The sequence below is a fragment of the Cheilinus undulatus genome, linkage group 9, assembly GCF_018320785.1.
Source record: "Cheilinus undulatus linkage group 9, ASM1832078v1, whole genome shotgun sequence".
In the NCBI taxonomy this organism is placed as follows: domain Eukaryota; kingdom Metazoa; phylum Chordata; class Actinopteri; order Labriformes; family Labridae; genus Cheilinus; species Cheilinus undulatus.
This window is the reverse complement of record NC_054873.1, coordinates 17,611,378-17,864,785: the sequence shown is the minus strand read 5'-3', so window position 1 is coordinate 17,864,785 and position 253,408 is coordinate 17,611,378. Positions and strand designations below refer to the sequence as shown.

Below are 253,408 nucleotides of genomic sequence, written 5' to 3'. Positions count from 1 at the left end.
TGTAATTCCTCTGTTCTCCTGTTGTTCCTGTGTAAAGACTGTTTGACTGTGTATGTAATTAAAACCCATCACAGAACCTGGCTGCTTCTTGCTTCCTAATTATGTGAAGATTAAGTGATTGTGATCTGAGGAAAGCTGCTGTGGATCATCTCAGGCAGAGGGGATGTGAGGATAATAAGTCTGTAATTTGTACTCACAACTGCTTCATTATTCCAACATCGATCTGGACTGATATGCACGCTCATTTCTGGGTTCAATTTCCAAGGTGCATGGATTTGATTAGCAGCAGACTCCGATTAATAAAATTATCTACCCCTGCCAGTAGATGTTTTTCTTTTAACTTGAGTATATCTCAGTTTGGTCTGTAAATATATGGGCTGGGAGAAGCTAATTTGAAGGCTCTTTTTCTGTGCTGCCTTTCATAAATGAGAAAGAGGTGAGGTGAGATGACTGTGCAAGGCTGTGCTCAGACACCTGGGTAACAGCCCTGTCCGCTGATGGATCGCATTTCCCTGCAGCATAAACATGGTGCACTGACACAGCTCTCCACCGGCTGCTTACACGCATGAAGACACAGAGCTGGTCACAGACGGGAGAGGACACAACAAACAGCATCAAGTGTGAAAGGAGGGGGAGGAGGCAAAAAAAGGAGGCCATTTTAGCTTCACAGAAGGAGGTATAAACTGAATATAGATTATTTTAGAGCATGGTCAACACCCCCTTCTGCTGTGTGTTTACCAAGAATGCACTGAGAAGATGCCCATCCCCGATTTGTGAAGGAAAAATTGTACTTAGTGTCTTGCGAAATCGCATAACAAAACATGACATTTATGAACAGAAAGATGGAATTTCTCCACCATCAGTCACTCACCAGTGTGGCAGCTTAATGCATCTAATCAGTGGACTGAAAACCAAATGAGAAATCCTTCATTTCTCTTTATTTTGTACTCAACCAGGCTTGGATTAGCATAATTAAGATGACATCATGTCTTCAGTATGATTCAGTAATTATCAACATTACTTTATCTTGTGAGTCCTTGCTTCAAAACAAACAATGGAGCTTATCAGGGAGTGCGAACAACATGAAACGCTGCTTTTCAGGCTAATGTTTCAACTACAGGGCTTATAGGTATTCTTATGCAGCAATGAAGGTGGTTAAACCCTGAAACCATCAAAGTCATTGACATCCATCAGTCTGGAAAAGGTTACAAAGCCATTTCTAAGGCTTTGGGACTCCAGAGAACCACAGTCAGAGCCATTATCCTCAAATGGAGAAAACTGGGAACAGTAGTGAACCTTCCCAGGAGTTGCCGGCCAACCGTGCAACAACGACTCATCCAGGAGGTCACAAAAGAACCTAGAATGACATCCAAAGACCTGTAGGCCTCACTGGCTTCACTTAAGGCATCCATGGGAGAGTTCCAAGGCCTAAACCACTGCTGACAAAAAAGAAACACAAAGGCTTGTCTCATATTTGCTAAGATATATCTTGATGATCCCCAAGACTTTTGGAGAAATTTTCTGTGGACTTATAAGACCGGATTGAACTTTTTGGATGGTGTGCGGCCCGTTACATCTGGCATTAAAATGAAACAGCATTTCATCAAAAGAACATCATACTTACAGTCAAACATGGTGGTGGTCTGGGACTGCTTTACTGCTTTTAGGCCTGGACGACTTGCTGTAATTGATGGAACAATGAATTCTGCTCGCTACCAGAAAATCCTGAGGGAGAATGTCCAGCTATCAGTTGGTGACCTCAAGCTCAAGCAAACTTGTAGGTGCAGGAGTGTCACAGAATTCACACTGAATCAACAGATTGACCATGGAGGAGAGGAGAGCAGATTTGAAAAAAAGGCAGTAGCAGGATGATTGGTTTGAAGCAACGTGGCAGAGTTACATTGCTTTAGATCTAAAGTGAGTAAACGCCCATAATCAGCGAGTTACCAGAGCGGTCAGAGAGAGGGAGCGGCATGAATAAGTGATGGTTAATGAATGAATTGATGAATAAAAATTGTGGTCTTCCTGCGTTAAGCTTCATAGGATACATGAATAAATAAAAGGTAGGTCAGGTTTGGGACCATATGCTGGTTTGGCACTTTGCAGTGTCAACCCTGGTCCTGTACTGTTCTGACCTCTTCATGGTCAGCATCCAGTCCTGCTTTAGGCCCATGCCCCATCTCTCTAGACATCCTCCCAGTTGGCCCTGAACCAGGACATCAGGTCCTGGGTACCAAGTTCTCGGTGAGCTGGATGGAGCCAGGGAAAGCGTGCCAGTTGCCCATAGAAGCCCAGCTACCATTCCCATATCCCTCAGCTGAGCCTTCCCATTCCCGCTCTCCTGAGCATGTCAGAATTAGACACACAGTCTTACCAACGATACCCAAAATGTGCTGAAGAGAAGTTGTTACAAAGGAGTCCAGCTGGCTTCCCTGGCCACCAGTCAGCTTCCAGGTCTCAAAAGAGTATAGTGAGATCAGGAGGACCAAGCATTGAAAGACTGACTTTTGTCCACATGCTCAAATACCAGGAGTGCTACACCACCTTGCCCAGCAAATCTAGGATCAATGGATTACGCTGCCAAGGTAGGTGAACCACTCTACAACATCCACGCTCTTAACATCCAAGGCGTCCCCAAATGCCTGGATCTTTGTTTTGTCTTCAGAGATGTGCATCCCCAGCATTTCAGCCTCCCCACTCAGCAAGTTAAGTGCCTTTACAAAGACATCTACAGTCCCCACAAGGATCACAGCATCATCAACAAAGTCCTGATCGGTGATAAGGACATTCCCAACAGTTCGCTGCCCCATTACCTGCCCCATTATCTGGTCCGTACAGGTACTTGTAAGGGCTTTACTTGTGCCCAGTTGGCTCTCTACCGTCTCACACATGCCCAGAAGTGAAACGTCAAATATTAGACAAAAAAAAACATGCACAACATCGACAGCCTGATGTGGCTACCTTCATGAATTTGAAAATCCCCTTAATATCCTCCAGTGAAATCAGATGCTGTCCAGAGAGATCTAGATTGACATGAAATTTTGTGAGGTCTCTAAAATCCTTTTTTTTTTTTGATGGATGCTGATAAGGACTTAGTTGGTATATAAAGATGCTTACGATGCTAATATTTGCCAGCTTAATTGTAATGAGGTGTTAACTGTCCTCAGTTGAATGTGATAAATCTCAGTGCTGGGCGGCCTGGCATATTTTTATCTTAAGTGTGATTATTATAAGCAGTATTATTTTACACAGTGGAATGTTTTAAAACAATTCAAGGACATACAGTCTTACAAGAGGTTGTAGGATTTCCCCAACTAAATTAACGCCATACAAAAGCACAAAAGGCTTTGTTAGCCCAGTCTTATAAAAACCAAGATATCTGCTAAAAAATCCACAGTGAAATGAATCAAATACATCTGTGAATGTTTAATGTATGTTCTAGTAGCAAAACTCTCAGGTCATATTTATTACTAAAAGAGGAGGCTTTCAAGGGATTCTGGTACACAGCTAGGATTGCTGCATCTGTGATCATGTGAAGTTTGATATCTGTGCATTCCAAGTCAACATGCTTGTGGCAGATCTGGCCTGACACCAAACTTAGAAATGAGTGAAGCAAAAAAACATATCTGAATACACAGTCGTGCATGAGTGTGGAGCATAGCATGCAGTGGACGGCCCAATGCGTCAAAACTCATGCCAGAGTCAGGCTCAACATGTTATTTGGCAGCCAAGGTCAAGCTCAACGGCATCTCCTTTGTTGAGGCCTTTTCAACCCTGGTAATGCACATGGACACTGCAGATGGTTGAGACATCCACAGCACAACCAAGGGCTCGAGGCAGCCCTGCTACCAACCCGAACAGTACCCAAGGCCGTGCTTACTCATCACATCCCAACAGATCGTGCCCCAAGTAATATGTAAGGACATCCAGAGCACGACCAGGGTTTGTCAAGTTTTCCTTGCTGCATGATGGTGCCCTCAGGAGTCTAACTGGCCACATCTATGCCTTACCTCAGCTTCAATTTTTGGCCTAAACGTGCCTTAAAGTATTAATATAGATATATCTGTTGATAAAAATGCCAAATAAAGGGGTTTTGTTGGCCTGGTTGTTGTGTCCATGCAACCTATGTCCAGGGGCTGTTATCTTAAGCATGTACATTTCCCAGTGAAAGCCAGGTGCTCCATGTCTGCTGTCTGTACTGTATTCAGTGGATTCATGTCATGATTTTGCTCCCTGTGTGTTAACAGGGTCAGGCAGCCAGTGAGGGCGGCTCCCACTCAATATAGAAAAGTCATAATGTAATTACACAGCTGCACACAGAGAGGAAATGCATCCTCCCTTGATGTAAACACATCTGACTCATGAACTCGTCCCCCAGCAGTAATCACATCACTAACGTGATTTGCTTTGCACCTACGGGCCAAACCTCCAGGCTCTGAATATAAACACATCTCTCCATCCGGTCCATGGCGGGAATAGGAGCTTTGTTTGTTTGTTTTACGGGTTCAGTGCTCCCTCATCTTTTGGGCTGTTCTTTCTCCATTGGGTGGCTGCTACTCAATTACACCTCATATTTATCTGCAGCAGATAAACCCAACTCATTAGCACTTAATTAGTTTCAGAGAGAGCTGCAGATATTGAGATAGGATAAGAGGAGTTTAATTTTAAAATATCACTACCACAGACGAGAACAAACAAGTGATGATAGAAATGGTTCCTTACAGTCATTGGCAAAGACATGAGGTTTAAAAACAGACACAGAAATTCAAAGCAACTATTTTCATTATCTTTAAAGCTCATGTGAGAAAATTCCAGTTTTGGTGCCCCCTGTGGACAAAGCAGTCTCTACTGCACTTGTTCTCTCTTTCTTTATCCGTAAAAAATAAAACCAGAGCTGGGCATCCATCTGTTGATCAGTTCATTGTAACTCTATATAAGTTTATACCAACAACATCAATTTAGATTAAAAAAAGAACATGATGATGCTTATGACCAAGTTTAAATAAAACTCTAGAAAATGTCTGGCCACCATGGGGCGCCAGTGCACCCCTGGAACTGGTTCAACAATGAACTCATGCTGGGGTTTACCACAGGGAAAGTGGTGCAAGGCAAGAACCAACTCAGCGTCTGCTCTCCATCTTATTTGTGTTTCTTGTTCTCAATAGTGCGTTAGTGTGCTTACTGTCTTACAACTTGTCTTCTCAATCATTACATAGTAACTTATTCACTGATGTGTTGTTTTCTATTCCATGATCTATACCGCTGCTCCCATTTTGGGCTGGGAGGACTGGAGCTGATCCCGGTTGACATTGGCAGGGTACATCCTGGACTGGTTACCAGTCAAACACAGGACGGTCATGTAGCGTTAAACACCCAAATATAATCACACCTATGGGGAATTCAGGGATGCCAGTTAACCCAACAAGCATTTCTTTCGATCAGTGGTTCTCAACTGGTGGGTTGGGACCCAAAAGTGGGTCGCAGAGCTGTTTCCACTGGGTCTCAAAAGTGTGCCTGGGAAAAGTCTGTGATGTATGGAAGCCCTAAGTGTGCATACATCCACACATTAGATTTTCTTATAACAAGCACATTTTGGTTATTTTCTCAAGATTCCAATATATTTCTCCCCTTTTCTCAGGATAACAAAGCTTGCCTTCCCAAAATAACGAGACAGTTCCTTGAGAAATTACCAGAATATCCATGCTCTATTAGGAAAATGGAGTAAAATAAAAGGTATGCATGTATGTCCTTACAGGGCTTTTGGCATGTGTAATTTTTAGACACATTTTTGGCCTTTCTCCCTGTTTAATCAGATGTTTTCGCCCATCGTATTTCCAACCACCCAAATGTATTTCATCGAAAACATTTTGGTGGTCGAAAGTTGTTGTTGTTGTTTTTTATTATTATTTGGGTTGCAATTTCTCATAATGGTGGGTCCTGATGCCTGACCAGTTGAGAATTACTACTTAAGACTGTTGGAGGACACCAGAGCACCAGGAGACAACCCATAACCTATAACCATTGCACCACCATGCAGCTGCACACTGGTCCAAAGTAATGTATTTTTGTTCTATTATATGAATGTTACATTGATATAGATGGAGGGATCCAAACCCTGCTCTTACAAGGACAAATGGATGGAGGCCAACGTAAAGAGGAGCATATCGCCTCTTTTACTTTAAAGAGCTGATTGAACAATGACCCAAAATGCCTGTCTCTGCCTCAGGCACCTTTATTGTGAAATGCTGCTTGACCTACATGAAGTTACATACTCTAGAGCACAGCTGGAGTGAAGATAGAAGTGATATTAAAAAAAGTTTCTTATGTTGGTAACACTTTGTAATAACATCACACTTCTGCAATAAGATAACATACGTAAAGTATTAGTAAACACTTACACTATCATCTACAGTCCATTATTAATTTATACAGTACTTAACCAATTTATTAGACCACTGTTATATTTGCCTCACAGACCATCCAGCATCATGAAGTGCTTTAATGCTTTAATTCAGTGAGCCCTCCACGTTTTACCATTTTGAACAGGAATGAGGAATTTCAAACTGAATTCACTTTTTTATACCCGAATTTGAGCCGGCTCACTGGGCTTCTCTGAGAAGTCAGAAATTAATCAAGCATAACATTCAACCACTAAAACTCATTCTTCTGTTCAGGAATGCAAGTACATAACTATAATTTGACATATTAATTGAGAAATAATGTGCTTTACTATTTTTTTCAGGTTTTTTGTAAATCAGTAAATTTTAAAATTCATGGATAACAATAATAATTCTATTTTAGCATTAAAATATCATTTGGGTTAAAGAGCTTCTACATATTGGTGTATTAACCATTGCAGAAACATAAAAAATGATTTTGGTAATTACCAATGCTGTTCATTTAGGGCAGCTGTGGCATAAATCTTACTTTGGTTAGGGTTAGGGTAGTCTAATAAATTTGTTAAGCACTGTATATAGATATATTTCACATTTATCTGGGAAACCTTCCATAGAAAGCATTTGGGAAGGGCAGGACTTTTCCTCTGAAGGTGATTGGACCAATGTTCTGTCTGCCACATTCATGATGGGCCAATCAGAACAACAAGACAAAATGAGGAAGCAAGCATGCGCAGCTCTGAGTGAAGCCTGAGCTCGGTAGAGTGGAGCTTGTTGGTGGATAAAACTTAAGCAGTAGCCAGTGAAGAGAAGTGCAGTAACATGTTTCCACCTGGAGAAGCTTTCAGTGTGCCTATTTGCTGTTGTTTTATAACACAACAGATAAAACTGACACTCTGCTATGAGCTAAATCGGTGGTGGCCGTTGTTCATACCGGCTTACAGAATAACTTAACCCCTCTCATAACAATCACAAACACATACTGAAGCAGATCAGGAAAAGAGCAACACAATATGCATTGCATTTCCTGTTGCTTCAGTTAGATAGTCTGTTTTCAATTGCAAAGTCAATAATGTTTATAATGTCGATGAATCCACTCAACCAAACATTTGGCTGGTAATGTCAGACTTCATAGCCATGCCATGACCTGCACAATAGTCAGGATGCCATGAAAGAAAGGGGCAGAAAATGTTAGCCAGGGACATGCAGTCATGTAACTTTTCTAACACATGTGTATCCTGTTTGATTTTGTCCAGTTACATAACCAGCAAAAACTCCTAATGGGAGCTTTAAAAGAAAACATCTGAATCTCCTGCTCATCCATAACATTGAAAATAGCATGTCAGGGATGCCATACTGCTGTGTTTTGATGGAAGCTCTGACTATGAGCCTGCTGATCTGTGTTAGTTAATCATCACCTCTGCTGGGAGTGGGGTCATTTCATGCTTGGCTTGCTTGCTGTTACATCTGTTATTATTCTGTTCCTGGTATTCACCAAATAACGCTGAATCAAGACGAAGAAAACAGGCCAAGTGATGAGTCTGTCTCTGCTGAGCAGTCGCCACGCCATGTGTGAAGTTTTACATCCCAGTGAGCCGAGGACTTCAAGGATGCTCTGCAGTAACGGGCGTAATAATTGGAGTTACCGGCAACAGGGGAAAAAAGACGTCTCCTCTGCTGGTTTTCTTTCCCACCTTTCAACACAAAGATTCGCTTTGCAACTTTGCAAGTGCTTCACTTTGTCTCCACAGCACTGTATCCTTGAACTTCTGGAAATCCCTCCGAGTATTTAAACCGATAGTATGCATGGGGGAAATTAAGAGAACATTTTAATGAGATTCAAGAGGTAGGCAGACATATCTGGAGGCGGTTTGAAATGAAAGGCGAGGACAATTACAATACTTCCCAGTGTGCTGCTATTGGCAGATGAGGTTAAGAATCCCCCAGACCCTTTCTGTCAATGATGAGGGGAAACTGGTGCTTTTGACACAAGAGGATTACCGCCAACAAATGACCTTGGCTGCATGTCAACTGTCATGATATTCCATCATGGTGAGCAGAGAAATCCCAGATTTTTTTCACAAACAACTCAAGAAGATTTAAAATGAAAAGTGGAGAAAAGTGAAGGAAGGGGATTGTGGATTTACCCTTCAAAAAGGTGATTTCTCTAGGTTTCTTATGCAGAACAGCACTATGGCTTATTCCCAGAAAAATATTAATCCAAAAAGCCATTTTTTCATCTTGCTTCAAATCTGTGTCACAGCCTAATTTCAGCTAATCTCAGCCAACCAGCCCGCGGATGGCAACTCAAACCAGAAACCTTGTCTTTTTGCCAAACCAGGCTTATCCGAGTAATAACTGCATCACTTGCTCTCAGTGTTTGATTCTATGACTGCAGATGGCTACCACCGCTAAGCCTGAGATAATGCACGAGTGTAACATGCAAAGACAGAGCCGAGCATGGCAGGCAGCAGATTGTAGTGAGGGGAAATGTCGCTTTTAAAGTCACATGGCCTCCATCCAGCAGAGTTTTGCTTGATCCCGCAGGCTACTGTATGATTATTAGTGCAATCCTGCTCTCAGGGCAGAGAGCTGTTAAAGGCATGCAAATGGCTCTGATATCTGGAATAAAGTTCACTGTTTCAAAGGTGATTAATATCCTATTAGAGTTGTCCTGATTTCATTTGTTTTTTATTTAACTTTTGGTTTGTGTCAATGTTGGAGCCCCCTCTGGACCATGGGGGAGTTAATGTTTCTTTTTGCATTTGTTTACAGTGCTTATAAAAAGTCTTCACGTGCCTTTTACTGATTTTATAAATCAGTTATGGTTAATATAATTTAGCTTTTTTTTTTTTACAAAAAATTACAAAAAATCTTTGATGTCAAAGTGAAAACAGAGTTCTACAAAGTATTGTCAATCAAATAAAAACATGTCAGATAGAAGCAGTAATTCAACAGAGGTCCAGTCAATTGGCGCTAGTAGTCTCACAATTTGTGAAATGGTGATCACATGAGAGCAGTGAATGTGTCTCAAGTGATTGTAGTTTAAAAACACCTGTGTCACTGGTTAATCAGTATCCATGGCTACCATTACACCATGAAGCCAAAAGGACGCTCCAAGCAACTTAGAGAAAAGGTTATTGAATACTATAATTCAGGAAATTAATTTTTAAAAAATCCAAGGCACTTAAAATCCTCCAGATTTCAGTTAAATCCAGCATAAAGAAATGGGCGGCATATGGCTCATGTGTAAATCTGCCTAGATCAGGTCGTCCTCACAAACTCAGTAACTGTGCAATGAGACCGGCAAGAGACGCCACCAAGTCACCTATGACTACTCTGAAGGAGTTACAAGCTTCAGCAGGTGAGATGGGAGAGACTCTGAATACAACAACTGTTGCCTGGGTTCTTCATCAGTCAAATCTTTATGGGAGAATGGCAGAGGAAGCCACTGTTGAAGAAAACTCATTAAATCTCGCCTCAAGTTTGCCAAAAGGTATGAGGGAGACTCCTTGTCAAAGACAACAAGATGACTGTTTTGGAGTGGCCAAGTCAAAGCCCAGACCCCAGTCCAACAGAGAATTTGAGGCTGGACTTGTAAAGGGCTGTTCATGCCCAATCCCTTTGCAACATGACCGACTTTGAGCCGTTTTGCGAAGAAGAGTGGAGTAAAATTGGAGTGTCCAGATTTGCTAGCCTGATTGAGCACTATCCACAAAGACTCAGTGCTATGATTGCAGCCAAAGGTGTGTCTACTAAATATTGACTTGAAGGGGGAGAATATTTCTGCAGTCACTTATATTACTTTACAGATGTTTATTTAATTTACATTATTTTGCAGAAATCTGTTTTCACTTCGACAAATACTTGTTTTTTTTTGTTTGTTTTTTTCTCAAAATCGATTTATGAATTCACTAAAAGGGTAAAACATCCAAGGGGGTGAAGACTGTGGACAATGTAAAAAGCTACTGTGACAGTCAATCAAAAAGATACTTTGAAACCTAACCCCTGGAAAACTGTTGCAGGCAGTAGCATACATAACAGTCAGTCCTTTAACTAAAGCTCTTGTTTCCCAGATAGAACCAGATAGAAACTCACCACAGGAGCTTTAATTATTATTTGGTTAAATTTGTTAGATCCTTGTATTTTTCAGGCCTGATAAGTGGCAACATATAGGATTATTAAACCTCTATGATTTACTGCTGATGTTATCTGTATACTTAGGTGATGTTTTGAGACAAAAATACCTTATCTTGCTTCTTTCAGAGTCGGAAATTTCTCTTATTTTGATTCTTGCTGTGCAAAATATAAAGATGTTTGGCTGTTTGTTATTGTACTCTAAATCGTTTTGTCTGATGCCTACCATTTACCAGCAGTTTCGTGCTGTGTGTGATGGCGCCTGGAGAAGTGGATATACTTTATTCCCCCCTTTTTTTAAGCAGCAAAGGATTACCACCCTGTGATATAAACAAAGACATGTGAGACATTTCTGCTTATTCAGTTCCCCTAAAACGGGGCTTTTAGTATTTGCACATGGCCACTTAGCTCCTCTGCTTCAGGGTGTAAAGATCATTATGAAATTAGCAGCCAAAGAAGAGCAGATTTTACAAGCACCACTAGCCCACTATCAATCGGCTGAAACTACTAAATCTGCACTTTGAGTAAAATATTCTATAATTCCCACTGCTGGGAATTATGGACATTGTGCAACATACTAGTGCACTCAGATTGTTGCCTTTGCCATCCTAAAAGAGAGGATTTGGAAGCTGGTATGCTCTATGGAGACTGAAAAATAAGTGGATATACTCTGTGTACCTCTGTGTATACCCTGCACTATACTACTGGTTTCATCCACTGAAAAGAACCACTTAATTTAATTTATTTTGCATCGATTATCAAGAAAGGTCCTAAACTGTACTGTACATGTTTTTGTCTGACACCTGCCTTGGCAATCTTGTCACTGTGGGTGTTGTTTCTTTGAAATATTATTTTGCACCTTTTGAAAAGCAGATGGCTTAGAGGTTAGATTGCATCCTATATACATGGGCAGCCCAGGTTCAAGTCCAGCCTGTTGCTCCTTTCCCCCATGTCTCTCCCTATTTCCAACTCTATCATTAAAGGCATGAAAGGCCTAAAATGTATCTTCAAAAAGAAAGTGGTGATGAAATTACTCAAGAATTCATCAAAATTTCACCAAAAACATTTTCATGATGACGACACTTAAAGCTCCTGTGTGAAACTTTTAATTTTTGTCAATCTTTGTGCCTTTGAATCTTTAGCAATCATTGACCCTGCTTATGTGGTCTTCCATTTTGTGTTTTGGTTGCTGTTGTTCCTAAACACCTCCACTTTCTCATAATATCACTGTAGAACATTCGGCAAGGATTTTATTTTACAAACCATCTTATTGGGAAGGTGATGTCCATCACAGTACCACTCTTGAAGTCACTGAGCTATTCAGAAGGACCCATTTTTGTATAATAAATGTTTGCAGATGGAGACTACATGGCTAAGTGCTTGATTTTATACACCTATGACAACAGGTCTGATTGAAACATCTGAATTCAACTATTTAAAGGTGTGGCCGGATACTTCTGTCCATATTGTATAGTTTAGGTTGCTTTGGTTGCTTATGAATAGGCATCAGTATTAATTTCAATCCATATCACAACCACATACACAGGCCTACAGGAGTTTTAAGTTTAGTTGGGCTTATCTATTTGCAAGCCTTATTAATGCTAATGCAGGGTTATCAAACGTTTTTGAATGAAATTATTATAGAATGAAAAAATCATATCCCGTAGAAGCCTTTTTATGCTGATTAAATGTAACAATAATAAAATAAAAAAGCCACTCCCTGCTGATAGAGGCAGAAAAGAAGCATTGCTGCGCATTAAAAGACAACTTTTTCTTTTTTTTATCCCAGAATCGCCCAGCTGTTATCCATCTGTGGTTTTGAGCCTTTAGAGGGCTAAAGCACTATTACCGTCTCTATTTGGATAACAATTTGCTGAAACGGTTCAGTGCCTCTAGGCCACCATACATCGGCAGCGGCGCTGCAGCTCGCGCAGTGGGCGTGCGCACGCCCCGGAGTGATGCTGCGCGCCCCCGCTTGCGTGTGTGTGTGTGTTTGTGAGTGTGTTTGGTTGAACTGGTGGGAGAGGAGAGAGGAGCAGTGACTGTAGCTGAGGAGACAAGTGCAGGGAGACTCAGCGCTGATGAAGAGGGAGTCCACGTAAATAAAGCTCGGTGTCGCTCCGTCGCATGGGACTGAAGATACAGAGGAGGCTTCGTGTTTTCGTTCCGCCGAGGGAGGAGATAAGGTGAGCGGAATGATACCGAGCCCCAGAAAACACGTGTGGTGAAGCTTTGCAGTTTCTGTGACAGGAGTTTGTAGAGAGAGAGAGTGATAATGTACGGCTGACAGCGACAGAAATGTTGTGTTTACAGCTTTTTACGTGACGACATGGCGTTGTTTTTCATTCATACCTGAGGAAATGCAGCTTTAGCTTGTAGCTTTTGAAAACTGGCAGGTGTAGGTGACTGTCAAATCAAGGACTACAGTGCTTTCCTCTAAGGATGCTGGGAGAAATCAGTGTCACTCCAATCTGAACCTTTGATACATCTTCCTGTGCTCACATCCCCGCTGGAGGCGAAGTAATACAGAAAGATAAAATAGACATAGGCTAGATTTGGCAGTTGTTTTTACCACTGTTGATGAAATTGCGTCCCTCTTCCACAAAATCCCTCATGTCCTAAGCTGATTTCCTCCCCACATGTTTAATTCCCTCCATATTTGCATGACAACTCTGTCTCGTTTTGTCTGACCACTATTTGTTTAGTCTCATCATCCTCATACAATCTGATTGTGATAGCCCCTCTGAGAGTCACCACTTACATCCCATGCCATTTATTATACAAGCCAAACAACTGCTTCAGTGCAAAAAAAAAGAGGAGAGAAAACCCCACATTCCCACCCAAATCCTCTGCTTATACCCCCCCCCCCCTTCCTCCTCCTCCCTCCTCCCTCTGTCTCCCCTTGGTCAAAGCTTCGGTCAAGGGGGGGACTCGCCATCATGCAACAACACAACCCCCTCCCCTCCAGACACTCTCACTCATACAAACATGCTGGGGCTGCACACTTTCTCTGCTTGCTCAGATAGCCAAATTAATACAATGCTAATGACCCTATGCTTTTATTGTCTGCTCTTAGTGCTCAATGAAAGGACTGACACACTTTCTAGTAATGTTTATTCACTCCAGGCAGACTATTGTTAATCTGTTTAAGAAGATAACAATATCCCCACTATCCCTGCCTTATGGCTAGTTTGCATTAATGTAGAAATAGGCGGCAAATGTGTCATACCTCCTCACCTGCCTGTGCCCTCTGCTGTTTTTGTGCCCTTTTTCTTGTCTTGCTCAGTCAGGAAGTAGCCCAAGCCTGGAGATCTCTGCTGCCAGGACATTTCAGGCTCATTTGACCAACGTGGAGAAATCAGGGACAAGATAGTGACCTACATTGTGCTGCCATCTTTACTTTCACCCTCAGCACAAACGGTATTAGGCAATGGGGAGATTTGCATAACTAAGGGATTATCATGACACACGTTGGCCGGAGTTATTGTGAGAGCACCAGTCAGTCACACACACACACACGCACCTCTGACCTAAAACCAAGCAGTGGCGGGCAGCACCCTGGCCGTCCTGAGGGGGCTATGGGAAAAGCTTGGGTGTTAGAGGGAAAATGCCACTTATTTCACCCCGTGGGCCGCAGAAACACGCAGACTATTCTGCGGAGAAGGGATCAACGCTCCCTCTGTGAGCTGCTGTCTGTGGCTTTGTGAACTCTGCCAACCGCAGGACGGGACAAAGTGTCTCATGGATAGACGGGGTTGTTGTGTGTCACTTGTGTTTATGTCGGTGACATCATTTGTCAAAGGGACCGATCCGAACCTGAGAGGCTGAGTTTCAGCAAAGAAAGGCTCAACTTGTGGCAGAAATGCTGGGGCGATGTAGTCAGAGATAAGAATATTGGAGTAAACCTGAAAAAGTCCGACCAAAAGTCAGAGCAGGAAACTTTTGAAGTCAACAGAATGGGATAGAAGGATCCACCTTTGAAGAGTTACTTTGGCAATGAACTAAAGACTTATTCTTAAGTGAAATGAGCCATTAGATTACTCTAGACATCTAAAAGAAAGATGGTTGTAAAAATGTGTTTTATCACTACACAGTGATTTCTGGGATAACAGATAAATTGTGAGACAATTCATAGTTATACCTCCACAGAAACTCATCAGTGAAAAAATAAAACCTGGTGGGATCAAGTAGCAGATTAATGCTGTTAGATTCTCTGCTATCACTGTAGGTTACAGTACACAAAAATGGCAAACAAACTTTCCCCAGTTAAAATCTGATTTACTTTAACCAGCATTTTAACCAGAACACTGATAGACAGCTGACACTAGGCCTTTGTGATTTAGCCTAAGTATCATATAACAGTATTTTCTTGCCCAATTCAGTAACTGTATTAAATTGCTGTATTACAAATTAAGGAGATAATGCATTTAAATGCCTATTCAACATATTCTGAAATCCCCTTCTCCCCTTATACAAGCCTGTGACATCATACTGAACTCATATCTGAGTTTAAGATTACTGGAAAAATGGTCTGGATGATCGATGACTTTACACAGCTAGAGTTTACTGCTGCTTCTCTGACCTCATTCAATGCCACAACCTGCTGTCTTGAATCATTATGGACCTAAAACAAGAGAATCTGGAGTTGAAACACACATTTAAACATTCCAGCTTACAGTGTGTGTTAAAGCCCCATAGAGGCCGACAGAGCACACTGAGTACACTCACTGCATGTTGCTGTTATTACAGACAATAAACTTAGAGAGCAAAAGCATAAGTTTTATCTGAATCCTGTGCTTAATTAAAAGGACATGGGTAGGGGATGTTTAGTTAACTACCTGGCTGCTGGTAATGCTAGAGCTAAATATGCTAATGACTGAGTCAAACTGAGCTATGCCAACAGTGGCAGCAGTTATGCCTCGTGTTGCAAAAATCTATTCAAAGGCAGAAATTTTTTTAGTACTACTGCTCATGTGCTGACAGTAATCCTCATACTATTGCTAAATAATGTGAACAAGCTAACGAGCACTGACCTGTGCTTTGAGGATTAAGAATTTCTTGCCCTTCACTTCTCATTGAGTAAACACATAGAACTGTCCATGTCTTATTTTTAGTGGTTTAAAGCATCCCAGTTGCTGTATGAGGGTCCATTATGACAAAACTTATAGTTGAAATTGCTGATGTTCCTAGGTGTATAATTTCCCATCCAATTAAATGCAAGTTATAATGACTAACTATAGTCTAAAGTCAAACAGATGCATTTCCCACTGTAATGGTAAAACAACTGAAGAATTTGGCTGACCACCACTTTTGGAACCACTGATCTAAACAGCTTCTTCAAAGAATAAACGAGTTAGCATTCCCATATTGTTGTGAAAGAAAACTGTGTGTACAGTTTTAGCAGTAGGTCAAGGTTGAGCAACAATACCTGCCTGTTATATCACTATGGTTCCTATTTGGGTTTATTTTTCTGTTGCTATTAAGTTTTGAGCTTGTTTACAGTGATAGTCTTTCTCTCCTGTCCAATTTTAGGTCCATGATGTTAACCTGTTCTAAACCTCTGCAATTAAACCAAGTTTTTACTACTTAGTGTTTCACAAGCAAACTGAAAGTACCAAAAAGTATACTGAAATGATCCTGTTAAAAAGCTCTGCCTTCGTTATATTTCAGTAGAGAGTGGCACAGGCACTACTAGGATTGTCATGATAGAAGAGTTTAAACATTGTTCCTGTGAGTATTAAAATTCAGATGCTATTAATAGCTGTTGTGATCCAACAGGAACAAAACCAGAAACGCTTGGTAGATGAATATTTGATAATTTATTATTTTTCAAGATTTTCACGTAAACTCCATTATCCTTTCTGTATAGTAGAAACCCAAAAATTCGAAGTTTATTTGTGTAATTAATACCATGTTCAATTTTTCTGTAAGGCAGCTTTGGGTTAAAAATATCACTGAAGATCTCTAAAGCCTTGGTATTTTTCTATTCTGTGGATCCATAGGATAATAAAGGCTGAATGGTTTAAAATCACATGGCATGAAAAAGTATAAAGTCTTGATCATTTTGACAACCTAAGTCACCATCACAGGCCTCTTCAGCTGAACATCTGAAGGATGAAGCGTGCTCTGCAGACACGTGTGCTCATCCTGAGTCGAGATGACTGTGAATAGGAGTGCTTTGCCGCTCAGCTGTGATGAGGCTGAATCTCCAGGGACCAATAGAGACCCGTTCATGCCTATTCATTAATGTCACCGCTGTGTGGGTGTCTTCTCCCAGTGGGCCAGTCACACACAGCAGCACAGCACACCGACACAGCCCGGACCTTCTTGTCAGAGGCATGTTCATCTCATTTTAGGACTGATGAGGCCCTCATTAGACCACCTCAGAGGGAACGGCACCCCCCCCTTCCCCCTTTTTCTGCATCACATCTGCTTTAACACGTACCTTTGTTGTAATTTTGCATGCAGGGGCAGATGAGTACATGCAGAGAAGGACATACATGTTCATTACCCATGCTCAGACACAGGTTTCACTTTCTCTCTCTGCAAGTGGGCTCTGGGTGGTTGCAAGCTGGTGGGTGCAATTAGAGTTTCACACTCAGTTAGGCAGCAGCTCTAATGGGGATCGACACGTTCCTGCAAATCCTCTCCACACAGCCACAACTGTTTCTGTTTTCATAGCAAATGTGTATCATATTTTCAGGAGCGGATGGTGACAGGTGAGGTAGAAAAATGAGATGATTTATGTGATGCTCAAAGCTAGTAACAATTCGGTCGCCCAAATAATTAGAAACAGAGACCTGGAGTTGCTTTGTTTTATTTCTGTTTTGTCTCCTGAAACAACAGAGCTTCTGTGATTTATCCTGAGTTGTAGCTTCAGGGTTGAGTTGATAAATTGAAAGTTAAACATCAGAAAATTAACAGTTGATTATCAAACAGTTGTACAAGTGATTTATCAACCAGACATTCTCTGGTTTACGCGACTCAGATAAGCTGTTATTTTATATCTTTGTAAATTGATTGCCTTGCTGTTTTGGACTGCTGCTTGATCAAATTATCAATCTGGTGATGACACCTTGTTTTTATGAAAGATTACATTACACTGGAGGGTTGTCATGATATTATATGTAAAACTAATATGATTCTATTAAAAATCAAACTGCATATTTGACACATTTGAAATTTTACAATAAAGTTTGCCTGCATTTTTTGATTGCTTCAGTCCTCTCTTGAACCCAGTTCAGATTAAAGATTCAGCAAGACTGACTAAAACAATGCCTGCCATTTTTCTACTGCTACCAAAGCATGGAAAACTTTGTGGAAGGATTTCCAAGTAAAGTTAAAACTAACAATGAGTCTGCACCAGATGCCACATCTATTAACACAAAGACAGAAAAATGATGAGTCATATCTCTCCCTAGGCTTAAGGGTGAGTATTAAGGAGAGTCATACACATTGTACCTGAGAAGGACAGGGGCTGAGGGAGGATGATGGATCTTGACAGTATTGTCATCTCCCAGAAGGAGAGGGACTGTACATTTCTGACCGCCACTCTCTCAGACAGCTCATCTGAGACACTGTATATCCCAGAAAGGAAGTGCCACAATTTGCTGGTTAAACTTATTTCCAGTTGTAGATTTCTTTTTCATAAACATAGTCTGGCAGTTACATTTATGAATAAAATATAGAAAAAGGTCAGAGGTCTGCTCTGGGATTGTTATGTATAGACCCGTTTCTTATTTATAAACCCAACAGCTCAGGAACAAATGACCTCAGGTATCTGTTAGAGTTGTTTCTGCTGGCATAAGTAAACCTCCTCTCTGATGGCAGATGTCTAAACTCTGCACTCAGAGGGTGCTGACGGTCTCAGAGGATGGCCTTTGCCTTCTGTGTGGCCCTCAAATGAAAAACAGCCAAGAGCTTTCAAGGCAATGCCAACAACCTCTCCGCAAAGTTTGACAATATTTCCCAGCCTGTTTTTGGCAACCACGTCGAGGTTATGAAACCAACAGATCTAGGGATGGGCCTGATAATGTTTTGTTTAGTTCTTCTTATCCATTCGATTCTTTATCGATTTCCCTATCGTTTTTTTTCACTCTAAACATGACAAGATGTATGCTACCTTCAGTGAGAGTCAGTGACAGGCAGGGGTGGGAAGTAACTATTACATTTACTCAAATTACTGTAATTGAGTAACTTTTGTGTACTTGTACTTTTTTTGAGTAGTTTTTAAAATCACTACTTTTACTTTTAGTTAGGTGTATTTTGAGTGAAGTATTGTACTTAATTACATTCTAAAAAGCATCAAGTACTGAATAAAAAAGATAAACTCTAAAAGCCACAACAAGGAGGTCCAAGCTTTGTGCCAACAACTTGAAAACGACTTGTCATTTAGCTTTCACAACACATGAAGCAAGGGAATGATACCATATTTCTTCCTAAAACAGCTGCTTCATGTACTTTAGATTAGGTTAAACCTTTTAATAAATAACCTGGTTGGAGGTGTGAAAGCCGCTTGGGTATCAAAAGTGGCTACACAGTACTTTAAATACATTTTAGAAGACTTTTTAATTTTACTTGAGTAGATTTATAGACCAGTACCTTTAATTCTACTAATGTAGGGCACTTTTATTTCTGGCTATAATGAACAGTTTTAATAACTAAAAACATTTGATGTCAAGTCTTTGTGGGGAGAAATTCTTTTTTGATTGAAATGTCTCAGTTAAAACAAACTACTCTCTGGATCTTCAATTTCTGAACTTGAATTAGAATACAATACAACTGCTCATTTTCTAGATACAACCTTGTAATATAAAACTAGTCTCTGCATCCTAGATCTCTGGAAGTAACAATGAATTGAATTCTTGTACAAAATTAATGGTTCTTGTGCAAAAAGATGCATGCCTTGCATGAAATCACTGTCTGACAGACATTGCATGTCGCACTGTATGGGTTATTTTTTGGAGAAATTAAGCCACACTTTAGACTGTTTTACTGCTTTAGCCTGTTTTTGTAACTATCCGCCATGTTTATCTACTTGACTTCTTTGTTCTTGCTCGCCTCGCTGACTGAGATTTATCAACATTAAATCCTCTTAACTTTCTCAAGAAGAACAGTCTTTAATTGGCCTCCTTGCAAATGGCATCAATGTTTGTGTCAAAGGTCAGTTTTATGATCTGGGGTGGTGTGTGTCTATTTATACTGACTCATTGTCTCCACAGTGATGGTGCAGTAACAGGCCGGTTTGAACGGAAATCAAACAGCATCTCTTTTGTCACACTGAGTTGCAAGTAGGAGTCATTGAAACTGTCCAGAACTGGACCGTGGCTCACCTCATGGTCCTGGAGGAGGCTGACTATCACTGTATTTTCAGCAAAGTAAATGATGAACCTCAACTCAAAGCTACTTTTACAGTCACAGTGTAGAGTACAAACAACAAAAGTGACAAAACACAGCCCTGAGGTGAGCCTGTGGAGCTTTACGTTGTTAAGAAGTCAATGCCAAAGTCAAAATCAGATATTGGCACACTGTTGGTAAGTTGACTTCAGCCTGGATCATCACATTAATCATAATTAAAAAGCATGCAATCTCAGCCCACTCGATCTAATTGCAGACATTGCATAAAATTGGGTGCTGTAATTTCCCCCCAGGTTGTGTTATTTTGGGCAGCAGCAGGTAGAGCAGACAGATGGTGTTTGAGTAGCGGTCAGTGCTGATGTCCCTTGACGACCCGCTGTGACCAAATCATCTCAGCAGTGCTTCACACCACGACAGTCATCAAGCTCAATCACTCACTGTTGCCAAGGGAACGCCACTATTACCGCCCATGTCAGGCTATTACAGCCCTTAGTGAGAACAAAGCATTTAGAGATGCTCTTTTCTGTCCAAAGCAACTAGCAGGGAGTGACAGTAAAGCGACCCCCTTTTGAAGTGGGAGGTTGGATATAATGGAACGTAATGTTGTGGGTTTAATGTTCCCTCTCTACCCCCATGGCAGGTTAACTTGCTCCATGTACCGCCACATCAGGCTCCTAGTCAACCTCGATTTCAGGGACTTGGTTCGAATAAATGAAGATGAACCTTGAGATGTGCGCTCCGAGTGAATCCTGTAAAGATGATCTGAAGTGGAGGGAGGGAAGGGGAAAGTGGGAGTGTTTGGAGGCTTTCAGGGTTGCAGGAGGGAGGAGGGGTGGATCGTGTACCTCGGTCGACGCTGAGAAGGGGGCAGGGGGGAACAAAGGGGGTCTGTTTTCTCTGTCTGTACTGGCGGGGCGGCTGTTCTCGTCTCCTTTTTTTGCCGTACGGGGGGGCGATGCAGGGTTATGCCTGAGGAGATCCACAATAGATGCTCGGGTGTTTGAGTTTCTGTTTGAACACACAGTTGTTCCTGCTGAAGAGGCCTGGGGAGGCAGTTCTTGCTAGCACACAAGTGCCTCGGGCCTGTTGAAGCTCCGGCCAACTCTGAATGGGCAGCAGATGTTGAAGGGGTGGTTGGTGGCCCAGTGGCAGCACATTACAAGGACCACTGCTTCCCCATCCTGTCCTGAAAACAACAGGAGGTGGGCACTGCTCCACCGGCGGGGAGTAGGCTCGCCAAAATTAAAGAGAATTCAGGAAGAGTGTGCACTTGAATGCTTTTTATTCTGTTTCAAGCCTCTATCTTCCTCTTATTTGCATAGAGCTTAAATAAAAACTCAGCTTCACATCCCACTTTTTGTTGGCACAGCGATTCAGCCCACTTGTGATGTCTAATAGCTCAACAAATACGTCTCCACAGCGCTCATTCTGCTCAGAACATCCAAGATTTAAAGACCAGGCCTTGCCAAGAATTCCACCACAAGCCTCCGCGCTTTCACCAGCCTGTTGTTGAACGCTGCATCCTATAAAGTTAAAGAAGTGGGGGACTGCAGAGATAAGCGGGACGAAGGCGTGGATTATCTTTGCCGCCATAGCACATGATGCAACAGTGATTGAATCAACAGGAAAGATGGGGGACACTTCGCTGTCAGCTCATGAATAAAGTTGACATGGAAACACAAAGTGGCTTTGCTATGGTTCAGGAGGCTCTCTGACCTCAAGGTCTTATTTAGGCCATTCCTTCTAATGCCCTTACGCCCCTCTACACCCTCCAACTCCCCCTCACTCATCCAAACTGAGGGTAAGACACCATGTTAGCAGCTCAGCAGCCACCACTGAAGGGCCCTTAATCCAAGTGGGATGACAGCTTGGCTCTAGATGCTGTTTCTGCGGTGCTGAGACCAATGGGCTTTTCTTTCCCTCTTTTTTCATCCCTTAAACCCCCCAAACGCAGCCACAGGAATCCTGGGAAAAAATTCTCTCGGGGCAGACAAAAGAAATGGGATGGTAAACAAATCCAAGTGTAGATCTGAGATTCCTCCATTCATTAGAAGATAAATGTGCATGTCCTTTGAGAAATCAAAAGCGCAGAATACAATACGACCTCGGCTGCTTTTGTCTGTTTTTTTGTCCCAGTGCCACGTGTTGTGCTAAAAACATAATCTATACCCAGATCATCTTTGTCCAGGCTTCAAAATGATTAGGGAAGATTGAGGTCAGGAAACCATTAGAATCATAAAATATTCTGTCAAACCAAATCCCTTTTCCTCCCTCTCCACCAATCAGCAGAGCCACTCAGAGATCACATGTGGGAGGACGATCAAACAGCCCAGTAGCTCCCATTAATATAACAATGAGCATCAGACATGTTTACTGGTACAATGAGTTACTCTGCCAGGCAGCTACAGCAGATTCTGTTTTTCCAGAAAGAGCAGAGTGCCACACTGATGTGTAGTAAACAGTCAGAACAATGAAGAACCAACATAATGTTATTTTTCCTGCATACATTGTATTCAGAAATCTCTTACACTGTTACACTAAGGTGTATTCATAAATTGAGATGATGACAATGTCAGACATTTGTTATTGATGTAGAGATGCACTCATTGTGAAAATAAGAGCCAAAGCTGACACAGATGTTTAACAACCTTTTAGTCAACTGCTGATCTGCTGTTTTTTTCATCACTTCTTGTCTGTTTTCTATATTGAGCTTTGCAATGTTAAGTATTGAAGTTGTTTTTTCATCATTTCATAAACTGCATGCCACTGGTATTTCTCAGAGACTTTTTATACCAGTTTTACGCAGGAAAACTAAAGATGCAGCAACTGAAAATTAGAGACAATACTGATGATTTGTTTACTAGGGATTAGGCATCGACCGATGTTTTTCAGGGCCAACACGATACTGATTGTTAGCAGCTCATGAGGCTGATAACCAATACTTACAAACTGATATGCATTTATTATGATGTACAGAATGTGCCTGTTGTGGCTGAAGTAAAATTGCATGATCAAAAAGTGAAGGAACAAACAATTTCTCCCTAGCTCTATCAGCATGAGAAAGACACAGATACACAGTAAAAACAGGAAGTGATGTCATATGCTCACTGTGTCAGTACTACCCAGGCTTAAGTATTGATTGGCTAATACTTCGTGACATCTAGCCAATTAGACTGTCTAATACAGGACATTTGTTAAGACTGTGGAGAGTTAAACAAAGCCAGAGGGGAAGACACACTGCAGTGGAACCAAAGTAGCACACTTTGTCATCAATTCACTTTATCGATTATCTGTAAAATAAAAAAATGCCGATACAGATAATCAGCCAAATAACGGCCTCAATAATTGGTCAGGCCAATGAGCGGTCTACACCTGTGCATTAGTTCAACATCTGTACTGTCAGATATCATCTCTGCTGACAAACATCAACCACTGGCAAATAATGTGGGCATGAACAGATGCAAGTTACAGATGCTCTGTTGTGTCCAAACAGTTTAATGCTGACATGTAATGACATCTAATGGCTGATTTAGAGATGTATTATTGAGATGATGTGATTTGTTGGACAAACTCAGATCTGTGTCTCTGGTCAAACACATGACAAACTGATGGCATTGTGGGAGTTTTACATATAAATAAGTGATGAAAAAACTTTGGCAGTGGCTTTAGCCATCAGCTAAATTATTTAAGACACAGGTATTGGCTCTGATTTCACAGTCGGTGCATCTCTTATGGAGACCATTGTTTTTTCCATGACTTTGGTGTAAGATTCCAATTGTGCTAACATTTTGTCTTGTGTTAGACCATAAAAACAGCTCAGTTTGTGCACAAAGTTTATATAAATAATATAAATAATATATATCTGACAAAACCCCTCGTTTCTGAATAAGGATTAAGCTGAAACTAACTCATCTGCATTAAACTGATGCAACACAACAGATACACGACTACTGACATCGATGACTGCCACATTTTCTGATGGGCTAATGTTTGTCAACATGACTGATGTTGGCCACTGCTGATACTCGTCTGATTCATTGGAGCATCCCTAATTTGCTGTTTTTTTGATGTTCTTGTTGTTTTTTGTTGGGATGCACAAAACTATTGGCCTGATATCAGTATTGGCAGATATTAAAGTTTCTGTCAATATTAAAAACTCACATTTTGGCTGTGAATATCAGAACATATTGTTTGTAAATTGGTAAAGTTTTAGGCTGGACAAACAGACCTACGCCAGTTGTGGTCTTTTTTTTTTCTGAAGTTTTTCTTTGTTCATCTTTATACATTAAAATGTGTTGAAAGGACTGAAATTTTAGGTCTGAGATACATTTTTTAATATCAGTATGGATATTGGTATTGGCTAAAATGAATCTGGAAATATTGGCAAAAAATCCAATATCATGCATCCCTAGTTTTTCGTTGCTGTGAATTTAATCTATTTGACTGTTCAACTTTTAGTTAGACCTATATTTTTCCCCCTGGAGCCCCTCCTACTTGTAGAAATACTGAGCCCCATCCAAGACCCACACAAAAAGTAATACATTGCTGTCAAAACCCAACATCAGTTTTAATTGTTGCGTCCGTACAACCCTAAGAAACGTTAAGGATGTTTGGTTTTTCTTACCAAAAAGGCCTTTGTGTTAGTATTTGCTGAGTGTACATATTTATTTTAGTCAATATGTGCAAACCCAGTTTTGCAAACCTCAAAGCAGACAAAATCTTGTGCTCCCCTGAGATCTTTGGTGTCCCACCTGGGGGGCCCTCTACCCCAGGTTGGGAACCAATGAGTTATACCAGTGTTATCAAGGCTCTTGGACTTTTTACTATTTATCATTGTCAAATCAAAGCTTTTACAATAACCATACCAGTATTGGTGTTGGTGTATGACATTGCCCAAAATGTGACATCTGGTTGTAACAACAATGCATAAAAATGGAGCAACACAATACCATTACCAATCAGTAATTAACTGGTGTTAGATACATTATTATTAGACACTGTTAATTGCAGTGAGTTTTATGTTTGTTAAATGGTGGCCTTGTAAAGCAAGATTAATCAACTATTAATTAATGTTAAAGCAATTTCTTTAAGTAGCCTAATCTGGCCTAACAGGTTTTCACAGACCAGGAGATAAGACCTCATTTCTGTTGGGTCTAAACGGGGAAAACAAAGAAAAAGTAAAAAATACCCTAGAGGAGATTCACACTGTATATAATATTGGATTTGCCTTTTTGCCCTCCACAACAAAGAATACCTAACATATTGCAGCATTTTTAGGATTCCCTTTAATACCAGGGACATAATCTTTCTACCGCTATGAGAAGAAAATTGCCTTCAAATTGGATTTATTATTAAAAACTCAAGGACATCCACCATGGGGTTGACTGTGCTAAGACCCTGTGCCACAGCAATTTAGACTTAAATTCAAGCAGCAGAATAGCAATCAGTGTAATCTCCTTGTGGTCAGTCCTTTGCTGGTTTCTGAGAGCCGGACGTCTTTAGGAGCTGGGGAGAGTAATTGTCGCTAAGATAATTCCTTGCTATGGGCTAGCTGTGTCCAGCTGTGAGCGCAGGGGAGGATGGACAAATGGCAACTTCATTTATCAGGATCTCCTCCGGGGCCGGCTGGCCTGATAACCCAATCAAAGTCTAGTGTGGCTGAGAGCCGTCTGGGCCAGTGTGGGGCTTTTTCCAGCTCTGTTTGTCTCTCATTCTCTGTGCAAATATCAATGAGTCTTTGTCAGTGCATGCCATAGTTTACAGTCAAAGCTCTGTGGTGTTAAAAGCACAGAGCATAGTCTCTCAAAGTTAAAGATGGCACTATGATCTTTAAGTTTGACGACTTTTTCTGCAGCAGATATAGTCTTTGCAATGTTACACACAAGTGCACCATTGTATATTTGGATCTTGGCGATGAATGGCATTCCTTATGTTAGTTTTCGTTGGTATTGTCCTGGCAGAGGTTGAAAAGACTCTAGTCTGAAGGAGACCTAATGCTTGGGTCTTCAAGGTTGGCTGATTTTGGGCCTCTCAGGGCTCAAGGCACAATGACCACATCTCTGTATGAGCGGAGCCATGGTGGATGTGTTACTCAAAGGGGTTTCTGCGTGACAGAGAGCACGCCTCTGCAGATCCTGTGGGAGAAAAATAGGACACTTTAACTCGATGGTCATTTGTGAAGTGTCACTGAGGTGGAATTCATACAGCTGCTAGCTCTGAAGTCTGTGTCTTGATTGTTGGTAACAGTTCGGGGTATGCAGAAGGCCAAGTTTTGAGTCAAGGGGCACTCTTTAGATGTTCACTGCTGCTAAATGCGATCAGTGTGGGGTAATAGATGAAATTGTTAATATACTGGCTCCTGTGTTATATTCATGCTCTTAGCTATTTGAGCTTAACTAAATCGCACATCCAAGGCTTTTTACATAATTGTTAAAAGTGCTATCTCAGTCAAAATCTCCATTCGCCTTGATTGGATGATAACGATTAAAAATGTATTTTCATTTCCAAAGCCAGCCTTTGAATCATGATATGCAGAGCGCATATAGTATTTTTTAAACCTGTTTTATAATCTCAGCTCATAGCCATGTGATTTAAATAAAGGAGCAGCCGCTGCTCTCAGAGCAGATTATACACTGATCTCTGCAACAGTCTGTCCCCATTTCTCTCTATTTCTTACTTCCTTTATGCTTCTTTGCCGCAGATATTCCGTATCTGCATTTTCACATGGGCACTTCTCTATTATAGGTGCATGAAAAGAGCCTTAAAATGTCTTAGCTTTGATGTTTACATCATGTAAACGCTGAGCTAGTTCAGCATCAACAGCTGAAGCATGTCTGCCTTACAGTTTTAAGGGCGCCAGCAGCATAAATTAATACATATAACTTCCAATTCCTTATGTAGATGAAAACATGATATTGTTTTAATTATTTATGGATACATGGAGTAGTATGTGTTCATGCCAAGCATTCACGTACTTCCAAAGGAATGGGAAATTAAGTTGTGATATAGCTAACATTTTTAGTTTTTTATACACGTTACCATGTAATTTTAAACTTTCTGGATATTATATATTGAAATAGCATTTTTTAAAAATAAAATTCTTGAACAGATATGTTGGCAGTTGAGTTTTGAATCAGAAATTTCTCCCTTTATAGGATATTACTATTGCAAGCTAACAGTAGTTTTGTTATTTAGCATGTATAACACTATAGGACAGAGGCCATCAGCTACATTTGCATAAGAGCCAGCTTTTTCCTTAATGGACATTTTGGGGCTGGACTTTCAATAAACTAAACAAGACATTTTTTTGAATTAACTTATTTAATTTTCTTTTAAATGTATGCTATTTTTACCCTCTAAAAGATTGATCAGTCCCTATATTGTAGCCAGCCACAAGGGAGGGATTAAGATATTTTGGCTGAATATTTCTGGGGCTTTTATGTTCTCAGTCACTGATTTTGATGCTAATATTCGGTGTCCTGATTGGCGTGAAAAAACCTGTACAAAAAACAAGTCTTAAGTTTTGATTCTCAGGCAGAAAAAACACCTGAAATAAAACAAAACAAACAAAAACAACAAGTTTTCAAGAATTAATTTATAAGTATGTGTTTATCATGTTTGCTAATGAGGGCTGACAGGTAGATTTCTGTAAAATAGAGCAAACATTAAACCAATCCGGACAGTTTTCTTGTAATCTCAGTTGTTTTTGATCGGGGGGACCAGAAGGGAAGAGTCGGGGGCCTGATGTGGTCCTTGGGCCACCAGTTCATGATCACTGCCATATGATGAGGGGAGGGATATAAGGCAGACCCTTGGTTTAAATTTTTATTTAGACATAAATAGTCACATTTAAACATCATCTTGACAGTGTCAAGTCTGTGGCTGTGTCCCAAACCACTCACTCATTCCTTATCCACTAGAGAGTGAGCTGCATAGTGGACTTATTTGCAAAATACAAAGATGGTTTGGGACCCTACTCCAGCTGCAAGAATGATTTAATCAACGTCTAAAATTAAAACATTTTGCAACAATGGCTCTTAAAAATCTATGGCAGTAGCTGAGGAAAATAATGGTTAAATTCACTCAAAACTGATTCTAAACCAAAATCTTTTTTTTTTTGCAAAAATTAAAAGTTTTAATAGTTAAAAACTTTTTTTTTTTTTTTTGCAAAATAATAATCATACATATTTTCATGCAGTATCATTTGTTTGTGCAAATAGATGATGGTCTCACGTCTGTAATCGTCATGGGGGAAATAGTTACTTTGTTTTCAATTCTTAGCAATTTAACAAATATACATTTTGGTTAAAAACAAACAAAAAAGCCTCAATAACAAACTTTTCTGTGTTTCTGGGCTCCTCTCACCCATCTGTCATGTATGAGAGCACTATTTTTTCTTGTTAAGTCTTTGAACCGCAATGCATGATGGTAAATGTTGCTGGGCTAGTGACCTGTATTTTTCACAATGCATTATGGGATAGAATGAGTGCACTATCTAGTGTATAACAATGCTCACTCAGAATTTGGACACCACTACAAAACAGCATATTCATTAAATAGTGAATAGGAAGAGATTTCAGACGCAGCCGATGGATGACATTCCTGTTTTTATTCGCTATTTTCAAGCTAAAGTTAGCTTTAGAATCATGCAGTGCATGAGACCACGGCAAATCCTTGTTTCAGATTTAAAGTTACACCTACAGAATGCTCATATTAAAAAACAAGTGAGATCATGCAAACATGATCAAATGCTAGGTTAAATTATCACCTGTTTTGTTATCAATATCTAAATGGGTTCTGGTCAGCTACTAGCTTTGTCAGCTTGCTACAGAAACACTGGCATTTACAGGGTTTATGAAGGGAGACACAGGACAAACAAACTCTGGTTTTGTATATTCAGATGTAAATTCATATTAAGACAGCATTTTCAGAAGTGTCAGATACGCTTTTCAGTTTGATAATGTCTCTGAAGGGGTTATGTAATGGCAAACTAATGTCAGCTACAGCTACTCTTTGCAATAGCAGAGTAGAATTATATTTTTAAGATTGTTTTTTATTTTTATTTAGATAGGATAGCTGAAGAGAGAGGGAAACATGGGGAGAGAGTGATGAGAAGACATGCACCAGACAGCACTGAGACTGGGTATTGATCCCATGACCAGTGCATTAAAGACTATAACCACTGCAAATGGACGCCTGCTATAACACTGAGCTAAACTGGCTCCAAATATATTTTTATACTCACTAATTCACTTTGATGGTAAAGGTAGTAGCCTACACCTTACAAGTTATGAATAGTCTGTGTTTTTCCTTAAGGTTAACCTCCCTAACTATAACATGATGTTTATTCCTAAAAGGTTCTTGTTACATACCACAGGCGTATCAGGACTGTGTTAGGTAATTATAATTTGTGAGCATACATTTCTGTGCGTTTTTATCCAGGGGTAAAGCCTGAGGCAAACTGGTTCCATTAATTGTATCCATGCATATTTAATGATCTTATAGATCTATGTTTTTCAGCATTGCTTTTAAATGTAGACGTTGTACACCAGTGGAGTTAGACCCAGACCAATGTGAGAACTACAAGGAGGTCGCACTGATTGGATTCTCCACGGTCATCGGCGGTGAAAAAAATCTAATTAAGCCTTCAGCGTCCCAAGTCAAACTCCCTGGGATTACCCTGGCCCTGCACCCAAAACCAGACCCTGGGAGAGAGTGATAACTAGACTCTCATAATCTGTAGCTGGGGCTGACTGGAGTAACAGGGGTTGATGATGAAACCACTGCAAAACCAAATGTACCAAACCAAACTGCAGGCTAGCTAACGTCAGCACTGGTCGTGGAGTATTTCGGTCACGTCATCCTGGTAAAGTAAGTTAAAATCAAACCTCATAGTTTGAGATTTACCAAAGGGAGGCTGTGTTATTGGTTCAACACCACAGCAGGGAATAGTGCATATGGCATCAGTGTGTTTTGGAGAGATAAAGATAGAAAAAACTGATTTCATGCAGAGTTTCATCCGTATTCCTCACAATCCCCCTACACTTTGAAGTCAAATTAGAAGTGTGTCTGTATGGGAGGAAAAGACAGACAGATTAGAGAACAGAAAACATGCTTTGAGAGCGCATTTAACCCCCGCCTCCTCCTCCTTCAAATCTGCCTTTGAGACAAAATAAAAAAAAAAACCTAAAGTACCCTCCTTTTTGTCCAAACTTTTAGGATGTGGGTTGGATGTACGCTCTGAGTTTTAGGGTTTTATTTTTTACTCTGTTTTTGAGTCTGTTGAGTGAAAGTACATCTTTACTGGTGCCACTGCTTTTTAACAGACCTTGAAAGAGTCCATTTGTGAGAAGAATCACTCACAACAGGAGACCGCTATTGATCAGGTGATTGCTTTAAGGAAGTAGGGGTAAAAGAAGGCTGGGGTGGGGGGGGGTGAGGGGTCAGAATAGGGTGAGAGAGAGGGAAGAGACAGCAACCAGGACATGCTCTCTGCCTCACCAGGATGCAGCCAAGTCTGAAATATGGCTCTCTTTCTTTTGATTGTGGAAACAATGTACCTGCCTGAGGATATGTCCTCTCCCCATGCCCCCTTTCCCATGTCTCCTAGGTATCACAGACATATACCCATGTGGATCAGGGCTTTAATATTAGCATTGTCTGACTGACTTTACATGGACAATAGCCTCTTTTCTGTAACACCACAAAAGTTTAAAAGTTGCTTGTCATCGCTTTGTGCCTTCTCACGGGATTCGTTTGTTTGTGAGATGTTTTTCTTCATCAAAGTGCTGCCAGACTGAAAGCAGAATCTGCTCTTTTGGCTTCAAACAAAAGCCCCCCGAAATTGTTTCACCCGCTCTGTTTATCTAAGCTGTGATTCAGGCGAATTGGGACTCTGGATATGAATTTCGAGTGGAAGGAGAGCCTTGGCATAAGAGCAGAGGCAGGGTCCTCGTCCTTGACAGCCCTGTTGAATTTTTCCCCCTTCTGAGTGGCTGGTGTAGAAAATGAAAAGAGGTGTCTTGAATAAAACCTCTGAGCGATCTTATGCACTGCTATGATGGAGGTCCATTTTTACCCATATTGTCTGGTGAAACCATCCTATTTTATCCCTGTGACTCGTATTGTGTGGAATTGAAGCATAATGGAGTAGTTGGCCACAGTGAAAGCACCAGGGACAGCCCGTCATAGCACTTCAGTTTGATTGACATAGCTCTTCTTCTTTCACATCAGACATGGTGAAATGGTATAAAAGTGGCTCTTTAACATAACATTGGACAATTGCATGCCTAACCTCTTTTATTCTGCGCTGGGCCTCCTTGAATTCAATCAGGAGCAAGCTCAACATATCTGTGTTTTGTGATGCTAAAATTAGCAGAATCTGAGGCATGTGCTTGATATGGTAATAAGGCAGGAAAATTGTGTTTGAGTTTCAGCTTTCCAATTTAACATGCCAGAATTGGCTCTCTAAATTTGACTCATTGATTTGCAACAGTTCCCACATTTCATCCATTAGATTCAGAGATATTTAAATCGGCTGCATGGTTGGAACGGTGCAGAAGGATCTGTGACCTCTGACAATTTTTTGTAGCATGTTATGGTTAAAGATGCCAAGGTTGGTATCTAAATTGAAGTACTGACTGATTACAACTTCCCCTCTGATACTAGTGCATGCATATTTTAGATTTTTTAGTGTAACTGTTAAATAGGACACATCTGAAAAGAGGCAGAAACACTGGAAAAGAGTGCAAGGGATGACATGGAGCAAGGGGCCAAGGCCAGAGCTCCAACCTGCAGCAAGGGTTTTGCTTTATGTATGAGGTATGCACTTTAACTACGAAGCTAAATGGTCACCCTGCATTATTACTGATTTTTAAAGCTGTATACCACTAAGTAAGGCTCATTACATGAACTAATTCCTTGAAAAAAGCAAAAAATCTTTAGTAATTGCTTCACTAGCAGGCCCTTATGACGTCTTCTATGCCTTTACTTGAATACTGCTTTAATTTGTTGTTTTTTTTTGGTTAGCACTGCTACTGTCAGAGCAGATTTTTACACCAAAACAAATGCTCTATTTGGACGCACCTTCTTCACCCCTCCTGCCTCCATCAGGCTCCTCCTCTGCTGTTCCTCCTGTTGCTGTTGATATATCCTGATGTCAAATATGCATCTCAAAATTGATTTGGTTGTGATATGTTTTTTTTTTGTTTTTTTTTTTTTTTTTTAACCTATATTGATTTGGAAAATCTGTTGGCTCACCTTCAGCAGTACTTTTGCAACAATACTCCATCATTTATGCCCCATCCTTGTGTGGATGGGTCCATCTTTTTTAGGGCTTTCTCATTATGTTGAGCGACTTGGATCGACTCGGCACAGCAGCCCAGCTTAAGGTAGATTTGGTTTACTGCCATAACTGAGCTACCTTGGGTGCGTCTAGAGCTGAAGACGTGGTGTTTTTAGTGGACAACAGGCCAGCTGGTTTCCTGTGCCCAGGATGAGCTGGCCAAAGAGGCCCTGCTGATGTTGTTAAGGTGCGGAGCACCAATTGTGGCCCCTGAGCCAGGGCCTGGGACAACTGACTCGATTGCTCCCTTCCTGTTGGCAAGTTTGCTTTGGATTTGATTTCCTTTCTAAAACAGAACTTGATCACTGTAGCCATATTATAATTTATATTATTGCTATGTAGGCAACTGTTTTGTAGATTTTGTTTTCTTCCGGTTAATGAATATACTATCTATATCCTGGCCTTTGTGGCATTTTGGCTTCACTGGAGTAATTAAAAGATTTAAAATAGGACACTCTAAATAATGCAGCCATATGAAAGACATCCTCATAAATGAAAGACTGTTTTTAGTCTAACTGTTCTGAAGTGTGAGGATTAATTTTAAGACATGATAACATCTTATTAATCACTGTTGGCTAATTTAAAAAGTTTTTGTTATGGTTTCCAGTTTTCCTCATCTCAAAGGAAGAATATGAGATGCAGCCAAACATCTCACATAAAAGTGCACTGTGCAGTATGAGCTACGATAGTGTTGGTAAATGTGGCATAAATGAGCACTTCTATGACAATAAGACGTTTTTCTCACACAGTAGCGGCTCTCAGCTGTGCAGAGTGCTGCTCTAAATGTTTAATGGAGAGTCGAGGGATGAGGGGCATCCTCTGTCTCCGTCTGCAGAGTGTCTCATTCCCACCTGGCTGAGCTCCAGCGCTCACTGCAGCACTCTGACCCACTACGCTGCTGCATTGAGACCGGATACAAAGCCTCATAGGAGACTTTTTAGCTCCACTGAAATTATGCTGTGTATTGACTGGCTTTTGCAGCACCAGCTTCTGTTCCCAAACTTGGACAGACTTTAAAGTCCCTCAGTTATTTCTCGACTGTTTTGCACTTCTGTTTCATTTTCTTGCTTGTCCATCTCCTCTACAACCTCAGTGTCAGGAGTTTGTAGCATGCAGGTCAGTCGCCTACCTCCCACCAGCCTGTGTCACGGTCAAAGTCTAAGCATTGGGGGGCAAGCCATGGCTGTCCTTCAATGGCTCTTTCACTGCTGCTTTGTGACAATGCATTTTTTTCCATGCCATAAAGCAGATGCTGTATTATAGCAGCACAATACCCAAACTGTTTACCATGTGAAAGGCACACCGGGATCAGGATGCCTACCACTGAGTGGGGCTTTTTGACTTGCCACTCTATAAATGAGTACGCACTGGAAGGAAAAGAAACGGGCAGCTTTAACTGGCATTGTGATCACTGCATAGAGAGAGAGGAAACGCAGCATAAAGTGCTGAACCAGGCTTTTCTTCTGAGGCCAGGAGTTTTCATACTTACTAGAATACAGAGATTACTGTGACTCCAATGAGCTTGTCAGCAGCTACAACAAAATCAGATAAAAAGACAGGAAACTTGCCATCTAAGCTGAAAAAGATTATCCCTTGAGTGATTTAGCGCTGTAAAAATATTTACAGTGATTTTCTCATGCCAGGGATCCATGAGCTGAGTCCTTTTTCAGCTCGATGCAGCTGTAGCAGGTGTCCTCTGGGTGAGGACCCTTTTCTATTTAAACCTCTTTATCTTAAAGTCAACAAGGGGTTACTAAAAGTGAAGTGAAAACAGATTGACTACAAAGGCTTAGAAAGGCCCTGCAGTTGAATAATTAGCTTCTTTTGTGTGCCCAGTACCTGTCTTTTCATGTCTCAGTGTTTGTTGTCGGTGAGTTGAAGAGGCTCCCGCTGCTTTGAGTTGTCTGCCCTCTGGGTTTCTTGTCTGCCTTTGTAGAAAAAAACAGCTAAAACAGAGTTTAAACGGCACTAGAGTTGGACTTAGTGGCTGTCTGTCCTCACTGCTCTTTGTCACTAATTGAGCTCTCAGGCAGAGGTGGACCTTGGGGGATCAGACAGCTTGGTTGGTCAGTCACCCCCTCTCAGACAGACCGTTCCCCAGCCCAGACTTGATTTCAGACCTTTGAAGGACCTCCTGGAGACAGGCAGCACTCAGAAGCTAAGGTCCTCTTGGCCTCCCAGAATCACTCAGGGGGGCTTGTCCTCCCTTAACAAGACCTCTCCAAGGTCTCCGGTTCTCAACTGGTCATCAGTCAAGTCAAGGACACACATCCATCAAGTCAAGAGCCTGGAGAAATAATGGCAGCAGTGCACACATAAAAGCCCAGACAGGGACATGTTTAATAGAGTAAACCAACCCTAGTCCCACCACAGAAGAAGGATGGCACTATGGGAAATAAGGAAGTTACCGGTGGTATATAAACTAATTGTGTAATTAGATTTCTGCCTGTGTTGCTGCAGTGCTGTTGGATGAATGTGAAGCTAGACTCAAAAAGAAAACAGTGCTTCTGGCTATTTACAAAGCAGAGCTTTGCTTAGTTTTTTCAGTAAACCGTTTTCAATTCACTTTAAAAAACAATAATATAGTCATGGATGCCATTGTCAGCTGAATTGAAAACCATTGGAGTAATTGCCAAAGGGCTTTGTAAAAGTATTTATGGTCCCCTGAGGATGAGGATGCAAAACTGTGATGAACCCTTGACTTTTTCTTCTTGCTTTGTAATAGAGTTCAAATTTGTTTTGCATAAAATTCAATGTTTCAGTTTCATTATGTGATTATTTTTGCAAAGAGAAACATATTAAATTCAAAGATCTAGACAGGAGGGGAAAGTGGGGATAAATCCCAACTAACAGCTTCACTGGTTCTGAGAGGCAGTACACAGAAACAAAGCAGAGCGGATTTTTAAAAATCATTATCACCTTAATGCCAACAAGGCTGTTTACAATTTGCATTAACATGCATCCTGAGTGATATGACAAAGAAAGACAGCCCTAAAGTAGAGGCCTTTACCCACTCCAATTACAATGCAACTCCACTGAGTATTCAACAACTGTGATTTTATGCTTCTGAGTCCAATCCACACAATAGCATAATGCTGCAGCAAATGCTAAGTGCCAATGCATGTAGACATGTACCTCCTTAAGACTCTAAGTATTCACTGAAACAGTGCAGATGAAAAGCCCTGTGATTGGTCCACTGGGTAGCATGGAGTGACTGCTGGTCTCTGAGTCATGTCCACAGGCATATTGTGTGTACTCTAGAGCCTCTGTTCCCAATTAGTGGGTGGGGAAGCCATTTTCAGTAAGTTGCAGATGTGTGCCTGGACAAAAAGACAATAACAAGCTTTTATTTGCAAGGATATGTCTCCATCTCTTTGATCCATCACATCTTTTGTTCCATATCATGTCCAAACTGCCCTATTTTTTATTAAAACTTTCTGTAAGAATTTTTGGAGGCAATTCATCATTAAAGAGTCGATGGGGGGTTGAGAACCACTGCTCTACAGTGACATGAAAGGCTGCAGATGACTATACTATAACAAACATACATTTCAACAGCCATGTCTCTCTTGATGGCCAAATAAGTGCATAAAAATCCTTGCCTCAGCCGATCATTTTAATTTCCTCTGGTGTCTCTTCTCTTGTCCTCTTTACACTACTGCATTTTAATCAGCTGCTGCTCAACATTTATCAACACCAACTCCAACATAACATATTCTGTTTAAATTACCATGGTATTCTGTACACAAACAAGCAGGAAATGTGCCGGCTGGACTGGGAACTTTCATAAAAATGGCACTGCCTAGAATTGTTGGGGCAGATTATTGCAGAGTGACGGGGACTCATCAACACCCAAGCAGTGTTAATTTCATCGACTAAAACTATGACTAAAAATGTTTACCCACAGCCTTTTTTTCCATGACAAAATCTAGACTAACCCACCATTTCCACATAGGACGACTGCGCTGTGCACTGGTTTGGTCCGACTGAAGGTGAGCGACCTCACCCACTGGAAGTGAGTCTAGAGTGCGGCGCTGAGGCGCGAGCCCTGATCAGCAGGAAGAGATCACGGAAGAACTGCAAGTTCACGCAGGAATAGTATGTCAGCAGTGGACTATTTTACCTTTTGGGGTTAATTTATCATCCTTTCCGGTATAAGTCCATGATATTATTGCTTCCGCCATCGAGTGTAGGCCTACATTAGGAAGTTAAAAGGTTAATGTTTGCTAAAGGATCATTTTTATGAATTTTATGTAAAATTCTTCGGCTAAATATCCTTAAAAGTTAACTTTTCTGCATCAATGGCACTGTTCTGTGACCCACTGACCTCTCAGTGACCCTTTGCTCTCGCTGCAGGATGAGATGTAATGTTGATATAGTGATGATTTACAATTGGAAGTCCATGCATTGTGTTTTATTTTGAAAGTACCGGATGTTCTACACTTGTGACTTCCATGGTTGGTGCTTTCTGAACGACAGTGAATTTATGAGGTTTGGCAGCGGCCGGCGCTGAAAGTAGACTTGCAGCGTATCTGAAACAAAGCAGGGCAGAGTGGCACTCCAGGCACATGCCGCTGCCGGTCTGGAGCGCCGGCTATGGAAATGCTCAGATAGACTAGGGAGGGAGCGATGTGCTCTGTAATACGAGTCACTGGCGTTTCATGGCGCGCACACTGTGTATGGAAATTGGAGGTAAGACCAACAAAAATAGATCTGTGATGACTAAAACTGACAAAAAGTAAGTTTAGTTTTCGTCAAGATGACTAAAACTAGACTAAAATGTAATATAATATTTCTCAACTGTGGGTAAATCTGTCAAAAAAAAAAAATTGCAGCTATTCTGCCTCAGGGACCCCAGGTTTGGCAGGGTGCATAGAACACACTACCATGATTTGCTACCAGATTTAGGAAAGAAAATAAATGCTTGGACTAAAAGCAAAGACTAAAATGCCAGGACATTTATTGACTAAATGTTTTTGAGTTTTTGATGACTAAAACTAGACTAAAACTAAAAGGATAGAAATAACTAAAATGTGACTAAAACTAAAATGAATTTCATTTAAAGACAAACTGAGACTAAAATTAGAACTAGCTGCCAAAATTAACACTGCACCCAAGAATATGGTGCTCACAAGGCTTCCTGGCGTTTTAAAAGACTAAATGCTTAATCATTTACATCCTTAGGCAGCACTGTTGTTCAAGTTGAGGGTCGATCCCTGATGTTGCTCAAGACACTTGACTATTAACACTACCAAACCAGTGTGCTAGACCATCTCCATATGTGGTCTGAGCTGTCAGATGTTAAGATCCATCCATCCATCCTTTTTAATAATTTTCTGATTCTTTCTGCCACTTGCTTTGCATGCTAACTGCCAGACCGGCTGTGACAACCAATGGCAGGCTGTTTCGTTACTCGTTACTATCTTTTTTATGTTACATTCACTTAATAGTCATTTTACTGAGCTGATGTTGGAGACATCATAACATGGCCATCTGTCAGCACATTAGGTGAGCTAATTAACTTTTCTGCTGCTGATTTCAACACAGATTTCACCATTGGATTAATAGCTTTAACTTGTGTGCTACAAGCTTGGGAGCACTTTTCATCGCCGACCTCAGTATATGAAGGGGATAACTCTTCTAAAGCCAATGTTATGAGCTCATGCTACTCCTGGCGTAGCCATTGTGTTTACTACATGTTTTTTCCTCAAGTTTGCAGTCAAGGGTAAAACATTTTGGTAAAATTCAACAAGCTTATGAACCCCCTTGTATGTTTTTGCACTACAGATGTGATAAAAGACATTAGGCTTCAGAACCATTGACACTCAATAGCAGTATCGGCGAGCTGAAAAGTTATTATTATTCTTGAGGTTTTGGAAAATGCAGAGCCGAATCCTTACAGAACCAGATTTCATTCTCCAACATCATCTTTAATGAGGCATTAACATTGTAGCTGTCTGTCGAGAGGCTGATGGTCCGTCTCATTTTCATCTCCTTTCATTTTACCAGGTTGACAAACATGACGAATCTAATATGGTAACCATCACTAATGGGCTTCAAAAGTCGGGTGTGATGTCATTGAGACATTGTCCATGTTAATACAGTTTGTGGTATAAACACTCTTGTGCTATGTTTCACAGGATTGTCCACTAATTTGTACATTATTTTTAGTTGACTGTCTGAGAGAAGATGTGGAAGAGAATGATTAGTGACAAACTGTCTTGGATTGCTTAAATCAGTGTTTCAATCATTTTCAGCGCTAAAGGAAGCCAATTTATTTCAAGCACTCTGTGGCACTCCATCCCATTAGAAACTGTGTTCTATTCAGCATCTTTCCTGCATACAAATGTTCTATTTTTCAGTGTAATTTCTCCATAAAAAGACATCTTGGCAGAAAAGCAAGATGTAAAACACATTTAAGGATGCCGTCAATACATTCAGCTCACAAAGAATCCCTCTAAGCCAATTTTTTACATAAAAGAAATGATCTATTCACCTCCAAAAACATCAAATCACTTTTTATCATGCCACTGTTTCTACTAGCTTATTCCAGTACTGAGCATCTGTCCTATTCTGTTCAGTCATTTCCCTGAAGAGTACAAGGTGTCTCGTGACAAATACAGCAATGTTAGTTTTGCTTATCAAGAATGAGGCAGAGGGAACATGGACCACAGAGACTTATACACAATCATTCGAGGCTCCATGAAATCCCTCTAGGTTGGGAATAACTGAGCATGTAGCACAGATACAAGAAAAATCATATCAGGGAGAAAAACTCAGACATGAATGCCTGTAAACTGACAAAAATGTTGTCTCCAGCAAATCAAGACAAGGGGCTTTTTTCTTGCAGCTTTTTCTTATCATTGGAACCAGTTTTTTTCTGACACGGTGCATTCAGGCACAGCTTCTGTCTGTCAGCTTCATTTTTGTTGCTAATTTATTCATTTAAGCAGCGGCAGCCACATTCAAAGACAATGGCGCACAAGCTCTGTTGAATTAACCTCAATAATTATGCAGATTCAGGGAGAGAAAAGCTCAATTGTTAGGCAGTTCTCAAAATTCCTGCCCCCTCCTGTGCTTGACATCCAAGTGAATAAATTAGCAGACTCAAGAAGATGTTCAACTTTCCCTCCTCAGTATGAACTACAGTATTTATGAAAGAGTATTTAGGTTGCACCCTCCAGGGTCAGCTGTTCTTGTTTATGTTTGCAGTACTGATCATTTTCACGACAGTCCTCAGCCTAATGGATGCATGCGTCTCCTGTGAGTGCATTATCCTGATGCCAGCAGAGCAGGGGGCCCATTTTCTCCTAACATTTTAAAGGAATCGACTTTAAGTGTTTCCAATAAAGACCTGGTTCAAAGTGCTAGCTAATGGTCTGTTTGATCAATACACAAGCTTTTCCACTGTTAACACCAAAGTTCTTCTAATACATTGAAAGCAGAGCATTAGAATCCATTAAGTGTTCACTGGAAATCAGAGGCCATCTAGGTGGGTGTTCATTTATACTTTGAGCTTGTATCCTAACACTGTGATTAATTACCAACATGGACTCTCATTCAGTTGGAATCCACACGTCGTACTAACAATTAGCTTTGCTCTGCTGAACACATGACCTTAAACTTTGCCTTATATAAAGCGTAGAAAGTACAACATGTTTTCCAATTACAGTGTCTTTGAGGCTGTGCTGATTTTGGTGGCTGATCTATCCTGTCACGGCATGGAGGCCATCAATATGACAAATTACTCAGTCCTGCAGACCTCCTTGTGTAGTCCAACCAGATGAGGGGAAACAAGACTGAGCTAAGAGGCTACCTGGGCTCCTTTAACGTCTAAAAAAATCCTAATTTTGTCACAAACATGCCTTTAATTAAAACAGCGATGTGCTAGCAACTGAATGAACCTTGTGTGGTAAGAGACCAAGTGATGATGTGACATCCCTGAGCGAACTTGTGCTAAGAAACAGCTCTTTTAATGTTAGCCACTGTAGTTACCTCCTGTTTGAGTGTCAGTTTCCTTTCTTCCATCCATTGCTGGGATTTAAGCCACATTTGAAAAGCCAAGGTGCTACCAAATGAAGAGCTGTTTGGGAGCCAAACAACCAGCTCTAATGAGCTGAGAGACGGGCTTCCCGTCGCAGTGAGTAAGACTGGACTGACATCAGCTCAGGAAACACAAGTAAGATCAGAGTTTAATGTGCAAAAACATGGCAAAACTATATTGAACCAAACTGGACTGCTTTATGGAAATGGACCATCACAAGCATTGTGTGACACTCTTGTCTAGGCTTTAGATGAAGGTTTGTAAAATTCCTGCCTTCTTCTGTTCCTCTGTGAGTTTTTAAAACCTTTTTTTTTTTTTTTTCTTTTTTGTCAGAATGTAACTCAAGTGTCGGGACACCTGTCGGGACACAAAAGTAGCTTAAGAATTAAAAAAAAAAAAAATCACGCTTTGAATGCTTGGCATATTCATAAGCAGCTCACAACATGGCCTTTTGGGTAGTGATTCTCCATGCAGAAATCACCTCTTGCCCTCCAAAGGGGGTGTTTTCTGCTGCCTCGTGGCATATAGGTACCTGTGCTACCTACTGAGCTAAACTGGTGCCAGGATAAAATCACTCCAAAAGGGATTTTTTAGTATTGTTGAAGATGAGTCATATGAGATACATAGAAGTAGCAGAAGTATTAGCCTCCAGTGATTCCAGTGAGCATTGCTCCTTTAAGAAGGGCTTGCTGGTTGTACCGGCCAGGAAGTTAGTATATACAGCGTAACAGATGGGTACAGTGTCTGCCTGGAATTTGGTGGGTTTTTTAGTCAAAATGAGCCACAAAACAATATTGGCTCAAACGTACACACTATCAGAATTCTTTAAAAACATTTATTTTATACCCAGAAGGCCTCTTTTTTTTTGTCATTATTCTGCAATGCAGGAGCACGTAACCAGTAGCCAAAGCCTGCATTGCAAAATAGTGACAAAATGCAGAGGCATTCTGGGGAGAAAATAAAATGCCTTAAAAGTTTTCAATTGGGCATATGTTTGAGCCAACATTGTTTCGTGGTTCATTTTTACCCAAAACTCCCTACATTTTTTTTTTTTAAGATTTATTTTTGGGCTTTTTTATGCCTTTATCAGAGAGGACAGTGGATAGAGTCGGAAACAGGGAAGAGCCATGCAGGAAATAAAGCTACGGGCCGGATTTGAACCCAGGTCGCCTACGTACATGGCACACGCCTTGACCACTCGACTACTGGCGCACCCCCAAAACTCACTAAATTTTGCGTAGAAACTGTACCCATCTGTTATGTTGTATGTCCTAGCTTCCTGGCCGGCACAACCAGCGATTTCTTTTTAAAGGAGCTCACTGAAATCACTTGTACTGCTAGGTACCTCATTTGACTCAACCTCAAAAAATACAGAAATATCCCATTAACATACCTCATGTGATAGAAAACCTGGCAATTGGAGCTATCAAATAATTGGGCTTTTGCTGACATTTGTCAAAATGGGTAATCTCATCCAAAATGAGCCTGATTACCTTGTAGTGTGTCCCCCACACTCTTACTCTGCTAACTTTTAAATGTCTGCAGCTCATGAACCTTGGGCAAGAAAATCATATAAAAACAAAAAACAGGCTTATTTGGCAGTGTGCTCTTAATCCTCTTATCCGATACATACCCTGCAGCAGGGGCTACTGTCTTAATTCTTATGATCTTGTTTGTTTTTGAAGCTCAGAGGCATCAGTATTAAAAATTAATACATTTAATAATGAGCTAAAACCCCTGACAGGAGCTTTAAATAGATGTACCTAATGGAAAATCACTTTTATGTTTTAGAATTTGTATCTAATAAAATGTAAACGTAAGAAAATGTACAGAAATTTTACATTATTCTTTTTAAAGACATTTCCTCAACACAAAGACTTTTACATACTGACTTAAGCTCCAGCGAGGAGCTTTCACTAAGTACTGATGGTCTAAGCTCTACCTCTTATCTTTTTTTCTAATCTGCTCCTGTGCATGTGTAAACAGTGTTTTCTTACAGTGCTGTCAGATTGATCATCTTTACTGTGAAAAAGGTTGTGTCTGCGTGCTTTAACAGGCTTTGTTTGACACCTACTCTATGGCAGCTGTTAGAGATAAATAGTCTTATTGCTGGCTGTTTTTGTTTGGTTTTGAAGCTCTTATAGAGGCAGGAGTACGAGTTTCAGTCTGATTTATAACCAACTGAAATCTCCTCATAGGAGCTTTAAATGTGTCCTTAAAAGAAGATGACCTACTTGTTAAGACAGCTGTTCTGACGTATGTCTGAAACATATGAGGTTAAATAATGAATAGAATAATTGTTATTTTTCTCCATACTCCAAAAGAAGTGATGACTGCTCCTAAATCCATGACAGCTGTTTTAATAATGACACCTGGTTGCTTCTGATCTCACGGTTGAGATTCAATAAGGTATTGGCTGAATTTGAAAGAACAACAAGTTAAACCAACAATAACAGAAGCGCATTTGCATACTGTTCTCAGCTGCTAAAACAATGGCAGATGTAATTCTGCCTAATGTACAACACAGAGGAGGAGATGAAAGCTTTCTCCAGCAGTGTTTCTGGTACTCAGCCCATCTCAGATGAAGTGGTGTGATGGATCCTGAGAATCGAAAGCCCAGGGATGTTTTTATTTTTTATTCAGGTGTTTCTAAAAATAGGACAGCTCGATTCCAAAAAGTGTAGTGGGTTTACACAGTTCATAATAATGGTGGTAATTTGCTGTAATGATGCTGGATCAGTGAATGGGACAATAGTCAACAGATTTTCTCTGCTCCTGCAGTTTGTGACCACAGCCGCCTTAAAATGCTATCAGTTACTTGAACACAATTGTGTTTTTTGTTCGTGTTTGGGGGATATATGTGTGACTGAATTATTGATGCAGTGTAAATCCAATCTGCCTCGTGGCAGGTGCGCTGTGTGCTGTTTGCTATGTGTGTGTGTTTTTGTATTGTGTACCAGACATTGTCAGAGAGGAGGAAGGAGCAGTGCTGTAATTAAAAGGCAGCAGTCTGCAGTCCTGCCCACACAAATACAACCATAGGCATACAGGGTTAAGGCGCAGTGTGCTTTACATATAAACATGACCACCAGCACATGTACACAAACACTGAGAACTGTCTTTCCTCCTCCTTCCTCCTTCCTTAAGTCCCAGTTGAGCAGCACAGTTTGTTCTTTTTCTCTCCCTCCTTCACTCACCCTCTATCTCTCTATTCTCTTTGCTCTCTCTCTCTCTCCCTCACAAACTTCTCAATATGCCACAGTCGAGCTGCAGCAGTCTGCCTGTTATTGTGTAGCATGCAGACAAGCTGCTCTGAGCAGACCGGTGATATCATCCCATTGTCCCTGTGCTGTCACCTGCACCACAGAGCAGCGCGTCTGGGAAGATAGCTGTGAGGGAGAGGAAAGGGGAGAGAAGAGAGAGGGAGAAAGAAGCAGAGGGTAAGGTTGGGTGAGAGAGTCTTACTTGGGTCACCTAACAGCAATCAGCATCTTTAATGACACAAGGAAATCTGAATTACAGTGTTGTCAAGGCTCTATTTACCTTTATTTTTAACTGGGTTCAAGTTAAAGACAGGCCAACAACTCAGATTACCTAAATAGAACTCCTACATTTTTGGAAGACTTTTCTGTTATGCTGACAAATTCAGTAAAATACACATTTTCTGTTAGAGCAGACACTTTTGGTTGAGTCATCCTTGCCACTGTGCCCACCTGAGCTTTCTGTTATTTGGAAAGTAACATGAGTCAGCAGTCAATCCCCCTCACTTCTGCTTTGCTTCTGTTTGATCCATCTGAAGAAGCTTTTATAGAGCCAAAACTTTGCACACGTCTTTTACAAAAAGCCCTTTAATGACAGCAATCACTCCCAACTTCATTTAAATATTCAATATTTAGAGAAAATGCTTGTGTTTCTTTGACAATAGCATTAATATTATTTTATGTTTAAGGAAAGTTTATTTCTTTACTTTCCTGCTGAGAGTTTGACGAGAAGCCTGGTGACTGGTACAAGCTAACAGTGCTAGCATAGCTCGGCTCAAAGACTGGAAACAGAAACAACTAGCCTGACTCTGAGTCAGTATTTGCTGTATACATTTAACAACGCTCATTACTGAGCTAAAGAGGAACAGATTGAGGGTTTTGCTAATTTTAGAGAAAGCTAGGTACTGGTTTTTGTCTTGTTTAGGCCTTAAATAAGATAAGTCAGGAATTTAGGTTAGCTTGCTAGTAGTTGCTCTTCATGACAGGCATGAGAGTGTAGCTGGTTGCCTGTTACCAAAATGTCTGTTTAACACTGGAGTTTGTGTACAAATTAAACAAATAAGGACAACCTTAACCTTAAGTTCCTAAAGTTATCAGTAACTTAAGTGTTTTTGAACTGTGGAGGGAGCGCTGCTAGCTGCTTCCTGTTTTTTGCCCTTGTGCACCATCTATAACTTCCTTATTATCATAGGGGTTCTTGGCTATATTAAGACAGAAAAGTGGAACAGACTTAACTTGTTTGAATCTTTTTCAAACAGACGCTAAACTAGTCTTTAGTTCTGGTTTAGTGTCAGTTTTACTCTGTGATCAGAGTCTACTTCAGTGCATAAAAAGAAGTTTCAGGGCTCTTACTGAGAGGATTATGTCACGTCATTCCTGCCTGCATCTGCACAGCCTGCTGGCAGAAACCACTGAGCTATCCAGCCACATTCTTAAGAGGAAAAAAATCCTTAGAAAACAGTTAAATTTCTCACAGGGTCATTGTGTCCACGGGTGTGATGTTAGCCTGATATACGCTCTACAGTGTGGCTAACATTAAAAGCTAGCGCCGCCAGCCTTTGTTCCTCTTTGCAGATTAATATCATGCTTTGATATGTAGTCTCTTTTCATTTCTTTTGAGTAGTTCAACCACTTTATTTTCATTTACTACTTAAAAAACTGTCATACCTTGCTGTTCCTACTACACGGTGACTATTAAGCTACCGCTGAGCTTCTCATATTTACGTCCAGTGGAGTGCTGTGGGAAAGCTCAGACAGGCAACGGCCATTAACTGAAGCTACAGCGGCATCTAGTGGCAGAGGGTTCATTACAGTTTAAAACAGCATTACAGACCGGGATTTCAAGCCCGTGTTTATAACATGGCGTGCTCTTAACAGCCCGTAACAGTATGTGTTTTGCTTTGACATGTGGACAAAGCTGTTTTTGAGGACATAGGTGGATGGGATAACTTTTTGAATAAACACAAGAGGATAACCTCTGTTTAAATGACCTGCCCCTGTGTGGACTAGGCCTCAGAAGTAGAAGTCAATGTGTTTAGCCATGCTAGTTGCCACCAGTCATTATAGTCCACTAGGCTAACCATTAGCTGAGGGCAACTACCTTTTTTTGTTGCTTTATGGAAAATACAACACTATTTCAAAAATGTAAATCTAATAAGTTGTACGTAGTATAAAATGTTGCAGAAATTGTGTGGGCATCTTACTAATAATGATTTCTTGTCTGAGTTGATCTATGAGGAATGGACCAGAATGAATATTTTAGAGAATATATTATATTTATTGTCTGAATTATTTTGAAGTCAGTCTGTCCCCTCCCTTCAGTGTTGTTTAATCCAAGCTTTACTTGTTTGTCCCTGCTGTTCACTTGGCTGTTATTTGAGAAACAGAATCACAACACTCACAAATTCACTCTCACTCATGCACACAGGGGGTTTTTGTTTCAGCATTATACCAAAAGGATACAGGACCTTAAACTTGCAGACATACAAACACCAACATTTGCAGGATGATTTTGTAGGACGTCTTCACACAAACATGAACTAAGTAGCTTCCCTCACTTCTGCTCGTCTCATTCGTCCCTGCCTTTGGCATGACTTCACCCTCTCCTATATTTCACATCTCTCCTTCTACCTCCCTCTGCATTTTTATCTCAGCACCTGCAGCAACAGGATGTGTGTGTGAGCGTGTTTGTGTGCATCAGTGTAGACGGGCTGATGAAACCCCTCAGCACTGCCTTCTTCTCCTCCCTCTCCACTGACCCAGCACACCCCGACATAAAGCCACGTCACTGACACTCCCACGCCGCCAGCTGTCTGAAGATTGTTTCTCTTCGATTAAAGTTGCTCTTTCTCAAAGAAAGATCTGCCATTAGAGTCTGTATAGGAAGAGGAGAGAAGCTTTTCTTTTACCCTGCCTTTGGTCTGTTTTATTTTCATGTCGTCAGCCCAGTATGGATTTTACATCATAGCAGGAGGGGAAAGATCCGCATGTTTTTCTGTTTTTGGACTCAGCATAAAAGCCCAAAATATAGCCAGAATAGTGGTGAACATCAAGCAGCTGCTCTGATACAGGTGTTGCTACCTCACCTGTTTTATCTCTGTAGTTGTGGGTTTGAGGTGAAGCTTTTATTCAGCCTGTTCAAAGCAAAGTCTCTATTATCTAGTCTCTGCCATTCAGTGCACCGCAGGCCGGGATACTGAGGCAATCCCAAGGCCAAAGGCATTTTCTTTCTTTTCTCTATCTATTGATAGTCGTGCTTTGGCTGCCTTGTTTATGAGTACTGTCTGCTGGTTTACTGCTTTGATCTGGACTGACATATCCCTAAAACTCTTTGATGGATTGTCATGAAATATCTTGCAGACATTCATGTTTGTCTGAAGATAATCCTGTGCATTTTGTTGTCAGTTGGAGATTTTTGTTCTCGATTGGGGGTGAGTCTTATGCAGCTCCTCCTATAACTTTTCCATCTGTGTAGTGGCTTTAATATGTCTGCATGCTGTTTAACACTGCTATATTGAAACACCTTAACCAGGCATCTACGATGCTCTGCTTTACTCTGAAGAGGGATTTGACAAGACCCTGAAATCCACAAAGAAGAAGAAAGCAGAGACAACCATGGCAGCCACTCGAATTGACATTTGTTTATACTCTGTGCGGACAGTGGGGTACATCCTGCAAGCTAATAGAGATGTTTTTAGTATCTTTTTCTTTAGATGTTTTTTAATCTTTTTTTAAATAATTGAAATATTATTAACTTTTATGATAGGAGACAAGTATAAAACAAACAGAAAAACAAATCTATAAATAAGAAAAATACAGGAAGGAAATCAATGTTTACAACAAATTTGATGCAATTACATAACATCACAAAAGCATGATCTTTATAATTACCTGTCCTTATACAGTCCATCAACATCCAGACAAGATCATGCTCTTTTTTCCAAAAACTGACTGTAGAAACCATCCCATTGCTCCTTAGAAAAATCATTTTCCTGGTTTAGTTTTCCAAGCGTCTTTGCACATGCAGCTATTGTCATCATATCTCCTTTTCACATTTTCAGTGTCTGTTTTTATGATCCCAGGACATCAACAATAACCCCTTTCCTACTTCCACATCTACCATGCTGCTTGGAGGATAAAATAAGCCTATGCTGCATTGGTGTGATGGTTCTAGAAGCGACAGGAGATGCTTATCATTGACTTCACAACTCTCCTTGCTGAGTGTTTTCCCAGCATTCGGGCCTTGGTGGCATTCTCTTGCATACTGTGCCAGAGCCCACGTGGATCATGCCAACCACCTTTTGAAGTGGACTCGAGCACAGCCTCCAAGTACTGTACGCTTGTGTTCACACTTGAATAGAACTGGACTGAAGGGTCAAGTGTACTTGGGTCTTGGCCTAGGTCCCTTATGCAAAACTAACCTGGATTTGAATATGTATTATTTATTATGACATGTGCTGCTGACCTCTTGGCCAGGTCACCCTTGTAAAAGAGATCTCGGTCTCAATGGGTTTTTTCTGGTTAAATAAATAAAATCAATACAAATATGGAAAATGAAATGTATATTGCAAAGGGCAGTATGTCCTTTTGGCCTCTGTCTTTTATCAGTAAAATAGCATATACAATCACATAATTAAAGAGTGTGATTCATATTTATATTAAGGGGGAAAATTTAAAGGGATATTTGCATAATTGTGTTAATTTAATCCTAAATATAAACCCAATATTGTTGTTTGTATTGAACCTTGAGAGTCTTTGTTTCTCACCTTAAGCCTGGCACACTCTACAGGATTTTTAAAGTCTTAACTGATTTTTTATGATGAGGAAACATGACAACAATTAATGACAGATTCAGCTGTTTTGTTCTTATAGTGTGTGTTGTGCAATGAGATTACCAAAACATCAAACAACACTGAGACTGTTCAATGACAAACAAAGTCACCACTGTTAGCTACCTGCTGTCTCCATTTTTAGCAGTTTCAGTCCAGCTCCCTCCTTTGTCAACAAGTTGTTTGTCTGTGTCTGATCTCCATCTAAATTTATGCTCCATGCGTAACATTGCCATGGCTGTGTTTGTTGTGCTTCCTGCTTGGGTCAGCTTGCTTTCTGATTGGCTATTCTGCTCATGCCTGCTTTGCTGTTCACCCCACACAACAGGGCTTCTGATTTGTCTTTACTGAACATGTCTAATAATAATGATCTTGAGTCGGAGCAGCTTGAATCGATTGTCAGTAGATAGAGAGGGAAAGATCACTCTTAAAACGCCACATACCACTGGAAAATCTGTTGAGAGAATCTTCAGAACCACACAATAATTGGACCTTTGCTAACTTTGGTTGTTTGGCAGGAATCAGGCCAAAAATCTTTGCATATTGTGAAAGCAACTAATAGCATGCTGAACACTAGGCTTAGATGAAAAACATTGTACCTGCTACACATTTACATGCTAGCATCATGATTGCATAGATGCAAGCATGCTGACTCTTGCTTTAACACCTTTGTATCAAGTGTCTGCAGAGCTGCTAGTACAGCTGTTTACTCTGTGTTGCTTCATTCTGAGAATCTGTCAAGTCTGCTATCACACCTCGGTTTGTGTGTATACCGTACATGTTTGGATTGTCTTGGGAGGCTCAGGTTGTGCTGGGGAGACAGGTGGTGTGAGAGCTGGACACCCAGCGTGGGTGAGGATGAAGGAGAGAGGAAGAAGGAGGGAAGAAGAGGAATCTCATTCCCCTCCTGCTGCCACAAACGTGCTCTTCAAAGATGGCTCATGGAGACTCCCAGCTTCCTCAGCTGTTGTTCTGGTTTACTGATGAAAACTCATTAAATGTACATAAGATGTGCCATTCAAGCAGAAAACTCAAGTGTGCTTTCTGTTGCTGGTCTTTAAGTAAGGGGCTGATCATTAAGTGCCTTCATCGTCCCTTCATCCTGTCATGGCTGGTGTTTAATGCATCAGAGAGGCAGGTTGTTTTTGCTTATGGTCACAGCGTTGCCAACTGTAATGAACAGCCGGGATGATGCGCCCCGTGCAGCATCGATCCCTCTCTCTCACACAGACGGCGGATGGAAATTGGTCCTGGTGGGGGAGCAGAGGAGGTGCACACATGCCTGCACCTTCTGTGGACACATATGGATGCGAGGATCAGCGCACATGTACATACTGAGAGAGAGAGAGAGAGAGAGAGTGAGGGTGAGCGAGGGGGCAGTGTGTGTTTATTGACTCCTGCGGATGCTGAGTGCTCACTGGACCGAGGATGATCTTCTTATTGGTGACAGTATGGAGCATATAGAGGAGGAGACCTGCTCCTGCGGTGGGCTTTTCTCCCCCCTGTGCTGCAGAGAAACTCTTGGATCTCATCCACCTCGCTTCACATGTCCTCAGCTGTTACTCTCTGCAGTTGGAGGAAAGCCCCAACTCACACAGTGTATCAAACCAGGCTGTAACGCTTCCTCTCCTGCTTCATTACCACATGAATGGTTGCCGTATTGCAGAATACTGTATGGATACTGTTGGCAAATCACTCCTAGTCGTTGGCTCAAAAATATATGGCTAACAATAGTCAAAAGAAGGGACAGTCCTCTTGAGCTGGGGCTTGTCTTTAAAGGGAAATTCACATTTTCTACAAACAGAGACTTATTTTGTAGTTGTAGCCATTATTTCTATCAGCTGTGATACTGTTGTACTTATAGAGTTAATTGTGCAAAGCTGGAGCATTGCTACAACAAACTCTGAAGATCAGATGATCTGCCAGGCTGTAAACAAGCAAACACATAAGTCACAATAAAAACTCAATGATCCTTGAATGCACAATGTGGCTCTGCAACACAGACAGATGATGCAAACAAACCTCAGGAGACCTCCAGGAGAAGTTTAGTAAAACAAATTCAGCTATAATAGGCATAATTGCTCTTCACAAGTTAAATTCTGAGATATACATGCTAGTTTGTTATCATCACATTGAAAGTATGGTGTTCACCTTGTTCCAACAATTATCCAATACTTCTGAATATGAAGGCATTTTGAATAGAATCAATAACTATGAAAGTTTAGCCTAAACTACAAGAAATATCTAAGTAATACCCCAAGTAAATTCATTCCCTACCAGACCTGCAAACTCTTCAAAATAAAAGTATTACCTGAACCTGTAGGTAGCTCAAGCTTTTATTTTGAAAAGAACACAGGGAGAGCTGCCATAATTACATTTCAGAGCCGGGGCGTTTGGACAAACTAGACAGGATGCTTACCAAGTGCTGTTTATCCAGCTTCAGCTCACAGAGCTCTGAACTCTCCCTAACTTGTAGCGTGAGCAGTCAGCGTGTCTCCAGAGTAAACTACTCTCAAATTTATTAATGGCTGAAAAATCAAACTGTTCAGTTCAGTTTATCTAAATATGAGTACGTTTAGGCACAACACTCAGGTCAGGTCACACAGATCAGCTGACTGATCCGCTGCAGGCACAGCAGTCTGGTTGTCTCTCTCTCAGGGCAGAAGCAGCTCAGCTGTGCCTCTGCCACTCATCTTCAATATTTCAAAGTATCTGAAGTTAAATGAACAGTTTGATTTGTGCCAGCGCAGGTAGTCTGCAACTGTCAGGAAACAGGATACCGCCTATACAGTATCTTGTTTTCTTTTGGATTTTTCCAGGTTGCAAAACCAGATTTCTAAAAACCAGGATACATGCATATCCCAGTTTCTGACAACGTATACATGCACAAACAGAAACCGGGACTCTCAAGTTCATGTAAACTCAGTCACTGACGTAAAACCAAAGAAAGAGAGGGCTGTGACAGCAGGGAGAGGCAGTCAACATGACTAGCATCTGATATGAAAGCCGTGTCGATCCATGTCGGGCACCAGCATGCAGCAAAACACGTTGCAGGTCTGAAACGGGCGTAAGACTTATGCAGGTTGGTTCAGTCATGTTCCTGTTGCATGTCGTCGCTGTTTGCCTGGAGGTTAGGTTTCGCTTAAGCTAACTGACCTTAAACTCCCATTTGGTTTGTGTTGCTTTCATCATTTGGAAAATGCCAGCTATACAAGCTAGACTGACTTCAAAGCGACTTAGACGTACATTAAGCCCATCTTAACTCAACCTCTATCCTTGCTTTTTGATTAGCTTCTTGGAATCAGTGTATTTACTGCAACCACCATTGTTGGGCTCCATGAAGCTTCATCAGAAACCAATAGATGACTTTATTTTGCCCCTTTTTTACATTTTATGGGTGAAATACAGAATTTGAAGAGCTGAGCTTTGTCTTTGTAATCCTCTGCAAATAAATGTAGCCAACCTGACTTACATTCAAATCTTGTATTGTTGTCAGTCTTCTTTTGTTTCTTGCTATGACAGACTTAATCTTTGCAATGCTACTTCTTTTCCAGCTGCAACTATTAACAGAGTTAATAATCATTCAAATCTGTATTGTGACTTTTCTTTATATTCTGTTTAATGCATTGTTTTATTGTACTCTTGACATCATTGAAAATGAAGGCATGGCTTCACTGATTTTGGCAAGATGAAATAAAGGTTGAATGAATGAATGGTGGGAAAAACTACAAAAACTATGACTCATAAAGTTCAGTAGTGTCTTGAAAGAATCCACATCATAGAAACAGAAGTGATGCTGTTGTCCGTTAGAAACCCCTCATGCTGCTCTGGCTCCTGCTAAGTTGAAGTATTGTTTGTTTGGGATTGTGTCGGCGACGGTCTTTCAGTGTAGAAGAAATACGATCCACGACACTGCAGGTCCTTAACCTCGGGGACTGTCTGCTGCCTGTGTGTGGTAAATCTCTCTGTTTCTACTCGTTCTTTGTTTTCTTTCTTTTTTTACTGCCTCTCTCTCTCCCTCTGTCCTTTTCTTTCTCCCTCCATCATCCCCTCTGTTGTCTGCGAGCGTGTTAACACTCCAGCCCTGTCACAGAGCCTCATGGCACCATGGAAACCAGTCACACCATTCTGTCCCAGTATGTGTGTGTTTCTGAGCGTGTTTGTGTGTTGATGGGCGGGATCAGGGTCTTGTTTGGTTTCAAAAAAAGCCAAGGAGAGGTCGTGGCCGTCCCTCTGGGCCTCACGCTGTAATTCATGTAAATTCCACTAAGACCCCGGTGGCTTTGTTTTCCTCATTGTCCTTCCCCGAGCCGCCTGTATCTTCAGTTTGAAGAAAGTTTCTTTCCTTAAATGATTCCCTCACTCCTCTCTTTGATCCTTAATCAGATAGCTAGAGTTATCATGATAGTGTTGCTATGTGATACCTCTGACACCAGTCTCTGCACTTTAATTGTGAAGTGATGAGTTCAGCCAGAGTTAACAAGGATAAATCTAATACAGACATGAACAGGGAAGAATAAAGCCATGCCAAAGGACAGCTTTGTTTTATCACTGTCACCATCATGGTTTATTACTTTATAGAAAATGTTTTTAAATGTGACTTTAATAAAGCTCGTGAGGACTTAGATAAAGTTTAGAGCTGCTCATGTAATCGGAGTTTTATTATCATACTAAAGGCATGTAGTAGGGCTGAATTCATTAGACAGGAAGTGTTTTTTCATATTTATGGGCAATGCTGTCTCACTCAGCATGTGTACATTTTATCTGTTGGATGGAGGCCTGACTGTAGTGTCACTGCTTTCACACCATTTTGAGGCAGTCAGATGAAGCCAAAGCTAGCTGTCAGATATCCTCAGATTAGGTGCCAATTAAATGTCGGAGAACATTTTTATAAAATTTATTTTGCCTTCAGGGGAACCATAATGAAAGCAAGTATAATAATATATAAAAGAAAGGATATTAGAGGTGAAATGAAATATCATTACAGCAATTAATTGTACAGTCAGGACCGCTTTGTCAAGAAACAGCACATGATTAGTGACTATAAACATTTCTTTATTAGCAGTCATTAGTTAGCACTTATGTTGTTATTCATGTTTGGCAGTGTGGCTGTTCTGGGATCCTCTTGTCCTTCCACAAGCCTACATCAAGCATCAAGCAGGAACAGCACACGTTCCTGCTCTCTCTATAACGATAAGGAAAGCCTAAGGCAGGGAGAGAAGCAGCTACAACCCCAGAGCAAAGCAGGCATCAGTGACAACAGAATATGTTGATTAACTCAGAAGGAGAATGAAGGAGGAGCTGGGGTGGAGAAGGGTTGCAAGAGAAGTTTGCAGAGTGTAGCCAGGCAAGAGCAGTTTAAATATGGCAGCATGCTGTTAGCAAATAATGTGCTAAGAGCAAATCAGCTGGCTGTCAGCTGATGAGGCCTTGTGTGAGATCAGCTGATCTCAATTAAGGCAGCACTTCACTCCGTGGCATGCCTGAACTAATGCTACATGCTCAGTCTATCCTGACTCATGTACTAAATCACTGATGTCAAATAAATACTAAGATTTGACAAAGTGTAACACCTTAAATGATTATTTCCTAACATAAAGTGACTGAAAGAATCTCCAGGTCATGACTCCTATCCAGGGCACATACTCTGCCTAAGCCACGATCTGCTCACGAAGCGCACTGTGGAGCAAATCTCTCTGGTTTTAGTCAATCTTTGCAGCAATCACTTTTTGCCCGTCGACGACCGTTGGAAGGCAAGAAGTGACTACGTAGGGAAACACTTCCAAAAAGGCCATGTTTTGAGCTGTTTATGTCTATGCCAAGCATTCAAAGTGCGAAAAAATAAGAGTGTTAATCCTTAAGCTACTTTTGTGTCACGAAAAAGTGAAATATTCATGTAAAAAAGTATGAATACAAAATAATCTCAATTTTTGACATGGTTTAGCACATTAAACTCAGATTTTATCTGTATTTCCTCAGCTATTCTCTGTTCACTCTCCTCTGTTGTGACAGGAAATCTGTTCAGTTTGTCAGATATGATCATGTTTTTGATGATGATGATGTTGAGATTGCCCTGCAACTTCAGGGCTGTGAAACCACTTAAGTTTTTTCACACTAATTGGTTGCTAAATATTGATAGTTAATCCTGATTAACCACATCTTTACCACATTTAAAATGGAATTATTTTGCATTCCTAAATGATTTTTGAAGTCTATATTGACAATAGGAACCTCTAATCATGTATATCAAACTTGTTTGATATTTGCTATGCTTGTTCAGATTTCTCTGCCTGAATACCCACAGCAACCAATGAGAGTGAGCAGACAGGGTAGCGCCAGCAGCTGGATGTCAGATACCTATCAGCTCACAAACATAACCACAGCTTTACCTTATCTTTGCCAGGATTTCAACATTCTTTTCCTTTGTTTTCTTTTTTCTTTTTTCAACTGTAACACATGTCAGGCCAGTCAAGGATTTCACTCATCCTCCATATTTGTTTTTCTTCTGAAGTCACATTTGTTCATGCGTGTTTCTGTGAGATCTTTAAGTGTGTAACCAGCCCTAGAAGTTGGAGACTGCTTCAAAGTGATTATTGTGTGAGATACAGTATTTATTAACACTGTTATACATAAAGAAATATTTAGTATTATATGTACAAATAAGACTCAGAAGTCCAGTGATCCTTGGTTGATGTGACTGCATTTGCACTTTTCAGTGGTTCAAGTTTAGCTGCTTTTTCCAGTAAATAACTAAGTTAAGAGAAGATTTTTTCAAGAAACTATTCTTCTTACACTTTTGTTTTGCTGTTCTACTAATGCACTTCTTGTTCAGATAAAATCCTGCTTTTATTTTAAGAGATAAATAGGAACTTCTTGTTGGTAGAGACATTGGTTTAACCACAGAAAAAGAACCTAGCTTCAGATCCAAAAGGAAATGAAAATAGCAAAAGAGAGCAGCAAAAACTTGAAATATTTGATATCACAAGATTCAGATTAATTTTGACTTGTAATCTGAGATTTTTTTTAAACAAACAGAAAATTTCTGAGGAGCAGCTTGGTCTCTATTATCTTCCATCACTGTAAAAGCAAGCAGATGCTAAGGTGAGAAGCATCCAACTGCTGCCCTGCTCTGGTAGCTTAACTATGGTGCTCCTACAAGAACAAAAGGGAGCTGGATCAATTACAAATTTGATGCAGTGATTTTGGATCTTATTCTCATCAGACATGCTAACATGTTAATGCTGACAGCACTAGTTACAACATACCAGCCCATAAGAATTGCTGTAGTTTGCTACTTTTAGTGCAGGCCACATATTACAAATTGTATTATGTCATATCATATTGTCTTGTCTATTATTGAATTACATGGTATTTTATCATAAGTCATCCTGTGATTTCCAGCTCTAGCAGATAAAGATTTTAGCTAACATTTAATCTGTAATTTGTAGTTAATCACTATCCATGTCACAGTATTGCACTTTCTTATTAGGATCATGATTGTCATGGTTTATTACTGAACAAAGATTTAAAACAGACAGAATTACTCTGCTTTTGACAGGATTCAAGTTTGAGGCGCTTAAACAAAGAAGCATTTAAAAAAACACATGTAGGAGTCAGTTAGCAACAACCCTAAGAGGACTAATTCCTCCATATTTGTCTTTCATTCTTCCTCTGAAGTGCCCCCACCCTGCCTTGATAGCCTTGTGAACCCAGCCCCTCATTCTCTCCACAAGCCAATCATTTTTCACTCCCATTCACATTTCTGAATGGGAAACTCAAAAAGGATCTTGAACACCCACTGATTGACAAATGCACGCACACATCCACAGAAGGCGTGCAGCTCCAGCTAGGAGGGCTCGTCTAGACCGCGGCGTGAACTTTGTTCTGATAAAAAGTTGCCATTGAAATATGCAGTTGCCATTGAAATATTGTTTTTCCATTGGTGTGGTGACAAAGAGTGGGGAGGGCGTGGGTCCTGTCTCAGTGTGAGTTTGAAGGCATAGTGGGACGGCAGGGATCGCCCTGTGTCTCTTCTCAACAGAGCCAGTGTGCAGAAATAATGCCCATTAGACTTGGTCAATCACGCCCCTCGCTCAATGAAATATGGCCCTTTCACTCATTTCATACCATAATCTATACACCTCACTGCTATCCATCATCCCTCTCAAAGATGTCTGCCACCAAGAATGCTTTTATTTATGATACATTTTTTAAATTAATGGCTGCTCACGTGGCGATGAGAGATGCTGAGAAAGCTTTAAGGGCTGAATTATGTTTACACAGAGGACAGCTGAGGCTGTTCGTTACTGAATTAAGGTGGGATTCAGAGTCAGAGGTTTCATATCCCTATGACCGCCAACGAAGCTGGGACACTTCTTCAAGGGCTGATGGTTTCATCACAGTGAGTGGTTGGAAATTATATACCAGCAGTGGCTTTCAACAATGACCGTGCTGTCAGGCTATTGAACGTGTCCTGGAACAGCTCCTATGTCTTTGTGGGATTGTTGAGTGGCACTTCTTAACCTGCAAAGAGAATTAATCCAAAGGAGACAATTCAGCGGTTTAGCTGAGAAAGTACTCTGAATTTTTTTTTTTTTAAACTTCAGGAGCACTTTGGAGGAAATGGTTCACAATGAAATTCAGTCTAACACGCCTTAACTTCCCTTAAAACTAGGGATTTAATGGTTCACAGAGGTCACAGTTCAGTTCATACCTTGGTTTTGGGGTCATGGTTCGGTTCATTTGGAAAAAACGGCATACATAAAGTCCCATAGGTAGAACTCTAGGTTCCCGTCATTTATTATACTGACGACAGTGCAGCTCACAGTTTATTTCATCCAGTGTGATAGCTGGTACAGCCTGTGTTGTATTAAACATGCATTTTAGAGCAGTGCATCCTGTTTATGATTCCTGAAGTGTGCCATAGCACCGCCACATAGTTAACAGCCAGTAGCCAGTGCAGTGGTTACTGGTGCAAAACCTATGTAACTCCTCTTTTACAACGTCCCAGCACAGGTTGGGACATTGTAATGGAGTCTGAGCAGTGCACTTCAATGCTGTCCTCTATTTCTACATTTCTGCATACAGCCTTTAAATTGTATTAGCAATGGCAATGTCTTCAGCCCTCTCTCTGCTTTTAAAAACTGTGCCGAGAATTTGAGGAGAGGTGAAAAAAAGCCAGCAGGTCTCATATGTAATCAAACATTTATCATGTCTAGAGCTGCACAGATTGAAAAAATCAAGGCAGATGTTGATACTGATGTTTAAAATAACAATTCAGCCCATGGCCGATATCGATGCCAATGCCAATTATCAATTCTTTTGGTATGATCCTCCCACAACACCGTCATTTCTCTTGTGTTGTCCAACACTTTGTGTCCAATAATAAATCTGTTCTCTAAATCAGTAATTTGGTGTGTTAGGTGCAGATGTAAAATTGATATGATGTAACAGTTCATGCCTACATTATTTGCCAGTGGCTAGTGTCAGTCAAAGGGCAGGTATTGGCTGATACTGATGTTAACTGATGCATCTGTGCATCCCTAACCATGTCACTGCACATACATTAGGATGTACATCCTAATGTTCTAGCAGCTTGGTAGACAAAAAATGCATTGCAATATTGTTAAAGTGAAAGTACCACCACAAGAATTGTAGTGAAAATACTCAATTCCATGTTAAAGGCATGCATTTAAACCCCCTGGGGCCACATTAACAGGACTATAAATGACATGACTGATAGAGTGCGTACCCTGTCATGCATTATCATGCATGTGCACTTGCAACCAGAAAAATCAGGTTTGTTGCATGCTAGACTTTAAAGAGTAATAGGCTTCTTGTAACAATCAAATTATATTACCACAGGTTTTAGTTCACTGCAACAAAAATAGAAGTTGTAAACACTCATACTGTTAAGTTCTTGTTTAATTTTGATTGCTTAATTGATAAAAATGCAGGCAAAACCAATGCATTTGTGCAATTTAGATATCTCTGCCAATTGGCTAAAACCTCCTTTCTCCAAAATCACAACTTTTCCGTATCTTTTTGACACTTTTTATTGGTTAAAAATTTGTGTAACCCTCTTCCAGATGTAAAGAGAGGCAGAGAGCAGTGATTTATGGGGGGAAAAAAACGGAGGTATGAGTTTTGGCCTGATGCCAGCAATATTCTTTTTCTTTCTTATTGCAGCTTTGGGTTAAAAATATGTCTGAAGATCAGTGTTTTTTTAAGCTTAAGATACTTTTTATCAATGAAAAGTAGAGATTTTTTTCATTTTAAGTCACTTTTGTATAAAGTATTGAAATTTTGCAACTCTAAAGTACAAAATAACGGGACCCACTTGTTGAACTGTACATGTGCCAATGCAGGAATACTCATTTTGAAGTAAAAGTCATGAAGTTAAAAATCCTTTTTGAACAAAATGTACAGGTCTTGGCTCTGCCCTTCTCAGTGAAGTACCTCAAAAGTGTATTTATTTAAGCGCACTACCTGAATGTATGCACTTTTTTACATTCCACCACTGCAGTTTAAAGAGAGAAAACATGCTTTTTCTTACCAGAGTCTAAATCATTGTTGTGTTTGATGGACAATGTGCTTTGAGGCTGATTATGTTACATTTTGTGTGCTTTTGTAGTGAGAGCAGCATTATTTAGGGCCGTGCCCACAGAATAGAGACACTTTTCAAAGGGAGAGCTCCCACCATTGTTGCCCTCTGCAACCATAGCTAACGAACGTCAAAAGACCTTTCTCATGTCTATTCTTTTAAAAATGGGCTGCAATAACACCGGAGAGGAGTCGGCAATAAATAAGCTTCCCTTTACTGAGTCAACTAGATTAGATTGCATGGGGACATCTGTTGAGTGTAGGTGAGCACTTTCTCTGTATGGGAAAGGAAGTCCTTAGGATCTGCCTTCAGGCTTCTTCCTTTTATTTGTGGAGCTTTTACTCCACCTCCACCCTCTATTGAACATGTAGAGCGCAGCATTGACTGGAACACAATCACAGCAGCTGACAGTTATTTTACTGTACACTGGAAGCCATTTAATCTAACATGCAATTATAGTGTCAATTCAGCTTTTATTCCCTGCCAAAATTTATATCCCAGGATGTGAGGATCTGTCATGTCCTCATCCCGCTGACAGCATGCATCTGATACTAAACAAATAACTTGTTGAATTATTTAATGCTCTTGTGCCAACGTGTGTGGAAGAAGAAAAAAAAAACGGTAACTCCGTAGATTCTGTTCAGCGGTTCATGTGATACCAGGAAATGTTTAACCCCTATTGTACGGAGACAAAAGGTTGTTTTAATCCCACTGTGAGAGGGGGGGTGGGAGAGGGGGGAGGAGGGGTTGTGGGTGTGTTGGTCGGAGGGGTGTTGGGTGATTTTTGTGCGGGGGAATCGGCTCTTTGCTGTCAGTCAGTCTCAGCAGACACATGGAGGAATACACCGCTCTGTGGGATTATGACGAGTGAACTCTGCTCTCACACAGCGGACACCAACACTGATGGGACTTACTTTTACTGACTCTTAGAGAGAAAGGTGATGTATTCGCTCTTTTGTCAGTGTGAATTTATTACATCTGGATGATTGCTTTGTGGAGGATAGAGCATGTGTGATGCTTGGGTGAAACTCCAACTTAACTGGCTTTAATGGTTGAGTTTGAAGAGGATTTTAAGTACCGAAATTCAATAATTTTATAGTCCAGTCATTTAATAGTTATTCTGAATACAGAAAGACTTTGAACACATGGATTTTGTTCCTGTTTAGTTATTATAAATGCTTTTTTTGTGGTGCTGACTTTAAATGGTTTGACAACTTTTCATACCATGAGCCAAGCTGAAATTTTAAATCATTTTTCGACTGTTTTTCATCACTGATCACAGATGTAATGAGGAGCTTTGAGCTATTGATATCTGAGCTAATTGACAGAGGATTTTTGTTAGCAACTTTTCTAATCACTGACTTAACATTTTAAGATTTTTTTTCCTTAAAATCTCATGCTTTGGTTCATTATTTGTGAAGACTGGCTGCTTTTCGTTCTCTTATATTGGTTTGATTAAACACTTCAAGGTTATTGCACATTTTTGGATGAAATAACATGTTCAGAAACGTTGGGCCTTTGGGAAATGTTACCACTTTTTCTTTAATATTCAAACCATGACTTGATTATTAAAAAATGTACAGATTCTTAAAGAACAATAGCTTGTTCCCAAAATGTGATATATCCTGTTGGTGTGTTGTTGCCTTTGCATGTGTTGGAATGACAGGAGAGGATGTGAGGATATTTCTTGCAGTGTGTTACCTTTCTAACAGTGATTCCTGCATAAGAGCATCCTTCCTTTGACAGTCAGCCAGATTTTAAGCATTTTCACCGTTATACATCTCTTGCATATCAACCCCACCATCTTTATTCTGCTGAATCCCACATTGTGTCGGGTGTAGGAGCACATCTCTTGTGTCTGCAAGCCGTGTCCCCTAATGTAAATTCATGGCAGGGGAAGTGCGTGTTCCGGCTCTAATTATTTCTCCCCTCTTTGGTGGTAATGATGCTTCATCGGGAGAGCCGTATCGTCTGCAGCCACACTCTGCCTCTCATTAGGAAAGAGTCTAAAATTAAACCCACAGGCCACTACGCTGGTACTGAGCCGCCTTCCCCCTGTCTAAGGGACACACATTAAAACAACACAGCCTGGAGGAGAGAAGCAACAGACCCTCATTAGAGGATGGTGACAGTTTGCTACCTGCATTGAATGCAGTTTTGCTCGCTCAGTCTGAGGACACCTCACTTTACTGGACACTCATATGTGTCTTATTTTACAAAAAAAATACCAGCATGCTGTGACTTTATAGGAATTTTTATTCAGGGTTAACTTAATTTTATCTCATTGGCGGCATTTCAGTCAACTGTCTGTCTTTAAAGGAGGTGAACAGCATCAATTTATGCGCATGAAGTCTGCATATCTATTCAACAATATTTTTTCCATTTTTATTTGAATAGAAATGTGTTTTCTTAAAAATGAACCTTTTATAATAAATTATTTGCTAACCAATCTTGGAATTTTGGCCACTAGGGGGCAGGACTTAAAGCTTCAAAGGTTACACTCTTGTAATGGCATTTTTAAGTAAAAATTGCAATAGTGTTAACAATAGAGGCTCACCTTAGACATTATGTAGACATTAAACAACAGTTGCATTTGTTTGGTTTAGCTTTTCTTCCCATGGAATGACTGTACACCAATTTTTCCTCTATTTTGGTGTTGTTTAGTCCTTAGACATATTGGCTCTTAGTTCGTCTTAGTTTTGCAGCGTATTCTAGCTTTAAAACCATTATTTTTGCTTCTGTTATTCACTCTCCATGATAGCAGAGCTCTTCATTAGTGATTTTCCTAGGCGTATAATTTCCCATCCAATTAAACATAGAGTAGTATATGTGTTTTTAGCTGACTAGTCTAAACACAGATAAATCCTCTCTGTAAACCAACTTCACACCGCAACGATACGGAGTCACACAATAACTGTGCGAAGTTGGGTTTGCAGAATGTAGCTAAAGTTAGCAGTGCTAGCATCGCTAGCCTGTGATCCTTTATGTAGGTTGACGTCCACATTCCTGAGCTGAATATCGTCGCTCAGTGCTTCAGTTATGCCTGAGTATAACTTGGCACAGCCTACAGACAACTTTACACCCATTTTTTACAGCAAAATAGAGCTAAACCGCGCTATTCTGACAAGAGGCCATGGTGCTAACGCAGCTAGCAGCTTATTCCCACTCCCCATGATACTTTGCGTGTAATGTGGTCGTGACTTCCAGCCACTTCTGGGACTTTGCATAGTCACAAGATAAAGATCCTGATTATTAAAGTGAGGTGGAGATAAAGAAGAAGCAAACCTCATCTTTAACACCTAATATTGGATTAAATTACTATTCCTCCAACTTCTACTGGAGAAGAAAAACATGGAGAAATGGCCTCTGTAAAGGTACACTTGTAAATTTGGCTAACTTTATTAACTTCATGTCAGTATTTACATAGTAATAAGGATGACTGGATTGTGTTAAAGGAGGTGGGATATGACCTTATGCTTCAAAAAAGACGTCGAGCCCAGTCAGAGCCTGAACATTTCTCTTTTTTTGTGGGCTTGCTGAAATTTCTGTTTCACCAGCTAGTCCCTCTTTAAATGTGTGAACTGTACGATATCCATGATGCATTTGGTCATGTCTTCAAGTAAATTTAAAATTCTGATGCATTCAGACAGTGAACAGCAGTGTTTGACTGGGATTGAGGGCCTGAACTGGTAAAAACAAACAAGTAATTTTTTTAATCAAGTTTTTGTCAGTGATTTTAGCTTTAAAATAACTGACTTTCACATGAATTGTTGGTACAAGAAAGCTTGCATCACCTCTGGCATTAATGCAAGCTCCTCCATTAGCCTCACTTGTTTGTTGACTCATTGTAAGTGTTGTGTTTTTTCCTGTGTGGCATGTTGCTGAATGGCCTCAAAGAGTAATTATTGTGGCACATTTCAGGCAAAAGTCTTCAAAATTCATAGAGAATTAGTTTAAGTAAGTAAAATTGTTAAAATGAGTGGTGATAATCTTGATTACTCCTCTTATCTATGTTGTTAGCCACTAAATGTTGCACTTCTTCCTTTTTCACTGTTTTTAAAACAACCTTTATATTTCTGAAGGATTAAGTTGTGTGCTTAATTTGTCAGCACACCCAGCCTGAGAGCGCTCCCTGAGATTTTTAGGGCACCATGTGTCTCACAGCGAGTTGTTTTGTAGTCCTGCGCCCAGCCCTCCATCGGCATGTCATCTATTTATTTCCACTCTCGGTTCTCCATCGCTCTTCTTATCACCATGGCAGCAGAGCTGGACTGAGCTCGGCCTGACTCTGTGCCGTGTGAGGGCAGAGGTGGGGTGGCGGGATGTCTGGCTCGATGTCATGGGGGGAGGCCACTTTTGATGGGATCAGCCCTCAGCTCGTTCCAACAGGATGTGGAAAGGTCATTTTGTTGGCGTGTTTTATTCATGGATTGCAGCTGCAATCAGCTGTTTCAGTGTTACACAAAAAATTCACAGTGAGAGGAAATTAAAATCCTGATAGTAGAAGGTCAGACTGTACTTTTAACATTTTTGTCTGGTGTCACCAATAATACAACCTGATACTGTCAATGTGTGGTAGGCAGAGGGTAACCTGCAATAAAAGAAAAGATATGAGACACCACAGGAAGCAATTAGCTGCAGTACAATATGATATGATGAGATACCATCCAAGTGTGAGACTATACAATGGTGGTAATTTTGTCTGCTATATTAAGATGTAGTATTATGCTTATTAGTTTTAATCATATTTTAGTCATCATAAATGTCAACCTTTATAGTCTTCAGTCTTTATCCGTACACCTTGCTGTGAGATTTTAGTCTTGTCTCCATATTGTAAACTAAGTTTTCATCTGAGATTTTGTAATCAAAGATCTATTTTTAGCTTTTCATAGTCCTTACACATGGAAAAAATGTTGATGACAAACATTTTGGTCATATTTTTTGTTGCTGAAATTAACACTGCTTGACAATACAATGTGCTACGATATGACCCAATACCATCCAATGCAATTCAACTCAGTATGTTGCAGGAACCAAGCAACAGTTAGACATCATCCCACTGTTGTCTTCTTCTTCTATCCTGCTTTTAACGTCTCTGTTTTTAGATTAAAATGCTAATATTTGTCACCAGTGATTCTGTAGTATCACAGAAGTCAGTATGATGATATAGAGCCACATTGCTATTTCGTCACCCCCCAGGTGAGCAACAGTGGTTTCTTATATCTGGGTCAAAATCCTTTTCAGACTCAGGGCTGTGAGAAGGCTAGATTTTCTGGTGTCATGTTCTGTGAGAATCAATACGGTTTCAAAGCTGAATAAATCACTGACTTGTGCATAAAATGTAGGTTTTCAGAGAACTGCATGAAAACATCTCAAATATTTTCAGACAAGCTTACAGTTCCAGGTGCTGCGAAATTGAATCTTGTGCAGCGAGACAAAATAGTCATCTCAAGGAAAGCACCTGAAGAAACAACATCTGTTACCTGTGTGAAAGTGGATTAACGTAAAGCTGTAGTTAACATTATTGTGTGTAACTTTGCAGAGAGCAGGGTTTGTATCTAACCGAGTGGAAACGGCGCCGTCTCTCAATGGGGCCTCCACATTCTTATTTGGAGCGGCAGAATGAAGTCGATAAGCCTTTGCTAGAAGTAAATTGGATTGGCTGCTTCAATCATTTTGCCCATCGATTCTGGTAGGTGAGAGCGTGTTCACTGTGACTGTGTTTGAGGAGAGAATTGGGCCTAAAATGAAGGAAGGAGGAGAAAGTCTGAAGGTGGAGAGGAGAATAGATATCAGAAAGGGGCATCAGAATCTACTCTGTGACCCTGATTTCATCGCTCAGATTTGTCCAGTCATGATATGTCTGATAATCTAATATATATTACAACTCTGGATTAAAAACACGCTGCTTGTAGAAGGATATCTATTTTTATTTGACGCATGTCAGGACACGTGTATATATCATCTCATATGTCTGTCTGCATTGGTGCTTCTGACCTATAGGCAAAAAAACGCTCTGATTGGGAACAAAAGCAAAAAGACATGATATGACAGTGTATATTAACAGAGGAGGAATGCTAATCCAAGTAGAGGAGGAAATCAGAGAAAACGAAGAATTAGAACAGGACGTCTTTGTCTCTCCTGGCATCTCAGTGAGGATAAGGAGAAAAAGATTCAATAATGGAGAAATTCATCCAAAAAATACTCAATTTTACTGAAGATCTTTGAAGGCCAACACCACTATATCAATTTTAGAAGTCCCCCAAGGCTGTCTGCACGTTATGTAACTCGACAGGGTGTCCTTTTCTGACTGAACTCTGAGACAGAAGAAGGGAACAGAGGAGAAGGGAGGGAGGGGGGATTTGGCAGGAAAAGAAGAGCAAAGGATGTCTGAAAGGGCAGGGAAGAGAAAATGACAAAAGGAAAGGTTGGGAGAGGTTAGAACAAGGTAACTTTGACTTTATTTTATTACCCTCAGCCTTGTATTTGGACTCTAAACTCTACGAATCACACACGAGATCTGATAAAGCCTGGGCGGTTGATCAGAATTTAGATTCAATCAAAATTAAATGCAATCACAACATTGGAAAAAGAAATCCAGCTAAGATTATTTTCACAAATCATTCAGCCCTAGTTCTGATATTTCCATGTTAGAGAGAGTCTGTTGTTGGTCTGTGAAAATAAATGATAGAGATTTGTGTTTTTATTTGGCAGACGAGCATTGGTATATCAGGAGAAGCTCCAATTTCTAATACAAGCCAGCACAAATCAGCCTTTGTCGGCATGAGTAGCTCTGGATTGCACCAGCTCTGTGATCACATGTAGGGGTGGGTATCGTTTGTTTACTTTTGAGAGACAAATGTGCTTAAAGTCAGCAGGAGAATAAAAGCAGTCAGGGTATTGTGAATGAGTTGCAGGAATTTCTTAGTAATATGTGAGTTGAATATGGGATAAGAAAAAGAAACCAGTGTAACTTGACACATAAATCTCACACAATCTATAACTTTTGTTTGGGATGGCAGGGTATCAGAATGAATGTGTTGTAATTCGATCCAGTAGATATTGGATGAATTGGTCCCAGACCATGTACCATGTTGGTTCAGGATTTCGATACTTATCCCTGTTCACATGTTGTCTAGTTTAATCGGAACTGCTAACTTAAGATGGTGTTTACACTCTGCACCAGTTAAAATTCTTAAGCTGTGCCGCACAGTTTATCTAATCACAGATGCAGTGTCAGGCTGTGCAGTTCCATAACCACATAAAAGACTTTATTTTTCATTAAGTAGTACTTGAAAGGTTTACAAAAATGCATGCAAAGACCTTTAAGATAACAATCGTACCACTACGGCACTGCGTAGAAGCACCTGTTATTTTAATTTTATTGTCAAAAAAGAGCAAACTTTTATTATGCAAATTATTACGTTAGTTTGACTGAATTTTTTTGTTTTGTTTTGAGTTCAGAAATATGTACTTTAAAACTGTCATTATGCCCTTTATTTTTCCTTAATAGCCAAACAAGTATCATTATACCATTTAGGTGTTCTGTTGTAATCACAAAATATTACAATATTTTCAGTACAATCACCATCGCACGTAATTACCACATCATACAGCACTATTTTTATTGTAAGCTTAAGATACAGCTGAAATATTACAGCTACCACCTACCTGGTGTGAAGACATCCATAAATATACTGTAGTTGTCATGTATCATTTGAAAGGGGAGGTAACTTGATGAGAGGAAGAGGTTTTGTGGCTGTGGCAGCGATGTGTTCTCCTTCACCCCCCAGAACTGTAGGATGACTTTCTTGGGACTTTTGTTCCTATGAGTGGAGATAAATTGGCCATCCAGCAAGAAATTTCCATCAAATTACCTCATGTTATTGACAGTTACACAACTTTTCCTGAATGTTGTCATAGGCTACGTTCACACTGCAGTTAAAAGTGACATGAATCTGATTTTTTTGCTAACATGTGACTCGTATCTGATTTTTTCTGACAGGGTGAAGAGCGCAAGTCACATTGAATCTGAACTTTTCGCATCAGATTCAGGCCACTTTCATATGTGGTTCTAAATCAGACATATCTGATACATATCTGAGCTTTTGGAAGTTGACTGCAGTGTTAACAGGCAAACAAAGAAAATCAGATCTCAGGAAAGATCAGAATTAGGCTTTAAGGCCTGCAGTGTAAACATAGCCTTAATTTACTTCCAGTTGGTTGAGGGTGAATCTTCATTATTACCTTATCACAGTGCTTTTACATATTTTACTTACATTTTTGTTGCTGTTTGTCAGTTAACAACAGTTAGCACAAGTTATTACCAACACTTAGGTTGCAAAGAGGCAGCACTGCAACTAGTACTAACACTGCATTCAAAAATGCTTTTTGCTGATTGGTCAGTGAAGTCAAAAAATGCTGCAACTTAACTTAAAAGTGTTGCAACTTAACTAGTTTTAACATGGAGTTTAGTGTTGATTTAACACCATGACTTAAAACATACCTCAGCATAACTGGTGCAACAGGCCACAGATGTGTGGAAGTAGAAGCTTATAGTCTGAAAAATCCACCTCAAAGAGTAGGCAGGTGATGATGTTGTGGATGTTGGTGCTTTATACTATTTACTACTGAACTCAGTTATCAGTTTATAATTTTCTTAATACATGTATTTTTATTAACCTAGAAACTACCAACCTCATAGAAAACTCCCCCACATATTTTGAGTAGTCCGAGCATGTTAGACAGAGGTAATCTCCCAGTGAGAATTACATGTGTGAAAGGCAAATCTAGGCTTTTGTACATATGTAAGGCACTAGTGTGGGAGGGATGCTTGGCATTGGCAAAATTTCCCTCTAGGTATGGGAGTTGGCGTAAAAAGCAGTACCAGATTTTCTCTATGGATCTCCAAAGTCTTGAAAATCGCCTCCAATCACTCCTTTTATGTGACTTATCGTTGACCTTCAAAGATGAGATCTCTTCACATAGAGAGGGGAGCATGCATTGGTTCTGGTGTGCTACAGAACAAGAGCTACAACCGGAAAAGCAGGGAGAGATGTAGAGAATAAAGATAGTTTTGAACATAGAGAAACCAGAAGTAAAATCAGTTGAGAGGAAAGAGGTCTACAGTAGATAAGAGAGGAATGTAAAGCACTGAAGAGGCGAACAGATCCGGGAGCAGAGACAAGAGAAGTGAGACTCTGCTATAAGATGCGTCTCTCCTCCAGCTCTCAGCCATAGGCTTTTGTGTCTATCAGTTTGGATTACACACTCTTACTTCTCAAAAATCCACATTCACTCTTTAGTTTACACAGCGTCGATGTTTGTCACTAACACTCGTCACAGTTGTTTTGTTGTTCACTGCGTTTTAAGAGCATTTCCAGAGAGTCAACACACTGGTGGGTGATTATGCATTAAAAGAAATCACTCCTTTCATGGGTGTGAGGGTTTGATGTGATGAAGAGATTTCCTGGTGTGTAATCTGAGGTGTGACGGTGACAGAGAAAGGACTTCCAATTTGAAAAGGATTTTAGCTGATTATAAGAAAAGCAAACACGGAGGAGGAGGCGTCTTGTCAAGTCAAATATGAAGGGAAATATGCACATTAAACTTCTATTTACAAAGCTTATTAAGAAAGATTTGATTTATCTTTATGGTTGGTTTGATGTTCCCACAGAAGGAGATCAGAGAAATCTAAACTGCAAATCTGTTTTCTTTCCTCAGATTGAAGAAAAAACAGACGGAGACAACCAGCCAGGGAGGAGGAGAGAGGGGACTCAGATTTCGGTGGTAAGTTGGAAACATTTCCATCAAACTCTGAATCCTTTTCCCCCAGCGATGCCGTTTCCCAAAACAGCATGAACTTCGACTTTCTAGAATCAAACGTTCTTGTTCTCCTCAAAGGCGCCCCCCTCCTCCCGTAGGATGTGAACACACACAAATGTCAGCCTGTTTGCCATGCTTGGCGTGCTCTCCAGTCCACATATCTTCATCTATGAGACTGTGTCAATAATAACACTCTCTGTGGAGCTACGCGGTCCCTCGGCGGTCCTTCCACCACTCCAACTCTTCCTCTTTTTCTGTCTCAGTTGAGGTGCCTGCTCCTTTATTCTCGCTGTAAGGCAAAGGTCACCGCTTGCTTGATTGGCGTTCTTCCACTGGCAGAGTGTCGGCAGCCATTTTGGCAGTAAGGTTTGGCAGTGAATACAAAAAAACCACACTGTGTTTCTAGTGTCCAACTGTCTGTTTGATGCATATTGTTGTTAAGGTAGCACAGTCTGAGTGGGCGTCAATACTTGAATATCACAAAATTGCACTTAGGGGCTAAATTGTACGGGGTGCTTGTGTTTTATTGACTCATAATGTGTTTTAATGGAGCACAGAAGTAGAAAAGTTCCCTAATGGCAGCAGCACAATTAAAATCTAAAGTAGCTGTGGCTGAGCCCAGAGCTCTGACTCGCAGGGTTTTATTTTTTTCTGAGTGACCCTCAGTAACCCTGTGGCTCATTTCCTTGTGTGGTGGTGCTGATAGTGAGTGTGCGTTTCAGCAGGGAGTTGATCTAATGCTCTGTGAGAGGAGGTGACACAGTGTGATGTGTGTCCACCGCTCAGCTAAGTGTGAAGGAGGGATCCCACCTCAGCCTCGCAGCATGCAGAGCCGGGCAGAGAGAGAATGAGGCTTCACGCACAGCCGAGTGGAGAGTTAAGGGACTCTGACGGCTCCGGGCTCATCCGCCTCCGCTGTGGGTGCTACGCTTGTTTTATTTTTCGACGACGGGGGGTTTTTGCTCTCATATGTGCCTATTTCTGTCTTTTATTTACCTCTGATTTTCGTCACTTCACTGTGTTTGCCTGTTGTTGTTGTTGTGAAGGTGTGCTGCAGGCCAGAGAGGCTGAGTCCACAGTTTTTAATGGCCGACTCGCACAGGGCCACGTTCAGGAGCTTGCAGACTGAATTTGTGGGTTCAAACACAACGAGGCGTGAAGCGGGCTTTGTGTGCGGCTGCATTTAGGGCCCAGGCTCTTCAATAGAAGGCTGCAGAGGTTTCTGTTTACCTCCATAGTGCTGTCTCTCACGTGGCCATCAGGGAGTGTGCTGGCATTGTTTGTGTTTGTGTGTTTTGATAAAGCATGGAGGTAAATAGTCCCTGCTGCACACGGATGCTGATTTTGACTGTAAGTCTTTGAGATGGAGTTACAAAATGCAGAATAATTATGTAGAGTGCTGTCAGACAGTGTAAGTGAAATGATGAATCTCCATTTGGCACTGTCTCACTGCATCAAATTTGACATGAAAACACAGCTCTGAGGTTATTAAAGTACTGAGTCACACTTTTAAATGCATTTTAGTTGCACTAGGGCTGCCATAGTACCTGCTTTTAAAACTTTTATACAATTTGTCACAACAAAGAACACCCCTTCGGATGTTTAATGGTTTTACTGATTTTATAAGTCAATTACAGTCGATTGAATTTGACTTTTTTGACATAAGAATACAATTAAACTCTTGTCAGTTGGTCTCAATGTGACTTTCACATCTGGACACTGAAATTTTACTCTATTCTTCTTTGCAAAACTGCTCAAGCTCTGTCAGGTTGCACGGAAATCAGGCGTGAAGAGCGCTTTTGAAGTCCAGCCACAAATTCTCTATTGGATTGAGGGCTGGACTTTGACTCAGCCGCTCCAGAAACTTCACCTTGTTGTCTTTAAATCTGTGTAACTTTCTCTGTATGCTACAGCTCATTGTTTTGCTGGAATTTAAATCTCCTCCCATGCCATAGTTCTCTCAGAGACTGAATAAGATTGTCCTCCAGGACATTCCTTTTATCCTCCGGCTTTACAAGCCTTCCAGGGTCAGCTGTAAAGAAGCACCCCCTCAATATGATGCTGCCACCACCATGCTTCACAGTGGGTATGGGGTGTTTGTGGTGATGTGTCTCATCAGAGCAAAGAACATTTTTTTCCACTTGACCATGGGGTCTCCATCATGCCTCTTGGTGAACTCTAGATGATATTTAGTGTGAGTTTTTCAACAGTGGCTTTCTTGTTGCCACTCTCCCATAAAACCTTGACTATAAGAACCTATTTAACAGTTGTTGTATGCAGAGTCTCTCCCATCTCAGCTGCTGAAGCTTGTAACTCCTTCAGAGTAGTCATAGGTGTCTTAGTGGACTCTCTCAGTAGTCTCCTTGTTGCATGGTCACTCAGTTTCCGAGTACTGCCTGATCTAGGCAGATTTATGTTACTTGTGCTTTGGGAATGTTTTTGTACCCATCCCCTGACTTTTAATTTTCAATAACCTTTTCTCTGACTTGCTTGGAGTGTTCTTTATTCTTCATTGTGTAATGGTAGCCAGGAATACTGATCGAACTAATTTACTGATGAAAAATGCAAATCCTAGGCAGCAGCCAACATCTTTTAGCCTCCAAAATTGCTGTTAAGCTTCTGCACATGGTCTAAACTGTGCAAATACAATGGAAACCCAGTGTATTTGTGCAATTCAGACAGACCTTTCATTTTAGCTTGCAATATTTTCTACCCCCATAACCCCCGAAAGTGTTGATGCTCTGAAAAATGTGTCCACCTTGTTGTCTCTCATTCTGCAATATTGGATGAAACGTCAGACACTTGACCCACAAAAAAGCCTCACATATTTCAGAGATGTCTGCAGGGTTGAAACAATACAAACATTCCTGCCAAACTCTGATTGTTTAAATAAGCAACCTGTCCTCATTCTAGCTCATCATGTGTTTCTCCTGCTGAAGACCAGACTGAAGGCAGAAAGCATCTAAAACAAGCAAGAAGTGCAGATGGCTTCAGTACAGGCCTGGCAGAGCAACGGCAGCGAGATGCCAACTCTCTCCTGAAGTCTGTGGGTCGAAGAATTAGGCCAAGCTTTTTCTGCAAAGTAATAGCAACCTAATATTGAGTATGAGGAGATATTTTTGATAATAAACTAAGTTAGTTTAAGGCTTGGAAGTTAAATTGCGGACTGACGTTCTTTGTTTGCATGTCATTCTTAATCTGTGTAGAAAGTTTAAAACACGTGATTCCAGGTTTAAAAAATTGACTATGTGCTACTGACTTTTTCTCAAATAACCACCTGTCCATACATGTTTTCATGAACAGTATCATTGCCTTGTGTAAGTGAGAGAGAAACCTCCTCACACATTGTTAGAAAGCAGTGACATTACATGAGATCAGATGAGCTGAAGATGAGCAGAGGGATTCGTACAAACACAGACGGCCCCTGGGCTGCTCCCAGCACCCGTTGTTTCAGATGAACATGTCTAGAAACTTCTTAGGTGCCTCTTTGATATGAGCCTTGCAATCCTCTGACGGCTCTTTGCGTCAACACTCCTCTCTGTGCACGTTACGTTTAAAAGAGGCTGTGTGTGAAAAGGAGGCCATGTGTGGACGTGATGGAGTGGATTGTGAGTGCGTTTTTTTCAGTGTATGTGAAGAAGAGACAGGGGGTGCAGAGAGCCCAAGCTAAAGTGTCAGAAAGAAGGACATGAATAAACAAACAGATGAATAGATGCATACAAAGACAGTGAGGGAGAGAGAGAGGATGAGTGATGTGAGAGAGGTCTGTGAGGCCCCTCCTGAGGGGTTCCTGCTTTCCTTCTCCATCCTGCAGGCCTGTGGAGAAAGTCAGCTTCATGCACAAATGACTCACAAACGTCTCTGCAGACAGCCTGGAGAGTCTGAGCACACCCCGGTCTATATCTGGCTCTCTGCATCAACATTTATTTTGCTTTTCACAGCTACTTTCACCTTCTCTCACCTGTGCAACCTTCCTCCAGGCCTCGTTTCCACCCTCACTACTCATCCTCTCTGTGAGCAATTACCTGGCTCAGCATTGAGGAGTTTAACCTGACCTGCTCAATGCATTTCGATTTTTACCTCTATCTTTGTTTGCCTGCTTACTGTAGTGACAAGTTTATTTTTTCTTTCAGAGTGTAGCAATGCAGACAGTTTTTGTTCAATATTTTTACAGTCAAACCACTGCAGCTCCTTCTTTTTGGATAGATGCATGTAATCTTCCTTGCTTAGAGTCACATGTTATTATTGATACATTCTCATATTTACAATTGTTATTATTTACATTGTTAAATAATGATGAAACAAAATGATTGCAAAATTTCTAAGTAGAGCATGAGCTCACCCTGATGTTGGTTTTTAGATCACATTTGCTCAAATTTGGTATTTTTGGGGGTTAAATTGCCCCTATGTGCAGGGTTGTATGGTCTTCCCGTACAGGTTGGATTCCTGTGAAAGGGGGGCGAGCTCACTGACATCTCATGTAGGTAGTAGACTGCCAAATGACTGACAAATACCTCATACAACCCCACATTCCTAAAATGTTAAGCTAAAGCTAGCAGACAGTGATGTTAGCTTAGCATGAGTCTGAAAACTGAGGATACACCTAGCAGGACTCCTAGCACACACCATGTCATTTTTACATTTCAATTTCTGTACAAATCAAGCTGAATAAAAGTATTTAAAAAACTGGTGATATAAAAAAGCTAGCTAGGCTAAGTCCTAATGTAACAGAACCCTTCTGTGGCAAAACCTTGAAAGGTCAACCGCTAAAGTCAAAATGTGTTTGTAAACAGAGTTTATCAAGGAGCTCTAAGCTGGAGCTTTACTGGGAAACAGCTAGGCTATGTGTTTCCTCCTGCTTTTAGCAAGGTTATAAAGTAACTAATGACTTTAGCTCAGATTGCTATAATTGAGAAGCTTTTTTGTGCACTTTTACTTTTTGAGTTCATTTTAAAATCAGTGTTTTTACTTTTACTTGAGGATAATTTGGAAGAAGTGATATACTTTTGTACATTTTAAAAAGCATCCATTACTGAGTTAAAAAACTAAAGCTAAAAGTTAAAAGAGGAGGTTCTGGCTGCCTGACAACACATGACAGTCAGTACATATTAAGAGAATGATTACAGGTCAGATCTCAAAATCAGCTGTTTCATTTGACTTGGTATGGACGTGTGTCTTTACTTGAACAGGCTGTTTGGAGATATATTTACTGCACAGCTCCTCAGTAGCTACTCAGTACTTAAAGCAAACTTTGAGTGGAAAAGTTTTTACATTTGATTAAGTAGATTTAGAGACCAGTATTTCTACTCAGTCTAATTTTTCCTCGTCTGACTTTATTATTGTAATCAAATTGCTCCAAACTCTTCCTTCCTATGTTCTGTGCGTTCTTGCAAGTGATTTAAAATTTTGTTCCAGTGCCAATTTTGCTGTAAAGTGATTCTCCAGCTGGGAAGTCCAGATGCTAGCATTACTTACTGCTCTGTTACGTTCAGAGAAAAATCAAGAATCTAGCTAATTGTTACTTCAGCTTTTCTTTTTGACAGTTGGGCCACATTTCATGTTAAAAACATATTTCATTACCCCTCAGCCATCCAGGGGACATGATAGAAAATTGTGTTTTAAGGCTAGATTTAAACACTTATTTAAACACATGTAAGCCAGGAGAAAAATCCTGTTGATATATTTAAACATTCTCTAAATGACTTCCTCTTTAAGCTCCTGTAATGTTGTCGTCTTTATTATTGATGCAAACATCTGTGAAACAGAGTTCTGGGTCTTTTTCTATCTTCACATCTTTATACTCTGTCTTTAATATGTATTTTATGGGAGGTAACTTATCCTGCGATCCTTCACAGACCTCTGCCTGTTCATCTATCAGTGTTTGCATTTATACCATTTGAATGTTGCTTAAACTATGTGGATCATGGGTAAACTGCAAATTAATCCCCCCCTTGAGATCAATACATTTGTGCAAGTCTGAATCTGAAATTATGTTGATTTACATTTGCACAAGCATATTGATTATTCCAAGCTGATGGCTGAAGGTTTTACTGAATGTTTTCTTGCAAAAAACTGTATGGAGAAGAAGACACCCATATGGACCTAAACCTGGATTAAACACCTTACATGCAAACCCTTTACTTCTACAATGGGCTGGTAAATTCCCAAAGAGTCTAAGCATGCATAACCAAAATGTTGAACGTTTGTTAAAAAAAGAAGTGGTCCAGAGCCTTCTTTCAAAGCACTGATTCTTATTTAAAATGTATCATGGAGATAGAGTTCTCATTTGAGCTACAGAGGAAAGAGATGTTCAGACAGAATAGCTGACTGACCCTTAGAGGACAGATATATTTTTCAAAAAGAGGTGCTTGTACCTTTCATGCTTTTATTTGTTACCTGCACAGAGAGATCAGAGAAGATGAGATGAAGCCAAGCTTATAGAAGCATCTCATTAGAAAAGCTAAGCAGTCAACAACCTTGAGGCGTATGTTCGTTTACTTTTTAACACACCTTAATTGCTCACACTAAACTTTTATCTCAAAGCCCAAAATAACAATCTCGCTTTATTTGATGATTTTTGCTTTATTTGCATATGAATCATTTCTTAAACGTCAGAAAAATCCCTGTGGTCTGTTTATCCAAAGTGTTGACAGAGAGGATTGTCCTCACAGTGTCATAGGCTGGTGGGATCTATGTGGGGAAAGACCTTCTAACAAACCAAATGATTTATGTGGCTGTTAGGTGTAGGTCCTGGTCCAAGGCCAGGCCTGTCTGCTCATCAATATAAACAGGCTGCTCTCTGGGTGGTGTGCTGGAATACAAATGGCTGAATTTAGATGTAACCCCTCGCTCACCTGCACCTCAGCCCCCTCTAACGAGAAATCTCTTTCCATACCTGCTGTGAGAAATAGAGAGGGAATGAGATAGATATGAAATGAGAAAGCACAATGAAACAGCTAGCTATAAACAGACTTTTGCCTGTGGGATTCTCCCGTATGCCAGATAACATCAGCCCTCAAATTACCAAGCAAAGCTGCAACTAATGATTATCTGGAAAATCTGATTGATGAATCAAGGGAGTCATTTAACAATTCATGCCTTCCATAACTGCCTCAATTAACTTTTTTTCCACATTAGTTGTACTATATTCCACCATTAAAGCTCCTCATAGGGGTAAATTGATTAAGAGGCCTCAATATGGAATATGAAAGTAATCCTGACCATAACTGTGTGGCCTGATTATTTCTCATTATTTGTATTTCTTCATATCTTGGTTGTTTTTTATGACTGCTACGGGGGAGGTGTCAGACAAGATAGATAACAGATCTATTTTTTAAACTTGGGTTGTCCCGATTAGCAGTTTTGGCCTCCGATCCTGATCCGATTTTTTAATATTGACTATTTGACGATACCGAGTCCTGATCTGATACTCATAATTACCTAGATAAGAGTTTCAGTTGTTTTTGTTTGCATAAATAACTGAAGTAAACTGAATAACAGCTAGATATCTCAAACTTTTTCCATTTAACTCAGTACAGCCAATATTGTTGTAAAACCCGTTAAATCACATTTCTGCTCAGAATGGTGTAATAGCTCTGTTTTGCTTTAATCAATTGTCAAAAAAAATTAAAGTTATATTTTCACTTAGGGCAGTGTTTGAATTAAATCAGACAATCAAAAATCCACTTAAAAGTGGTAAAAACAGCTGACAGACCAGAGCAGCCAAAAAAGTGAACTCAAATGACCTCAGTTAACTTAGAGGTGGTGTAACAGAGTCAATCGTCACGATAACAAATAAATTCAATAAATTAATTTGAAATAAAATGATAATAATAGTATAATTCCACTTAGATGAATATATATATGAATCATACAGATTCAAAACAACAATCCCTGTTTAAAAGTAGCAGCTTAATCTGAGACATGAACCTCAGTGTTAAATATATTAGACATATTAGAGTTGATTTCAACTCTATTCTGAGTGAAATGGCCTTCAGAGTTGGATTTACTAAGATCTGCTCTCTGCCATTTAACATCTGGGTTGTATCTTTTTCCCACCATGCCCTTGGAAAGAGTTTATATGTTGTAGATGTTGTCAGATGTGTTAAGATGTTGCCTATCACACAGTGATCACTGTTTCTGGTGATTTATTGTTGTTTTTGATGTTTGACACTTCTGCACCATTAGGAAACACCTGACTTTGCCACAGGTGTCCAGTATAAAATGGGAGTCTTTGTTAATTATGAAAAATACATTGCAATGACTCAGTAATTAAGATTGTAAAAGCTTTTTTATTTAAGCAATATTTCCAATCAGTGTCTTGAGTATCAGTGAAGTACTTTTAATCCCAAACACTTTAGAGGGCTTTGCTTTGGTGAAGTGGTTAGTGCTGTCACCTCACAACAAGAAGCCCCTGGTTTGGAACTCCTGGCTAATGCTGACTCTAAATCGTCTTTATTTGATTGCCAATTTGTTTGTCTCAGTGCGAGCACTGGCAACCAATCGAGGTTGTATCTCACCTCTTGCCAACACCTTTTGACCTGGAGCAAGATAAGCTGTATAGATAATGGATGGATGGAGGAAATGTTGGCAAGAAAAAGTAGTTGTACTGAGTTTTTGGGTTTTTTTTTTTTTTTTTGCATTGATCTGCTCTTCATAAAGCTGCACTTGCTAAAACCAGACAAAGGTTAGTGACCTTGATGTTTTTCTTTGAGCAGTTCAGCTATGATTTATGAGTCATGTGGTTTCTGTTTCAACAGCCGCAACAGACTGTCTTTAATATGATTTTTCTTTTCAACATTTCTCTACCGCCATGCATAGAGGCAGACCAGCTGCTAAAATAATGATGAATGCAACCAGCTGGACACAACAAACTCACTGCAAATTATCATACTGATACCAATAACAGTGACTTGTTGCAGCCCAGCTACCAATACATATTGGAAAATTAATGTTTTCAGATTAATTTGTCGGCTTTTATTTGATGGAGAGCTGAAAAAAGACAAAGAGGGAGGATGACATTCACCAAACAGCTGCTTGGCAAGAGTTGAACCAGCAACCAGTACAACGAGGACCAAAGCCGTGTTATGCTCGCTGCTTTTTAAAAAGATTTATTTTAAGCTTTTATAGCATTATTGTGGACGGGGCTGTAGATGGAGCCTGGAACTGGAGAAACGTGTGAGTGGGAAATGAAGGTACCAAGTCCAAATCCAAACCTGGGCCACCTGCTTTGACAATAACTGCCTCAGTACATGGTGCACAGACATGCACACAAGGCTGCTGGAACGTATTTGTGTATCAGTTTAAGAAAAAGTTGAACATTTCAGCAATTCTAAACCCTGCTCATGCAGTCATATGCATAGGTTTTAGACACGAAGGGTGCTAAGGCTTCATCACATGGTCTGATGTGCCACAGCCTGAGCCCGGAGGAGGGTTCAAGAGTCTTACAGCAGGGCCTTTCCACCCCTGGTAATATGCTTGAAGACCTCTGGTGTTTTTTGGGCCTTGGGACATCTACAACACAATCAAGGGCGAGTGGCAACCCTACTGCCCCCTTTGATGGTACCTAAGACCATGCTTACTCGTCACTTACTTGTCACATCCACGCCTTACTCATCCCTAAAAGTGTGAACTTTGTTATTTTTTCAACGGATTCTTTTCTGTGCCCCTAGGACATCCAGAGCATAACCAGGGTTTTGTCAGTCCTCCTTCCTGCCCTCAGGCACCTTAATGCTACATCATCACCTTACTTCCCCTATTTTTTGGCCCAAATATGCCTAAAATTCTGGACAGTACTGTGTGATGTCAACGATGTGTTTACCTGCTTTACCTGAAACAGTTAAACCTCCTTCAACCCTAATGGTACATATAAGGAAATTACATTTTAGCTCTCCTACAACAAAGTAATAATTTCTGCTCTTAGAATTTTCAAGATAATTTTCCAGAAGTCCATCGAAATTTGAGTTAATTGCTTGAAATGTTTAGAGACGTTGCTTTAACTTTTTCCAAGTGTTTTCAAAGAAACTTTGGGAATATGTCTGTAAATTTTGAAGGGTTTCACTGGCAATTTCATGGGAATTTGGAAACTGTATTTGAATTTTTGGGGATTTGATTGTTAATTCAGGGAAATTTTCAAGAATTTTCATAGAAATGTCAGGGATTTTGATTGGATGTTTGTGGTTATTTTCAGTCATTTTCATATAATTGTGATTTTTTGGGGAATTTGATATGAAATTTCAGGGGATTTATTTGATTTTTTTGGTGTTTTACATGGAATTTTGGGGAATATTTTTATTGTTAATTATTTGAAGAGTTTTTTGGGGTATTGTTTATTGTATATTCCATACTTAAAAATGTTTAAGAATTTTCACGTAAATTTTAGATAATGTCTTTGAAATAATAGGGAATTAGTGTTGATTTTGGAAAGGAGAGTTTGCAATCAATTCAGAACTTTTAGTAGAAACTCTGTGGATGTCTGGCCCTAACGAGTCCTTTGGGTCCATCATCCAGTGCTGTATTTTCTGCAGAAACCGGACCTTCAGGAGATTTGTGGACATCATTATTGGTCAAAACTAGTTCCTGTTGGAAGACCAGGCTGAGTTTTACACTTATCTGGTCCTACAATCCTAAATAAGCAAGAAAACTAAAAATGCATTACAAACAAAAGCTCAGATCTTAGGAGGGTAATATTTTTGCTGTACGTTTCATGTGCGACCATAAAATGCTTCTATTTATTCTTGTCATGTTAACATACAAGGTTATGTTTTCCAGCAGAGATACTGAACTGTTATCTTTTACATGCAGTGAATCATTTCTCTGTCATATGTGACCCTGGAGATACAGAAACCCACCGGTATCCTTTCCCTGGAGACTGTAACACTTACCTTTTCCAGCCGTTGTCCTCGACCTACGGAAACAGACTTTAACTGCAAACACAGTCCCACCTCCCACACCCTTCTTAAAGCCTGAGTCGGCCATTATCCAACACTCAGAGTCAGCCCCTGCATTAGCGCCCAGCCCCGTCCTGTCAAGCGCAGACACAGGACAGAGGCTGTTAGCGGAAGCTGGCTCGGACTGTTAGTGTTAAATGGGAGCAATGTTTCCTCCGGATTCTACATTTGACAAACGAGGGCTGATGGACCAGATCTTGTCGGGGTTGTTATTTCTGATGGGGCTGGGCGATCTGAGAGGATGTAGCGCTGTTTGTCTGAGCTGTGACTCCCTCTGGGCAAAGAATGAAAGGCAAACTCTTCAAATGATGAATGTCAAAGGAGAAACTTTAGAGCTTTTTTTCCTCTGTTATTCTCTGGTGAATTTAAATGACACGCTCTGCCGTGTAAAGAGAGTTTCACAGCATAGAAGGAGATTCTCTTTATGTGAAAGCTAAGTCCTTCATTAGTATCATTAATAGTCATTAGCCAACGTTTCAGTCATGTGGACCCATGAGACGGATAGAAACATGTACAGTCAGTCACTACCAGAGGCTTTTCCTATTCTTTAGTCTTGGAAATTCTTTCTTTAATTTCACATGAAAACCAATGCATCAAGTAAAATGAGGTCACCCAATTACTTGCTGACAAAAGTGCTTCCATTTGCTCAAGAGAGATGTTATCCGTCTTTCTGTTATTTCATTCACAGTGAAATATCACAAGTTTCTCCGCCTCAGAACTTAATTAGATCAAATTCCAGCAGAAGTCTGTGAATCAACGGAGAAGAATTTTAATGAAATTCACAGAGGCAGCACTTCTTCACATACAGTCAGAGTTTACTCAGAGCTAACTTTGATGAATTGTGCTCTTCCCCTGGGTTTGTTTGTGTTGTTTAGCATATGAAAACATGACTCGTGAAATGGAGTGGCCATAGCTGAAGCCAGTGTAATCAAAGCTCATTCAGACTTGGCTGAAAAAGACTGTTTGGACCAGTGCGGTTGGCACGCTCTCAGTTTTCACATTATGTGCCATTTCTGCACGTGTGTGGGTGTCATTTTGGTCAATCCTTTGTAGATTCGAGCTCATGGATTCAGTTTTCATCCCCTGACAGGCTAGAGAAATGTCATGTGTCTGGTCACCTCCCACTGTGTCACTTTTACCTTTTCATTACCGTGTTAGTCTGACTGAATCTGGACTTTAAAATACAGATGAGAATGTTAGTCTAACATGACTTAATAATGGAAATGCAGTTTGATTCAGTCTTGAAGTTGTATGCTTCAGTCTAAAAGCCAGCTCAGACTACACAGTTGTTTTGGTCGTTCATGTCACACTATGCTCATCATATGTCATCCATAACTGTGTGCAAGTTCCCAGGTTCCCAGGTCATCAAGGGGGGACTGGTATAATGTCACTCAGGTAAATAATGATAGAAAGAGAGTCTGAGCCAGCCTGATGAGTTCTGGGTGTGCTCCGCAGTCCCTGTGCTGTGCTTCGACAGCTTAAATGCTAAGCTTAGCAAGAGTTGTGTATTGATATGGCTTTGAATCTCACCATAAGATAGAGGCACAACTGAAATTGATATAGAGGCATGGCATAATTTGAATTGTGCTAAAAATTAAAGACCGAGTATGTACAACATGCACAGGGCTGTAAAGTCTTTAACAATTCAACATAAAAGCGGTTAGCTGCTTGCCTACTTTTTAGCAGTCAGCCAGAAGAAGGTCTATAGTAACCAGCTGAAATGGTGCATATCACTAGAGTCAGACATGCTCTGGACAATAAATCAGTTCCACTGCTGTGCATGTATACCAAGACAAGAAGAGTCATCCAGTAAAATTGTCTAATTGAGCCATAATCTTTAAGTTTTAACATGTAAATGTAAATTACGAAAATTGGGATGATTGATAGAAGCATTTTATACCAGATTTACTTTAACACAACACAAAGAAAACAAAATGCCAATCTTAAATTTAGTGTAGGATTTGTTTTTTCACAGCATCCCAACTCTTTTTTTTTGGAAATGTGGGCTTGATAACATTTGAGCATCTGAAGGTTTTGGAGATTTTTCTGTATTTATTAGAAATAACATCAAAACTGCACAAATTCAACATTCTTAACATGACTTAAACTTTCTGAAACCAACCATTTGATAGAAAATATCTGATGAGGGACACTTACGTATGTCTAGTTGTGGTACTAGTTTTACAACCACTGCTCATCTTTCTAATTTTTGTACAGACTGATTAAACACACAACTTAAACAGTACCTTAAGACCCTTTCACACATGCACTACATTCAGGAAATTCTCTAAAATGTTCAGGTTGGACTGCATGAGTGTATGGCTAAATTTGCGCTTACCACTGGCATGATAACAGTATTGGCAGATAATAGGTGAAAAAGATTATAATGGGAGGATATGGACAGTTCACTGTTATTACAACTGATAAGCTGTGCAAAACAAACAGATCTAGATCAACTGAATCCACATTCGTTAAACTTTAAAGTGGTCTCCTATGGCCACTTTTAGATTGGCTGAAGTTTTAAGTCTGAACTTCATGTAAATATCGGTATTGGCTAAAATTAATTTGTAAACTCTGATATTATGAAATTGGCAAAAATCCAATATCATGCATTCTTAATTAATTTCTCATTATGACTTTTTCCAAGGCCTCTTTCCTGCCAGCTCACTAGTGAAGTATGCTAAACTTGGTTGGAGTTGGTATGTAAACACAGCCACTAATACCAAAAATCACTCCATGCAAGTTGGCGAGATGATGATGTTTATATCATGCCACCATTGAGAAAACAGTTGGATCTTGCAGACTGACAGGGAAAACCTCCATCTGTGAGGAACATGTGCAAAAGGGAAACCCTAAAAATGGTTAGAAGTAGGCTGTACTGCCATTTTCATGAATTGTCTGGGGACAGAAAGAAACTATAATCTGAAACCATGTCAGACTTGGACGATCTGCAGGCTTTCCTTGTACAAGACCATAAGATTAAAGCATTCATAGAAAAATTCAAAGAATATTTTTAAACTCTGAATTTAAAGTAGCTAAAAAAAGGAAGTTGGGGAATGGAATTAAGTGTTGTGATGCTGTCCTTGTTTGTCTGCAGAAAGGTCAAAAATGCAGTGCTTCCATGCTGTCTATTATTTTATTGATCATTAGAATATCTGTTAAAAATTCTCCATCTTTATTTTTGTCCCAAAGCTACTCTGAGTGAAAGAAAGAGAGCTTTTGCATTGTAATTGTGCTACTTAGAAAATGAGAAGAACTTTGATTGTGAGAAAATAGCAAAAATGAGTCTCTTTTGAATTCAATTTATGTTGTTCTCAAAAACAGATATGAGTGAACTGTTGATTTTTACTGAAACCGTATTAAAGTTTAAAAATCATCTCATAGCAAGCCTGATCTGCAGAACCACAGACTTTTTTCTCACTATCTCTTCCTTAGAAAGTTTTCTGTTTGACCTGTTGCACTATCATTCAGAATCTTACATTACCACTCTCCAATCCTTTGACAAGACTTCATCTATTTTTCAGAACTTCTTCAGCATTTTAGAAGGGTAAACTCCTGATTGTGTCTTTCATTTAAAAAGTAAAACCCTGCCATGATTTGATTTTCTCACACTTTGAAAAGGACTATTGTTTGTGTCCTCTGTGTCTGAAATTGGATGGTGAGTCCTTTTCGAGAGCAGCAGAGGGGAAATGATTTGTATTCACCTGCCGTATCTGAATGGAGCTGAGGAGGGGCCGAGAGAGGAGAGAGAGAGCAGGAGGGGGGGCGACATAGTGCCTCCTTTATGTGATAATGGATTGCTCTGACATTCACACACATTGTGCTGTGGTGTGTCTATCACTCAATACGTGCAAACTCGTGGGATGAATGGCAAATTTTAAACAGATGCCATTAAAGATCTGTCAGTCAGTGACACAGCAGGTGACTGATTCATGTATTGCATTCCTCTTTTGAACATCAAGGTGAAAATGCAGCGTTTACACATGCAACATATGTGTCTCTGTAACCAAGCACTCCTGCAAATAAATCCTTTTCTCATTTTTCCTTTTTCTAATGTCCCTGCACTCTCTTTTATTGGTCCGACCTGGCAACTGGACTCTTCTGTCAGCAACACAAAGGAAAAAAAGTGGAACCGAGGACGGGCAGTAATGAGCAACTCCTCTTACAGTGTTACATATAGAGCGGCTGCGGTGTGGGGAAGCCTTCAGGAGACAATGGAGGGTTTTGAGAGGTCTGGAGCCCTCTGAAGCCCCTCTTTGATTGAGTTTCCTGGCACTGGGATCCAGTGTTGGGGCTGATTGTGGAGTGGGAGCTGTGGGTTTTTTCTGCGAGGGGGGTTAGGACCCTCCTCTGCGCTGACCTTTCACAGACACAGGTGGGGTGGAGTGGAAGGGGCTAGTGGAGGAGGATGAGGGGGGGCAGTAGGAGAGGTCTATTGTGATGCTCTGTGAATGTAGAGGTGGCACTCAATAACACAAGAGCTTGCTGCCTCTGTCCACCTGCTGCAGATTTTCTCACCACTTCTTCATCACTGTTTAAGTTCATGTGCTGGTAAGACATGGTTGTCTGATGTCTGTGGTAGATTTAGCTGCACAAAGTTAGCATACACAACAATTTTTTCCTTATCCATGTGAGCTTCTATTTCATGGATCACATTTTCATGATGGTTGTGATTTAAACTTTATAATAAATATGTCACAATACACAGCCTCCAAGGCTAACTAATCATTGGAAGATTAACTGATTTTGAAAACAAGGGGGGCCAAAGACATGAGGAAAGTTTTGTTTTCCTTCGATGTATGCAATCAACTATTTGACTTGGTCATGAGAGCGTACTGAACCTGCCGTTTGTTGTGATTCTGGGGACATGAGATCTCACAGAAACTTGCATGATCAAACGACTTCAGAAGGATAAGAAATATGGTGGGCTATCAATATCCTCAGCTGGCTATCCCAGCATGCATTCTGTTTTGCAACAAAAAACAAACAGGCGCTGGTGGGCCGTGTGATGTTTTGTTCAAGCTCCACAAAAAAGTGCATGCACTAAAACTTTACAAATATGTCAAAAGGCACAACTTCAATGCTCCCCTTATTGTGCTGTTGGCCTATTGCCATGCATACACACCAGCACGCAGAGATGCTGAGCCATTATGCAGTTATTTGGGGAAAAACCACCCTTTTCCATGCAAATTGGCTTGACTGCATTAAGCACCTTATAATGAGGACAATAGTAGGACGGCATAAATACAGTAAAGTTTTGCCTGCTGTCTGTGAGAGCTAAAGGAAATGTGCTTCAGTTTTTTATGTGCACAAACTGTCCAGAGACCAGGAAATAATTCCACCTCTGTATGGCTTTGAAATAAATTATGATAAATGATGTGTAAATAAGATAAATATTACTCTTACTAAGGCATAACCAAGTGTTAAATCAGTCTGAAGGCCTTTGCACGCTGTGTCACCTTTTAGTCAACATTTTTTTGCACATTAGAAAATGAAAATCAGTCTCATGCTGTAATCATGTTTGCACACAGGTTCGATTTTTTGCAAATTTTGGCATCAGTCCAAGTCATTTAGATGGGCGATTGATGATTCAAAACAGCCCCTGCTGCTTCCTACTCACTCACTCGCCCCCCTCGCCTCTCTCTCCTCTTCTCTTGCACTGAACCCTCACTTTAGACACTGTGATTTACTGTGTATATGTAGATGTTAACCATGGAAATATAACTGATAGAGGCAGAAGTTTTTTAGCCTACTCACAGGTCATAACAGAGACTGAATAATAAGCTGCTCTCCATCTCTTTAATTTGGCACAGTATGGGCAGGTGCTGTATGAAGATCTCTGTCAGAATGGTGGAAATGAGGGCAAATAAAAATGCAACAAACTCAGTGTGCAAGGTGCGAGTGTGAGCATTTTTTCGGATTATGGTTCAGAAAACAACATACCCCTTGTGTGACATAGAGGCAGACATAGAGGAGCTGCTTTTTTTTCTGTGAGTGGCACCGTTACGCATGACAAGGATGAGGTTGTTTTCTTAGATTTACCTCCGTTAATCAGTATGGTGCTCAAGTGAACATACCTATATTGCCTTTAATTAAACACTCTGTTACTCTGAATATTTAACATAGATTGTCAGAATCGGTGTGAGATGCAGGTTTGATTTGACACATCTGTTGGGGGTTCAGGTGGGAGCGGATGGCACGCACTGTTGGAGCGGAGCTATCGGCTTATATGACCCACAATCCCTAGTGCTACGAAAAATGTGTCCCTTAGATGAGCCTCCAGGAGAGCACAGACAGGTGGTGTTTTGTGATTTGAAGCCCGAGTTTTTCTGGTAAATTTCATAGAAATGAGATGCAGTGTGATAAAGACGTAGAGTGGAAGCACTAGTTGCATTAGTAGCATCACTTCTTGCAATGCACTTTGTAAGGGTGAGCTGGTAAGCAGTTTTATTCTACATCCTATTTTATTTTTCTACAAACTATTAACATATTTGAAGGACACAATTCTAGTCTTCTCTTTGTTTTAAATGCCACTAAAACTCTTTACTCACTGTTAGTGTGTTCCAGCATGCTGAATACAACCCTGTCATGGCCTCAGGGTAAACTTTTGTATTGTCTTTTTTTTAACGGGGATAGCCCTCACTGCTTCTGTCCACCTGCTACTTTCTCACCGGTAAATTACATGTTCTGGTCACACGCAGTGGTAACAGATTGTTCCAGCGCAGTGTCAGCGTTCACGCTTTGTTATCTGATGTTGTCGGCAGATTTTACCAGACTGAATGGTACCGCACAAAAAGCTCTCAAAGAGCCATCGCTGCCTGCCTCTACTGTATCAGCACAATTCAAATACCTCCAGAAGAGCGTTTATTATACAGTAGTGCTTTTCCAGAAAGGCCTGGTTGCATTGACTGTTGACTAGGAGCAATCTCCCATCGACTTTGTCTCTGAGCTCCTCTGCTACAAAAACATCACAGCTGCCACTTCCTGTGTGTTTTTGCTGAACATTTCCTCAGCTGCTTTTCTCACACGCTTGCTCTGTGGCACCCCTAAGCTTAAAGTAAACCCCACATATTGGCCCCATCTTGAGAGACCCTTCACATGCAGAGAAAGCCATCCGGTGCAGACATGGTGGCAAACTGAGATTCTAATCATACCTCTTTTGTTCAGCGCCGAGGAGGTTGAGATGTTTTTCAGGCCACAGCAGATGTCAAGCGTACAGTTTCTCTCCAAGGTTACTCATGAGATGACAAATGGTCTGGGCCTCTTTGTCCCCCCCTTTTTTTCCTCCATACGCCTGTGTTTGATGAGAGGGTTGACATCTTTTTGTCAGTGTGGAGATCTGAGAACACCATGGCATTGCTATGGATACATAGAGCTTTTTTGAAGAGCAATTTTTGAGTGGTTTTACTCTGCTAAAAGGGTATGGAGTGGTCCTGAATTTGGCATAAACCATTTTCTGCTGAAGTAGGAGGCTTATTTGTCTGTGATTCTGTTTGTTTCTGTCTGCTTTCTCAGAGGATTTTCAGCATTTCAACAGCAGATTGATTTCATGTTGATCACTCATTCAGAACTGTTATGTTTCTGTCGTTTAAGAGTGTCTTGTGACGTTGTATGCCGAGGATTTTGAGAGTCCTTTTAGCTATTCAGGGAGACGGTTGGAATGCAGTCCTCCCACTCTCCTGCCTTGCTCATGATAATGAACCTCTGCTCAGCATATGAATGGCCTCACCCATAACACACTTATTTGGCCGAGCATACTTGAGCACCATCCTCTGAGTCTGATGTTTCCAAAGATGCTGACCCCATAGAGCCATTCAAGAAACTAAAACAGGGAGGATGCAGATGCAAATAGATGCAAGTGTGAATAAATTCACATAGTTAGGAGCATAAGTGCTGTGAGATTTCAAAACATCCCCCTTACAGAGTAATTACAGCACAGGGATTAGCTATCAAATAAAGGTCAAGTTCAGATCCTCCATGGCTCGTTCAGCCTTGTGCTTCCTCCCCTCCTGAACTCATTTTAATGAATGCTTTTCAAAAGTGTCCTAACTTTTTCCAATAATGAACTACTGTATTAATAGGTCAGACAAGTGTACAAACACTCTTGGGACTTAACTTTTGCTATCTTGGTGTAATGACTACTTTATTAATGATAATTCATAGCTTTTTCTGCATGGTGAGGGAGTAAAACGATGCATCACCATCTAAAGGAGAAAGAGAGGACCTGACACATCCATCCGATCATGATAAAGTCCTCAAAGAAGATTCTACTTCTGTATGAGGTGATGCAAAGTCATATTCAGCTGCCCTGCAGTGATAAGATGAAAGCCAAAGCACCCTTCGATTTCATTCAGCTCCAACAGGCAGGGGTTTCCTTCTTAACATCGCCGTCCCATCTAGTGGTGCTGCTTACATCTGCATGCTAAAGAGCAGCCTCCTCTCAGAAGTGCCGGCGCCGGCAGTGATTAGCATTTGGGCAGAGGGGACAGGGAGCGAACCCCGGAGTGTTCTTGGCATGTACAGGGAGGAAGCTAAGTGAATGCCAATGTGCGGCACTCAGTGAAAAGAGGAGGACCAAACAAATTGCCGGACACATTGCATTAGTAGCAGATGCCCATTAGCATTAAGGGTTGTGGTGAATTGATAGCTGGGGGAGATGATTTAAAAAGAGGTTCAAAATATTCTTAAAAAAGCTTAATCTGGGGTTTAAAGCTGTTCTTTTATTAAGGTAGGGGATTTATTTAAGCATTTGATACAATAAAACTCAAAACATCCAGGTGTTTTACTAAAGATGTGCACAATTACCTGACTGAACAATTAAATGTTGTTGTCACCTTCAGTTGTCAGCACCAGCGTTATTTATAGGTTTGGATTTGGGGTTTTTGTGATAGCAGAGCTAAATCTATACTTTTTAAATGGTGCCGGTGCCTAAACAGTGCCTGAATTGATATTTTTAAGAGAGGAAAATGTTAAAAGTCAGAAGGTCAACAGGTGAATAAAAGCTGTCTTTCTGTTTTAAATAATTTAGAGAAATGTCTAAAAATATGCCAATAAAACATAGGATAAGACTTCAAGTTCTGCTGAAAGGAAATGAGTGCATGTAAATCACATAACATATTCCATGCCTTTCTTTGGAGAGGTGAGGGAGGATACCAAAATGAAGCATCAAAATCTGTGTTGTAGTTTTGTACAGTAGGTACTGGATACGTTGCTGGTACTGGATTTAGATTCTCATCTCAAGTAATTAAATGGTCAAACTAATTTTTAATATTTGTATCAATAGTAACATTTGGCATCGCCTCATAGTTGTTGGTAGGGCATCCTGTGGGGGACAAGAATCATTTCCCCTAGTCTGCAAAGCTGCCAACACACTTATTTTAAACTCTGATGGTAATGCCTCTCAGAATATGATTGGATTGTTGTCTATATCCTGACGTATCATTCCCTGTTATCTTTTGCTGTCAGTTGAATTCCCTGATGAGACTGATGACTTAAACTGAAATAATATCAAGTAATGCTGTGTTCATAGTACCCCAGAAACAATCTAACACTGTGAATAAGGTGATCCTAATGTTGATGTTACATCTAATCAAGTGTTAAGAGTACAAATGTTTGGATTTTGAATCTTTAGGGTTTAAGATGTTTTTCTTGTGCCAAATGCCACACAGTAACACTTCAGCACTGGAGATACTGGCCTGTTTTGTAGACATTCCCCTTGGTGCTGACTATGTCTGTACCAGTCAAACTTCGTGTCTAGGCAGCTAGCTACCTGCCACTAATGGTCCACTGCCATACCACCATAATGCTCGTCTACCCAGATGTTAACCAGCACAGCGGACATGGAATCTTGGGGGTGCTGGTGGAGGAGTAGAGGAGCTGAACAGCCCTCATTTCTCCAAGTTTTTCCCTCAAACTTTCAGTCAAAAAATGTTGAAATCAAGTCCAAACCAAAGTGAAATACCCCTGTAATTAACCATAAATCATTCTTGCCTCAGTGTCCTAAAATCAGTTTAGTTTTACAAACTAAAATGAAGATGAACAGTAAGTTCATGCTGGTTTTCAGAGCACATGAATAAAGATCATCACTTTATTGTCTAGCATTGTACAGTGCAGATAAAAGGATAGCTGTGTGTTTTTGAGCTGTGGGGTCTCCTTCAACAACACAACCCCAATTCATATGTTAACTACACCAATTATTTGCATATGGTCACCCAATTATAAAAGCTAATGAGGAGATTATGGGAAACGCATGCTGGAGCCTGCCCGTGGTATTTCCATTGTGCTTCTGTAGCTGCAGATAAAAGGCCTGTGAGAGGTGTTAGTCAAAGGCACTGAACATTTAACCTCATATATCATGGCTGTAACTCATATCACTGCTAATGCCTGTCCACTACATTAGCTGTGAATTAGGAGCTCATTTAGAAAGCTGAATGCTGCTGATTTAATTATCATTTCAGACTAAAATGACTACTTAGAAAAGATGGATCTTGATTTTGAGGTCTGATATGACTGTGAATTTCCAAATCTTGGTAACTGAATGAGAGATGTTCTCATTATCTTCTAAAGTCAAGACCTTTTATGTGACCTTCTTTTCCATTATAGATGTGTGATGGTACATAGAAACAGGCCCTTAGCCCTGACACGAATACAGTACACTGCCATCCCTATCAGCAGCTCGAGCGCCCAGCAGCCTCAGATAAATAAACTCTTTCAACCGTATCCGTTTTCTCATCACCACCTTCCTGAGTGCTGAGCCATTCTCATCATTATACCCCCACATTGAGGCATCTGTAGGGGATCCCTGCTGCTCCATTAAGGCCATACTGAGGCTCACAAACCTCAGATTGCATGAGCCATCAATAGAGCTGATTATAGAGGTTAATTAGACTGCCTGGCAAGAACGAAAGGCTTTTATTTTCATCATAGATGTTTAAACTGTACAATTCTGATGCAACAGCAATGATTCAGTGTTGCATCACTTTTGTTTGGCACAGGAAATGGCTATATCCTCACTAGTGGTTAGCATTCAGCGTATGGAGTAGTGCTATCTGTTGCTGTAAGGGAATTTCAATCGAGCTTTTTCCCCGCTGACTGCTATTCATTTACACCGTGCTGGGCTTCAATTCTCAGCGCCCGTGCCCCTGTCAGCTCCATCTGTGTTCTCAGAGATGTGCCGACCCTCATGTCTCAAGGAACAGCGGCCATGAATGTGTATGTGCGTGTCCCGTATGTGCCACGTCTTTCTGACATGTGCACAAAACCAATTAGTTTTGGGATGGTGAAGTAGCCGTCTATGGGAAAATGACAATGGAGTAATTGAAGAGGCCGGCTGAATGAGAGGCCAGACAGCTCAATGCAGCTGTTACACAAGTACCAAGTGTTTTCTCCACGGAGGGAATGAACAGGGAGAAAGAGAGTTCTGAGTGAAGGTGGTCCTATGTAGTTGTAGACGGTAATTAACATTACAGCCCTTTCACTTTGCTGACATTCATTTTAAGGGAGAAGCACAGCTAGTCGTGTAGTCACATTAAAAGGTCTTTAACAGTGGTCTTGCAGGCTTTTTGTTTCATGTAATACAAATTCAATTTGCTTCAGATCAGAGCTAACCATATTGCAAACTGTGCCTCTTGAAATGTTTTTTTTTTCCTGATCATTCCTGACAGCCACTGATAAGTTGCCATCATATCTAAACTGGACAAAAATCAATTGGCAAGTATTAAACGGACATAACTTGTGTGATTCATCATGGTGGCATTTTTCTTAGAAACTTAACTCTAAATCGCACATTTCTGAAATCATAAGGTGTGGAGGCAGCACGCCTGTTATAGTGACAAATCTACAGACGATTTTATGTCATGGATGTTGTGAAGGCCTTGAGCATGTTTAAACATATAAGGATATGGTATGATACACAATAGCAGTACAATATGATATGATAACATACCATACAATACAGTAGGATGTAAAATTAGAGGATATGATATGAAACAATGCTTAACAATGCAATATGAAATGATGCAATACGTTATGGTGGGATGCAAAATGATATGATAGGCTACGATAGGATGATCTAATATTTTATGATGTAATATAGTACAATATGAAATACAAATGGATAACAAATGATACGATGTGATACAAAATGAAATGACATGATGGTCTTATGCCACAATCAGATAAAATATTGTCTTTTCCTCTGCTCTGCAATTTGCCTGCCCTGCCCTGGGTCAGCATGACCTCTCATTTCTGCCCACCTCCACCACAGCATCCACCTGTTGGCTTCAACTGGGGGTTTAAGCTGTTATCACTCCTCAGATTCTGTATGTAAAAATCTGCAAGAAGTGATTAAGTCGGTGCCTGACGCCAAACATTTTATGTTGCCATAATAAATACTGAAACAAACTACAATGTGAAATTAGCTGAAATATGAAATGATAGTATACAATATGTCATGGTATAATATTACACATTATGATATGATATTATATAAAGTGAAAGGACAGAGTGCTATTTGATGTTTTTATGAATCAGTTTAATATTAGACAAAAGTATACAATACATTATGGTATAATATATGTAAGATTCCTTAAGATTTACTATGTTATAATTTTACATATAAAGTGATATGTTACCACACAAAATGATACAGACTACATTCCAATATGGGGTGCCATTTAGCACTGATACCATACGATACAGTGTGATATGGTACGATACTGAATGAATCGTGGACATGACAAAACACAACAGCACAATATGAAATGAAATGATGTGAAACGATACAATTCAAAACAATACCATACAGAATACGATACAATTCAATGTAATATGATACAATACAAAACCATACGACATTTTACAATACAAATACGATACAATATGAAAATGTTTTTTGTAAAGAGTCAAATTTTCCAAGAAAAGTAGAAAATAAACAACTTGTATTTCTTGCTGACAACAATAGTAAGTTATTAAAAATATGTATTATTATTGATATTGTTTATGAAAAATTTAAATAATTGACATGGCAGGTTTACGTCGGTTAGAGGCTCTAAATGTCAGTTTCGATTATTTTTGTATTAATTTCACAGCTCTACTATGATATGATGCAAATCGATTTGAAACAATATGAAATAATATAACATGATAAGACATGACTCGTTACAGTAAGGTCCAATATAATAAAATACAACACAATATGATATGATGAAATACCATATGATATGATACGGAAAGATAATATACGGTACGAAACATGCAAAACAAAATATGACATGACATGACACGACCTGAGAGAAATTAAATGAATGATATGAAACAATATGATACGATTAAACTACACTTAACAGTTTGAACCCAATGATATGATACGAATCAACATGATATGACATGATACAAAATAAAACTAAATGATATGACATGATACGTTACGATACCAAATGATGCTTTACATTTACCCCGTATGAATATTTTTCTTCCAATCAAATCACTGTATGGTGTTTAGATTTACTTTTAACTCTCTCAAAGGTACCATTTGAACAATTTTTTCAAAGATTATCAGAAATCTACTCTACCCTACCTGCCAAGTACCAAACAGCATGTGGCCACAGTCAGTGGGAAGATATTTGGTTATTTGCTGCAACAGAGCCAGAAACCTTCTTTGGGCGTTTCTGGGGAATAAAACCGGGCCAGGAAGAAAGTGAATATTGAACTTACATTCCTCATATGTCTGGAATCCCTTTGCCAAATGAGTGATAATGCTGCTCCTGTTGCTGTTAAGAAACATGACTATATAACCCATAAAGGTCATGTTTTGTGTGGAGTTAAAACTTGCCAAAACCCTGCTCTGCTCTAGAGGTTTTGCATCATCTCAAGTGTCGAGTTTTTCAGCGAGACTGTTTATCCTCTTCATGGCCATTTCTATTTTGAAAAATAACCAGAGATCCTCCCTGTCGTGTTTCTTTCTAAGAGACCATTTCCCCCGTTCGATATTATCTGACGCCTGACAGCTTTTGGCACAGCACTCCTAGCAGCTCTGTGTTTTTGTCTGGGCCTCAGCAGACTGAGCTGCACTGAGCTTTATTTACTTTGGCTACTCCAGTTCTGTCAGCACAAGATGCATTTGAAGGCACAACAGTTCTGATGTACAGCCTCTGATTGTGTGCCCCCTCGATGGATTGTATATTTAAATATGAAAGAGGCTTGTAGCATCTTCTTTGAGATGCAGTGATAAGCCAGCTTAGGTTAGAAAAAACACTGATAATGCAAAATTTTGCTTTATCCCGGATCTGAAACAAGAATTTTTCCAAGTAAGAACCTGTAAACCCTGTTTTTTAATATGAATATGGTAAATTCAGCTTGTTCTTAGTCATTTTATGCCTACTTTTCAGGCATGAAGTCAGACGTTTTGAGCTCTGGTGGTTTGTTCCTCGCCTAAACAGCCCCACTTGAGTCCCTGCTGTCGTCCCACTGTGAGATGGAGTTAATAATCATAGCACACTTGCACCCAAATGAGCACCTATACAGTATGCACATGATGACACACACTCTAACCGGCTTGCTATACCTCATTAAACTGGAAAATGAGTCCTGGATGAAGCATGGGCTCTTCTCCAGATAAAAATCATCAGCTTTTGAGGATCCACAATAAAATGTTAAATGAACTCAGTAATTCGTCTGCTGTCACAGGCCAACACTTTTTTCATTTCATTACTGCACTGCGAAGTTACAGCTGCAATTTTTCCTGGAAATATTTGTGATTTAATAACTTCTTAAATTAACAAAAGTGAAGTGGCACTAAGAAATGATTACAAAGCAATACCTTTCAAATCATCACGAATGGATTTTGCATAAATGACATCCGGCTGTAAATTTTGAACACTGAAAATCAACGAAGGTTTTCTGCTCGGTGCAGTTTCAGCACCCCTGCCTACAGGCTTCAAATGAGTCTGATGAAATCACCCTCCCTTGGATCTTTTTGTGTCAAAACCTGAGCCGTAACCGTCTGACGGTGTTCGCAGCAGAGTGATTGGCTGCCCTGGGCGAAGAATGAAGTCTGTCCCTGGAGAGGTGTAGCTGAATCCGGGGGCAGCAGACGTTAGCCTCGGTCTCTCCCCAAGCCACCAGACACCGACTCTGAATCATGACTGCAGGGCAGTGCTAACAAATACAACAGATCCCAAAGGAGCATCAGGCCAGGGTCTGACTGCTCAGCTGTCTAGCCTCTGGTGTCAGTCTTCACCGCCTCCTCTGCAACCTCCTGGCCGGACCCACACCCAAAGGCGGGAGAGCAGGGCATGCATACTTCTCCTCCTTTAATGGGTACTGTTTGATTCTTTCACTCAGATGCTAATATCCAGAATTTGATGTGCTTTTTTGATAACACAGCAAATTAGCCTCCCTAAGCTCTAAATTAAGCTGTGACATTTTAATACAGTGCTGGCGAGGACATCCGCCTGGGGTGAGACAGACAGGCAGGAGAGATAAAACCAGGTCAGACTGTGGCTGTAAAAGACTGAAAACGACTCCTCTGAAAGTTATTTTTCCTCAGTCTTTTTGCTAATCATCTTGAAGCTGCTCTCACATTTAATAAAAATACTGAGTAATGCTGATCATTTCTTTATAATAAGGCTGGAATATGCAGATGAATATGAATTAAATCGAGCAAAGTCATTTAGTTATTAACTCTCTGGAGCTCAGGTCACACCAGTTTGATTATCCTGAAAGTGATTATTTCAACATTTGCATATTGCTTTTTAGCTGTCTTAAAAATAATTGCTCATGGTTGGATGAAGGTGTATTATGTCTTGCTGGGCTGCCTGGAAGATTATACTTTTCTCTTTTGTTCTCATTTTTAGTTTTCCCTCCTAAGTGTTGTTATAGAGCTATAATCAGATAAAACTAGGAACAAAGGAAATCCATTAATTAGCTGTAAATCAGAGGCCATCAAGCCCTACAGCTGTTTGTTTAGCCTGTAAACATCACCCTGTTGAACTTCTATCTTTCCTCATCGAACGGTGTCAACTGAGACATCAGAGATCAGCTCGATCACTTCTGACTTTCCCACTCCACACGAATAATGAAAGAGTGATGGTCCACTCTCTGAAATCTGACCTCAGAGCGCATCACTTCAGTCAGTCAGTCAATCAAAGTGATGTAGCAGAGAGAGAAATGGATTGTGAAGTCAGTGTCCCCCATGTCTTGTCCCTGGCATGTCAACTGGCAGCTCATATGATCAATAAGACAGGGAAGTCCAGCAGCATTGTAGCCACGGCGATGATTAGCTGAACTATATGAGCCCACGTGGGCTGCATTGGACTATTCTGGAGGACAAAAAGAAAGCATCCAGCACAGTGACTAACTTCCATCTGTGACCAGACTGATACCATGAGAGTGTCTCTCTGTCTTTGCCAGCACAAAATAAAACACTAAGAATTCGTGTCTTGGTTGTCTCTCTCTTCCCGTTTCCATCTCTGACCGACTCTTTCTCTTTTTCCTCAGTTGTGGATGTGCACACGCCCTCACACAGTGTGACTGAGCAGAGAGACAGGGCGTCGCAGTTTTCCAGGTCAGTCCTTCACGTCACACACCGATTATGGAGAGGAGGAGGATGGATGCAGCACTGCTGGTGCTGCTCCTGGGACACTTCGCCGCTGCGCTGGAGGTCCCACTAGACCGTAAGGCAACACATCACAACACATTTACACACAAGAGAGGATAACTGGACTTTTGTTGGTTTCAGTTTGTCTGAGGACTTGAAGAGAATTGATTAATTCAGTTAACTGAATAAAAAATCCATGAGCTTGATAACAGAAATTGCTGATGAAGCTTCTCAAATGTCAGGATGTCTTTAGGGTGAGGGTGGGGGTGTCAATTTATCTGACAGTGATCTTTAAGTTTTCTTTGATATTACACATAATTTAAATATGTTCTGTGAGGATAAAACATTTGACTATTTTCTGACATTATTGTATCTTCATATGAACAGAATGGTCCAGCATAATCTTTAGGTTTTTTTAACAACACTTTATAATAACTGCAAAAATTAAGCATTAAGAAAATGTCTCCAAAGCATCAATAAATAATTAACTCATCTAAAAGCATAACTTCATATGTATTTCATACAACTACCTGATCATGCTATATTGATGCATTAGTAAATCATGCATAACCCTCACCTTAGGAATAGCCCTGCAGGATTTTACATGAAACCACACATACTTTATAGCAAACCTTTTTACTTAATGATGTACTCACCTGTGGCAGAAGCAATAAAATCATGGAATCATGAATGGCAGATCAAACACAAAAGGGCAAAATAACCACTGTTGACATGCGTCGACCACATTTAGTGCTGTATTCATAGGTCAGTTTTATATGCTGGACTTGTCAGTTTGATGGGTTTTTTTGATTAATCAAGGATCTTTGCCCCTTCACTTTTCAAAAAAATAGCGTAATTTCCCTGAACCTGAGCTTAATCACACCAGTGACACACTCATGATACTCTTGATTATCTTGTCATATATTTTAAATAAAAGCATAAAATATCCATGTTCAAGAATGAGCAACTTTTTGATTAAAAAAAAGTTATCTGAACTATTTTATAATCTAAATAATTCCGAATTAATTTTTGAGCACTGACTTGTTCAGTAGCAAGCTTTGAATTTCACCATCAATCTATTAACTGTATCATTGTATTAACTGTAACTTGATTTTTTTATTTTGGAGGAAAGGGAAAGAGTTTCCATATTTACACGAAACACCATATCCTGATGTCACTAAGCTGTTCATCTGTCTTTTTGTTGAACCTGCTGACCACTGGAGACTACAAACTGACCTCGTTTAAACTGTGTGTGAAGCAAAAACAATGCAGGGAGACAAATCTCATCACTAATGTCTGGTTTTCTTTGCTGTCATGATTTGTTCTTTGTTGTTTGCTGATTCTTTGGGAAAAGTACTGGAAGGATGTAAGTCTGAAAGTAGAGTGGATTTCCTGCAGAGGTTGTGCTAGCTGTGTTTCTATGCTGTGCATTGATGGTTATTTTTTTTCATATTGTTTCATTATGTTTTTGTATTCTAGTGTTTCTGCTTTATATTATAAGATACAGAGTGTGATTTGCAGTGGATCTGAGTATATTGCATGCTTTGTTTGCTGTTTTTGTTCTGTGTGTTTCTGCAGTGCTAGAGCTTTTCCCGTAGAGCAATATTGCAAACAGCATGAGTTCTTCTCTCGTTTTTTATGTCATAGTCCATTAGTTATCCCCCCAGCTCTGACAGGAATACATTAAGCATTCGATCATTATGATATAATGAAATGTACCTGAGTTCTCTGCATGCCTCTTTCTTGTTGTTGCACATGTTGCAGGAGCTTTTTGTGTTTGTCAGCAAACAGTGATGTGTAGAATTGTTGTGATAAGTCTGCATGTTATTGGTAATGACTATGTGTGTGGTCAGTGCAACACCTGAAAAAAGCTAAGTTATGCAGGAAAGGGTCATGACTGAATATTACCCTCTGTTTGATCTCATTTAGTGCCGCAGCCACCGACCATAACTCACCAATCCCCCAAGGATTACATCATCGACCCCCGAGAGAACATTATAATCCACTGTGAGGCGAAGGGGAAGCCTCATCCCAGGTAAGAATCTCATACAGTCATACATCTGCTACACAAAGATCATCTTCCAGGTCTGCATTCAACCATCACCTTTCAAATTTTGACTTTAAAGTCTCTGCTGACAGAATGTCTCAAGACACTTAGTTTACCCATAAAGCTGATGTGTGCTGCCCTTGCCACAGGCTGGTGTTAATAAATGCTCCTGTCATACTCTTGTTCCCTCAGTCGTAGTTTAACTGTTTTTAATTTGCTGGCTTTGGCAAAGTACGCATGCACACCTTTGTGCCAATATATCTGCAAGGACACTCTTTAATTTCCTGGTCTTAAAGTTTCCCTTTACCCTTGCCATATCACAGTGGTTCCCGGACCTTTTTCCTGCTGGGCCCTTCTTTGGCAGATGAAAATGTTTTTTAAGCCTTCCCCTGACCAAGCACATAAGCAAATAAACAAGCCGACATACAGGCAAAGCTGTCTCACAGGTAGGATGTGGCAGAAGGGAGGAGTGGGGCTCTTCTTTTGAACTCATAGTATTACAGGTGGGGACAAGGGCGAGGTAAGACTATTCATTTATCTTTGGTTTGTTAGTTGGGACATTTAGTGTAGTTTTATTTGTAGCCCTACATTTTCCTGAACTCCCACTTACAGAACTGCTGCTTCGCTAGCAGTTCAAAAAGGCATACATTGTTTTTATAATTTAGCCTTGCAGAGCTCCGCCTGTCATCAGACCAAATACATCATTGGATCCATTTTGCAAAGCTTCAAGCTGAAATGTTCACTACTAGTCAGAGAAGGATCAGACCAATAAGTGCCATTGAGGAAAACTAGGCGGGAGCTATGTGTGGGGTTTAGTTGTACTGCAAGCCTGCAAACAATGGTGGCCATCAGTGCCTTGCTTTAGCTTTAGCTAAAGCTAACACAGCTACATTAGCTACATAAATACATTACCACAGTAGTCAATGAAGCTAATCTAAGCTCTAACATAGATAGCTACAGCTAACAAAGCTATTTCCATATCTTATCTATGTAGCTTACATAGCTGCTTTGTGGGCTTTGCTTCAGCTACATTGGCTTCGTAGCTCAATTTCCTACATCTAAGTAAGCTTTAGCAACGTCAGTTTTAGCAAACATAGCTAAAGCTATTTTGGCTACACAGATGAAGAAGATATGTAGCTTATGAAGCTGCTTTGTGAGCTTTGCTTTAGCTATGTAAGCTAGGTAGCTCCTTTATCTAAGTAGCTTACCCAGCTAATGGAGCTAAGTGAGCTACGCTAGTTGCATTTGAATGTTTTCATAGAGGATAAGCTTTTTTCCTGTAAGCAGACTGTTTGTTATTAGGTTTTGCAGGTCAGGATTTTAACTTTTAACTTCTGGTATCTTAACCCTACATGGAAGTTGAATCTGATTTTTTTGGAAAGTTTTAGCTTGTATTTCTATTTTTAACCCTTCATATGAGGCATGGTTGTTCATACCATAACAGGCACAAGTTTTTTAAGTTGTACTCTTCCAAAACACTGTATGGGCTGTTGCCCAGATGGATGTTTATCCTATGCCCTTTCAATGGATATCTGAAAAGTGCTGTCTGATCTGACAGGTTAATTCATTACAGGGATATTTTGGTGTCTTTGAAGTTGGGTTGTATGTGGCAATAGCAGTGCCCTTTGCCTCCAGGGATTTCAGGTTGCATTGCCTCTTCAATCTTGAAGAAGCTAGGCTATACAGTACAGACAGGTACAGCTGCTCTGTGTAATTTAACAAGATTAAGGTCAAAGATTGGCCACAAAACAATGATAGGACAATGGTACGCTATACTGAAAATTAACCACTAATGTGATTTTATCTTATTTATATTGCCTTACCTGCACATTGCTTTAACCCTAAAAGCACATCTTATGCAAAGCTCAAACACATCTTTGACTAGCTGAATAATGCCTAGAACAAGAGAAGATTTACACCTAGATATTTTGGAATCCTCATTTGGTGCCTCTTGAGTTTAAGTCTTAAGGATGTCTGTTGAAAAAAGATATTCTTTCACTGAATATGAAAGATTTAGAGTTAAAGGAGAAGCAGTATTCTTTGGGGAAAGTTTCCAGACATTTGAGAATTACTAATCCTCTTCTCTAAGACTGTGAGGGATCAGATTTTTTTAGCATGGATTCAAGTGCTGGTAGACTCTGATTTGTGCTTAGAAAAATGTGTTACCTTTCTATGACCCAACTCTGCCCACTGAGAAATGAGAATGTATGAGGGTATTGAGGGAAACAGATGCAGAAATTTCTTCTAAACATTTTGAGCCTTTGCTAAAAAAAGTGTGTAACAAAGGAAAAGCACCCTGTTTCCGAAAGCAATAGCTAAAATTAAATGCTGTCTTTATTTCATTGTTTTAAAACAATACTTTCTGAAGATAAGACAGACTCTTATTCCACCCTGTATTTCCAACTAGTTAACATTTGCTTGTTGCTTAAATGCAGTCAGCATGTTTATATGCAGACTTAAGTAAAGTTACAGCTATAGCTCAGTAATGATAACTGAAATACTCTCCTTGTCCCAGTATATATGCACAGTGTGAGAATAGATTTATTCATGGGAGAATGTCACCTTTGCCTCACTAGGAGGGGATATGTCCCAGTCAGCTGATTACTGTGGTTGATGATCTTGCTTACAAATTAGCAAGACGCTGACCAGCTGTATGTCCTATGGTGAAAACATGACAAACTTTCAAGCCCTGTACATTTTTTTTTTACAAACTTAAAGCTTTACCGTTCAATATTATGGACAAGCGCTTCACCTAATGATAGTACATTTGTCTATCTTGGATCTTAGCTGCACTGTTGTGACCCTTGACGATTATTTTCTTCAGTTTTTCCTGGACAAGAAACGGGACACACTTTGATATCGATGAGGACCCCAATGTCAGCCTGAGGCCCCACTCTGGGACCCTGGTGGTGGATATCACCAGAGCCAAGGCTGACCAGTACGAGTCTGTGTACCAGTGCACGGCGAGGAACAAACATGGAACTGCAGTTTCCCATAACATCGTCGTAAGACAGTCCAGTAAGTGTGGTGCAAATCCAGCATTACTAACACTTAATTTCTCTTTTCTAAATGTCACACATATCTTACATCCTCCTCACATCCTTATTCTCTTCTTCTCTAACAATTAAGTGGCATTATCCATTTTAAGAGAGTAGAGAGAGCAGTGATCTTTTCCTCCTTCTGTTCATTGTTATTCAGCTAAGCATCACTCCACTCATCCTGCCTCGTCACCGTCATCATGTCAGCAACAGTCCATTAGCATGCCATATTGTCTGTCAAATTAAGAGACTTGCTACCCACTGATGTGTGCTCCCTTCTTTAACTACTCCAGGGTCCCCCTTGTGGTCAAAGGAGAAAATCAAACCAATCGTGGTTCAGGAGGGCGTGTCCCTGGTGCTGCCTTGCCGCCCCCCTGCTGGCCTGCCCCCTCCCATCATATTCTGGATGGACAATTGTGAGCACTGAATAATACTGTAGCTGCACATGCACTCCACACAACTTCAGGGCTGTAGCCACACAACCTTTTATAACTTGTGTCAGAGAAGCAGAGACCTATGGGAAATGTCAGCACTATGCCCACATTGAATAAGTTATTTCTATTGTGTTGATTTTAAAGGGTCAGTTCACTAAAATTAAGAAAGCCTATTATCTCAAGAAGTGTTTGGGTATGCAGGTCATTTTGGTTCGGTTGATTTAAAGGGAAACTTGGGTTTCTGAAGAGAGTTGTATGAGGTACTCATTAGTAATTAGTCAGCCACTGTTTGAAGAAGAAGCTGAAGAACTACAGATGGGGTCAGAAAGAAATAAGGACTACATGTAAAACATTTCAGCTTAAATGAACACTGCATTTGTGGATATTTTTATCACTTTACCAGTTTTCTACTGCACATTGTTCACTTGTTGTTATAAGAGATATGGCCCTACTTCAAATAACCGGAACTGTCCCTTTAACAATCATCACCATAAGGTTGACTGATTATCTGTTTTTTAGGATCCAGAAGGTCGTATAATAGAGCAAAAAGCTTCAAAATTTGGTGTGTAATGAGGTTAAAAGGACTGGAAAATGGGTATTTAATTTCCCCTTTGATGAAGTTAGTGAAAACATTACAGTCTCATTATTTTATTAACCATATTTATAGTTGAGAGACTTAGGATGTTTAAGGGGCAGGGGCGAAAGTGATAAAAAGGGGGGCTTGCTATTACTATTGTTCAAAAAGTTGTCAAACATTTAACATGAAATATTTAGAAATCCTGGTTAAGATTTAACATTTTTTATGACAGTACCATGTGTTTTTACAGAGTTCACTCAGTAAAAACACAAGGAACTATGAGCCTTTTAACCGTTTATTTTACAAAGACACACAAAGGAGGATGTCAGTGAAAATAAACTTTATACCAAGGAGCTTATAGCACTTTATTGCATTTTCTCCACTCTTCGACATGTGGTTTCATCCACTAAGAGGAGACCCTGTCTACTGGAAGACAACCCTGGAGGGCAATTTGTCACTTATTGTCCACTGGGAGGGCAGAATGGAGTGCAATTTATCATGTGTTGTTCATTTAAAAGCAACCTTGCAACAATTTGTCAAATATTGTCCACTTAGAGGGCAGTTAAGGGAGCAATACACCAAATTTTGTCCACCTGTAGTGCACGAAAGGGGCCATTTTATTGTGTTTAGCAACCATAGGGGCTTATAAGAGGGCACTTTTGCAGTGATTATTTAAGCCATAGGGCACAAAGTGGGGTGCCTCCCCTGCCCCCCTCTGAGCCCACCAGTGGGTTAAGATTAATGTAGGTAAAGCAGTTACAAGTTTAATGCAGCGGATTCAACTGGTCTACCCCTAGGGCCTACCACTAACCCCTTAATGGGAAATCACTCCCCAAATGTCTGAAAATCGACAATCGCTCGAATATATTTAATGAAAAAATGTTGCTCTGGATGTTAGATGGAACAAAATATACAACTGAACAAGGAGACAGAAGAAACAGACATCATTACAGAAGTCTGGGAGGACATGCATATCTTATATTTGACTAAATCCAACTAGAAAAGCAAATTTAGGTATTTTTTAGAGAGCTTGAGAAACCAGCACATTTTAATTCTAAAACTAGCTCTGTCAATATAATCCAGATCAACTTTACAGTCCCAGAAGAATCTCAGATGTGTCTTGTGTTTTTCACCCATTCAGCAACCATAAAAAGACAACATTTGATATAATTTACATAAAAGAATAAAGCATTGAATATTAATAGAAAATGTAAGAAATTCTTAAAACATAAGTAGCAGAAAGTTCTTAAAGTACCAGAGCATAAACAGTATGATGTTGTCCAAGCTGTAGCAGTGCAGCTCTGCTGGATTCAAATATCCAGAGATAGCAGGGTAAATATGTTGTGATCTCGAGAAAACAACCAAAGTTTAGTTGATATGTGAAGAAATATGGTGAAAGAAGATACCTGGATGGTTGTTTGCCTGGGGGTTCTGCACATCAAACACTTTTTGCCATGATATTTTTCAAGGCACAGAATCACGACCCACTAAAAACAGCTTTCAACACCCTTTTGGTCCTGACCCATCACTTAAAAACCACTGGATGATCTCAGTTTTAACATCCTCCTTTTTAGATTCATGCCTGTAACCAAATATGATAGAGGTGATAAAACACCTAGAAACTGTCTTTATTTTATCCACAGAACCCATCGCTTGGAGAGACCTAGAGGAGGGATTTGTAATGAAAAATCAAAGCATTATTGAAATCCTTGATTTAAATTGAGTTAACCTATTCTCTGAAGAGAGCAGCACATGAACATATATTAAACTTGTTGTCTGCTGTCAAGGATTAAATATGTTGTATACTTTCAGACTTCCAGAGGCTTCCTCAGAGCAACAGGGTGTCCCAGTCCCTAAATGGAGACCTTTACTTCTCCAATGTGCTCCGAGAGGATTCCAGGAGCGACTACATCTGCTACGCCCGCTTCCCCTATACACAAACCATCCAGCAGAAGCAACCAATCAGCGTCAAGGTCCTCAGCCGTAAGTCTGACCACTTGTGTGAGATAAAGGAAGTCAAATGAACTGGAGGTGTAATGAGCAAGCAGTGAATGAGTGAGTTATTGTGTTATGTGTTCGCACGAGAGAGAGTTCAGTTGTGTGTTAGCACGAGTGCGTAGGAGGGAAGCAGCATTTCCTATCAGTGATCCCATCCTCAGAGACGCCAGCGGTCGTCATCCCCCTGAAAAGACAGATTGTCAGAGCTGTGATTGCCCCCGGCTCTATCTGCCTGACAGGCGTTCATTTTATTACTTCTGCATACGCACTCTCCCCCATCAACAAAGCCTGCTCTCATCCATTTAGCTGTTGACATGACGACAGGCTGTCCTCACAACCCTCCCATTACCGTCATCTCTGACTCTGAACTCATTTAAAGTTTTATTTTTGCTCTTTCACTTCTACTCATGTTGAGTTGTTTTTATTTCTCATGTGACTGATGATTTTTTGATTTTTTTTTTTTCTGTTGTGTTACAGTGGATGCAATCAATGACACAATGGCAGCTTTTTACAATGACACTGATTTATTTAGTGGTGAGTTTTGGTTCCCCCTAGTGTTCATCCTCCCTAAACTAGCGCTCCAAACTCTGAACTCGTTACCAACTAACACTCACCCTTTAATCCAGCAACCTAGAGGCTTTTTAGTCTCACAGGGGTGAGATCTGGCACCCTCTAGTGTTTACAACCCAACATAGATACTCAAGCTCCACCTTTTACCCTCTCACACTAACCCCTCACTGCAAGAATCATAGTTAGTCTTTTCCCTTCCTCCACTTCTCCTAATCTCTCCAATCCAAACCCTTTTAGTAACTGTGATCTTTTTTCCTCCTTTATTCTGTAACAGCATGGGGGTTTCTGAATTTCTGAACTGATTTTGTACATCTTCAATGAAAAGACACCCTGACAATTTTAAAAACAAGACTACAATTAAATGAAAATTAAGTACAAGTTTTCCTTTTTTATAGATAAAACCTGATCAATTTAAAGAGACTGATTATTTATAACAAATCCTCTGAGAGTATAAAATGTAGGAATGCCCAAATAAAGAAAATCATGGTGATTTATATGATGAAGATTTAAATTCAGACAAAAGGCAATTTTAAATTCAGTCATTGTTTTAGTATTTAGATTAATTTTTTTTATTTTATTTTAGTCACATTTTAGTAATTTCTACTCATAATAGTTTTTGTCTAGTTTTATTTGCTAAAAACTACAAAAAACATTTTAGTCTACTCAACGTCTAAAGGGGCACTGGCAGAAGAATAAAGTTTCTGGTGTGCACGGCAAAGTTTTGCATTCACACTAGAAAATATGCTATATATTTTTCAGCTTATATCCCTTAGGGGGCTTATACTAGTGCTTTCCATGCATTCTGCAAAATCTGGTATCCCTGCTTCCAGCAGCTGAGCTACAGATTCAACCTACCTAACAGCTTGTGCTCTCTCATATCATGGATTTTGAATGCCCAACAAAAACTGAGTTACATTTTTGTATTATTTTAGTCTCCTTGACAAAAGCTAACCTTAGTTTTAGTCATCAAAGATCTATTTTAGGGGGTCTTTAGTGTAGTGTGCATCATGGGAAAAAGTTATTTTATTAACATTTTTAGTCATAGTTTTAGTCGACAAATATATGATATATTTTTGGTTATTGATTTACTCATCTGAGCTAAAAATGTTCATTGTTCACCATCATAAAACCTTTAGTGAATATTCAGTAGTTTAAACCATTGGCTCCCAACCTGGGATCTGAGATCCCCAAAGGAGGGGAACTAAAGATCTCATGGGGAGTTGCAAGGCTTTGTCTGCTCTGATGTTGTCAAAATTAATATTTGCACATATTAACTAAAATCATGATTAAACACACATAAATATTTTATACAAAGTTTGTTTTTGGCCATAACAACACATATAGATCTATTTTCTTGGGGATTTAGCAATTAAACAATTAAATTGGATGTTGATTTTAACCACAATGCATCACTTTCTGCACTGGATAAAAAAAAAGCCTTCAAAAGCCTCTTCAGCCTGCTGTACCATCACATACTCAGTAAAAAAGCACTTTTCAGTTCTTGCAAACCAACAAAAAAACTTAATATTTGAAAACATTAAGATTAATATAACACAATAAATGTGTGGCTCATAAATACTGCTAAAATAAAAGGATTGCAAATACGATTAGGGCTATCATCAGTTCGTGCTGATAGGCTGATAGCAGTAACCAGGGCAGGTATCTGCTGATATTGATACTCAGCCATTATACTGTTGAAACCAGATTGTAAGACGCACCAGTAGATAAAACAGACCATGTTTTGGAGGGTCTTTTGACGGGGAAAAAGGTTGAAACTCTGTTTAACCATCAAAAGCAGACAGAATAGAAATATCCCATGCCATAGATGTGTGAAACAGTATATCTGACATGTTTTTTTTTTTTTTTTAAATGAGGAAATAAAAGTGCGTCTCATAAACTGGATTTTACAGTATTGGTGCTTCCCTATCAATATGTTTAAATTCTCCTCTGCCTCTGTCAAACAAAATCTGCAATCAGCAATCTAAAAATCAGGTTCCTCTGCTTCCCTAGCTTCTGTCTTTTTGTCCTCAGTCATTTTTATCTCATTTAATTTCCCGTCTCATGAAGGATATTTGTCTTGTCTTGTTGTCCAAAATAAATTACATCAGCTAAATGAGCACTTAGACTGAAAACAGTTTCATGCTCCTGAATCTGCTCTGTTGCCCAGGCACAGAGTTATCATTATCACTGTTATTACAAAAATTCAGTCATGAGTTTTTATCATTGTTATTAGTATCCAATCTTTGCCATTTAATGAACAGAAAATACATTTAATCTCTGGTTGCCAGTTTATTTTAGTGGTTTCTAAAACCCTTTAAGGGTGTTTAATTTGAATAAACAGCAGTAGAAAGCAGCAATAAACTAACATGACTATAAAATTTACATTCCACCATAAAATATGAGAATATTAGTGCGTGGGTAAGTGGCTTAGTGCCTGAGCATTGATTTGTAGAGGGGAGCTTTCTTTTTACTACAGAGTTTATCCAGAAAGGAGGCTGAATTCGATGGCCCTGGAAGAGCTGGTAATAGCTTTATTGTGAACGTGTGTCTGTATGTGTGTAACCATAGACGACCCAGCAGAGGAGAGGAAGCCAACCTTCCTCATCCCATCTGGCCCCTCCAGCTCCAAAACCGTGCTGAGAGGACAGGTGCTGGAGATGGAGTGTATCGCCGAAGGACTGTAAGTGAAAGAATCTGCCATTACTTTAGCTCTATATGCCTCAAGTGCCCACCTGCTCCAGTGCCATCATCACTCTTTGTCTCCTCTTTCCTTTGAATCCAGGCCCACACCGGACATCTCCTGGACCAAAGTAAGTGGTGAGCTCCCTGCCAAGCGCATGCACTTCCTGCACTACCAGAAGACCCTTCGCATTGTAAACGTGTCAGAATCAGACGCCGGAGATTACCGCTGCACTGCCAGGAATAAGCTCGGCTCGGCGCACCACAACATCCACGTCATGGTCAAAGGTGTGTCTGTGATGAAACATGCATATTCCTATAATTCACTGCTTCTCTCCGTCTCTTCATCCTCCCCCCATCTCATAATTGATTTATGCACAGATGCCAACAGGGCAGTGTGTTCCGTGATTAATTCTCCAGCCGTCTGCTGTTCTATTTTCAGCCGCTCCATATTGGATCAGCGGACCACCCAGAAACCTTGTTCTCGCTCCAGGAGAGAACGGGGTGCTGACCTGTAGGGCCAGTGGCACGCCTAAACCTTCCATCACCTGGGCCATGAACGGCATCCCCATTGAGAGTGAGTGCAACCTGTTTCCTCATCCTGAAACCCCATCTGCTGCTCAAAGAGACACCCTATTCTCATGGTGTTTGATTTCTTTGTCAAATAGGTGGAGATTGTAAAGCTGATTATTTGAATTTATATATATTTTTAAATTTATGACATGTAATACTTTGAAACTCCATAGTTTGGTTTCATTGATTTGTTTGGCCATGAACAATATGCCTGCGACTTTTTGCTTGAATCCCACTCTCATGTGCACAAAAATCCTGAAAATGTCCAAATTATTTTGGTTGAGCTGCATCTTCATTTGATTTCATTACATGTACAGAGATCATTCTGGGCCGATGCTATACAGCCTACGGTCCCATGCCAGTTGAATGAAGCAAGCATCACTACCCCTATCCGCTCGCCTACACTGACCTTTGCTGAATATTCCTCCTTGTTCACACATCACCTCACACAGACATCATGTGGAAAATAAACTAAGAGGCTGAGCCTGGCACCAAAATGTCTGGGAGAAAAGTGAGGCTCTTTGGCCTTGGTGAATGGATTTTAGCCTATAGAGAGCTTTCCCTCATTAATGGTACAGGCTGCTATTTAAAAGTGTCCATCAGTATTAACTAATTCCATTCATAGGGATTCACATGCCAATGGGAGCAATTTATGCCTAAGTGTCTCGCCCAAGGACACCTTGCCACATGGCTGCAGTAAACTGGAATAAACTCCTGACCCTCTGGTTGAAAGACAATCAACTCTACCCTGGCCCACAGTTTCCCAATGTCTTGTATTCACACATGCAGCTCACACAGAAAAAAATCAGGACATTATTAGGAGTTTTGTGCATGTGTCAATGGGGTGAAGTTTTGAGCGTGAGCTGTTTGCAAACAACTGATTGTTTCACCCAGAAGTTTTCTTGCCAGCCTCCTTGTTAATTCCCATCTTTCCCCCCAAAGCAAAATGGGAAAATTTTCCTCTGTGAAGGACAAGTGTGAAAAGCCCCCATAAAATCAGGGGAAATCTCAAAAGGAAGGATTCTTGAATTTAATAGAAATTCCAAAAGTTTTGGAGGTCATGTGTGAAAACGGCTTCTGTTTTATTTAGCCCTCGTATCTGTATGCAGCTCAGGGAGAAGCTTCACTGTTTTGGTGGACAATACAGGCCTGACTATGTTGGGTCAGAGTTAGGGATGTAGCTGATTCACACCCGTGGTCTCTGACAGGAAAAATCTAAAAGACATACTTTATAAGGAAAACTTGTAAAAACACAACAAACTTCTCCAACAGTATATGACATAATGATAACATTAAACAAATCTACATAACACTCTCATCAGCATGGTTACATTTGAGCTTGGTATCAATACTAAGTCAGTACCTCAGTATCAATATTTCATATGCATGACTAAAGGATTGGTCAGCTATGGGTTACAACAGCTGTGCATCAGTTCAAACATACCCAAGTTTGAACTTAGCTGTGTAAACTTACGGCAGAGTTTGCACCTTGCATCACCAGCAGAGATAGTTTCGACAAGTTGTAACTGAAATATTACACCACCCTTCTCCTAGGAGTAAATTCCCCCCGAAATATGGCTATTATGGTTGTAGTTTTGAAAGGTGGGATAACTTGGATGATGAGGAACTGAGGATTTTACCAGCATTTTGGTGTCAGCAGTGCGTTTTCTGTGATCAGTGACACTGTTTTTTTCCATTAGCGGGGATAACTTTTGCTGTGCTATGTTATACTTGTTCTAGGTTTAGGCCCTTGGCTTTGGTAATTACCTATGCAAAATGCTTTGTCATACTTGTCATGCACTTTCGCTGCTGTTTGAGGATTAACAGCAGTTCACAGACACTGTTGTCAGCCTGTTTAGAGACAATTAGACACAAGAGGTAACGCTCTAACAGACACTGGATTAAAAATGCTTTTCACTGATTGGTTAAATCAAGTGAAAATGTCATACCTGCAACACTATTTCGGTTACTTTAGATGTAAATCTCTACTGGATGAGATCAACTTTATGTTTCTTTGGTGCAACCACACAGTGATACCAGTTAAGTTATACCTTATGTATCTTTAGACAGAACTTACACATAGCTGGTGCAACAGGCTTCTAAGGGGATCTCAAGGAACTCACTGCATCCTCCAGAGAAATTGTCTTGCACAGAAAGCCCCTATAAAATCAACAACTTAACAATTAAACACAAAAAGGGATAACAGGGGAGATATAGTGTATTGATTGTTGAGCCTCAGATGTTTTTAGTTGGACTTTAGACAGAGTGATGATAGGTTTCTTTTGCTTAGTCAAAGCTAACCCAATAGCTACACATTAAGAAAACATAAATAGATGACTTAAAATCTGGCCAAGCATTTAATTTAAGGTTTAAGTCTTTTGCAGATTTCAGTAGACAGCACTTCTTGAAGGTGTTACTGTAGCTTTCTGTTTCTTTCAAGACTGTTTTCATCCTTCATTCACCTTGGAATTTGGGAAAGTTGTGGCAGAAGTAACTTCATTATGCAGTGCTTCTGACATATTTGCTCCAAACCAAAAGTATAACTGATAATCTGCCTTACATATAAATCAAAAATTGTCATTTGTACCCCTGACATTTCTCCTGTCAGGAAATCCAAATCCAAACCAAAATTCAAGCCATCTACAACCTTCTGTTGTCATGAATAGATTCTCCTAAGGATCTGAGCAGAAAGGTGTTGGATGACACCATCATCTTCAGTGATGTACAGACAGGGTCCAGCGCTGTTTACCAGTGTAACGTCTCCAACGACTACGGCTACCTCCTGTCCAACGCCTTTGTCAATGTGCTCTGTAAGTTCATTATCTGAGCTTTATTTTTAATGCAGATTCCCTCTTTTTGTTTAAATTGACTTTCTGAGTAATAACATGTCATTAATTGCTACTTTCTTACTGCAGCTGAGCCACCCAGAGTGCTGACACCAGCCAACAAAGTCTACCAGGTCATCAAAAACCACCGTGCCCTGATGGACTGCTCCTCCTTTGGATCACCCATCCCTAAAATTACCTGGTGAGTCAATAAACTCTAGACAGGGAAACGATTTGTTTTATGTTTCTTTTAAAGCTCATAGCAGCCTCCTCTCTCTCTTTTAGGTTCAAAGACAGTCGGGCAAGCACGCTGGACGGAGACCCTTACATCCTCCATGACAATGGCACTTTAGAGATTCACACAGCTCAAGCACACTATGCAGGAAAATACACCTGTGTGGCCAGGAACTCACTGGGGAAAGAAGAGAATCACGTCTACCTAGAGGTCAAAGGTGAGCACGCTCTCGGTGGAGATACCTGTGGGTGAATTATAATTTTTGAGATAGTTTAAGGACTTTCATCCCTTGATATTTTTCCGTTACTGCATGTGTTGTTGGTGGGGAAGTATTTTGGTAGCATCATTGATTTTGTGATGGTAACTATTTCTGGGTAAATATCACTTTGACATTAGCAGTGTTTTGCAAGACAAACTTGAACGGTGGAAAACATTATTATGTGACTGCTGTCACCTGTGCACTCACCTTGACTTCTTGCAGAGTTTCAGCTGAAGACAAGCAAAAAAAGACTACATAAAGTCAGGGTGAAATAAACAATGGACTGATTGCTATGAACATAGAGAGCTGGGAAATGAAAGAAATGATAGAGCTGTTTCAGTGAGATGTTTTCTGCAAGAGTCAGTACAGTTTAAGTATGACAATAAAAAATATAAGCCATTTATGCAGAGTGCATTGAAATTAGAATTAAAAACAGCAAAGTGCAGAAAGGTTTCTTATTTGAGTGATCATTAATCATAATGACACATGGCCAATGCTGTCACACAATAAAGAAGCTGACAGACCCGTCAGTGCATTTTAACATTAGAGCAATTATGCACTCTCTGAATGATGCATCATGTAAACAATAAGGAACTGAAAGATCTGCAATCAAACAACAGCATGATTATCAACAAAACCATTGTGGAAAAATGAAGGGCTGTATTTTATGACAGCTTTGCAAAATAATGCCTCTCCAAAACCACTTCTGAATTGTATGTTGGAAAGTGTCATCAAGGATGCATGTTTTAAAGCTTATTTTTTGTCTACTATTTTTTTTATTTTAACAATCTAAAGCTACTATGTAAGGTAAGGTTTTCAATTGATTTTAAAAAAGACATTTATGCCTCCTGCAAATAAAAAAGAACATCTGCAACAAGATAAATCATTTATGTACTCTCATTTCTTATTTAGTTATTTGTCATACCTGTCGAATCTAAGCTGGTGAAATTGCTTTTAAAAGCAAAATTTTCCAATCCAATTCATTATGAAAAAAAAATTAAATTTGAAGTAAAGGAAGCTGATGTTTTTGTCAAAAAATACAGCTGATACCACTTACAGAAAGAGATCAGCAAAGGCATTAGAATTGCATTTTGGTAAATGGACTTAAGCATGTACAGCCCTTTTCTCACCTGATTACTCAATGTGCTTTTACAGTGCAGACACTTACCCATTCACAACCATTTACTCTTGGGGTGCTCAATATTATCAGTTTGATACTGTTATTGGCAGACATTGGTTTAAAAAGTTAATTATTGGTATTGGAAGATATAAAAGTTTCTAAAGATATTTTAGCTACAAAAATCTGCCTGCATCAGCTTTACATATCAGCCTTTGGAACAAAAAAGTTAATGGAGTTTTAGGCTAAACTAACAGACCTACATCAGCCGTAGTCCCTGTCTTTATACATCATCATTCCTGACACTTTAAAGTTTGTCTAAGGACTGAAATTTGTGTATCACTTCATCCTTAAACTTTAAATTAACCTAAAGTCTTAGGTCTGAACTATATTCAAATACTGAAGTCAACACTGGTATCGGCTAAAATTAATTTGTAAATATTGTCATATTGAATATCTTATAAAAAATCCCATATCGCATCCCTTATTTACTGTACACACTCATGACAAAGAATGCTTTGTAGTGTGACCATTAGTATTAGTTAATCCTACACGCATCCATACATATTTACATGCTACAGACAAAGCAGAAAGAGCAGATTGGATTTAATTGCCTTGCCCAAGGACACGTCAACATGTAACTGTAGTAACTGAGGATCAAATCCACAGCCCTCTGACTGCAAGACTATCCACCGAGCCCCAGTCGTCCCAGCAGGTGACCAAAAGTGGTCCAATGTAGAACTTCCTCACAGGAACTTTTAAAAACCTTCAAAGATCTTTTGATCAGGGAAATTAAAGTGCCTTAACCTTTGTAAAACCATATGATAACACATATTACAGATAATTTTCAAACAGTGATGATGTCTTTTATTTTGATTATAGGGTTAGTTAATTTATGTTATCAAACTTAGATTTGACCTGACCTTCTCCCTCTTCATTTAGAACCTACCCGGATCCTGAAGCAGCCGGAGTATAAGGTGGTCCAGAGGGGCCGGTCTGCTGTGTTTCAGTGTAAAGTGAAACACGACCCCTCACTCGTCCCCATCATGACGTGGCGCAAAGACGATGGAGAGCTGCCTGATGATGAGAGGTCAGAGCCGAGGGATGAAATCACCTCTTAGACCATTATCCCTGAGTTTGCCTCTGCCACGTGATCTAATATCCATCTATTCAGCTATTTATTCAGCTATTTATTAATATATTTTATTAACTGTCTATTTAGCTTGAGCCTAGTCCACAATTGGGCGGATATTTTTTTGAATATGGAAGTTTTCCCTCTTGATTTTTAAAGAGATCCCCTTTCACACATGCTAAGTACTCAAAAATGTCTTTATCAACATGAAAAAGCAAAAACACACCGTTGCTGACTGTAAAGACAATCCCTTTATCAACAGTTGTTCATCCTTCAGTGTGCAGGCGAAGCACTCAGAGACAGTAACAACGCCCCTTACATGTGAACATTTTCTTGATGTTAATCTGCAATGACTAGTTCATTTGAAAAGTTGTCCGAACAACCTGAACCGGGTCTTTTCAAAAACAACAGACGTTGGCATCAGGGTTTGTGTCTTTGGAGTATTGTATAAAGAAGCAGTGACCTCCATAGTCCATTCAAGCGCTTCAGTTCATCACCATAGTGGGAGAGCAACTGTGTTTATTTGAGCAAGCTTGTCAAGAGTCCAGTTATTAATATTTACACCAGCACAAGTTTCGTGTCATTGCCATGTAAACAAAAATGATAATGCTGCACATCAGTGACACCAAACAGAGGAGAAACCAGCACACAGAGCTGACATTACATGCCAAAACTCCCCTTTTTCCTCTCTACACGTGAACAATGTTCACAGAGTTTCTAAAAATCTTCAAACTTTAAGTTTAACAGTGACCTAAAATGCTATTTGCATGTGTACAAAAGGCCAAAACACACAGAAAAACTCATTTTCAAAATTACCAGCCTACATGTGGACAAGGCCTTATTCTTAATTAAACAGAGCTTTTTGTTGGTATTCATGTTTGGGTTATTTGTGTTTGACTGCTTTAATTAAACAAAGCCTCCATGATAAGTAGAATCTGTCCGTCTGAATGCTTTGTTTACAGATTTTATGTCGACTCAGACAGCCTCACCATTACTGAAGTGACAGAGAACGACGCGGGCGTGTACACCTGCATCATGAACACAACTCTGGACCATGACTCAGCCAGCGCTGAGCTCACTGTTGTTGGTATGTTCAGCTTTCACAAACCAGGCTCTCACAGTGGCTGAAAAATCTTCCCAGAGAAGTGAACCTGGATCAATCTGGATCAGATTTCCTTTCAAAGTTAATTGCCTGAGAGTTTACTGAAAAGAGGATTTAGTCAGCCATCATGTCAGCAGCATGCATATGTAATTGTTACCTTCTTATCAAGTTGGATTATCTTGTTTGTTTTCTTACGGCTGACTGACTACTAAACTCCCTGTTTTACTACCGCCCTCCTACCTGGCAGAAGCCACGCCGACACCAGCTGTTGTCATTGGTAAATCTGCAGAACACCTGAGCACCCATCTGTGCTCTGCTGATGTGGCCTTGTGTGTCTGTTGTATGTTTTTGTTAATTGGAGCATGCTGTGGCCTTGTTTTACAACAATCACAGAACCATTTTCTTTTTTGTTTTCTGGAGTATGTTTTTACATTTCTGCAAAAACGTGTTACGTCTGATCAGATTAAAGCACTGATGCAAAGGAAAGGCTCATGCACACTTAAAATAATTTGTAAAGCCGACATCTCCACACTTGGGATCTGTTCAAATTCACATTTTCCTCATTTATTCAAAGCATGCGTTCCACTTTATCATATAATTCAAAAACATGAGCGTCAATTTAGCCTCTCTGTGAGCCTGAGACTCGATTTCATGCAGAGTGATTATGGAAGAAGCTCACTTGAGCATTAGTCATTTCATATGCATGATGTGTGCATGCGTAGCATGGAGTAAATAATGAAAAGGGATATGTAAAGAAAAAGAGGTGTGCTTGTTTAAGCAAAAAACACTAAGCATTTTAAATGAATATAATATGACAGAAATAGTTGTTTGTGTCTATAATTCCCTTTTTCTGTTTCTGTGGCTGCACCTTCACATCCTGTAACTGTAGCTGTGTGCTGATGTCTGTGTCTGTTATGTATCTCCACCAGAGCAACCCGACCCCCCCACTGACCTCGAGCTCACAGACCAGAAAAAGAGGAGTGTTCAGCTCACATGGACCCCCGGGGAAGAGCATAACAGTCCTACTCAGAGTATGTCCAAAGTGTGATTGTGTGAGAATATCTGTCAGATTGGTTGTCTTTCTCTTTGGCATATATTTACCCAAACTGGTTGTACTGTCATTTTAAGGGACACTGACTCAACATTTTTAAAGAGACACTAAAGAAATGTCAGCCATTGAGTTTCAGTATACGATCTAATGGAAAGCCTGCTTTGGAAACCATTGACTGTATATGAAGATGGACAATCAGAGTGAGGCCAAACTATCTGGAGCTCTCCCTGCTGACCGTCGCCTGATTGACATCTCTGTTGACAAATGCGGGACATTATGAAGCAGATTAGCAGAGTAGAGGAGTGAATATGTCCAAGTCTGTCAGTTACATCCATGAAATAACAACACTGCAAACATTACACACCAGGAAACATTTCACAGATAAAACAGAGAAAAAGATCATAGGCATAATCTGGGATTAAATTTTGTATAGCCCTGTTTTAAAAATAGTTAAATGAATCGTGGCTCTCTTTAACTTGTTAGCTTTAGCCAAAGCTAACATAGCTACACTAGCTACATAATTAATGTTACTAGATATGCTGTTCTAGCCAGGTTAGCTTTAGCAACAAGAGCTTATGCGAACATAGCTAAGGCTAATGTAGCTCCAAAACTAACCTATAAAGGTAGCTTACATAACTGCTTTGTGAGCTTAGCTTTAGCCACGCTAGCCACGTAGGTATGTTATTTATGTAGCTTACACAGCTAATGGAGTGACGTAGACTGTACTTGCTGCATTCAAATGTTTTGATGGAGGACAAGCTTTTTTCCTGTTAGCAGACCGTTCAATCGGCTTTAACAAATCCACGTCTGTATTGTTTTAAATCACATGGTGGTAACACTGTTTACCACAGGAGAGTTTGGAGAAGGGTCAAGGGTGTTAAAAAGCAGATACTTCCCAATCCACTTAAAAAGATGGCAACTGTAGGATCAAGTGATAGCTCACCCCCGTCTGATCAATCTGGTTTTAGTCTTCCAACCTTCCAAACATACACAAACTCAATGATCTAACCCCTCAAATTATTTTTTTCTTGCTTTTGGTCAGTGTTTATAAGCAGGCACTAAGGATATTTCAACAAACCTCATCAATATATAAAACTTGACTCCCCATAATTAGAATTAGCTGGTAATGTAGTCTGCAAAAGTCAATTAAAAAATAATTTCCCCTTGAGGGTCAGCTTGAATTATATATTTTTAAAGTACAGTAGATGAATGTTTAAAAAGCCTGAAACTTGTTAAATATCCATAAAAATGTCTCTAACATTTGCTGCAGCAGAGTCTAGCTGTCAATTTCCATCAGTATGCACAGGATGTTGCAAACACTCATCCTCTCATAAACATTTTCTCGCAGCCTGAAAGCACAGAGAAGAGCATATTTAGACTTAGTTTGCCTGAGTTATCTGGAGGGCTTTTGTTCTTTTAGTCATGCAAATACACATTCAGACGGTGAACGCAGTGCTCAGAGTTGCAGAATACTGATATCTTCTTCTATTTTACACAGAATTTCTGATTCAGTATGAAGACTCACTGCATCACCGAGGTCACTGGCATAACCTCACCGAGGTCCCTGGAGCCAAGACGACAGCTCACCTCAAACTGTCACCCTACGCCCACTACACCTTCAGAGTCCTCGCCCTCAATGCGGTGGGTTTTAGCCTTCCCAGTCTTCCCTCCAGGCTGTACAAGACAGAACCTGCAGGTACATACACTCTTCAATATAATACTCCAAATAAAAGATAATCTTTATGCAATATGAATGACACCTGTTTTGAAAGTAAACACACAGTATGAAATAGATCAATTTTTGCTCAACAATGCTTCTTTTCATAAACACATCTGCATGTCTATCTGAGTCTCAGTGAGTTTTCCCCTCAGATGATGATTAACTTTATCTTTCTTATTTTTCTTTCAGCTCCAGACGAGAACCCAACAGGTGTTCAGGGATTTGGGACTGAACATGATAATCTTGTAATCTCATGGAAGGTAATAAAGCTTTACAAGACTACCTGTGTTTAATATCCTGAAGCATTTAGTCTTTTCATGGGAATACAATGAAAAAAACAGCTGTCATTGTGTTGTGAGGTATAATTTTGTTGTTGCCTCGTCTCTTTCTTTTCTTTCTTTATCGTCCGTATCAATCAAAGATGAAACATCATTCAGCCTTTACTTAAAAAAGAAAAAAAAGAAAGATAAGTTAGATTTAAAACGTTCTCCTCTTCAGCCGCTGACAGGCCTCCAGTCAAACGGTCCGGGGCTTCACTACAGAGTGATGTGGAGGCAGAAGTCGGTGAACAGCGAGTGGAGCACAGCGACTGTTGCTAACACCTCCAAGTTTGTTGTGTCTGGGACGCCCACGTTTGTTCCATATGAGCTAAAAGTTCAGGCTGTAAACGACCATGGAGTGGCCCCTGACCCTCCGATCGCCCACGGTTACTCAGGAGAGGACTGTAGGTTGCACCGGCTCTAGCCCAACATTATTGCACTGTCTATGTTTCTCTTGTTATGCATTTGTACGTCTGTTTTCCTTGAAGATTCATCTGTTTTTGTCTTTATTATCCATTTTCAGTGCCTGTAGCAGCTCCAGACAACGTGCAGGCAATGGTGGTGAACAGCACTCTAGCAGAAGTCTACTGGGACCCTGTGCCTTCTAAACTAATACGAGGACATCTTAAAGGATATAAGGTACGATACAAAAAGAACCAGCACACCAATCCAACGACCATAATCTACTCTCCAGTACACTGACTATGCACTGTGTGTTGCAGGTGTACTACTGGAAAGAGCGCAGCCTTCACAGACACAACCCCCACCATGTGGAGAAGCAGATCCTGACCTTCAGAGGGAACCACACCCAAGGCAGACTGCCTGGCCTGCACCCCTACAGCCTGTACTCATTCAATGTCAGGATTTTTAACGGCAGGGGGGAGGGGCCGCCCAGCCCCACACAGCAGTTTGAGACACCTGAGGGAGGTAAGAGAGGGAATTCTTTTATGTATCTTTTTGGGTAGGATTTTTTAGCGTATATTTTCTTAACAAAATGTTCCCAATCTTCCTTGCAAAAGTGGTCAAAATTTGTCAGGTTGTGAGGGCATTCCCTGTGCATCAAAAAACTGCTTAAATTGTATAATCCTGCATTCAGTACAACTGAACCCCACCCGTAATGAATGCAGACTATGCCAAAGCACCACCTCATTCTCCTTAAATGATCCTAATTGACCCAGCACAATCCTTTCACATTGGAGCTTTGCAACACAGATTAGCCCGATGACAGACATGGAAGCTGGACAGTCTATCTTCTTTGCAAGGCTACTGGCTGGACCAGTCCAAAATTTTTTTTAATTTTCCTCTGATGTAGCCATTTTTTTGTTGATTTGGATGTATGCAAGGGAGAGAGGGCATATTTATCAAAGATGAACGTTTTAGTCCAAAAAGACTAAATGCCATGATAATCTTAAAAGGTGCTTTAATGAAGTGTTAGTCCAGGATGGTGCATATATATGCAATTATTTTTATTTTTTATTAATTTCTCCTTAAGGTTTTGGTTTATTTTTAAATTAAATTGAATATGGAAAAAGTTGCGAAATGATATATCTTAGTTTATTTAATTACAGGACTAGAGTGGTTTAACAGGAGAGTGTAGGCCTTGTCGGGCTACTGTAAACCATGTAGTCAGATCTGTTAGGATCGTCTGGATTATAAAGCAAGCAAACTTTAATCATTCAAAATATAAGTTTACAGTACATCTTTAAGTAAGATACATTAAGTAAGTGCATGTCATAAAAACCCTTGAGCAGACCCAGACTCATGTATTGTGATGTAATGGGGCTAGAGAGCAGTTCACGAGGAGAGAGGGTGAGTTAATAGTAAAAAGACTTTAACGTCCCCATAGGGAAATTTGTCCTGGGCTCTTCCCCACAGTTACAAAATCAATTAACGCATAAATAACGATCATACTACACATAAAGAGAGACTTAGAGAAAATTAAAGAGTTTGGGCAACACTATCTTTATTTATACATCTTTACTGCTTGTAAGACAGCTTTGTGTGGTGTGGAATAAAAAAAGGCAACTGTTCTATTAGTCTTTGATATGCTGTAGCTTCTGGTTCCATATCCTGATAAATTTCTGCCTAACAGTTCGTTTAACTTCACCTTCCTCCAGATCAACTTGTGTGAGGTTTTTTTTGTTTTCTGTTTCTCTATAGTGCCTGGACCTCCCACCTCCCTGTTGGTCACTAACATGGACCTGGACTCTCTGACGCTTGAGTGGAGTCCTCCTCATTTACATAATGGACGCATCACAGGCTACACCCTCAAATATCAGCCAGGTGAGGCTTTTTTTCCTTGTTATCTAGTAAACATCATCTTCCTTCATGTAGTTTGTAGTTTTGTTTGTCCTCTTTTTCATGTCTTTTCTTGTCCTGTTCAGTATCAGATTACAAAAATCAAAGGATTCATTAATGTAGTCTTGAAGCTATTAAATAAAGTTATTTTGCATACATTACAACTCAATTTAACAAATCAACTTTTGTCACTCCCGTCTTCTGTTTCTGAACCCCACACCTTCAAATACTTTCATTTCCAACTTTGTCATCATTAAAACTCCACCCCTCCTCTTATACCTCTGTATTTCACTGCTCTTACACTTCCATCATCCCCGTCCTTTTATTCTTACACCATCCATCATCCTCCACCCCTGTAGTCAATAACTCCAACGAGCTGGGCCCAGTGGAGGAGCTGGCCCTGCCCGCCAATGAGACCTCAGTCACTTTGTCCAACCTCAGGCACAGCACACGCTACAAGTTTTATTTGATTGCCAAAACAGTCAGGGGAGCAGGCCCCGCCATTTCTCAGGAAACTGTCACTATCATGGAAGAAGGTAAGTCAGCAAATGCAAACCTCCAAAAATTACCCTTTTTTCCATCTTTGTTTTTCTGGGAGGGAGATTATTATTAAACATATGAGTTAAACATACCATTAATTTACAGATGTTTGAAATACAGAATCAATGCTAAATCAAAACATAATACACAAATCTTTTAACTCCAGATTTGATTGTTGTTTTATTGTTGTTATATTTTATTTAGTTTGCTTTCATCACGGTGGCTCATAAGTTGAGAAGAAGAACATATTTTTAAAAAGACTGGGTCATAAGCTTAAAAATCATTTTTATGGCTTTTTAAAATTTTCATTCTGTTGGTTTCATACACAAGAAAATCTTATGTGAATCTGTTTTAAAATTGAATTATAATCCCTGATGTAATGCAGGGTATGCACAGATATATAGAGGATACCCACTTATATTTTAGTCTCAGAGACTATACCCACTTCTTAGTCCTCTCTAAACATCAGAGCTCAGTAGTTTGTTGCAACACATGCCACTTTATAACCCTTTTTTCATCACTGTTTCTGCCTTTTTTGCCACATTTTTTTCCACAAACCAAATTAGCCAAATGTTGCCATATCCCCCCCCCTTTTTGCTACTTTTTAACTGCTTTTCACCATTTCACAGCTCATTTTAGCAACTTTTTACTTCCATAAACTGTATTCGCTGCTTTATCCCTTTTTGCCCCTTAACCTATTCTTGCAACTGTTTTTTTATACCACTTCTGCCACTGTTTAACCACTTCCAACATGTGTTTCTGCCAATTTTTGCCATTTATGCCACTTATAACCAATTTTTGCCACTTTCTAACTGCTTTATTATTATTATATTATTATTTACCATTTTTACTACCCATTTTGCCACTATTAGCCATTTTTTCCCACTTTAAGTGAAATTTCACCACTTTTAACAACTTTTCAACACTTCTGCCAATTTTTCTATAATGCTAGTTATAAGTTAATGTTCAAGGTTCAGTGTTTCCTTATTAGTACCTAAAACAGTAAATTTATTGTGCAGACATAACTTTTGGCATTCCAAATATAAAGCCACAAATTGCATCAAAACTTATTTACAATTCAGGACATAATCAGACCAAATACTTTAAAAACTAAAAAGTTCAAGCAAACATTGATGATTAAAACCAAGTCATGATAAAATGCTTTAAAAAATTCATTCTAAAACAATACTTAATCCAATAAAGATCAAGAGCATTATCTTGTGCAGGTACAAAAGTGTCCATGTAGTGTTTTGTTCTCCCTTTACGGGAAATGGTCAGAGTGAAGAAGACTCAGAATTTAATTATTTGTGTGATCTGAGAGATACTTATTGATATCTGAAAGTGTCATTCCTATTTTGTTGTACTTTTGTGTTGCACAACATCTTAATGACTGTAAATCCTGAATTTTGTATATATGAAAATAGTATGATTAGACTGTATTGGTGAACTTAAATTGACCTCTAACACCGCCCTGATGAAAGTAAGCTGTCCAAAAACAGGAAAGACCTAACCAAAAGGGCATCAGACTTAGATGGTCCCACTCTGTAACAGTTAGAAATTGCAGTGCATACCTATGCAGAGTTGGAGTTCTTTTGCATTGAAATTCCTCCAAACACACGAATATTGTTTTCCCTTCGAGTATCATGTTCCCTTTTTTTCATCCCTGAAAAATAATTTTTAGAAATCAGGAGGATTAACAATGTGTCCATGAAGTCTTTTTGTATTTATTATTTCAATGCAAAATGGCAAATGTTCTTCTTCCAACCAAGCATATGTAATCATGTGCATTATATGTTTTATATCAAAGTCAATGCAACATTTTGTCACATTTGATTATTAGTAACACAGAGACATTTAAAGGTTTCAGTTTGAACTTTTGGAAATTATTTTCAAGCTTTTTTTTTGATTGTCAGACACATTATTGCACTAACTAATACTGCTCACAACAAGGGATGCACAATATTAGATTTTTGCTGATATCTGATATGCAGATGTTAACAAATTGTCTTTGATGCTGGTATATAAATGTAGTTTTGACATAAAACTTCAGTCCTTGAAACACACATTAATGTTTAAGGTATGAGGATGAACAAAAAGACAGTATCTTATGTAAGTGTTAATCCTGGCTAAAACTGCTCAAACTTTTTTGCACATATCCTATTTAGGATTAATAGGACGTGGTTAGTTTAAAGCTCTGCCTCGTCTTTGAACAGGGATCAGTTTGACCTAAAAATGTTGTCCATAAATCTTCTAAAGGTCCTGTTTCTTCAGAAAATATAACACTGGATCAGTTTTTGAGCAGATGTTTTGGCTGTGGTCAGTTGTTGAGGGTCTTTAGTCAGAAAAAAGCTTACATTTTCTGTGAAAATTATTAGTAATGATATTAAATTATCCCATAAAAACATACCCCAAAAACTTATTTAAATGTTCTCCAAATGTATCAGCAAATTTTATAATAAAGCTAAACATTCAAATAGAAATGTCTCCCAAAATCCCTTCTAAATTCCTGAAATTGTCAGGCAAATTCCCTAAAATTTCAAAGCAAATCCCTCATAAAACTCCTTATCAAACTCCCAATAATTTACAAATACATTCCTCAAAATTTCATGAAATGAAATGAAATCCAAACAAATTCCCTGACATTTCCATTGAAAAACCAAAATCCCTATCAAATTTCCCAAATTTATGAGTAACTTTCCTACATTACCATGAAAATAACAAAGATTCCAAAGTAAATTCCTCCAAAAACCTCAAAATAAAAAAACAAACATAAACAAACCAAAAACTCAATTAAATCCCTAAAAATTACAAAACTTTCCAGAATTCCTGTAAAATTTGGATAGTATCCTTTAATACCCCCCAAATTCTTAAAATGTTCCCAAAATATTTCAGTGAAACTAAATATAAACTGTACACATTTCACTAGAAATTTCACCAATAATATATCTAAATGCCAGAAAATTTTGAAGCAAATCTCCCATACAACATATCATCAAATTCCCAATATTTAATGAATATAATGAAACCATTCTTTCAAAGATCCAACCGAATTCCCTGACATTTCCATTAAAATTTTGGAAAAATTCAAAGAACAAAATTCCCCCAAAATTACAAATAACTTCTCAAATCACTATGAAAGTAAAAAAAAAAAAAAAAGTCAACACAAATTCCTCCCAAAAACTCAATTCAAATCCCTAAAAATTACAAGTACATCTCCAGAATTCCTGTGAAAACTTTGAAACACATTCCCCCCAACATTAAAAAAAATTCCCATGGAATTCCCATGAAACTTACAAAAAATGTTAAAGCAAACTTCCCCCAACACTTTGAATGAAACTCTGCAAATACATAAAATACAAATAGAAGCAAGCCCAAAAAATAGCTTTAAAATACTTAAAAATATCTAGGCAAATTCTCCAGAATATCCAAACTAAGTTTTTGAAAATTTTGTAGCAGATTCTCCCATTTAAAGCAAATATTAGTGGACATCCTGGTCAAATATTTCCAGATTCTAATAGCAGAATCTATTACTTTGTTTTAGGAAACCAAGATGTATTGTCCTATTATGGACAGTACATGCAGGGTATTAGGAGGATATGGCTGATATTTACAGTTATATAAGCTGATACTTACAGACAATATTTTAGTATTAATTCATGGCAGAAATTTTCATACCTACGATACGATGATTAACTTGTAAACTAACATATCTGCTAATATGGATATCATGCCTATAATATTGTGCATCCCTACTCTAAACATGAATCTATACCCTGATTGATGTTTGCAGCAGTCTTAATGTTTTTTCTGGACATTGTTGTGTGTTTTATGTGCTTGTGATGTTCCCTTTAAGTCTATAGTTTACAATGCACACATTTCCATGTACTATTTAATGCTTTTTCTATAATCTGTAATTTTATAGTAGCATTTTTGTAGCATGATGTATGTTAGACCTTCGTTAATGTCCATGTTAGTGAAACATGAGTGTGATCCAGTTGCATTGTTACACCAGGTGATCCAGGTTAAAAACCTCTGACCAGTTGCATTTTAGATCACACAGCATGACTTTACATAAATGTCTGAATGTTAAAGAAGTCCTTGATGAGGGTAGGGTTTTTCCCTTAGTGACCCCTGTCCTGTTGTTTCTCTGTGTCCTGTTTCTCTCTAAAAGCTCTAATATCACAGCTTGACGTAGTTGTGGGCACCGGGGCCGGTGGTATCTACACTGCTGCATGTTTTTAAAGATATAGCAGCCGTAGCTTTTTAACCCACCGCAAGCATGAAGTATTCGTCTTTAAGCAATTTCCCCCCCGTCTCTATCAAACTCTGCAGCCCACCATAATTCTCAGCTGAATTCAAAGCTGTGGAAAGTTCAAAGCCACACAGATAAAGATGCTGTGTGACGTTTGTCTTTTTAATGCTATGTGATAAAAGTAGATGAGTCTTTTCAAAGCTCTCCGCTGCTTTTTTTCTTTTCTTTTTTTGTGCCTTTGGCGACTTTGACCCCGCTTCCCTGCTGCATGGCGAGAGTTTGCCTGGCATGCCAATGAACTGTGTCCACTGTGTGCAGTGACGTCAGTGTCTGTAGTGTCCATGCATGTGGAAAGTGTTAACGTCTGTGTGTGTGTGTTGCCGTCTTTACCCTCTCCATATTGTTTACAGGAAACACCCAAACCTCTCATCCCATTGCACGGTCTCCTCCTCACCATCCCCACAACAATGGTACAGATACTGCTGCGATGATAGCACACTTCATGCCTGATTTGTTGTTGTGTTTTCCTTTGCTGGTTGGCATAGTTTTCCAGTTTGCGTAAAGCTATGAAGAGCTTGATTCAGTGATGCTTAGACGTTTAATGGGAATGTAATTTAATCAAAGCAACTGATTGCAAGTTATTAGATTGTTCTTTGCCCAACGGATCAATCTTGATGGTTGTCTTTTCTCTTGTGTGCTCAGCTCCGCCTGCAAGTCCTTTCAGGAACGTTAGCTCCTTGGTGGGAGAAGACGGGGCCCTGATCAGTTGGGAGTACTGGGGGCCAGAGAGAAACATTTACGTAGAATACAAATTAGAAAACAGTAAGCAAAGAAACACACCTCTGTTTCTGCTAGTTTCACACATAGGTGGCAGGAGACTCCCAGTTCATAATTAGCTTGTGCAGGTGAATAGAAATATTGGCAGTCATGTCGATGCTGGGTCTTGCCAACACGGACCCAGATGTGATAAACAAGTCTGTCTCTAATTGGATTGCTAATTTCCCCGTCCCTTAAGTGACTGGAATTGTGTGCATCTCCCTTGGTAATTGTGATAGAAGTCCTGCAAACAAACATCATAAAAGGAGAACAAATATCTGTCTGATGCCAATTGATTTCGACTGAAGTGTTCTCCATTGTTTCTATCCACCTGCAGAGAGGATGAAAAACTCTGTGTTGTTGTAGCATTGCTCTCTCACACCTTCTGTCTAATGGTTACAAATTAGGGAACATCATTAGCATAGATACCAGTCACTTAGAAAATGTCATCATCAAGAACAGAATCAGAAGATCATCAACCAAACATGTTTCGTACTAAACCTTTCACAGCCTGGAGCTGTACGGTGGCCCTGAGAGATCATTATACTCCAAATCATGAAAACACAAATAGACAGAACAAGACCCTTTTTATTTTGACAAATGAAAGCAAAGGTTTCTCACCTATTTTAGTTTAAAACTATCATCTGCATTCCTAGTCCTTCCGCACTTTAAGGCGTAATGCTCACAAGGACAATGCTAACATTTGATACCATTTAATATAATGGTTACCATATTTGTTATGAGATTTTAGCATGTTGGAAAAATGTCAGCCTTTAGTGCTGTCCAGCCTTTTACCTCCTTTTTATTGGCAGAGTTTAATATTTTAACAGCCTTGTTTAAAACTAAGAATCTGTTCTGTTTAGCTAACTGCTTGACTGGCAAACAGTACAGGAGGTCATTTTATTTGTTTTGATTCTCAGAATGGAAATACTTGCTAAAACTTAACTTTTAGCTAAAACTAAAAAAAAAAAAAAATCAGACAAAATGTCTGTTTAAGGTTAAGGTAAGGGTTAGGATACCAAAAGTTAAAAGTTAAACACCCTACCTGTAGAACCATAAGACTTAATGTATGATAAAGCGTGAAACAGTCTGCTTACAAGAAAGAAGCCTATCCACCGTGAAAACATTATAGTACAGGAGCATGGCTTATGAAGCTGTGTAAGCTACGTAGATAACGAAGTTAACAAAGCTAAAGCTAAGCTAAGAAAGCTGCTACATAAGATATGTTATGTGTACCCAAATTAGCTTTAGGTACATTTGCTAAAGCTCACTTTACTAAAGCTAACTTAGTCATAGATTACAGAGCTATGCAGCTAGCACAGCTAAAGCTAAGCTCACAAAGTGACTGTATAAGCTATGTAGCTAAAATATCTTTGAAGCTGTGTTATCTTTAGCTGTGTTTGCTAAAGCTTATGTTGCTAAAGAAAACATAGCTACATTGGCTGATTTAGTAATGTTAGTTATGTAGCTAGCATAGCTATGTTAGCTTTAGCTAACAAAGCTAAGCAAGCCTCCCTTCATGTAACTACTTCTAAAACATGTCTATAATTAATGTAATACCAAATTCGACCACTGACCTTTCTTATGACCCGCCTCAGCCCCAGCACATTACCTCTTACAAGTTTTACTAAAAGCAATTAAGAGTCAGCATTTCCAATATTACAACCACCACTGATGGGCTTCAAAGAAACTGCTTTAGAAACCAATGGGTGACTTCAGTGAGACTACAACCTTTCTTATTACAATCTATTTATTTTGTTAACCATGTTTATTAGTTTAGTAAATCATATTAGCATGCTAATTATGGTTATAAACACAGTTGACGCTAATCACACAACCACTGGGTTTAAAGACTGCCAGAAATATAAGTATTACAATGATACTGATCAAATTTAATGGCAGCCTGCTGCAAAGTGTGGAATCATTTAACTACGAGTATAATCAGAATGCTTCGTCAGTGTGCACTGTACAAGTGATATTTGCTGTGCTTCTCTTGAACAAAAACAATGACTTTTATTACATTCACCCACATGCATGTTCATCAACAATAGTTGCAAAGAATTTGCTTTTAAACAATGTGAAATATTAAGTATCTACAGTGTCATAATATCTTGGATTGTACTCCACCCTTCTAGGATAAAAAGCATGTTGAACATTACACATTTTAAGTAATATTACACATGAAATGTTCCAATAAGTCAGTAGTTTTCAAACTATTTTCCCTTAGGCACTCTTAAGATCAAGCCAGAATCTCAAGGCTCACCAAGCAAAATAGCCTCCAGTATCTTTAGTAATTTTATAGTTATAGTAATAAGGTATGATTGTATAAATTCCCATGGCTACCTAGACTAACTGCCTAAAGGCACAACAGGATGCCTCAGCATACCATTTTCGAACTACTTGCCATAAATAAGATGGCATATAAATGCTGTGCACCTTTTTCATACTGTCAACTCTTCATTTCATGGTGCTAGAGGAAAATTCAAAGGGAGCATAGGTGGGAATGAGTAATGTTCATCATTTGTGCAACATGAATGTCAAAATTTGACTACATCCTTTCAGTAGATACAGAGAGATCACAGTGTGAGTTTGACCAGTGGTTGACAACTGGACTGATGAAGCTTACAGTGAGCTTTGACATTAACGCTGCCAGCAAATGCTACAAAACTGCAGAAATTACAAAATAAGTCTCTAATGGAGAATAGCCTTAATTATTTCCATATATACATTTTGCCCCCCAAAACTTTGAGTGCATTGACCTTCCAGAGTCACCATACAGATTTAGTCATTAACTTACTGTATAAATAGTATCCATGAATATCACCAGTTTAAATTTAATATAATCCTCAATTCATTCCTCAACTCATTACCTAAGACTAATTTCAAGTCCTTAGTTCCATCATATCATCATCTTCATGACCCACCTGATTTTTGTCTGCTCCCTCAAACGTTCCCCTCTCCATGACCGTCCGTCCTGCAGGTGAAGACGAGTGGCAGAGAGAGCTTGTGAACGGCTCTCAGAATGTTATGCTGAAGAGCTTAAAGAGGGGTCTCTCCTATAATGTGCGTTTGGTGGCGAAAGGTCACCACGACCAGCCGCTCCACCAATCAAAGGAGCTTTTGGTCATATTCCCAGGTGAGGCAGTTCCTGGGTGCTCCGGCCTGGCCTTGCCTTGCACTGCATCGTGTCTAGATTGTACCGTAGTTTGTGGTGTTGTGTAATTATAATCCAGTCGAGCATGGGTTTAACAGATGTGTCGTGGTTGCTCTGTATGTCAGGCATGAACTGTAGTGATATAGAGACTGTGAATAGCAGTGTGCATGACACCCTGGTTTAATATCAGCATAGTTAGAGTCTGTCCTGTAGATGTGACAATTAGAGAAAGTGGAAACTTTTCTCATATAGATGTTTAGTTTTTGTTTTAATATCCAACCTAATACCACCCACAGGAAACCTACGGTGTGTGTTTGTGTGTAATCTGTGTGTGTCTTTGTGTGCATCTGTGAGAGGAGTATTGATTCCTTAAATTGTGTACTAATGTGCTTTCAATAATGCATCCCAGTGTCCATTAGGGTGGTGTAGCAGAATTCTAACTCATCTAACTTGAAAGTTGTCTTTCAGTAACAAGAAGCAAACGTGATCCACTCATGACCTGAAACATCTAACAAGCACATACTAAGAGATTGACTTGTTACCAGTTTGTTTTAGAACATCATTAGTGATAATGGCTTCCTGTTAACACAAGAAAAAGTCAATTCAGTCATAAATGGCCTGTAAATGTTCCTCTTTCCTCTGACCAGCTGTGGCGAGCAGACAGGTGGACATCGCCACTCAGGGATGGTTCATCGGCCTCATGTGTGCCATTGCTTTGCTCATCCTGATCCTCCTCATTATCTGCTTCATCCAGAGGAATAAAGGAGGAAAATACCCCGGTGAGTAGTATTAGCATAAACACCGCCATGGGTATACTGTGCATGCACTCACCTTAAAGTCATACATAAATTCAGCCCTATGCTGCAAGCTTTATATCCAAGCATATTAGGATCATGTTAAGATTTCACTGACAATCACTGAAAATTGGTTTGATTTCTGCACTCAAATATCTACAGTGCTTAACAAATTTATTAGACCACCTTTCATATTTGTCTCAGAGACCATCCAGCATCATGAAGTGCTTTAATGCCGACTCTTTCATTTTCAGTAAGCTCTCCATGTTTTACCATTTTGAACAGGAATGAGGAATTTCAAACTGAATTCACCTTTTTATACCCAAATTTGAGCCGGCTCACTGGGCTTCTCTGAGAAGTCAGAAATGAATCAAGCATAACATTCAACCGCTAAAACTATTTTTTTCTGTTCAGGAATGCAAGTAAAAAACTATAATTTGACATATTAATCAAGAAATAATAACGTGCTTTACTATTTTTTTCAGTTTTTCAGTAAATCAGTACATTTGAAAGTTCATGGATAATAATAATAATTATATTTTAGCATTAAAAATATCATGTGGGTTAAAGAGCCTCTAAATATTGGTGTATTAACCATTGCAGAAACATAAAAAATTATTTTGGTAATTACTAATACTGTTAATTTAGGGCAGCTGTGGCATAAACCTTACTTTGGGTGGTGGTCTAATAAATTTGTTAAGCACTGTACATTAATTTAAAAGGTGACCATTCCTATGTTATATTTTTTAATTGAGGTCTAACAAGGTCAAAGACAGAAAAATTCTTCATTTTTATAACTGTCATAGGAAGTTCAATGGCCAAATCTCACCTTTGTATCATAGATCCCCACTAAATTCAGCATTGCCAGAGAATTAAGACCAGCACTGCTCAGCGGCATCCACCTCTGCTTCTCCTTCTCAGGACTCTGTTCAAGTGAAAACGCTTCTAATAAGTCATATTTACTAAACAGAAAACTGACATTTTTATTTTCGTTTATAAATTTTCTCATAATAAGGAAGAAATGCGCTGATAAAGGCTTTTCTGGTCACGCTTGAACAGTCCTGGAATGTGCATGAGCTTTAGCACCCAGGAAGTGCCTTTTTTTAGTTCATTTCTCCCTCAATGAGAAATGTATGAATAAAAACCAAAATGTCAGTTTTCCGTTTAGTAGATGCCTTATAAAAGCCTTACTAAACAGAGCTCTCTATTCAAAACTAGAGGCAAACAGCAGAGATAGGTGGAGCTGGTTAGCACTGGTCTGTACTCGTCATATTAGTGGTGACAGAATTTTACATACTGTGCATTTAAAGCAAGAGAAAATGTTAAAAAACACAATAATCAGAAGCTTTATTTTTCTATCTTCTTGACGGGTTTTATTCATGTCATTCAGACGGACATGTCCCACTACTATAATGCTTTAACATCAAATATTTCAATAACAAACCACAGTCTTTTACATCATTATTATTACAGTAGTTATTTTGAACTTATAATAAACAGTCTACATTCAATATATGAATTTTCTTGTCATTTAATCCCTCATTTTATTTTGTTTGTGTTTTTTATTGAATTCCAATGTTTTATTTGTTTCTTTATTTTTCTTGGGTGGTAAAGGGTTAGGGTTAACTTCTTCCTTTTCTGCTTCTTTTCTAGCTTAGTTGTGACACCACATCAATCTAACTCCGTTAAAAACTCATTTAATAACTTTTCGTCTAATTTCGGTTTAATATGAGGCTTTTCTCATTAAAACACATGAAAGTTAAATTAGACACTCTCAGTGTAATTATGAAAGACTTTATAAGTGAGATGTCTCGCTCATATGACATAAACTTTTTGGGAAGAATGAAAGATGATTTGTTGCTTTGAAAAATCTTGGTAAAACTTAATTTTCAGGTTGTATGACTGCACAAACACAAAGTGACAGAAAAAACAAAAAGAGAGATTCCCTTACTTTGGGGCATTTTTTTCCTTTGTCAGACACCCAGCTTTACCCCCATGTCACTCTCTTCTCCCTCTCCCAAGTTTCTAATTCTAATCCTTAATAAAACTTAATCTGCTGGTATAAAGTAGTAGGAGAGTCAAACACTTTTATAAAGTATTCCATGGGATATAAAACATGGCATATTTGACCGTGGTTGTTGTCTATAAACTGGGTTGTCTGAATCTCTTCCTCCTCTCTCACCAGTCAAAGAGAAGGAGGACGCACACACTGACCCAGAGTTCCAGCCCATGAAAGACGATGACTGTACTTTTGGGGAATACAGGTGAGAGAAAGTGCTTCGGCCTCTGGAGCCCCCAGAGCCCTTTATTTATTTTTTTACCCATCAACCCTTGCTGCCCCGTCCGTGCTTTCTGCTCAGATCTGCTCTCTCTGGCTGGGCTGGAGCTCTGCACTCCCCTCCCTCCTCTCAGCCTTTACAGCTGACCAATAACTGATCCAGGACCATCATAATCCATAAACAACACAGTAGGAAGGAGAGGTGCCCCTCATCTGGACCTTTGCCACCTTGAAGCACAATTTTTTTTTTTTTTCCTCCTGGGTTCTGGGACGACCTGGACGCTACTTCTGTTGGACTCTTACTGTGTGTGCTCGATATGACATCTCAGTGTCAGTTGAGAAGCAGGATTCTTCAGGTTTAAGGGATTTGGGGGTTTAAATAAGACTGTCAGGAAAAACATATAAGCTAAATTCATCTACAGCAAATCCTAAAGTGACCCCGGAGTACTGAATCCCTCTCACAATAATAAGCTACTCTTATACATCCTGTGTATAGTATACATATTACTAACACTTTGCCTAGTGTATTGCTACTGACGTCCTCAACCCTCGTAGGCCTGAAAATGACTGAAATTACCATTCTTGTTAACTTAGAGCATTTATCCAGCTATGCTTATTAGCATCCTCTTTCTAGGCTGCTTCTCCAACCGCACGCAGATTTTAAAAAAGCACTTTACTTCTGTATAGCATTTTTGAATTGTTTTTTATAAGTCAATTTATAAGATGTTCTTGCTTTTATATTTTATATTCCTTTTTGTATTATGTATACATAAATCTGCTCTATGGATTTTATTCTGAGACAAACACATATCGATATATAGATCTATACATAATAATATGTCATATGCATGGTGTTAAGACCTGATCTATGAAAATTTGCTCTCTAGGCAATAATGTGTTGAATGGAATATTGTTCATATATAGATATACAGTATATAGATGCTTATGGATATTATATTATATTATCAGCATGTTTGATGGAAGCAATCATCATTGTGCAAGAGCTGGTTAATGCAGTTTTATTACAGGCCAGTAGCCATTCTTTAAAAGTAATAATTCATTAAAGCTGAGGCTGGTGATATTTTACCATAATCAACAAATCCTTTAAATAGACCCTGACTATTTAATTCACAGTTTGTTTGACACTTTCTGCCTCAAAAGAAAGAGTAAAATCTTACAAACAAGGACATAAAGAACACAGTGCTGTGTACAAAATCACACTACTCACTTAATAGTGTTTGCAACCCTATCGGGTGCCAAAGATTTTGGCGGTAAAGCTCTTTCTTCTTTTTGTTCATGAAAATGAATCTCAAACATAATAGCAAACACCAAAATAACACACTTACTGGATAGTTTTTACAAAGCTCTTTTTGCTAAAACAAGTGTATGTAGGCCTCTTCTGTTGGAGTATTATCAGTGAAAGCAGTTAAAACTGGTTTTAATCTTTATCATAAACGGAGATCCCCGTGCACAGCCCAGGTAGTCAGGTGCCAGTTGGTAGCAGGTCCGAAGTAAATAAAGAGAAATAACCCGCCACACACTGAGATAGACTTTACTATTTATTATGAGCGAACAACGCGTTTCTCCTGTAGCTTCCTCAGGTTCGCCCAGCATAATCAAACAGGCATACACAGGTGTGTTTAATACACATGGTCACGTGACCAATAATCAACCAAATCACTCAGTTTAACAACAAACATGGATTATAATACAACAGAGTTACAAGAATAAAGAAAAGAACAAAATATGTGCTGTATAAATATCAAAGGTGAAAATCCATAACAAGAAATGCAAAACTTAATTGATCCTGGTTAAAAAAATATATAATATCTTAGTTCATATTAACTCTCAGGTTTTAATCTTTATTTTTTTGTTTGTTCTGGGTCTTTTTGAAGGGCTCTCAACTTTTTAAGATATGGTTGGGTAGCACTGATGAAGGTTGTTTTCAACCACATGGTCCTGAGTTAAATGGGGGGAAGTAATGGGGGACAGCCATAAATGTTGAATAGGAGCTGTACTTTACAGCTTTAAATGGATATCTATACTGCATTAATCATCAGGAAATTTCTACATAGACTGAAAATGATCCCTTCACTTTACAGTGTAAAGTTTAAATGATTTACCTGGCGTGGCGGTGGTCAATATAACAAATATTCAGTCCTTCAGACCTCCTAGCGTCATCTACCCAGATGAAGGAAAACAAGAGTCTTTCGCCAAGATGACTAAAGCTCGACTAAAATGTAATGTAAATGTAATGTAGTTTCTCTTTCTCTTCTGCCCCTCAGCTGTAGAAAGCAGGGACCCCAGAGTGCATAGAACACACTACCATGATTTGGTACCAGATTTAGGCAAGAGAATAAATACTTCGACTAAAAGTAAAGACTACAATTTAAAGACTTTTTAAGGACTAAAACTATACTAAAATGTTCTTGAGTTTTCGTCGACCAAAACTACACTAAAACTAAAAAAGGGTAGAAGTGACTAAAACTAAAAGACATTTCATCTAAAGACTAAGACTAAAATTAAAAATAGCTTCCAAAATTAACAGTCTTGTACTGAGCTATGAGGCTAGCCGAGCCCCTTTAACATAAAACAAAATCCCCATTTTGTCTCAAACATGCTTTAAGTTGAAACAGTGATGTACTACCAATGGAATAAACTTTGTGAGTAGAACATCCACAAACAGACATGTCTGCCTCCAAGTCATCCAGCATCCTCTTAAAAGTGTCAAAAGAGACCAAATTGTGGAGATTCAGGCCTTTTTAAAATTCTTTCCAGCTAAAAGGAGCAGCAAATTTAAAGGCATTTAAAGGATGTGAAAGTCAAGCTGCATCATCAATATGTTGTTTCGTCCACTCTCAATTCTTTGACAGCTTTGAGTGTGCCAGTGCATAGCATTTTCACATTCTTCTCATGCAAATGCACTTTGTGCTCTTACGCACTCAAAATATAGAGAATTTAAGACAGAAGTTTGCAACTTGGAACATACCTCACCATCTTTATGCATAAATAAATGAATGGTGGTGTGAAAATATGCTTTACATTAGTAAGTTTGTCACCTTATGTAAATTTGTACTAATGTTTCTGATAAAATCTGCTCAGTTTTGCATTAGCTATTGAGTTTCATACATTTTTATCTCAGAATTAATAATCTCAGCAGCTGTCAAGCTGCATGATTCAGTTAAAAAAGCATTGATGCCATTATCAGCTGCCAGGGTAATGGACTAAAGCCCTCCCTGCCCCCACCCTAATTCAGCTGATGAGTGCACTACATCGCCCACTACAGAGAGCTCCCTATGCAGGAAGTAGGAAGAAGGGAATATATGTATGACTTTTCTTTAGTCAAAGTAGCAAGTTAATTTATTTGGGAATTTTTAATATCGATTTGTGTATTATTGGCACCAGGTTAGAGTGAATAGATTGACTTAAAGCTCCTGTGAGGAAATCTGGTTTGTGTTGAATTTTGGTGCCCCCCTGCAGATAACTATTTACTCTACAATGGTCTTGCCCTGTACTTGCTAAAGAAGGATTTTTTGACCAAAAATTTCATCCTGATTTTTCTTGCTCTGACAGTCTTTTATACTCTTATCAATCACATAGAAGCATGTGTTTTAAATCCAGTTTGTTCGATAGCTAGTGAGAAACTCATCACTTGAGCTTTAAAATCTGATATAATGAAAAACATGTTGGCTAGTTGAACAATGCGGCCTCTTGATGGGTGTTTTTCCTCCTTTTTTAAAAACATACAGAGCTCTATAGCAGAGAGGAATACTGGCCTTTAGCAACACAGCCAATCAAATTCTAAGTAACATACGCTAGTTTTGACCCTTTTGTGGGATTTGTTGCCGAGAGAAATGTGAAATATCACCAGACTTATCCTTTAACACTCATGTTTGCTGAGTTAAAATCTATTTACACTGCAGGGGAATCTCAAACGGACATTGACTCAAAGAACACAGTAGACAATAAATCACAAGGCAAAGTGTACAAATATTCTAGTGCCTTTGTGAGAGTATACCTTCTGTCCATGCTGTTTCATTAAGCTCAGCTGGAATCTTGCAGTATGTCAATAAAGGCGTCAGATAACTCAACCACTGTTGTTGTGTTGAACACACTGTAAGTCCGGAGTGTATTGTACAGTACATGGCGTATGTGCCTGTTAGTGTGTCTGTTGTGTTTTATGGGATCTCAGCTGGATCTCCTCATCTGATCGCAGAGTCTAGGTCTCAGTAAGGTAAGGGTGCTGTTCTGTAAACTCAGCATGTGACCAGGGTCAGTGGTTAGTCGAGTCATTGTGGAGAAAAATGCTCACCTTGTAATCTTCCTGTTTTTTTTTTTTTCACTGCTGTCATCAAGTTTAACATCTGCTCATAAAGCCTTCATCATGTTCCCTGCATAGAGACTTTCCAGTCATGAATCCTTTGGTTTAACCGTGCTACTTTAATCCCTGAAAATGCTTTTTGCATGCTGATAAATATCTTTTCACTTTAAATCAGAATTTCAGCATCATGATGGCTTTGTGATCTTATCACATTAATGTTCAGCTCATGTATGTGGATGTTTCCGACTCTGATATCCAAAGAAAAATTTCTTTGCAGATTTTCCATGCATTTTGCCAATTTGTGATTATTATCATGCTTGCTTTGGGGGATGTTTGGCTGAAACCTTGCTTTACAAGTTTTTATTCACATCACTGCCTTGGATATTTTTCTGTTGTTCATCACAACCTCTGTCTCTTTTTGGGGGGGGGGGTGCTTTCTTCAAACAGCATTTACCACTTCATACTTGGTTTCAGGGGGAATTTGAAAAGGATATGGTTGCTTGAGCTTTATTCCCCTGTTGCCTGACGGAAACCAACTAATCATTCATAGCTGCTGTTTTTTAGACATGGAGCAAGCCAAATTCAGATTCGCCTCATAGAAAAGTTCACTGTTGCATATTAATGAAAAACACTGATTTGCATCTTAAAAACTAATGACTCAAAGAGAGGAAAACTGATTGTCAACCTTAGAGAATCTGCTTAAATCTGAGCGCTCCATCTAAAAAAAGTGATCACTAATCTCCTTGTTGCATCTGTCACACCATCTCACCTGTAACACCTGCATGTTATTTTCTCCTTCAGTGACAATGAGGACCATAAACCGTTAAAAGGGAGCCGCACGCCGTCTAATGGGACAGTTAAGAGAGACGACAGTGACGACAGTTTAGTTGACTACGGGGAAGGAGGAGATGGACAGTTCAACGAGGACGGCTCATTTATCGGACAGTATAGTGGAAAGAGCGTCAGCAGGGAGACTGCTGAGGGCCACGAGAGCTCCGAGGCCCCGTCCCCTATTAACGCCATGAACTCCTTGAACTCTTTTGTGTAGCTGATCGGCGCTCACAGACTTTTAATATGACTGCTCGATCCCCTGAATCCCTACACTGCTTGGCTTTATGATCACAACTCCATCCCTGATGCAACACAGGACACACAAGATGCACACAAATCAGCAAAGACTTTTATGTTTTCTTTTTAAAACCCATGTTCAAGGATTTAAGGATGCACTCAACTCACAGTTCAATACATGTCACAATATCAGGTTCACAATATGATTTTATCATAGTGTATTTTGCTTGATTCTTTAATTTTTGCAGACAATTCATGAATAAATGTGATTCTTTTAAATATAACAAATATAAAGAATAACCCTTATCTTGTACATAGTACTTTTAATTTTGCTGTTGTATTGTTAAAAATCAAAGAAAGACACAATGCACCCCCTGCTGGTTAAAATTAGTATTGCAATATATATTTTTGTTTAATAGATGAAAACAGTCCATTATTGTATGGACTTTTGTATTGCTTTGTGAGGTATTGTTACATCCTTGCATGGGTTTGTTCCATTATACAGCTGACCAAGCAGCATTCACCAAGGCAGTCAGAAAATATCTCAGCCTGACATTTGATTTTTACTGTGCATGAAATACCTGATATGACTTAAATCCATATATTAATTAATATTTTAGAATTAACACGTGTGGCATTCTCACCACAAATTTCACATGGACTATGCAGTGCTTGTCTGAACTTTATTTGTTTCTATTATATTATCTACTATGTTCAAATAGTAACCATTGTCTACAGTAAATGCCTATTACTCCATGTATTTCCTTCCAACACAGAAGCTTGTACCTGACTCTGTATTTGATAATGTAACTCCTTTATGTATTCCATTATGCATTTACAGTGCACAAGGCAGATCATGTACAGTGTGTATATATAAAGTGAACTAAACTGAATATTTGGAGCAGAGCGCACAGCATGCTTGCAATTGCTGCACTGACACATCCTCATCTGTCACTGCTCTGCTGCATCCATGATGGAGGAAAACGCTGCATGGCATGTCATCAAACCTCCATCACCTTTGCCCTGCATGTAACCTCTTATTGAGCTTGACCTGAAGGCCAGTGGTGGTAGAGGGAGGGTACGGTGAGGGTGTGACAACTCGCTTCAGCCCCTCCGGTGCGTCTTCAGAAGGTAGTGCCTTTTTGAATCGATCCTGGAGTGTCTTTTTGGCCGTGACTGAACAGAGACAATAGCAGGACTGCAGCAGCCTAATCTGAGGATGGATGAGATAAGCCGCAGAGGAGGACTCTATGGAGGGAGGTATGATTCATATACTCTTGTGATCTTATTTTAAAGACTCCTCCTGATGCCTAGAGGCCATAGGCTAGCTTTTATTCCTGGAAACGCAGCCACACGGGATCAAACTAAAACACTGTTTAAACTCTGTCTGGTGCAGTCATCATGTACAGTACCTGAGTGTATCTGCAGCGTGTGAATGTACGGGTGTCTATGAGTGTGTATGTGTGAATACTGTACATTATTCAGTCCGTATTAAGCAAACACTGTTCACTGATACTAACCACACTTGAGGGCCTTTGGATGGGATCAAGAACTTTTTTTCTTAACTTGCATCAAGTTTTTTTTTTTTTTTTATTATTTTGAAGATGTGTAGAATATTTGTTGAATTTGTAAATACATGAATGATTGTACAGGAACAAGCAGCTTCTACGGCAGCCTAAGAGGCAATATTGTGCATGATGGTTTAACTTGTTGATAGGGCTGTATTAAATATAGAGAACTTGTAGAGAATAAATATATATATTCATTTTTTTTTTGCTGTGCACAGTGTATATTGTACTGTAACTAACTGGACAGAAAATTGCATACTGTATAAAAATGAGTTGTGATTGTTTTCTGATTTGCTTGTTAGTGATTTACATAACTGTGGTTATGTACATCAACATACAGCATCATGAATTGATATACAGAATTATATTATTCTGATTTGTATTGCTTTTACGTGTTCCCAATATACTGCCAAAATGATGCTCTTTTCTGACAGTATTGCAGATGGTTTTTGTATTTAAGAAACAGATTTGTACTAACATATTCTTTCTTTGTCTCTATTTAAGTTTCTCCTTTTAGTGCAAGTATGAAATTCAAGCTTCTGGAAATATAATGAATGAATAAATGATTATCTGCTTTCATTTCTGATTTCAGACTCTTCACTGAGAATTTCATTGCCTCCTCTCAAATGGGTTATGCCCTGACTGACATCTTAGTCATGCTGATCTTTTTTGTCAGTGCGTGTCTGCTTAGAGCAACATTATATAACCTTTAATGATTCATTGCATAACGAAAATTATACCACCTACAGCATAAGGAAATGGGCTACATGTATTTTTAGGCTTTATTCATGGGTAACAATTCATGTATACTGCATTTACAAGGACAGCATAAGTGTCAGCCCAGTGTTCTTGGAATAAAATGCTCATTCATGGAAATTAGCACCTGTAGCTGAAATTATGCTATCCTTAATTATAGAAAAAATCATGCAGCAGCATCCTTTACAGGATTTGCACACTTGTAGCTGGTTTAGGCAGAGTTCATTTTCAATTTGATACTAAATATGGTCAAGGAAGCTTTTCAGATCTAGTTCAATGTGTGTTCACGGGGATCAATTTAAATGTGTCTTTGAGTTCCCCAAAATGTTCAATATATACAATACTTTCATCAAAACCATTAAGATCAATGATTCCAACCTGTTTAGAAGTCAAATCTGAAACCTAACAATGTGGTTTTCAGGACAGAGAAAAAAAAAGAACAAATATTGATACTTTCTTTTACTGAGTGTTCTTACATCTTATGCTTTCTGTGTCATAATAAAGTGCTTAACTTTATGCTTAAGTGGACTGAAGTATGTAATACAAATCTGGAGTTTATACAGCACTGTGCAGAACTTTTAGGTATCTTTGGGTGAAAATTGAGGCTGAAGTAAGGCATAGATGTGGCGAGCGTGTTTCCTTAGGGCATCATCGGGTGGGTAGGAGGATTGACACAACTCCGCCATGATCTGGATGTCCTTGCACATTACCAGGGTCATGGGAAAATAGTCAGTTGAGAAAAAACACATTCATCGCCTTAAAGGCGGAGTTAGGGGTGGATGCGGCAAGTAAGCACAGCCTTGGGTACTGTCTGGTGGGTAGTAGGGTTGCAACAAGCTTCTGGTAGTGCTGTGGATGTCCCAAAGGCCCCAAAACACCAGCTGTCAACAGGCATAAGAGACTGCTTTTGAGGACAAAACCATGTGGTGAAGTCACACTGAGTGTGATATTAAAGGGTGGGTATTCACACACAACTGCTGTAAGTGTCCCATAAGTAACATCTTTAGTTCACTGCTTGCTTCTGATTGAAGTGCAGGTGTTGAAAAATGAGCAGTGTAAAAGTTGAGCAATGCCTTAGCTTGACATTTTTGGTGAAACTGAACAAAACAGCAGCTGATCTTTTTAAACATTAACTGAGGTGTATGGGGAATACTGCATGTCACATGCACGTGTCTTTGCCACAAAAGAGTTTTTGAAGGCAGAGAGGATGTCCAAGACAAACTTTCTGGTTGCCAATGCACGTCAAAAACTTTTGAAAACATTCAACAAATTGAACAAAATGATCAACCACTCAGTATAAGAATGATAGCAGAAATGGTCTTCATTGATAAAGGGAAAGTTCAGCAAATTTTCCTGAAAATTTTAACATGGCCAAAGTGTGTGCCAAAGGTGTCTCAAAACTTTTGACTCCTAATCAAAAGGAAAAACACAAGCAAATTTGTGGAACCAACTGAAGGAAATCCAAATGATTAAGAAGATGGGATTACATGCGATGAAACTTGGATCTTCAGATACAATCCTGAGACAAACGGCAGTCAATGCATTGGAGAGTGCCATCGTTACCAAGGATGAAGAAAGCAACTGTGGAAACAAGGTCTAAAAATGAAAAAGTCCTCTCACAAGTACTACCAGAAGCAACAACAAAACAATTTATCACCTTTTTTACACCATTCTACAAACTGGTAAAGACTGTGACATTTTACAATTATACGAAAAAGAATATTTAATTGTACACAATATTTGGATATTGACAAACAAATCAAAATACAACACAAACTTGATGGTTTTTGTAATAATAAGCCGACCTCCTGCTTTGCAGGGGGTGCTAATGAGTGCTGTGCTGGGTTATGAAGCTGTGGATACATCAGAATGTCTTGTTTGAAGCAGACATTAAAACATTTAAGTTACACAAGGCAGAGAAATATTTCCAAGATTCCAACATTGATTTTCTTTTTGATCTGAAAGCCTTCTCACAGGTGGAGTGCTGGTAGGCGAGTGTTTAGGGGCTGTTGTCCTCTATAAAGGTGGACAGGGTTCATACCCAACCAGCAGCTCCTTTCCCATCTGTTACTTCCCTCTTGCTTCAGTGTGTCTGACTCTAGCTATTATCTCATCTGATTAAAGGCATAAAATTCCCCCAAAATCTTTGAATGCATTTGTGACCCAAATTGAGACCTGCAGCAAATGTGCAGCAACACTAGTAAAGGCCTCAGAGTGGTTTTTATTCTAAGTGTTAAGCCTTTTAAAACTCTTCAGAGTGACACAGGGAGATCTGACCCAGGCACGCAGACAGGTTTGCTACACCTATATTCTTTTATACTCAATAGTCAACAGTAACCCTACGCTGCACAGCACAGTGGGCAGATGCCGAGACCTGTGGAAATACAGATGCCTACATCTGCCTGCCTTTTTTTTATTGTGGAGCAGCTATAGAAAAGCCTTATGGAACACGACAGTTGGCCTCCGTCTTTTTGGCGCTTACTTGTGGCTCTTCCTCTTCCATTACAGTCATATTGTCAGGGTAATAGCAAGAGAGCGGCCTGCCATCTGGTACGTTATCACACTGCAGTGGTGTCAGGAAGCAGAAAAGTCTGGTATCTAGTGTCTTGGAATTACTTTCTCTCCCTCTGGCAGGGGCTCTTTGCCTTCTGTTCATTCAGGTACACTCATTCCTTTTCCAGGGTTTAAGTTGTTCGGGGACTTTCATAGCAATTTCTGCAGTTAATAACAGCAGGGATTGGAAGTGGATTGCTGCTCTGCATATTTAGAAATTAGGGTTGATGTTTTTCTTTTCAAAACTGAAGCTTAATCTAATATTAAGAAGGACAGGTGCATCAGTGTGAGCTGAAGGTATTTAGAGGAAGATTAATAATAATTGGAAGCCAAAGACGGCTCTCACTCAGCAGTAAAAATCTCAAAGGCCCTGTGACCTTCAGTTTTTGGATGAGGATGCATCAATTTGTTTATATTTGACATTTTTCACTCTTGACTTTACTGCCACCTAGTGATGTTATGCAATTACACTTCATTTTGAGATGCGCAACAGGCTTTTTCAACACTGAATGAAGATCTCATGCAGAGCAAATGACCAAACAGTTAGGAGGAATTTTTACTGGTCAAGAAGACAACAAAATAGCTGATGTTAAAGCAACATTTGAACCATCTATTAAAGTCAGATTATACTTACTTTCTTGAATTCTAGCTGACATCCTGTCTCTTTGCCCTCCGTTGGTATTCCTGGTCCTGAGTCTTTAAGGCTTCCTGCAGGAGGGAATAGTTATTTATATCCAAGGTAACAGAATCACATTATTTGTACGTCAATTGGTGATCACTGCCACTAAACAAGCAGCTGCCCCATTACCCCTCTGAACTCCATCCAACCCCTCCTTCCTGACGTTGCCGCCTACCCCCCTCTCTCTCCCTTTCGTCTCATCCCTCATCCGATCCTCAGTGGATTCATTCTGTGTCGGCTGCTCGTCTGCTATAGCATCCATTAACCATTCCCACATCCTCCTTGATTTACTGCCGGGTGGAAAGCCTGGTTTGAATTGCTCTATAGCTAGATTTATGCTTACCTCCTGTCTGCTTTTTAAACAAGGTGGAAAAAGAACATTAACGTGATCTTCTTGTCCTGTTTCCAAACAATCTGGGAGCTTTGATGTGCATCATTTGCAGGACGGAGATGCTCAAGTGAAGGACGTGATCTTTCAGCATCTACTTCACTGTAAGACGCCCTGCAGAATGAAGGATGAGAAAGACAGGTATTACAAAGACGCCATCATTTAGTTTCTGATATTTTAAAGTGTGTGCTGAGCTCCCAGACATTGATGTAAGTGCTGCAGCCTTTGTGCCTTTATGTAAATTTGCCCTTTCCTGATGCACTAAGAGCCGGGGAGGATAATTGTTTATGATTACTCTGTGACATTTCCATATGGCTGACGAATGCTTTGCCAACACACACACTAAATAAAACACACACATCTGTCAAGACTGAGCCTGAATGGTGGGTTTGAATAGCCCAAAATTGGAAATCCCATCTCTATGAAACAGTATAATTTCTTCAGCAGTCTCTGTCAACGTCCTGTTTTAAAGAAGAGGCCAGGGGGAAGGGTAGGGCGCTGATAAGGGTGCCAGATATCATTGCACTCCAGGATTGATGGCACACAAAGTGAAAGTGCTTTGTTCTATCGATCTGACACTCTCTTTCAACCCACCACCCCCCATTTTTATCTCAAAATCACCAGGATTATAACCCCATCCACACTTATTCCTATTCCCCATCCACCCCCCATCATTTCCCATGGGTATATTCGGACTGGGTGGGTGGGTGGGTGGGGGGTTTACCTTTGCATGAGCCCCCATGGAGATCATTGGGGCTAAATCATATTTACCCTAACCCTCCCTCCTGTCTCTTCCTCCTCCATGCCCCCACCTTCCCACTCCTCTGCCAGGCAGATAGATGACAGCCACCTATTCTTTCCCCCAGACAGCAGGGTGTTTGCTGTTCCTCTTATCCACCCCAGAGACCGGCCTTGTAACTGTGTTATTCACCAGCAGGATCTGCCTCTATTTACCCTGCCATGTTGTTAAAGGAACAAAAGTGTTTGTGTGAGGCCTGAGTACGCCTAGATCTTAGATAACTATCACCAAAAAATAATATCCTTTCCTTAGGCCTGTATTATGTTTTTATGTAATTGTTTTTTTCTCAGAGCTATTGAATCTTTTTCTTGGTCCTTTTCTATGCACTGACATATTTTTCTAATACTCTCCTCCAGGATGAGATAATGTCTTTTTAGTGTATTGACAACAGCTCCCATATCAAAAAATACTTTTATAATAAAAAGACTGCATAATAACAGCCTTAGGGATCAAAGCAACAACACTCCACTTGATATAGAGCTATAACTATCATGAAAGTTTTGTCACATTCAAAAGCACTTTCATATTTACCCCGAAAATTTGTTCAAGGGTGCTAAGTCCTTCAATTTATTCTACTCTGCTCTTTCTCAAAGATCCCTGCATTATTTATGGGCCAGCACCACCGCAGATTATTATTTGCTGTGTGGTGTTTACATTCAAGATTTAAATCTAATCCCAGGGGATTGAGATAGTCTCATGTTTGGACTGACACACAAGGCGAGGCGTCGTAATTAGTGAGGTGCCCTTTTGATATCTGTCTGATGAAAACAGGCCGACAGTTAACATGCGAGCTACAGTCTCACTCATTTATCATCTACCCCCTGGTGGTTTTCACTCATGCAAATGAATTTATCTGCTCATTTTTGAAAATATATTTTCTGGCAGTGAAACTTTTGCATCAAAAGATAGAACAAAGAACTCAAACGACCTCGCTTCGAGCTGTTGCTTCAGCTGTATACTAATATAATATATAATTAATTATAATTTTATGCATCGTCATTGTAGTATTAAACAGAGAGCAGGCCTTGTTGGCCTCTTAGTTTGATATTCAACTATGCTTGAGGTTGGCCCTGACAATAAAATGTAGCTATTTGCTTCAAGCACATTGACTCAAGTAGGCAGAGGCATAAGGGTAAAACTGTCTTAAGGCCAAAATTAAGTAAACAAAAGTCATTTCAGCTGCAGTCAGACACAACCAATGACAGAAGAGAATACACGCAGCTCTAAGAAGGGTCAGTGGGTAAAAGCAAAAAGGTGAAAACTTGGTTGGTAGTCTGCTACCGTAAGCCACACTGTGGTTGATGACTAATTAAAAACAAATGCAGTAGTGATGGGTCGTTCGTGAATGAGCTGGTTCAAAGAGCTGGATCTTTTATATGAATGAAAAGATTCCAGATCCCTCATGAGAGCCATTTTATTTCATTATTACTATTACTATCTTTATGCAGTGTGTGTCTTTCTGTTATGTCACTGATGAGAAGGGATGATCTTTTCTCAACACTACCCTATCACAGAGACATCAGGGATTAAGGACTCATGCCTAATGGTGTAATATAGTAATGTTTTATGTCAGGTGTGCCACACAGCCCTGCCAGTGAGCAGATTTTATCTGACCCACAAGTTGTTTTAGTGAGGCAGTATATTTTGAAATATGAATAACCAATTTTGAAAAAAATAGCACGGTTGGAGTAAGATACTCTCACAAATAACAATCATTTGCCATGACATTGCTAAATTTGGCTGCTCAAATGAAGCCAAACTAATACCTGAATGAAAAGCCGTTTGAGAGCCGAAAGAACGCTGCTTGCTGAGCAGAGCCGAACGATATGGATCACTGAAAAGAGGCCAATTTCCCATCACCAGTCTGCAGGCAACAGATTAAAGGGAGAGGTGGAGGCACTTGGTGGACAGGTGAGGAATGGCAGGAAGTGAAAAAAGGGGTTAAAGCATAGGGGAAAACGTGAGGTTTTTCAATCTAAGTATGTTATTAATTGATTATATCGCGTAAATTATAACCTACTAGCTTATAATTTTAATAGCCTCGAACATTTCACCACTAGCCTGCTATAGGGCTGGGTTTCAACAGACCTTGACTGAGTCACGCGCGCCCACTCTCACTCAGCCTTTTCCAACAGTGAAGTTTTGAATTAAATCCCTGTACTCTGTCGAACAAGCTGGCAAAGCTTGTCATATAGACTCGTATTTTTTCAGGCGCTAGCAAAGACTACCGCAGCTAAAAGTCATGTAAATATTGGACTTACTTCGTCAGGTGGAGGACAGTGTTCAGTCGATTTCTGCTACCCATCTAATTTTGCTTCTTTGCGTTGATGCGCATGCGTAAATCAGTTACAACGGCTAAACTTGATGCTAGCTGTCCGCTCGCGACTTCTGGGTTACAGCCGACAGTGTAGGCAGCTGCCAAAATCCTTTGCTCGTAGAAAGGTTTGTCAAAAGGGGATTTTGTCCTGTGTTAAGCTGGGCCAAGCCTTTTCTTCAACTATGAATAATAAAGAAAGCTAAAGTCGATGCAAGCTAGCTTCTCTCGCTCAAATTAGCTAACACAGTATGCCATAAGGTTAGCTTAAGTTAAGCTCGGGGCTGATTTAGATGGGGAGACGCTGGCGGAGCACCGGTCGCCATCAACTGCAGGAGAAAGTTTGACTCAGGCGAGGCTTCTTAAACTAATGTACCCTTAAGTGTGATGAGTAAATGACTTATACTATGATTTATATGACTTCACTTCAGCCTTAGCAGATTTGTGTAAGTTAATAGAAAGACCACTTAAATATGCATTAACGTAATATGTTTGGCGTTTGTGGAATTTTATATTAGATAGTTTACACCGATCATAGCATCAAATTTGAGTTGTTTATCATCCCATATAACTGTTAAAGTAGCTATCACGTAGTTTTCACATAAGATGAACTAAAAATAGCTCAGTTTGTGTCACTTTAGATCACAAACTTGGGGTAAAAAGGGGGTGCCTCTGTTTGATTGTAGTGTTTAGACTGGAGATGTCAGTGACAAAGGTATGTATACATTTCTTAAAAATGTTCCTCAGGACATCCTCCTGCGCTGCAAGGGCTTAGTAGGAACCCGGACCCGACTGTGGGAGCCCCTGCTTCGTGGTCCTGTGTTGAATTAGCAGATCTAGCGCCCCCCTAAGTTGACAGTCGTAACCCTTCATCCAACCCACGGGGAAAGGACCGCTGCTCTGTCAGTTTCCTTCCCCGCTCTTGAGCGCCGGGCGATGCGGTGCTGAGCAGGCGTGAGCATCGTGAAGGACACACGGACGGACGCGCTTGACCCCTACGGAAGGTAAGGACACAGACATCACTGGGCAGGTATATTAGAAACGGCTGGTTTTGGCATTATTTCCACAGAAGCCGGGCGCTGCATTTTTGACAGCTGGGAAATCAGTGTTGTTTACAACACGCTGAGTGGGATGCAAGGATGGGATGGAGCTTATGCATCCCTCCGCAATGCAGCCAGAGGTTTTTCAGGATTTTTGTAGAGAAGAACTGCATTTTTGCATTTTGTGCCTATTGATAGGTTTAGAGACATCCAGAGATGCCGACTTATGGTGGCGTGGTGAGGATGATGCTGTTACATGAGCTGCTGCACATCCTGGCATGCACTTCCCTCCCAAAAATAATCGATGCGTGCAGCAGATGTAAGGAAGAAGTGTTACATTTCAGCTCTATTTATCACACCTGCTTTAATGTAATAAGGCTGAGTGTTGAATTCATCGTTAATTAGACCTCGCCTGAGGCCATGTCTATAGCGCTGCACATACCGATGATTCAAACTGCCGCTTGTCTCATAGCCAGGAGACTGGAAAGCACCCGACGGCAGTAAACACTTTGATTTGGGGTGGAAGTAAAAGGCATGTCCTGGTTTTAGAAGCCGCGGTTCAGTGAATCATATTACTGTCATTTTTTTTTTTACCGGCAGATTGAGCCGTAGTGCTCAGTATTGGCCCATTGCAGTGTTATTCTGTCAGGACGTCAGGTGCTGGAGAAGGTGTCATGGGCGCGTCCTGACTAGCTTCAGTGAATTGGACAAACTGATCAGACTGTCTGATCCCAAAGTAAGGTCTGAGACCTCAAGCAAGTCCTTGAGATGTCTCCAAAGGGGTCATCATGTCACAAAATGAAGAGTTCTGTATTCTTCTTCTTAGAGCTAAACAGAGATTTAGAGTGAACTGCAAAGTTACCTTGTGAGTTTTTAAATCTGACATGACAATAATGGGTTCTCTGATTGGAAGTTGATCTTGGTAACCATAATGGCTTTAGTCACCACATAAAGCATCATGATGGAGTCTTTCTGTGCATTAAGATATTTTCCAACATGACCACTCTATCACATCATGGGTTGACATTTCAAACAGACAGGGTCGTTGTTTGAAATGTTATCCAATAACAGCTTGAGTGGATTGTGTTGCAGATATTTCCTTGCTATTGACTGCAGAGCATTCTGTAAACCTACATCTTTCAATTGTGGTCTAATGAGTCAATAATTTTGATTGATGATGCAATTAGTACCAACAAACTAGAAGGAAATAATGGCTCCTAAGAGGCCCTTTATCATCTCTATTCAGAGATGTTAAACTTTGTGCAAATCTGACTTTATCATGTATTTAGATTATTGGTTTTGAGTGGTGGATCTTGCAGTGTGGTTTGTTTCTGAACACATTTAACATAAATACTTGCTCACATTTTTACATGATTGATTGCTCAATCTGACCTAGCATGCCTAAATGTTTTTGACCTCAATCTACATGTTGGCTTTTTTGCTGTTCAGTGTTATGTGTGGGATCGTTCACTGTATATTGTCAACTTACAGAATCAGAGTCACAAATGTGGCACAAAATGTCAGAGGGATTCCACAGCCGCCTGTCAGGTGAAGCACTTTATGAATCTTGTAAGCCTGTGTGCTTCTAATGCATCCTGTGCTGTCCTGTGTGCACCCCGAGGACATGCAGACCCTCTCGTTCATGCTAGGTGAATGAATTCACTCTGCTCAGAAGTAGGCTAACCTACTGTGTGCGAAGGAATCACCTTACGTTTGATATTCCTTATATCCTGGATCCAGAGCTTTGAATTTTGTAATAAGCTGCTCCTTGCCCAAATCAGCTGTAGGGCTGCAGTGGCTTGCTTAGCCTGCATGACAAGGATTTTTTTTTTTTTTTTTTTACATAACATAGTGCCCTGCAAGATATGGATGTTCTGTGATGGATTTCAAGGGTACAGCCTCAGCCTTCATTAGTGTCACAGTCACATGAATCAACATAACTGTACCCTTACTACTTCTTTGGTTTGATGCTCCAGTCACACACGTCTGTCAAGTATTGGGAAAGACAGGCTAACCTCACCTGAGGCAGAAAATAGAGCCGTCTTCAACCTTCCCATCTTCACTTCACTTCAGTCGGAATGCATTCATGAACGTGAGTACAAAGGTGAGAGAGTTCACTTTACTCATCTGGTGTATGAATTTTTAGTACAGATCTCTCAGATGTGTGAAGTTTTTGTATATCTAGTATTTTTTCTTCTTCCCACATCCTTCAAACATCAGTGTATAAATTTAAGAATGATTTTGGTGCTCAAAGCAGATCCTTGGATGATTGCCATCTAAGATTAAGGTAATTTTAGAGATGTTTTAAGAGATTAGATTTGTGTCCAGATGTCCTTCCGAGCCTTGAGCGACAAATTCTTGGGCAAAGAGTCAAAGCATTCGGACTCCAAAGATAGATGTTGTGTGTGATTTTTGTGTAGACTTTTAACTGATTGGCAGCTTTGGCTTTTGGCAGCTACAGGGTTATAGTGTTCTGCCACACTTAATACAGTGTCAGTAGAGCTGGAGACAATTCCTCATCCCTGTTTTATGGTTACAGTGAATTCAGTGGGAGAGGATATAGCAAGACTAGACAGGACAGGCACGTAAACATTGGTGAGCTGACAACACGCCCAGAAAGATACACATACATGAGCCTTTATTGCTGCAACCGTCTTCACTGCCCGTACAAGTGCTTTGCACTGTCCTGCTGACAAAACATGTGGTGTTCTCGTCTTGATGCTTCCTTTAAATTGCTCAGCAATTTACACGCCTGCAATCAATAGCGAGCTCCTCTAATGGTACGGCAGTGAGGCAGAGACATGACGTCTTCTGTGTTTGCCTGGAGACAGACCTTTCCTCTGTTCATGCCTGTGGAGGAGAAAGGGCCTCAGTCCCCATCTGCCATGCCTGGCTGTCTGAATGCAGTTTGCACTCAGCCTGCCATTGATTCTCCCACTGTGGACAGCTCTCTGCATGCATGTGACCTTATAGATCCTATGTGGAGAGGCTGAGCTAAGTGGGAGGAACTTACAGGCACAGTGCACTCGCATCACACTTGTTGATTTTCTGTCTGTTTTCTGTTTGCAACTTTAGACAAAACTGTAAATGTAGCAAGCAAATGAGCTCACAGTTCTTACAAAGGCTTTTAAGATATTTTAGAGCACTTGTTTTATTTGTTTACTGCTTGGTTCTAAAATATAATTAGGTGACAGAGGGTCATTGACAGAAATGTGAGCTAGCTAGTTTTAGAACAGATTTCTTGACATTGTTAGAATCAAAAGTGCTGTACACTTGCTGGCTCAGGTTTCTAAGATGCAAAAGAGCTGCTTTTTATCATCCTAGGCTGGACTGTGATGACAATTTCTCAGCATTTTAGATAATGTATATTTCAAACCATTTATCCAGGAAATAGGTCAGATTATTTGGTATCAAAAATAATCCCTTTTTGTGGCCTTAATGCAGCTACCGTAGTAGCCAGATGTATCTGTTAATCACCCTTCATTGTTTAATATGCACATGAACCTCTTCTTTAATCAGTTACTTTGTCTGACTGAATCAGGATTTGATGCCTGGGCGGATGCTTTGTTTTTGAGGCCATTGTTGCCTTCTTGACTCTACTGATCTTGAATAGCTGCTCTTGTCCCTCCAGGATGCTAGTTGCTGTTAAAGCCAAACTACAAATGAATAATTTGTCAGACACAGTCTTCATACAATTGCGTGTATGTGAGTGTGATTCATGTAGCTCTGTAGAGTGCTGTGATTTCTCCCTGCAACATCTATGATGCGTTTTGAATACAGCCCTTCATTGATTTACACAGATGCATTTAGATAAAAATAGACTTATTTGATATTAAGTGCTGGCTTTCTGTCAGTCTGTGTGATGCACTAAAGCTCAAGGAGAGAGATCTTGTTTATATTCCAACGAGGTTTAAAAAAGGGTTTTGAAGAAATAGCGTGGTTGCAAAAAGCATTTCGGATAAAACTTCCCTCTGAAAGTGTCTTTTATCATAGAACATTTAATCCGTTGCCCTTGTTTTTATCACTGCGATTTTGTTTGTTGATAAGACATTGAGCTTCTCGGTGACTCGCGTGGCCTCTGTGGTTTGCAGATCTGTCAAAGTGATGTCTCATTCCAAATCAGGTTATTCCATTAAGATAATGTGGACTGGACAAGCAGGTAGGACACAGATATTGCCTGGTATCTTTCTGCTGTCACTCCTTGGGGTGGGGTGGGGGTGGGGGGGGTGCAATGACTTTGACCAATGTCATGAAAATGTTGTTATGAGTCAGTTAGAGGGTTTATGTCCAGGTGATTTCTTAGTGTTCTGTGTTGTTTCTCAATGATATTGAAGAGAAATCATCCATTTTTATTAATGAAGCCAGTGATGAAGTGGGTAAATGATTGATGTACTGAATTATTAATTTATTGGTTTACAGGCCATCTGCGTATGTCTGCTGATTTAGTGCAAGTGAGTGTCTTTAGGACACTTTTGGCTGCATTTAAGAACAGTAGAAATGTGAAAGTAGGTTACACTTGACAAGATTTCACTCCTTTTCTCTGATTTGTTACTCGGGCTTCTCTGAGATATTTTTAGACTGTACAATCAAAGTAAATCTTTGGGGATTTATGGACTCAATTAGAAGGAGATTACAAATGTGTGCCCTTCGCCTGCTAATTTCTGTTAACAGCCTGATCAGCCTTTTTAATTTTTTCCACATAATATTTGAATTTCTTCATTAACATGTCAGCACAGGAAATTGTTTGTTTGCCTATTATCAGGGACCAAACCTTATCAGGCTTCACTGTGGATGCACCACATTTCCACAGTGATATCAAGACGTATTTTCCCGCCAAATGGCTAATTGCATTTTGGTTGTTAACCAGAAATGAAGAGGTATTTAATGATGATAAGAAGTAACACTGAGTACTGAAGGTTAACAAGTTCAGAGGACACTCTTGCTAATGAAATAGTCCATTTAAAGCATTGTACTGTGATTGGGTCTTAATTAACTACCCCTCTAAGTGTCAGGTTACCTCCAGTGCATTTATTTCACATTACACTGAGCAGAAATGTTGTATTACACACAGTGGACTGGCTTCTCACATGGGAGTCTTGAGCCATCTGTTTATGTGGCTCTGTGTGTTAGTCAGATGCATTGTTTACTAGATTTTTGATGCTGTGCAGTCAGACAGCAGTGTTTGCTTTAATGGTATTGCGGTAGATCAATTACAGTCTATTCGATAGTTGTTTTTTTCGTATGATGCCAAAGACTAACAAAGACTTCTATGCTTTTGTAATAATGTCTTGATTCAGTGTCTCTTTTGAATGCTTTTTGTCTCCATGTATATTTTGGAAATTCCTAAACTTTGCTACTCTTTCCTGTCATAGTACCATGAAATCCTCTAGATCTGTTTTCTTAATTCTTGCGACAAAAATGTTAAATTACAGCCCCTTTGGAATAGCAGTGTTTGTCTGAGAAGATCTTTGAGCAGCCTGTGAGATGAAGGGATATCCTTTGTTTGGATTTGAGGTGAAGTTTTTTTGATAATAGAGAAATACTGTAATCCCATTTGTTGCTTTCAAAACATTACCTGGAGAAGTAAAACCCCTGTCATGTGCTAAACTACTTCATAATCCTGACATGAAAGCTAATATTTAGCATCATTTTAAAGATAAGATTACTCCTGTATCCCCCCATCATTGATACTCCCAGTGATGGGCTGCATTGTTTTGGACTTAATCCAGTTTAATCTGAGTTTATCGGTAGATTGTGGAAGCTTACTGTAGTTACAGCAGCTTGTGCTGTTATCTTATATTGCTGGGGATAAAGAACAAGATCAGTGGTACACAGAACTGTCCAATTAGGTAAGAAAGCATCTTCCTCGCTGGGGCGAAACCCCTCTTGGGGCCTTTGAGCAAGGCCTGTTGCTATGGTGCTGGAATCATCTGTGGAAGACAAGAATACAGCTTCATTCAATAGTATGCAAAGCTCTCTGGTATGACCACCATACTCTGCATACAGTTACCCTTCATATAGGTTTTTTTATGCTCACTCAGCATATGTTGCCATGTGGTGATAATGCATGCTGTGTATGGCTGACAATTCAGCCCACTTACTCTGTTAGCATGCTACACAGGAGATAAGAACTCCCCATGAGTTGTGTCCTGAAAATAATGAATGACTGGGGGGGTCAGAGGGGATTCTTCTACTAATCAAAAGCGTCCTTGGTGAGAGGCAGACTAGTTCTTTAGCTGGCTGACCCCTAGCCTTCTGTGGGAGGGACTGTATGTGTGAGAGGTGTATGGGTAGAGGCTAATCGCACAGAGAGCCCAAAGGCGAAAGCCTCCTGGCACGTGGAGTGAATACTGAGGAAGCTGAACTCTTGGGAAGCCTCATTATACATTTAGGGGCGTCCTGTTTTCCCTCTCCCTGGACAGCTGGACAGCTAAATTGTTTGTGGATCAATAGTTTAGCTTCCTACTGGCTCCACAGAGTGAGTGAAGTGCATTTAAACCAAAGAAATCCCATTACGCTTGGCAGAGATGGGAAGCATAGCACTATAGGGGCCTCTGCAAGTGCTATTGCTATGCCCATTATTCAATCTCCCTGTTTGTTTACCTGCAGTGCTTCTGCTGGGACCACCCAATGCCATTTTACACTCGCTTTATTTAATTTCCCTCGATTTTTTTATTCTGTTTCATCCATGAATATCCTATTGCATTTGATATTCTTTTTCTAAACAATGCCATATGCACTGTATTTTAAATCATTCATTGGATGCTGTCAGTTTTTGGATACCTCTGATCATTATGACTGGAATCTGGCTGCAGGCTGTCTGTATTGATTCAAAACTTCTTTTAAAAGCATGGTGTTTTTCAGCGCTTCACTCTGGTTATGTAAAAGCCAGATAGAGAAAAGGGGTAAAGAGAAAAGGAAGGGGGATCCAGGGGTATAATGAGAAACAGAGATAGACAAAACAGTTGGAGCTCTCTCTTCATTCCTTAGATCAGTGTAACCAGAAATAAAAGCTGTGACTGGTGCAAGCTCGGGTCTGTGGGCAGCCGCTGTCCTCTCCTGGCTCTCTCGCGGTTCTCCTGTTGTATTTGTGTTTCACTGGTCAGCCTCCGAGCTCCTGGGCTCAAGCTGCATCCCTACATGAAGAGCCCATTGATGCTGACTGCATTAGCATTCGGTGTGGGCGAGCACGACAAACAGGTTGGTCTCTCATTTCACACTTACAAACCTGTTCTCTCTGGATGCTCTCAAAGGGTCTTAAATCAGCCCTCCTGTTGCATAGCTAATGAGGGCATGAAAGAGGTCAAACAATGCTTATGTAGCCCTCTTCAGTCCAAACAGTGTACTCTTAGTACAAGGCCTTGCGCTGCCAACTGCCACGTAATGGCAGCGCTTTTTTAGCTGGACTGACGCTGTCACATCTGGCTCACAAACTCAGAAGGTGATGATGTAACAACCTGCGTCATGCTCCCTCTAAGTGCTAGTGGGACAATACACCAGCACTAATGGCTTCCGACAAACTAGCCTAAAATGTCCCCGAACAAAAGTTGTTCCCTTTCGGTTGGCATATCATTATTCAGCGGTGATCCCAGCATTCTGAGCAATACTGGCTGACTTATGCATGAGACTTGTGCACTAATTATGCTGCAGATTTTTTTTTTCCTTTTGGCTCTGTTTGTAGCTGCAGGAGCTTCTGTTGCAATCTGCTAATTCATGCTGCTGACATTGTTCTCACAATTTTTACTTAGCAACAGCAAATTGCCCCTGAGAAGAAGCAGGCCCCCTCGATAAATAACACATGCAATGTTGGTGTGCACCATCTCTGTGTTTTAATTAACATGAGTCAGACGACTACTGCTTCAGCAAGTCATGCTGATGCCAAGAGAGAGAGGGGGAAGCCAGCTTTCTAATTACAGATCCTTTTCTTCTGGACATGTCCGCCTTACTGTAGAGGAATTTATATGAATAGTAAACAGGAAGATAAGGAAGATGAGAGTGAAGATACCCCCCTTATTACTCTCATGACTGGCTGTCTAGACTGAGGGAGGTGCCAGGAATCACAGCATCACTTCCCTGCCTGACTCTAATTAACTCACACATTATTCCATGGAGGAAAACAAGCCATGCCAGCACTGCAAGAGTATCTTCTCAGAGTTCAGTAGGGCGCAGTGGTGAACAGCTTTCATACTGTGCATGTGGACCTGGTGTGTCAGTAGTAGAGCAGCGAATGCCACTGATTGGTTTACATTCATGAGGAAGGTGTGATGACACCGAGTGAAGGAAAGGGCATCCAGAGGTGAATCTGACCAGGGGAAAGAGCACTGTGTCCTTTATTTATCCATGTTCTCTTTTCAAACACCCACACACACTGTCTATGTAGTAGTTAGACTCTTATCTGCAACACACAGCTCTACTCATGCTGTACACACAGGGCCACAGTGTGTGTGGAGGACAGAGAGAGTGAAGGGCACAGCGTCACAGTCACACAAGCTCGTACAGCCCCCCCCCCCAGACACACTCACAAACACACAACCATATGCACAATGGATAGAAAGAGGAGGGGTTGCACTTTTCTTAATTTCCCTGCAACTGAGGACAACCAAACAAAGCACGACAGTGCTCCTCTCTGTGAGGGGGGGGTCAGTCAGACTGTATGATAAGAGACTGCTGCAGCACTTAATGTTATTCACATTGACCCATGACCAACCAGAATATGTTTGACTACAGTACAATGAAATGAAGAGGTTGCAAAAATTAATGGAGCACCTAACTGTATATATTAGGCTTTAGATTAAATAATTGATGAATCACATACACAAAAGGCTTTTCAAACAGAACATGAAAATATGTAAGGAGTAGCAGGACCTCAACACAAAGCACTGAGTGGAGTTTTCAATGATTTATTCAGCTTGTTTTACAGTGCTAGTTTATCAAAAGAAAACTTATTGATTTTGTTAACCTCAAGACACAGAATGTTTATTTAGAAAAGATTTATGGGTTTATAAGGGATTGAATTTTTCTGATGAAGAAGCTTTCCTTGCAACTGGTAATACGTGTCTGCCTGTCTACAAATGCTTCATCCATCAATATCATCCTTACTTCTGTTATCATTTCTAGAACAGTGAAACACGACAACCACTAATTTGTCTTTCATTCATTGTTTTGCTGTTTCTCCTGTCCCTTTCCTCTTCCTGCTTTTCACCCACCCCTATCTCTCATTCTAGCCCTTTCAAACCCTGGCGCAGCTTTGCCAGAGGGCGGTCAACATCAATCTGGTCTACTCGACAGTCCTACCCATTAATGGAAAGTTTTTGTCACCACTATAACGAGGCTAAATACTACTAGTCCTATTAGTAGATTAACATTGGTCTTTATTATAATAGGCTACAGAGAACAGTCTAGACCTGCCCTCTTTGTAAAATGTCTTCAACTAACTTTGGTCATTATTTGGCACTATACAAACAGATATTAATTGATTGATTGATTGATTGATTGTCCCTTTCTCATAAAATTTAACAAAATGCATGTGCCCTTTTTTCACCATAACTTTTTCCAGACTTTTGCCATCAGCCTCTTAAAATTTTCGAAAGAAGTCAGGGTGACCGTTGCATGAACCCAGCATGAAATCCAGTACATAGAACATGCACCACAAGCAAGGAGGTGGGGATAATACTTATATCATGTGCACTGTAATCACCAGCTGGATCTCTGTTGATGTAACAAACCTGCATCATACTCTTCTTGTCTTGCTGTGCTTTCCTTTCCTTTCCTTTCCAGAATACTCTTCCATGTTTTCCCTGTATGACAAATACATCCAATTAGGAGCAACAATAACCTTTTTAAAACCTATGGTAAGAGCCACATCTAACTGTAGTTTCTACTGATGTTTAAGTAAAAAAACTGAACATGACTGCATGAATTGCAGCAGCACCTGATAAAGTTTTCCTGCCCCGGCTGTCAAAGCCTATTGATGTTTTATTTTCTGTGCCTGTCTCTAAGCCCTTCTACAGCCTATACCTTTTGATGAAGAGCTCTTTCATGTCTCTGCTTTTGTTGTCTTGTCTGTCATATATACATAGCTATATGTGCTTTTGTCAATGTACACATCTTCTTCCTCCTGATGAAAATAATTGGTAGGAGCCTGTGATCAAAGCTGCATTTGTAGCATTGGTTAATGGCAGCTTGCAAGAGAATAGCAGTCTTTAGACTGCTGACATTATAATCAGAGTTAAGTTTAACACAGAAATATAAAAAGGTTTAATGACACTCATTTATTACCATACAGTTATTTCAAAAAGTGTCAATTTGACAACACATGGTTTAAGGGACTGTTTCTGGTCATACTGGCAAAAATTTCCTCTGCCTTTCATCGTTATGGTAGCTAAAATGACTTTCACCTGGCCCTATCTTTATAATAGGGCATTCATAGCAATGAAATTAACCTTCTCAGCATGCAAGACGTGCTTTTTAAAGATGTCACACTGGTCATGTACAAGCAAAACCAGATGGTTTATAATGATGATAATGTTTTCTAACCATTTATTTAAAAAAAACATTAGGACTGCCTAAGAAAAAGTTTGTCTTTTGATGTTTTAGAGAGTAAATGCTCCTTAAATAAAGAGATAATGCTTAGTGCTGCAGTTTACCCGAGAACTGGCATGAATTAAACAATGTAGGTGAAAGGGCTTGATGAGTTTTCTAGGCCAGTCTGACAACAGCATCTGTTTGAAGCCGTATGTATGAGAAGTCTCTTAACCTAGTTTTACTTTATTGCTGCCACTGGAGGAAACACTAGCCTCATTGGAGATGATGTGATATAAGAAGCTGCTATCTGAATTTTTTGTTAAGCTGGGCTTGGACTCAGTGAAGAAATTATGCCCCATGGGCCATAAAGATAGGAAATTTTATATCACCGCAATCTAAAGGCAGTCTCCACTGTCAGTTTTTTGTAGCCTTGCATCCCTATGTAAGCAGCCTTTCTCAATACCTCTGATGATAAAGCAGGCACCTGTTCTGTGTTGTGTGCCATGATCACATGATTTGACTTGGCTGAGAGAAACCAGATGACTCAGGTCTCTGCCCAGACTGTGCTTCTTGTTAGTTCACACACACACACATGCATTGCTTTTCAGCAGGCCATCTGACTGTGACCATGTGCTCAGCAGTAAACACAGGTGACTGAGTCTGTTTACACGCTGTGTATGATGTTGCAGACCTTTCCACGAGGCAGTGTTTTATCCTATTTGTAACAGTCTCTGCATGCACAAGAAAACATAAAACCCTGACAAATACAAAGGAAAAAACCAATGGAGAAAAATGTAATAGCATAATGTGTTCATGTGCAGTTTATATCAAAATATTAGCATGTCCCAGCTGCAGTACACAGGTCTTGGCACTGTGAAAAAGAGCTCATGCTGGCTGTTTAAATAGTGCACTGGCCTCCTCGAGGAAGACGTGGTCCTGTGCCAAATAACAGGGGAATATTATTTTACACATAAATGCACCCATTGAGAGAAACTGTGGAGCTTGCAGTGGTGAAAGTAGTGGAGGAAGACTTCCTGATGGGTAGGCATGAATATGCATGGCTGGGCATAAAAGCAGCAGCACAGACTAATACAGTATGGTAGTCAATGGTTTCACATAGCAGGCATCGTGCCGTTTACTTTCAACTCTGGAGGAGGTGTCGAAGCCTCTTGTGTGAACTGTTTGGCCTCAAAGGACTTGCGCAGAAATCTTAGCAAAAATCTCTAATCCTTTATCACACGATCTTAAAATATCAAATGAAGTTTTAATTTTGTGCTAATTATCCTTCCTCACTCTGTACTTAATGTCTTTTTCATCAGTAGGATTGTATGGTGTTTACTTTCTCTAAGCCAGCTTGGAATTATGATATTTCATTTGGGAGTTTTCAATTTTGGCTTAATTTAATGGGTCACCAAGTTACTATAGTAAACAACTCAGCAGGGGCTCGGTTTAGTGCACCCCAGATCTCTAATAAAGCCTGAGATTCAGTTCTCTAAAGCCTTTTCTTATCGTCCCTAAGTGTTCAGCACAGCCTGCAATATTGTTCAGAAAGTATTTGGAAAGGCATTTGTTCTTTTTCTTTCATAAACAAGCTGTCATCCCTCTGCATCTGCATATGAGAGAAATTAGGAAACAGGAAACAGCACTAGTAAACAAATATGTGCAGAGCTTGCTGTCAAGTTATGAAAGCTGCAAACTGCACAATGCTGCCCTTGGCAATGGTGCTGCTGCTGCTGCTGCATGAATCTACAGCGGTGATAGTTGCTAACATCAACAGTCGCTTCAGTAAATTAAATCATCATTCCCAAAACATCAGCACATCCAGAGCATCCGTCGCGCTCCTTTTTTCTTGTGCAGTCTGTTGCTGTGGGGTTTGACATAAGAGTATGTTTGAGGATGCCGCTACTAGTTTCCTTTGGAGGTAAAGGCTCTGCTGAGTGACTGTTAAACAGAGTTAGACATATTGTCCTTGTACAGCCTCACAGCAATGCACAGTTGAGAAGGAAGCTGAGAATATAAAAATGTATCCAGACTGTTTTAGAATCGAGGCAGTCAAAATGTTGTGCGGGGCTTTAAAGAAACACTTTGAGATTTCGGTGTAATTACTGTGAACCAACAAGACCCATAAAACATCAACAAGATTGCCTCATAGCATGACAGGACACTTTTTCACAGCACAAGGGTCTGTGCAGACTCCAGTGTAAACACAGAGCTTCGTATAATGATGAAGTGAGTGAAAGGCTAATGGCAGAATAATGTCAAGGCTGTTTTTTCCTCATTAAAGTGGAAAAGGGGTGAAAAAGGCACAGTGACATGAACGATAGATGAAACTTGCAGAAGATTAGGAGGTTATTGGGTTCTTCCACTGATGTTTTTTCCTTTCCTTAACACCAATCCTCTGACATACAAATGTGACAACGAATAAGCGTATTCCTGTTCTCCACTGTGGTCCTTGAACACATCATTAAAGGTAGCAACAATTGACATGCTTTTTCAGTACATTGATCTGCATACAAGGCCTTGGTACAAACACCTATAATTGTACAAAACAGTTGCATAGATTTAGTGCTTACCCTTTGTAGTGAGTATAATATGGCAAAGATAAACGACACTTGTCTTCAGATGACGAGAATGTACCTTGGAGCTGAGAGCTCCAGACAGGCTAGGGGAGTCCCTGACAATAGGAGAAAAAAGATTAACACCAGATTTGCACTTGAAGTGGGATATGTCTGTGTGAGATATCCTGGTAAGCATAAACACTCTGGACAAAAGGCTCTTTCTATGATTGTCCTTATTATGCTGCTGATTGATTTCAGCATTAAAACCGAGGTGAAAAGGAGACTCTGTTGTCTGGATTCAAAGAAGGTAAAATCAATCAGGCTGCAAGTCGATTTGTAGTTAAGGTTCTTAATTTATGTATGGACACACCTAAAGCAGGACTTAAATGCAACCTAGCTTCTGAATAGAGTCGAACTCAGAGCCTTTCATAGTTTGTATACACTTGTAAAATTCCACTGTGTTTAATGCACATCGCCCATATAATGAGAAGCTAATCTTAACAGTAACAGATGCACTAGGCTACCTCCACCTAATCCCTGTATCTTCACGCTAGCATATAGGGATGAGCAACTTTTAAATAATCAGCTGAACAATGGTCTGAAGGTCTGAACAATAATTTATGTCAGTATCTGTTTTGGATAGAATGAATTCGAAAATATAAGCATATTGGATATTGGCAAAAATCCAACCTCACCCATCCCTGAAAAATACCTCTCTTTTGACAGATATCCAGTCCAATTTGTCTCTGCTTCACAACGTAGGACCCCTCATGATGGTGCTAATGACATCATTCAGGTTAAAGGAGAAGTAAACAGCAAAATAATCTCAGATTGTGGTGAAAATAAGTTAAAGAATGAAGCATAGCTTGAAACGTTATCAGATTGCATTGAATGCATGCATTAATTCTGCCCTTCACCTTTCAAGGGCCTTTTTTTTCTCAAACTGTTTTATTGTGTTTTTTCAATATATAAGGGTGTTTTGTATTCTTAATGAGATATCAAGATGCCTTTGGCAATAAGACTGCCGTGATAACTTAATGCACTTAAAGGGATAGTGAGGCAAACAGCAGGAATAGGATAGTGCCTATGGAGTCTGGTGTGGTGTTGATGAGGGATGATAGATCAAATGAGGAGTAGGGCTTGTCAATTCATCGAAAATTTGATTAAATCACAGTATGGCCTGCTGCAGTTTTCAAATTGCAGAATTTGCAATATTTCTTAACCTGAAATTTGTGTCAAAATGCTTGTTTAAAACTTTATTTTGCAGCTTAAGTGTTATGCAGTGCTTAACAAATTTATTAGACCACCTGTCATATTTGTCTCAGAGACCATCCAGCATCATGAAGTGCTTTAATGCTGACTCTTTCATTTTCAGTGAGCTCTCCATGTTTTACCATTTTGAACAGGAATGAGGAATTTCAAACTGAATTCACCTTTTTATGCCCAAATTTGGGCCGGCTCACTGGGCTTCTCTGAGAAGTCAGAAATTAATCAAGCATAATATTCAACCACTAAAACAAATTCTTCTATTCAGGAATGCAAGTAAAAAAACTATAATTTGACATATTAATCAAGAAATAATAATCTGCTTTACTATTTTTTCAGTTTTTTGTAAATCAGTAAATTTGAAAATTCATGGATAACAATAATGATTATATTTTAGCATTAAAATATCATTTGGGTTAAAGAGCTTCTACATATTGGTGTATTAACCATTGCAGAAACATAAAAAATGATTTTGGTCATTACCAGTGCTGTTAATTTAGGGCAGCTGTGGCATAAACCTTACTTTGGTGGTCTAATAAATTTGTTAAGCACTGTATATTACATGTCATGCAATCATCCCATGACATTTTTTAGAATAGCCTACTAAAAATCACACTTTCTTCATTTTTGTACATTTTTTTGATTAAATATGAGGATGACATAAAAATATAATTCCCTTCAATACAACAATTAATATCCAATTTGCAAAATGGGTAAAAATCATCACAATAAGGTATTTTTCAAAATTGTTCAGCCTTAGTTTTATCTAATATTGTGTTGGTTATAATATAGAAATATTTGTTGCTGGTATTTGTTGCAAAATACATAATATGAGGAAATGAGGAATAATCGCATATCAAATTACATCGGCAATATTGGAGAAAAAAAATTGCAATTAGATTATTTTCCCAAATTGTTCATCCCTAATGAGGAGTAGACTTCTATGAAGCTAGACTAGGAAACCATGAGGTGGCTGGGAGGAGTAGACTGAGGTATGCAGAAGTCCCGCCCTTTCTTGATTTTGATTGGTAAGTGAGGGAGAAGTGACATTGATGGGTGCAGCGCTGTTCCAAAAGATGAGCGGTTTTCAGCTGAGAGCGCTTTAAGTGTGGCGATACAAACAGCCGATGCTGAGGACATTTCTTCTACTCAGAATTCTGGACCACATTGGTTTTGAATTAAGAATACGTGCTGCCAGCGCTAAAAACTCCAGATATTGACACAGGCCCTTACTCATCACAATGATGGGAACACATAGCATATGCAGGTTATACAAACTTGTTCCATTGTACCATTTTTATAATTTTTATCTCACCTTTTGGCAACTAATCTGAATTATAATATTTGTGTTACTAACAGGGAAATTAGCTTCTAGAAACACCCCCAGTCCAATACAGGATTAAAATCAATGATAAAGTGTCAGTACTATATCGGCATATCAGCAACACTGGACTGATCCAGTCTGTCTGACTCAGATTTGCCTGAGCTTGACTCACAAAAACTGATATATCTCCTAATGCATTTCAACCCTGTGACATTGTTCTGTGTCACCACAGATGATTGCATTGACTCATAAATGTCAATAAGTGGCATCTTACTCATGTCTTTAAAGTCGATGCAGCAGAGAAAAGCATCTCGCTCGGCCTTTGACTGATGTGCATGTGTCTCAGTGGTCATTACATTCTCATGTGCATTGAAGGTACATTTTTTTGTCCTAGTGTTTCACAATCAGTATTGCTGGTGGTGAACAGTTCCTCTCAAACGCTGAGGCTAGGAAACACTGTCTGACATGTTGACTACTTGACACACACACCCTTCCTCCCACTCACTCTTGAGTTGCTGGGTTTCTCTGGCAAAGCTTTAAAAATTAAACAGTGTGTGGATGAGAGGATTGTTTGGTCTGTCAAACCACTGCAGAGGAAGGTAAAGATTACAGCCATTATACACATACAGCAAGTCTGTGTCTGCAAATAGTGATCCTTTCAGGTCTCCTCTGCAAATATCCTCCCACCTGCAGTTTGTTTAGTTGTCTTAGTACATGAGGATAATGAAAATGAAGCGGAAAAAGACAGATTAGGTAGCGATTAGCTCTGTATTTTTTAAGTCCTCCTTTTGTGAATGTAAAATGAACAGACCTACTCACTCTGGTGTTGATGTTGAGATCATTTTTGTTTGTATTTACCTGCATTTGAAAGAGTGAGAGTTTGGGGGTGGGGGACTCAAACATGGCACCTGGCCTTTGTTTTTTATTACTTATTTTGAAACAGTTTCTCAGAAAATGATCAGTCAGAATGCAAAGGTTGAACAGATCTGACCCAAAGAGTGTTATGTTGCAGTTAAATATCACATGAACATCTGGCAAACATTTCATTGACTTGTTCTTTTGAAGACCACAATTCCTTCCTTGATCTGGATAAATGAAGTTGGCAAAAATAAGTCCTTTTGTCTCACACCGGTAATCTAGCTTTGGCAGATCAACTTGACCCAGCTGTACTTGATGTTTTACAAAAATCCCCCAACAATTATGGGAAATGGAGAGCTGTCAGACATGTATGTCATGACTGTGTCTTTTCTAACCTCATTTCCATACTCCCAATGACATATCAATGCACATGCTAATAATAATATTAAGATGTAATTTCCTATGTGATTCTATAGATATGTCCCAACAGGAAACAGCACTGTGCTCTGACCTTGTTTGCTAATTAGGTGTCAGACCTATTTTTCCACTCAAAAAAAAAGAGCTTGTATCTGCAGACTGGGATTGCCAGGAGGCGATGGGAATGGTTATTTTTTCACCGTTGGCTGGCTCCTCAGGGTCTCTGTCTTTGTCTGTGGGTGTGTGTGAATAAAAGTCAAGAGTATCATTAGAGATGCTACAGTAGTGTAAGGGAGGCCTTTTCTCATGAATACTGCATAAAGCCGTGAACTAAGATGTAAAAAGCAGGGATAATGCTGCAGAGATGTCACTGTTAGTGTCATAACTCTGCTGGCTCCAGTGATCTGCTTCACACCGGTTCAGTCTGTCTCAATTTGAGCTATGGCTAAAACACAAAGAATAGATTGATTTAAGATGTTCTGGGATTAAGCTATCATAAATAAAAAAAACTAGGCTACATACTAATAGGGACCATACCTGGTTGCTGGCGTAGCAACAGTAACCAGGGACGGTACCTGGTAGCTGGCGTAGCAACAGTAACCAAGGGGGGCGGGGCCTAGCAAAGTGTGGGACTTTGTGGAATGTTCGACTAGAGCTGACAGGGGGATTTACATTAGAATGCCAATCCAACATTCCGGATTTGTCCATTGATGTTACATCACAGTAACATCAAAGGCTTTAGAACGTAGAGCCAACATTCCAAGACCCAAGGCATTTGACAACTAGAGTGACAGAATTAAACCCTTACATACACTTAACCTGAGACACTCGATAGTTGCGTGAGTCAGCTTGAGACAATTGTCAGTGAGTTACTTTGACAAGTTTTTAAATTCTCAAAATTCAAGAGAATTTTCTGCTCAACAATGGTAGAAAATACGACTACAAGCACCATGAGTTGGGCTGACATCGTGGAGATGGAAGACGAGGATTATATCGTCACAACACCGATATGGCCAAGCCAGGGCAACGAGACCCTGTTTGAAGAGGTCCCATTTGAGCTGCAAGAAAATGAGGAGACTCGTTGTGAAGAGATCCCGTTTGAGCCGCAAGAAAATGAGGAGAGTCGTTGTGAAGAGGTCCCATTGGAGGCACAACAAAATGAGGAGACCCAGTCTGAAGAGGTCCCATTGGAGGGACAAGACAATAATAACCCATCAGAAGTTGTGGAATGGAAGCCTGGCCAGCACAAGTACCCCTACGAGGACCGCCCCCGTCCACGGTACCAAGGACAGCCCCGTCCACGGTACCAGGAAGGTCCCCGTCCAAAGCACTCAGGACGGCCACGGCCACCAAACCACGGGCCTCCCCCTACACCATACCATGGACCTCCTCGTCAACCATTCCATGGGCCGCATCGTCCACAGTACCATGGACCAAATAATCCACCGTTTCATGGACCTCCTCATCCATCACTTCATGGACCCCCTCGTCCTCACCAAAGACCACCTCATCCATCCATGGCCCCTCATCCTTCGCACCAAAGCCCCAATCCTCCCTGGATGCAGAAGCAGGCAGATTTTGAACGCCAACTGAGAGATCTGTCTCTTCAGCTGAAAGAGGAGAAGAGATTAAGGATTGAGGCGGAGAACAAAAATGACCTTTACGAGAAAAAGATCTTTGAGCTCCAGCAGAAGGTGAAGGCTAAGAATAACAATCAGGAAAAAGAAAAGCCCAAAAGAAGCTCTACTCCTAGAGGACATGAGGTTGAGTCTAATCCTCAGCAGATGCAGGAGCTGTTGGCTATAGTTTCTGCCCAGAATGCTCATCTGCAGGCTGAGATTTCCAGGTCTCACTCCCTGCAGACAGAGGTGGAAGAAGTCAGGCAGAAACTGACAGCAGAGGTCAAGTCCCTCAAGGAGGAAATGAGGAACCAGCAGAAAATGGCCACCAGTCAGCTGCAGGAACAGACCTACAGAAGCCATGAGCTGGAGTCTCAACTGCAAGCCGAGAGAGAGACCATCAAGGCCCTCAAAAGGGAAACCAAAGATGCATGGAACCACGTTGCATCCCAGAACGACCTTTTGAGGGCCGAAATGTCCAAGGCTGACACTTTCAGAGACGAGCTTCAGGAAGTGAAACGTCAGCTTTCAGAGGCTGCTGACAAAAACCTGAGGGTGGAGCAGGAGATGAAGATCCTGCAAAGAGAGGCCTCCAGCAGAGAAAAACTACACTGTGAGCAGCTGGAGAGCCTCAGAAAGGAACTGACAGAAAAGACGGCCTGCTGCACGGCTCTGAAGAACGAGGTGGACGAGGTACGACAGCACATGGAGGAAAACATCTCCGCGTGGAGGAAGATCAAAAAGTTCTTCACTCCATCCTGCTGCCGCCAATATAAGCAGCAGAGGAGGGAGCAGGACCGTCAGAGAGCCTCCTCATCCAGCTCCCTCCCACCTCTAAACCCACCAGGGCTGTAGCAGCTCGGGCAGTGCAGTGGGTCATGAGTCCTGAAAAACAGAAAGTAGTTGCTTTTTGTGTATCAGGATGACACATGATCCACTGTCTGCATGGGGTTTTCTCCGGGTGCTCCGGTTTCTCCCAACAATAAAAAAAATAAAATTAAAAAAAAAAAAAAAAAAAAAAAAAAAAAATATTACTGTAAGAATTCTTTGAATAAACATACTTTTTAAATGTAGCTGAAACGGTCTAGCCTATAAAGATAACTTGTATCACTATTTTATTTTACCCCATGCACATTGTTTGGCCATTTTTTTGAGTTACAACTCTATAACTTTGAATAAAACCACAAGTAAAATATCTGCTAATTCTAAAGTGGTATACTGGTTTGCCAAGTGTGGCAAGTGTTAGCATTTTTACACCGCTAGCCTTTGATACTTTGGTTGACATGCCAGCTACTGATATGGCCTACTTACAACTTTATCTCCATTTTCTGAGTCAACCATTTAAAGATATAGAAGAGAGGTGTTGTCCCCTGAATTCATTGCTTTATATTGTAGCTTTTAACTGACTCTGTGGGGTTTTAAATTTTATTTCATATCTGCCGCATTGTATTTCCCTGCCATTTCCTGATATGGCTCAGCCTCCACTGTGGTAACTAGAGCCATACATACAGAGTTGCGCTATGGACTGACAGCCATCTACTGGCTGCCTCCACTGCTTGAAATGTCTCTGATATAGCTTTAGCGTTGCATCTGTTTTTACTACAACAGGACCACATTTCTTTATGACATGAAGAATAAAGCAAACCTAGAAGCTTTTCAGGTTGGGAAAGATGCCGACCTGCTTCAGCATGAGTGTGTGACAGTTAAGGGGGGAAGGGTTATTTGTTATGTGAATGCTTGTATACAAGGCCTGTTAGTGGAGTGATTAGCTCATATTAGCCACAGCAGCACTTTTGTCAGAATAGACAGCATTCTTTTATTAAAACAAGCGCAGAGAAAATCACAGAAATTATGATGCAACATATGCGCCAGTGCCATGCCATTTAACTTAAGACATCAAAACATATCCATAATAACTAGGGATGCACGGGTGCATTAACCTTGCAAAGCAGATGGATACGCCCGTTTCCTTGTTTTTTCACAGGCGAATCCATCTTGCAAAGCTCCCATCTGAATCGTTTGGGCCCGGTTAGAAAGTGACAGGACCAATCAGTGACGAGGGGCAGTACTTTCAGGCGCAGCAGAGTCGAGACGTAAACAAGCACCAGAAAGAGCTGGTGCAGTTATGGAGGAAGAGATTAGCATGGATGCTGCTGAAGCATCAGTTTTATCAGAACTTGATGACATTTCTTTGTTGAAAGAAGAACAAAGAACAGCAGTGGGTTGTTTTCTTTTCAAAAATGACAGAAGTCAAGAACTCACATATCTATAGTCGCCATGTTTCGCGTTATTCGTCGTTATTAATTATTCGCATGCACAGCTTTATTGCGGCTCGTCACGTGTTTTGTTGCTCTGATTGGTCCATAGAGATGTGACAGAATGTTTACCCAATCATAATCTGAGTTTTTTTCAAATCCTCTGCCTTTTCTCAAACGTTTCCTACTGAAGCTTTCCCAGATGGATGTGTGAAACAAATCCATCTGGCGTGTCAGGTTATGGGTGCATCGGTTCAACTACACGAGTATTTGCCAGTATAGTCTCTGTTCACTAACATCAGGCATCGTCCAAATTATGTGGCATGAACAAAAATCAGTGTTTATCTGTTGTGTCCAATCAGTTTTATGTTGGTTTATCTTACTGCGGAATCAACTGGAAGATTTTTTACAGGGCAGAGAAAGTGACCTATTGGAGCAGCTCTGGGCTGATTTCATGCTTGAAAGTGAGTGAAAATGTTGGCACAGGAGGGTTACACTGAAAGAAGTATTAAAAAAGAAATTGGTATCAGTGTTGGTATAGGCTTTTTTATTTTAAACATTAGGTTTAGCATCAGCTCTAATGTTCAATTATTTTCAGCATCTCTAATAAAAAAATAAGCTATGAAGCAGATTTGAAAATATACTTGCACATGCGAAGAGGCGTTGGATATCACTATGCTTCTTGATGTTTTAAGGATTTTAGACTTGTGTGTCTGCAGTTGCATCATCATTTTGGACATTGTCTACATTTTGTTGTTCAGATTTATTTTTGTTGTCATTGTTTAAAGTGCTGCCTTTGTCAGCCTCTGTGCCGTTTGTTAAGGTCATCAGCATGTGTGTATCACTACTAAACTTTAGAACATTTAAAACTTTTCTGTGTAAAGGCAGCAGAGGCTAAAACCAAAACATTTTATCCTATGTTCTTTCCAGATGTGTATTTAAGCAAACTACTTTGATGTTCTTCAGCTATGTGTCTCAAAAAGAACGAGATCTTCCCAAACTTACAGTCACATCTGGTCTAGCTAGTGAATGTTTTAACCCTGTAAGCCTGAAAGGCTCCATATCTAGGACTAGCTCTCCTCTGAGGAAACCATTTAAAAGGCACTCTCAAAGTCCACCAACAGAGTCCTGGAACACCGTTTGAAGCCAACAGATCATGGCAAATTAACAAGCCCAACATTTTCCACCTAAACAAAACACAACTCAAACCACAGCCAGTAGGTAAAGATGTCAAAAACTACAGTTCTTCTAAACACAGTACTTTACAGCAAACAAGTCGCCCTCAATACGTTTACAATATTATAGGCTAGTGGCACAGGAGATATTTACTCTAGAAGTGTAAAAATATTTAGTCAGAAAAAAATCTGTTATGCTATTTTCCATCAGTCCCAGTAACTTCTACAAGGAAATCTGCTGAAATCTGTAAAGAGTTATCTTTGCATTGATGCCAAGCTTATTCATGTAGACTTTGTAGCTGCAGAGAAATATTCAGTTGTATTTGGGTATGCACTTTTCAAGCTTGAACACTGAAAAAAAAAAGAAAGAAAATAAAAAACCTTTATTGTTTTAACTGTAGCTATACAGCCAATAAATTAAAAGCTATAGCTTGTTTTTGTAAAGAAAAGAAGAAAAAAATGGATTTTAAAGATATAGCTATAATTAATTATTTGCATTTATAAACTTTCTTTATCAAATGTCATTTAAAGAGTAAAAATGTGTTAGAAACTATGAAACTTGTATTTTGAAACAGAATTGTGACACATTTTGTTTCATTTGTATCTGTAGCTGAAGTATTATGGTTATTCATTTTTTTTTGATCTGCAAACAACTGATTTCCAGGAAATGTAATTCAGTTATAAGGGTTGTCTTACCAATATAAAGATTCTGTGGTTGAAGAGAGCATCCATTTAGCTGACCCACAATCCTTTAGTCTAAGTCTAGACAGACAAAGTAAATATATGAAAGGACAGATAAATGTTATGTTTGTTATTGCCTTTATATAACATTTCAGGTTGATCATATCGGCATGAAAAGTTGCTTTCTTGACATATTTTCTCCTGTCTCTTTGAATCTAGCCACCCACTTTACATTGTATGTGTTTTGCTCAGCGAGCATGAAAATTGGCCCATTTAATGACGCCCTCCCATGTTCTTCAAGATGCAGCGCCTCTTGAAGTGCTGAGCAGAACTCGCTGACCCTTCCTCTAAAGGCTCCTATAACTCCACAGACCATACTGCTGTAAGAGAACAACACATCTCAGCACACATTTATTGTTTATCCCCTTTTGTACTGGACATTGTTGTACGCTAATGCTGCAGGGCATGAGTGATTGTCCATCCAGTCCTAAAAAGAGCAGCATTGTGCGTGTGACACATAGTCACTTGAATGCCAATGCTGACCTATATATGAAAGCCTGGGTCAAAGGAGAGGCAGGCTAGCTACAGCATAGGGCTGATATCTATTGTAATGAGCTTTAATGTAGCATCCAGTGACATGGCATGCGTCAGACTGAGGCACACACGGATTGCCAAGAGGAGGCATGATATATATTTAGTTCTTCCTTTGAGCTTAAAAAGCAGTGGTCATGCTTTATTGTTGTGTTATGAAGAGAATTGCAGTCTTGATCAAAATGGCATGCATGAAAGCCCTCACACAGACTCCCCTTCCAGTTTCTCGCTCCTACTCTCCTTTTTTCCGCACATAAAAGTTGCTTCAAGGTTGGATTATTCCCAGTTCCAAACCAATTAATCAATGGTCCTAATTGGATTTGAAAGCATGTTATGCCGGACAGGGCAGACAGGAAAAGACAGGAAAAGATGGACTGACTCCTCAAGAGGGGGAGGGAAGGGATGCAGAAAATTCAGTGTGATGCTAAACCGTATTATCTTTGCCTTGATGACTCCTCCTGGTGCAGGAATCAATACAGGCCGACTGGCTCCAGGGCCACTGGGCCCACGACAGGAAGCGGATCTCTCCAAACGCTCCATAATGGATGAGAGGAGGAGTGAAAGAATGGAAAATCAGAGGAGGAGGAGAATGAATGGAGGAAACATGGCTGGAGGAGACGGATTAGAGGGTGGGAATACAGGAAGAAGGGGGAGTTTAGATAGGAGGAAGATGGATGAGTCAGAGGAGGAGAGAGGAGGTGAAGCTTTTTTTTTTTTCGGTGTTGTTGCTCGTTTGCTTCACTGTGGCTGGTTCCTCCTGTGTGGTTGTAATGTTAGTTTCCAGCTGAGGGAGCAGACTCTGTCTTCCCTGCTATCAACATTAAACTGTCTTCTTCCCTCGCTTCCTTCAACAGTTTGCACACACCCAAACATTTTTTTTTTGTCGTACAGCTTCTGCTCCTCTCAGCAGCGTGCTTCCCATGGTACCTTCTGTTGTGTCCTTACTCATCCTTCCTTACTGTAATCATGTCTTCCTCCCTACTGTTGTTGCCATGCTCTCTAGCCATCCCCTGTTATCTTTCTCCCTCTGCACACACATATGCAACCCCAGCCCCCTCCTCTATCTCGCTCTCTCTCGCATCACTCTCATGCTCTTTTTCCTCCCTTCCTCCTCCTCCACTTTGGTGTGAGGTCACAGCTGTGGAGCCCTATGATTTGACAGCTAAATGTTTATGTGATAGTGTGTGCATGTGTGTGAAGGAGGGGACTTCTGCCACTGAGGCCCTGTGATAGAAGGGGCAGGATGCCATAACAGCAGTTGCTAACCAGCACTAGCAGACTGCAATTTTATCTTGCGGCATACTGTGGAGGAGAGATATACAGCTGGCTCCAGTCAACACTAACAGGGCCGAATCTTCAGGCGTGTAAGGGTGCTCCCTCTGTGTGCACCTTAAGGCCCTTTGCTCTGGAACAGAGGTGGGTGGCAGAGTGGGCTCACTGCTCTGTGTGCTGTGTGAAGAGTCCAAAGTGGAGCAGGGAGTTAAGAAGTTTGCTGGCTTCTTTTGGGTTATTGTTCAATATGTGTGTGTTTTTATGTGTGTATAGTGCAGCTTAAGTCTACTGGCTCCAGGATTCTGTCCTCTGCAGAGGGAACAGCTCATTATGAGCACCCAGAATGGAGCATCCTACCTCTACACACTGCAGTGATGCACACTGAAAGGATGAAGCCATTGAAGCATTGTGAGTGTGTGTCTGTGCCTGTGCAGAGGCACAGAGGAAACGGGTTGCTGCTATCCCTTGTGTCTGCTAACATGCTTGTGTACACGCAAGTGTTTTCTGAGGTTTGTCATGTTTACATTTTTCTACTTGAGACATTCCTTTGGCACATTTAAGCCACTGAAGCATCTGATCATTAAACATTCATGTTTGTTTTCATTTCTCTTTGTATATTACCACAGTTTGGTGTGAAAAATGTGTGATTTATTCATATTAAGGCCTCTGGCTCATTTGCTCTATATACCCAGTGTCACCTATATGGCCAGTTAGTTGTCTAGATTTATCATAATGTATGCAGCTATAATGTCATGCCCTATATGTGCGTTGTTCATCCATGTATGTTACATTTGTGGGCCTATGCAATATTGAATATGTCAGTTGTGATTGGTTTTCTAGCTCAGAAGCTGCTTCATAACTGTGTCACCATACCGTGTGAGCCTCCATGACCTTTAAGTCATGACTTTCTTTGATAGTTGTATGCCATTGTGCTTGTACAATCAACAGCAGCAAGACATGTCCTCGGCTACCCCCCTCTCAGAACAGGCTCAATGCAGATGACGTCACGCAGCAGCGGGGAACACCCCTTGAAGGGCAAGAGGTTATTTCTGTGTGAAAATAAAAAACATTCTTAATTCTTAAGATAAATTTGCGTTCAGTGAAATTTTCAGGCAAAATTTTAAAAAAGTTTTTAAAAAGTCCAAGAGAAATTGCAGCAGGCAGGAATAAAAGAAGCCACATCTAAAGCCTGGACGAGCCTCTCGAGCATGGTCTGTTTCCACAAAGCTCTCCGGTTTGGTTCACCGTTTAGTCATGTTTTGGCACATTAAGCTCTGGCCTTACCCGTGTTTTCCCCAGCTAATGTCCCTCTCGCCAACCTCCAGTTTTACTTGTTGTGACAGAGAATCCATCTTTTTCAAGAGATCTAGATCATTTGGCTCAGCTCAGTAGAGCTGGTTGTTTGACTACCAAATGGCTCTTGATTTTTTAACAGTTCATCTTTTTAAATGTGGATTAAATAAACAACAAAGGATGGAGGAAGGAAAACTGACACTAAAACAGGAGCCACCTACCACGGCTAACTTTAAAGAGCCATTTCATAGCACAGGCTCGTTCATGAATGGCACATCATCACACGGTTGCTCACCCCACAAGCTTTATTTGGTTGATAGTGCATCAACATTTCAATTAAAAGCATTTGACAAAACAGGGATTTTTTATATGTTAAAGGGGCTCATCTAGCTTCTTAGCTCATTACAAGACTCATCAAGACTCTTGTTTCCCTACATCTGGGGTGCCCTTAGGGGTGCGCGAGAGATCTCAGAAATCTCAGAGATCTCAGGCTCTGTCTGCCCTGAGGTTGTTAGAATTAGATTTGCACCCATGAACAGAAATCATGGTTTACCACTTATAAATAATTCATACATTGGTTGCTGTGTAAAAGAATTTGTGTTGAAGGCTACTTTGTTTGGATTTACACAAAAAATATAAAATGTTTATGTTAATTTTGGCTACAAAGTATCACTATTCTTTTGTGTCAGTCCTGGGGGGGCTCAAGTTTTCAAGTAGGGGGGACTCAAAGGAAAAAGGTTGGGAACCAGTGGGTTAGACAGTGCTACAGATGCTAGGTCTGCAGGACTTGGTAATATGTGATATGGTTGACTCCACGCCAGGTAACTCATTTAAACTGTTTTAAAAATCACTTTTTTGAAAGTGCAGGAGTCCGATTCAGTTTATATAGAAATCTTCTGATGATCAGTGCAGTGTAAATGTCCATTTTGAGCTGTTAAGTACAAATTTTTCTCCATTCCCATTCATTCCTAATGGCTGTCCCCCACTACCTGACCTCCAGCCGACATTCTGGATCCCGTGATTGAAACAACTTACACAGGCTGCCTGTCCTTCTGTGATTTTAGAACTGTGTGAATTGACTAGATAGAAAATTTTCAGTCAAATGAGCAAATGAGATATTAAATGGGAGAACATCCACAGTATTTTCCCAGTCGGTAGAGGGATCCTACGTTAACGGCATATTTTCTGCCAAAGTTTGACAGTTCTGCTTTACTCAAAGTTCAGCTGTGGTGTTTTTCTCTTCGCTTTTTCAGCTGTTTCAAAGGGGGTGGGTTGCTTTTTGGAAAATGCTAATATGCACCCAGCATAAGGATTAAGCAACATCTGGATTTAGATAAACCAGCACTCCGGGCTGGGGATGTTTGCTGATGTGACCAGGTTACTGCCAGTCCAATCAAAATATTCACACCCTCACAGGGTTGTCAACATTTGTGATGCTTGATACTTTTTGATAACACATTTAAAAATGGTACAACTTTTAATAACTTATAGTATCAAAACTTAAAAAAGGGAGATCTTCAGCCATTTTTTAAAAGAAACAAAACACTGACCAAACTGCAAAGACTGCAAATATGTATTTGTGCCATTCAGTTGGTGTGCAGGAGTTTACCTGAAAGATTCACCTTTAAAAACAAGAATTTACCCAATATTTGGTGCCTGGGACTTCTATTTATGTTGCATTGTTATTTAATTTGGCAAGTCATAACCCAGGCTTGAATCTTTGTCTTGTTAATTTAGGCATGACTTTGTTAAATTGCGTAAAACTAGTTTTTAAATGTTTAAGTTAAAACATTTTTTAGTTTAATTTTTCCTCTCTTCTATCAAATAATCAAAGTAATCCAAATGTGCCATACTCTTTTACTCATCTACCAGCTGACATTTAATAAAAGCCCTCTCCATGAGAGCTGAGCGCCTTTCAAGGTGCCTTCATTCAGCCGAAGCTCTCAGCACCACTCTTATTAACATGCACACAAAGGCTCTTTAGGGCAGGTTGGGCTCTTCTTCTCAGGCACAGGTCGGCTGGCTCTTTCTGCTTCCTTCCTCTTCAACTGACTCAAAAAGCAGAAATAAAAGGCTTTGAGTTGAGGATCAAATCTGGTAATCAAGGGCGATTTACTTTGGCCTAACTTCAGCCTCAAAAGAGACTGTAGTTGTGCCCATCTTATTATCAATCAACCATGAGCAGCAGTAAAGCCTGATTAACATAATGCAAGAGTTAATTTATGCGTGTGTGGCACGTGAATGAATTCTGATTCAATGACCTGCTCTTAACTTGGAGTAGATGAGGTCACAGTTCACTACATATTTAGCACAAGGGAGCTAATGAAACACACAATCAGATGAGAACAGAACCAGTTAAACATAGATGACTCATGCATGTAACAAATGATAGAAGGAGGAAAATGAACACATCAACTGCAGACCCCAAATTTGTGTAGAAAATGTTCTGAATAGTGTCGCTGATTTCATATTTTTGTTGCCCCTTTGATGCATCCAGCCCCTCATTAAACTACTGACATGCGGTGCCACATCAAACACCATCATGGGCAGCAAACCAGGCCACATCAGATTTGAGATAGCCAAAAGATTTTGCACAAACAAGGCTTACATGCCTGCCATCAGCATTAAATAGTTTAATCTAGGCTATATCATTTCCAGATCTAGTTCAAAACCGTATTTGCTTTTAATTCGTAATATTTGGTTTAATCAGTTGTAGTTAAAGGTTGGTTGAAATAGGACATTTACTCATTTTCACATATGCATTTTCATTCGAGGGCTGACAGTGTAAATACTAGCCCATTAAAAAGGCAGTGGATTTTTTTTCATACACTGCCTTTGATCACATGTAATGGCCAGTTTGTTGTATTAAACAGGAAGCCTGTTTGATAGTCGATAAGCCCCTATGTTGTATTTAAATTTTAATGTCTCTGCTATCTTGTCACTTTCATACCAGTGCTTTAGAAAAATAAAATTATTTCACACAGGAACACTCTTGTCATACATTTAACCATTTTATTGCAAAATGGATGAGCAGTTTTATCTGAAGAAGGCTTTCCAGGGAGTGCATGGCTAGAAACCTCCACATGGAGGGATACATTTATGACAATGTGTATTGAATATAATAAAACTTGTGAAGAAACAATTAATCCATAGTAGCATGATCTGAATATGGATGCATCAAGCTTAATGCTATAAAGGAGGAGGCTGGGCTGGGGGAGGTCAAGCTTTGCCTGCAGCAGCAGCATGGTGCATCAGAATTAATGCAAGCAGGAATTAGTTAGAAGTACATCATATTTAAATACACCGCTGTGTTGAGAGAAAGAGCTGTGATTGGCTGTGGGAGCTGGGAGTTGATTGGGATCAGCTCGCTGGTCCACTGATCACTACTTATATTTGATTTAGTTGAAGCTAGTCATATACATTTAAAAATGTATTTACAAACAATAAATCTCAGCATAATCTGAGCCATGAAAGATGCAGTGGATGGGTCCTTCATTGATCAGGGAGGAAAGAAAGCCTTTTAGGCTTCATTTGAAGGAGCTGCCATGAGGCAGTCAGTCTTCAATGTACCCTCCATAAGGGATGAGACATAACTACTGGCACAGATTGTTGTGCCAAGATTGCAAATGGTGCCCGTCATAGATGAGTATGTATATTGCTTGTGTAAATGTATTCATTGTTTTTCATGTGGTGTTGCTGGTATGTTTACCAAAACTTAGATTTATGGAGCAGCAGCATGAAAGAAAAAGAGTATGAGGGGAAAAATACTGTGTGTCCTGCTTTAAGTAAGCTGACTTTAACATGATTATTAGTTTAAGAAAATCTCATTAGTCTTTTCCTAATCCAAACCATAGCTGGCATAGAGTTAGCTCAGTTACTTCCAGTGGCCAACAAAGCCCCATCTGGTACCTTACATCATATGTACCGTTGAACTATACGTAACTGGAACAGAAAAAAAACTCCATTTACACACTCTGAATGTGTACTGCATCTCTGTTACACAGACAGAACAGAAGGAAGGAGATGATCCCCCTTTATTCCCGTCAGCACTGGGATTGTGCTGAGTCAGAAGTCTCTGGTAAATCACTTCGCAAGAAAAGAGACCGGAGCAATGAAGCCAGCGAGACACAAGCCTTCTGCTCCGCCACTGCACTCTGCGCCCTGCTTCCCATGCTGTACTCTACACACAGATTTGCATCAGCTTTGATTAGCTGAGGAGCTCATGGTTTATGAATAGAAGTGGAGTGCTTGCAGCAAGGAAGAAATGGTACCTTTTACTTCTTTGCTCAACTCTTGTGACTTGATTTCACTAACCTGCCTGGGTGATCTTAATGGGTGCCATTAGATTGGATTCAGTCTCAAGCATCCTCTACAGCTCTCTTGATCTGATCCATTTGTTTAAATGATGTGAAGGTTAAGTGCAGACTTTTGTCAGTTCCTGATTTCTTTGGGTACGTTTTAGTATAAATGCAGTTACTTTATCTGATTTAAGCAATGCTGCTCACACCACTCAGTACCCACAATTCCTTTTTTTTTCTCTGAATACTTGAGCTCAGTGGCCAACAAAGTCAGTGTCTTTCTCAGCCTTAGGTAGCACAAGAGGGTTGTCTTTTTAGCTGTTTTCTAATTGTTCACTCTTGTCTGTGTTATTTGCAATTTCCAGGCATAATTTAAGGCCGTAGGACAGAATCGAAATCAATTATTAATTCTGATGCATTTTCCTCCCTCAGAGCATCAGCTAGACATAAATTGCCCCGAAAGATAGATGGTTATGGTGTATCAGGGAACATTTAGGACCCCTGCATGATTAAACACCATAAAATCCAATAATTTGAATCGATTCATTGCTCTGTGTTTTGTTGTGCACATACAAAGGCTTTTTTTGTCTTTTTATCCTAATGAGACATTCATCATGCTGTCAGTTCTGACTGAGCAGAGTCCATGCAAAGCCTAATTATTTGCTAAAAAGGCTGCTCTATGTAATAATAGAGACATAAAGCTTACTAAAACTCAGCTGAATTTGTAGACCTGCGCCTACTTTTCTAAATCTGCTAGTATCCCATCTTCTAAATCCCTGAAACACTCAGCATTTTCTGAGCTAATACTTCTCAGTGAGAATTTGTATAATGGAGGCTGTTCCCAAACAGAGCACACACAAACCTCATTTTAGAGGCAGTAGGCAGGCATTTTAGAGAAGTATGAAATTTGCAGCATCTGGAAGCACCTGAATAAAATATCTCATCCTTCTGCTGAAGCTACATTTGAGAGGTTTGGGTTCAGTTTCCTGTTTAATGGCTGTCTGAGTGCTTATTTTAGCTTTCTCTATCTCTCAATTTTCTTTACCCTCCAGAGAGTATTTGTAATGAGCTGTCTGTCAGAGAGTTAGCTTTTAATACCTTTGCAAACTTAACTGTTGGTTGTTTTCTACTTAACCAATCAAAAACTTTATTTTAATGCTCATACCAATGTGAATAATTAAATGTAATTAAAAAAACTTTGAAAAACTGAAACAAAGACATACTTTTGCATGTAAGCAAACAAGAAAAAAATTAACTCAAGGGCCATTTTTTTCTAACTGAGATATAAATAATACATTTTACAGTCTAAGGCTCACCTTGTCTCTGAACTCTAGAAGAGTGTTTCAATACTAACTTGCATTTCTTCCTTGGCAATTCTTCTGTACAGTTTCTTAGTATTTCTAAGTCATTTTCAAAGTAGTATGTGGGAACTTTCTGTGAGTGCAACCCCCACCCCACCCCTACCTCCTTTACCATCCCAACTAGGGCTGAATGATATATCGCATTGGATCCATGATGGCAATGTGCACATGTGCAATAGTCACATTACAGGACATGTGATGTTAGTCACATAATCTGAAGCAAGTCATGCTGCTTCTGTGTTGTTTGATGAGAATCAAACTGTTTGTCTTTTATTTCAGAAGCGTGTCTGATAACGACCACCAGCAGTCAGAAAACTGAGCACTGTGCATGAAAAGTCTGTGTGTCACAGGTGACACTGTTGTCATCGCAGATACACCAGCATGACACTCGAGGCAGAAGCTCAATTATGCAAGATCCACTTATTAGTTTTTTCCTGTTATTAGCTGAACCTTGTCTCGGTTTTCATAATATATGCTTCATTAATGGCTTGGACATGCTAATTGTTTTTTTTCTGAAGCTCTTGGTGTGACAGTGTATGTGTGCTCAGCATGATGAGCTTTTGTCAATTAGGACTTAAACTTATGAGACTGTTAAGGTAACTTTAAAATGTTGTTAGAAATGATTGATAACATGTGAGTCACAGAACAACAAGCAACAAGTTAATTTGTAAATTTAGGTTTTTTTGCACACACACACACACACATATATATATATGAATTGGTATGCACCCGAGAGTTGACTCTGCTCTCGTTTTCTAAATATTCTAGAAATAATTACGTCTAGAACTATTCTATCTTACAGTAAAGCTTCTCTATTGCATCTCTAGATACAGTTAGTGGTAACAGTAAACTAAGAACAACAAACTTAGAGGGAGTTTGACCTGAGTCTATGTGTGTTTAGTGTGACTTTATTTGACATCTGCTATGGAAATGTAGTATGTTAGTAAACCTTTGCAGAAAAGGAAATACAGGCCAGTGAAATATTAAAAAAAATGTTTGAAAAGATGCATCATGTTTTACTTTAATAAGTTAAAAAAATAAACTTACATTTAATAATTACCTTACATCAACAATGTAAACAAACCTCTAACACCACCAAAAACATCAATTACATCGAATACACTTTTGTAAAGAGTGTTTTCTATTTTTCCAGTTTACTCCCACATGCAAACAAACTTTTAGCTAATGCTAATTTACAGTTACATCCCTAGAAGCCCTTTAAAAAATAACCAAGAAAAACCTTAACCTTGCAAAGTCGATGGCTAGGTCAGATTCTGTGTCTGTCATCCAGTAAATCCATCTTGCAGAGCTGCAATCTGAAACGACTGTGAGAATAGAAGGTACCAATCCTAATCATTTGAGGAGGATGAGGCAGTAGCTACAGGTGGGGTTTGGCTGTACTGTAAGCAGGTTTACAGTGGATGCTGATGATGCTGTCATGAGTTTGATACACCTCCTGGTTCCAGTATAGTTAGCATTACCAACCATAGTGACTACCATGACTAGTTCACTCTGGAGCAGTGAATGCCCACTTGTATTATTATTGTAATGTATTTTTGAGGAATACAGGAGTTACAGTTGTGAAATAATTAACTCTTTTTCTCTATTTCTGACTTGAATGGCTGGTTGGCTCAGACCTGCCTTTGGGTTGATGTATTGTACATTTAAAAACAGAAGCTTTGAAGTATTCATTTTGCATACTCATTCCTTAGAATAAAACATAGTTAAAAGTAGACTTGGTCTGTCCTCTGTTCCCAGAGAAGAGCTAAAGAATAAGAAAAATGAACATCAGAATGTGGGAGAATAATATCAACTTCTAACTTAGAAATCCATATCACAGCCACAGCCTCTCATGTTTTATCACCATTTTTTTCCCTTTTTTTCTTTCTTGTCTTCAGAGTTAGCTATCTTTTCTGGTAAAATAATTGTTTTCCCTGTAAGAGTTATGTGGATGATGATTATGAGAGTGCTGACTGCATGCCTGGATCCCTGCCAGGCTAATGATGAGAGTGAATTCAGGATGGAGGGTTAAAGTTGGGTTGCTGGGGGAAAGGGAGGAAGTTACTTATGAAATTGTGTCTCTCCATTCCTGATTCTTTTTTTCTGGTGTGTTCATGTGTGTTTGTGGAGGGTGGTGCTGAAAAGATTAAACCCCAGCCTGGTCACAGTGACTAAAAGAAGACCCCCACACGGAGTGCTCTTTCTGCAGGGAGGCTTCTTCTTGTGGTGTCCCATTTGCATGGCTCCCTGTCCTGCTTGGAGAATTAGCTCCTTTCTTTTCCAGTTGTCCCTCCCACTCTTTCTCCCTCCTCTGTGCACCTTTGGAGAGATTGCTCCCATCCTGCAGCATCGCTCATTTCTGTGGCAGACAATGGAGCAGGGTATTTAGGACACTTGGCAGGATAGGCATGTTGGAGGGGATGGCGACACGGGCTGCTAAGTAGCTCATTTTGTCACATAGCCACTGGCATGATAGCTCTCCACAGCACAAGGTAAGCACAGAGCAGAGACACTGCACACACCACCCATGCTTTTATTGTTTTATTATGTGTCTCTAACAGCTGTGGTAACCTCCTCCTCCTCTTGACCATGCAATTAAGCAGCATGCATTCTCCTTGTATAATGATTCCATTTAAACATTCAGTTTTGTCAAATTAATCTGAGGCCTAATGTTGGATTCACTCCCTCTAATCCAATAACAGGATGAATAGAAGATGTTGTGTGGAGAGTCGACTTAGATTAATCTTTCTATTGTTTATAGAATAAATGCACCGTATTCACTCTTTCCCTCGAGACACTTCTTTGTGCAATTTGAAGGTTTTGATTGTTTTCTCACTACACGTCTGGATGCAGTAATTACAGTAATATGAGCTCCTCTGCCTTATCTCTACAGCGTTGCCTTCAAGTGTAGGCAGCACTCTGTCACTTTGCAATTACTGTTATTTACAGGCGAGCGTATGGCCATCAGTGAAAGCATGTCACTGCTCTCCTATAGGGACCTCAACCAATATCTTTATTGGACAGATGTGGCTTGAGGTAATTAAGCTAAGCACTCTATCTTTATGGAGTGCAGGTCTCCTGTGACCTTTGTCTGTATGGCACAATTTATCATACACTACATTCTTACCATACTTAGAGGCACTTTCATGTCTGGTGCTTTCTCTGGAGTATTTTCCATCAGTAGAATATTTCAGATGCTTTCATAGCTGCTGCACTAAGGCAAAGATGCTCCACATTAAGGAGTAATTACCTTAACTTGGCAAGGAAGAATGCAGATCTCTGTAATGCTGTGACAGAAATTTCAATGATGTTTGTGGAGAACAATGAAAAACAATGAAGTGCAAGACGACAGAGGCCAAACATATTCATGGATGCTCTGCTGTTTGATTCTCTTCTACGTGATTGGTATCTTGTTGATACTTCAAATACTATTAAACCTTCACTGATATTTTTAATTATCCTTAGTTTACCAATTTATGTCCCACCAAACCACAGATACCCTATTTATGCAATTCAGTTTTATTCCTGCTAAAGAATGTCTGCTAACATAGACATAAGAATGTGGCTTGTAGACACGTTTAGTTTTGTGAAAGTAGACACAAAGAATGATAAAACTGAAATGTGTAAGATAAGATATGACTACTTATTGATCCTTCTTTTGGGAAAATCCCCCCGATACGGTGGCTCAAAAGGCAAGGGAAAGGAGGAAGACAATTTATCATTACTACAGATACTTATAGTTACATATCACAGCACCAACAGTAATAATATTAATGATGATAGATAAGGCAATGAAAGAAATAATAAAAAATTAGCAGTATCAAGATACATTCATTCTACATATAATATTCCAAATATTTAGGGATGTGATTCTTCAAGAATAAAGTACTATTTGCACAGGACTAGTTTTACCTTTGGACCTTTGATAATTTGTGAATTACCCCGTGACGTCAGTGTTTGGTGTGGTACATTTGCACAGTATAACCAAAATCTATACTCAAATGCATAGACATTTCCAAAGGAAAACATAAGGGTGCTGCATGGCTGCGGCAATGAAAATGTATGAACTTTATATTCCTAGGATTCATCAGCTGTTGCAGCCTAACCACTGAATGTTAAGCCAAACCTTTCAAATCTTAAATTGTGATCTGCATGAAATGTACAGATAAACACAACTGATATAAGCTCCAGCACTTGCAAAAAGAAACTGTAGGTAGCAGAGCAGAAGTGTTATGCATATGAAGAGAGCAGCGGTGTGCACACGTGCATTTGGAAAAGTTTAGATAAATAGGTTGAGTAAAATAAAGCTCTTTTTACACGAGATGAAATTAACTGAAAGAGAAGCACTATTTATAACCCATATGTGTCAAAACCTTAAAAAAGTCTCACGTGCTTAAAAAAAACATATTAACCAACTTAAGTTACGGAGATGCTGATTCGCACAGGATTAGAATGACATGTGGACCTCTGTGTGGTAGGTTATTTGCCCTGGAAGTTTAACTCTACAAATCACTGACATGGTCGATTCTTACAAGATTTTAGACGTCCTTCATGACAATTACAAAATACTGGAGGTCCCGAGGTAATACTAGTCCTGTGCGAATAGACCAAAAGTCCATATTTATGGGTGTTCCTGCCTGAAGAGGTGACCTACCTCTTTATTTCCTCATTTTATTCTCACAACATTGTTCTGCTAGAAATATAACTGTTTAACACAGACAGTTGATAAATATATCTATACACTTAGCAACTTTATGCAGAACAGTTAAATGTCAAAGAATTATGGCATCAAGAAATGAATTTTTTTTATTGTTTTATTTGATTGAGCAACATGATAAATATAAACTCACAGACCGCTGTGGTGGATTACTCTGCAGATCACAAGAATGTGAAAGACAAAAGCTTCAGTTATCATAAAAACACAAATCATTACATAGATGAGGATATTTTAAGGGAAGATAAAATGATTGAGTTAAACACTAATCCACTGATGATCAGATATGTATAAAAAAACAACGCTGCATGCAAATATTGATTGTTTCGTAATTCAGACATTTTAAGACTCTATACTGTATTTATGGGAAATAATCTAAAAGTTTGAAATTAACTATAAACATGGATCTACTTAACATTTGCTCAGCAGGCTGTGAGGTGGTATAGGTGAGTAGAGCTGTCACAAATAACAGGATTCTATATTCCAGGGTATCTGCGGGGTCTTGAAAAGTATTAAACGGTGATAAATCAATTTTGGGAAAATTAAGACCCTTAAAAAGCATTAATAAGTCTTATCAACACTTTATAAAGTCTTAAATTTTGAAAGTGTTTTTTCTGAATTAGCTGTCCAAGAGTTCGAGTCCCAAAAACATCGTAAAAGTGTGTGAATTTATTCATTTTTATCAAAAAACAAAGATGAACAGGTACATAAAAAACTAGGGTATTGTGGGTGCGTTCATAAATTGTCTCTGAGAGCGCCAGAGCGAGTGTAAATGGTTACAGCTTGAAGTGGCGGTGAGGTATTAAAAAATATTGAGAAGGTCTTGAAAAAGTCTTTAAAAGGTATTAAAATTAACTTCAAGATTCCTGCATATACCCTGTGTTCAGATTTGATATACATAAGTTAAAGCTACCCAATATAAATAGTAATTTTGATACCATGGCAACAAAAGGAGAAGCTCAAGTAGTTTCTTATTTTATCATCAAAATTTGCAGTTAAATTCTGCCACTCTTTTTTATTGCTTAAATATGTTAGCAATGTTTTGGCAATGAAATGTTACTAATATGTTTGAGTAATACAGAGTAATCTCTCTTTAACTCATGGCAGCTTTCGGTTATGATAACTCTTTTTTCAAGCTTTGCCACTTTTGGATTCTATTGAATCTTAAGAACAGAGATGGTAGCATTTGAATGGATGTGCTACTGAAAAGTGTTAAAAAATTGAGGCAGATGGAGATGATTCCAAAAATAAACACTGTATTGCCCCCTATTTCCCTCATTTGATTTACTAATATTTTTTCATATCTGCATTTAAAAATGCAATTTTCTTTTTCATTTCAATTTAAATAGCTGACCTACTAATTATGTGAACAAGAATCAGTGAAAACATCCAGTAGCTTAAAATGAAGGTCAGATGATTCATGAAGCCTCACTCTGCGGCGTGGTAGCATCTTGAAGTTGCTACAGAAATTAAAACATAAATGGAATGTGTAAATCATCACTTCAGAAGTGTTTTTTCAGTCATGATGGCAAAATTATCAGCTGTCACACCATGTTCTTGGTATGTCACTCACAGCTCTAGTACAGTACCAAATGATGGCTGTCTTGTTGCTTGACAGTGATCAAACTCACACTAGGGGGACAGTGTATTTTCCATGAATTATGACACACATTTTCTATCATACATTAAATAGTTTCTATTATAGATTTTCAGGCAAATGTTATATGTTTGTGTGATGTATAACATAATAAACAGTCCAGCCTAAATTTCACGGCTTGACTGGTGTCATTGATATTCAGGTCAGCCGAGGTAGCTGAGCCTGTGTGGCCCTGGGGGGACATTGTGTTGACTGCAGGGGTTGGGATAAATAGCTTACATTAGCATGACTGCTTCTATTGGGTGAGGCAGACAGGCAGAGGGAGGGAGAGACCGGGTGACACAGTGAACGAGCCATGACTGGATCATCTGCAGCTGGATTACATCATGAATAATACCGCTAGTACTCCATACTGTAGTGTCTGTTCTCTTGGCTCAGCAGGTACTGAGGTGTTTCTGCAGGAGACGAACTAAAATAACCCCAGTTAAAAGCAATCTGTGCATTTGATTGTGCTCAACACAAGGAGCAACCAAGTGAGAAATGAGTGCAGACATGAATGCACACTTCAGCGGCAGAGTAGTGGAAAATGTGTCAAAAATTTAGTGCTTATTTAGACTGTTTTACATGTCAGTGAGCAACGTAAATAAAAAATTCATCTATTCCTGTTACTCTGAAAACATTTAAGATAGCTCTGCCTTTTATACTCTTGATTGCTAAAAGAAAAAGAGTGAACTGGGAATTCTTACCACAGAGGAAATCATGCTGTTGCAGACTGAAAAATACAGCTAGTTTTTTTCTATGCGGGTAAAGAAGAGAGAATCTCCTTCTGCAGGTGTTGTTGTTTGTGTCTTGGGCTTACTGCTTTATCTGCTGTGTAATAGGCTTGGTTAGCCTGTGTCTTCATCCTTTATTTAATTGAATCCTTCTGTTGGTCTTTAGGGACATATAAACCTGTTTGGCTGCTGCCAGGTCCGGTCTTATTTTCCACAAAGATGGAAATAAAGAAGCAGTGTGAGCCTTTCTGTGTTGGGGCTAAGGAGACAAACAGACTATCTATGGCTCATTTTGAAAACAGAGACAATACTTTTATTCAAATGGTGGTAAAATGCCACTGATTCAGCATAAAAATCAAAACGATTGCAGCTCATGCTTCATGCTAGGATTTATGTTTTCATACAGTATCAGGTGTCTGATCTCAGCAGGTATGAAATAGTTTGTGCTTTTTCTTTCTTTTGCTTTAAGAGGAAAGCTTGTCACACTACATTTCTAAATTTAGCACATAAAAAGCAGAATATGTTTTTTCTCGCAACTGGAATATCTTACAAATAAATGTATTATAAATCTATTTGGTGACTCTGTGGGAGTTATTGTCCTCTTCTGCCTCAGTGTATTGTCCAGTAGATGTGGTGAAACAGGGCAGCTGTGAGGTCTTTTTTTAAGATAGAATTTCATGATTGTGAATCAGAAAAACAGCAACAATCCTCAGCAGATTTGAGACAAATAAAGCTAAAAGAGATTGAAGAGTAATGCCCCTTAAACCAGACTAAGTCCTATGCTGACTCTCACAGAGCATGTCAGAGCCAATGTCTCACTGTTTCATCCTTATTTAATCTGGATCAATATTACTCTCCCTCTCTTGCTTGTTTTTTTTTTCCTTCCCGGCAGCACTTTGTGATGGGACCAAATGTGTCTGCTGTACCACAAAACGTGTGATTTTACAACAAGTAGTCATCTGATACAGTAATAATGTTGGCTGTTCCATCTAGGCCTCAGTAAATTCGCCTCCCAGTGGGAGATGGAGTGAAAATGTCTAAAAAAAGACATGAAAATAAGATTAATCCATGGTTTAGTTTCACACATTGAAAACACGTCAATATGTGGTCTACTGTGTCCAGCTCATGGATGTTTAAAAAAAATAAAATCAAGAAAGTTGATCTTAAATGAGATAAAATGCAGCTACCTTTAGATGAACCTCTTGTTTACAGTGTTTATACTTAGCTGGGCTGACCTCCAGCTTGCTCCAGCTTCATATTTACAGTACGAGGATTTGACGTCAAACCCAGGGTTGCCAGCTTTGGGCGTCTGGCTGGAGTGAGATTTTTGTAATATGGGCTTAATCACACGTATTTGCTCTTATTTTAGTTGCATAATCAGGATTTAAAATAAGTCTGGAGTTATCAGTAGAGATGAGTTTGGAACAAGTGCTTAGATTTGAGATTTAAAGATATAGCTAATAACATCGACCTAGGACAGCCACCCAGGGAAATGTTTAAAATCTCACAATATTAAACATTCACCAACTTTGGTTGGGAATTCTCAAAATTAGCCACATTACAATTTAAGAGGATTCCCAATACAGTACTGAAGATAATCAAAATGAAGCCATTCTGAAGTAATTAATGCAGTGCAAGACAATCATCTGATGAAATGATAAGGGGATTGGTGTCCTCCCTTGAGAAAAAATGTTAACAGAGCAGATGTCATTTCCTGCATTTTGATGCATTTAGATATGTTTTGATATGCTAATCTGGCTTTTGTATTTGAGACAATGTGAAGATGATTATGGAAAAGATGGAGTATTAGTTCTGTAAATAATTATTATTGTTATTTATTCTTAAGTATTACATTATTTCCCATTGACAGTAATAGCACTTTATAACAAGTAAATAAACACGAGTGAGTTGAGCTCTTTTTCTTAATAATCAAATTGAGAGACAGAAAATAAAATAATTGCAACAAGAAGTCTGATGTTTTACATAAGTCAGGCTTTTATTGTGAAAGATATGGATGCAGGAACGTTGCTGTTAGTCCCTTCCCAATCTACATCTAAAAATCTTGCTGTTTTTCACCTGACATCTACGCACAGATGAGGACAGAATTATTACCCCCCTCCCCATCAACATATAATTTTTCCCCAGTTATTCCCTGAGTGCTTCCGAACAGAGCATGAAATTTTCAGCACAACTTTTCCAAATGTCCTTGTTTTTTTGTTTTTTTAATAATTTATTTTGCAGACAGAAACAAAATTAATTCACAAAAGCAAAAACTACTGGGTCAAAATTACTGCTAATTACAAAATGATATGCTAATAGTCTGAAGTGTCTCCTTTCTGCTGGGTAACAGCCTGCAGTTGTTTGTTGTAGTTGTCATCAAGTCTCAGACACGTCTCCTGCGGAATCCCAGCCCAGTCTTGTTTGGCCAGTCTCTCAGACTGGAGGACAATCCTCCAGATTTGATGGTCTTCTTGCATGGACCCTGGTCTACAGTTACTGGGCAGTCTGTGGGCTAGCAGCAGGTCGGCTCAGAGAAAATGCTTGAGTGCAGGTTGTAGCCTAACAGATGTCTACACTGCACCCGCCGGAGATTTGAAGGGTACATGAGAGGGGATTTCTCCTTACTGTTTAAGGTAAAGGCAGTGACTCACTGATCATTGAGCATGTCATTTACATTTACTGTCAATGCACCGCTGGTTGAAAATCTGTAAATTTTTCCTTTAAGAAATGAGACACCACTTGATTTCTGTTCATCACACATTGCCAATAAATATCTGCGTCATCAGAGGTGACAATAAAGCTTCAACCATCTCATTCATACTATGGATCTCTGTGTTGATCTTCTCCATTTATTTATACAGTTACTAACTCTGGTTTACATGTGTACATGCCGAAAACACAATAAACTCACATCCCTAGTAGCTAAAAATTGAACATATGAGAAAACCTCAACTGTTTTTTTGGTAATCATTTATAAATGCCAAAATTATTTACATTTACAGGCCTCCTATGTTGTCTGTTGTGCCATTTTGCAAGTGAATGCAGTGCATAGTGAGGAACTCATCATACCCCTTGGTTTCAAGTGTGGTCCTGAAAGATCTTGGCTAAGGGCCAAGGGCTATGTAGCCCTTGGCCCTTAGCCCTAGCCCTTGATTCAAAAGAGAATTGGGACACCCCTTCACCTGACATGAATGTGCAAACCAAGGGGTAGGGCTAAGATAGGGGCTAAAGGATAGAAATGGGACTGACCCAAAGTCAGCACCCAGACATAGTTTTGCTTCTGACTGCTAAAGATTTTCATTCAAAATCTTCACATATCCTCTTCTTATAACGAAGAAATGTTGTCAAGTTCTGATAAAACTGGCGCTTTAGCAGCATCCACGCTAATGTCTTCCACCATAATGACACCAGATTCTTGTTGCTGCTTGCTTCATCCAATGACACTCTTGAGTTTTTTTTAGATCCTCTGCCCTTTCACAAACGCTTAGTATTGAGGGTTTTTTTTTCAGATGGATGTGTGTGTGAAACAAATCCATCCGGCGTTCAGGTTAGGGTTCTCCAGTAACAGCTCAAAATCTTAGTCAAGTTTTGTACTGTGTGTGAATTGGAAGATAACCCTCAGTTTTAACTTGATTTTCCAAGCTTTGAGTTATGCTCAACCCCACTGCAAGCTCAATGACACAATGGTTTTTAACAAATTTACTGCTAAAAATAGTTTAATTATTGACTATAAAAACAAATGTTGGGGTGCTTGAAAGCCAAATGGTTACACCCCCTGGTCATGGTCGAGAGTCCTCAGTGTTTGCCCCCCAGGTTTAGTTCAAAGTCTGGGCATTTTGACAAATCTTATTACTCATTCTCTAACCCCTGCTCCCTTCTGTTTTCTATCCTAGCTCTAAACCAAAGATAAACAAGCCCAAAATTCATCTTAACGAAAGGGATGGATGTTTTATGCAAACGGGACTTAAAAAAAAATAAAGAATTTCAGTCTAAAATCTTTTATAAAAGAAAGAGCAACAAAGCAGCACTTGGCATCTTTCTTGTTGTAAATATGTTGAACTCAGACATGCCTGAGAAGCTGGAGTGTCCGACGCTCCGTCTAAGCAGGGCTCATTTCCTTTCCCCAACTGATTAAGACCAATCCAGCGTTAACCCCATCTTAGCTTCCTCTTTCAGGATTACTGTAAATCTCTTCCTAATGACTGATAGTGATGGTGGTCTTGATTGTGTTTATGTGTGCCGTGAGGGTGCTGGGTGTGGGAGGGGCAACGTCTTTGTTTTTGAAGTTTGACACTCTGACTGCTCCATCATCCTCTCCTCCACCCTCTCCTCTTCTCTCTCTGTTTCCTCCTCCCCCCACATCCCTCGAGCTGCCACAGCCGATAAGGGAAGACGTCTGTGCAAAGTTCCCCCACTTGATTATTCAGCACACATGAGGCCCAACACAGAAAAGGAGGGGTTTCACTCACTTTCACTCAGCCTGTGGCGCCCTAAGGGGGTTATGGGGTCATGATAAAAAGCACAAATGACAGTATTGGTCACTGGAGTGCAGCAGGGAGATCCCAGAATCTGCCCCCTGCGGCTTCTTTACTCTCCGTAATATCATTTCTGATTTCAGAGCAATAAGATTCAGAATTCTAAGGGGAGTGGAGGGAGAGAGATTGAAATTCACAGAGCAAAGCAAAGCTAGGAAGCAGGAAAAAGAAACCCCCACCCAACACCAAAATCAAACCACGAGCAGTAATAGCTCTGGCAATGTCCAGGGTGTGATTTATGAGGGAGAAGAAATGGCCTTGTTTGAACGCTGTCACGTCGGGGCTCTGTGATTTACTGTGATGACTGGAGCGCTCGTATCACGTGCAGCCAGCCTGCTAAGCTAGGACGGAAAAAGGTAGGAGGTCCCATTAATACTGATTAGAAGAGCATGCTGGCTTTCTGTGTGCTGCTATGGTCATATTTTTAAGAATATCAACCCAGTGACGGTTCTTAATGGATATAGATGGGATAGGTTCTCTCACCATGTGCTGTGACACTGTAATAAGGCTCCTTTACGTCTCCCCTAATCTCCTAAGTGCATCTATTAAGATCATTTATCATTTATGAGTTACAGACATTATACTTACTATAGGGATATGGCTGTTGAGTGAAGAGGATGGAGAAATGGAAAGAAGAGGGAGTGTGTTTTGATGAATTTGTCTTTGCTGTGCTTGTGCTGTCTTCCTTGAAGAGACGAGTCTCTTTAATAAATAAGTAGAGCACCCTAGGTCTCTGTTCCACAACAGCAGTTTTGTTCCAGATTGAAATGAGTGTTTGCATAGTTTCATTGTAGGTCACAAAAGGCCCCCCGCAGCACACAAACTGCTCCTTTTGAAAGGTGTTGCTAGGATACCAGCCGGCGTGAAGATGAAATCCCCCTTTCCTTTGCTTTCCTGCAGCTGTACAGCTTGGACATTATGTCCAACTTATTGTGCATGTCGTACAGTAAGTCTGCACTTTTGTCTTTATGTGAGACGTACAGTAAGTGCAGTTTTGTTTGTGTGACAAAGCTGCTACATTGCACGGGCTCTCTTTTCTCATAATCCATTTTCTGTGATACGCCTTCATTTGTCTGCTGAGCGCTGAGATCTCAATCCTGCTGTCACACCTCTGAGTGTCGGCCAGCTGACACCTGGGGCTGTGCACAAAGAATCAATAGTGTCTGCTTCGTGTTCAATTACACTCTAATCAACACACAGGAGTCTAACACTAGGTGGGAATACATGGACAGGTCTGTTTATATTGAACTCATGCTCAGGACTGTGATACCAGTAAATGCGTGTGAAGGTGTTATGTTTAGTGTGAGCTTTGACAGTGTATGCTGGAAGAGTGCATGTGTCATTAAGCAGTGAGATGCTAGAGGAGTGACTGATAACAAATCAGTGAAAATAACTTACGAGGATATAACTTCTCTCTCAAATGTACCATAGCCATCCAGCTTAAGAAAAGATGAATATGCCTTTAACATGACAAAATAATTGGTTGAAAACTCCAAAGTTTTGAAAATATAAATAGAACTATAAAGTTTCATTGTGATGACAAAACAAGGTTGATTATTTGTACAACATATTCAAAATCAAAATGAATCGACACACATATACTGATACCGGTATCAGGTGTTGGTGCCTATACCTAGGGCTGTCCCGATCATCACTCTTGGCCTCTGATCCCGATTCGATTTTTTAATATTGAATATCTGCAGATACCGAGTCTTGATCCGATATTCATAATTACGTAGAGTTTCAACTGTTTTTGTTTACAAAAATAACTGAAGTAAACTGAATAACTACTAGATGTCTCAAACTTATTCCATTTAACTCAGTACAGCCAACATTGTTGTAAAAAACAAACTCACTTTTCTACTCAAAATGGTGTATTAGCTCTGTTTCACTTTAATAATCAGTCAATATATAAATAAAGCTGCATATTAACTTGACTGTAATAGTTACAACAAAAACTGATGTCAAAACAGTTTAACTTGAATAGGATCAAAAATATATGAATCATACAGATTCAAAACAGCAAACCCTGTTAAAATGTAGCAGCTTAATCTGAAACATGAACCAAAACACTAGCATTGCAATCAAACCCAAATATCAAATACAAGGCACTCGGTATTACAGTGCAATTTCTGAAGTGCAGCTGGAGCTGCCACATCATGTATTCCCCCCCACTTTAATTTCTTTACCCACTGTTACTTTAAAATGAAGTGTAGCTTGTTGTTTAGGAACTTTCTCGATGGCCTGCTTTACACGCTCTGCTTCGTGAGACCCACTAAACTGGTGTGCATGTAATACTGCATGCTTTATCTCAAAGGTGGAAGACTGTGCAGTGAGACTCAGCAGTGACATAGGGCAAATCACAGCTCCAAACGTCTGTAGAGAAGCTAACGGTGGCGAAGTTGCTTTTAAATTCCCTAGTATGCTGTCACATACTTTATTGTACAGCTCCAGTAAGCCAGTGTCAGTAATGTAATGTCGAGACTGGAGGGCATAGCGTGGGTCATAAAGCTCAAGAAGATGACAAAAACTCAAATTCTCCACCACAGAGCTGGGACAGTTGTCCAAAGCAAAGAATTCGACCACTTTTTCTGTTATCTTTTTGGCCTTATCGTTCTCTCAAGGGTACTTGTCTGTTCTCTTGAAGTCCAGAGTGTGTTGCTTGGGTGAAGCTGCCTGTTGCTATAGTGAAGTGAAGTCAAGTGAAGTTTGTCCACACCGCTGACATTTTAAACACAGGAATGCTAATGTTGCTACTGCCACTGGTGCGTTTAAGGCCTGTCACAAATTGTGCTCCGTTTACAACAGCTGATGTAAATGATCGGCTGGGCTGATTGGATCAAATCGCTGATCTCCAATTAATTAAAAATGCTTATATCATATATCATATATATCATATATGCAATGTGGCATGGAAACAATCAGTCCATGGCATTGCTGGGGTGTTATGACGCCCAGGTTGCTCTGATAGCAGCCTTCAGCTCGTCTGTATCGTTGAGTATGGTGTCTCTCATCTTCCTCTTTACATTTCCTCCGAACTGTAATCCAGGTCAAACCAGCTGACTGGCCAGTCAAACACAGTAATAATAAGGTCAACAAACCAGTTTCTGGTAGTTTTTGCTTCACTGTGCACAGGTGCCAAGTCCTGCTGGAAAAGGAAATCAGAATCTCCATAAAGCTTCTGAGCAGATGGAAGCATGAAGTACTCGACAGTCTCCAAGTAGACGGCTGACAGTGTTGACTCTGGACTTGATAAAGCGCAGTGGACCAACAACAGCAGATGCCATGGCACCCCAAACCCTCACTGACTGTGGAAGCTGAAACAATAGCCTTCAAGCACCCTGGATTCTGTGCCTCTGATCCCTCTCAAAATTTATCCAAAATTTACTTAGCTCTGAAAACAGGACTTTGGACCACTGTTCCACAGTCCAGTTCTTTTTCTTTTTTGCCCGGATGAGTCGCTTCTAACTTTTTCAGTGGTTCAGGATTGGCTCAACACGAGGAACATGACACTTGTAGCCCATTTTCTGGACCTGCTTTGTGAGACAATCCTTTGAAGGCTGAACTCATCCCTGTTGCTTGTGCACCTTTTATCACCACACTTTTCTCTTACAGTCAACTTTCCTTAAGTAGGATTTGATACAGCTTCTGAGAACAGCCTACCCTTTCAGCAGTGACCTTCTGTTGCTTACCCTCCTTGTGAAGGGTGTCAGTGATTGTCTTCTGGACAGTAGTCAAGTCAGTAGTCAAGTCAGCAGTCTTCCACATGATCATGGTTGTGTGTACTTAACCAGAGTGAGAGATTAAAGTCTTAGGAAACCTTTGTAAATTGGACTATTCCACAATATTCAATTTTTCCTTTTTTTATAGAATCCTTGCCTTGAGCGTGCTTTGGCTACGTTTAATGCATTTTAGGTGTTTGTTTTCTTTTGTTTTGGCTGAAATAATTTCAGAATATCCTTTTACAGTTTTGTTATCTAAATCAGCAGGCACTTAAAACCTCTGACTTTGGGATGGACTACCTGTGCTGCTTTGTTCAGTGAGATTTTGTCAATCTTGTCAGATTTTAATTATGAATTACATTTACATTTAAAGAAAAAGAAATGGAGGAATAACCACATTTTCCCCTCTGCCTCTGTCAGCGCTCTGCACTCTGACATCTGTTGCTTTTCATCTTGTGTTACCGAGTGTGAGGCTGGGAGCTGAAGAGCACTGGCGGCTGTGGTGGTGTGGTGTTAAAGTCTTAGGGGCAGTGAGTGAGCAGTGAGATGTCCTTTCAGCTAAACCAGTGCTCAACGTTTCATCTGGCAACTGTCGAAATGTCATTCATCAGGCGTCAACTTATCAAGGATCTTTAGCCTCAGAGGCTGACGGGAAGCAGAGACTCAGTAAAGATGCTGTGGTGCTGTCTGCCTGTGGTCAAGCTGTAGGCAGAGCATGGCTGGTCAAGCTTGTCATGTGCTGTGAGGTTGTATTCAGTATGACTACTGTGTTGCCACGCCTGTTCCTCATTATATACAAGGACATGGCTGACTTATTTCCTTTTTTTCAAAATTTAATTAGGATGTTTTTTCCAAAGAGAATTTATAGCTTCTGTTGGTCAAATTCACACATTTAAAGATGCTACCTAGAGCTCTGAAAATGGTGTCTTTGGTAGCATTAGAGGCTTTATATGTAAGATTTTGAATAATTTGAAAAATAAGCATCATAAATGAACGTTTTGGCAGAAATATCTGATAGGACAGTGGTTCCCAACCATTTTTTCTCAGAGCTTTTGAGGACATTTAACCAAAGAATTTTACATAAAACCACAGATCCTTTAAGCAAACATTTACCTTTTAATTTTCTTATGTATTCACCCAGTGGCATAAGCAATAACATCATGGACTTATACTGGAAGGAATGATAAATTAACCCCAAAAGGTAAAATAGTCCGCTGTTGACGTACTATTCCTGCATGAACTCGCAGTTCTCCCGTGATCTCTGTTCACTGATCAGGGCTGCGCGCCGCAGCACAGCACTCTAGACAAGCTTCCAGTGGGCAAGGTTGCTTGCCTTCAGCCGGAGCCAACCCGCGGGGCTTCGGTGCATGGCGTAGACGTCCTATGTGGAAATTGCGGGTAACTGCCATGTATTGTGTTTGTTACTCTGTTGATTGTGCTGCCACCTGTCTTGGCCAGGGCACCCTTGTAAATGAGATTATTCATCTCAATAAGGCTTTCCTGGTCAAATAGATTTGAATAAATAAAAATAAAATATTGTGTTCAACAGGATGACCAACACAGCACACTACAACCTAACTCATCCACCAACAATCAGTCTCTACTCTCAAAACGGTCAAATGCAACTTCAGAGTAAACATGCTAAATGTGGCTAGCTGGTAGCTGCCTGCTACATCCATTGTTGTAGCAATTTCAGTCAAACTCCGGTCTGATTTCCAGGACACGCTGTATAAACACTAGTGTTGCCACAAATCAACAAGTTGTTCCTCCATTTCTGACATCCATCTAACTTTATGTTTCATGTTTACTATTATTGCAATGGCTGTGTTTTGCTTCCTTCTTTGGTCAGCTCGCGTCTTGATTGGCTGACAATCCACAGAGTGCCTGCTTGGCTGTCCTCTGTGTTTTCCACACTCAGCAGGATTCCTGAACTTAGATTCTGAACATGTTTGATATTTACTTTTTCAAGTCGTAGTGGCTCTCATCTCTTTCCTAACAGATCTGAGAGGGAAACATTGCTCTTAACATTCTCACACCAAAGGAAAATCTGACAAGATAATCTTTAGAACCATCTGGGAATTCAGTCTTTGCTGTCTTTGGTTGGAAAGGGGGAATTGGCCCCAAATTGGCACGATTATGCCATAGTGTGTAATTCATCTTTTAGCATATTGGCCATTTGAAAAAACGTTTTGTTCTTTCTTTTTAACTCATTATTTTTGTGTGTTCGTCTGGAATTGTTTACAGTGTGACACTTGATTGTCCTGTCATTAAATGGCTTTTGCTGCAGTTATTAATTAAAGAGATCCTGGAGAGAACAAACAAACATATATGCATACATTTCTTTGGCAAAAAGTACAAATGTAGTAACAGTCTGCCTGTCTGTTTTCTTTCGTCTCTTTAAGGCTAACCAGGCAGTCCTGCTAATGTTCCACCAGCTGAGCTTCTAGCTGTAACCCCACCAGGTGGTCCTCTCGTCAACATCATGCTGCACCTCCTCCTGCTCCTCCATCTCCTGGTCTTCTCACTCTCCCCTGCAGGTCAGAAGCAAATTTGGCTTTCAGGGAATGAATAAATAAACAGACAGAATGTGTTGAAATTAAAATCTATTCATGTGTAAGACTAATTATTTCACAGCCATTTCACTGCTCAGAGCTACAGATGAAATAAAAACATGTTTGCATCAGTAATACATATAAAATGAAGTAATTGGTTCAGCCGTAGAAGCTTTCTTTTCTCTGAGAAATGTCTTTTTTATGTTTTGTGCTTGAGAAGCACCCAGAAATCAAAGAGAATATTTGTATTCAGCTTGACTCAGTTACACTTGTAAGTCCTTCGTTGTTCAAATATAGCCATCCAAAATCCAAGTTGTCAGAGATTCAATAGCAGTCGTGTCATTTTGGAGTTTTCTTTTCAAACGTTGCTGAGCTGCACTCAAAAATCAAAAGGACTTTGCTCATTTAGCTCCACTCTATTCCACTAGTACGTCCTTCATCTTTCAAGGATCACCGTCCAAAGACAGTTGTCAAACTGTCAGAGCAAAATGCCTCATAAACTTGTATAGCTGTGACAGAAACAGACACATATTTAGTTGATTTTAGCCTCTATCTGCATAGCATGAAAATCCCACAGGTGGCTGCCAGCTTGGATAGAAGCATACGTCATTGGAGTGTCAAGTTGTACAAAGGAGACAAGGTGCTAACAAGCTGCTAACTGACAGCTTTAAGGAACATAGCAAATGAGATCACACTGGCAGTGATGAGTGCTTCGGGGAAAGATAGAGGTCTGAAACTGTTGACAAGGCTGCTTTAAATGTGAAGAAGAAGTCCAGATTTATTATTAAAATCATCAGAGATACAGCACAAATGTTGGGACAGCTGTTGAAAAAAGGCAACGTTTTAGATAAAGCTACAAACAAGCCAATTCTAGCTGGGCACTGTGTATCCACGTTGGCTTTAGGTTTGCAAGGTTTTATTTCTTTCTTTATGATACTGCTGTGCTTGAAACAAAGCAAAGCAGACATAGAACAGCAACACTGAAATGACCTGTCTAAAAAAGATACATCCCCCGCTGTGTTCCCACACCTTGGGCTGTTCTTACTTGTTTCAGATTTGATTTCACATGAACAAGAAAAGAGGGAGCCTGGGTTTTGCAGCTCTCCTGGTTTCTTATCAGATCTTTCTCAAATAGACTCTGAGATCTAGGAGAATTATCCTCCCTTTTCTCTTTTTTCTTAGTAATGTAATAAGGCTCTTATATTTTTGCAGCTGCGTTAAACAGAGGATTTTTCACGGAATTGCCACAAGGGATGGGAACAGTCATTGAAGTCCTTGATGTCGTTATTTTCACTGATGATGCACCTGTGCACATGCTGATTTAGACTGCAGTAGTTCAACATAGTTAGTGTAACATGCACTACGTCAAATGCAACTGGGAAAAATGATGTCTGGGGGCCTTAAGATGACAATAACATGTAGTGACAGTTATGAGGCATCAAACATGCATATCATAGAGATGTTACTTGGCTGCTTAAGTCCATGCACTTTAAACACAGACAAAAGGATAGTTGGCACTGTTAGCTCACTTATTTGTAATGATACTTGAATGGAGGAGATCAGAAATATAGTTTACTTAAAGAAGAATGCTTCTGTGAGGTGATAGCATTGTGGACCCAAAATATAGAGCTTGGCAACCGATGTCACTGTGCGGTGCATTATGGGCTTTCTTTGGGTCAGAACTGGCCTGAACCACCATACTGGCAGGCCATCAGTTGCACCATATTATATAAATCAGTGGTTTCCAAAATGAAGGCCAGGACCCCCTGGGCGGCCGCAAAACCCTGAGAGGGGGTCGCAAAAAGCCTTCCAAAAAAAAAAAAAGCTGTGTGTTCAGCTATGCCTCTAGCACACTTAATGACTGTGGGGGTCCGTGGTCTCTGTCCCCATTATTTGGAGGTCATTGGCTTTAAAGTTTGGGAATAAAGGTGCTGCAAACATTTTTCCAGCATGTCTAATAATTCTTAAAAATTGTTTAAAAGAAAATCGTAGATGCAGAGACAAACTCCTACCTGATGCAAAGAGACGCTATAAAAAGATCAATCTTGAATCCTACGTTTCCTGAAATTTTTACCTGCTTCACATGTGGTCTAAGTGCTTACACTGCCTAGTTTCTAAATTTCAAATATCTGGAAGCTCATGTCTAGTTTAACAAAACCTGGAAGTCTATAAAAGCCAGAGAAGTATTTGCAGGTGAGCCCTGTCGTGTAACTTCCCACTGATGTGAAGATTCAGGTAACAAAAGGTGATGATCTAAATAAAGAATACTATTCAAATAGGCCACATCAAAGTAGACCTGTGAATCTGTTTTCATGCATCATCAGTAACAATAAGTGCAATATCAGCCACAACACAGTACTAGGAACATGAAATATTGATATCCACAGATACTTTGTTGTTTAAATGTTTAGAATAATACTGCATCAGCAGTTGGATTTCTATTTCTCATAATAGCAGTAACGAGTTTCATTTCAAATTAACTATGCTGATTTGATTTGGTGATTTTTTGATTCAGTCATGTAATGTTCTGAAATCAACTAGTTTACTCAGACACTGTTGTGGGTGGACACTATCCTTTGTCCTGTGCTCCTGAAGCTGAGTGAAAACAGTTATTTACAGTATTTAACCGTGTTCCCGGGGTCTCTGTCAGAGTTAAATGTTAATAAGGAATGGGGTAGGGGCTGCAGTGTGGTGTTTAATCTGGCTGTAGAGTGGAGAAACCTGCATCTGTTGTCACAAACTCAGGGTAACCAGTTGTTTTAGATCAGCCAAATTGTATGGCTGGATAGTTCAGTGGTTTACATTGTTGACTGTAGTATGGGAGATTGGGGGTTCAAGTCACTGTCAGACCACAAGTGTCCAGTGTGGGTCCTTGGGCAAGGTCCTGAACACCAGCAAAACCTGTCCAAGGTCTAAGTCGCTTTACATGAAAGCAACTGCTAAATGACATTGTAACTGTGAAATGAATGACACCTGTCAGGTGATTAGCAGAGTTGTGAGCCCCGAGGTCCATGGGGTATGTGGCTGTCTATGAATCATATTTAGGAAAACATTAATAAGATTGAGTCCAGCTCGATTGAAAAACCTTTATTTTTCTTAATGTATTTATTGTTGGTGACTGTGATGCACTTCTCACTCATACAAACATTTTGGCTACAGTCGGCTTTTAATAAAATTCCTTTAAAAGTGCATAAAAATAGGTTGAAACCAGTAGGACTGTAACACTACTTAGCAGTGGCTGCAGCAGTGGCCCCACAAGTCACCACGGTGGACTGGGGTGTAACTCCATGTTGCCAAGCTCTATAAGCCACTGTCACAGTGAACAAAAGCTAAGAGAGTCAAAAAATATAGGGAAAGCGCAGGGAGATATACAATATATAATTTTTGAGTTATTGTTTATGGATTCATAACATAATGAGGGTACTCAGTATGGCTGTGGATCAATACAGTTGGTTTTCTCTTAACCAGAAAGTTGTTGGTTTGATACCCAGCTCATGTAGCCACATGCAAAAGTTCAGCAAGATACTGAACCCCTAATTACTCTCACTTCTGTGTCAGTATGAGGAGTAGATCTACAAATGTATAGCTGTTTTATTTTAACAGACAGATTGCAGCCAACAGACTTGGGTTACTTTAAATACACTATATTGCCAAAAGTGTTCGCTCACCTGCCTTGACTCGCGTATGAACTTAAGTGATATCCCATTCTTAATCCATAGGGTTTAATATGACGTCAGTCCACCCTTAGCAGCTATAACAGATTCAACTCTTCTGGGAAGGCTTTCCACAAGGTTTAGGAGTGTGTTTATGGGAATTTTTGACCATTCTTCCAGAAGTGCATTTGGGAGGTCACACACTGATGTTGGACGAGAAGGCCTGGCTCTCAGTCTCTGCTCTGATTCATCCCAAAAGTGTTCTGTCGGGGTGAGGTCAGGACTCTGTGCAGGCCAGTCAAGTTCATCCACACCAAACTCTCTCATCCATGTCTTTATGGACCTTGCTTTGTGCACTGGTGCACAGTCATGCTGGAACAGGAAGGGGCCATCCCCAAACTGTTCCCACAAAGTTGGGAGCATGGAATTGTCCAAAATCTCTTGGTATGCTGAAGCACTCAGAGTTCCTTTCACTGGACCATAATAAAACCCCACACCACAATACCCCTCCACCAAACTTTACACTTGGCACAATGCAGTCAGACAAGCACTATTCTCCTGGCAACCGCCAAACCCAGACTCGTCCATCATTACCAGATCATTGCCAGATGGAGAAGCCTGATTTGTCACTCCAGAGAACATGTCTCCACTGCTCTAGACTCCCATGGCGGCTGCTTTACACCACTGCATCCAGCGCTTTGCATTTCACTTGGCAATGTATGGCTTTGATGCAGCTGCTTGGCCATGGAAACCCATTCCATGAAGCTCTCTACGAGCTGTTCTTGAGCTAATCTGAAGGTCACATGAAGTTTGGAGGTCTGTAGCGATTGACTCTGCAGAAAGTTGGCGACCTCTGTGCACTATGTGCCTCAGCATCCGCTGACCCTGCTCCACCATTTTACATGGCCTACTACTTTGTGGCTGAGTTGCTGTCGTTCCCAATCGCTTCCACTTTGTTATAATACCACTGACAGTTGACTGTGGAATATTTAGGAGTGAGGAAATTTCACGACTGGACTTGTTGCACAGGTGGCATCCTATCACAGTACCACGCTGGAATTCACTGAGCTCCTGAGAGCGACCCATTCTTTCACAAATGTTTGTAGAAACAGTCTGTATGCCCAGGTGCTTGATTTTATACACCTGTGGCCATGGAAGTGATTGGAACACCTGATTTCAATTATTTGGATGGGTGAGTGAATACTTTTGGCAATATAGCGTAGGAGAGGACATTGATTGACATTTTTGTTTATTAAAAAAACAAACAAAGTTTGATGGTTAATGTGACATAAATGCTATGATAGCAGAACAAGTCAAGCATGTCTGAATAAAAATCAAATGAGTGTGTTTTCTGTAGTTCAGCTGGCTCAAAGTCTAGATTTTGACATACATTAGAAGGTTGCAACAGAGTAAACCATTTCTGTTGTGTTTGTTATCTTAATGCAGTCGTAATGTAATTGTTTCTCTCCTGGTTGTGCTGTGTATTAGTGGCTATTTGAAATAGCTCACCAGAGTGATGAAAGCCCCATCCACTCAAAGCCGGCTTCAGAAGCTTTGAAATTTCTGTTTTATTGTGAAAAACAGGATGTAGAGGAAACCACAGAGATGGCCTCCAGCCAGAGGTAGTTTTTCAGTCCAAAGTGCGCTTTCCAGCCATTCATCACATTCTTGGCAGCAAAAAGGATTCTGTCAAAGACTTGCACCATCTGAAGAAACTTTTACTATGATACATGAGTTGCTTTGATATTTTCTTTCTTGTTTTTTCCTGTAAGACGTGAGAGTAATACATCTTCAGTACAAGGACATAGGAAGTTAAAAATTCAATAACAGTGGTCAATATTTGCAGCAATGTGGTTCAGTATGCTGACATGATGTCCCTTTAACTGTTACAGATGCATCGACGTATGGGGAGTTACCTGACTTCTATACAGGTAAGAGTGATAATCATCTCATATAATTATGGTTACTTAATCCAGACAATTATTCCAGCGCTGTTTGAAATATGAATCAAATTCCAATAAAGCATAAAATATGTACTAAGTGCTTTTGGCTTTTGTAAAAGTAGAAGACATTTTGCATCTGCTATAGATGTATTTAATATGGACAACACATCATAACCCCCTGCCATTCTACAAAGATGAAGCCAAAATAGCCCTTTAAATCTCTACTATAAGGATCCGCAGTGTTAATGTCACACCACTTCTGCTACTGAAAACACACTTAACCCACTAGTAAAACATCAAAGATCCATCAGATCAGTGAAATCTACCACATGAAAGATTCCATTGCAAAATTAATTCAGACACCCATAGTTATAGATTTTCAATGACTCTTGTTAATGTTTTATTATGTTTCGTCTCACTGTTCTTTCCCTACTATGCTAAGCGCTGCAGGAGCAGCATTCATCAACAGAGCTGTCAATCATGACATTGTTCTATTTATAGCATCAGATTCAAAGTAGGGTGTAACTGCAAGTTCTCTTGACAAGAGAAAGAAAGTTTTCTTGATATTAAATGTAGAATAATGAGTTGTTTTAAGTCGGAGTATTAAATTCAAATCATAAATGATTTATAACTAAGTAACATATACTATATCCTGAGCTGAAATAATGCTTTTCTTGGAGTTCAGTTTACTCACATTATTAAAGTTGAGTTTATAAGTTGAACCACCCTGACATGTTTTACAGTGGGATAGTCTAATGCAAGGGTGCCAAATGCAGCCCTTAACCCATTTTTAATTGGCCCAAAACAAATTCTAAAACATAAGTGAAAATTTTCAGACATAAGAACATGAAGCTTGTGCTGGACTGTGTGTTTTATCTATAGTGACAGATGAGTTTAGTTTTGCTACCATGGGTGCTCATCCGTGACGGCACCACAAAACTATACATGTCTTTTGTGAAGACGTTATGAATTTATTTGGATTAGTGTAGATTTTAGTTTCAGTGCTAGATGGTGCTACTGTGCTAATTCTGTAAACAAACATTTTGACAGGACAATTTATTGATGTGCTCTTTGTGACTTAAACTGGGACGATACTGTACATTCTCAGGGTGGAGCCACTGATAGCAATAGCCAACCAGGGCTACCCTGAAATCTGACTGGCCTCCCTAAAATCCTTGAAATGACTGGCTATTTGCCTTGTCAGCCATTTACCAGCCATTTTAGCATATCCAGTCAATAAGCACATCTTTACCTATATTAGTCTGGATTTACTGACTTCAATATTATAAAGGTGAGGTAAATGAAAGTGACTCCCCTATCCTTATAATCTCTTGCATGTGCCTCCCATAAGATAAATGCTCAACCCTTATACAGTCTATGGCATAGACACAGACAACTTTTAGAAGTTACCCTGTCACTGTGCTTGGTTCTTGAATTGTACAGTTTGTGGCCCCATAGAATTATCCAAGAGAGTCCATCACTCCTTATGTGTACAGGGTCAAACAGAAATCCAATTAACAGCTTTAACAAACCAGTTAAAACATTGTAGACTACTAAATTTTAACCATATTGATGTGTAATTTCTAAACAACTTCTGCACATAAGGTGCATCAAATGTAAGAATCCATAGTGATGAGGTGTCAAGCTGAAGGCTGCCCTCAAGGCTAAACAATCTTTAACAACTACAGAGGTCACATGGCTGACAAGTAATGAGTTTTTTTTTATGTCCATATGCCATAAATCGTCTGTCAAAGTCCCCTTGAAAAATTCAGGAGATTCCAATCCGTTCACTTAAATCAAGACTATTGAAGGTATCATTTAAAATGTGAAAATGGAACTTGTGCCTTTTGATTTATAGCCTTCAAAGAGAAACAAAGAGGCATCGTCTGTTTAGTAATGGGCTGATATTAGGCGGCCTTGGAGTTCACAGAGGAAGAATTGGTGATTCATGGTCGAGGATTCACTGGATCTGACTTAGAAGAGGCAGGCCACTTGTGATTGTTGAGTGTTCTCATGTCAGAACAAGCCTTGTGCAAGATCTGTTTTGCTTCTGTGCTGCACAGTTTCCCATTTTCTTCATTACAGTCGGCTCCTTTCATTACAATCGGCTCTTGGTGCAAGGGATGTCAGTAAATAGACCTTTACACAACTCTGATACAGAGTTGTAGTGGAGCGCAAGGCCACGTTATCAATAAAGTAAGTCAACACAAAAGTCAACATCTGCTGTATTTAACACCCGTCCAAGCTTTTGTGCGCTGTTGTTCTTGTAATTTACAATGAAAGACAGGAATAGGTCTAAATGAGCTTCACTTGCAGCTCTGTCCATCTTTTGTCCAGTCAACCCCCTTAGGAGGAAAAAATACAATAACATCTCTGCCTGTCAGGATTTGTTAGGGCCAGCAGTGACAGACGGCTCCATTCAAATCTGTCTGGAGGTCATGTTTATTTCCCCTGTTGCTATTCCTGGAGTTTTTCATCTTGCAGATGTGAATTAATCTAAATGACGATTGTTAACATCTTTAATTGCATGAATCTTGGATGATCATTAGAGCTAGTAACTGAATTAGAGCTGCGTAGACTCATTATGGTATGGTGGAGGAGACAGGAAAAGAAAAGGCTGATGATCATTTTATGGCACAGTTAATAATTCAAACATGCAGTCCAGATAAATAGGGTTATGATAGACTAATTTGGTGTATTTTAAGTTTTTAGTGTCAGATATTTTAACATACATTACATGTAACCTTAAACACTGACACATTGTATTTATTTCCTGTCCTGTAAAAACTTAGAGCAGTAATCATCAATTAGCGACCCAGGGGCCATATCAGCCCCCGAGAGCTCCCCATCCAGCCACCAAAAGATGATAACATTCAGAAAAAGTGAGGACTTTTATAAATATCCTGGCTTTTACTTTTTCAAAATTCAACGTAAAAAAACACCATAATAACAATCCACCTACATCCAAAAATGTAAAACAACAAATCTTGGTGGGGCAGATTTGTTCTTAGGTTGCCAGGCAACAAGTGGAGCCTCCAAGAAGTCGCTGTGCCCAGCCAAAAAATATTCCAAAAATAGTCTATACTGATCTTTTATCTAACTCTATAAGGAAGTAAATAAATGCACTTACAAAGAAAGGTTTGTTGGCAAATGCCATTTCAAGATTATCTTAATGTTAAATACCAAACAGAAAGGAGATATGTGTTCATAAAAAAGAAATCCTGATCATCATTTCTTTTTTATCAATCAGGAACCCTCCTTTTCTACTAAAGGTTGCTGAACTGACAGTGTCCGTTGCTGTACATTCAGTCTGTGTGTCTGTGGCTAGGATTTACACCACATGTGTTGTTTTTCTGAGGAAAATCAAGTGGAGGCAGGCTGTCAGCGAGGGGTAAATTGGTTGAAAGAAGGCTTGCTGATTTGTTCCTGGGGAACAAGTTGTGATGCTGCTTGCAGGTTGAATTGGTGACGGATCCCGTGAGGAGCTGAAACATGTTTCCTGGTCTTTCTTTTATTTTATTTTTCACCCAGTTTTTTTCTCATGTTTTTCTCTATGAAGCTCTAACTCTGGATGACTTTAAAAGTCTTGCTGCCTTTTACAGCGTCACCTCTCCTGGACATGTTGACATTTTATCGATGTCTGCAGAAATAACACAGCATGAGCCTGCTGAAAATCCCCTGAATGATACTCCTGATACTCCATGGACTGCAGTGTTTAAGGTCACTCTGCACTAAAAATCCAAGAAAATGCTGCTTGGATCTGTATTTGACTTATTTTTTCAAACCTTGATAAATATGAAGGTGTAGCGTTGGTGGACAAGAAACAAATCAAAGACACACACTAGTGGTGTATCAAACATCTTCATTGGTATTACTTAGGCTACAGAATGGGATTGCAGCACTGCCATGACTGGTTTAAACACAACAGGTGCATATGCAAAAATAAAAACAACTGATAGTTACAACTTTTAGTTTGTCTTTTAGTTTGTCTTGAGTTTAATGCTGCAGTGACTTGAATCTCTATTCCAGTGGCTTCACCACATGTTAAATGTTGGTGTGTAAGAATAGATGACTTGTTAGTTCTACACTAAAGGGGAGAAGCAGGCTATGGCTGTGATTCATGGTCTAAAAGGGGGGTGGATATAAGTGCACTTGCTGCTAATTCTATCTACACTAAAGCTCTGTTTTTCATGATAAACACATTGTTTACAGCAGATTATTCCAAATAAAAGTTCCCACTTGTCACATTGTCAGATGCTTTTATTGTGAAACACCAGTTTTGGGAAAGCATAACTCAACTCAGCAGGAGAGAAAGGAAACTGTAAACCACAGATTCAGTTACAAGCCACAATGTACTGAGAATTGGACACACAAAGACAGCATCTTTCTGTAATCCTATGCACAGAAATGAGTTGAGTGTCATATCACAGGCTTGTTTTAGAGGGACAAGCAGGTGTAGCATTTGAAAATGCAATAAAATGCTCCAGCCAACTTAATATTGTAATACCATGGTATAATAATTAAAGAGCCAAAAAAAAGAAAAACATTGACATAGATTTTAGGTCACATTTCCCACTTCTGTCACATCTATTTCTTTACATTTGTGATGGTTTAAATCACCCAAAAACTGCTCACTGTTTTGTCAGCAAACTTGGCAAACTTCAGTATTTCCAGCATATGATTTTATACTCCATTGTTTCCCCTACCATTATATTAGCCCCCCCTCAATAAACAGGTGGACGACCTTTAATAAACCTCGTCCACATGCAGATTATGACAGAAACTCTTCAACCTTTATAAACATAGGAGTATTGACAAAAGATCACACAGGCATAGAGACAACAGGAGGATACGGAGACATGCAATGTGTGTGAATAGTAATAGTGAAGAGAAAGAAAATGAGTAGATAAAGTAAGTGGAGGAAAAACAAGCTTCATCATAAAGTACAATTACCAAAATACATAATCTTACCTGTTATGAATATGTTATATGTCACAATAAATGGTTTCTTAAATAATTATTTGGTTATTAATTTGTTAAATCTTTCAAATGTCAGACTCATTTGCGTGAGGGGAGGCCTTTTTGACAGCACAGGTAAACTTTACACTTTATTTTGGTGATACAGTCCTAAAGTTACTCCTGAAGTGGCAGGAAGGCAAAAAAAATTAATTTCCAACCTTGTCATTCATACATGCATAAATAAATAAATAAAGATAGATAGATAGATAGATAGATAGATTTTCTGTCTAGTATGTAGACAGCATAAACAGGCAGTTGTGAAAGGAAACCAGGGAACCAAGGCTGTAGACCTAGGGGAAACACTGTACTCTGTTCAGTTTTACTCAACCTATTCAACTGAAAAGCCAAGTAGTTGAGAAATACCTTTGTAAAGGCCTTTACACACTGAGTCTGATTTTTCACTCATGTCTCATGTTGTTCTAATCATGTTTGCATACAAACGCTGAAATTTTCGTCCATCATATTTTTTTTCGTAACAGGTTTGATTTTATGCGAAATTTCACATCAGTCCAAGTCATTTAAATGGGTGACTGATGATTCAAAAAACAGTCCCTATTGCTTCCTCCTAGCTTGCTCACCCCTGCCGAACCCCTCCTCTCTCTCCCTCCCTCTCTCTCGCACTGAAATCTCTCTTTAAACACCAAAGTTTGCTATTTATTATGTGGATATCAACCATGGAAATATAACAGATAAAGCAGCGCTATGACGCATGAGCAGGTGCTGTGGGAAGCTCTCTGTCAGGATGGATCCAACAGGATTTTAAAGGAGTGACAGAGTCACAGGCTCACAGTATGAAACAATTTACCACATTCTACAGATTTTCACAGTGAAGGCAAAATGTTTGACATCTCTGACTGTGCATTTGGCTCCACAGAGCGTACGCAGACTGGTACCACCACTTTGATGTCCACACCTCTGCAGAAAAGTTTGGCTGGCTGTGAGGCAGAATAATTAATTATTCAACATCAAAAATTAAAGGAGTAGATTTTTACCCCAGGGACTATTTGCACTACCACCATGCCTCATTATATTGCTCAAGGGTTTGTGGGTAATTATTGCCACACGGTGCTTTTTGTGCTTCCAGGAAACAATATGGTATCTGTCCCACTTGGACACTCTTTTGGTCATGCAAACAAACCGTGCAGCAGATGTAGCCCAAATACACAGATGTGTGTAAAGTTACCATCAGAGGAGGAATTTCATTTGGGATTCAGGGAAATTATGTTACTCATTTGGATGTGGAACAAAAATCATACAAATAATTTACTCTGAACAATGTGAGCTACGACATGTTAAACAGCTGGACATTTTATCAAAAGGAAATAATTAAACAAATTGGACCAAACGCCGCAGTTTGATGTTCACATGAATCATGCTGTTCAAGTCAGAAACTCATTCTGTTGCACCTAAAATTAAACCCAAAGACTCGGTGAATAATTGGTGTCTCATTACAGACGTTACATGCTAGAGGAAGATAGAAGGCGACTGAAATAACAGCCTGAATGGTATTTCAAATTGAAATGAGAGTCTAAACGTACCTTTTCTTCAGTTAATAAGAAGTCTGTGTTTGATAATGAGCAAGTCCAGATGAAGTCCTGTTTCATTCGGCTTCATTTGGAGACATATAACCTCTTACTCTCTGAATTTGTGTCTGTGTTCCTACACCTTTTTTAGTGATGTGTTTTCGTCAGAGGGATCTCTCCATTGGCCATTGTGTAAATAATTACTTCTCTGTGAGGCAGGTCAGCTCTGTTCATCCACAGTTAACTTGGGCTCAGAAAGGAAACAGAGAAAGCGTTTTAAGCAGGGAAAAGGAAAACCTGAGAGACACACAGACACAGAAAGAAAATAAAACAGAGACTGGAACAGAGATGTAGCTTTGGGGAGTTGAAAAGAGATCGTCTGTGTTCTGGACAAAACGCATCCGTCATGTTTGGAATGAGGCTGGAAAGACTTTATAAGAGACTAAAGTGGGAAGCTGACAGTGGGAGGCTTTGAGAGGTTTAGAAAGAGATGATTCAAGTATTAGAGTCAGAAACAAGAATTAGGATCTGCAGAAATGTTTCTGCTTTGTGAAGCTGTTCTGAAGTACCATGTTGATTTGAGCTGAAACTTAAGACATAAAAAACATGGTGAATTTCAGTTGGTGAAACACGTGCCATTAGACACTCCATTTGGCATGTTTGCATGCTAATGTTTGCTAATCAGCGTTAAGCTATTACAAGATGAGGCTTTTACGTTTCCATGTATTTTTTGACTAAGAAGTATGAGGCAATTCAAATTCAGACTTTTTTATTGTCCTTGATGGACTGTTTACCAAAGTCGTACAGTCTGGCCTTGTGCTAACCTTGCAAAGCAGATGGATTAGCCAGACTCCACACATCTGTCGTCAAGAAAATCTATCTTGTAAAGCTCCAATACACAAAATTGTGCTAAACCAGAAATAGTTCAGACGAATCAGCCTCATTTGATTAAAACAAGGTGGTAACAACGTGTGGGGTTAAGTTGTACTGGGAGCTGTTGGCAATCGGTGCCACCAGTGTAGCATTTAGCACAGATGTAGCTATGGTATAGGAGCAGTTTTATCAGAATTGCACCACGTTTCTTTATGAAATAAATAGCAAAGAACAGCACTGAAAGTTCTTCATGATGGTAAAGGTGTTTTAACTCCTCTGCCTAACTGCTTTGGCATGAGTTCCCAAGAATTACAGGGGGATGGGTTGTTGTAGTGTGAGTCGGTATCTACAATGGTTGCCCAACTGGCCTCAGCATGACTTCCATCCACATCAAGCTCCATTGCATATAAACTATGGCAGCATTTGCCTGTTGAGCACATGCGTACAACCTTATTTTCTCTTTGCTCTTAATGGCCCATAATGATTAAAGGTTAATGGATCTGAGATGTCTTAATGGCTTAGTTAATGTGCATGGTGTGGTGTTTATTTTGTATTGAATATTTTACTTTGTGGTACTTCCGGTTTCCGGAGCTGGTTGCTGGCTGCTAACTTGACTCTGTTTCTCCTGAGGCGTTCACCCTGCCCCCCTGGTGCTGTGGAGAGGCACACCTGCAGCGAATCCTCTAATCACACCTGCTATTTAAGACTGGCTGCAGCTCTCTACAGCGCCTGAGTCTTGTCTACATTACCTCACGGTAAACGTCGTCTCCGGGCTCCTTCTCGTGATCCTTCAGAGAAGTTCTTTGTGCTTTTGATGATTCCAGTGATCTCTAGTGTTTGCATTTTGTGTACATTGTCGCTAACGTGCCTCTCCTCCTTTTTTCCAGTGCCTCCTGCTCAATTCACCACAGCCAGCTCCAGCACTCCCTCACTCCCTCCTGGACTCTTGGAATCCCTTCCCCTGGTGCACTTATCCTCACAATAAAACTGTTAAAACTGCTTCCTCCGCACCTGAGTTCAACCCTTACACAAAACATCACAGAAGACTCAGGCCAGAAATGGACTCAGCGGAATCAGACACCCTCAAAACGGCCATCACCCACCAAGGACAACGCCTAGGACATCACGAGTCCATGTTAAAAGGTATCATGCAATCTCTTCAGACTCTCAACACCCAGGTCTCCAGCATATCCGAGCAGTTACTCTCAGTCACTCAGCCTCACCACCCCCACTCCTGAGCCTCCACCTGTCAGTGTTCAGCCACCCGCAGTAGATCCCTCACCTTCTCCTCCCCTCCCCCACTATAGAGAGCCTCATGTACCTCACCCTGATTTCTTCTCAGGAGAAATAGGTAGCGCTAGTGGGTTTTTGTTAAGATGTTCCCTTGTGTTTGACCAGCAGCCCCTGAGTTACCCCACGGACAGGGCCAAGATAGCTTTTGTAATTAATTTGTTACGTGGGAAAGCCTCCTGCGGGGCCACTTCTGTTTGGGAGAGAGAATCCAGTGTTAGCTTCTTACTCGTTATTTTCTAGTGAACTATGTCGGATTTTTGATCATCCCCTCCAGGGCCAAGAAGCAGCCAAACGTTTATTTTCCCTCTACCAAGGTAACCAATCAGTAGCTGATTTCTCCATTGATTTTCGTATTGTAGCCTCTGAGAGCGGGTGGGGGGAGACCGAGCTCAAAGGGGTTTTTCTTAAGAGTCTTTCTAGTGAGCTTAAGGATGAACTCGCTTCCCGGGATGAACCTGACTCCCTTGAGGGTTTAATTTCACTAGCCATTCGCATTGACAACCGTTTGAGAGAAAGACGCAGCGAGAGCCGACAGCAAAGGCCCTCCAGCTCCGTCCGTAGCTCCCCCCTCTGGTCAGTCTGCTCTTCAGTCTCCTGAACACACTAGGTCTTCCCGTGACTTTTCCCCCACTCCTGTTGATGAACCCATGCAGTTAGGCCGCACCCGACTAACCCCCAGTGAGCGCCAAAGACGCTTTAACCTTAGACTGTGTATCTACTGTGGTCAGACAGGTCACTTTCTCGCTACTTGTCCCCAGACGCCAAAAGACAGGGCTCACCCGTGAACGAGGGCACTCGGGTGAGCCAGACCTCTTCCTCCTCTAGCCCTCCCCTGCGCATAGCCGTTCCCTCTAGTGTCCTCTGGGGGCGCGATTCCGTGCCCATTAGTGCGCTTGTTGACTCCGGAGCTGACGACAACTTTATTCAGGACACGTTAGCTCAACAGCTCCAACTCCCCCTTGAACCCTTACCGACTCCTAAGAACATCACCGCCTTAGACGGCAGGTTGCTTGCTAAGGTTACTCACGGACAGCCCCCATAACCCTCATTATCTCGGTAATCACAGTGAAAAATTCAGCTGTTTGTTATTCCGTCCCCTCACGCTCCCGTTGTTTTAGGTCTCCCTGGCTCCAATTACATAATCCTCAGATCAATTGGAAAACCGCTACCATAACCAATTGGAGCGTACACTGCCACTCACTGCTTGCGTTCAGCCAGTCCACCGGTCAGTCGCCCTTCCGTCACTCCCACTCCTCCTGATTTATCCAATGTCCTCAGGAATACCATGATTTAGCCCCGGTCTTCAGCAAGGACCTAGCCGTCTCTCTCCCTCCTCACCGTCCCTATGACTGTGCGATCGATTTGCTCCCTGGCGCGTCCCTGCCCAGTAGTCGCCTGTACAACCTCTCCGCCCCGGAGAGGGCGGCCATGGAGACTTACATTCATGATTCGTTAGCCACAGGTCTCATCCGTCCCTCCTCGTCTCCTCTAGGAGCTGGTTTCTTTTTCGTCAAAAAGAAAGACTCCACACTCCGCCCCTGTATCGATTTCAGAGGACTTAATGACATCACTGTAAAAAACAAATACTCACTTCCCCTCATTGACCCCTCTTTCGAGCCTCTCTGTTCAGCCCAGGTCTTCTCCAAGCTAGATTTAAGAAATGCCTATCACCTCATCAGAGTTAAAGAGGGAGACGAATGGAAAACAGCCTTTAAGACCCCTATTGGCCACTTCGAATACCAGGTCATGCCTTTTGGTCTCACTAACGCCCCTGCAGTTTTTCAGGCTCTCATTAATGATGTGCTCAGGGACATGCTCAATCGCTTCGTGTTCGTATATCTTGACGATATACTTATCTTCTCCAGGTCACTCCAGGAACACCAGCAACATGTTCGTTTAGTCCTCCAGAGGCTACTAGAGAACAGACTTTATGTCAAACCCGAGAAATGTGAGTTTCACACCCCATCAGTCAGTTTTCTAGGGTTTATCATTGCCCAGGGCCAATTACAACCCGATCCTGCTAAGATCAGAGCAGTCACTGATTGGCCCGTCCCAGGTAACCGTAAGGAACTCCAGCGATTTCTAGGCTTCGCAAACTTTTATAGAAGGTTCATTAGAGATTACAGTAGGGTGGCTGCTCCCCTCACTAGGCTCACCTCCCCTAGTTCCCCCTACCGGTGGTCACCTGAGGCTGCTGAGGCATTCACCAGGCTCAAGACTCTGTTCACGTCAGCTCCCGTCCTCAAGCACCCTGACTCCTCCCTCCAATTCGTGGTGGAGGTGGACGCCTCGGAGACCGGAGCCGGGGCTGTTCTGTCGCAAAGAGACCCCGTTACGAAGAAGCTTCACCCTTGTGCCTTCTTCTCTCGTCGTTTGTCCCCGTCCGAGAGCAATTACGACGTGGGAAACCGAGAGCTGCTGGCTGTGGTGTGGGCACTACAAGAATGGAGGCACTGGCTGGAGGGCACGCGACAGCCCTTCATCATTTGGACTGACCACAAGAACCTCGCCTATCTGCGCACGGCGCGCAGACTCAACTCCCGTCAAGCCCGGTGGGCTCTTTTTCTCAGTCGTTTCCACTTCACCCTCTCCTACAGGCCAGGCTCCAGAAACACTAAACCTGATGCCCTTTCTCGTTTGGACTCCCCTTCTCGTGAGAGTGTTGAGCCGGAACTGATTGTTGGCCCCTCCTGTATCGTCGGTGCTGCCACATGGGACATCATCCAGGCAGTCAAAGACGCCCAGAAAGCTCAACCGGACCCGAACTGGACCCCAGACCGTCCTCTTCGTCCCGGACTCAGCTCGCTCTCCAGTGCTCCATTGGGCTCACGCATCAAAACTCACCTGCCACCCGGTTTCCAGAGGACCCTCGGGTTCCTACAGCAGAGTTTCTGGTGGCCGGGCATGACCAGAGACACCCGTGAATTCGTGGCTGCTTGCTCCACCTGTGCCAGAGGAAAATCCTCTCATCAACCCCCTGCTGGCCTTCTGCATCCCCTGTCCACTCCTGGTCGTCCCTGGTCGCACATAGCCTTGGACTTCGTCACCGGTCTCCCACCCTCTGAGGGAAACACAGTCATCCTGACTATAGTGGATCGGTTCTCCAAAGGCGTCCATTACGTCCCTCTCCCCAAGCTCCTCTGCCTTGGAGACGGCTCACCTGTTGGTCCTCCATGTCTTCCGTATCCATGGAATTCCTAGCGACCTCGTGTCGGACCGCGGACCCCAGTTTGTATCACGTGTATGGAAAGAGTTCTGCAAGGAGCTGGGGCCACAGTCAGCCTATCCTCTGGGTACCACCCACAGAGCAACGGCCAGACTGAAAGGGCCAATCAGAGTCTGGAGGCCTTACGTTGTGTTGCTGCCCATCATCCCTCTACCTGGAGCTCTCACCTCCCCTGGATTGAATATGCCCACAACTCTCTCACCTGCGCTGCTACCGGCATGTCTCCGTTCATGTGTTGCCTCGGGTATCAACCCCCCCTGTTTCCCGAACAGGAGATCTCGGTCTCCGTCCCTTCCGTGCAGCACCATCTCCAGCGCGTCAGAGAGGTGTGGCGGACAGCCAAGGCGGCACTCTCGCGCACGGCTGAGCGCAATAAAAGACTGGCTGACGCCCACCGCACTCCTGCCCCGGAATATCTCCCTGGCCAGAAGGTCTGGCTCTCCTCCAGAGATCTACCCCTCGAGACAGAATCCAAGAAATTGACCCCCCGCTACGTTGGACCTTTTGAGATCACCAAAATCATCAATCCCTCGGCAGTACAGCTCAAACTTCCTGAATCCATGAAGATCCATCCCACCTTTCATGTGTCACTACTCAAGCCGGTCTCCTCCAGTGATCTGAGCCCTCCTACCGTCGCCCCTCCTCCCCCCCGGATCATCGATGACCATCCCGCCTTCACCGTTTCCAAGATTCTGGACGTTAGACCTCGAGGCCGGGGTTACCAGTTTCTGGTGGATTGGGAGGGGTACGGCCCGGAGGAGCGCTCCTGGATTTCCAGAAAACTAATTTTAGACGACAACCTTCTTCGGGATTTCTACAAGGCGCACCCGGACAAGCCTGGCAGGACGCCAGGAGGCGTCCGTTGAGAGGGGGGTACTGTGGTGTTTATTTTGTATTGAATATTTTACTTTGTGGTACTTCCGGTTTCCGGAGCTGGTTGCTGGCTGCTAACTTGACTCTGTTTCTCCTGAGGCGTTCACCCTGCCCCCCTGGTGCTGTGGAGAGGCACACCTGCAGCGAATCCTCTAATCACACCTGCTATTTAAGACTGGCTGCAGCTCTCTACAGCGCCTGAGTCTTGTCTACATTACCTCACGGTAAACGTCGTCTCCGGGCTCCTTCTCGTGATCCTTCAGAGAAGTTCTTTGTGCTTTTGATGATTCCAGTGATCTCTAGTGTTTGCATTTTGTGTACATTGTCGCTAACGTGCCTCTCCTCCTTTTTTCCAGTGCCTCCTGCTCAATTCACCACAGCCAGCTCCAGCACTCCCTCACTCCCTCCTGGACTCTTGGAATCCCCTTCCCTGGTGCACTTATCCTCACAATAAAACTGTTAAAACTGCTTCCGTCTCCGCACCTGAGTTCAACCCTTACACAAAACATCACACATGGTTGATATCTGAGCAATATTTTAACTCAACTAGAAATTGTTGAGACACAAATCCAGCACCCTGGCAATCCATCCATTAGCTGATGAGATATTCCCTTTTTGGTAACCAAATTGTGTTGATCTGACTGACTACATATGCCTTTCCTTCAGCTGCATGCAGAGAGCTTAAGTATTTAACTTGCCTTAAAAGACAACCATAGCAATGTAAAGACAGAGAAGGTGAGCGTGAGCGATAGAATATAGGCTAGAGAGATGCAGAGTGGACAGAGTAAGTAAGAGACAGATAGTGAAACGAGGCAGATACAATGTAAGAGGCCTGTGTGTCTCCAGGCAGTGGTCCTTATGTGGCCTGCTTCAGCACTCCCCTTCACCATCTGTCACATCCCACATAGCAGGGAAAGGATAGAAATGGCACCAGTGCTCATCTCTCAGAGTTACACTCCAACTGCTATTTTAGCTCTGTAGCAGGGTTGCAGAGACTCCCTCCTCCAGCCCATTGCACATTTATATTTCATATTTACATGCAAAGTATTTATCAGAGTCTGCATCAGTCAAATAGGGTCACTACACCCCCTTTACTCCACTTAACAATGAGAGTGTGTTACTTTCAAATCCTTTTTTTGTCTTTGCCCTTTTTTCCTTCTCTTTTTCATCTCCCTTGTTCCCAGAGGAACAACATTTCCCACTTAATTTGCCTTCAATCAGCCCCGCAATGCTCCATTTATAGTATGTTTAATTCTCTTTCAGCCAATAGTAATTCAGAGTCCTTGGGATTTTCATCAATGTCAAACACTTGCACACGGTTGGCTGCTGGAGTGTGTCAGTGGGAGTGGATCCTGTCTTTAAACAGCTTAATTGCTGCCTCCTAGTTGGTCGTTGTGGTGTGAGAAGGGCTCTTCTAACTTGTTCATGAGGTTACAAGTCTGTCTGCATTTTGGTTAAGATTATAAGACTTTGTTAGTCCTTACAGCAAAGGCAGATAAAAATGCATTTGGTTCACTGCTGCCCAGCTGCACAGTACTTCAGATTACTTTACATCAATGTCAAGTGTTCAAAAAAGCATTCAGCTACTTGAATGTGTTTGAATTTTGGCTTTATTTTCTTCTTCTCTGCACATATTCATCTTCCATTTCCTCGTGGTAGTAAACAATATCAAAATGCAGCTTCATGAGGCAGAATATCATAGATAGGAGTTTCATTTGTCAATTTTCTTGCCATAAGACAATTTCAAAGAGCCTGAATTCTAAAATGAGTGCAAGCCTGGTTGTGAGGATGTAGCAAAAGCAGGATATTAATGTCTGAAAGAGCCAGCTTCTCCCCATTGAGGTGTCAGCTGTGCTCTCTGAGAACCCAGAGACACGCAGGGGAATAACACACGTGTGTGCACTCTCATTCTCACACATTTGTATTCCTGCAGTCACCTACAGACACTCTTGATCTGAGAGAATAATCAGCGTTTGAGAACATTTCGCCTCATTGCTTATTCATAGCCCAGCATTGTGTTTATGTCTTATTCATGCCTGTGCTCGTGATGTCTGTCTGTTTTAATGAGTAATTGGGGTTAATTGTGAGTGCAGATTGATAGTGTTAATTGAAGATGGAACCAAGAAAGACATTTTCATCAGCAAGCCTCGTCACCCTGGATGAGCCTGTGCAGGATGACACATTCAGCATGAGAAAGGGTCCGGATTATACAAAGTCAAGCTAGTGTTTCCAGATCCTGGATTTGTATTAGCCTCTAACAATATTACATTCACCGGTGACAGATGAGTGTGTTACTGTGGTTTGGCACCTGAGTGAGCTCCTCTCTGTCATAATTATTGTGATGTTGTGATTTGGATTAAAAGCAGAGACTTATTACTCTGCATCAAGCTTGACATAGAAGAGACAGAGAGAAGCGTGTGAATTCAAGGACAAGATTAGTTAAAGCTTAGCCCTGTAGTTTAACAATGTAAGTCTGTGCATCTGTAAAAACCCCAGGTCCTCACAGGGCAATCTCACAGTCGACTCAGTGTGATATTTTTTCTGTGGTATATCTGAACCTGCTGTCTAGTATTGATGGACCTGCCCCAGAACTGCCAGACAAACACAAAGCTTTGACAGCTTTATGTTTCCTGTTTGTAATTCTGACCCAGCTTGTTGTTATTTACCTCAGTGTTGTTTGGTTTCTTTGTGTACAGACGAAGCTACAGGTTACGGGCCAGTGTTTGAGGAGCAGCCGGTGGATACCATCTACCCAGAGGAGTCGCCCGAGGCAAAAATCACCATGAGCTGCCGGGCGCGGGCCAATCCAACTGCTACATACAAGTAACATATGCTCTCCATAAAGCTTGTCTCACTACTGCATGCTGTGTATTCTGTGTGCTCGCCATCTCTCAGCCTGTACTCAGACTATTTTAGGAGATGCTTGTAAATGCCAAGGTCACAAGGCTCTTTATCTTAACCTTTGCTGTAGCCCCAAGGTGAACTTCTGTTTGTGACCGTGCAGCAATCCAGCAGTGCATGAGAGTGTGACACATTTTCAAGCCAATGCCAAGAAATACAGTTATAGTTTAAAAAAATCCTGCACAACTTGTTTTGATGTTGTTTTCTGCCAACGCTAATGAGAATTATAATGCCAAATTATGACATGCCAGAAAAACACAAACAAATAAGATTTGGTTCCCGCTGGCACCCTTTCACTACCTCATTTTGCAGCTAAAAAATATAGAGCCTTTTCCAAGATTCATTTAAATTTAGATGTAAATGTATGTAAATTTTATAGCCGTGGCATCCCCCAAATCGGTTTCTCAGTCAGAGAGCCTGGAATTAGATGTCAGAGGGGGAAGAATTAGCTTTGACCGTGGCTGGTATTAAGAGGGTTCATCTACAGTACACTGCACAGTATTTCCAAATATGACTTTTGTTATTGCTAAGATAAAAAACATCCATCAGCTTTTTAATTCTTAGAGAATACAAGGGGATTTGTTGCAATAAAAAAACAATACAAGAAAGAAAAAGTGAATCAAACAGTCATCAAAGTGAATGGTTTCTTTCATACAGCACTGACCTTTTGGCCCTTTCTGTTTTCCTTTCTGCAGGTGGATGCTGGGGGACACAGAAATCTTCTTTAACACAGAGAACAGCCATTACAGTTTAGTCGGAGGAAACTTGGTCATAAGCAACCCGGTTAAAACACTACATGTAGGAAATTACTCCTGTTTGGCTTCCAACATGTATGGCACAATCATCAGCCAAGAGGCCTCAGTCCAGTTTGGATGTAAGTCACCCAGTTGTGAACCCACATAGAGACTGTTATGAAGATGTGCAGCACCATGCAGATTTAGCAGAGTATTGCCCTGGAGCCGTACTTTCATGCATATTAAGTACACTGACATTGCAAGGGCAGCTGGGACAAATTATAAGTGGTGTGGAAAGTGCACTTTCTGAATGGTTCAACTTCATTTTGCCACCAAAACTAATAAAAATTCTTATTAGACCTTCAGCTCAATTCATAAAGTAGTTTCTGAACTTTCCATCATCCTTAAACTTTTGGCGTACTTCTTTTCTGCATTGACTGTATTAATGTGAACAACACATCTCATTCTCCTTACGTTGTACAAAAATTAAGCCAAAATAACCCTTTGACAGCTGCTAACATGTTGCGAGACATGTGCTGAAGGGAGCTGGCTGGTGGATAGAAATTGATGCCACACCTCTTCAGTAAAACATAGCGCTTAATGCGCCAGGTCAAATTTCAGTCAAATATCTCTAAGTTTATAATAATTAAGCTTCAAAATCATTAAAAATGGGGCAGAAAAATTTGCTCTAGGATGGTGTGAGCATGTCTGTTGAATGAGCGGAAGCCACACCCACTCAGGAGAAATACCATCCTCTCAAATAAACATAATGCTATAATCTGAATGGAGGAAAGGACTCATGCTATTAGCCTGCCCCTTAACCTTAAGTTGACCTTGTGATCAGAGCACAGCGGCCTGGCCAGACAAGAGTCAAAGTACGTTTTTCTTTCTCTGTTACACTTTGACAGATCCAAAGGCCACTGTGGCTTTTAGATTTTGCAAATTTACCTCACAATAAACAAAAAAAACAGCATTTAACTGACTGTTTACTTTTAATAAAGGCAGTGACATTAGCTAACAACAGACTGTACCGAGATGAACTGCTCTGTTATTTTATATCAGTGTTAGAGGGGCGGGGTCATTCTCCACTCTGGGCCGCTGACACCACCAGCCCACATATTTGCCCCGCCCAAATTAATTCCAGCCAGGACAGTGGTGCAAAACTTTCGGTCTAAATCCAAAATTTAGTCAAATGTAGATCTCAGTGTTTTCACATGTTTACAGCAACCATATTCCAACATATCTAGTGTGTTAAGACACACATTTTGAATTTCACTCTGTAGGGTCTCTAATAATACAAGTCCAAGACTCCTCAAGTCAATTCAGTCAACAAGAGAACAGATTGTTCTGTTGGTTTGGACTTGGCACTTTTAATTACAGAAGGTTCAGTGATTCATTGCTTGTTTTTGTCTCATTTTCTCTGGTTCTTTCTCCTCTACTCTTCTGATCCAGAATACTGGAGGAGCTGCATTTGTCAAAAAATCTGTTATGATTTTGACATAAACTCTGTGTTTGTTTGCATGACAAAACTCATTTAAACAGAACTACTCCAAAAAAATAAAACATGGACAAAAAAGCATTACTACTACCTATCATCAAAATTGAGGTTTGACATTAATGTATTTGACATGCATTCTAATTTTAAAGTTTGTCCCATCTGGTAACATGGAAAAGGCAGGGTTTTTTTTTTAATCTAAACTGCATCCAGTTCAGGAGCAGGAGGAACTTTTGTAAATATTTATTGAAATGTATGTGAATATTTTGGCTTCAATCTAGGCAGCAGTTACTTAATCCATGTTTATAAAAACCCTACAGTTTTCTAGTAAAATGCCACTGATGATGCTAAAATATGACCGCTATTTTCTGATGAGCTCTTGATTTAAATCTGTTTTTGTCTTTTCCTCCTCTCTCGTAGATCTTGATCTTTTCTCATCAGAGGAGAGAGAGTCGGTGTACGTCAAAGAGGGACAGGGTGCAGTGCTGCTCTGTGCTCCTCCACCACATTATCCAGGTACAGCATGTGATAACTGCTCCAGCAAGATTATGTTCAAACTGTGTTATCACTAAGAATTAGCATCTGACTGTTAGGTGGGTGGATGGAGCATTGGCAAACCCATTTGGATTTTGGGCCCCCTGTGTGGGTTTTGCAGACTTGTTGTGGGACACTGAGATTGATGAAGCAAAAAAACAATTATACCGTATGTAAAAAAAAAACAGTTAAGCAATGATTCCCCCCAAAACGGGGTAAAACCAAACTCCTTTTAAGTTTGTTGTCATAAGCTCAGTGTTCACACTGGCATAGTTCGCATACTTCAGTTTTGTTTTGGTTTTTGTGAACTCTTTCCCGCTGTTCATCAAGGGAGGCTGTTTCCAGAGTCATTAAAACAAAGAGTCACAAAGAGTAACAGTCAACAGACTATCCAAACCTTAAAAATTTTTTTTAAAATGCATTGGGATAATGTAGGTGTCTGCTAACACCAGCCATCAGCAGTGCATGGGTCTCAAACAGACATCTGTATCCAGAGTGGACCCTTGGGCAAGGTCATTAACACCATCTCCACATGCTTATCTTTCAGATTTATGTCACTTTGAATAAAAGGGTCTAAATTACTTGTGTGTCACTAGTGTCACAATGTAGCATTTGTAGTTGGGACACTATGCAATTTAATGTTTCCAAAGACCTCAGTCTGAGTAGATTTCATTAGCAATACTGAATGATATCGTAAACATTGTATGAAACAAACATCTCTATCAGCCTCAGCTTAATTGTTATTTTTTACAAATGTGTCGGTGCTAGTTTTCACAATCAGTACATTCAAGATTTTCTTTGGCAAGAAAAGACAAATGGAGGAAAACTGAGTCAACTTTAAGAAAAAGGCTGTTGCTTGCAATCCATCCCCAGCATCTTGCTTTAAAATGTTTTTTATTATTTGTTAGTTACTTGCTCTTATAGAAACATACAGGGTTACTGACATTCCCTCTGGTCTGCAATCTGCTCTATAAGTAGCATAATAAACCCATAGTGTTCTTTTTTTATTGACTAGATTCTGTCAAGTCTAAAATGAAAGTGTAACACCTGCAGTAATCCAAGAAAATATTACACTGACTTTAATCTCAATATCCACATTAGTTCATGTCATATACAGTACTGTGCAGAACTTTAGGGCTTGTTGGGCCAAAAATAAAGACTGAGGTAAAGTGTAGATGTGGCAAATAAGCTGCCTCAGGACACCATTCTTGTGTGGAGGAGAATTGACACAACCCCTGGTCGTACTCTGCCTGTCCTTGCATATTACCATGTAAAGGAAATCCCGGGTCTTTAGGGTGAAGTAAGGGGTGGATATGGCAAGTAAGCATGGCCTAGGGTAACATCAAGGCGTGTAGCAGTGTTAATGTTGTTGACTAAAGCTATGACTAAAAATGTTCTTCAACATTCTTTTTATCCATGAGAAAGACTAGACTAAGACTATCTGAAAATAGATCTTTGATGATTAAACTGCCAAAAATAAGTTAAGCTTTCATCAAGATGACCAAATTGAGACACAAATGTAATTCAGTTTTCATCAGACATTCAGAATCAATCTCCATTGTGGATAAATCTGTCAAAATACAATGCATCTGTAGGTATTCTGCATATCACCTGTGGGAAGTAAGGATCCCAGGTTTAGCAGCGTGCAAGGAACACACTACCATGGTTTGGTACCAGATTTAGGCAAGAGAATAAATGCTTAGACTAAAAGTAAAGACTAATAATGAGGACTTTCTATGGACTAAAAGTTAAAATGTTTTTCAGGTGGGTAGTAGGGTTGCCACGAGCCCCTGTGGATGTCCAAAGGGCCCAAAAACAGTCAGCAGCCTCCAGGCGTATTACCAGGGGTTAAAAGGCCTAGGCAAAAGAGATCCCATCGAACTTGACTCTGGCCGCCCTCACCTACCGCTCCAGCTCTGGGTTGTGGCGCATAAGGCCCCATGATGAATCCTTAGCAGCCTACATGCTAATGATTGTACTTAATTCATAAATTTAATGACAACCCCAAAGATATTTTGTCCCCTGTTGGCATGCGATTGAATTGCCCCTCTAAATGCCCTCAAAGGTATAAAAATTATGATACCACCAACGCTGTCACTGAGTCATTATCAGGTTTTTAAGCCACCCAATTATCCCAAGGCTGGATTTGTTTTTGCCCCCGCTTGGTTATAAGAGGAACAAATTACAGAATGTTTTCATTACTTTATTTTTCATTTTAGGCTTATACATAACATAATTTCATGACAAGCGTTGCTGATTATTCGACCTCGTTATACTGGATGTTACATGGCCTAATTTATTTTTCTTTGCTTTTGCATTGCTTCTGCTCTGAGCCAGTAATGCATTTTCTTGGCTTTGCTAAACTACAGCCATTTCCATCCACCACATAAAACTGTTCACGTATTGTATTTTATTCATGCTAATGCAAATCAGTTACACATCAGCCTAAAAGCTTTGTTAACTTTCTTTCAAAAGCAACTGAATTGCCTCTAAAAGCTAATGTGCTTATGTTATCGCTCTATTATGCCTCCCAGCTAGAGGAATTATAAGATTTTATCTGAAAGGTCAATAGATGCTTGAATTCTAAATCTCCCTCAGCACCAAAGAATTGTGCTATTTTGACTTTGCATATATTCAGATCATTCAAAGTGGCCAACCTCAAGCTGAATCCCCTCAGCTCTTTTCTGAGTCCATGGTCTTGACTGACAGACTGTGCTTTGTTGTGTCCCATTCTTTGCAGCCGAGCTTTCTTTTCGATGGATCCTCAACGAGTTCCCCACCTTCATCCCGCTGGACAAACGGCGTTTTGTCTCACAGATAACGGGTAACCTCTATATCTCTAAAGTGGACTCCTCGGACAGCGGAAACTACTCCTGCATCGCGTCCAGCCAGTCCATTTCCAAGAGTGTTTTCTCCAACTACATCCCCCTTGTACCTCAGTCTGAACGTTAGTACCAACATTCCTAGTAGCCTTTTTTTTTTTCAGGGTTGCTTTTTTCTTGCCTTTACATCATCATGACGGCATTTAGGCAGTTAGACACTTTTATTTTCTTGAATTATACAACCAGTGGTGTTAAATGGCTCTCATTACAGCCAAAAGCTGAGTGACTTTTAATTATGCCAGATTGGGCAGCAAAAAATATGTGCAATGCAATCAATGCTTCCAGCTTCCTTATGCAAACATCCATCAGGTTTTCATTTATAAAGTGAGATCTAGCCTGATTCCAAAGTGAACAGCAGCCATAAATCCTTAAGTGTAGTTAGAAAACTCACATTTATAGAAGTTAAAATGTTTTTTTGCTGCAGCAGAACATAGTTTGTGTTTGGCGTCTACACTCCAACCTTGTCACTCTTCATAGATTATTTTGCATGCAGAATTTGAGGAGTGATGAGAAAGTATCTCAACCCCCACAGTCTGAGCCCACAGATGGTTTCTGGGGTGGTGTTGAGGTTGAAAGCAGAAGCACTGATGCATGGTAGAGCAGAGGGAAAGCCCGGAAATCTCATAGCTTAAAAAGACCACCAGTTTGGAGGATGTTTCTCAGGTGATTGGGTAATGACGCATGACGAGCGTGACATTAGGATAGCTCGAGTTGTCTGCCTGCCTTTCTTTACCTGTAAAAATATGTATTAAAAAAGAGCAAAACTCCCTATATTTTTAAGGACTTGAGTTTAGAAAACATCCTAAAAGATGAACAGCGACTCTGCCTGGTCACAGCATAAAACATTCATTGATTTTTTTCTCTTTTCCCTACTGGAGCAACACATTTAATCACTAAAGAGCTTGTATCGATGTGATAAGGTCATGCCAGTGTTATTGACTGTTTAATTGAGATGTACAGAGCCAAATAACTAAAAAGTCAACTGGCCCAACTTTTTCTGAAGAAAAGCTAGTGTGTTAGAAGTGGATTCTGAATAAACTGGAACTTGAACAGCCTGAGAGAGAGAAACCGCAATCTAAAGCAATGCACTCTGACTGTTAATGCTCTATGTTTGTAGGAGGCCAAAAATAGACATCTATTCTCACATTTTACTTAGGGGGCCTTCCCAGAATCCATCAGGGTGTCTTTTTCATGATTATATAACTTTTCCTAGCTTCACCTGTGGCACATGTGTTTGAATAGCAGTGTGGTTGGATGTTATGTCTCACTGAACGGGTCAGAGTGAGAGCAGAGCAGACCAGTTGTTTGGGCTCTTTCATGCATCTGTGTCTATAAAGTCCCCTCTGGTTATAATATGACCTATATTTAACTCTTAACTAGGTCTTTTTGTCATTTTTGCATCAAAAGGGAAGTGCATACCTTTTTATTTAGATGAGACTTTTTAAATGTCTTTCTGAAGGTAGAGGTGATATTAATATTTAGAATTTTGCACTGAAATATCTACATTGATTAAAAATGACAACTTCTGTGTCTTGAGTAGAGTTTTTACATTACCTCAAATATTTCCAACAGTTTCAAAAAAACTAGAGAAATCCTCTATTGTTAAAACTGTAACAGGCATGTCATGACTGAACCCCAGTGACGAACACAATTTTTCTATCAATGGCATGGAAACTTTGATGTTACATGATAATGCAGAGAGAACTGCCCATACTCACACCTGTAAGTCGGAACCCCAACACCCACCCGTTGTAATGCTGCAGCCTCACCCGGCGTTTCCAGGTCTAGTAGAGACCAGGCCCAAGACAGTCTGCCAGCAGCACGTTTCTTTCTGACAGACACTCTCACCTACATTAACCTGAGACGATGTGTGGCTCAGAATGGTAATACATGCTAAATCATTAATAAAATCGAATTTAACTTCAATTTATGATTATTGTTGTGGTTAAGATAAGGGTGAGAACACTAAAGGTTAAAAAATGGACCTGTAAAACCTGATAATGAACTGTTAAAAAAGCTGAGTTAACAGTCTGCTGACAGGAAAAAGCAGACCACGCAGCTGTGTAAGCTACGCAGCAAGCATAGCTCTGTTAGCTGTGTAAGCTATGTAGAGAATGGAGCTATGAGCTAATGAAACTATATAGCTAAAAGCTGAGGCTGAGCCCACAAAGCAGCTACATAAACTACATATCTACGTTATCCGCGTGGCTAAGTTAGCTTTAGCTACGTTTGCTACAGCTCATGTTAGCTTTTGCTTACCATTGCTGTAACTGCATCTAATGGATCTATGCATTATTGAATCCTGGATTAGTCCTCTGACCTTTTCCACTATTCTATTTATGAAATGTTTCTTAGTCTGTGACGTTTTCAATGTTTTTATTTCATGAATGTAACTGCCAGACTTATTTATGAATAAAGTTGTATTTAAAAGAAAATCTAAAACTGGAAATACGTTGCACTAGCAAATTTAGTTTTTTTTTTTTTATCAGAGAGGTATGGTGTTTCAGATGAACAGCCTGTGAGAGTGGCTGTCAGAAATGCATGGTCTGCAGCCTCTCACCAGACCTGCTGCTCAGGGCACCAGCCTCTGCAGCTTCTTAGTTTGAACTGAGGACTCATTAACAATGACAGTATGATGCATTTACTAAACAGTAAACCAATGTTGTGGTTTCATGGATTAATTTGTCATAATGAGGGAGAAAAGCTATTGAAAGAGCCTTTAAACGTTCTGGTACTTGCTGAAAGCAGTAGGGATGTGTCCTCAGCAATGATATGACAATGTTTGGGAGAGAAGGCAGATCTTATTTGGAGTGGTGAGCTGTTCCCAAACACAAAATCTCCATCACCCCAAGCTTTGTGCCTTGTTTTGGGAATCTGTGGGAGCAGCTGGTTCATTGACCTCAGTACTCTGGCTGGAGGGTGAACATGAAACTATACACAAGGATGACTTTAAACTTTGGCTATTGGCCTCAGTTCTTGAATGGACCATTTGACAATTGACTCAAATGTGTCTTTCATCACAAAATTACGTAGACTCAAAGACTTTTTCCAAAGTATGAATGCTGGAGGCTAGAGGATCAAGTGTCACTTCATGCAACTAGAAACATAACAGCTACATTTCATCTCTGGTTGTTTACCTCATTCTGGTTATAAAATTTAGTCCATCACATTATTAAATATTCTGGCACCGTGAATGAACTAAACTGAGCCCATTCTCAACTGCTGAGGTAACTCAGATGGAACAGAAATTGGCTGAAAAGAAAAGAAATCAGAGATGCAGCTGGCAATCTGGACTACAAAAAACCACAGGCAGAACCAGTAACAGCCTCATTTTGGATGTCAGACTCCCCTGGCACAGACAAATTCAGCTGAAATGTGTTATAAACCTTTATGTGAAAACAAAATAAGGACATCTCACACAATGAAAAACTGACATACCTTCAGGATCAGGCATATTTGTGTACAGGGACATAAATAACCCTGATAATAGTGCACATAGCCAGTTTGTTGATAGTCTAAAAAGCCTCGTAACCACTGTTTTCTGTGTGTTTTGATTGCAAAAAAAGCCTTGTGATGCACCGTCTTTCCCTTAATTCAACACACTTCTGTACTAACATTCCAGTGTTTCATAGAAGCAAACATTGAATCATCTTGAATCAGTATTTTTATCAGGTTCAGTAGCTTGGAAAAAGTTCAGCATTGGAGTCATGACTCAGGCTTGTTGTTATTTCTCTCAGGTCCCAACAGGAAATACCCTGCTGACCTAAAAGTCAAGTTCCCAGACACCACAGCGCTGGTGGGGCAGAATATCACCTTAGAATGCTTCGCTTTGGGAAAGTAAGTGTGAGAGATCACTGTTTACTGCTGTTAGTTTGTGCAGTTTGAAATGTTGACTATTCAGCCTTAAAGGTTTCATGACAACCAGGAACTAGCAATTTTATATTAGCTACCAACATATGGGTTTCTTAACGTGATAAAGATATCGTTCTCTTTTTGTCTGATTGGCATAAAAAAATAATTCTTAGTGATGTAACCACACATTCAATCTATTTGACACAGACATTAACAACAGACAACTTGCCCCACTGTCTTAGATTCACTCCTGTTCACTAAATGATTCATAAAGCAGAGTTCAGAAATGATGACCTGAGTTCAGTGATGCATATGTATTACAAGTTACAGTTGGCTGTATTTCTCTCTTTGCCCTCCCCAGCCCCGTCCCCGAGATCCGCTGGAAGAAGTTAGACGGGCAGCTTCCAGCCAATCATGAGGTGCGAATGGCCGGGGCTCACCTCCACCTGTATAACGTGCAGTTTGAGGACGGTGGTACCTACCAGTGTGAGGCAGTGAATTCAAGAGGGAAGGACTACCATGCTGCACGTGTGTCTGTAGAAGGTAGGAAGGATGTCCTAAAGCTGAGCTGGGATTTCTCACATTGACTGGATTAAAGTTCTATAAACTTTCTTGCAGCTGTATTATTTATATGCTAACAACATCAACTGGGGCAAATCTACCAGCTCTTTGTTCTTATCTCCATCTAGCACATTTTCTCAGGCCTTTCTACTTTACATCTGTTATGCCTCAAGTACTGACACATATATATTATTCAGTAGCTCTTTAGTTTTCTCACACGTTGTTGCTCTTATTTGCAGCTTATCCTGAGTGGGTGGAGCACATCAGCAGCATAGAAAAAGACCTTGACAGTGCTTACACGATGTCCTGCATTGCCAGTGGCAAACCTAAACCACGCATCCGCTGGCTGAGAGATGGAAAACAGGTAATATTCAGACTTCATGATCTTTGACTAACCATGTATTGTTACTTGCAAAAAGCCTCTTTTGGTAGATCGGTGCAGCATTGTAGAACCTGTATAATGTACAGACCATGGTTGTTACAGTAGCACAGCAGTGACAGCTATCTGGCACCTCAGGTGCACATCGTGTCAGGAAAAGTACCTGTTGTTATTGAGCGAATGCCAGCGTGGGTTGTGTAACCTTCCATAGAAACAACTGTCGTCAGGCTGGAGAAATCCCCCCAGAGAGGAGCAGGTAGTGTCAGCAGAGTGGGGGAGGTTGTTTGAAAAGGTGACTGAATACCTCATTATACATCCATAGAATCCTCTCCCAGTCTGATTAATTTTTGTCATGTGTTCCTCTGTGGATCACTGTCTGATTCTGGTCCTTGATCTTCTGCTCACTTTTCAAATTGGAAATGTATGAAAATGTTAAATGTGTCATGACATTTTAACTACTCACTCCTCCTGTTTTCCACAGATTGACAGGAAAGAAATGAGCTTCAGCAGATTGACGTTTGAAGACTCAGGGATGTATCAGTGCATAGCCGAGAATCGCCACGGAATCATATATGCCAATGCAGAGCTGCGTGTGTTCGGTGAGTCACACTTTGGCTACAGCTGCAGTACAAATGGTTGCATCAGAGATTTAAAGGTCACGTTTCAAGCTGACTAATTGGGGCTCATTAGGACTTAGGGATTGCAGTGTCGGATTTTATTAGGAAAAACAAATTTGACTGGGCTAAAAAAATAACATCAAGACTTTGAGTTTTTTATGTGAATGTGGTATTTTAAAGTTGCAAGCACGGTATGTTAGATTGGTACATATACAAAATACAGTATGTCCTACAATTAATCAGATTTGATGGAAATTATGGTTTTTTTTTTCTCATATCAAATATTACCTTAATTCAAACAAATTACTTGATAATTGAGGGAGGGTGACTGGTTAGGATTACCTTGTTTGTTGATGATTCCAAAATACACATGCAAACATTTACATCAAAGATAAATGAAGAATTAAATTAAGAGCTAAACTCAGTGGTCAAATCGATAGCCAATAATATATTGCTTTTGAATCTCACCAAGACAAATAGCATGGTTTTTGGTTCAAGCCACTGTCTGCAATAAAAACCAGTGACGACTCTTTGTATAAATGTTTTGCCTATCTGTGGTGTCCACTTGGGTGGGTGTCTTTGCATGCAAGGATTTTCTGCATTCAAAATTTGGTGATGTCACCACTGCCAAGTTTTGTATAACCACCAGTTTATCAGAGTTGGACATGTGTTTTGATGAAGAATACCATCCAATACCATACCAATAACAGACCACCATTTGATGGATTTTACTGCAGTTTGCTAAATGTGGAGGCAACACATTTGTTTGCATCATAAAACGAGATTATGTCTTCTCAATGGCACAATAATTACTAGAATTCCTGAAGTTGCTTGTAAGTGTTTGGCTGAGCCAATACACACAGAACACATGCAAATTTGCACAGTAAGAATGGCACTACCGCCACTTAGTTTAGAAAAACTTTGAGTATATAGAACTTACATGACAGATAAAGCTGACCTTACACCCTAGGACTTTTATTAAAACTTTTAAAAGACTTTAAGAAGACTAATATCTGAAACCGTCTCACATCTTAAGACAATTTGTCAGCAAGCCACTGAGATATTAGTCACTGACTAAGATTATGCAAAGACTGGAGGTCACTAACTACAAGACGGGAATAAGATTCCTTTTGTGGTTATTTCCCATTATGCACCTGGTGGAAAACATAAAAACTGGTGTCTTACTGACATATACTGGAGCAAAACTTCATAGCATGAGAAGAATGAGGAAGGCAAAGAATGAAATGGAGATCGCATGAGTTCATAAGCACTGATGCCGAGAAAAACTGAAGCACCTCTGCAAGTTACTGCAACAACCAAATCACTATCCCAGAAACACTACAGAATAAAAGTACCATATGAAACCTCTTGAGTTATGGGTGGACATTCAGTGGCTGCATATTTCCCTAAACTTTTGTTCATGATTTGAAAAGTAAACTATTTTAACATGCTGGCTCCCGTTGGTTGTTGATGTTGGTCACTTCATTGAAAAGAGAGTTTGCATAAGACCAGCCTAAAAACCTGCAACAGTATCAAGCACGTTTGATATTGCCGTAATGCCAAGACTGAAGAAGAACTGCCTCAAAACAGTATGGAATCAAGTTTTATGACCTTGCACCAAAAACCAAGATCACAGGAGCATGCAGCAACTTTGGCAAGACTTAAGATTTCATTTTCGACCTCGAATTTTGTCTGTGACTTTGTAATCACTTGAAAAGTCGTAAGGTATAATTCAGGCATTACTCACTGCATTGAATACATCTCATCATTTTCCAGAAGCTGTCCGTATTGTTTTGTAGTAGTCTATGTTATGATTTAAGTTGTCACATTGAATGTTGTTCTGGTGAGAAATGTTCTGTTAATTTAAGATGCCATGATACAGTCACATTGTAAACAAAGGCACAACACATTTTCATGAATGGGAAATGTGTTTGAAATGAAGGTATGCCAGCAGTAAATTAATATTGTACTAAGTTTGTGATGAATAATCCATAATGTTTGTCCTCACTCAGCCTGTGCTCCAACGTTCAAACACAACCCAGTGAAGAGAGTTCTGGCAGCGAGGAATGGCCGGGTGGTGATCCAGTGTCGACCTAAAGCAGCTCCAAAGCCGACCTTCTCCTGGAGCAAAGACACGGAATTACTTTCTAACTCCACTAGGTGAGCAGTCATTTTAATATTTGTGTGAAACCCTGTTGTTTAAGAGGTTTATTGTGCCACTGTGGCATTTATGTGAATATTCACCATCCTTCTCTGTGGCTGTGTGACATATCTGGGTCATTAAGGACAAAGATCTGAAAATGTGTCTAGAGGAGCTAAGACGTACAGTTTAGTGATTTTGGGGGGTGTAAATAAGTTCTAGATCTCAAAATCTTCTTTGCATTCTGGGGACATCTTAAGTGTTGTGCTACTCTGTCTATCAGCTGTTAACATTAAGCTCATTCTGAAACTCATAGGCTTTTACACACTGGCTGTGTAAACCCCTGTCTTGTGCTCCTCACTGACTAAACAGACCTAATCTTTGAGCTCTAAGAACCCCCCATCCTTTCCCCTCAGCCTACACACTCCTACATGCACTGCGATTGAGGAGCAGCGGCAAAATTACTATGCAGCATATGCCTTCTAATCGCTCTATGGCGTCTGTCTGGGTGAGAGAGGGTGTCATAGAGTGACAGGGCAGCTGGCATGATGCTGTTTGTCATGCATGAAAATGAAACGCAGAGAAAAATGAATCAAACACTGTTGCACAGCATTCAGCTGAATTTGATTTTGCATCTTGCTGATTAATTTCAAGTTGAATTGAATTTAGGTTTATTTATTGTGCATTTTTACATAGTTTCAGCTTATACATCACTTAAACCTTTGAAAACTAGTTTGAGAAAACATAAGCGCATAAAACTTTTTAAACTAAGTAGGTTGGATTCTTTAGTATGTGGCAGTGATTCCAGCAGATGCCATTATCTGGTCTTGATTATATAACAATGAAAGGGTTCTGATTGTAGATGGGGAAGCTGGAGCTCATACTGCCACACAATATGAGAAAAACAACCAGGGCTGCCTGACTTTCTAAATAATGCCCAATTAATTTAAAACAACCATGGTTGTTCTAACTGATTTTGTGACTTTCCCTACATGTTCACATCATTTTCTTCTTCCTCACGTAATTCTTTAGAAAACAGATAAACTATAAGGGAGCCAGTAGACATTCAAAGTTGCTTTTCATCATCCACATATCACTACAGTAACATACACTGGACTCTTTACCTTCACATTGCACCCAATATTTTATAACATACAGCTCTGTCTTGTCAATGCGAAGATTAAATTCCAGTTTCTCCCCAGGGTGTTCATCTGGGAGGATGGGAGTCTGGAGATCCTCAACGTGACACGTTCAGACGAAGGCAGGTACACCTGCTTTGCTGAGAATGACAGAGGAAAGGCCAACAGCACAGGCTCTCTGCTGGTTACAGGCAAGTTCTGTTCAACACTCTTTATACCCTCTTATTTTGTAATGTCTCCAGGACAGTTTGATTCGCTTTGGCTCCCCTGTCAATCATTCTTGTCACTCTCTGTCAAATCACACAGCCCTGACCTCCAAACGTCTGTGGTTGTTGAATTACGGCACTCTTAGCAGGTTACTGGTGGATATTCAGTCATTCCCCGAGGGCAGAGGTGAAAGGGGGTTGTCTTTAGACCAGATGTGATGAGAAAAGAGACAAGGAAAAACTGTTCAATAAAAAACGAGGACTTGAACTATAAACCTGTTGTGATATTTTGATTGTACGACAATTTTAATTGATTTTTGTTTTTATCCTTACCATTTTTCCTGCACGTCCAGTCTCGGCTGTCTACATACTCCTGTATTCTCTGCTTGAGCTCCAGCTGTGCATCATGTACAGCTCTTTTATGCCCTCTTGTGGATGTTGGTGCAAATTGCAAACACTTAGTGAAAGCCATGTTTCTTAACACTGTAAGACAGCTCAAAAATCACAACTTGGCCCCTTCCTACATCACAGAACTCCTGTCCCCATATCACACCCCCTTAGTACTGAGCTCATTTGACCAGCAACTTTTTACTCCTTGTCCTCTATGTTTCCTTTCATTCTTTAAAAGCCATCCTCTATAATTACTGTACATTGTAAAGCACTTTGGATCAGCTGTGGTGTGTGTAAAGGGCTATATAAATAAAGTTGATTTGATTTAATTTTGATTTGAGAAATGACACAGAGTCAGTTTCTTGTGTTTTTCCCTTTATAATACCATAATGTAGAATATCCAAGTAGTAGCAGTAGTTTCTGCTGCCTGGCTGACTTGTGTCTTCACATCACTGATCCCCTTTTGCTCCTGTTTCTGTCCCCAGAGTCCACAAAGATCACCTTGGCTCCGTCTAATGCTGATGTTAAAGTGGGTGAGAATGCCTGGATGCAATGTGCCGCATCCCACGACCCCTCTTTGGACATCACCTTCATATGGTCCCTAGATGGCAGGGTCATCGACCTTCACAAGGACAGCCAGCATTATGAACGCACCCCGGTGAGACATCTCAACAGTTGTGCTTTATTTAAAATACCGATTATTTAAAAATATCAAACTAAAGCTTGATAAGCCATGCTGAAAGACCAAAAAATTAAGATTGTGAAAAAATTAAGTGTTAAAGGTCACATATTATAAAATACACTTTTTCATGCTTCTAACTAAAATATGTGTCACTGGTCCGTCCACAATCCCCCAAGAAACAGAAAAATCCCCCCTCTCTTTCTCCACCTTTCAGAAAATGTGTGCTGAAACAAGCCTTTCTCAGATTTTCCCCTCATGATGTCATGTGGGGAGTTAGCCCCGCACCCCGGTTCGGTTGGCCCTCCCCACTTGGAAGAAAGTTCTGCCCTCCTCTCCTGATCTTCACAGACCAATATGTTGGAATAAGGTTGCTGTAAACACTAGGATCTACGTGTGACTGAATTTTGAATTCAGACAGTTAGAAAGTTTTTCACCTCTCTTGTAGCTTGGTTTAATTTGGGCAGGGTTTACACAGCACCCCATGACATCACAGGGTGCTATGGAAATTATCCCTTATGCCTTAGGCTACAACGATATGATATCACGGACCAGTTCATCTAAATACAGTCTGTTGTTAATTAATGTTACTGCCCTCAGTGAAAGTGAACAGCCAGCTTAATGCTGTGTTTTTGTTCAGTGTGAGGTATATTTGCTAGATCTATCAGCTATGGTGGTCTCTGGATCATTAAAAGCAACATAACAGAGAGATTTATGACAGCAAACAGGCTTCTGTCTCTGCTCTGGCACAGAACCAGGCAGTTAGGATCTAACCAGAGTTCACAGTTCAGAGAGCAGGCTAATTGCCTATTGCCTATTGTCTATTTTTCACTTGAATCAAGTGCATCAGGAACAAACATCCTACCTGATGTAGGTGTGTTTTAATCCATACTTCACTGGTCTTTATCCTGGATGATTTAAAGAAGTAGGTTGAGAGCTGACAGGTCCAACATAGCAGCCCGATAAGTCCTCCATTCAGGGTGTTGCATTTTCTCATGAGTGGGTGTGGCTTCAGCACTTTCAACCTCCCACACCATCCAATAGAAGATTTTACTGCCTCATTTTTCATGTTTTTGAAACTTAATTTTATATATACAGAAATATTTTTTATGACTGACATTTGACCAGGTGATTCATAACACAGCAGCCTGTCATACAACAAATCTAAAAAAAGGATTTTTTTATCACTATACATGGACTTTAAACTGAATCTTTAAGTGTGGAAAGTTTCCACATTGTAGTTTAACTTAATTAAGTAAAGTTAACTTAACAAAAATGCATAAGTAAAATTAAGCTGATTTTTTTTACTTAACATTTAAATGTAATTAGTTGCCTTTAATGTTTTAAGTTCTGTTTACTCATCTGGGATTACCGTGTAAATTATATTTTTTAAGTTAAGTCATATTTAAAAAGAAATATATTTCCACCACTGAAAAACGTTAACATTATCAGTTTCAACAAAATGTTGAGTATTTTGAACTTGTTCGGTTTTACAGTGCAGTGTTGTTCAACTGCAAAAAAACCTCTTCATTCCATTCAAAACACCTCCTAGGTCCGTTGCTTTTTATAAGAATACCTGAAACAGATAAAGCTCAGCCTGCTTTAGATTAATATGACCATAAATGCTATTTAGCATCCAGTCTCTGGGTGGATTTTATAGCTATTCCAGCTCACATCCATCAGTGTTGACATGACCTACTCTACTCAGTGCAACTCTAACCAGAAGTTAGTGGTTAGCATTTCCCATTCGTCTCTCAACCCACTAGGCAAACAGCATATTATAATAATGATTGATGTTCCCCAATTTTGTACACAAGGAGGATTTTCCCCTCGTAAAAATGAGGTCCACTCCACTTAATATCGTCCCTGTGGTTCTCATGAACTAGGAGTTTGATGTAGTCATGTCTTTAAAGGTAGATTTCTGTGATGGGTTAACCTTTGGCCAAACTATATGTAAGGGTTATATAAAGGAGAGGAGAAGAAGGAGAAGACATGCTAGCCCTTTAGCTGAGGCTCAGGTCTAGCCCATCAGACTGGATGTCTTCATTCCCCGGTTCAGAAGGATTACTTTAATTACTTTAATGATATCTATCTCCCTCATTTCAGGATGATTTTCAGGCACCGGGAGATTTATTTGCTTCACAAGTAGAGGGGAAGCTTTGCCTCATGATAGATGGAGTATAACACTCTTTTCATAAACTGTTGTCTGCTGTGTTTTGTGCAGAATGGAAGCTCAGACGGCGAGCTACTGATCAGGAACGCCCAGCTGAAGCATGCCGGACGCTACACCTGCACTGCACAGACCCCCATTGACAATGTTACCGCCTCCGCCCACCTGGTTGTCAGGGGTGAGTCATGAGCGGTGCTCTTACAGTACACAGACAGTCACGGATATGAAATGTGTCTGGAATCATATTTTGCAATCATGTTTTCCGTGATGGGATCTTGCATGCACCAAATATTCTGTGTCGAAGTATTTCATGTGAAGGATCTCTTGTTTTGTGGGTTTTTTTACACGCTCTTTCACTGATTTGGAGGTGCAAGACTCAGATAGTGATGTCAGTGACTTCTATGCACTGATTTGAATGAAAAACATTTGCATCAGAATATGAAAAGAACAAGGAAAATGTAAGTTAATCTGATCAAACACAGCTGCAAAGTCCTGAATTTTTGGGTGAATTAGAGTGGCTTAGACTTTGATAGTTATTAATCTATGAATAATTTATGTAGAAAAATACTTTCAATGCCAAGTTTTTTGGAAGAATTATTCTTATGAACCTATTAAACTGGACCCAAGACTTTAAAATATTTACAAAGTTCAGCAGGTTCTACCCTGCCATTATGGTCAGACCATTAATTTAAAGTTCAAAGTGCATGTGTTTGCAGGGAAACTGAAGGGAAGAGACATAAATAGAAGTAATACATACACTGTATGTTTCCCACCAGATGCAAAGAGGGAAGAAAAACTCTCATGAGTTATCAGTCAGCACTGAAACTTCGTGCGAGTCTGTTAAAGAAAGAGATGCAGAAGAGCTAAGAAAGGAAGTACCTTGTGACCACAGGCAGCAGATGGAGATACCATCTCCCCTTAGGACAGATGAGTCTATCCTCTCAGGCTGTCTGCTCAGAGATGATGCATTTAGATACTAATAACTGGCTACAGCTTCTCTATTAGGAGCTTTGCCTCTGGATAGTACTTTTGCGAGGTTGGCACATTATAAATTTAGTTATACTTGTCCAAAAAATCTGCAGTGTGCAGCCAGGCAGAGTAACTTTGGAAATAAAATATAAAAGTTTTGTGGAAAAGTTTTCTTTCTGAGTCTTGGCAACAAGCAGGGTATGTGTTTGCAGAATTCGAATAAGTATTATACCAGTGATAATATGGCTAACAAAAAATAAGGCCAAGTTTTTTTGTCAGTGTTTTTATGGGGAAGACTAGAAGATAACTAGTCATCAGTAGGCCATGGGTGATTAACACTCTGACAACATGTAAGATTAGTTTGCATTTACAAGAAGAGACAAGAATGTTGGCAGGTGGCTGGACATTAAAATCCATGATATTTCCTCCCACTGTGTTGCACTCTGTTTCATTACAAGCTGGAGATGGGTGAGGCATGTAGCACTACTGGATAAGAAGCAGGATAACAATCGTAATCTTATGATACTAACTCTTCTCTTTTTAAGATGTAGAAAAGCTGTTCGATAGAATAAATCCGTTCTCTGTGTGACAGGGATAGTTATGAAAGTCCTCCTACTGCTCTCCTTTTTGTTTTCTTAACTTGATTAATTCCTTACATGTGGCATGTCTGAGAGTTTAACAGCTGCAGTTCTGACAGTATGTAGTGAGCTATTGGGCTTATATAAAGAAATGTGAAATGTAACTTAAAGCAATAATTAAGTTTATTTTTAGATCCTGTGTGTTTAAAAAGAGGGACGCTTCAGTGCTTTGATTAGCAGGTATTGTAGGATGGTAACTATAAAGCATGATCTTTCACAAATGAAAAATCATATTGAAAGACACATGGCTGTGTTGGTCCTTCTCCCATCTGCACTCTCACAATCAGCTCACAGACTTCAGTAATCAAAGGATCAATGATAAAGCTGACAGAGTTTTATAAAGGTTAGTTTTTATCTCAAACACCAACCCTAACAGCTCTACAACCCTAGCCCAGAGTTTACCAATAATTTACCTTGATAACAGTAAAGGATTGCACTTTTTCCAGCAGGGGTTGGAGATCATCATCTCTGCCTATTGTTAATAGCTATCCACTCTGTACTTTGCCAAAACGTTGCCAGCCCCATGCCTTTCTGAGTGAAAACGTTCCATCAAAATAGAGGCAGTGAATGTGAAAGATGGCATCTTTTGCAGTTTAAAAGCCTAAAGTGAGAAAAACTTACAATTTAATATTCATTATTTGGGGACAAATTTCAATGTATAGTGAGCTTTAAAAGATGACGCTTCTGAGCAGACATTTTTATCATGACATTAAGAAATAAGCAGTTCTAGCTGGGTATGGAGGTCTGTTCAGACTCTCTCCTTCAAACTGGACAAACAAGCCCACGTTGTAACCAGAGACGTTCTTAACTGATATTGGTACCCCCAATAATATTTTAAAGATTTTAACCCTGGCAGCAGGTTTTACATAGGATTTGCAGGCATGTGTGACATGTCAGGACATACAACAAAGCCTCTTGGACCCATATAGTGAGTCAATCCTGAATTAATAACTAGTCCGAGGGTATTAATCCAAACAGCTTCCTTATTGGTATATAGTAAGAAGACCTGCCATAGGTGAAAAGTTATTCTGAACTTTTTCTCAAATAAAAGTGCAACCTCAAATTTCCTTCATGATCAATAAAGTGTCTGTCAAGTTGAGTCTACTCTAATCTGATCTAATCTAATCTTATCATGCTCCTTATGTTCGTAAATTAATGTGTTAAAATAAGTTGGAAAAACATTGTAAGCAAGTAAATTTGTGAAGAATCTGCTAACAGGCAGGCAGACTACAGCTGCTGCTGTCACAGACCAGCCCCTGGCTTAGAGTCTGTAGGAACAAATCAGCCCCACTTTACTCCCCTTTTGTCACAGAGTATTTCTTTTACAGCCCTTTGTCATTTAAGAATAAAAACAAAAGTGGTTTTAAGTTATTTAAGTAATGCAGTAGTGTTAAATTGTTACCCTGCCTCTGTTTTGTAACCTACAATTTAGTCACAGGGCCTGTTTTCATCTACCTGGGGGCATTATTGCTCAGGAAAGCAGGAAGTGATGCTGCACACATTGTAAAATTATCTGTCTCCACACAGTTTCTGTGTGGCATCTTTGTTGTTCTTTAGTGCATGCTGGTCAGCTCAGGACCATGACCAGGTCACACCAGAGTTGGATCCTGTTTACATTTTGAAGTTATGCGAACGGTCAAACAAAAAAGTACAATCTGAACAAAAATCTGACTTGAGCATTTAAGTTTGCAGTCTAGATTGTTAAAATAGCAGCCAAAGTAAATGCTGCACAGGACTTAATTAGAGTGGTTGGAAAAAGCTTTGCTTCTCTCATTAAAAGTTGTGTTGAATAAAGTATCAGCTCCCCCTTGTCTTCATTAAGCTGAATAAAGAAGCACTTTTTGTAGAGATGTTGGCATTGCAGAAACATGGTTCTGGGTTGTGTAATACCCTGGATGACTATTTGATGACTAAAGTGGCAGAACATGATAGATTTCTTATCTTTCACCACAATGTTTTGATACAGAGTGCTGCTCATTTCACTGATTGTTCCTCCTGCCATATACAGATATCAACACTCAGTAAATAAACCCCACCACACCTCTACAGTTCTCTGTCTATCATTTAGTGTATTCCCTCCCCCAGGATGATTCATCAGACCTCGTTTCCACTCTGATGAGTGAAAGTTTGCCTCACAGCCCTCCTCTTGGGTCTTAAAACACGCCCAGCGTTGGTAGACAAAGGGTCTCTTCAATGAGGAACCCAAGAACTGGAGCAGTGATCTGGATGCCAGTGATCCTTGTTTTGCCCTGGGTGTGCTGCCATCACTTCTTTTCTCTGAGCAGGCGCTGACAGATAGCCAGGTGAATGCGCCGCAGCTGACTGTGACGTTTCCCCCACAGTGGAACCTAAACACAGGCCCTAATGGAGGGCCAAATGCCGACAGTCAAGAGGTGCAGTGAGAGAAGGATGAAAGACAGCCATTAATCACGTCAGATGAGGAAGTAGATCGTCTGTAGGAGATTGTATAAGCTGAAAAACACAGCTCTGCACCTGTAGTTTGTTATTGGTGGGTCTTTGAGATAGGGAGAAGAGCTGTTTTCATATGACGGGGGTATATTTTTGTAGCATCATGTTACAGTTCCTCCTGGAATGCTGCTGAAATGTGTCTTTGTTAATGTTAGCGTCTGCGAATGAGGAAAAATATTTAGAATCTTTATTCAATGAAGGTCATGCAATGCAGTACGTCATCCGGTAAAGTCTTATCAATTATATTGTGTAGCTGTGTTGTACAAACATGAAAAAGTTGCATGATATCTTAATATTCCACCTCTACGGTGACAGCATCAGATATTTTGAATATATTTTCATTGCTTACCCTTCTCTCCTGCCTTTGAGAGGAAAGTAAAAGCTTAAGGCCTGTCCACTTTTGGCTGTTTAATCGCCTTACATGTCTTGGCTCATATTCATGACTTGGAAAGAGTAAATCCTGGCTGATTTCTGAGGCTGTGGGTTGGGAGGCTAACCCTCACACAGTCTGGGTTTTCTATTAGGGCATTTTTATGTTCCAAAGAGGAATCGAAAGGAGCAGGAGGACCAAGAGAAACATTTGATTCAAAAGCTTTTCAGGTCATGTATGTCACTGGTTGCTTAGCTTTAATGTGTTAATCCATCAGCCCTTTATAGAAAAGACTAAAAAAGGAAAAATGTAAGAGCCTTGATGTGCTCTCTTCTAGGTTACATATGAGTCAAACAGTGGTCTCTTTGCATTCTGGTGTTGAGGATAAAGTTATTAAAGGGCTCAGGACTTGTGCCAAGAATTTTCCCATGAGCTTGAATAAAGATAAAGCTCTTAACCAGGCTCTGTCTACAGTGTGTGAGCAAGTAGGACATTCACTATCTGCCCCAGGGACAAGTCAAAGTGGGCACTTGATTTGATTTTAAACTCATGAACTTCAGGCAGTGGACAGTGTCGCTGTGAGGGCTGTTCTTGTTTTCGTCAACCATCAAACATCGCTTTTAGCTTGTCTCTCTTCTTGTCTTTACCCCAGGTTCCCCCGGAGCTCCAGGTGGGGTGCGAGTGGTGAATAAAACTGACAAGAGTGTGACGCTACAGTGGAGCCGTGGGGCAGACAACCACAGCCCTATCTCCAAATATACCATCCAGTACAGGGACTCCTTCTCTAAGGATGTTTGGAAGACTGCCACTACATGTGAGAAACTCCTGCACACTGCTTGGTCAAATAAACACTGCTGGCTTAACGCTGAGCTGGCTCTGGTGTTATAATTATTTAGGTCATGCCACATAGCGATACTGTAGGCCTACATGGTGGTTCATGTCTCTTAAAAATGGCTACAGTATAATTAGATCAAACTTACAGGCTCAAAATATAGGATTGGATTCCAAAAATGGAGCTTTATTGTTTTTAGGATGTTTCAGTTAAATTTCGAAACAATAAAACCTAAACTGTTTAATGTTTTAGCATACCATGCTTATTACAGGTGGAAATCACAGGGTAACTGACAATATAATACATAATATGTGCGAAATGATATACAGCATGGTGAATCTGTAATTGTTGATATACTGTAACATAATCATATGATGACACATCAGGATGTTTGATTAAATAAGGAGTTTTACGCCTTTTGTCTACTTACATTACATGACAACAGTCTCTAGATCTGGATATCAGGGTTGGAAATTAGCTTCTTTGCCTACCTGCCACTTTGGCTGGGGAATTCAAAAATCTAACAGCCATTTAAATTTTGTACCAGCCCCTTTATTTTAACAAGCAGCATAAGGAGATGAGGTACAATATAAAACAGTTTATAATATTAAGTATTATTATGTAGTACATCTAATCTGTTGCTTTTTTAAGCATGTTTTCGATCAGTTTGAGCTATACTTGTCCGTGCAAACGTTTGCAAAATTCATGTAACTTCTCCTGCATTAAGAGTGGCAGACAACGTTTGACAGCAGTTCTGACATGGGAAGGAGGAGGCGAGGCCCTTCAGTCCAATAGTGATAAGGTCTGCTGTGTACTGACCACAAAGTTGTTGGAATAACGGGAAAAAAACAAGACTTATTTCATATTGGTTATCGTCACAAAACCATTCTGTTTCATCACTTTTATTTACCTGCTCTGGTGGCAATTAGGTTGAGCAAATTCACAAGGCTCTGCTAAAAAATACCTGCATTTGACTGATGGCAGGTGCTGCTGGAAATATACAAATGATGCTGCCTAGTATCCAATGCAGTAAAGGGCAGTATTTTACAGATAGGTAGTAACCTGATATAAGGTACCTCAAGTCCTTAATGAGTCTGATATAACTATATTTAAAATCAAACTGAAAAATGAAAATACCACACACAATACAGCAGGGGTGGTGTAATGAGACAGGACAAGGTACAATATGTTACATTAAGGTATGGTACCACATGACCTGATACGGCACGATATGACACGATACAATACGATACAATACGATACAACCATCACGACTCTATCCCATATGATAGGACTATTATGACACAAAACATCATACAATACAATGCAAACAACTGACACAACATGATACGATACGATGCTACCATCACAACACGATTCAATATGACACTATATGACCATAACAACGCAACACGACATGATACAAGTGTTACGATTCAATACAATAGGATCATCACGACATGATATGATGCGATATGACATGATACGTCACAACACGATACCATAGGCTACAACTGTCATGACACGACAGGATACAACATGATACCATACAGCACGGCTGGATATAACAGGATGTGACAAAACACGAAATGATAGTGTATGATACAACTTTCATGAGGTGAAGTAATACGATCCGATACAACATAACAACACGATAGGATAGGACCATCACTACACAATACTCTGTGATATGACCAGTATGATAGGATGCAACATGATCCGTCACAAAACAACAGGATACCATACGATACAACTTTCATGACTCAATATGACACAACATGACACAATACAATCTGACTGTGACAACATGATTCAATACAATACTTAATCTTCCCCATGAAGAAATTTGTCTTGGACTCCAATTTCCTGTCTTACAGAAGAATCAGTAAATATTACAACAGAAACAAACAGAATCTCCGAACAACTACAAGCACACACTAGTGCAAAATACAGAATTCAGCAGAATAATCCATACTAATAATAATCCACTACACATATTTTATTTTTTTTTAAATTCTTGAGGCAAATGCTGGACCAAAGTACTACATAGTGGAAGAGTTCCACAGGGCATCGAGCATCATAGAGATTCCCTTAGATCCAAAAGATCCAAATATTGATATTTGCCCACAGAAACAGAATAATTACATTGCATGAATAAGCATGGCAGTATAATGCAGTATCGATTTTTTTGTTCCATCTCTAATATCTTAACATCTTAACACTGTAAAATAAAGTGTGTGTTTCTCTCTAGCTCCTGCAGATGTTGAGGGGAACACAGAGACAGCCACAGTGGTGGATCTGTTCCCCTGGACAGATTATGAGTTCAGGGTGATTGCCACCAACACTCTTGGAACAGGGGAGCCGAGCAGCCCTTCACCCAAAGAGAAAACCCTGGAAGCAGGTAAGATCATGATCTAACTTTGGTACAAAGACTTGAAAGGTCAAGAAGTTTAGTCCCCACAGTCCAGCTTTCCGCTCTGCTTTTATTCTTCATAATTCCATTATAGCACTGTTTACATATGCTAAGTATCCCTGTAGAAATGAGTCAGCACAAATCCCATCAGTCTGTACTTCCTACAGCAGAAGCATGCTGCCAAACTAACCACACAAACCTCTACAAATGAGCACTTTGCTGAAACTGTATACTGAAATTCAATTATAAAATGGAAATCACAGGCCTGCAGTAACCTCTCTTAAAAAAATAATCATCATTTGAGCCTGAACTACTAGACTCGAGGCTAAACACGAGAACTTTTGCCTCTCTGTCTCCTTCAGTGGCAGCGTTCCCACACTGACATTAAGGTGTTGCATTTGGCACAGAAGCAGACATTGATATAGTATTTGCAGAGGAAGGATGTTTCAGTTCTGCTGCCAGGGATAGGTTGCAGCCTGTGTGGGTTGGCGTTGTTTGTGTGGATTCTTAGCATGTGGGTTCAGAGTTTTGCTGTTGCTGTCTCATTGTTGTAGTTCCTGTGGTGGCGCCCTCGGACGTCGGCGGGGGCGGAGGGACCAGCAGAGAGCTGACCATCACATGGACGGTAGGTCTGGACTTTCCACTGTGCACGGGGGAAAAAGCCAACAGAATGAGGACATGCTACTGATATCTTAAATTAGACTCATTTTATTAAGGACATTCTTTTTATGTCTGAATTGATAGCCTTGATATTTTTGTACTGTTTTAAGCTTTTAAATGAGGCATAAAGAAAATATAACTGAAATATTACAATCAGTGATTCTACTGATAAAAGTGATAATAAAAAAATATATATTTTCCTGGTGCTTGCTCAATTGTAACCGTCAAAGAAAAGAACCTGAATGCTCATGATTCCAATTAAAATTGTTTGCTTTGTAAAGACTGACATTTCTGCAAAGAAACTTTTTCAAGACCATTATTTTGAAAATACAAACAATAAATCAAAGCATGAATTCATCACAGATTATGAGTAGGTGTGTAGCGGTTTACTGAGGTCCCAGTTAGTTTTGTACCACGGGTTTTGGGCTTACAGTTGATTTTGCTTCACCAGGGAAAAAAGTTTGACATACTTGCATCATTTATTATGAAACGACAGAAATGAAAATTACATTTTTTTAAATCTTGTCTTATTTAGATCTGCCTGTGAGAGTTGGTGTCACCTGTAGTGTATGAAACATTTTATAAAGCAATAAGAAAAACATAGCAAAATGGTCAGAAAGGAAAAAAACTGATTGGAATAGCATCACTGGATTTGGAACTCTTAAATGATTACAATGTAAAATAAATTAATATGGATTTAGAAGCAATGCTACGTATGTAGTTATTGGTTAACAGCGGATGAAGAGGGTTTCATGCTCATCCCCACTTCTGTAAAGGATCACAGACTGGTACGTGTGTGCAAAGGATTTCAGCACTTTCGGTACACTTTTGAAGCTGGAGTCCGCTACTGCTGTCTTGACAATGTAACTGCCTTGGCTATTTCTGCATCCTTCTCTGCTTTCAAATTCAGAGGTTTTATGACAACAGCAAGGATAAGTTGTAGGACACCTGTTTTCTTACCTGTGGTGCCTGACTCCTCTGGGTGATAACATCTGCTATTCAGAAGTGTGCTCAAAATGTTTCCAGTGACACTTCTGAAAGCATTCAACAAATTGAACAAATCTTTTGAATTGATCATTGGCTCAGTGTAGGAATGATAGCAGAAATGGTCTCCATTGATAAAGGGACAGTTTGGTAAATTTTGCTTGAAAATTTGAAAATGACAATGCTAAAGATTTTGTAACAAATTGAAGGAACCCCAAGTTTTTTAGAAGGAGTGATTACTGCAAGATACTTGAATATTCCAGTGCTATCCTAAGACAAAATGGTAGTCAGTGCATTAGAAAACACCATCGGGTTAACGGTGAATCAATGCTATTACAAACAGACTCTAGGAAAACTGCAAGAACAAAATTTAAAGAAAGAGACCACATTTGTGGAAAAATGGTTTCATACTTCAGTAAGACTGCCTGAATTGTAACCATAATGAGTGAAAACAAAACAGGACTCCTGTTTAGCAACTGTTGGTTGTTTCAATATCACCCTCCTATGGACAAAGCAGAATGTTTATCCCTACACTTATCTTGTCCTGTACATGCTTAGGTAGTGTTCCCTAACAAAAAACAATCATCCTGCCTTTAACAGTGAATACGGTTTAATTACTTTGTAAATATTAAAAAGGCTGTCTCTTTGTCTCGCCTCATCTGACACTGACTCTGTCAACAGTTATAGACTTAAAAAAACAAAAGAAATGTTGTTGCTTATGGTCTTGTTTGCTTTTGTAGGTCATAAAGAGGCACCACTCTCTGTTCCATTATTAGTTAAAAAGTTGCATCATTAATAAAGAGAATGTAGGACAGAAAACTGTCAAAACTGAGGACAAAACATCATTGAACAGTTTCAAATATCCTCAATTTTATATAAAACAAGCCATCACTATCTTTTAAAGTCAATGCCTGAGCTTCATCATTTCCCTCCTCATAGTCCCTCTTGCAGCGGCCAATAAATCCTCTCTTACTGATACTGTGTATTACCTTTTGCTTGTCTGAGTCATGGCACTTAGCAGTGTCAAATGCAGGCCGGTCTTATTTGACATATGGTGTGTCAATACAGTCAGAGTCCAGACATAGGAAATGAGGCCGCAGGACTGATCTCAGGAGATACAGTAGGAAAGTGTTTTAACATATTGCGTTAAAGGGCTATCATTTTACTAAAATGTACAAATGTTAGCATTTTTATTAGTGGTATTGGTTCTTTTTTATTTAATCCTAGTGGTACAAAAACACTTTAGGAAAAAAAAAGGATGCACATCTAGATACTGAAACCTCTGACACAGTTAGAGAGACGTTTCATATGTAAATGTTCACACTGACATGGTTGTTTGATATCTTTGTTCACAGCCTGTGCAACCCCAGTACTACTATGGGCCTAATTTTGGCTACATTGTGGCTTTTAAACCACAAGGCGGGAATGAATGGATGAAGGTGACGGTAGCAGACCCCCAGGCAAAGCATTACGTCCACAAAGACTCCAACATCCCTCCATCAACAGAGTATCACGTCAAAGTCAAAGCATTCAACAGCAAAGGAGAGGGACCCTACAGCCTGACAGCCAGCATTTTTTCTGCACAGGACGGTAAGAACGGAAGGGATTCCCAGCTGTAAATTATAAAGAGAAAAGAGCTTGAAAACAGTGTCACAGATCAGCCTGTTTCTGTTTTCTCACCATCACAGAGAACGAGGGGCTCTTCAACATGCCAACACTCTGCTATTTCAATCTGTCAGTGTCAGCTACTTATCACTGCCACGGTTTTCAATGGAGTAGGATCTGTTTAATAAGAGTTCTCATGTATAGTTGTGAGGAATTTTAATACCCCTTGAAAGTGAACCCCCAACCCCCACCCCACCCCAGTTTCTCTCTTTCCTGTGGGGGGGATTATCGTGATCTACGTAGCGTGAACCAGAAAGCTGATAATTCGCCCAAGGATGCAAAGCATTTAGCCTAGTTATTAACTTCCACTGACAGACAGTCGAGATAACCACTGGCAATCCAGACATGATGGGTTATGGAGATGCCCCGTTGCCATGGTAACCCACTTTAGGAACCCTGGCAGTTTGATTGTCTGTGTTTTCACAGCTAAGCCTGCAAAGGGCTGTGCTTTAAAGGGTGTGTATGTTTGAATTTGTGTGCATTCAGGTCGTGCAGTGTCGTTTGTTGTGCGATTTGTGTCAGTCTTGAACATAATGACAGAGTGTGTTGGGGTGTTGGTTCCAAGGCTCAGCACGACAGTTTAACATTGAAGGACAGTTTCCTGGCAGGAACAGTGTACACACAGTGTCTAAGTGTCTCATTAGTCTTGGAAGGTGTCCGATGGCCCGGTTAAGGAATGTGGGCCAAGAGAGATTTCTGTCACTTCACTGGTTTCTTACAGTGATTCATTCAAGGTACTAAAATAAGGCTCTGCACCACTTAGAGAAAAAGAAATGGTGCAAGTAAAGCCAACAGACACATACAGGAAAGGTTTCCTGCATTTATGGTCAGAGTAATGGAGCTGTTAGTATGTATGTTGCATGCTGTCAAGTTAAACAAGTTCATAAGTATGCTATGTTGTAGTTACAGTAAGTGAGTGCTAAAGAAGAATTACTTCTGATAGACATGTCCTTTTTTCTCTTCCTGTAATATCGGCACTGTTCTGTCTCTCCTCAGCTCCATCTGAAGCTCCTGTTAGTGTTGAAGGCAGAGCTCTTTCTGCTACAGAAGCCTTCGTAGGTTGGCTGCCTCTCCCACAGGGCAATGTAGACGGGTACCAGGTGAGTGAACACAGGCATGCCAGCTAACACAATAAATTCCCTACTTGACTTACTTTCTTAAACTAACTGTACTAAGTTACTTACTTTCTTAATTACTGTACTAACTTACTTACTTTGCTCACTTTCTTTTACTTAGTTACACTATGTACTTATTTTACTTGCTCAACTTACTTAATTCCTTGCTTTTTTTTCCCAATCGTATTTATTTTTATTTTCATTTTTAAATGTATTTTTGGAGCTTTGTAACAGAATTACTGACCTGTTATAAAACAGTCAGCTGGAAACATGGACTGTATGCAAGATGAACAACAGGATTGCCCCTGCAAAGTGAAGCCAAAACATTCAGAGCTCCCTCTACTGTCTGTCCACAGTATTGGTCTTAAGCCCCCATCTTGGTAGCTGTGACATGAGCCAAACTTAACATCAAAATTCACAGTTAGTTTTGATTATGATGATTTATATCAAAGTGCTCATACTTGAAATATTTGATCTGTAACCCTTGTGCTGTCTTTGTTGTTTTGAAAAATAAACCAAATGATTCTACAACAGCAAAATCCCCCTGGATGATCCTTCATCATCTGGAAATTTTATGGCTTTTCTTGAAGTGACTCCAACATTTAAAATGGTGATATATCATCGTAGCTTATACAGTATTTTGCAAATGAACTTTTTTTCTTTCTAAAACTCTAAAATCATTAGTGAAACATTTATACTTCCTAGTTTGCATAGAATAGCTTTGTGTCTCTCCTTTTTCCCATCTCTTAACTTATGATCAGTTCTACACTAAGAGAAGCCTTTAATGATTTCAGTCATCTCTCCTGTGTTCCTGTGTTTCCCAGATCAAGTTCTGGATGAATCAGGATGACAGTGAAGGGGGAGCACAGAGGGTGGTGGTATCTAGCAGGGACAACCATACCAGGCTGGAGGGAATGAAGCCCGACTCCTACTACCTTATCGAGGTCCGGGGCTACAACTCAGCAGGATACGGGCCACCCAGTGAACGCCTGCAAATACAAACCAAGAAACCCCGTATGTAATGGTTTATATTTCTTTACATCAGACCACAACAAACTGCATAGCAAACAAATGTCTCATTTTCCCTGCCCACAAAATGTGTGAAGTTCTAAAATATTTGTTATTTTATTTTATTTTTTTGTTTCTTTGACCAGCTCCAAGTCAAGCCCCTAAAATAACTGTGAAAAAATTCAAGGGGGCATCTGTATATATTGCCTGGGAACAAGTGGAACCGCTGCCTAACGAGGCTCCCATCGATGCTTACAAAGTGAGTATGCTTCTACTTTTACTTTTCACCTTTTTAAGTTGTAAATTGCTACAAAAGCAAATCTTTCACTTTTTGTGTGCAGGTGCTCTGCAGGGAGGAGGGCTTCTCACAAGGCACCCTGTACACCACCAGTAGACGGCACATAGACCTTCGCCTCCAACCAGACAAGAACTATGTGGTGGAGGTTCGGGCACACACAGAGGGAGGAGATGGGGCAGTGTCAAAAATCACCGTCGCAGGAACCCAAGGATACAGAAGTAAGAATACACTTTATTACATTAAAATACATCTCCTAGCTCTAGGCCTTATATCTGGGACAAGAAGAGTTTGAAATATGGTCTTCTAGTATTGTTAAATATGTTTAATGCTTCTGTAAGTGAGAGATTAACTTGGAACTTTAATATTCACACTCCCAATTTCAGAAAGGTCAAAGATTTACATGTTTAATGGATACAGTGAGGTCATCACGTGTGCAATGCAACACAAAATTTGACGCTCATTTGCTGTTGGGACTCAGTGTTAAGGTAAGAATCAGGGGCTGAAGTTGAATTTTGGTTCTTTTTGTTACTTTTCATTTTGTTAGAGTCCCACATTTTCTAAATCTATAACATTGTTCTTAACATTGTGTTTAAGGGAAATAGTGAAAAGCCGCTAATACTGAATGGTTAAGGGACTTAATACAAAAGATGATTCTTTCTTTTAAATTTGGTTTTCTGTTAAAAGATAAAAAATGGTGGATGGCAGGATGGATGGATGAATGGGTAGACACATGGGTGTTTGGATGATGGTTGGACACCTTAATGCTTATTTGGAGGAATGGATGGATGGATGGACAAACAAATGATTGGAAGAAATTATAGAATGATAAAGAATAATTGGATAGATGGTTAGGCTATTAGATGGTGGTTTGAATGATGATTAGATGGATGTACTGATAAATTGACAAATGAATGGAGGAAATGAGTAAATGGATAGATAGTTCTGTGGATGGATAAATGGGTGACTGGACAAACATGAATGGATAGATTGAATAATTAACAGATTGATGGACATTTGAATGGTTGGTTGAATGGATTGACACTTGGGTGAATAGATTAATGGACAGACAGATGAATTAATAGTTAGAATGGTAGTTTGTCAGATGAATGGATGGACAGATGGATGGTATGTCAGCAGCAAACTGACGGATCAGAAATGTTGAAATATTTTGCAGGGAGGTTTAGGTGTCAGTGTTCAAATGCAGTGACTAGAGATGATAAAATTAAAATAAATGTGTAAAGAGAACAAGTGAACTCGATTTAGTGCCAGAGAAATTTCACAGTATAGTGTATCTCTTAGTTTCACGTCAGTATAAATAAAGAAAAAGGAGACAAAGCAAACCCTGATATATCTAATCACATTTGAAGTCCATAGTGTTGAGCTGACACACTGTGACTGCTCATCTCTGGCCTCCTTTTTGTACGTGAGATTATAGCAGGTTCAGAGTTGGCAGTAGGATTATTTGTCACAGTTAGAGGGTTCTCAGGGGCCGAGCAGAGCTGTCACTTCAGCTTTCATACCTCATGTTGGAGAGCCAAGATGAGAAACTGTACGCTTCGTGACTAAAGCCTCGACGGCCCGCTGACTCGATCCTCTCACCAGCTGATGGACTGACAGGTCGGCTGGCTGTGTAGAGGGAACCTTAATCCTCTGTAATTGATCTTGATGAGTTGAGGAAACCCCTCCTGTGGTTCTCCCCGTTCCTTATCATTCAGTCCAGGCACACCTGACAGCTTGATTTCACAGAGCCAGGGAATTTAAGCCGAGGGGGATTTTAAACGCAGGGCAGTGACAAATGGAGGGGCATTTAAGGTGATCTCCACACAGATGGGAGTATAATATCCCACTTCACCAAAACTGGTCTTCAGTTTGATGGATGGGAGCTGGTCACTAAGGAGACATGTATGATTTTTAGCAGATATTTTTGAAACATATTTGACAAACCTTTCGTTTCTGTGTCTCTCTCAGGTGGAGGTGTCATGGCCGCCCGATCCCTCAGTGTACTCTCCCTGTTCCTGGTAGCTCTCCTCTGCCTGAACCTCTGAATGTAGCGCCATCTTTGTCTTCACATACAGTGAAGGAGACTCTTTATGGTTGACGCCCATGAGGACTTGAGGACTCTTTCCACAAACTTCTGGTTCCACCCTGTAAAACCCGGGACATCATATTCCAACTCTTTCCCCCTTCTCTTGTGGAATATGTCAGTGGAAATGGAAAAAAAAAAAATCAAAAATGGACAACGACATCCCTTATTTATCCACAACAAGCCTCTTTGGAGGAGTGTCAAAGGAGTTCTGTCAACTTTTTAAATATGCCTTATATAAATGACTGCACTTATCTCTCACAATAACTTGTCTGGAAATGGATCATGACTGAAAGTGTGAGAATTACACTTTGTTAAGCTTAGAGCGAGTCCTTTACATCATGAAGCTGACATTTCCCTCTCTGTTTGGAAGTGTAGGCTTCATTTGATTTGTGATGTTTCATTGCATTCCATAGTGACAAATTAAACAAGTAGCTGTGAAGGATATGTGCACTCGTTTATAAAAATGTCTTTGTCTTTCTTTACCTGCAGTTCAGTGGCGTTTTTTATCTCTTTTCTTTTTTTAAAATGAAGCACACCCCTTTGTTACAGAGATACAGTCAAAGCAAATCTCAACCGTGAATTTATATCATAGAGGAAAAATATGTCATGCTGAAATATTATATCAATTAACTGATGTTTTTAAATCTAATATATTATGGATGTTATTTGACTTGCAATCAATGCTTATTTCCAAATCATAACATGAGCTCTAACAGAATACCAGTGTGCGTGTTGGCATTGTTACAATGAGGAAAAGTCTGAAATGGTTCAAAAGAGTAAACGGCACATGGATCCACACTCGCAAAGCTGAATGTAAAAGGAGTGAACAGAACATATCAAATTTGCACTTTTTAATAGAGTTGTTCTGATTTTGATACCAGTATTAGAAATAGGGATCAGTATTGAAATTCTGTACCAACATGGTACTGGTTCTGTACCAACATATCCAATACCTACTGGACCGAATTACAACACAGGTAATGATACTTCATTTTGGTAACCTGCCACCCCAAATGAAAGGCAAGGAATACATTATGGAATGTGTGCAATTATCTCATGTTTGACTGGCATCTTATAAAGATATTTCTGCAAATCATTTATGATACCTAAACAGCTTTTATTCTCCAGCTGACTTTCAACATGTTTTTTCTCTCAAAATGATCAATTCAGGCAGTGTTTAGGCATTGGCACCGTATAAAAAGTATTAATTTAGTACTGGTATCAGAAATAAAACAAACAATACCCAACCCTAATTGGAAATACGCCCGATACTGCTTAAAATGCAGGTATTGTTTCTTTAAGATTTATTTTTGGGCATTTTTCATGCCTTTATTTGATAGAGCAAGGACAGTGGATAGACTTGGAAACAGGGAAGGGAGTAGGGAGAGACATGCGGTTAAGGGCCACAGGCCGGATTTGAACCTGGGCCGCCCGCATACATGGGTAGCGCTTTAAACCACTTGACCATCTGCGCTCCTGAAAATGCAGGTATTGTTATGGGCAAGTACTCATGTTTATGCACAGGTCCAATACCATTTTGTTTAACTTTGTTTTGATTTGTTTAGCCATGCTATATGTTAGCGTTACGAACCAGAAATCAATAATTCTTAGCTGCTCGAAAACACTTCATGCACAAGCTACCATTTTTTGAACAGCAAAGAAGAAACTAACAAAGAAGCCACTGCAGCAGCAAATTTGTCGGATACGACAAGAAGTGACACAAGTTATTAAAAGTTAAATAAGTTTTGGACCATAAATCGTAGCCTCTTACTTTCATTTTCTGTTGAAGCTAACAGTTGC

The 253,408-nt window shown here is 40.1% G+C and overlaps 2 protein-coding genes and 1 long non-coding RNA gene across 18 annotated transcripts; 2 read left to right on the top strand and 1 right to left on the bottom strand.

The window, feature by feature from the left end:
* The first annotated feature begins 68,697 nt into the window (after nucleotides 1-68,697).
* Nucleotides 68,698-139,684, top strand: LOC121515374 (neuronal cell adhesion molecule-like). Of its 15 annotated transcripts, XM_041796095.1 has the most exons (31): nucleotides 68,698-68,757; nucleotides 96,240-96,415; nucleotides 97,694-97,705; nucleotides 98,269-98,374; nucleotides 101,211-101,404; nucleotides 101,718-101,840; nucleotides 104,248-104,418; nucleotides 104,911-104,967; nucleotides 107,572-107,683; nucleotides 107,786-107,970; nucleotides 108,125-108,259; nucleotides 110,922-111,065; nucleotides 111,171-111,282; nucleotides 111,366-111,532; nucleotides 113,634-113,781; nucleotides 114,786-114,910; nucleotides 115,173-115,202; nucleotides 115,855-115,956; nucleotides 117,475-117,672; nucleotides 117,886-117,956; nucleotides 118,195-118,420; nucleotides 118,540-118,655; nucleotides 118,739-118,943; nucleotides 120,177-120,299; nucleotides 120,674-120,850; nucleotides 125,517-125,576; nucleotides 125,809-125,928; nucleotides 128,903-129,058; nucleotides 129,724-129,855; nucleotides 132,056-132,134; nucleotides 137,271-139,684. In XM_041796095.1, the coding sequence occupies exons 2-31, from the start codon at nucleotides 96,334-96,336 to the stop codon at nucleotides 137,515-137,517; spliced, it is 3,915 nt and encodes a 1,304-aa protein (XP_041652029.1). In that variant the 5' UTR covers nucleotides 68,698-68,757; nucleotides 96,240-96,333; the 3' UTR covers nucleotides 137,518-139,684. The 15 variants fall into 15 exon arrangements, with proteins under 15 accessions (XP_041652029.1, XP_041652031.1, XP_041652034.1 ...); XM_041796097.1 differs by lacking the exon at nucleotides 97,694-97,705; XM_041796100.1 differs by lacking the exon at nucleotides 104,911-104,967.
* Nucleotides 139,685-141,193: 1,509 nt separating this feature from the next.
* Nucleotides 141,194-146,611, bottom strand: LOC121515076. The gene is made up of 4 exons (XR_005992352.1): nucleotides 146,542-146,611; nucleotides 143,437-143,595; nucleotides 143,049-143,122; nucleotides 141,194-141,442 (listed from the first exon to the last, which is right to left on the bottom strand). It is a non-coding gene; the product is annotated as an uncharacterized LOC121515076 (long non-coding RNA).
* Nucleotides 146,176-252,918, top strand: LOC121515074 (contactin-1a-like). Of its 2 annotated transcripts, none has more exons than XM_041795655.1 (25): nucleotides 146,176-146,191; nucleotides 147,342-147,598; nucleotides 196,870-197,004; nucleotides 202,565-202,603; nucleotides 218,119-218,245; nucleotides 219,019-219,197; nucleotides 220,973-221,068; nucleotides 223,827-224,033; nucleotides 227,706-227,805; nucleotides 228,182-228,363; nucleotides 228,621-228,745; nucleotides 229,242-229,359; nucleotides 231,390-231,537; nucleotides 232,720-232,847; nucleotides 233,738-233,910; nucleotides 236,156-236,279; nucleotides 241,200-241,361; nucleotides 243,631-243,780; nucleotides 244,347-244,417; nucleotides 246,792-247,026; nucleotides 248,098-248,201; nucleotides 249,041-249,230; nucleotides 249,371-249,483; nucleotides 249,566-249,740; nucleotides 251,491-252,918. In XM_041795655.1, the coding sequence occupies exons 3-25, from the start codon at nucleotides 196,950-196,952 to the stop codon at nucleotides 251,565-251,567; spliced, it is 3,078 nt and encodes a 1,025-aa protein (XP_041651589.1). In that variant the 5' UTR covers nucleotides 146,176-146,191; nucleotides 147,342-147,598; nucleotides 196,870-196,949; the 3' UTR covers nucleotides 251,568-252,918. The 2 variants fall into 2 exon arrangements, with proteins under 2 accessions (XP_041651589.1, XP_041651588.1); XM_041795654.1 differs by lacking the exon at nucleotides 146,176-146,191 and adding an exon at nucleotides 146,638-146,722.
* Nucleotides 252,919-253,408: the final 490 nt, after the last annotated feature.

Excerpts from the sequence above, each read along its gene's own strand:
- LOC121515374 (XM_041796095.1), top strand. The coding sequence starts at position 96,334 with ATGGAGAGGAGGAGGATGGATGCAGCACTGCTGGTGCTGCTCCTGGGA. Across the intron at positions 113,782-114,785 it reads GAGCTGCCTGATGATGAGAG|ATTTTATGTCGACTCAGACA; the intron begins GTCAGAGCCGAG and ends CTTTGTTTACAG. Across the intron at positions 117,673-117,885 it reads GTACAAGACAGAACCTGCAG|CTCCAGACGAGAACCCAACA; the intron begins GTACATACACTC and ends TTTTTCTTTCAG.
- LOC121515074 (XM_041795655.1), top strand. The coding sequence starts at position 196,950 with ATGCTGCACCTCCTCCTGCTCCTCCATCTCCTGGTCTTCTCACTCTCC. Across the intron at positions 231,538-232,719 it reads TTACTTTCTAACTCCACTAG|GGTGTTCATCTGGGAGGATG; the intron begins GTGAGCAGTCAT and ends GTTTCTCCCCAG. Across the intron at positions 249,484-249,565 it reads CTCCCATCGATGCTTACAAA|GTGCTCTGCAGGGAGGAGGG; the intron begins GTGAGTATGCTT and ends TTTTGTGTGCAG.